This window comes from Trematomus bernacchii, unplaced genomic scaffold, assembly GCF_902827165.1.
Source record: "Trematomus bernacchii unplaced genomic scaffold, fTreBer1.1, whole genome shotgun sequence".
NCBI classification, from domain to species: domain Eukaryota; kingdom Metazoa; phylum Chordata; class Actinopteri; order Perciformes; family Nototheniidae; genus Trematomus; species Trematomus bernacchii.
In genome coordinates this window covers 3,788,550-4,050,794 of record NW_022987771.1, presented here as the reverse complement: position 1 = coordinate 4,050,794, position 262,245 = coordinate 3,788,550, and the positions used below count along the sequence as shown (strand labels likewise).

The following is a 262,245-nucleotide window of genomic DNA, read 5'->3' as shown; positions in this document are numbered from 1 at the left end:
ACTATGACTTTTTGATATCATAATATACAATGACTATTTTATAGCATATTATACAACAAGTATGATAATATATTTACAGAAAAAACTACTTTTAGATATTCTTTTTCCCTTTCTTTTTGTCTGTATGCAATTGTTCTTTCCCTCAGTAATTATTGGGACCTTGGGTGGGAGGAGAGGGGAGACGATGAGTAACCTTCTTTAGAATATACCTGAAGACCTTCCAATCCTCATCTCATATTATTGCTTTCACACTTTGCACACTGGTGCTTTCTCTCCAATTCAAAAGCGTGTTCCCATTTCTCTGGGTGAATTGTCGCATGGCGCTTTTGTCGATATAATGGCTGTGAAAATGAAAAGCGTATACACTAAACTGACCATGACATTCCAATAAGACCAAGGTGATGTCTTTTGCAAAGGCATATTTTAAAATAACAAAGGAAAGGTGAACGGTTTTGACGCAGAAGAGGTCCATGTTATTTATGTGGTTCATGCTATTGATCATATATTTTGATTGCACCAACTGCTCTTTCCTTAACTTCGATGAACTTGCATAAAATAAAATAAAATTAATTAAAGATAAAATGAAAAAAAAAAAAAAATTAAATAACAAAAATAAATTAAACGAAATTAAAGTAAATAAATAACATTGCACCTTTCATACAAGAATCGCAGTCCTAGGGGCTTCACAGTAGACAGTTGACATCTCTTAAAAAAGTCACAGAAGAATTGATATCACATAGAATACAGTTACCAGTAAAAGACATACAAATAAATATAAAAACAGTAGACATTCAACAAATACATAAAGAAAACAACAATAGAATAGTTCATTAAAGGGAAGATAGTGCAAGTTCACCCTGTGATTACACATAATAGTAATGACAGCGATGGGATAATAATAATTGCACAAAATCAGGCGACAGTTTAAGATGAAGTGCATTGAGAAAGTGCAACAGCTAGCTTCTAAAAAGGTGAATTTGTACAAATGTGTTTTGAGCTTTTTCTTAAGACTGATAGTCAAAGTGATGCTTTATATAAGTTCAAGTTAGACTGTCCTCCACACTTGTTCTCATGTAGGTGCCACAGCTATCTGGTGTTTGTTAGTAGGAACACCGTGATGTACGTCTGTCTGATGAGGCTGTAGGGAGGACTGTCTCACACCTGTCAGGAAATAGGGTGGAGGTGAGACACGTTGACGCTCCTATCAAACAGAAAGTCAAAAGACATGAATGTCTGGGAGCAAATTCATTTGACATGCTACACAAATATGGCCAGGATCCGTTGAATTTTCCGGAATATTGGGTTGCAGATTAGAATTTTCCAAAGGGGGGTTCGTTTAGCATGAAACACTTCAAGAAAGTGAGGTCAAAGAAAACTATTTCTGTGTATCTCACTCTGCTGTAACTTTAATTCATGTGCCTTTGTTATTCATGTTTTATTATCTTTGCTTTTAAATGAGTGTTTTTAAATGCCATTTTATAATATGTTTCTTAATGCTCTTAATGTCTTTCATTTTTTTTACTTTAAATTGCCTATAAATACACTTGCCTTGCCTTCCCTTAAGTTTTGTACGCGGATGGGGAAAAAAGTACTCAGTTCTGTAAAAAAGAAATGAAATGAAGCTCAGCACAAGTTCTTACAGGGAGACTGGTTCCCACGCTCTCATTCAAAATTCTCTCTCACTCACTCGCCCTTCCTTCAATAAGCAAGGGCGCGTCATACCCCCAGTAGACCAATCAGTCCCGTCTCATCCCCCACAAGCAATCACAGCACACCCAGGATCTTACTTACTTACTTACCCGGCAAACGTTTAAATCTGCTCCTCTCTCCCTTGCCAGCATCATTCAGAGAATTGATGCAACCCACCTCCACCTCCTTCACCTCCAGTTTAATCAGATCCCGGGCCAGGCCAGCCCAGAAGAACCCTCATCATTAAGGATCTGAATTCCCCTTCAGCACTTCACCACCACCAGTGTCTAGACCCCGGGGGGGGGGGGTGTTTCTCTTTTCCTGGTCGGCTTCTCCTCCCCCTAAATCCACACAGTATGATGGGGTCTAATCTCCAAAATGTACATTACCCCTCGGCAGTGGCGTTTTTATATGTACAAAAGTGGTGGGGCACAAAAAACTTAGATGTCTATATATAAGCTTCTGCAGTGACGTGCAGTGAGGTTCATGGCTGGTGAGGCACTGGCACTGACTCTTCAGGTTTACAAATATTATATTTTGACCTAAACCAAAATATAATATTATTTTCAAAAGCTTTTTTTGTCTGATGCTTCGATTAATTTTAAACAGACAGTTCAACAAAAGGATACCCAAAAAATGTAATTTTATCATTTAAATATTGAATTGTTCTCTCTTAGTAAGATCCCATTTTCAATAAAATGGCGGTCTTACCTTGACTTGAAGATGAAGTCCATTTGCCTATCCTTCTGGACAAACATTTCTATTACTTTTTTGTAAAAGTCCTCCTTATGTTCTTGTAGTTTCAAAAGTCTATCATAAATCTAATCCATAGATTTATGATAAAAAAATTATAAAAGTAGGGTAGACATGTGGATGTTATCCGGCTAATCAAAACGTGCATTTATCTAACAGGTACGTTTCCCACAGATCTTATTTTGAGCTATTTTCTAAAATCCTCTGGAGAAATCTCATTGCTTTTTTGTGCTTACTTCCTGGTTTTAGGACGCGCCACTGCAGCTCTCTCGTCTCCTCTTCACACAGCACACTTTTCGCGGCACACGTGCTTACAGCCAATCAGCTCTGAATGATTTGAGATGACGTATGGTGGGGATGGTAGCTCCGTGCCCCTCTGGTCATTATTTTTTTGCCACACACATTACATTAGAAAATACTCTGAGCATGCGCAGTGTAGTTTTTACAGTCACCGTTCACTTCACAGCGAGAGGAAGGGGCATAATCAGGTTTTGTCCCACATGGCTCTAAACAGCTCAATAGGCACACACTGTGACTGTAGACACACTAATTAGAAGAACACAGACTAAAACAGCAATGTACAGACGAATCAGATGATTAAACATGATCTTAAAATATATTTTATATATTTTTTTATTTTTTTTTTTGCATTTTTGTAATCATTATTTGTAATACTTTCTGCTGACACTAGGTGGGGCTGTGCCCCACCTGCCCCTAATGACCAGTCGCCACTGCCCCTCGGGCAATAAATATGCTATCAAACTCACGGAATAAGTGTCACGATCTGTCTGTGTTGTGTTTTGTCTTGTCTTTTTCTGGTTTCCTGTTTTGTTTTGAAATGTTTTCCTCGTGTCTTCTCTGTTCCTTCTTCCTGTGTTTGCCTTCCTGTCTTAGTTTCCCTGGTGTGTCTGATTGTTTGATTGTGTTCACCTGTTGCCCTTGTGTTTCTGCCTCCCTTACCCCAGCTGTGTCTCGTCTTGTGATTACCCCTCTCTGTATTTAGTCTTGTCTCTTCCTGTGTTCCCCTGTCGGTTCATTGTTTGTTTCTCCTGTCTCCCACCATGTTGGTCACGGTCAGTTTTCTGTAGAACCTATGTATTTCATGCCATGCTATTGATAAGCTTTAAGAATAAAGCTCGTTTTTGTTTCGAGACCGTTTACCTTTTCTGATAGTCTGCATTTGGGTCCTACCCTTTCACGCATTCCTTACAGAATGAACCGACCAAATATGGACCCAGCGGATTTTGAAGACTTTAAGGTAGATCTGTTCGATCTAGACTTTACCCTTCAATGTTACTATGTCGAGTGGAGTGGAACCTCGTCAAGAAAGGACAAAGAGGCTATCCTCAAGAAGGCACAGATGGCGGTGTCTGACATGCCATGGCTGAGGAGCTCGTTGCCTGAATGGCTCAGAGTTTTTGCACGTAGCCCCGAGTGCCAGTCTCCATTCTCTGACCCTTTTTTGGGATCCCGTCTGGCGTTTGGAGGTCCACGGAGCCTCCAAAAGACCTCAAAGAAACGCAAGGTCAGGAAGCCAGCTCATAATCCAGTACCGGCCCACACAGCCATGGATCCGTGCACCAGTACTCGCCCACACAGCCATGCTTCCGTGTTCGATTACCTGGCTCACACAGTCAGGTTCCAGGCTTCTGTTCCATGCCCAGCAGCCAGGGTGCCTGCTCCAGTACCGGCCCACACAGTCATGGTTCCGTGCACCAGTACAGCCCCACACAGTCATGGTACCGTGCTCCAGTACCATCCCACACAGCCATGGTTCCGTGTTCCGGTTCCGTGCCCAGCAGCCAGGGTGCCTGCTCCAGTACCGGCCCACACAGCCATGGTTCCGGCCCCAGTTCTGGCCCCAGCAGCCATGGTTCCAGCCCCAGTTCTGGCCCCAGCAGCCATGGTTCCGGCCCCAGTTCCGGCCCCAGCAGCCATGGTTCCGGCCCCAGTTCCGGCCCCAGCAGCCATGGTTCCGGCCCCAGTTCCGGCCCCAGCAGCCATGGTTCCGGCCCCAGTTCCGGCCCCAGCAGCCATGGTTCCGGCTTCAGTTTCGGCTCCAGTACTGGCTCCCCGGCCGACGCCAGCCCCCCGTGTCCTGTCGGTGGTCCGGCCGACTCCAGCACCTCGTGTCCTGTCGGTGGTCCGGCCGACTCCAGCACCTCGTGTCCTGTCGGTGGTCCGGCCGACTCCAGCACCCCGTCTCCTGTCGGTGGTCCGGCCGACTCCAGCACCTCGTGTCCTGTCGGTGGTCCGGCCGACTCCAGCACCTCGTGTCCTGTCGGTGGTCCGGCCGACTCCAGCACCTCGTGTCCTGTCGGTGGTCCGGCCGACTCCAGCACCCAGTCTCCTGTCGGTGGTCCGGCCGACTCCAGCACCTCGTGTCCTGTCGGTGGTCCGGCCGACTCCAGCACCTCGTGTCCTGTCGGTGGTCCGGCCGACTCCAGCACCTCGTGTCCTGTCGGTGGTCCGGCCGACTCCAGCACCCCGTCTCCTGTCGGTGGTCCGGCCGACTCCAGCACCTCGTGTCCTGTCGGTGGTCCGGCCGACTCCAGCACCTCGTGTCCTGTCGGTGGTCCGGCCGACTCCAGCACCTCGTGTCCTGTCGGTGGTCCGGCCGACTCCAGCACCTCGTGTCCTGTCGGTGGTCCGGCCGACTCCAGCACCTCGTGTCCTGTCGGTGGTCCGGCCGACTCCAGCACCTCGTGTCCTGTCGGTGGTCCGGCCGACTCCAGCACCTCGTGTCCTGTCGGTGGTCCGGCCGACTCCAGCACCCCGTGTCCTGTCGGTGGTCCGGCCGACTCCAGCACCCCGTGTCCTGTTGGCTCTATGGCCGACGCCAACCCTATGTCCTGTGATGTTGGAGGTCCCGCCGACTACTCTCCTGCCGGGGGTCCTGCCAACCCTATGTCCTGTGATGTTGGAGGTCCCGCCGACTACTCTCCTGCCGGGGGTCCTGCCAACCCTATGTCCTGTGATGTTGGAGGTCCCGCCGACTACTCTCCTGCCGGGGGTCCTGCCAACCCTATGTCCTGTGATGTTGGAGGTCCCGCCGACTGCTCTCCTGCCGGGGGTCTTGCCAACTCCATGTCCTGTCCTGTTGGGGGTCCCGCCGACACCTGTCCTGCCAGGGGTCCTGCCAAATCCATGTCCTGTCCTGTTGGGGGTCCCGCCGACACCTGTCCTGCCAGGGGTCCTGCCAACTCTGTGTCCTGTCCTGTTGGAGGTCCCGCCGACACCTGTTCCACCGGGGGTCCTGCCAACTCTGTGTCCTGTTCCGTTGGGGGTCCAGTCGACACCAGCCCATGTCATGTTCAGGACCCCGTCTACGCCTGTCCCGTCGGCTCCGGTTCCTGTCCGGCCGATGCTGGTTCCTGCTCGTCCTCCGGAGCTGTCCCGTCGGCGCCTTCCTGCCCGGCCTCCGGAGCTGTCCCGTCGGCGCCTTCCTGCCCGGCCTCCGGAGCTGTCCCGTCGGCGCCTTCCTGCCCGTCCTCCGGAGCTGTCCCGTCGGCGCCTTCCTGCCCGGCCTCCGGAGCTGTCCCGTCGGCGCCTTCCTGCCCGGCCTCCGGAGCTGTCCCGTCGGCGCCTTCCTGCCCGTCCTCCGGAGTTGTCCCGTCGGCGCCTTCCTGCCCGTCCTCCGGAGCTGTCTCGTCGCCGCCTTCTTGTTCGCCCTCGGGCCCGGCCTCCTGAGTTCTCCAGCCGCGGTCTTCGCCCTCGGGCTCGGCCTCCTGATTCTTCCAGCCGCTGCCTTCGCCCTCGAGCCCGGTCCCCTGAGAGCCGCTGCCTTTGCTCTCATGCCCGGCCCCCTGAGTTCGCCCGCTGTGGCCGTCACCCCTTTTTGGACTCTGCCTTGCCCCCGGGCCGTCCGCCCGGGACCCCTTTCGGGCCCGTCCTCCGGACCCCCTCCACCCACCCTTTTTTGAAGTGTTAGACTATGTTTTTTGGGACGTCTGGGATCCGTCCCTTGAGGAGGGGGTTATGTCACGATCTGTCTGTGTTGTGTTTTGTCTTGTCTTTTTCTGGTTTCCTGTTTTGTTTTGAAATGTTTTCCTCGTGTCTTCTCTGTTCCTTCTTCCTGTGTTTGCCTTCCTGTCTTAGTTTCCCTGGTGTGTCTGATTGTTTGATTGTGTTCACCTGTTGCCCTTGTGTTTCTGCCTCCCTTACCCCAGCTGTGTCTCGTCTTGTGATTACCCCTCTCTGTATTTAGTCTTGTCTCTTCCTGTGTTCCCCTGTCGGTTCATTGTTTGTTTCTCCTGTCTCCCACCATGTTGGTCACGGTCAGTTTTCTGTAGAACCTATGTATTTCATGCCATGCTATTGATAAGCTTTAAGAATAAAGCTCGTTTTTGTTTCGAGACCGTTTACCTTTTCTGATAGTCTGCATTTGGGTCCTACCCTTCCACGCATTCCTTACAATAAGTTTCTCCTGATTGAAATAATGATGACCCTGTTTTGTATGTGTGATACGTTTGCAAAGGTGGAAAGGTACTCAGATATTTTACTAAAGAAAGGCATTTTTTCACTTTTCATTGCACCTTTCAACTCGAAAAGGCAGTATTCAATTGTAAAAATACTCTTACAAGTTACAAGTAAAAGAGTAAAAGCACAATGTATTGGCATCAAGACATCAACGTTCTCGTTGTGTGTAATAGCCCATTTCGTCATCACACAGTATATATAACATTTGTGGATTATGTTTTTTTTTAAGCATGAATGCATCTCTTAGCCGACAGCTGGTATTAACTTAATTATAACTGGATACCTAATAATTATGTAAATGTTTTATAGAACATGATCTATATTTGTATTAGTTAATCATCTGAATCTGTAATAAGTAACCAATTAGATTGCAGATGTTTAAATGTCAGCTTCGAGGAAGAAGAAGAAGAAAACGAATATATATCAGCTGATAAACTTTGTATAAAAAGTGAAATAATTCAATATTCCATTACGTAATGTGTGCAAAGGGTCTTTGTGTATGAAACACAACGTGGAATACAATACGAAATATTTCCACTATGTCATTGTTGTGATAATGAAAGGGAAGAGTTGTGCTATTGCGTCATTCTAATTACATTATTGATTAGATGTTTTTCATTACAAGCGGTGACAAAGGTAAGAAAGGGTTTACACTTCCGGTCACCTTAGTGTCTGTGGTATGACCTTATTAGGGTCTGAGAGCAGAGGTCAGCGAAGACCCTTTTGTAATCTCTCACGAAGCAAGCGACAACCCTGCCAAACACACACAAAGCAGAGAAAAGTGAATATTCAGACTCAAACTGTATACAGTATATAAAAACAATATGACGTGTGTATCAGAAAGTATTGAGAGCCGGAATACAGTGTGGATAAAAAAAGTTAAAGCCATGGAAACACTTAACTTGCGCGGATCGTCGAAGACTAACAATAAGATATTTCCACATCTAAGAAATATATTTAGCACTCTTGAGTGTTGGTTGACAAAAGTGTCAAAGTGACTTGGGGCAAATGATAAGAAAGAGAAAGCTAACCTTTCAATCAAGAGAAAAGAACACATTAGTCATACAAAAGAAGAATGAAGACAAATAAGTAGACATCTATGGCTAAAAATAAATAGCAGCCTTAAAAGGTGAGAGAGATAAAGATGTTGAGATGTTATTCAAATGCAAAAATGCATGTCTTCATATGGCTGACAGTTAAACATGTCCTAATGTGTTGTAAATGGGTTGGGTCTTTTTATTGTTAGGTTGGCCTTCTCCTTTTAAGGAATGTCAACATGATGTGTCCTATGTTGCAAACATGTACGTTAAAAACTGTTAGAAAAATATCACTCGTCACCGGCTTGGTCTTCAATATCAGGATACATGTATTTATTATCATTGCAAGGATGGAAGTAGTCATCACACACAGGGCTGCGTGGGACAAATAGTTCCCAGAACAGTGTCCTTCAGATGCTGATATACAAGAGAGGGTGTTACAGTCAACAAGATGGAAGAATACTTGTTCAAATCTTTAGGTCGACTCACACAGAATCTCAGACTCACACAGAATCTCAGACTCACACAGAATCTCAGACTCACACAGAATCTCAGACTCACACAGAATCTCAGACGCACACAGAATCTCAGACTCACACAGAATCTCAGACTCACACAGAATCTCAGACTCACACAGAATCTTTAGGTCGACTCACACAGAATCTCAGACTCACACAGAATCTCAGACTCACACAGAATCTCAGACTCACACAGAATCTCAGACTCACACAGAATCTTTAGGTTGACTCACACAGAATCTCAGACTCACACAGAATCTCAGACTCACACAGAATCTCAGACTCACACAGAATCTCAGACGCACACAGAATCTCAGGGTGTTTCTCAATGTCAACGACGCTTGCTTGGTAGCACATGTCTTCCGAGTCACTTGCTTCAGAAGCGAGGCAAGAATCCTTCCTAGCCTCGGAAAACGAAGAATTGTGGAACAAGGCTAACAGGTGTGCAGGTGTGCGTCATATGACCATGGCCAACAAAAACAATCCTATATATAAACTTAACACAAAAAGTAATGTAACAATGCTTCTTGGCAATAAATCTAATGTCGTTGGAAAGCCTGTTTATTTCCCTTTTAAATGGTGCCACATTTGAGAGGAACATGCATTTGTGGGATGAGCAAATCTCCTCTGCCAATGCCAAACTGTATTTTGTTTGTATTTATAACTTTAATATATGTGTTTATATACCTATCTTATTCTATTTCAGCTTGTTTTTTTGAAATCTCATTCTCTTGGCTCTTCAATGATGAATCGTAGGTATATGTATTTTTCCTTTTATGTAATTCTTTACACTGTCTTGACTTTTTCACGTTTTATGTGTGTCTTGCATTTTGTTTTCTGTGTACACAAGGGATTTAAAATGTTATCTGATCTAATATGCTCAGGTACTTTGTTTGTTAAAGACTGGGGTGCAATGGTATTCATGTTTACATTATGAATTAAATCATAAATAAGTTAACAAAGACTTCATTTTGGAAATATTTCTAAACTAAAGGACTATCTTTACCTGTTCCTTGAAAAAATACCTCTCAGTTTGTGGCCACGTGCTCTTTTTTAGATAACTTGTCACTTTATTTTTGGACACGTATAAGCCTGTCTGATGATGATTTTGCATCATGAGTTACAGAACAATTTATTTGACAAGGTTATGAAAACAGGAATAATGACTATCCGACCATTAATGCCTCTTCCTATTATTGACCACTTGTTCGCAGCAGTATCTGAAGACAAATGCAAACAATTCATCAAACATTTAATTTCAACTTCCACTTATCCTACTGCAAGGTTATTCCTTTAATTTGCATCCGAGAAACCATATCCTTGCAGGGCATACAAATATATACAAACATTAATTTCCAGGATGTTATTAACTGATAACGGATACACCGCTTAAAGTCAAACCTGACCAGAGGGTTATTGTTAGAGTTGTTTTTCCCGTCTTTGTTCAGTGATACGACCTCCTAGATCTCACGGTAATTTTTCCATTACATATATTACATTTACAAGATTTTGAGTTTATTGAAAGATCATGTTTTAATGAATGACTCACTGCATCGTAGTCAATTTTCACAGGGAAGAGCGTGAAGCCAAATATCATGACGGACATCACACAGCCCAGCGAGCAGACATCAACAACGTCTGAATACTGGAGTCCAGAATCTTATTTCTGGCAGTAGCGTGGCGTGGGGAAAAATTTAGGGGAAGCCCATTTTGTTGGGTTGGTTGGGGGGGGGGGTGGTCAATAACGTAATCAGATGAGTGATTACAGCGCCCGGTATCATTTTACACACATTTGTATCACACAGATGCAGGACTTGCACACGCCTGTTATCTAACCGACAGGTCCGCACAGCACTCTCCAGCCGAAACTCTCGTTTTATTAATTTAAGCGTTTTCTTATTAAGTTATGCAGACACACCCCCCCCCCCCCCCCCCCAAATGCAATACCAGCCGCTCAATGCGCAGTGCAGATTCGGTAATGAATAAAAAATAAGCATTCATTCACAAAGTAAATCAGGAGACCTTTAAAGTTTTATGTACACATCAAAGTATCAGTATTTTCTGGAGCTCTAAACGTGGACAAAGATCGTTTTATTCGGATGGAGTGTCTCCACCCGTTCAGATGAAGACACACAAACAAAAATATTGAAAAGGAGAGGGCCAAGGGTTGTTCATTGTGGGACACCAAAGAGGATGTTTGCGTTAAAAGAAGAACACAAAACCTATTTATATTTCTCTATTTCACATAACTTTTGAAGTGCTGAACCACCTAATTTAGAAGAGGGGAATTACTTTAGCGTCTCTTTAGCATTCCTCAGAATTTCTTCGGCTGATTTTCCGGTTTTGTTTTTGTTAATTAGTTTCTTGTTTTTCATGTCTTCGGCTTTTTTATAATAAAGCTCGCTTTTTGTTAACAAACCTTTTTGTATTTTTTAACTGCGCTTGGGTCCTATTTTCCCCACCCTGACAATATATTGGACATGACATCTTATTTGTATCACTCCAGCCATTTGCACACGCCCGAACAGGAAACTGAGAAATCTTAATCATGCTTCTCACCTGGTGGTGTCTGGCCACCTTTACAGCCACCTTTATCTGATCCGTGTCTTCACTTCACCTCGCTGCCATTGCTACAATCTGCAGGAACTTATTGTGTGTACGTCAGAGGAGGAAGATGAAGATGGCCATGATGATTAACTGTACATGGCTGGTTGGTTTTGTCACAGCTGGTTGTGATATAGGGACAAAAGAGAAATGGTCAACTGTGCAATAATCTGGATTCATTACTAAGCCATACTTTGTATTCATTATTACAATTACATTAGCAAACTTAACAACTGAAAAACATTTAAATGCTGCCTTCAAATAGTAAAAGTCCATCAGTAGATTCATGGCAAAACTATTTTATTTATCATGCATTAACTATTATAGGACATGCAGTTGCACTGAGCTGTGTCTTTAAGGTGTGTTACAGCGACAGTGTCAAGATAAGCATTACAGTCGAGGAGTATTAAACAGAAACTGTGGTTTTTCAACTTACATTTAATATTGATAATATTATAGTATAATTGTTTAAGGAACTATGAATAACATTTTTTAGATACTACACGGGAAACAGAAACAAATGTAACATCTTTCAGTTTGTATTGTGTTACATGGAGCTTTATTAGAGCCTTTTGTAATGGGATCACAATGTTAGAAAACAGGCCGGTAGTAAGATGTTCCTCTCTGAGTTGATCACTTAATAAATACAAAAACAAATAAAGGAATAAATATGTATTGATGACGACTTGTAGGGCTGTTGCAATTTGTCTGTAACCGATGCGTTGTAGTGCTAGTTCAGTGTTTTATTCAGTTCTCTTATGGCTCTGGGGTAAAAACTGCTTTTGAGTCCATTTGTTCGACTTTTGATGGACCTGAAACGTCTACCAGAGGGCAGAAGAGCAAACAGAAGGTGTCAAGGGTACACATTTATACATGTGCACACATTAAGATACAAAAAAAACACAACAATAAATATATACAAAAATAACTGTCACCTCAAAATCTTTGGGAATTAGTGTAAGATTGTCCATAATGTTATAATAGGCACATTTTATTATGCAGTTCAATTTAGTACATATCTAATTAAGGGGTCAAGCGTTGAAGACCCCCTTGGATTACATGAGTGGCTTTTGTCCTTCTACTTTTGAATTCATTGTACCAACTTAGAGTGACTTCTGTGAAGACTATGGAGCATCACACCAATCAAAACTAAAGCACATCGGATATCTATTTTAAAGCTCCGACAGAAAAAAAGGTGTTTGACCTTCTGCTCTCTGCCTTCACCTGAAACACTGCTTCGTCTTCACAGAGCCACAGACGTGTAAAGACTTGTCACGTGAGAGGAACAAATGCTAATGGTGGTCCCACTGGAGAGAGAACAAAACTGTAAAACTGTTGCATGAATGAAAGCACAAATTAAGTAAAACATTAATGTTAACACGAGAATAGAATAGAAGGATTTATTGTCATTATACAAGTGTTTTTGAAATGGACGCTTGAATAGGAATATTTTATTACAAAGTTAATTAATTTGGTTGATGTCATGTCTCGAAAGATCTTGGTTAAGGTTTATTCTTTAAATTAGCTCTTGTCATGTCCCTTCGTCTTGTGTCTTCCCTGTTTTATTTTGAAAAGTAATTCTCCCTCTCGTTTCAGGTCACTGTGCTCCCCGCCCCTATGTGTCTCCTGCGTTTGTGATTGTTTACCCCGCCCTGATTGTTTCCACCTGTGCCCCTTACCTTGTGTGTATATACTGTATTGTCTTAGTCTCCACCTGTCCTGTGCCAGTTCGTCTCTTCTTATGACTCGATATACTAGCGTACCCTCAAGCCTGTTCCATGTTTGTTATTTTTGTTTCAAGCTCCATAAGGAAGTATTTAGTTTCTCCTCGAAAGAGTGATTTTTTGTTCTCTGTTTTTGTTACTGTGAAAAACCCAGTAAAGTGCTTTTTGCAACCATCTGAGTCTGAGTTGTGCATTTGGGTTCATGCCTCTGAGTTCACCCCTGGACAATTGATGTTTTTACTTAGCACCAGATGGACTGGAGAGAAAACATGTTGTCTGTTGAAGTGTGACCATTAAAGAGGGTTTCGGATTTCCAGCTCAACAAAATAGAAAAAGACGAGATGTTAGGAAATGGAGGATTATATATATATATATATCCATACTTAAGTGCAGGAGGTAAAAAGCAGTGGCCATGACGGTTAAATGTTCTCCTTTGACTCATAAATAAAATATGCATCACTAGTTCGGGTCCACTGGAGGACGAAGAAAACAAAGCCCTCCAACACGAACAGAAGAAGAGACTAGCCTTTTTAATGAGAGATCAAGTTGTTTTAAATGTATGCTGGCACTTCATAATGTTTTCCATACAGAAAGTAACCCTGAGGAGGGTCATCCTATTCATTAAGGTCATCCTAGAGCTCTTTTACTAAATGTATGGCACCCAAAAGGGCACTCTCATGTTTATCTTGTATCATGTTTAATTGATCATCTTTCATCTGTGCTTCCCTTGTGTTATACATGTTGCAGCATGTTGGGCGTGCTCATGCATAAAGACCATTCAGGTGAAAAGGAGGTTTGTGACAACCGATACAATCTGCAATACAATACTGTCATACTGAGATGGTATACTAGTATCTAGTATACTGAGTCACTAGATGACTCAGTATACTAGAGTTACCCAATTTACCCCTTGTAAAATACAAATACAAATTCCTTCAAAAGAAGTACAAGTGCACACCTTTTGTGTTTGGTGAAACTAATTGTATTTCTTTGTATTAAACATATTCTGTCATTTTAACGTTTATCTTTGTATTTTGTGCCTCTACTGTGAGGCTCCATGCTCTGTTGTGGTTGGTCGGCCACTTAGAGATGACCCGCCCCAAATAATCAAACAAAATCTCTTGATCTTTACTTTTATAAGATATTTCCACCACAAGAGCTTCTCCTAACTTAATTTGAGGACAATGTACTTCAATGTTATACTTATAGGTTTCAATGTTAGCTTCCATATGTTGTTACCTATTTCTTCATTGCCAGTTTGACATCCTGTATATATCCTTTCAATGCATATTTTCGACAGAATCATTCAGAAATTCCTTGGTTATTATTAAGTTGGACTACTGTATCTTAAGAAAGGGTTAATAGTTGCTTTACATTTTTCCGTGTTTGGGTCTGATTGGTATTGTTCTGTCAAAGTAGATTAAGTACGCACCTGGAATACCTAAAGTGTTGTTAAAGGTTTGACCTGTGACCTAAGATTTTCATCGTCATAACTACACTGTAGCTATGTACGTATGACCAATAAAAGCCTTGAACCTTGAATAAGTGGGAGGCATTGATGATTAAATGGATTTAAAAAACATGTATAGTCTACAAATGTACATCTACATTTTGGTATTTTTCAGTTTGTTTCCCGTGCGTCTGACTGTAGTAGCTCACAGGATGATGTGCTGTCATTAATAATTGACTTTGCTCCTGCTGGCACACCTTCTAATTGACTCTGGTTCATTCCTGAGAAAACCAGACTCCATGAAACCTTCAACCATGAGGTCTCTGAGGACTCCAAGGGATTAACTGATTAAGTCTGTCGGTCAGTTTGGACCTACAACCTCTAAGAATGATTTCTGTAGTGATGAAGCAGCTTGAAGGGAAGTCATAGACCTTGACCCTCTTCAATTTGCCTACCAGCCTCACCTGGGGGTGGACGATGCCATTATTTACCTGCTGAAGCGTGCTCACTCATACCTGAATGGATCGGGTTGCACTGTGAGAATCACCTTTTTTGATTTCTCCAGCACATTCAACACGATCCAGCCTCGGCTACTGAGTGACAAGCTGCAGGCTATGAGGGTAAACTCGTCCACCATCTCCTGGATTACCAACTACCTCACGGACAGACCACAGTACGTCCGGCTGGGCAGTGTGCTGTCTGATGTGGTGGTTGGTAGTATTGGAGCCCCACAGGGGACTGTGCTGTCTCCTTTCCTGTTCACCTTATACACCTCTGACTTTCAATACAACTCAGAGTCATGCCACCTGCAGAAGTTTTCGGATGACTCTGCAGTGGTAGGGTGTATAAGGGATGGACGGGAGGAGGAGTACAGAGCGCTGGTGGGTGATTTTGTAGAGTGGACTGGTGGAAATCATCTGCTTCTGAATGTGGCCAAGACCAGAGAGATGGTCACTGATTTCAGGAGGAAGAGGACGTCTCCTCCTCTGCCCCTGTGCATTCTGGGAGAGGATGTGGCTGTTGTGGAGGTCTACAAGTACCTGGGAGTGCACTTAGACAATGGGCTGAACTGGAGGATCAACACTGACGCTGTGTACAAGAAGGGGATGAGCCGACTCTATTTTCTGAGGAAGCTGAGATCCTTCAACGTATGCAGCAAGATGCTGGAGATCTTCTATCAGTCTGTGGTGGCTAGTGCACTCTTCTTTGCTGCAGTCTGCTGGGGGGGCAGCATCAGAGCCGGTGACACCAGCAGGATCAATAAACTGATCAGGAAAGCTGGGTCAGTCATCGGCATCAAGCTGGACCCCTTTGAAGCTGTGGTGGAGAGGAGGACACTGAACAGGCTGTTGTCCATCATGGATAACCCCACCCATCCTCTCCACCTGCAGCTGGACAGTCAACGGAGCTCCTTCTCCAACAGACTGCTGCAGCTCCGCTGTCACAAGGACAGATACTGGAAAACATTCCTGCCCACTGCAATAACTCTGTACAACAAATCACCTCTGGCTGGAAGAGAACTCTCTGCTCCATAGTTTCTCTAGAAATAAAACCACGTTGTACATTTTACTCTATAATCTGTTCAATATTTATACTCCATATTACATAATGTTATATATTTTGAATATATATATATTTGTATATCTAATATCTGCATGTATATTTTATATTTCAACATGTATATTTTATATTTTATTTTATTTTTCTTTCTATTCTTGTTTATTTTGTAGTTTTGTTTTATTGTAAAATGCCTTTTATGCTGCTGTAACAACAACAATTTCCCAATTTGGGATCAATAAAGTACTATCTATCTATCTATCTACTGTATCTAGACAAAGTTTGTGACCGAGAAGCAGTAATTGGAAAGTGATTGGAAAAGAGCAGAACTCCAGAAATACTTGGCAGGTAATAGGAGGAAGGGCGGAAACTCATTTCTCATCAAGCAAAGCTTTCAGTGGTTTTCTTCGCTCGTCTCTCAAAAAATAAATACTCTTCAAGTCTTTTAAACGTATTCTAACCTTTTCAGAGCTTAGCATTGCCTGTCTGTTTTGAGTCTGAAGCACCTAAACCATATAATCATTATTTAATGTATCACATTCACTGCGCTCTTCTACTCCTGACTCAACAGAAGTGCCTGGACGGTGCTCTTTCGCTCCAAAAAAGTGAAGTTCTTGTGTGTGAGGGACAATTTGTACAGATTACATTTGGCCGACGCTTTTATCCAAAGCAATTTAAATACACTCACCGTATAGAAAGGAGCAATTTAGGGTTAGGGTTAGCTTTTTGAACATTAAAGCATGGAGACATGTCACAGAGACACTAAATAATAGTAGGAACCTGAAAATGTAGTATAATATGTCCTCTTTAAATCCAGAAGGCCTGGGTCAAATATTAAAAACCAGAGTGCATTGTAGGTTCAGGCAGACATTACAAATCATTAAAAACTCGTAACACCTGTAAGATTTTGGTCGGACATTAAAAACCACAATGGCTTTGGTTTATTTTGTGTTATATGTGTAAAAATATATTTCAGAGACTTGTTAGTTTTGGAAAAGTTTTACTGTTATCTCACTTTCTGAGAGTCATTAATAGAATCATGATTCCATAGGCATCCACAGATGGAGCAAAAGTAAGCGGGTAAACTAGAAGGGGGTCATTCATATTCATAGAATACATTACATTACATCACATTGCATTTAGCTGACACTTTGATCAAAGGCGACGTACAATAAGTGCAATAAGATGAGGAAAATCAACAAAAGAGTAGGGGAGACCAGGGACAGTTGTAACACTTTTTGGGTTTTCCCCAATAAGTAAAAAACCATTTACACTAGGATAGCCATTTTGCTGTGTACAGGGACGGCTGTAACACATGCCAGGGACGGCTGTAACATGTTAATAATGGTTACCTTTTTTCACACTACATGGGGAGGGAAAGCTGTCAAATTCCCTGGTCTCCCCTACAAAAAGCAAAGCGTCAGGGAGACAGACCTAAACAGTTCATAAAAACAACAGGAAAACACATGATTATCAAAATTCATAAACATAATTAGTTTTACACAAGCTTCCTGCAGTTTATATGTTCACTATTTGAGTTAATTGCACATCATATCAGCTGATGATCTGCACTGTTATTGCATATTACGTCAGTTTTTCACAATGACGTCAAATTGTGGAAAGGTTGGCTCTACAGCACGAGACAATAAAGGTGTTCCGACATGTACCACGTGTGCCAGGTCTCCCTCTCGCGCGCGCTCGCGCGGAGCACAGGCACAGTGGCGCGTGTCTCTGAGCGCGCGGACCGTCGGCATGGTTTCCGAATGAACTTATAAATATGAAATATGGCTTTTCACCCATATCAGTGATGCCTGTTCTGCTGTAAAGTAACTGAACATCTGGAAAGCTGTTGACGAAGCTTTGACTGTTTTTATTGTTTATTTTTCTACAATCGATATCCGCAAGTTAAAGAGCATCTGCACCAACAGGTAGGAGTATTTAAGCAATATTTCACATTTATTCACATGCAGTTCGGGAAAATGCACAGGCTTACACTCTTTTACTCACCCACATGATGTTACTTAATCGGGCTTATATTACTTATATTTATACACCCATACTTCTCCAGAAAGAACACGATAGTTTGACGACAGTAAATTAACTTTTTATTCCATCTATTAGTTATTGTGTTATTATTTCCTGCAGCCATTTGTTGAACATGTAAACCACACTTCCTTTCAACAAAACAAAAAAAAAGAATTTGTTTTCTCACGTAACGTTTAGTCCTATTTGTATTTGTTTTATTTATCGCTTTTTTGAAAGTGTTAGCGGTTGTTAAGAGTGAGCTGAAAATACACGTTGCTACTTGCTATATTAACTTACAGAACATAACAGACACATTCATGAATGAGGTTTTCATTATCAACGATAGTTCTGGAAATGGCATTTTCTTTTTAACAGAATACCTCCAGTGGAGTGCATCACACTTGTAGGTGTTTTGGCTTTGATATGCAGCATAATGGATTTGAAGAGTATCAGTGACTGTGGGGTGAAACTGCTGACTATAAGCTGTCATATTGTAGGAGTAGTGGAGTTTTATTAGAAAGCAGTGTAATCTTTGTGCTGGCCATTATCGGCGATTTTGTGAGAGTGCATTACTGTAAGTCTGAACCAGGTGGGAGAAGGGACATTTGTTTTTGCACTTTTTATATAAAAAAAGGATAGTCAACAAATACAGACAGGTCCGTTTTTTTCACTATAAGATGAACAGGTTGAATAATTAGCATGTGTTAGGAAGATGGCTCAATGCTTTATCCTCTGTTATCTGGCTGTGCAGAAGTCATCCTATACTCAATGATGGAAAGTAACTAAGTACATTAACTCAAGTACTGCCCTACGATTTTGAGTTACTTTACTCGAGTATTTAAATGTCCTGCTTCGTTTACTCCACTGTAACTGCAAACATTTTTTTGTGTTTCTCTACCTTATTTGATTCAGAGGAAGATCTCTTACATTGACTCTAGTAACATCATAAATACTGCAGTGCATATATAAATACAACAGTAAAAATGTACTTGAAGTAGTAAAAGTACTCATACTCCACAATGTCCCATTTCAGAATAATATATTATAATTATTGATGCATTAATGTGTTAAATAATATTAATACATGATACATTATTTGTCAATTATATTTTCTATTATGTATCGGATTTGAATCTTCAAAGTAACTACAGCTTTTAGATAAATATAGCCGACTCAAAAGTACAATATTTACCGGTGAGATTCAAGATAAAAGTAGAAAGTATGGCTTAAAAATGAAAATACTCAAGTAAAGTACCTCAAAAGTCAGTTTAAGAACTGTTATATACTTTAAAATGTACTTTATAAGATACTATCGACCACTGATTTGATGACTTTCTCTTCTTTGAATACTCAGATATGTAATGCAAAATATAATCAACAAAACATTTATCATGTATCAGAAAATGTACTTCATGAGTTGAGATAACACTTTTGTACTTTTATTTTAAAAGCATGCAATTGCAAGCATATCTACACTGTGGTATTACAACTTGTATTAAAGATCTTAGTACTTTGTCCACTTAGTACTTTGTCCGCTGTTTGGTCTTAACTTAAATATGTATCCTTTTTGAAAGCATTAACGACAACACTAATTCATTTCTCAAATACAAATCCACCAAATAATTTCCTTACAAATGGAAAATAAACCAGGCAACATCATACAAATATGAATTATACTTGTAACATGGAGAATGCTTTATCCTAATATACCTGCTAATTAAAGAACTAAGAAAAAGATGAGAAACGTCTTACAAAAATAAATAATATTGTTAGTAGGAGATATACAACATATCTGCATTTAAGTAGAGGACAATTGAATGGCCAATTCTTCAGTGACTCTTTTGCAGTTTTCTCGGGTACCACATCAGCTTTCTCCTCAGTTTAAGTAAAGATTTGATTCACAAAGTGTATACTTCAGAGAGGATGTTCCAGCATGTTTTCACTAAAAACATTTGTTTACCTAATGTAGGCGGAGCACTTTGAGACTCAATTTCGTGAAACACGCTGAAAAACACATACTCGTAAAAGAAAACCACTTCAATTTTTGTGTAGATTATACTTTTAAATCCACTGTGATCGTTGAGTGATGAATGAAACATACAGCCGTCTGTGATGAGGGGAATGACTCTGTAAAGTGGGGGTGGGGGGGGGGAATGAATGTTGCAATGCTGTTATATCAGTTCAATCAGGAGAGACTTCCTTTTGTTTAAAGAACATTTATTGACACATGTCATATGATAAATGTTAAGTCTTTGGCGATTAGACCCCGATCCTGAAATCTTATCTAAAGGGGGAAATGCAGCCGTGAGCATATAGGGATCTACATTACATTACATTACATTACATTGCATTTAGCTGACGCTTTTATCCAAAGCGACTTACAATAAGTGCATTCGACCAACAAGATACAAACTTGAAGAAAAAAGAATCATATAAGTACATCAGGTTTCATAGAGCCAAAACATTTCAAGTGCTACTCAACTAGCTTTAGATAAGCCAGTCCTTAGTTAGTATATAAGTGCTTTTTTAGTAATTCTATCGCTCGAAGTAGAGTCGAAAGAGATGAGTTTTTAGTCTGCGCCGGAAGATGTGTAAGCTTTCTGCTGTCCTGATGTCAATGGGGAGCTCATTCCACCATTTTGGAGCCAGGACAGCAAACCCACGTGTTTTTGCTGATGGGAACTTGGGTCCCCCTCGCAGTGAGGGTGCAGCGAGCTGTTTGGCTGATGCAGAGCGGAGTGCACGTGCTGGGGTGTATGGTTTAACAATGTCCTGGATGTAGGAGGGGCCAGATCCATTCACAGCATGGTACGCAAGTACCATTATCTTGAAGTGGATTCTAGCAGTTACTGGAAGCCAGTGAAGGGAGCGGAGGAGCGGGGTGGTGTGGTGTGGGAACATTTAGGAAGGTTGAAGACCAGACGAGCCGCTGCATTCTGGATGAGCTGCAGAGGTCGGATGGCACATGCAGGTAGACCAGCCAGGAGGGAGTTGCAGTAGTCTAGGCGTGAGATGACGAGAGCCTGGACCAGAAGCTGCATCGCTTTCTGGGTCAGGAGGGGACGTATCCTCCTGATGTTGTAAAGAGTGTATCTGCAGCAGCGGGTTGTAGCAGCGATGTTTGCAGTGAAGGACAGGTTGTTATCTAGGGTCACACCCAGATTCCTTGCAGTCTGAGTCGGGGAAACAACAGAGGGGCCGATGTTGATTGTTAGGTCAAGAGTGGGACAATCTTTTCCCGGAAGAAAAATACACTGGTGATGATGCTGAAGATCTGGATTTGATGAGGAGATGGGACGAAGAGGAGGTGTGATGAGGTCTTTGGATTAGCTCTCCTGGCACTGGATATGATGAAAGGAGGTGCATGGGGAGGAGGCGGGCGGCAGCATGAAAACCTGAAATCACAGCTGACTGCAGGACGTGATGAGCTGATTATATGCAGCTGCGGAGTGAATGTATATACACCCAGTCTTCCTGAAAGAACTTGCGCTGAGCTTCATTTGTTGTTTTGTTAGATTCAGGCATGGGGGGGTTGTTCAAGACGAGGATAAATACTTGTCAATTGAGATGTAAGTGCACATGTAACTAATGCAGTGATTGCCATACTTCTGGCGGTATGCAAGAGCCTTTCTAAGAGCTTTTGGAAGAAAGGGTTGATTACAGGTACATTATGAACCTGCCCACATCGGCAGGATGAGAGATTTTAGTTACATCATGATGCGTTCCAGCTCTATTCATTAAATATAAGTGATGGACGAAGGTAATTTTTATTCTTATGTATTCAATGCCATCTTGTAAATTGTAATTTTCGGTTTAATACAGTTTTACAAAAGAGATTATTTTACAACAACATAAAGCAGAGACAGAAACAGAATTATGCCTTTAGAAAAATAAATAAAAATAAAACCAGCTCAGCTTATAATACATAATAAAAACTGCAAAAGCAACGATTTTCTTGAACTTGAAATAATTCAACTATAAAACTAAACAAAATGTAAATATTGATATATATATATATATATATATACAGGCATGCATTTACAATCAAATAAAGCATATACACTAAAATTAAACTATGCATTAGTGCAGCTTACTAAGAATAATAATAATAGCTAATACATCTACAAAAGTCCCCCGTTTTAATTGGCATGGAGGATTTCAGAAAACCATGTATCCCAGAATGCATTTCTCAACACCTGGCAGAGGAAACTCAAAACTTTAAGTTATCTTTTTATTTTGTAAGTATTACCATTGAAAGAATGTAGCTGTAAGATGTTGGTGAGACTTTAGTTGTTTTAACTTCAAATGTGTGTGTTTCTTTTATCAAGCTTATACTTGAAAATGTTCTCCAACGTTTTCCAAAAGAAAAAGCTGTGTTTCTGCAAGTCCTTTTGAAATGTGCTTCTGGCTCTGATATCTCTTTAGTTGTCAAACATGAGATTTAATTGGTGTTAATTATTTGTTTGTTCGGCTGGGGGCAAAGGTTCATTACTTTGTATTTTCATTTCATTTGAATGTTTAACTAATGCGCTGTCTTTGCTTAAAACATGTTTGCTTGTCATTATTCTCTTTTGTTATATTGGCTGATGTTGTGCGTTAAAACTAACACTCAGGCGGTGTTTTAATGAAGGGAGAAGTTAAGGTAACAGGGCCAAGCGAGAGCCTTCGCACCTTCAGGGGAAACTCACGCAAAACCAGACGATTTGAATATTGATTTAGTCAGCTAACAGCTTTGCCTGTATGTCTGGTGGAGGGTTGGGAAGGTAATTCGTTTTTTCTCTGCTTAATATCAAAAACACTGAGAGAGTCTCCAGGGATAAATTCCAAATAGGAATACATTAAAACACATTACATCAAAGTGTATCACATGCGAAACAGGGTAAGGTTTGTTGAGTAATGGATAATGGATGCTGCACTGCATGGCTCCATTCCAATCCTACCCTAAACACTGGGTGCATCCCAATTCTCCTTAATTGCATCCACTTTACCCCTCACTTGCAAGGAAACAATACGAAGGGAGACGAATTGAGGAAATATTGTCAGGATTGGGAAAGAATAGGACCCAAATGCAGTAAAAAAGACAAAAAGGTCAAGTAACAAAAAGCAACAAGAAACAACTTAACATTAACAAACCGGGGAGCACCAGAAACAGGAACACACTTACAGAGAGGAACAGGCAGGTAACACGGACGAGAAAGACGACGACCGAGCAGGGAGCAAAAGGGAAGACAAGACTAAATACACAGAAGGGTAATCACAGGACAAGACACAGCTGGGCAGGGGAGGCAGAAACACAACAACAACAACAACAACAACAGGTGAACATAATGAGACAATCGGACACAGGAGGGCGAACACAGGGAGCAAGACCAGACACAGGGAGAACAGAATTTCAAAATAGAACCGGAAACTAAACAGACAAAACTAAAATCATGACAAATATGTTTTCTAAAAGAATGTCCTTTTTCTCCGAGTGGTCCCATCAAGCGACGTCCGTCAGCCTGGATAATAAGTACGATAAATACAAATGTTGGCTAAATGTTAAAAGTGTTCCTTGCTGACAAATTCTCCTACTCTCTCTGATTTAAACTTTGTCCATAATAAAGATTAATGGAAAACTAATCATGACAGGAAAAACATTGCTTTGAGATGAAAGTAGTATTTTTTATTATGTAAGTAAAAAAAGAGATGCACTTTCTTCACTCCGATATTAAACTTTAGTTGTCATGATATGCTTTATGTAAGTCCGATCAATAAGTGCAACACAGTAAGGAGGCGTGTAGGATGTAGGATTTCCCTGAAGGACGCGTTCCTCGCTCTTCGCTCTTCAGAGAGAGCTCTATTGGCTACTATAGATTCAAGGGAGGCTCGATGGTAGGTAATTGTCAAATACGAACTTTGTCAATTACCGTCTGGGAACTCCGTTTGTAGTCTCACTGAACAAGGCTCAATCTTTAAATTAGCCCAATTAAGCTTTTCGCTGTGTTACCTTTCCTGTAGTGTGTTATAGGTATATAGCTCATGAACTGTTAGCGCCGTGTTATGCATGCCCACAGCACCTCGCGGGAACGCAAATACTTTCGTTGATCTGCAAAGTTAGGTTTGGAAACGATATCATTTCCTTTTGGCATGCATAACACGGCATAACACCTGAGCCCCGCTGCGGGGAAACTTTGGCGCTGTTCGGAGTTTGTTCTAATCTGTCAAAATGACGGACGGCTTTCTGATTTTTCCGTCATTGTTAAAAAAGAAAATATTCGGTTAACGTGACCTTTAACATAAGATGAGATAAGATAAACCTTTTGGATTTCTGTAGGGAAATTAAATTGTTAAAGCAGCGACAGAACGATATAAACAAAGGGTAAGAGTTTAGGATATATATAAAAAATAAAAGAAAGGAAGGAAGAATGTAAATAACTACATTAAACAAAATATGAAAAACTGAATAAGGCGAAGCTGTTTACATATATCCAAATATGAGTAATTTTGAATACCAAATCATCATACATTAATGTCTGTGTGCAAGTGCAAATCCAAAGTAGGTAAATACTGTGTGTCATGACCTGGCTCTTGGCCATAATGCGGGACAACAAAGAAACTGATTGTGTCTCTTTGTGGCAGTAGGAGAAGGAGAATCCAAAGGCAAACATAACTTCAATACAAAAATCATTTGTACTGATGATTGACAATTTCTTTTCATTTCTTCTATGGCTCTTCAGGGGGAGGAATCCATCTCTTGTCGGTTGGGGAAAATAAAAAAGCTCTGAGGAGGCGGCATATCAGTCCTGCAAACTATCTATAGTGGTATTGCAAAGCCAGTAAACCGTGACTTAATTGCATGGCTTCATTCATTGGCTTTTTGACAGGGCATCATCTGGAGCAGTGTGTTGATGCTGAGCCTGAAGGCTGCTCTCCAAAGCAGCTTCAGAAAAGAAATCATGGAGGATGGGAACATTCATTTGTAGGGACCTGAGGGAAAAAGAAAATCTCAATAACAGAATCTTTAATAATAATAATAATAATAATAGCTTTATTTTATATAGCGCCTTTCAAGGGACCCAAGGTCGCTTTACAACTAATATAGGAAAAACAAACATAACAAAACAAAAGTCAGACAGACAAAACAACAGATCGATTAGGGGCCGAAAGCCTTGGCAAACAGATGGGACTTGAGGGCCCTTTTGAAGGCGTTGAGTGTGGGGATGTTGCGAATCTCCGCAGGGAGAGCGTTCCAGAGGGTGGGGGCTGCCACACTGAAGGCTCTGTCCCCGAAGGTTCGCAGTTTGGTGCGGGGGGTGGTAAGCAGGCCAGAGTCTGAGGACCGCAGGTTCCGGGGTGGGGCATGTGGGTGAAGGATGTCCGATAGGTACTGGGGGGCAAGGGCATGGAGGGACTTGTAGGTAAGGAGGAGTACTTTGTACGATATACGGGACTTGACCGGCAACCAGTGTAGGTGGATGAGGGTGGGAGTAATAATTGTTTTCATTCACACATTCCAACATTTCTGTTGTGTTTTGAGATTCTTGCAGTATTTTGTTTACGCTTTTAGTAAACGCTGCAAGTTGGTGAAGATGTTTCTTTGGCACGTTTGTGTTTTTTATATTTGCATTGTTTTTTTAACTGCAGTGCGTTTCACCGAATGAAATAGTTTTTGGCCCGTTTGCACCCAGCGGCCATCTTACCTATCTTCCCATGTTCATCACAAATAGTCACTGTAGTCTACATGATATATTTACACACATCAGATATAATTTACGTGTTGAAGGCTGTCCTGTTTTTTTTGTTATAGAACAGACAAGACACTACAAACATCAACAGTGCTGAACACAAAGCATTTAAACGGGAAGGAGACGGAATACATTGTTAAAGTATGACACGGTTGCAGTAATACTTTAAAATAAGAGGCAGATGTTAGAGAGCAAAGTACAAATGAAAGTAGACTGGAAAAAGTCTGTCCTTGTTAATGAATATATGAGGTACGTGACACCAATACAGATGTGTTTTTTTCATTGGTGTTAAGTAATGTTTGCCTGGCTTACTGTACATGCCCTTTAATATTTAGGATCGACCCCTTGAGTACCAAACACACACACATCAGTAATATGTGAAATGAAAGCAAACCCATTTTAAAAACACTAGTGAAAAGCATAAAACCTCTTTTGTACTCATCAGTTTGTAAGGCTAATTAATGTAATGTAATACAACAGCCATGCATTACTCAAACGTAATCTGTTCTTTTTAATGTTGTAGATTAAATGTTAGCAAACCCACTCAGTTCAAGCTGTCAGAAGAGCCACGTTTATATTTATATATCATGTCAATCTTCAGCCGCAGTGATGTCATATTTGACTTTTCCCTCTTGAGTGTGACATTTCTAAATTCCCAAGGCAGAGCTGTAATTAGTCGGCTTCAGCTTCATGCCTTCAGGAGTCAGCTGCCACTTTGGATATTAACAAGCTCAGCACATACACATATTGCACTGAGGACACCTTTGAGTCATTCTCCGACAGTGAAGAGGCTATCAAGATAAGTCCTCTGTCAGCAAAGGCACCAGTAGACTTTAAAGGGGACCTATCATGCATTTTTTAAATGTCTTTTATACACAAAGATGTGTCCGCGGTGTGTCAGGGAACTCACAAAGTGTCAGAAAAGAAAACCCTCTCTCTTTTCCTCCGTACCCAAATCTCTAAAAACGGGGGTACAACGGAGCTGATCCAGATTTGCTGCCGATATGACGTAATATCGGAAATGTGGACACATCATAGACATGTTTTTATATATTTTTATATATCTGAGACCCATAATATATGTTTAAAAATTGCATAATAGTAGACCTTTAATGAAAGGCAGTCACATGACATTTAGGCCCTATTTACACGAGGACGAAACAGGTACGTTTGCGTTTACGCACCAAATTCGTTTTCAAAAAAGTCTTCCGTTCACACGCATTCGGCTCAATTAACGTGTCCGTTCACATGAGACCGCTCGACCCGCTGGAAACGCTGTAGTACATATGCCGGGCCTGTAAGTGGCGCTGCTGCCGCCACAAAATACACCAAAAGCAGCGAAGAAGACCCCGGAGCATGGTTGCCATGGTTGCCCTTCTATTTATTCTCCGCGGTGGATAGCGTGTGCTCCTGCTGTAAATCTCTCCGGTAGTCCACCAGCAGATGAAAAACACCCACCTCTCCGCCTCTTCCAGGGGACGAGAGGACCGTGCGGCAGAGTTTCCGTTAAAAATTATTTTCGCCGGTCAACATGTCCGTTAAAGTTGAAATCTTCCGGACAAAATTAGAAAAGTGCCGGTCAGAGGTCTTCTTTGTTATTTATTGAGCTTTAAAACAAATTGATAACTACTCTATATAATAATATAAGAATAAAAAACGGAGTCTCTCTTCTCCTCCCCCTCTTCTGACAGCCCAGCAGCTGATCTCTGATCAGGAGAGGTGGGGAGAGGGAGGCGGGGCTATTTCATCGTTATCAGAAAATGATCGTATATGGCGTACACACGGAGCCGTTTGCCCCCCCAGAGCGTTCCGTTTGCAGATCTATCCACCTTGGGACCCGTTATCGTTTGCGGGGTCCGTTTCCGCGTTTACGTGTCGGCCTCGTGTGAACGAACGGGCTATACGCGAGAGAAAAGTAGCAGATACAACCCGTTTTGTCCTTGTGTAAACGGCACCTTAGATAAAGGGACCTTTCACCCCTAACCAACCTTTGGACTTTCAGACTTTTATTTTGATCCAGACTAAAGAATTTGATCCCAGTCTACAGAGTAATTCAATGTGGAGTATTTAAAACATCCCGATATATTTACAAAAAACAATGTGGACAATATATCAATTTACAATACTATATGTTGATATTCAAATATGATTTTTGATAAATGATCATCAGTAAAGATTCATATAATGACTAAAGCTGCATTCACATGACAAGTGGCTCTGTGCTGACGTTGTGTTTCTAAAGAGAGAGAGGGTCCCGCACCACTTGAGTTTGTTGCCAAGCGCTGCGCTCAAATGATTTAAACTTGGACCTCATTACACCTTTCTGACCTTTCAACGCACAACCAATCAGGCGGCAGCTGTTTGCAGCGCCACAAGCAGAGGAGGTAACCATACAAATGACACTTAACAGTCTGTTTTCACCACAAGGCACTGCGCCCAAACCTCGCGGTGAGCAAAGACAAAATTGCGTATCATGTGAATGCAGTATTAGGGCTTGAAGATGATGAAAAATATCAAAAGGACTTTACTTAAGCCTTTAAAAACAGGGAAATACACTCTATATCCAAAATCTAAGACAATATGTGGTCTCATATTCCAATTACTTGTATAGAGACTCTGATTGCACTATTTCTAATCTATTTTATTTGTTTTTATTTGTTTTAATTTGTATTTACTTTACAAATTGTATCTATTTTATCTGTTTTATTGTGTTGCACTGTTGGAGGAGCCTGTGACCTAAGATTTCCATCGACATACAGTAACTACACTGTAGCTATGTACAAATGATAATAAAAGCCTTGAAACCTTGAAAATACATCCTCAGATCTGTCACAATACCAATACTATATGATAATATTCCTGCGTGAGATAACTCGACCCCACTAATAAAACGATAGAACAGCAAATACAAAACAAATATATAGAAATTAGTAATAAAATGATCGATGAAAGAATGTGAAACAACCTTGCATTGCCATTGTCTAAATAGTTGTATTTAGTCAAATGCAAAGAAAAAAACGAAATATTTAGACAGTGGGTGTTTCTCAATCGCGAGTACGCTTGCTTGGTAGCACATGTCTGCCGAGCATCTTGCTTCAGAAGCGAGTCAAGAATACTTCCTGACATTCGGAAAACGAAGTGTGGAACACGCTAGCAAGTGTGCAGGGTTGCGTTCGAATACTCCAAAAAAACAGCTCCTAAGTTCTAACCCTATCGTCTATTCCTTGACCTCTGAGTGAAACGTCACGGGGTTAAGGGATAGTGGATAGGAGAATTCAAAAGGATTTAGGAGAAGAGACTGCGGTACTTTAGAGAATCCGACTGCACTTTCACTATCCGACGTGTTTATGATGCGCCAGCGGACGTCATAAATGTGCGCCTGCTGCTGTGGGGAAACTATGGAAACTACAGTTTTCTATACAGCGGACTACAACATGGATGTTTAATAAGAACGAGGGACTACTGTAAACTCATCTAGAGACTCTGCACCGTGCTCTGATGCTGTTGTTTTATGCTTTATGAACGGGGACAACAGAGAAACATATTCTTCATGACCAAAGTTGGAATTTAAATAAAAAAGGAAAGTGAAACTTATGCTCGTCACCCTCTCCCTCCGGTCCACATTAATACAAATGATCCCAATACGTATGATTGTATGAAAAGATCTTAAAATCAATACAAATGTATTTATTATAACGGTTAGTCCTTAACATCTATCACTGTATATCACCATTCAAACATCTTTTAAAAGTTGAACAAACCCCACACAGCTCAGTAAAGACTGTGAAATGTTGACTTTATTTGATCATTTCAGTAAAAACTAACGTTCATATTTCTCTTTTTAATTATAATACTGATGAACGTTCAAAACAAAGCACTTTGGCAACTTACCACATACGTTTTAAAATGCTTAATAAGCACCGTAACTTTCATGATATCATTTCTCGTTCATAATCGGTTGTTTCCGTGAACGGCCGACTGTTGTGTGACGGCAAATGCTGCGGCCGCAAGGCATTGTGGGGCAACATTTTCTCCTCTCCTTTCGGTTAGGGAGGTCCAGTGGTTCCTAAGCTAAAGGAGGTTATAAAGGAAGTTTGAAACCTCCTTTCCTTTTAATTTAGAGAATTCGAACGGCACTTATCATGGCTGCCACTGAGGGACTTCCGGGTCATTTCACTCCGTTAGGAAGGTTCCTAAGCTAAATGGACTATTCGAATGCAACCTAGGTGTGCGTCATATGAGAGGCCCCGCCTTACATCTTCCGCCACAGATTTGGGGAAATTGGTCCATGCGCAAAGCATTGTGGGGATTTTAAGACCGTGAAGTCTACTCATGTGCACATTCGATATTTCTCCAAACGGAGTACGCCGGGCTCGGTAGATTTCCAAGTATACTGGAGATTGGAACAGTACTTCGGCGGCACTCGATGACGTAGTATGCTTGAAATAGTGGCTCTGAAGCAGCTTTACTCGCGATTGAGAAACACCCAGTATCAATGCGAGGCTTTGGATGATAAAAAAAAGCAGAAGCCATACAACAACACGAGTGAACTATTGAATCGTATGGTGTTCACACATTTTAATATACTTCCAGAAATGGAGCAACTCTTCAGATCAGCTCTTTACACGTTCACATCTCTCCACCTTCACATCTTGCCCTGCTGCTTATGAAAGGTTCACTCCCTGCAGAGATAAGTGCGATCGGTTCTGCACGCTTCTGTTGAGTTGCCTCTCAGAAAAACGCTCCGGGTGTGACAGTATAGGTGATCGGGCAGGCCTCCCTTCTAGGGCCTTAATTAGCTCTTAAACTGCCATCATTAGCTCAGTGAGTTCTGTCAAGGAGCTGTGACGAGTTGGCGAGAGCACTTGTATTTACAGCGTGAATGTGGGAGAAAAACACCCGAGCAAGGAGTGGACGCAGAATGACACATCGAACATCATTGCAAATCGACGCAACTCATGAATATGGATTCTATTTATCTAAATGTAAAATGCAAAAATGCTATGAAGCTGATGTTTAGGAGGTATAATGTTTATTTAAACAGGTGCACTATCTTAGTTTTAAGTGAAGGCATGTCAACATGTGTTTTTTAGCACAAAACAAAATGAAGTATAGGCACTGTAAAGCTGAAGGGAATGTCGCCTGTTCTGCAGCCACCAACTGGAAGCTTTGGGGGGAGTATTTAAGGGGTCTTTTTTATATTTAGTTGTACAATTGTTTGCACCTAACAGTGGTGCTAAACAGATTATCATAGGCCACAACCTTGTAGAGAAATGATAAAAAGTACAAAGTGACAGCACCGTACAGTAGATTAAGATTTCAAATGTGTTAAAAAGTCATTTCCGATCATTATTATTTCATTGTTTTACTTGCTGGTTTAAACGTGTGCATACTTAGTTTGTTGTTGTTGTAAGTATATTCCCTTACTTTATTTGCAGTATGCTTCTGCTGATGTAATAAAGTACATTTCCCCGTTGTCGGAAAAATAATGGAATTCTGATTCTTAGTATAACATTGAAACCTTTAACATTGGTTTGAGTCTATGTGTTTATCATTATTTATGCACATAGCATGATGTGATAAAGTAGGTATTCGACCAAATGATTCCCCATATTGTTGGGACACAGACTATAAGTGTAGTACAGAAGTATTTGTGGTGATAAAGAGGAGTTTCTTCGTGTTTTTAACTGTTTATTATCTTGTAATTTAGTCATTATAGTCTCATTGTGGTGCAGAATCATCTGCGTGAATTAAAATGTCCCACATTATCCAAATATTGGACAGCTACGGAGTATATAAGGATACTACCATTACTGTTGCTGTACATTGAAACGGTTTGTGGAAGAGGATGTGTGATTGTGTTATAACACCTGATCGATCGAGATATTTGTATAAGAGTACTGTATGTAAACGTGCTATATGTATACGTACTATATCTCGTGTTGTTTATTAAATATTTGTATGATAATGTAGTCATGGATCCCTTCGCTCGCTCGTGTCCAGCGGATGTGTCTTTGCATTTAGGAACTACATTTACATCCCATAACTACCATTATTTTTCTGCGGTGTGTATGCTCTGTACTCAGTCTAGGAATATGCATTTAAATGACCTGATAGACCACGACAACCTTGTAGAAAAGTGATTTGCATAACACACACGGAGCAGGAAGCTAAATTGCACCAGTGCTACTGTGGTCCTTTCATTCATTGGCACAACAACAACAAGATAGGGTTTATATGCCCTGATATATTCATACAATATTAGCCTGTATCACCTATTTCAGAGTGAGGCGCTGTACCTCCCTCTGTCACATGGGAAATATCTTAAACTGGATGACTAGTGTCATTAATGTGCTTAGGAGTGACATTGCTTTCAAATTTAATGAAACATGGACCTGATGTAGTTTAGGAGTGAGAGATTGTATGTTAGGATGCGTGGAAGGGTAGGACCCAAATGCAGACTATCAAAAAAGGTAAAAGGTCTCGAAACAAAAAGCGAGCTTTATTTTAAAAGCTGAACAAAAACATGGCATGAAACAAATGGGTTGTACAAAAACTGACCGTGACCAACATGGAGGGAGACAGGAGAGACAACCGTGACTGACATGGAGGAAGACAGGAAAAACCAACAATGAACCGACAAGGCACACAGGGGAAGACAAGACTAAATACAGAGAGGGGTAATCACAAGACAAGACACAGCTGGGGTAAGGGAGGCAGAAACACAAGGGCAACAGGTGAACACAATCAGACAATCAGACACACCAGGGAAACTAACGACAGGAAGGCAAACACAGGAAGAAGGAACAGAGAAGACACAAGGAGGAAAACATTTCAAAACAAAAGGTGGAAAATGAAAACATAAATACAAAACCGTAACAGAGTATTGTTAATTAACTTCCTATTTGTACATACAATTGTTTCTTGGCTGAGGGCATGCTGACAGCACTGTTTATTAAATATATCCTAGCAAATGACTCACTTCAAGCTGAAGGTTATCACTATATTTCTAGTATAAAAGTTTGATGAAGGAGTATTCTGATGTTCTGGTGGTAGTGACAGGATCAGGTCAGTGGTTGTAACTAATAACGTATGTAAATTACGCTGATTATGCTGCTAATGTACATACTGTAGGCTTTACGACTAAACTCCAGAACAGGAGACAGGATATATAATGATGCAGGTTTACATCGTTAGTTATCACCTGGACGTGCCTCACAGCATGTTGTCAGCACATCACCGAGTTGGACTGCAGAAACGATTTTTTTAAAAGTCACAGACAGACACAGCATGGTCAGGACATCAGTGAGTGGGCAGCACAGAGGGGTTTTCTTTTAAATACAGGGATCATATTATGAAAGGAATGGCTTAACTGGATGTATTATATATATATATATGTTATATACAGTATATACAAATATTTAAATAATGTTAGTATTTTGTAAGGCAGGTTTACTCAAGAGTCTCCCTTAGTTCCCTTTTGTTTGTTTATTTAAACCGGTGCCTTTCTGGCCCGTTGTTTTGTTTGTGGCTGCTTGTTGCCAATTCATTTGAGCTCTCTCAATAAATAGCTTTTAATTTACCAACACCAACTGGTTATATGTTACTTTCCCTTTTCCCCGAGCCAGGCTGTAACATTGCGCAAACACGTTAAAAGCATTACATAGTGCAATACGAACTACTCCGTCTTGATATAATAATACTATAATACATATTATACACATATAGACATATTATGCTTATGTTCAGGTGTATATCAGTATTCAGTGTCTCTACTCTGACATGTCTCCATGCTTTAATGTTCAAAAAGCTCTTTATTTTTCTCATACTGCCTGTGCTGCAGCACCTCTTTTCACCCTCTGTCTGAAACCAGAGCCCAGTCTGCTCTGATCGGTTAGCTGGCCGGCTCTGTTGTGATTGGTCAATAATAGTGATGTCATTATGTAATGGAAGTAAACAAAGGAGTCCAATGCATGTGTTTCAGTCAGGGGGGGAGAGGGAACTTTTGAATGTTAGCCTTTGCAGACCATTAACATGCACAACAACCTTTATAACACACTACAGCAAAGGGAAAACCCCCAAAAAGCAGAATAGGGCTCTTTAAAAGACACTAGTACCAATCAGCGGACACGATCAATAGATCCAGGCTTGCAGGTAGTCTTTATTCTCATGCAGACATGTTCTGTGAAGCAGAGGGAAGTGGCTTATGGGAACAAAGCTGCGACAGTAAGCTTTACTAGGAACAGTATCCTTTGCAGAATACCACATGAACTAAAGTCTTTGTAATTGTCTTTGTAGTGCAATCAATGTTTCAGTGTGTGCCTTTCTCAGTCATTCAACAGTAGGAAAGCTGAGGTTTTAAAGTCTTTACCACAGAGAAACCACCCTGCTGTTCACAGATTACAGAGGATGACCAGTGTGGCCATGTTGAGCAGAAAAACCTGTTTGAAATCGACCAAAGCCACAGCCAAAGCAACATGGATGATCTATTTTCAGCCTTGGCTCAGGATACATTTCTGCCAGAGAACAAATTGTCTACATTGTATGTGTGTTGGGGGGGGGGTCCGCCACTGGCCAGCTTTGCGTATTTGAATAATCTTGGGAGTGAGTGTGGGCCAGCATTTTGCATCAGTACACCGAGCACAGAGGCTAATACGTGCATTCATGCACATTAGGTGTTCATTAGGCATTTCCGTGAGGGAGGCAAAACATAGGCTGCACCGCGGGGGTGTGAAGAGAGGAGCACATCCTCACACACATAGCAACAAGTTCACTTCCTAATCTGTGTGAGTGTGTGAGATGAACACTTCCTGCATCCATTCTTATCAGTTTTCTAATGCTCTACATTTCCAACTGGAGCATGTGAGCGGAGTACGAACGTGGAATTGTTTCTGACTCGTTGATCCTTACATTTCCAATCAATCCAGAGCCTGGTGAAGTCCAAAAGGTTATATGGGTGTTTAAGATAACAACGTTTTTCTTTGTGGAAATATTTGTTGGGGTTTTTCGTTTCAAAACAGCATTTTCACTTTGTTTGTTTGCTGTCCTGCACACAAAGGGAGGCACACACGGCTGAGTTGTATTCATTAAGAAAAAGGTCAAGAGACATTTAATCCAATGATTGACTTTAATCATATCGAGGATCTAGTACAATAATTACTTTGAATTTCTTTAGGGTAAAGTCAGGAGATTTTGAATGGTTTGAAAACCTCAGTAGGAGCTTTATTTGTAGTTAAGCTCAACACAGCTTTATTTGATTGTATTAAGGCAAAGACAACCTCACCACTTGCCCTGTTCCTGAGAGCTTAAATAAAAAATAAATTATCTTCTTTTCTTTTTTCTTTATTTACCTGCCCTCCTTTAATATAACATTTCCAACAACAGCATGGGCATCGAGCGGTGCCATGCAGCAGTTCTTAATTTGTCGTTATACCAAACACATCTAGCAGTAAAAAGTACATGTTCTATTCTGAAATGCAGTGAAGTAAAAGTAACATAAATTAAAAGACTCAGTTATAGCACAAGAACCTCAAGATTGTACTTAAGTACAAAACTTGAGTGAATATACTTTATTTAATTTAATCACCCATCAAAAGTTGTTCCTTAATGAGATCATTCATTAAAGTTGACATGACTTGATGGGATGACTCGAGGTACGCTAAGTACACAAATACTGTATATGTCAACAAAATTAACATCTCAGACTAAGTAAAAGTTGCTTTTTGTCTTTGCACACTTGTATAATGGAGGCAGTATCATATGTTCATATTTTTTTTGTAATTATTTGGTATCTTATAGTGTATTCCTGTGCAAAGCCTTGGTAATGCTGCTGCTTTAACAAAATAATGATTCTTTCAAAATCAGGGTTACTCTCACAAACAATGAAATTCAGAAACTAACAATTGTTCGCTAATTCATCATTCTGAGTTACTGACGCTGTTCCTTTCAAGCTTTCTTATCTTGCTCGGCACAAAGGCGGTTTACAATGAGAGCGGTGGCAGATTTAGTTTTTCTAAATGTTCTCAACAAAGGGTCGCCTGATTGTGGCGGACAGAAGTCAGCTTCTCATTTTTAGATGGAGACCTTTGATTCTGTCGGCTGAAATGTTGCTTAAAGACTGATGTGTTCGGAAAGTTTATAACGCATAAATCATCTGAAATCCAATAAAGAGCATGACTCACGATGAACTCTAGTTTTTACAGATATAATAGCATCCAAGAACGACTTCCACTTTCTTTGAAACACTACACCAGATGTGTCAAACACAACTTCACCAAGGGCCACATTGTTTAAAAGAAAAATCACATTTAAGGCCAGACATACAGTATATACATTTTTGACATGTTATTCTAGCATTTATTTCATTACATTTATACAAGCAGTCAAACATTCACCCAACTCGTACACCCAATGGGCCTGAATATGAAAAGTCAATGGTTGTGTGGAACATCTGATAAAACATTTAAAGAGTTAAGGATTATTGATGCTTTAAATATCATTCTGGTATGCAAGTCTGCCTCCTAAAAGCATAGAAGTTACGTTACAATTTCACTCATTTTGTCTATGTCACAGACCTAAATATGTTGCATCAGTGTTGGCATGCTATTAAGTGACAAAGATCGACCTATTTACAGTCACCAAGCATTTTCTCCTTCATGCAAGTTGAAGGAAGCTACAACTACATGGGCTGGAAAATGTATAGAGAACCTCAAATGATATGAGGGCAGGATCCAAATTTGCAAGGGTCCCTGAGTTTGAATACGTCCCAATCATCGAATACTTTTCAGTGATTACTGTCCGGTGACATTTCTCCTCCGTCTGTGGATACAATGAGAGGAATGGAAAAAGGGCAAAAGTTGAATTTATAACGAATGAAAAAGCCGGCGAGAACATTTTTCTTTTCTACTTCTATGGCTCTGCGCTCCCTTTCAGTACTGCAGACATACATCCAATTCTCAAAACAAATAGCGTCAACGACTAAACAAAATAACTAACAATACCATAACCGTTTTGACAATAGTCAAGACATGACCAATACATTCTGAGTTGGGGACACACCTAAAATAATCTCTGTTTGATTCCCCCTGCAGGGTTGGTTCATCCCAATAATGGAGGTCCTGGACAACATGTTCGAGGAGGGATCAGCCAGCACAGAAGCCTTTACAAATGCCAGCCTACATGATGTCGCAAACATCACCAACATCACCAACATCACCAACATCACCAACATCACCAACATCCCCAACATCACCTATTTCCCGTACTATCAACACTCTCTCTATGTGGCCGTGAGCTACATCCTGGCCTACTTCTTCATCTTCCTGCTGTGCATGGCGGGAAACATCTTGGTGTGTTTGATCGTGTTGAAAAACCGTTGTATGCGCACGGTCACCAATCTCTTCATCTTCAATCTGGCAATCAGTGACCTGTTGGTGGGCATCTTCTGCATCCCTACAACCCTGGTGGACAACCTCATCACAGGTAATACCGACTTAAAGGTCTCCTATTATGCTATTTTTAGGCCTATATTATGGGTCTCAGATATATACAAATATATAAAAAACATGTATATGATGTGTTTTGCCCAAAATACCAAACAGATCATGCGTTTTAGACATCCCTCATATCCCTCTGTTTCAGCCCTGGTAGAGGAATGCTGATTCTGGGTCCTTAGCTTGAAAAAAACTAAAATAGCAGGTGGAGCAAATGCCTGCTCAGAATTACCCGGCAGATACAGCTAAATGCTCCCGTGATTAAATACCATCATGTTGCAAACCACTTCAAGGATTATTTCTGAAACAGCATGGAGCTCAAATGCTTTTTCTCTTGCGGGTTTACCACAAGGTGAGTTCCTTTTTTTACACATGCGCTCTCTCCAGTACAGGTTAGCTCTGAGTGTTAGCGATGCTTGCTAATGTAAACAAAGACCATATTAGGTCCAAAACACGTCGGGCATTGATTCTGATAGCAACTTTCTGATAGTGCTGTAGGTCCACATTGCCAATATTACGTCATATCGGACGCAAATCTGGATCAGCTCCGTTGTACCCCCGTTTTTAGAGATTTGGGTACGGAGGAAAAGAGAGAGGGTTTTATTTTCTGACGCTGCGTGAGTTCCCCAACACACCGGGGACACATATTTATGTATAAAAGATATCAAAAAGTGCATTTTGCATGATAGGTCCCCTTTAAGTTTATTTCAAGACGGACACTCTACCAGAATAAGTCTAATATACAATATCATGTACAGTATATACAGGATATATTGTTCTATGGAAGATGAGTAAATTACTCCAGTACAGTTTTGAGCACAAATATAGTCATATCATTTATTTCTTAGGATGCCGGAGGAAGGAAGGGAACAGGAACAAGGGCCTCCAGAGAGTGAAATTAGCAATAACAAGTTTATATGTTTTGTTTTAGTCAGCCTCCATCTAGACAAAACTGTCAAACTAGCGTAGGATACGTGTATACAGTATACTAGTTTATTAATAAGTGACCAAGATTTTTCTTAAAAATAACAGTGACCAAGACATCTTTAAAATACGAGCGAACAAGAGCCAACTTCATATTCTAAGTGATAAGGAAAGGACTGAAATGGAGAGCACACCACTAAAGTCCTCTTGTCACAAAACACTGAAAGTCTCCTTCTCTCTCTTTCCTTAGCTCTCCTACTTTATTAAAACCTCTTAAGGACGACGGTCCCCCCAGTGGACCCCCCCCCCACCGTTTTTTTTCAAGACTGTGTCTCAGGGCTTCTTCACATTTATGAAACTATTAATGTGTAGCACCAGATTAACGGGAAGAAGCTCAGCTAACTGAAGATATGAACCATTTTTACCAAAACAAAACACAAGGGTAATACCAAGCCTCTGAATTAGCACTAAGCGAAAAAATGCTAACGCACTTTAGCACAGAACTCAAGATAAAGATACCCTTATTACTTATCGTAGCTGCACATACAATATATCCGATTAAAGCTGAGACTCCACAGATTATATAGGTATAGTATCATCACTGAGCGATCCGAATTTGCGACAGGGGAAGCAAACACAGACATCACAACACGTACCTTTACGGAGCTTTTACGGGAGATCGTCTCACCGTAGCTGTCAATCTGATCAAAAGACGTGTTCAATGGCATTAAAACGAGAAAAAACGCGGCTGCATCGGTTGATCCATAGGTTAATAATGTATCTGTGGCTTTGAAAAAATTATTTATAATCCATAATTCAATTTTTATGTAAAAATCGGAGCAAAAAAGTTAGCTGCTAATGGTAGCCAACAGAGTGTATGCAGCTTCCGGTTTTGGCCACGCGTCACTCTCACTCCTTATTTGTTAATGTGTTGGTGTGTATAGAACTTCCCCTCGATTCCATTGGCTCTAGCGGTTATAAAGAGATTTCATTCATCAAAATCGACCAAGGGGGGCCAGAGATAGGTCAAATCCACCCAAATGACCCCAGAAGTGTTTTTTTTGTGCTAAATCTCTCTAAAAAGGTCAAATGTCACTTGTTTTGCATCAATCTTGATACAGGGTACTTATTATATGTTGTACTTTGGATTCCTAAAGCTTTTAGTCTACCTTACCATCATCCAAGGGTGGTTTTCACTATAAGTAAAAAAGAATTTTTGGACGGACACTATAATTTACAGTTTTTTACTATGTTCAATCTGAATTTTCTTTAAAATAAAAAACATCTATATTGATTCTGACTTTTCTACATCCAAATCACAGGTTTATCATTACTTTGAGAAAAAAGATTATTAATTTAACCCTTTTAGAAGGGAAGATATGGTCATTTGTTCTTGGAATGTCATTTTCGAGCCTGAGACCTGAAAAACAGGCTCAGGGTGGAACAGGTTAAAAGTACATTGACCCTTACGGAGCGTCCACACAGCAGCGTTAAAAAATCTTGAAACGCTTCTGCCCATTCACTTTGAATGGGGTGACGTCACTTTGCCTCACTTTTCGCCGAACTGCATTGTGGGCAGGCGAGCGGAGATTTTCAGGATCTTCAGGATTCAAAGTTGAGCAATGTTCAACTTTTGAAGCTGAGGTGGAAGCGTCAGCCAATCAAATCCTGTGTATGCAAATCTGACAGTTCAAGCGCTAGCCAATCAAACCGCGTGTATGCTGGGAGAGACATACCGCAGGTCATTTCCTCATATTCCAAAAAATGGAGGAGAAATTAGCGGTAGGGAATCACCCGGTGCTTTATGACCAGTCCCTATTTACCTACCGGGATATAAACCGGAGGAGCCAGGCATGGAGGGAGGTGGCAGAGACAGTGGTATGTTTTCGCCTGTTTGGGGAGTTTATATCCAGTTTACTTCGGGCTTTTTTGCTTCGTATGTCGGGGGCGGGAGATTCATGTGATTGGTTGTTGGTGCCTTGCTCGCAAAAAATCCCCAAGCTTCAGATACGCCCACCTCCAAGATTTTTTTAACGCTGCTGTGTGGACGGTCCGTTATACAGAGTGGGCTTCAGACTCAGCTGCTCTCCCACTCAGGATGTCTGTTTTAAGTGTCCTTCGTGAAAATAGAAGTCAAGTCAAAGTCAACTTTATTGTCAATCTATCAGTTTGTGTGTACAGACAGAGAGATCGAAATACAGTTTCCCACAATCCCGAATACAAAAACAAAGATATATTAAAAGATGTATATACATACAATCAACAGACACATTTGTACATACAGTAGCACACATTAAAACATAAATACAAGCACAACCATCAATATACACAAAATAACAGTCACTTCAATGTGCTTTGGTTGTGTCCTTTCTTGTGTCCTTCCAACCACTAAACCACTTTTACAACCTTAAAATGTACCAATCCTTTGTTTTCTATAAGCTCTCTCAAAAAGCCTTACTTATACCTCATGCCGGTTACATCGGTGGTCATGGAAGTCTTTCTGTAGATGCTATAGTATAGTATAGATTTTCACATTATATTTGAGCTTTCTGTAGCATATATTGTTACCTACAGCATACCGTTTCTCAAAACTCATATGAGATTCAAGATTCAAGATTTAAAGATTTAAGGCTTTTATTGTCATTCGTACATACAGTCATGGGCGTAATTTCCACTGGGGACAGGGGGGACATGTCCCCCCCACTTTTCAAAATCCCATTTGTGTCCCCCCCACTTTTTAAATGTGTTTATTATTTTATTTTTTTACGCAAGCGGTCATCGTCACGGAGGATTGGGTTGTTGTTAGCATTTGGTGCTAGCTCGGAGCTAACGGAGATTAGTAGCTGTTTCAACAATAAGGAGAGGGAGAGCTCTCTGCTGTCGGACTGAGAGAGATAACGCTCAGGGAGGTAAAGGACTCGCTGAGCGATTAGATTGTAAACTTTAGTCTAGTTATCTCAGTGGGTCTCAAACGGTTTGGTCATCTATGTAAACAAATATTTCCATCTATGTAATATTAGTTGTATATAAAATAAGTTAAGAAATCCTTCCAATGTGTACTATCTATAGGTCAGTACAAAAATAAAAAAACACAGTTTCAAAGGGGAGTGATTAGTCAAATATGCATAAATAAAAAGGAAGAAAGCAGACTAGGTAAGATAAAGATATAGAGAGGAGTTTATCAATGATTTGTTATTGCTTGTGAGCATATTCTAATGGCTTTTTGATTATTGAAATATATACAGTTCTGTTTTATATGAGTGTTGAGAACTGTATCCATACATCTCTTCATTTGTGCACCAGATTGATGCATTTAGCTTCGATTTAAAGAAAACAAATCTTCCCGGGGTGCATGCCCCGGGACCCCCCTAGAGGATGTGAGGTCATCACAAATAAAACAGGTTCACATGGATAGGATACTAGATAAGTGTGCACACTCATTATATACACTACACATTTTTCTTGGATTTGTTAACACTATAGTCCCTAATATATTTGTAGAAAGGCAGGAAATTAAATTAAATTGAGAACATTTTTCATTGCGGAGGACCCCCTGTTTTGTGTCCCCCCCACTTCTCAAACCAAAGTTACACCCTTGCATACAGTAGCTACAGTGCAGTTATGTCGATGAAAATCTTAGGTCACAGGCACCTCCAACAGTGCAACACAATAAAACTGATAATAGTGCAAGTAAATACAATCACATTACCAAAATATCTCCTCCCATTGGTAAATGTCAAGTCTATCTTAGAGAGAAAAAGACAACCTTGCCTGACCTGGGATCCATACTTCTACTTTTTTATATAGTTATAAATATGTGTACAAAACAGGCGAAGTTGATTTGAAATAGCAATATGAGCCAGTGATTCTAGTGTGTATGGTTTAATTAAGAAGAAATAATTAATCCCACATGTCTACCTGTCAAATTTGTTTTTGCATTTAATCGTTTATTTGAAGAGGGACATTGATGAACATTTAAAACAAATAATGCTTTAAAAACGTAAACATGCCCGATTTTACCTTTGAGCTAGTTTCCATCCGTAGTCCCTCACATACAACATTTAAGAACATGACATTTATATACATAGCAAAATAAATACATGATATGCAGAAAGAGCATGAGCAGCATATAAGCATTTACCACATGGCAGTACAATGTAGCAGCAATGATATATAAAGTGCAGGAGAAGATACAAGGGCTACATCAAGTGCAAGAGGAGATGCCCCTGTATTGAAGTGCAAATAACATTAGATCGCAGCGGCATCCTTATAGTTCACATCAAAACTGCACATACAGACCCTCGTCAGTGTGAAACAGCACTTGCAATTTCACAGATTAATCACAGGTGCTGGCAATCATCTAGTTTGATTACCTCTACAAATAGAAAGAGAGAACATTGTACGCCATAGGAGATCACATCAGGCACACAGTGCTGTTCATGAGTTAGAAACTATCTCCTACACCTGACGTGAAATCAACTGTTGTTAACTTTCACACTAACAGGCTGTGAATAAAGAGGGAGATTGACAATTAAAGAGCCAGTCATCAGTTATCTTAATAAGGTATAATAGATCTGCAAGAACACCTCTGTTGTGCAATACCAATTATGTATATATTCCTTCAAATGTGGATCTATGAACTCAATAATATGGCTCACCTAATGTTGGCATTTTGCCACAAGTAATTAGACTTACGCCTATTCCTTAGTCTTTGTCAATATTTATTCAAATACTCATGTCTTTGTGAATTGGAATATCAAAATAATACACAATTTGTTCCCAACACAAGACTTTGATTTCTTGTTTTTTCTTTAAAAAGTGACTGTTTTGTTCTGTCGTCGCCCCCACTGATTCAGCGTACAGCTGTATTTGATTATTTCTTCAAACAAACAACATAGTTAAAAGGAGTTTTATCTACTACAAATTTTCGAAAAGTGAATGTTAAGTTTTGTCTCTCTGTACAAATAATTAGCCATGTTTTTCTGTGTGTTCTTTGAGAAGCCCAACCTAAACTTTAGAAACCTTCAAGTTTTTAGCCGGAAGCATTTAAATCCTCCATTTAAAATATGAAAATGGTTTTATCTTATATTTCAGGCATCTGTTTAAGATGTACCATATGTGAGTCGTTGTGTTGAGGTTCGGATAGTTCTTCAAATGTAGTTAAAGGGGACCTATCATGCAAAATGCACTTTTGTACGTCTTTTATACATGAATATGTGTCCCCGGTGTTCCAGGGAACTCACCAAGTGTCAGAAAACACAACCCTCTCTATTTTCCTCCATACCCAAATCTCTAAAAAAGGGGCTGCAACGGATCTGATACAGACTGATCCAGATTTGAACACTTCTATGTCGTCACAGAAGTGGCGCTACGGCTATTGGGCCAACTCTCCACCTATCAGGGGAATGTGGGGTTGGGCCACGGCCGGCCATTGCCGCTCGAAAGCGCTGGAGACGCTGTAGTACATATGCCAGGCCTGTAAGTGGCGCTGTAGTCTGCCACAAAAGCAGCGAAGAAGACTTCCCGCCCATACTGTAGTTACCATGGTTACCCTTCTGTTTATTCTCCGCTGTGGCTTTTTTTCTCCCTCCCCGAGGCAAGCGTTTGCTCCCGCTGCTTTAATTCAATGCAATCCCTCCCCATCGAGGCAAGCACTGTAATTCTCTCCAGTTAGTCCACCAGCAGATGACAAACACCCACCTCTCCGCCTCTTCCAAGGAACGAGGGGACCGTGCGGCAGAGTTTCAGTTTCAGTTACTTTCGCCGGTCAAGATGTCCGTTAAAGTTTAAATCTTCCGGACAAAATTAGAAAAGTGCCGGTCAAACGTCTTCTTTGTTATTTATTGAGCTTTAAAACGAATAACGACTCTATATAATAAAACACGGAGGACGGAGATCTCTTTTTCTCCCCCTCTTCTGACAGCCCAGCAGCTGATCAGAGCACGTCTCCCCTCTCCTGCAGGGGGGCGTGGTCAGCAGAATCAGACCCGTAGACAGCAAACAGCACATAGAGCGAAATGAGGCATGGCTAAAATGCATGATCTGTTTGATATTTTGAAAACAGAAACGTATAAATATACCTTATATAGGTATGGCCCTACAATATATCATTTAAATATAGCATGATAGGTCCACTTTAAGTAAAAAACATTATTTGATTACTCAATGGAGAAAAACCCCAATATCCATTATTCTGTGTCCTTGTCTAAAAGGCAGAACATTCATAGTCCACATTCACCGTATTACCTTTTTTGTACATTCAACGTATTATTATGATGAATTGGAAATAACATAAACCAGATTAATTATTGACAATTGTTTAAAAGACTTTATGGATTTATTGTCAATTGAACTGAGCTCTTTGAATATTTCCATGGAGGTGATCGACCCTGGATCTCGAGAAGACCTCATTTACACAATAGGCGATTACATTGATGTTTGGTAATTGACCTATTTACCTGTTTCTTGAACAACAATCAGTACAATCAACTGATCTAGGGTGTCTCAAAGAGGGATAATCATGTCAGTGAATTACCAGCTTGAGTTCCTCTCTGATGAGATGTTATCCTTTCTTCCACAGGTTGGCCTTTTTCCAATTCAGTGTGTAAGATGAGCGGCTTTGTGCAAGGAGTGTCTGTTTCTGCTTCAGTCTTCACTCTGGTGGCCATAGCTGTTGAGAGGTGAGTTTGTTGTTATTCCCATATTTACCAGTCTACTTTGTCTCCATTTCCCCATCGCACATTTCCAGGGACACAGAACATAACCAAATATTATTTATTGTGTTTATTTTTTACTGCAGTGAGAGTTGCCAAAGAAATGTCGTTGTACTTTGTATGATGACAATACAGATATATTCTATTCAATTCTAATATGGAACAGTTTTAAGGCCGGCCAAACGGAGAAAAAGAGGACGATTTCCTTTTATTTTGGATTTTGAGAACTCGAAACGTTGAGAACAAATCTGGATTACAATTTGTTTGGAATAAAATAAAAATATCTGGAATAAATGTTGAACCTTTGAGAATAAATCTAACTATTGCATTTATGAAATATATGAAAACTCTTTTTTTTACCAAATACAAAATAAAATATCTTCCCTTTCTCATTTATTTCAACTTATACCTGACCCCAATACTCTTCTGTGACAGAACATTTGAATATGGAAAATATCTCTATTTCTTAGATGGGCATTCAACTTGATTTTAAAACCTAAATGATGAATGTAAAACATAATTGGAAAATAAAAGTATAAAGCAAGAAGTATTTTAGTTAAATATAATTTTTGGTATATGTAAAGACATATATATCATATATAACTAACTGTTGGGGAAATACTGAATGTACTCTTCCAATATCAGAGTACACATGATAACAAAGGTATCCCAACTGTAGCTGTGTACATGACAGGATGTATGATTACCTAGAAGAGCATCAGGACTGTTTTAGGCATATGATAGCTATGTGATTAACATGATGATTCAGCCTCTATGGAGATAGACATATGACAAGCATGATCATTTCTGACGTGGAGCTAATCTGAACTAAACATTGAATACTGCTTTCTATTCCTCCATCTTGTGACTGTGTAACTCCCTCTCTTGGATATCAGCATGTGAAGGACACTGTTCAGGAACTAGTTGATGCTCTGTATGTGATGACTACTCCCATTCTGGAGAGGATCAGAAATACATGGATCCTGAGATTGAAGCTCAAGCCGGTGACGAGTGAGATTTTCCTAACACTAACATGCAATGCTTTCATCTTTAGGTTTCGGTGTGTAGTGTACCCTCTTCAACCCAAGCCCACTGTTCTGGTTGCGAAGGGGGCCATCGTGTTCATCTGGACGCTAGCAGTGGCTATCATGTGTCCTGCTGCTGTGGCTCTGACTGTGGATAAAGTTCCTTTCCACTACATGGTGCTCAATAATGACTTCAACCAAACGCTCCCCCTGTACTCCTGCTACGAGAACTTTGCCAGCCCTCAGATAAGAAAGGTTTACACGTCGGTTCTGTTTGCTTTCATCTACCTGGTGCCGCTCACCGTCATCATGCTCATGTACGGGAGTATCGGAGTCAAGTTGTGGTCTTCTGTGATTGCAAGGGCTGGCCAGCCATTGATCTCCCAGAAAAAGATCAGGGTGATAAAGATGCTCATCTTGGTGGCTCTGATCTTCATGCTGTCCTGGCTGCCGCTGTGGACCCTCATGATGATGACTGACTACGCAGGCTTCGACCGGGACCAGGTGGAACTTCTGACCAGCTACATCTTTCCCTTCGCCCACTGGCTGGCTTTCTCCAACTCCAGCATCAACCCTATCATCTACGGCTACTACAACGAGAACTTTAAGAAGGGTTTCCAGGCTGTTTGCAAGTCTCGACCCTTCGGTTGCCTCATGCAGTGCCAGCTGTGGAGCAGGGTGGTCAGATGGGGGAGGAAAGACCAGTCTGTGCAAGCACCTGGTAGAGAGTCTGATGTCAGAGATGCCACTATCAATCACAATCGTCTAGTCTTGGGAGTGAGGAATCGAGTCCATAACGTCAACCAGCTGACTGAATTAGCCGAGGTGGATAAGAGTCTAAAGGTAGGGTCTGTGGTGGTCCACTCAGAGAGAAGGCTTTCAGATCAAGGGTTAGAAATGGCGGTAGTACAAAATAAAGGAAGCAATAGTGAGGAGTCAGAGGGGGCAAGTCCACAGGCAGCTTCAGTGTATCAGGCGTGGGACATCTGAAGTTCACACTGTTACCCATACATGAACCCAACAAAGCCATTGTATGTTGCATTGTAGATCCAAGGAAGAGACTAGTATCAATTGTCAGATTTTGAATGTGTATCGAGCCACTCTTTGGTATGATGGATACCCATAGTTCTAGGCAATGCCTCATCTATAATATTAACACTTTGCAAATTGCTTCATGGCCATGATCAGTCAATCAGGGACACCATAGATGACAGCACTCGAGGTGGCACAATGTACTTTAGGGCGATTGTATATTTGAGAAATATTCCCTTACTGTAGATAAGCACAACAATGTACAAGATTGCCACGATTTAGACAGCTAAGCAAGTCCAAAAGTATTGTTAAAGCTAAAAGAAAGTTTGAACAATATGTTGGTTTTGCACTTATTATTTCACGACAGTAATTTCTAGCCCAGTACTTTAAGCAGCCGTTTTTTTAACCAACATTAGAAGTATTCCCATTGGTCCAACATCTCATCATCCCGTAAACAATTGTTTGGATGGCCCATTGCTCTAGAATCACACATTCTCCTAACAAACAGAGACACATGGCTTTTTCTACACACTATGGTGAGGGCATGCACGATATCTCTCTGACTCTGAGTGTTCTATATTCTTACCATTATCCTAACCAATCTCAATCCTCATTCATAAACCTAACCCACCCAAATGGCCAAGTAGTGGCAGTTTGGATAACAAAACAGGAATGTCCAATGAAGCTATTCTACTTTATATCAGCAATATTCTACTAAGTTCTAGACAGATTTTAATGTAGGACAAGGATGATTTGGAGGCAATGTGGAGAATAAATTGAAATGGCCAATAAGATGAAGAGGGAAGGCAAGGCTGACCATGGTTTGACACATCACAATGGTGTAAGAGCCTGTTGTTTCTGCTCCTCTCTGCCTATCAGCAAAACAATTGGCTGAGCACGATAGTGTGACGATAATGTAAGTCTTCACATGCAATGTCCAGTTAGTATTTATCAGGGGCTTGACGATTACAACGAGAAGGGACCTACTTAATGGCACGCCTGCATGTTTTAAATTGTATTGTTAAGTATGATGTGCTATCTAAATCTAATGACAGAAGCGATTTGGTTTAGACAGCACTTTAATAGAAGCTACGGAGAATTGATTTGCTTAGACTCTGAAAGGCGTTCGTTCTAAGCATCCGGACATTATGTGCAATCTTCTCATCATGGCACTTGTCATGTTGTGTGTTCATATTGTCACATTCAATCGCCTCAGACAGAAATGGCAGCAGAAATAGAACCCATACAAACCCAGTCAGACGGAAATGGAGCGTGTTTTGAAAATGCACATGCTTGTGTTGTTCTTGACAGTGCTTTTATCATCAAGTGTTAACAATGATCGTTGGTTGGCTACAAATTACCTCAAAACTATTTTGACAAGGATTTTGTTTCAGTTATGAAGTAAAAATACAAACAAGTACTCTTTGAGACTTTGGGACAACGATAATGGACCTATTCATTAATGGCTTCGTTACAGTTAATAAACCATTTGAAGGTGGACACGTTGGTCTTACTAGTTGCCTCTACAGAGGTCATGTGGAGTTATTGTAATTAACAACACAATTCATCTACCTCCACAACATTGCAGAAGAGTGAAACTCATTGTAAGCTCTCCTTACAGTATTATAAAGTATTATAAAGGCAAAAGCTCTTGGTCAACTACCTCAATGTCTATAAGAAACACAATATTGTAAATAGCCTCTACCTGACAAGCATGACACCTTTAAAAAACGTTCAAGTATTCAAAATGCAAAGTCAGGATAAATATAATCAAACATGTTGTTTGCAATAGAGACACAACATAGTCGAGAACACCAGTCTGCCTTCAGCCTAATCGTTGACATGAAGTCATGTGACTGTGGTGTAGTTTGTTTATAACACAAATCATATCAATGGTATTAATAGGTGGAGATTGTCTTGCTGAACAAAATGTGCAAGTGCCATAGAGTATTTATTCTGCAATAATTCAAAATCCAATGGAGGAATCCAATAGGCTTTTTGTCGAGGGAACCAGGGTTACGGTAACAACCGGGTCAGCGTACTAATAAGACACACTCGGTTCTGAATCCCTTTCGTATAAAACAAATCGTATACTGTATAAGGGAAGAAGTTGTTGATACCCGTGGAAAACAAATGAATGGGTGGATGAAATAAATACACTAAATCACATATCTTGGAGTAAAAAAAACAACCCTTACAGACCGTAGGAGCTTGATTAGCTTCAGGATCCCTGATGACTCAAATCTGTCTTTTATGGCACAAGAAAAAGGTTGCAAGGAAAGTTTGAAGAGGGTAATTACACAAGACACTGCATGTCCGCCAAGAGACACAGACTGTCTGGAAACTAATAATACCTATACAGACACACAAGAAGACAGAAAAATACCAACATTATAATAGTTTGAAAAAGCCCATTGTACTTCGTAAAATACAGAACATTGTGTCTCGTTTTCAGTGCCATTGCTCTATGTTATAAAACAAAAATCGATATAAATCGGGTTATGTTTGAATGAGCATTTTCTTTCAATGCTTTTATTGTTGATTGTATTGTATACATACTCCGATATATTTTTCAAAACATTATGACCATGAACATAAAAAACGAAGTAAGAACAGAATAAGAAACACTCACAGCTGTACAAATAATATAGTATCCGAATATTAAAAGAAATATACTGTATGCAGGGAAAGACATTCATTTCTGTCTTAAGATCAAAAACACATTTAAGGTGTTGTAACTATGGCTGTTGGATAAAGGGAAAAATGACTTAGCATTACATTAATCAATATCAGAAATATGTACAATAAATGTGCTACAGTAAATAAAAAATATGGATAAAATAGAGTTCTTGCTTTAAACCCAAAGTGCTCTATAAAATGTAGAAAACCAGAGATACCTGGCTCTAATCTCTCTGTGTGATGCAGCGTAATCTCCCGCCCACGTGAACTACCCATTTTCCTCTATGCACGCATCAAAAAGCATCAAAAGTAATACAGAGTTTGAATTATATTTGCATATTTTCTCAGCTAGACAACATGCAATGTAGTGAATGTGAATGTAGTGAATTACTAACGTGCAGGTGTCTCACTGTGCCTTGATTTGGTAGTAATTGTGTAGGAATTATGTTTGTAAAACGGTCAATGTGCGGCATTATAAGCTTAGTTTTTGCTTGTGTGATAAAATGATTACTTTCCAGGAAGATATTGACATTGACTTGCCATTAAGGTTATTTCTTTAAAGGGGCATTATACAGTATTCAGTTTACAAATAAAAAGGTGCAGAACTCGGATATGAAAAAGTGGTAATATTTGTATTGCTAAGCTGTCACTGTTGTGGTGTAACTTGAATGTGTTCCCGGGTTGTGTCTTTGTTAACATGTGCATTATTATTATTGTATATTTTAGCAGAACAATCTATCAATCAATCAATCAATCACATTTATTTATAGCGGATTTACAGCATAAGGGATTAAACTGTCTTTAGATTTGCATTGGAAATGTGAAGCTCAGGTGTCAGTCATGGACAACAAGGCACAGAGTAACTTGTTATTACTTTTGAATTCATTTGAATGTATTACTGATATCAGCAAGTACTCAATGTGAATTATTTAAGTGGAAATACCATGATGCCAGCTCTGGAGGAAACAAAATATGTGAACTTGAATACTTTATGTTTGTGGCTTGCAATGCAAAACCGTACATTTAAAAAAGTGTGTAAAACGTATGCTTTTATCTTGCTGTGTAACTGGCTGTATTTATGTTTCTCTTAATGTAATATGGTTCCATTGATGTGTCTTTTATTGATATTTCTGTATTCAAGCCCTTATATTGTTTGCTTGAAGAGTCCTCTTTGATGTTGTGCTCTTTAGTGGGAAATGTATGCAAAATGCATTGGAGGAATGAAGAAGCCTCTTTGTTCAGCTGCCACCTCAAAGCTACCAGCAGCACTTTAGTTTCCTGTCCGAAGATGGAAAGATAATGGGAATTAATTCTGTGTGATTGCCTTGAAATATCAACCTGAACAAAATGTATATTTCAAACATGCTTTCACATCCGTCGCGGTCGACACTTCTGTATTTGTGTATAGCTGGACGCTAAATTATGTGTTACAGTAATAGCGGCTAAATGTGAAATGCTCCTCTGGTGCGGTTATTATTAACTGTATGCTATTTTTTTTAAATGTAATGCACATATTATGATTTGTATGCGTTTGCCAGGTTGTATGCAGCAATGTGTTCATGTTTAATCTGTGATGTTGTGTGGTTTCAAAATAAATGATTTCCTCAAAGGGCTTTCTGTTCTGTGTTCTGCTGATTATACGAAGAAGACACTTCAGAAACTCAAAGCTGGTGCCCGACTGCAAACCAGTTGCTCGTGTTTCCACTGCAGTTCTGCCGGCTCTCGGACCTGAAAACTGGCGAGATTAGCACCAAAAATAGCGAGATTAGCAATAACAGTTTATGACGAGTATGATGAACAGTAGAAACAGAAGTAGGAGTACCAAGAAAGAAAAGTGTCTCGACCACAACCACACACATAAACATCACTCAACATTAACCAGGCATACGTGTGACAAACCATTTTACTAAACTTTAAACAACCAGCTGTTCTTATACCACACCAGCAACACCATTTGTTTTGCTATCAAGCTAAGGGGCGGGTCATCTCTAAGCGGTTGACCAATCACAACAGAGCCGGCCAGCTAACCAATCAGAGCAGACTGGGCTCTGGTTTCAGACAGAGGGTGAAAAAAGGTGCTGCAGCACAGGCAGTATGAGAAAAATAAAGAGCTTTTTGAACATTAAAGCGTGGAGACATGCCCCAGTAAAGGCACTAAATACAGATATAAAAAATAGCATCATAGGGACCCTTAAAGTACCCTAAAACTTGACTAAATGCACATAGTTAAATTCTACTCATGGTTATATTTTGTAATCAGAAAAACCAAAATAAACTCTTTTAAATTAAATCACAGGTCCATAAATAAACTGTATGTAGTGAAAATGAGTCTGAATTGTGCAGCTCAAATTATTGTTGTATGTGAACTGTTTTAGCCCCGTCAAATGATTTGAATCTAGAACATTTAATAGTATCTAACAGCAGAACTAGAATTGTAAACGACACCCAGCTTTATAACACTGTGTGACAAACTCAGGACATTTGTTTACTTTGCTTTCCCCGGGCTTACATTTTTCTCCAAGTTTCATCAAAGCATGAAATGAACCTAATCATTTCCCCTCAGCTGGGCACATTTTCAGTTGAATAGAAGCTTTCTGCTCACTTTTGTACTCAGTGTGAGCGGAGGTTGAAGAACTGCGCTGTACATCAGGCCGACGTTATATATCTGAGAGCTGAAAGAGAGTTATCCCTGACTTCTGTGTACAGCCTGAACGAATCAACTGGGTAGATAAATGGACGGATGAATAGAATGAAAGGAATAATTTGTTATATTCAAATCTATTGAAAGCCTTTTGTTGCACATTTCTTTGGAGGATATACGGATTTATCTCCAGGGTTCCTGCACCTTTTCTAAAGTTACATTACAGCACTTTTCTTCAAAATGCCTGTTCAGGTCTTTCCAGCACTCTATAAAGTATATAGAGAAAATCAAATGTTTTGCTTTTGTAAAACGTTGAGCTGTTGTATGGTGTTACACAACCTTGTATTTTAGGTTTGAAATGTTCACAGGGACACATGTAAAGTTACACTGCAGCTCCTCAGAAGTCATTCTGCCGAAAACAGGGCTTGACAGCAACTATTTTGAGAAATATTCAATCAATTCTTGGCCTTATTACTACCCAAAATAAAGACAATACTCATGAAACATTACACACACTCACAACAAACAGTAACATAACAACCACAAAGCAACGAAAAATGCTGTAAAATACAAGAAACATTAACATTAACAGAGCTCAACAGGCGCCCCCACAGATGCTGGTCGAAAACACTGAGGCCCAACGTTAGCAACAATTCAGACGTAAGCAAGGCAGAACTTGCAATCTGATTGGCTATGAAGGCTATGACACAACATCGGCACCTTTGGCTTCAACATTAGAGGGATTTACTCGAACCTCTGAAAGCCTCAGATCAGATTTTCAACATGGAAACAGCAAAGGATGAAATCTAATTCAATAAAAGCTCCAATTTATATCAGCTGCAAGTGAGCCATAGAGTAGCAATGAAATGACACGAGTAGACTGATGGAAACAACCTTTGTAAATTAGACATTGCTTTTATAAGTAGAAATATATACTAAATTATATATACTTACAATCTCTAGAATATAGAGAAGACTTTGCTAGTCCATCTCTGATATAACCCCTTGTCCAGAGGTGGGAAGTAGTGGAGTACAAATACTTTGTTACTGTACTTAAGTACATTTTTCTGGTATCAGTACTTTACTCCACTACTTATTTTTCTGACGACTTTTTACTTTGACTTCTTACATTTTGTACCCAAATACCTGTACTTTCTACTTCTTACATGTTGAACACAAATACCTGTACTTTCTACTTCTTACATTTTGAACACAAATACCTGTACTTTCTACTTCTTACATGTTGAACACAAATACCTGTACTTTCTACTTCTTACATTTTGTACCCAAATACCTGTACTTTCTACTTCTTACATGTTGAACACAAATACCTGTACTTTCTACTTCTTACACTTTGAACACAAATACCTGTACTTTCTACTTCTTACATGTTGAACACAAATACCTGTACTTTCTACTTCTTACATTTTGTACCCAAATACCTGTACTTTCTACTTCTTACATGTTGAACACAAATACCTGTACTTTCTACTTCTTACATGTTGAACACAAATACCTGTACTTTCTACTTCTTACATGTTGAACCCAAATACCTGTACTTTCTACTTCTTACATTTTCCAAACAGGCTGGTTCCTTTAGTTTGAATGTGTGTTTGGTGGCGTGATCATTATTATTTAGAGTCATTGCGTGCCTATTGATTTGAACACGATCCGTGTATCCATCACTTCCTGGTCTTCTCTAAAGAAGAGGGACCAATGAAAACGTTGTCATGTTGCCGTTGTTCAGCATGGAAACATTCATTAGCTAACAATGACATTATTGTTCTATTAATATAAAGGGAGGTCAGGTACTCTTTAAAACAGCTGCTAGTTATGGGTACTTTTTACTTAAGAACATTTCAAAGCCCTCTTTACTTTTACTTGAGTAAAGAAGTTTAGTCAGTACTTCTACTTTTACCAGAGTATTTTTAAACACGAGTATCTGTACTTCTACTTGAGTGAAGGATGTGTGTACTTTTGCCTTCTCTGCCTTTGTCACACTGTGATAACATGTAAGACATGCAAAGCAAAAATAATTACAGCAATAAAGATAATGGTAATATATCTTTTTCTAATCCGTGCTAGTGAACCATTAACTATTTATTTGTTTTTGTGGTTGAGGTCTACAATTAAAAGTCTTGCATCATATCAATGGGGATCATGGCTGTTGTAAATATTTATCACGGTTGTAATCATGGATGGATTAATGAATATGCAACTCAAACTGATATACAAAATACAAATAAAAAACACAACAATGACCTCAACAAACAACAAACACTGAACAAGATAGTTCTTGTGTGGTTAACGGCTGAAACCATGAACAATTTGGGGTCATAAAGGTGTTTTTACTTAACCACTGCTACTGTTATCCTAGCTCTCTGCTCTGGTAAGTAAAAAAACATCCTCTTTTGTTTTGCTGATCCATTTTAGGAAGTACTGCGACATTAAATGGCCAATACAATCTTATAATTCAGTGTTTAGTGCTTAAGAGGGTTTGGCTTATTTGAAGCTAATCAGAATCAGAAACAGGTTTATCACCAGGTAGGTTGACACGTACGAGGAATTTGACTTGGTGTCATGGTTCATACAGTAACAGTAAAAAAAAACTTTAAAAAAACGAACTAACTATTTAAGGGAACACTATAATAACATTAAAAAAATACTAAAAAATATAGTAAAATATAGAATTAAAATAAAGCAGTATTAATATTGAAATAGAGTGTAATAAAATATAAAATATGTGCAGTAAAAAAAACAGATATTGTAAACATTGTGTGTGTGGGGGAAACTTCTGAAGCAATTGGAAACAGGACTCAGAGAGACACGATGGAGAGCTGGAGCTTTGATGGCAAACACTGACGGTTTATTTGGAGCTTCGGCCGGAGAATTCACAAGACATGTCACGGGCCACGGTCTGACCACACGTCAGAGATGCCACAATCAATTCTGAAGCACCCTCCTGTAGCTCCAGGTTTGAACTAGTTCAGAGTGTAGTAATCAACATTCTTCAATAGATAGACTAAACAGCTGAGGACACTGGAACACATTTGTTGTCGCTTATGGCTCGAGGTCATCTACACCCCGAGAAGGATGTGTTCCAGGTGTCCCACAACAATAACTATCTCTGACTGAGAGTTGCCCGGTCACAAACTGGTAACATCAACAAAATGCTAGGGCAGCCCCTCCTTAAGGGAGATAGCAGCTGCCCAAGGCTGGGCATCTGCGTCAGAGGGCGAGAGGTAAACATGTATACAGAATTATTCCCTGGCAGTGTGCATAAAAGTACTTGTATGATTCATTAACCTTCTTATTCCTGCACCTGGAGAAGCATCTCAGTAATTGTTATGTAATCTGCTGCATTCATTTGTGTGGAATGTGTGTTATATAGAAGTAAAAGCTCGGCATGGAGGTCTGATCACGGTGTGAGGCAAAGGTCGGAAAGGTAACACGAAAGAGGCTGCATACTATGCACATTCAATTAAAAAGCAGCGATCGCTAAATGTACTGCAGGTTCATACTGAGCGCTACAGTAAATGCCCCACTGAGCTCTATAAGCCCAACCAGGAACATCATATGGTTCATTATGCTCTATACGATGTTGCTAAGTAGACATGGTTTTCCTTAGGCTAAGGACTTTTTCTAAGCAGAAGAATCACTGTGCAATCGATAAGAACATTGTGCCGTTGGACGCAGTAAACTCCCTCTTGTTGTAGCAATTATAGTAATAATAATAATAACAATACATTACATTTGTATAGCGCCTTTCAAGGTGAACAAACAAACAAACAAAAGGGGCAAATAATGAAGTAAAACATTGAATAAATAGCAGTAGGAGTGGAAGCAGGGGGACTGTGATGGGTTAGGGGTCAAAGGCCATGGTGAACAGGTTAATTTATGTGGCAAATGGGTTTTTTTCATGGCTTTTACCAAACAATATTTCAAAGAAAACAACATTTTCACAAATAACAAGCCCTTAGGTTTTAGTAATTAGTCAAAGTTTCTCTGAGAGATGCATATTTGAGGGAGAATGTACCCTTTACTACTGGGTCCATAAAATGACATTTACAGTCATCAGTTATATAATAGTCGGAGGCGTGTGGCGCAGTGGGACTAGTGCGTTGGTGTTGGGATCAGGGGAGCACAGGTTCAAACCCCACTGCAGTCAGCATGTCGTTGTGTCCCTGGGCAAGACACTTCACCCCAAATTGCTCCTGTGGGGATTGTCCACAGTATTGAGTATGTAAGTCGCTTTGGATAAAAGCGTCTAACAAGTAACATGTAATAAGATAAACCTTTATGTGATATTAGAAACATGCAGGTGTCTTAGCAGCAACCAGATGAGGGAAGTAAATGTACTATACTTTAGTATAATTTTGAGCTATATTACACTTGAGTTTTTCCATTTTATGCTACGTTGTACTTCTACTCCACTACAGTTCAGAGGTACATGGTGTACTTTTACTCCACTACATGTATTTAATACCTTTAGTTACTTTACAGATGTGGATGAATGATGTGAAATATAATCAAGTGTTAAATCAGACTTTAGTTCCACCTGGAGTAAATTCACAAGCTACTCTGTAGTATACAAAGTCATTCAAACTAGCTGCACCTTTACCAGCTTTGAGAACACTTTCATGATCAATCATTATAAAACATATAACAATGAGAATAACAATGATTGCTGACCTGCAGACAGAATAAATGAAACCAAGCAGGTCTCCATCTGAAGCTGTAGTGGAGGCAAAAGGTAAAAAGGGGGGATTATTTTGTATCCTTGTTGTGTGTTATAAATGCTTCTTTTGTTTCAGTTCATTGCATTTCATTGTGTACTATACTTGTTGTTCTCAGCAGTCCTTTAATTGACTGTTTCCAGTAGAGAGACTTCCAATAACTACTTTCCCTTTTAAAAATGCAAAGTGCAAGACATAACATATTATTCTGAAATGGACTGATCTGCATAACGAGTACTTTTACTTTTGATACTTTAAGTATTTGTTGATGCCAATGCTTTTGTACTTTTACTTGGGAAACATTTTGACTTGTAACAGAGTATTCCTACACTCTAGTACTTCTACTCAAGTACAATAACTGAGTACTTCTCCCATTTCTGGCAGCAACAGTAACAAGGGTGAAACACAGGATAGGACATATATACAGATATCATCAATCAATCAATGTTTATTTATATAGCCCAATATCACAAATGTTATATTTGTCTCAGTGGACTTCACAGTTTGTAGTCCAGGACTCCGGATCCAGGACTCAGGACTCAGGATCCAGGACTCAGGACTAAGGATCCAGGACTCAGGACTAAAGATCCAGGACTCAGGATCCAGGACTCCGGATCCAGGACTCAGGACTCAGGATCCAGGACTCAGGATCCAGGACTTAGGACTAAGGATCCAGGACTCAGGATCCAGGACTTAGGACTAAGGATCCAGGACTCAGGATCCAGGACTCAGGATCCAGGACACATGATTCAGGATCCAGGACACAGGACCGCAGCAACAGGATCAGCCACGACTCAGGATCCCGGCATAGATAGACACCAAAAAGAAATTTGGGGGAAGCTGGGTTATTGGGAACATGAGAGTACACAGGTACAGACAGAGAGAAGGAAGAAGTAAGGTGTCCCCCGACAGTCTAAGCCTATAGCAGCAAAACTAACGTGTCTACGTACATGGACTCCCTTAGGATAGGTTGAGGGAAAGGGGTAGCAAGTAAGAAGTAAGGAACAGAGGTGGAGAGGCACAACGTGTCTACGTACATGGACTCCCTTAGGATAGGTTGAGGGAAAGGGGTAGCAAGTAACAATTAAGAAGTAAGATATGTTTAGTTATGAGTTAAATATATAAACATCTCAATTTGGATCTGCCAGCCCAACTATTGAGTGTCCGTGGAGCGATGAGTCTGATGAGCAAACTAACATTGGGGTGAGAATACACACACTTTCCACAAACAGCTGAAACTCAGAGTGAGAATAACAGTGGTATGTTTTCCGCTTCGTTACGATACTTTAAATTGGGTGTATTATACATATACTTTCATATTAATTGTTGGTGTATTTTGTCGTACAATGTGCAGACTTCTTACTTTAACTGCTCTACGTTGATATAACAATGGAGCAACTGTTAAATGAAATGTTACAAAAGGTTCATTAGTTTGCTGGCAGCGGGGGAGGAAAACACTAAGAAATACATTGCATTTTTCTATTTGTCTTACACTTTGCACTTATTAAAGGGAAAGTAGTCTTTGAAAGTCTCTCTACTGGAAACAGTAAATTAAAGGACTGCTGAGAACAACAAGTAGTACACATTTAAGGCATTTAACTGGAACAAAAGAAGCATTTATAACACACACAAGGATACAAAATAATCCCCCCTTTTACCTTTTGTCCTTCTCTACAGCTTCAGATGGTGACCTGCTTGGTTTCATTTATTCTGTCTGCAGGTCAGCAATCATTCTCTGTAAACACAGGAGGGCACACACTCACATGGCGCTGGCTTCTATATGAGGCTCTGTAAGAGTTTCACATCTGAAGTGGTATTTGACAATTCTCAAGCAAAAAGATTTGTTTTTGCAGTTCAGAATATCACACTTTAATAATAATAATAATAATAAAGACATAATAGTAATATAACAATATGTTTTATTATTATTTATAAACTAAATCCATTACTTTTCCTTTATAATTATGAAGAGATTTGTCACATTTTTCATGGGCGCGCCACCACATCCTCAGCGATGAGGCTCATCCCACAAATGCTTGTTCCTCACAAATGTGGTACCATTGGAAAGGTAAGAAAACAGGCTTTCCAACGGTGTAAGAGTTATATCCAAGAAGCAGCAAATAATCTACCAAACACAAATGTCCTTACTTTTTGTGTTAGGTTTATAAATAATGCTCTAATGCTGCTAATAAGTTCACTTTTACATGCTTCAGCTGCGAACAATCAGGCCCCATAATGATTGAAAATTGTACTCCCCGTTGTTCAGCACTACTAAGTGCAGCAGGGAGGAGGACAAAAGAAACAACTGAACAGAGAAAGCACTACAACAAAGTTAAGAGCTGCACATAGTGATTATTTCTTTAAACGCATCGTGACGAAGAAAGAGCGACCTTCACTCAATACAGCACAACTTTATCAACAGTCTTTGTGTGATGAGAAAATAGCAGAAAAAGACATGTTTATTTACTGCCTTTATATATACAGTCTATGGTTCACTGCCATTTATTCTTTAAAGGAGCAAGGAGTTCATTTTAAGAGAATGTTTAATGTCAAAGTAATCAATCATCGTGAACTCAGTGGGGTTAAAACATGTTTCCATTGGTTACAGTAATGTGAAATGTACCCCTTAAACAAATTATAATGATTATACAGCTGGAGGTTGGGGTTTATGGTTTGTTAAACAGTATTTCGGTGGAATACAGCTCCCAGTATCTCTGATTCAGAAAACATCAGAATCTCAAACAGACACGGCTATGGAGTGTTATTTTTCTTTCTTTGTACAACACAGCATCCACATGTAACACAAAACAGATACATAAATAACAACAAGTCTAACTAAATGAATCCCTTCCTTTAACCTTGTGAATTTCCGCACACTTCAAACCCCAAGAGTGATTTTTGAATTAACGTTCCCCAGATAGGGAATTTAGGTATAACATTTGTAATGTTGGTACATCTGACTAAGGAGGAATGAGGGCATATATTATGGTGTGACAATGGCAACATTCAAATAATATTAAGCATTATTCTGATAATGAAGTAACAGTTGATACATTATTGATTGATAACACGACATTTGGAGGAGGAAGAAGAACAACAAGAATTACAAGAACAACCAGAACAAGAGATGCTTTTCTGAAGCAGTTTGCAAAACAGGTCAAAATAATGTTTTGGAGTTTCCTTAACAATAGTGATGTCAGTTAGTTTTTAGGTCAGAGCTATGAAACATGTGATCGTCTCCTGCCCTCAGGCGTGCGACTTGTTACTCCTTCATTGCATCAGAACAGCTGTAGTCATTAGACCTTACAGTATAGGCACTAATAGACACTTTAATATAAAAATAAACGTTGGTTTCCTATCTCCATTTCAAGCCTGGATGTTCTTATTGAAGGCACGTTCTACACAAGGAATTTATTCTAAATGACATTTTCAAATATTTAACCTGATATGAAGACAACATGTAATTTGATAACATTGAAAACAGTGAATGTTAGCAACTGTAGGAAGTGAATTTAAATAAAAATTGTGCTTTGATCAAAGACTATACATTCACAGTGATTACAAACATATAGTCAGTCACTTGAAGGTAAGGTCACTTGAAGGTGCAACATCACAACTAGGGAGTGTGATAATAAAAATAGAACAGATCCCCACAGCTCGTAACAGTCATATTTCACAGAAGGTGCAACTCTCCAACACATAAATCCTTTCTAAAGTTATTTTCCAAGCGGCCTAAGCCACGTCAGCTCACATCATAAATATGTAACAAACCTTAAAAAACGGACATGCACATAATGTGAATGTAATAAGTCAATCTTTCGGCTGGGCGGGTCTGAAGTAGAGTAGTAAGTACACTGGAGTAGATTGAGGTTTCATTGCTGCTCTGCGCTCTTCACCCTGCAGGCCACGGCGGTGATCAGAGCCGCTCCCTTCCCACTCCCATCCTCTGACTTGTGGAAGGTCACCTGACACTGAGGGGCCAGATCCTGCAGCGTCTCCTGCATGATGCTGGAGAAACTTTAATGAGAGAGGAGAGGAGAAAGAGAAGAATCAGAGATGAGCAAGAGTTACAGTACAAGAACATCTCCCTCTCTATTATGTAAAGCAAACTTGGTACAAAAATCAGAATAAGAAATAATGTATTCATCCCTTGGGGGGGGATCGGATTTCGTAAAGGTTTCTCCATTTTACAGTAAATTAAGGTCACCTATCATGCTATTTGTAGGCAATAGCATAGGTCTCAGATATATACAAATATATAAAAAACATGTCTATGAAGTGTTTGGCTCAAAATACCAAACAGATCATCCATTCTAGCCATGCCTCATATCCCTCTATTTCACTTCCTGTTTCTAAAGTGCTGATTTGGGGTATAAAGCTTTAAAAACAAATTGATACAAATAAAAAAGGAGGGGGCTGAGCTCATGCGGGACCCGGCAGCTACTGTCTAAACCAGAGGTCTCCAACCTTTCTTCTTCTGAGAGCTACTTTGAAAAAATGAAAGTGGCCAAGAGCTACTTGCATCACATCGCTTGCATTTATTCACATAGCCCTCATCAGTTGAATTAAGCTATATTTTTGTACACGTGTGAAATTGCAATACCTAAAGCTTATCAAAAATCTTAACTTCACATCAAGGTCCAAGAAAACGAAGATTTCTCACATATTATTATGGCCCACAAAATAAGTACATCACTTAACATTCACATAAGTGTCCTTAATCACCACCTTACAAGCATTTCACTCTTTTGTTAGTGAGATGAATGGCACTGCATGCAGTCCACCATACAGGTGTCTGCTGGAGTGGACCCACTTAGGTTCACTCTAATAGAGTCATTTAAATGTTCATCAGTCAGTATTGTTCTGTATTTAGATTTCATTCATGTCAGAAAAAGCTGCTTCACAAAGGCATGTAGAACAGAACCAAATAAAGCAGACATTTTCAGTGCTGCTTGGTGAATGTTCTATAGTTTTTGGTGTCTACAAGGATCCAGAAATGTTGTGAGTTTTGCTGAGACTTAAGCTGAACATGATTTTGGAGATCTCCACAGGATTGACACTGAACAGTTGTTCAGCCATCTTTTTCTTCTTCTTCTTCGTCTTGACATTAAATTATAAACCATAATAAATCAAGTGTATAGGTCTAGCCTCCCTATATCTGTGTGTGAAAATGGTTCCATCCTCAAAAACAAAAAACGAATACTTCTGCAGTCTAGCTGCAGCTTCTAGCAACGGTCTACTGTTAAAAAAAAGACACTGAATGTCTTGAATGTGGCATCACACACATGACTTAAGTCTGAACACAGCAGACAACAGGAGTATTTACAATAGCATATACAAACAAAAATAGTGCATGTGGGTGCACACTTACATTCTCTGTCTTACTGTTACATAAATCCCATGAATGTATGAGATTAAGTTAGCTTCATCATATCTCAATCAGTGATTAAGTGAATAATAAAGTTTCTATCCGGTCACTATCAGCCTGTCACTCATTATTTTCAGGGAGGGGGCGGGGTTTGGAGGAACAGAGGAGACGGTGATCGCGCAAGCTTTCCTCCTGCCTTCACAAACTTTACACAAGTATTTATCAACTGAAAATAGCAAGAGGACATTCATACTCTGCAATCCAAGACTTGATTAAATCCACCAAAAACCTGACATGACGATAACGAGTGTTTTTCAAAAAACACAAATCCCTCCCTTTGTGTCTCTGAGCCGCAGCGACAGGGCCTGATTCAGAGCGGGTCATTCTGCTGTTGGTTCTGGACTGGTGTTGGTGGAGAAAGCAGACTGCTCCGTGTGTGTTGTCGCTGTGCTGCTGTCACGTCTGTTCCTTGATCTCTGCGTCACCGACCATTTGATATTCGTGTGACAGAAAAAATTCTAAAATAAAAAAACGTTATTGTCCAGCCGCGGCCGAAAAATCAATAAGCAACCTTACTACGCTGTAATCGATAATCGAGCGGCAAGCTACTGAAAAGCTGCCCGTGAGCTACCGGTAGCTCGCGATCGATGTGTTGGAGAGCCCTGGTCTAAACTAAATGCTGCCGTGATGAAACGCCATATCATGGATTATCAAGTATTATCTCTGAAACAGTATGGAGCTCAAAGGCTTTCTCTCTTGCCGGTTATACCACAAGGTGAGTTCCTTTTTATTTCCTGCTTCTTCACACACATGCTCTGCAGTACAGGTTAGCTCTGAGTGTTAGCGATGCTAATGTAAACACCGACCATATTACGTCCAAAACAGTCGGGCATTGTTTCTGATAGCAACGTTTCTGATAGGTCCGTGGGTGTAAAGCCAGCCTACATTTCCGATATTACGTCATATCGGACGCAAATCTGGATCAGCTCCGTTGTAGCCCCGTTTTTAGAGATTTGGGTACGGAGGAAAAAAGAGGGTTTTATTTTCTGACGCTGCGTGAGTTCCCCGACACACCGGGGACACATATTTATGTATAAAAGACATCAAAAAGTGCATTTTGCATGATAGGTCCCCTTTAATGTTAATCCTTTCCTTGATTTGATTTCTATATGTTCTTATATAGCTGAACTCCTCCATCGCTACACCCCAGCCAGAGCTTTAAGGTCTGCTGACCAGCTGCTGCTGATAGTGCCCAAGACCAGGCTCAAAACCCGAGGGCACCGAGCCTTCGCAGCAGCTGGCCCGAGGCTCTGGAACACTCTGCCCCTCCATGTGAGGTCGGCCCAGACCCTAGGGGTTTTTAAATCTACTCTTAAGACACACTTCTTCTCCCTGGCCTTTTAATCAGGGCGGAGCACGACTCCTGACTTTTTCCTGTGTTTTTTTTTATATATCTGTTGTAATTTATTGTCTTTTATTGTGATTGTAGTAATGTGTTTTTATGATTGTAGTATTTATTACATGTACAGCACTTTGGCCCGACCAAAAATCGCTTTTAAATGTGCTTTATAAATAAACTTTGATTTGATTTGATTTGATATTCTTCAAATCGCCCAGCCCTACTTGTGATGCTCCTCAAAGTTTAACTCCAGTCTTTAGTCATGCTCCTTACTGAGGGTGGGTCTTATAGAGCGTGCCGTCCACTCCCACGGTGATGGAGAGCTGGTTCAGGTTGCGGTTCTGTCGGATCTTGTCGACCACGGCGGCCAACCCGGCGCCACAGAGCTGCGCCGCCCTGCGGGACACCACACTGCACACCTCCTTCACCAACACGCTGTCGTCACAGGTGGAGATGGTGAGGCCCAGGTGCTGCAGGATGGAGCGCACCTGACGCATGGCCAGGCGGTCGCTGAGGGGCAGAGAGTCACGGTTAGACACGGGAGAGAAAGATAACACACAAGTCAACACATATTGACTTGCTGGTACTTACTTACTATACCTATCTATCCATCCATCTATCCACCCACCTACCTACCTACCTACCTACCCACCTACCCACCTACGCACCTACCTATCTCTCTATCTATCTCTCTATCTATCTATCTCTCTATCTATCTATCTATCTATCTATCCATCATCAGAATATCACACTTGAATAATAATAATAATAATAATAAAGACATAATAGTAATAATAACAATATTTTGTATTATTATTTATAAACTAACTTCATTACTTTTTCATTATAATTATTTGTATTATTATTAGTATTATTTTTTATTTGATTATATATATTTATAGGATTGAAAAAGCAGGATTGTAATTAAAAAAGTGTACATAAACTGGGTTTAAAATAGCATTTTAATCTGATATAATTATTCAAAAGCATGCTAGTTTACATGCTAGCAGCCCTATTGAATACTTCCTAATTATTATTATTATTATTATTATTATATACACCATGGTTATACACGTGAGAAAGATAACAAACATTTACTTCAAAACACTGTTAAACTAAACGTATTCAAACTTTTCTTTTGCATTATTCAGAGCTTTCCTGTTGATAGTGTAAAAGCTGCAATAACACTTTTAATAGTAAACATCAGTAATAAAAGGCAAATTCATAGTTATTTTACTTTTCTACAGTTTTCTAGCTGACGATTTGATCCATCCATCCAGATGTATATATAATATCCTGCATTATATTGTGTTACTATACATTTGTATTTCCACATGTATATTTTTTAACTTTTTAATACTATTTTAGACATATTTATTTTGGATTGTTTTTTTCTAGTGTCTTAATTTCTCTGACGTACAGTACATTGCCTTGTCTTTTATGCTGCTGCAATGCAAACATTTCCCAAATTTGGATCAATAAAGTACTATTGGCCCAACTATAAGAGACTTATCTCTCAAAACAATAATAATAATAATAATACTACAACATAATTATTACTATTATAACAATAATGAAAATAATAACAATTTGATCCAAAGCAATACTTATAATAATAATAAAAATAACAATAGTTTAATTTATATAGCGATTTTCTAGACACGCGAAGTAACTTTAGAAAAAACATTTCAAACAAACAAAGATCAACTGAAGGGAATTGGGAAAAATACAAAGACGCTATAGAACAGAAAGCGTGGTGGAGTGATGACGTGGTGGAAAGAGCAACCTACAATAAGTGCAACCAACCATTGAAGAGTCACACAAAGAGTACACTTCAGTGCCGGCACATAAGCTTCAAATAGACACCGTTTAAAGTTGAGTCACACAGAAATGACTGATATTTGAATTATTGCTTTTTTCCTTGAGATGTTATTGTCCAAGGTGCAGCCAAGTAGCTTTGTGTAAGACACTCAAGATTCTGCGTGTGTGAGACTTGTGGAGTTTTAAAAGCACTATGTATCCGGAAAGGTAGGAAGGCTCTTAATAAATACAGTCCATTAACCATGACGCTGCACGCCTTCACCTACAAAGAGCATCTTGAACGGAGAAATGGTTTGCCAGTTCCCAGAATGCAATTAAAGCGCCTCTGGATAAAAGCGGCAGCTACATTTAACAAAAATATCTAAAAGGGAAAAAGTTGTGTGTGTGTGCTTCCATGTCTTGACATTGCTTGGACTCAACTAAGTAAGATAAAGTATTTTTTCTAGTAAACTAATAGCGAACCTATAGGCATTAGATTAGGCCAAAACAAGTAGTATGATGTCAGCAAATGTTATATCGGCAAAAATCCAATAATGTGCAAAGAGATATAACATTTTGCGTCCTTAAAGGCACTTTAACCTGCTGACCGTGGCGAGCGGACGCAACATCCGATCACTGTGATAGTTACAATTACAACCCTAATGTAAACCCAATGTACTCAAGGAAGGCAGAAACCACGTAAATGAGTGATTATCGAAGCTAAATGGCAGTATCATGGGTGATCGGCTAAGGGACGGGACGTCACTAAGCGTTTGACCAATCACAACAGAGCTGGCGAGGGTGAAAAGAGGTGCTGCAGCACAGGCAGTATGAGAAAAATAAAGAACCTTATGAACATTAAAGCATGGAAACATGTCACAGTAGAGACATTAAATACAAATATGAACCAGGAAATTAGCATAATATGCCATCTTTAACTAATCCAAAGAGGATAATAAAACATTCTACGACAACATAATGCAAGTTTTGTCCCTGGCAGGGAGGTATCCACTTGATAAGATGGACTCCCAGATATCCCTCTTGATTTCTGACCCTTAGCGACAACTTTTCTCCTGGTATTATCTGAATTAGAGTAGGTTTTATGACTCACTATCAGCCCAGTATCAGAGTCATATTTGGGCACAGCTAAGCCCAAGCACAAAGAAAGGGCCTGTCTAATCATACAGGGAGAAGCAGCTCTCCTAAGTCTGTTTGCCTTTGCTTGGGAAGAGAGGAGGGAGAGGAGAGGTAAAAGCTTAATTTATAAAACTGAGGGCCAAATAAATAAAACCCCTAGAAGCTCAAACAACCGTGAATATTTGACTAAACTGATCTCATCTGGCAGCTTTGGCACATCACTGAAGCCCAGTTTTTGTTTGGTTGATTGTATGATTTAACTGTTCTGTACACAGTGTGGTCTGTAATACTCACCTCTCAATTTGTGCAAGGAACTTTGTCTCGAAGATGCCGTGGGTCTTGAGGCGCTCAGAAAGCTTTCCTCTGAACAGCAGGCCTTTTGAGGTGAAATCAATGAGCACATTCCTCACTATCTCCCCCAGGTACATGCCACTGATCATCTTCTCATACCTTAAGAGGAAAACAAACATTGGTTACATTCATTTTAAAGGTCACCTATTAGGCAAAATCCACTTTTCTAAAGTCCCTTCTGTGGAAAGAGATTCTGAAAGTTTCAGGAAAAAAGATTCTCTCTCTTTTTGTCTTGATCCATTTATATAAAAACCTGTCTGAAAATGAGCTGATCAGATTTTGGCCACTTTATGATGTCATGATGTTTTGGCTTGTGTAACCATTAGCCAATCACCAACCAAGGTAACCCCACCCCCCACCTTATCACCTGAATCTCCTCCTAGAGCACCATTGTGTTCTTTGTAACCAAATATCTCTCAGAGGGGCGTGGGGAGGGGCTCCTTATTTTCATCTAAAGTAACAGACAGAGAATCAGCACTTTTGAAACAGGGCTGAAACAGAGGGGATTATGGGATGCTGCAATGATCTGTTTGGTGTTTCAGCCAATCAGAGACATGTTCTGTATATATCTGAGACCTATAATGTATTGATGAAAAACAGTATAATAGGGGACCTCAAATATCTTCTACCATTTCTGTATAAAATAAACCTTTATTTTACTGTACTTGTCACAAACCCTATAAGGAATTCCGTTGAAACTGTTCCAACTTTAATTTCATGCTTGAAAGCTCAGAGAGGAAACAGAGACATACTGGCAGCCCTGTTGTGACAGACATTGTTTTCATTTGAATAAATTACCAAGAGGTGGCTCCAATCAGAGAGTCCAGACGAAGAAAAACATTGAATTAATACAAGCAGCTGCTCTTATTCATAATAATATGCTTCTTCATTCCATCAATCAATGCAAACAAAAGACACAATGTCTGCACGGCCTCTTAAGGTGGAATAAATTAGAAAAAGCTGCAATCCTGGCCAGTGTTATCATCGCCTCTAATTAGTTTATTCTCTACCATGAGTTAATGACATTCAGAGTGGAATCCTGAGAAGCCAGTCTTGTTGGGAAGGGACATAAATATGCTGCTAGGTGCGGATTCAGTGCCTATTTTTATTTCTTTACTTTCCTGAAAATGCTGATGTCCTATCCTGTCAATCAATCAATCAATCAAATGTTATTCATACAGCCAGTGTTTCCCCTACCATTGTCTTGGGGGGGCGCTGCGCCACCCCAACCGAGCCCCCCCTGAAATTCAAGGTGTTTTTTTCATTTTTAATTACATTTTACATTTTGTATATATATATATATAGCGCCAAATCGCAACTGAAGTAATCTATCTACGGTCACTTTTCGCATTGAACATGTGCTCTTTTATTAAACAAACTAAACGCTTATGTTATTTATCCAATGTATGTGCATGTTTCAGTGACCACTGCATTGCTTTGCGCTCTCCACACACACATACCAATGCACACACTCACAATCGGAGACAAGAGCGGAGGAAAGGAGGAGAACAACAAAGTGAAAAAAGTAAAACTAGTCTGCATTATAGCCCCGAGCTCTGCTGTTGGTCATGTAAATCCTGGGCGCGAACACGAACGTAGCGTGCACATATTAATGCATATAAATATATAAATGATTGAGGTGGCATCAGGATTTTCAAAGGGTCCATTTGAACTTATTTCTCTGCACTAGCAATTCTGCTCCTCACGGTGAAACTGTTATTCAACTAAACACCGGAGCACTCTTGAAACTAATCAGGTAACATTACTTTTCTATTGTGATACTCAGATTATACAAAATACATTATTCAACTAACCCTAACCCAAGGCTGATGTTCTGAGACCGGCATTGCAGAAAATAAAGTATATACCTTTGTCTGATTATGTAAAATATACATTTAAAAAAATTGATTATAATATAAGGAAAGGAGGGTTTAAAAGGAGCTTAGTTTATTTTCCAATCAGCCAACCTGAGATCTGCTGCACATTGAAACTATATAAGGCGTGTTGCCATAGGGACAGAGAGGGTTTCTTTCTGTCTTCTGGGTTTGAACCGAGTTCATTTTGTACAGTATTGCTCCCTTTGATCCCCTGCACACACTGTGCAGTTGGAACAGTGTGCACAGTGTGTTTGTTTACAGAGAGAAACTAAATTGCTATGTCTGTGTAAATGCATTTTCCTTGAAATGTTGTTTTACCGTTATATTGTCCACTAATTAAGTGACCTTGGGAAGCATACTGAACCAATTGATCCGAGAGCTATGCCTGTATCCATTTAGTACAATGTGGACATGAATCGCAAGAAGATGAATCGCTCACTCACCGGAAAACCCAACTGTTTGGACCTGCACCTAGGCCATTATGGTTTAAATAAAGGATGCAGCACTTTAAAAGGTGCTCATATGAAGCTGACGTTCTTGTATGAATGCGTATCCTTGTGGTTGAATGCACTTAATGTAAGTCAATTTGGATAAAAGCATGAGCTAGATGAATTGTAATGCATTATAAAAGGTAATAATGTAGACAAAAAAATAAGCAATACCAACATTTTTAAAGCTAGATCAAGGGATAGCAATGTTAGCTTCACTACTACAACCGTATTAGATGATGTAGTGTCACTAACTTTAAGAGATGAATATGGTGTTTGCATATGTTGTTTTTTCTGTGTGAACAATGGGTGTCATTGTTGAAGTATTCTGGGCTAAAGCACATCACAAAGTCACTCCAGAGTTGGACTTCTCCTTAGATTTCATTCCTTATGAAAGGAATAAAGTGCACTTGCAACTTTTAAAATTGCTGTACAATTATTTGAACACAGCTATGACTTATAGGACTCAAGCTGTTATCTGTCGCTAGCTTTAATGTCTGTCCCTCTGTCCTACTGTATTTGTGACTTCATGTGATGCTGTTTGATTTAAGTGTTGGCACTTTGTGGTTGCTTTTTCACGGAGAGAAAGGCGATTTAATATGTCGAAAATTAACCATTCAATACCTCCGTTTGTCCCTATTAGCACTACACCCCTGTCAGACGAGACATATACCACGTGATGACACGTTAGGCTCGTGTTGTGGTCCTTCAAGGTCCCTGACCCTTGAAGGACAGGGCGAGTGCCGTTTTTCCTGGCGAGTGCCAGGAAAAACGGCACTCGCTTGTTCAATTCTTTTGCGGTCTAGATTTCTTTAATTCTTTTTTATTTGCGTGTGTTTATAAATTACCTCGAGGGCTGTATCAAATGGTCTCGCGGACCGTATACGGCCCGGAGGTTCCCCACCCCTGAGCTAGATGAATTGTAATGCATTATAAAAGGTAATAATGTAGACAAAAAAATAAGCATTACCAACATAAAGCTAGATCAAGGGATAGCAATGTTAGCTTCACTACTACAACCGTATTAGATGATGTAGTGTCACTAACTTTAAGAGATGAATATGGTGTTTGCATATGTTGTTTTTTCTGTGTGAACAATGGGTGTCACTGTTGAAGTATTCTGGGTTCAACTATTAAAGTTGCCTGGTGTTTGATGCAGAAGAACAAAGGGTTTGTTTATCAGGAACATGTGGGATTTGTTGTTGTGGAAATGACATTTGTATACGTTTATGTACAATACATCAATTACACGCTTGTTATTCTACAAGCTGGAATGTTTGCAGAATCTGTAAGCATACCGTAGACTAACAAAAAACTAAGCACATCACAAAGTCACTCCAGAGTTGGACTTCTCCTTAGATTTCATTCCTTATGAAAGGAATAAAGTGCACTTGCAACTTTTAAAATTGCTGTACAATTATTTGAACACAGCTATGACTTATAGGACTCAAGCTGTTATCTGTCGCTAGCTTTAATGTCTGTCCCTCTGTCCTAATGTATTTGTGACTTCATGTGAAGCTGTTTGATTTAAGTGTTGGCACTTTGTGGTTGTTTTTTCACGGAGAGAAAGGCGATTTAATATGTCGAAAATTAACCATTCAATACCTCTGTTTCCCAGGATAGTTTGAGGAGTCGTCGACCAAGTGATCGAACGCGGTGCAGAAATCGTCAAGTTCTCCATTTTCACCGAATGCTCCCCACTCCATGTTCACACACATACGGCCGTCATCCCCCTCCACACGCTCGATGTTCTGCATTTCCTCCATGTAGCAGCAGTTTGTCCCTGTGCCTGAGATCAAGACAGGGGGAAAGGTATAAGTACAGCCATGAAAGAAAAACAATCACTTCAGCTTAATGCCAAAGTAAAAAAAATAAAAAATAAATAATAAGTCAGTGTTTGCTTACAGTGTAATTAATCTAAATAGGGATGCATGACTATATTGTCACGTTATATGTTTAAGCAGATAAAGGCTTTCAAATTAAAAGCAGCCAGAAATAAACATGAATATTTGAAATGATGCATTTTATGCAAATATATAACTGCAGGTTTTACATGTGAGTTTAGTTGATTTCATTTTTTCGTGGTTTTGCTAGGGAATATGTATATTTCGAAAAACATTGTATTTATTGTCAGCCAGTGGCCATCATGATTACAGTAGTTTTTTTGATAACTTAAAGGGGACCTATCATGCAAAATGCACTTTTGTACGTCTTTTATACATGAATATGTGTCCCCGGTGTTCCAGGGAACTCACCAAGTGTCAGAAAACACAACCCTCTCTATTTTCCTCCATACCCAAATCTCTAAAAAAGGGGCTGCAACGGATCTGATAAAAACAACCCTTGCAGAGCTATAAATTGTCAAATTGAGCGAAATGAGGCATGGCTAAAATGCATGATCTGTTTGGTATTTTGAAAAAAAAAAAGTATAAATATGCCTTATATAGGTATGGTCCTACACTATATTATTAAAATATAGCATGATAGGTCCACTTTAAGCTCCAACCGTCCAATGACTAAAATCCTTCAACCTTTTGAAACAGTGAGTTAAAACCACCAATATCTTAAAAGTGAATAGTAAAAATGTGGCTTGAAACTGGGTAAAGAGGACATCTAATGTTCTTTTCAGGTTCATATCAGTATGTAGTGTCTCTACTCTGACATGTCTCCATGCTTTAATGTTCAAAAAGTTCTTTATTGTTCTCATACTGCCTGCACCTCTTTTCACCCTCTGTCTGAAACCAGAGCCCAGTCTGCTCTGATTGGTTAGCTGGCCGGCTCTGTTGTGATTGGTCAACCGCTAAGAGATGTCCCGCCCCTTAGCCTATCACGTACAATGTGTTGGAGCGCTAGCCAATGAGTCGTTTCAGACAGACAGTGTGTGGGAGAGAAACTCCCTCCGGAAGGAATGCAGGGGTTTTAAGCCTTTGCAGACCATTTACATGCACAAAACCCTATATAACGTAACGCACTACAGGAAAGGGAAAACCCAAAAAGCATAAGTCGTCCTCGTTAAATTGATTAAATTGTATTTCCTCAACAAAAAACTTCACTGCAATTAGGTGGAAAAGATATGTGCATAAATTGGTACTGGCAATCAGCCAATATGAGTTTTAAAACAGCGGCACTGCTGGACATCTGCAAAAATTAAATATAGTGCGTCCCTAATTATAATGTTTAAAAATGGCACCAAGACAGAGACTGCCTCCAGCGAAGAAAACAGGTAAGTGGGTTGATTGGTTGGGGGGGGGTAGACAGACTCACCTACGATGAGTCCCACCTCACACTGGGGGTCCTCATAGCAGCAGGTCATCATGGTTCCCACTGTGTCGTTAACCACCGCCACAAAGTTCAAGTCAAATTCCTGGAAAGCAAGAAGGTTTATTTATATAGCACACGTCAACAACAAGGCAATCTGAGGTGCCTTACAACTGACATTAAAGCATCAAGATAACATAACATAAGATAACACAGCAGCACAATAATAATAAAACTGTACACTAACAGTGCAGTAAAAAGAGCAATTAAATATCTACAGGAAACATAAACGGTCACATCATTAATGTATATATTAACAGTATTTAGTAGTGCAAAAACCGTAGTGGTAGTTACGTAATTGCACGTTAGTTATCGAACATTATTAATAATAATAATAATAATAATAATAATATTGCACATGATAGCAGAGTCTTTTGTAATGATGGTAATAGTATTTATATTGCACATAGTGGTGGTGTGGAATTTCTCAGTTCCCTTTACTGAAGAGTTATATTGTTTGACAGCCACTGGGAGGAAACACCTCCTGTGGCGCTCTGTGGTCTCAGACATGGTGCAAAAGATTATAAAATGACATTAACCCTGGCTTTAAATCTGGAGATCTAGAAAGATCATTAGTTTTCATGTTAGTTTAGTGCAGCCTCTTGACTTTATATCACTGGAGAACAGGACATTTGGTAATAAAAGTGTTTTATTGAAGGTTTCTTTAGATTTTGAGAATGTCCGAATGTACTATTCCATAAGGTCAGTATACAAAATGCTTGTATAATCACAGACCTTGTTAATGTTGTCTATTGTTAGATTTATTTTATAACGTACAGTTTACAGGGTCTTACAAAATGTACTTTTCATTATAATAGCTCCATTTATGTTTTTTTCTTTTGGCTGGAATGAAAACTTTTTTACAGCAGACTTTATTTGCCAACCTTGGGAGAGAAGGCAGAATAGTACTCGTTTTTTTTGACAACTTAAAGGTAGGGTAGGTAAGAATGGAGAAACCAGCTCGAGTGCGCTAGAATTTGAAAGTATGCAGCTGAAATAAATCTGCCCCTTCCTTCAGACTTCCTTACAGAGCCCCTCCTCCAACACACACGAACGTGCACATGACCAATGAGGGCACGAGATAAGTTTGTGCACGAGATGGAAGGCTGACAGGCAGGTAGGCCATCCAGTTATTTTAGCCGGGCCGGCTCAGATGATTGGTCGTGCTTTTTACAGCACCACGGCTTCCACAGATGACATTTCTTTATGTATTTATTGTCAAAGCATTTCATATATTCATTGCTATCGGGATGTTAAGAGCATTCCATGGAATATAACAAAAAGTGTTTCTGAAGTGAATTACCTACCCTACCTTTAAGCTCCAGCCGTCCGATGACTAAAATCCTTCAACCTTTTAAAACAGAGTTAAAACCACCAATATCTTAAAAGTTAATGGTAAAAATGTGGCTTGAAACTGGGTCAAAAGATACTGACACATGTACAAAGGGGGTATGCCGCCATTACAGGAGAGCAACAGATTCACAAAATGTAAAGATTTCTGTTTTACAATTCTTGGAAGCACACAATATACATAAGTCTTGTAATTTTAATACAAACATGTAACCTTGAATAGGCTTACAATATGATCTATAAGCACTTTGAATTGCCTTGTGTTGAAAAGTGCTATATAAATAAACTTGCCTTGCCTCTCATAGTTGCTAGGATAACATGTGCCATAGCAACGGGATATACTGTATATCCCGTTGCTATGGCACATGTTAAAAGGTTTCCATCTAAACCCAGTTATACTGTTTATATGTAGTCTACATATAAACAGTATAACTGGGTTTAGATGGAAACCTTTTACAGACATTTAGAATAACTTTTTTTTACAGCTGGTTAAAGTTCACCTTGATTCTCATTTAGTTTTTTTTTAATAAAATCTTCCAGATGTAACCTGTAAGCCTTAGGTATATACTGAAGATAAAAGGAGAATAAGGAGGAAGAATGAGGGACATATGGGAGCTGTTTGTAAGACACAGCTCACTCTTCGTTATAATCTTCTAGTGTCCACATTCATGTAATGCTGATGCGTTTACTGACCCGTCTGCGGCGGACAGCATCTTTTAGTAACGTGAGGACATCTTGTCCTTCACAGCCGCTGGCTTTGAAACCTTTTGTCCACTTCAGAAGAATTCCCTGGAGAAAAGGACACAAGTGATTGGTTTGTGTGACAGGAGGAGTTATTGCAGTGATTTAAATGTTGACACGATCTAGGGTCAAGTTAGAAATGTGTCTGTCTGTAGAGATCTAGCACCACTGTCACTATTCTCACGTGATTTGTATTTATTTTCTTTCATTTTAATGTAAGACTGGTATTCATTTAGATCTGTTCAACTTGAAACACATTGTTCTTAGGAAACTTAAAGCTTCCATTTTAAGAATAGTGCTGTTTAACTCAAGTTTTTTTCTCATGCGATGCAAAGAAATAAGAAAATAATCTAAAGTGATAATGTACACTATGTTTATTCAACCCTTAGATGGACCCTACACTCTTCCATAAGTGGGTCAAAAAGGACCCGTATTAGAATAATGTGTTTTTATGCAATTTTTGTCATTTTGGAAAAAACTTTTTGAACATATTGATGCAAAGATCTCCGCTATTCTGAGACCCTCGCAGTATTCCAGTCCCTTTTCAAAACTCATCTCTTCTCCTCTTGTCTACTCATCATAGCCCACCCCCCATCAATCCATGCCGGTTGATCAAGTTTGATAGTCCTATACCCCCCACCCTAACCTTCCCTTATATTGTAAGCGATTTTGAGTCCTTGAAAAGCCCTATACAAATATAATGTATTATTATTATTATTATTATTATACTGACAGGTATCAGATCTTGCCGTGTACAATAATCTTCCTGAGAGGTGTCACTTGTGATGTAGTCTGTGTGGTCCACAGTGAATGTATTCCTGAAAGCAACAGGTGATAAGAATCAAAGGTTCCCATTTTTGACCCACTTACAGTATGGAAGCTTGGGGTAGTAATACAAAAACAACAATTTCTTAAAATGTAAATGGCATGATATCCAAAACATGTTTTTTGACGAATAGCTGGAATATGAAATGATAAAAAAATGTAATTACAAAGATAGTTCAAGAAAACTACCTCACCGGGTCAAAAAATACCCACTTATGCATCTAAGGGTTAAAGAACAATTACTCCATCGTGCTATATATCATTATCGCCATATTAAATCACTCCTACGGTGGTTGGATAAAAACACCTGAACATACCCGAGGTCTTTGTTTCTGCTCAACCTTCGCAAAGTGAGTTAATTACAGTTAGCAACAGTTTCTTCAGCTGTACAATTAACAAAATAAGTTTTTTAATGCAACAGCATTTTTGTTTCACTCCCTAAAAAAGGATTCATTTCTAAAAACATAGTTGAGAAACATGGTCAATGAATTACAAAAGAAGCTCATTTATCCTTCTAGGGTTTATGGTCTAACAAAAAGATAGAGAATGTTTTTTCCTGAAACCTTCAGCATCTCTTAACACAGAGGGGACACATGTTCATGTATAAAAGACAAGTGGATTTTCCATAATAGTCTGCCTTTCAGTTCTACTTAATGTTTTCAACCATGAAACCCAAAGCAGCCTGCACTTACAAAAGCCGCCCGTATATATTTCTAGAATGAAACCATGTCTGAGTCTTGTGTTATTTTAGACATTAGACATGTAAGAGGGGGTGATTCATGTTTAAGTGCATGATGCAGGCAGAGCTTCGTATTGGCGTCTTCAGCTGAACAATAACGCCTATAGTTCACTGAGAACAGCACTAGGGATGCCAGAAACTGACCATGATCAAATTCGAAAATCGGATAGCCCTGGCGAATATTAATCAATTATTCGCGGGAGAGAAAAAAAAAAGTCTTCTCGCAGAGCTTGCATTTTACTTCATTTGCACTTGTCAGTTCGAAGTAGTTCCACGAGAACTCTTCTTTGAACGTGCCGCTTTGTTCATCTTTAGTTGTGTTGTTCTCACTGTTCTGTATATTGCCAATAAATCAATCGCACGTGTGACGGAGAAGGGGGGGGGGGTTAAAACAAGAGCTTTAATCAGATACCTCAATATCAATATTCTATTGGTGCTTTCCTAAAATATCTTCTCAATAACATTTTTGATATGTAATTATAAGTATGTGGATATAATCACCAAGTGGGTAAAAGACAGTAATACAAAAAATAAATTAAACCCCCTTGTCATGTATCCTTTATAACCAGGATTAGACAACACTTATGCCTTACTACGATGTAAATAAAATGTAGATTTATTGCTTTACCCTAAAAATAAATATCCTTTTCTCTGCACTCATGCTGTTATAATTAAAATAAAAGACCTGGGAGAAAACAGATATTGATAATGCAAACTAAATGTACTTGAAAATGTGCACATTTAATTCAATTTGTTTTCATATGCATGATAGGCAGCCTCACACTTATAATGAATATTAAACCAAACGTTACCTGATCTATTTTTGTCTGATAACAGGGGAAGGAGAATGTAAATCCCAGAGGTAAGGATGCTCCACTCATGCCCATGTATTCCAGAAAGTCGGCGATGCAGTCCACGATGTGGCTGAAAAGCTGTAACACAAAAGAGAGAAAAAACACTGAAAATGACTGAAGTTACATTAAAAAAAAGCAGCACGCAAAATGACATACAAAAAACCAGAATGCCGTCGAGGCCAAAGAGGCATTCAGATGCTCCTTGGATTGTCACATCTCCCTAATTGTGAAGTCATTATCCCAACTTCAGTGTATTCAGAGACTTTTAGTCGTAAAAAGGCAACACCGCGGGTTTCATTTAACATTTAAACCACACCTTTTAGAGTTATTGTTCCAACTACAGGTGCTATTCAAAGGAATTCTGCGTTGGAAAATCAGTTTTTTAATTATTTAAACACCACATGAATGCAGCAGAAATGTTTAATCTTGCAAATGTTAACAAAAGTAAAACAACTTTAATGTAGAACAGAATATAAATGGGAGGGATGAAACCCTCTGTAATGGTCACACATGCAGAGCACACAGCACACACAGTGACATGTGTTCTCTGCTTTTAACCCATCCTAGTACCAGGAGCAGTGGGCAGCTATTGTACAGCGCCCGGGGAGCAATGGGAGTGCGGGGGGAAGGGGGGTGTCCGGTGCCTTGCTCAAGGGCACCACACCAGGGCAGGAGGTGGGCTGGGACCTCTCCAAGTAGCAGTCCACACTCCATATTTTAGGTCTGGTCGGGGACTTGAACCGGCGACCCTACAGCTCCCAGTCCAAGCCCCTACTGACTGAGCCACTGCCGGACGATACAATGTATCTGTGTATCTTTGACCTCCTTGTGAATTAAGCTAGATGATTTTTTGTGAACGTCCTCCTTGGCCAAGGTAACAAATTGGTGTTATTGTGTTCCACTGTTGTGCATTACATCAGACAAAACTCTTTATACTTTACAATTAATAAAATATGTTGCTTGTAATAATGCACTCGACATAGATAAGTTACATTCAGATTTGCACTATTTATAACACTCTTTTATCAGAGGACCAGCTTTTACCATTAGATGATTAAACTTCACAAACATGGCAGAGGTCCCTCAGTGTAACCACTTATGTGAAATACTCAGAGATGGCAAAAGTACACACATCCTTTACTCAAGTAGAAGTACAGTGTTACGGCCGCCGCCTCCCCGGTCCTGTTAACTCTGCTTCGACTGTGTTTTCTGTAAATGAGATGTGCGGTTGCCCTGATGTCTCAGACAAGCCTCCCAACAGTCCGACTCTCCCGGTAACCCGAGAGCGCCTGCTAGTTTATCAGATAGTGGTCCTTGCCTTGTTGTTAGCTCTACAGCATTTTGAGATCCAGCTCTTGGCCAGTTGTTGTGTTTATTTATCACAATTCTGTCGTATTCTGGTCTTGCATGTACAATCACACTCAGCGTCTCATGCGATGGGCCCTGATCGTGCTGGACTACCACATTAGACATCCGTCATAAAAAGGGCTCAGAGAATGTGTTTGCAGATGCTCTGTCCAGGCTTTAGTGATGTGTATTGTGTTTGTTAGGTAGATGTGTTGTTGTGTTGCATATGTGTACTGTTAGTGTGTGTGGTTTCACAAAACATGTGGGTTTTTGTCTTAAGGGAGGGGGTGTTACGGCCGCCGCCTCTCCGGTCCTGTTAACTCTGCTTCGACTGTGTTTTCTGTAAATGAGCTGTGCGGTTGCCCTGATGTCCTTGGCTGCTCACCTCCTGGCCCGCCTCCGAAGATGTGATTGGAGCATGCCGGGCCCGACACACTCCAATCCCAGCGCACATCCAGCGCACACCTTCCGGAGACGACTACAAAGCCTGTGGACAACTATCAGTCGGGAGGCTCTGATGTGTGAACAGACGCCTCTCGCTACTTGCTCTTCGATCATAGACAAAGCTGTGAACTGTGTTTAACTCGTGTGGTCCGTATTTAGTTTAGTGTTGTCCTATAGCTTGGCTGTGTTTTATTATAGCCTCCTTTTGTTAGTTTGTACCACTTTGATAGTGAGGGTTGTTTTGTTGCTATTTTGTTTGTTAGTATCTATTTCTTTGTATTTACTTAGGCTCTCTTTTTAGAGTCCTCCTTTTGTTGGTTGCTCATTTAAACCTGCGCCCTTTTGGCCCTTTTGTTTGCTCCAGGCTGCTTGCCTTCCATTTTGTTTATATCACTATTTAATAAACTCCTTGTAATTATTACCAATTCCAACTGGTGTGTGTTGCTTTTCCTCTTCCCCTAGTACAGATACTCGTGTTTTAAAAATACTCTGGTAAAAGTAGAAGAACTGACTAAACTTCTTTTCACTTAAGTACATTTCAAAGCCCTCTTTACTTTTACTTGAGTAAAGTACCCATATTGTAACTGCAGCTGTTTTAAAGAGTACCTGACCTCCCTTTATATTAATAGAACAATAATGTCATTGTTAGCTAATGAATGTTTCCATGCTGAACAACGGCAACATGGCAACGTTTTCATTGGTCCCTCTTCTTTAGAGAAGACCAGGAAATGATGGATACACGGATCGTGTTCAAATCAATAGGCACGCAATGACTCTAAATAATAATGATCACGCCACCAAACACACATTCAAACTAAAGGAACCAGCCTGTTTGGAAAATGTAAGAAGTAGAAAGTACAGGTATTTGGGTTCAACATGTAAGAAGTAGAAAGTACAGGTATTTGTGTTCAAAATGTAAGAAGTAGAAAGTACAGGTATTTGTGTTCAAAATGTAAGAAGTAGAAAGTACAGGTATTTGTGTTCAACATGTAAGAAGTAGAAAGTACAGGTATTTGTGTTCAAAATGTAAGAAGTAAAAAGTACAGGTATTTGTGTTCAACATGTAAGAAGTAAAAGTAAAAAGTCGTCAGAAAAATAAGTAGTGGAGTAAAGTACTGATACCAGAAACATGTACTTAAGTACAGCAACGAAGTATTTGTACTCCACTACTTCCCACCTCTGGAAATACTCAAAGTACTTTAGGGATGGCTAACCTCTTCCCCTGTGCCCTGCATTGTCTCCAGTGGGATGCTGTAGATCTTGTGATGCATGTCCACATTGTGTCCTTTTCCACTGCGCACTCGCACCAGAAGCACCCGGAAGCTGGAGCCCCCCAGGTCCAGAGCCAGGAAGTCCCCGTGCTCTGAGGAACACAATCAGGATGAGAATCACAAACACAAACATAACAGCATTATGCAAAATACTAAAATGAATAACAAGTCAAGTGGTCTGTTTTTCTCTTAAGGGGGGACACTTCAGGTAAATAAGATAATGTTTTTACCCAATAGATATCACTATAAAAAAAATATGTGGACATTTACTGAACAATGCAGCCAGGTTTAAAGTTCTTGTTGCATTTTTGTGACATTTAAAAGTTAAAGGATTTCACAGAGGGATTTTGATATCTTTGCATCACTCGATAAACAAATGTAACTGATAGAAATCACCATGAAACGTCCCCGGCTGAATACATTATATTATATTGCAAATAAGGGATTAGGCAACATTTACTTAACAGTTAACTAATCAAAAATATTAGTTCTAGTATAATAAGTTAGTATATAAACACCTGTGTTTATGAAATGTTTATTTTGGATGTGTTCTTTCCACTTCGATAGCAAAATAGTGCATGAAAAAACAATCCTATTTGTAAGTGTTTAGCCTTTAAAGCTTAAGAACATTAATTAATAATGATTAACTCTATGATCATGGGAGCATTTTCCACTTTTTCCCCACACTTATTTCCATCTTCCACTCTGAGCTACCTGTTCCATCTGGAGTGTCTCTCACGTAGGAGGGCAGCATCTTGACGCTGGATTGCTCATGGTTTTGCTTTGACAGTCCTCGCTCCATGTCCTCGCTCATCCTCCTCTTCACATCCAGCAGCTGCTCTCGGCTCAGACGCAGGGTGTCCAGGATACGCTGACGCTCGGCGTGTTGAACTGCGAGACGATAGGCGACCGCCGTTACCATGGCTGCACCTTTCCCGCTGCCACACTGTGACTGCAGGAAACGCACATCGCAGTCGGGCACGAGTCGCCGTACCATCTTGTGGAGCCTCCTGGAAAACCTGAGGAAAAAAGAGATACATTTTGTTCAATTTCTCTTTTGTTTTTAATCCTGACATCCCTTAGTTTAAATGCAGAGAAAATCATAATTATACGTTGTTTATACTCCTTGAAATGCATAAACAGAGCTCATTCCAAGCAGAGGAAGTTGAGTTAGGAATATAATACCTTACTTAAACTACCCACAGTGTGAGAGTGGATGTTATTAGCCCACAATAGTTGTGCAACCGTGCGTTTATTTTATATTCCATGGAGGGCTTCATCCTTGGAACCACCACTCTCTCCGTGTTCTTTGTTTGGCATTAAAGTGACCACTTGTAATTTCAACTCTATTCAGCTGAGAAGCAATCACTCCTGCTTCTCTATACCCTATTGAATACTGAAATCCCTTTTATGCATTCATTTCCGGCAGTGAGTCAGTCAGTAGGGGCTTGGACTGTGAGCCGTTGGGTCGCCGGTTCAAGTCCCCGAACAGACCTAAACATGGAGTGTGGACTGCTACTTGGAGAGGTCCCAGTTCACCTTCTGGGCCCTGCCGTGGTGCCCTTGAGCAAGGCCCTGGACACCCCCCCCCCACTGCTCCCCAGGCACTGTCCAATAGCTGCCCACTGCTCCTAGTACTAGGATGGGTTAAATGCAGAGGTCAAATGTCACTGTGTGTGCTGTCTGCATGTATGTGTCAGAGTTCCCGTTAGCCGGTAATTACCGGACTATGACCGGTAAAATATGCTGAAGACCGGCAAATCTAAATCTCTCCGGTCAAAATGTCCGGTCAAAATAATTTCCCCTTTAGCGCAATACCGCTTCAGTTGCGCCACTTATGTGACAGACAAGAATAGTCAATTCTAATGTCTAACACTTAATGTGGAGAAAGAGATGTCCTGTATGGTTTGATTGTGCGTTGATCTGTTGGTAATGGCTCGGGGTTCCGGTGGGCATGTAAACAAATGCATAATGCTGCTGCGCTATACTTTGTGGCCTCACCCGGTTGCATAGCGACGCTTATTGTTTAGGTGTCTTGATAAGCAGGTAGTCATATCATTAGCTAGATATAACTAGATCTGATCGATATGGACATAAACGCGAGTGAAGTCTAATCTGACGGGAGAGAGATCAGCTGCTGCTGACGAGTCGACATGCAGCTCTGCATGATCACCTGCAGCGGCGAGCGGAACAAAACACACACTTCAGGTTAGAATATCACACGTAGCTATTTTAATTACCTCTCAAACTACCTAAACTAGTTATAGATATGTTTAGTTTTACTGTCGGGTCCTTACTGATCCGCGAGCTGCATGATATTGGCGGGCTGTCAGGAGAGGGAGAGAGCGTTTTTTATTCCCGTGTTATTGTAAATTACTGTACACTTTTGAATAATGTAGTTAATCTACTATAATTAGTTTGTTTAATATCGAATTATATCAATTTGTTTTAAAGCTCAATAAATAACAAAGAAGACCTTTGACCGGCACTTTTCTACTTTTGTCCGGAAGATTTCAACTTTAACGGACATTTTGACCGGCGAAAAAATATTCTAACGGGAACTCTGGTATGTGTGACAATTAAAGAGGGTTTCATCCTCCGATTCTATATCTATATTTGATATGCTCTGTTTTGTGTTATGCTGTTGTGCCACATGTATTGTTGACATTTATGTTTACTGTTGATTTTTGTTTTGTTCTGTTATATGCCTTGTGCGGAATGCTTTGGCAATACTATGTTTAAAATGTGGTCATGCCAATAAAACCCCTTTGTATTGTATTGAGTTCAGGAACACTCACTCTGAATGGTTCTTGTAAACAGAGCCGTCCACTCCAATAGTGGTACGCAGCTTCTCCGCCGCTTTGTTGTCCCGGATCTGTCTCAGCACAGCCACCAGAGCAGCAGCACACAGGTGAGCGGACCGCGTGGAGACCACCTGACACACCCTCTGTGTTGCTATGCAGTCCTCCACCAGCGGGTCGAGACCTAGGCCCCGGAGCACCTCCTCTGCACGCTCCACACCTTCCTCCTCCCTGCAGGAAAGGCAATGAGAGTCTTTTTTACAGGAGACAATTTAAAGTGCTTTAAAAAAAACATTAAAGGTTATGCAAAATGCACTTCTTCCTGTCTTTTATACATCAACATGTGTCCCCTCTGTGTAAAGAGATTCTGAAAGTTTCAGGAAAAAAGATTCTCTTTTTGTCCTGATCCATTTATATAAAAACCTGTCTGAAAATGAGCTGAATTTTGGCCACTTTATGATGTCATAATGATGTGTTGGCTTGAGTAACCGTTAACCAATCACCAACCAAGGTACCCCCCCCCCCCCCCCCCACCATATCACCTGAATCTCCTCCTAGAGCTCCATTGTGTTCTTTTTAACCAAATATCTCTCAGAGGGGCGTGGGGAGGGGCTCCTTATTTTCATCTAAAGTAACAGACAGAGAATCAGCACTTTTGAAACGGGGCTGAAACAGAGGGGATTATGGGATGCTGCAATGATCTGTTTGGTGTTTGGAGCCAAACACTTCAGAGACATGTTTTGTATATATCTGAGACCTATAATATATTGATGAAAAACAGTATAATAGGGGACCTTTAAGACAAAAAGCTGAAAGTAGAATACAAATTACATTCAATATAACCTTTACTGTTTACTGTTATTTTGAAAAGCTTTGCCACTTTAAATTTTACACATATTTTATTTTTCCAGAGTAATTTGTCATATTCTTGTTGTACATTTATAGTATAATTATATTTCTTGTTACCAGTTATTTTTACGTTTTAATGTTTTTAATTATAGTTTTAAGTTTAAAATTGTTTAAGCCTTAAATGGCGTATTATATTAAAAACATGAGGCAACAATTAGATAAGATAAGAGAGATTTAAAAATGCACAAAATATGAGCAATATGAAGTGAAACGAGACTGGAGTTGTCTCATCTGTGTCTATATTGCAATTGTATGATGAATAAAAGCAGTCACCTTATTGGTTGAAATGAATTGAAATGTAAATAGAAAACATGACGCAATAATCTGATAATAAGTGATTGTTAATCTGACACACTGTTGTTGCTGCTGAAGGGGTGTGTGTGTGTGAGTGTGAGTGTGAGTGTGAGTGTGAGTGTGAGTGTGAGTGTGTGTGTGTGTGTGTGTGTGTGCGTGTGCGTGTGTACGTATGTGTGTGTGTGTGTGTGTGCGTGTGCGTGTGTGTGTGTGTGTGTGTGTTCCCTTGACTATTGTAATAACTTTAAAGTACAAGAAGTGTGCACTGGACTCTATATTGGCAGATATTAAAAAAAAAACTTGAATCAGGACTTCCCAATTTCTGGTAGGACGCTATAATTATCTTTTTAAATAAATTAAACTCTCTCACACAAACACACACACACACGTACGTACTTGTCAGTGTCGATGCCGTAGATGAAGCTGGTGCTGAAGCTCCCTGTTTTGAGGAGCTTTGCTGAAGTCTTGCCCTGGAAAAGCAGCTTTTCTTTGGTCATCCTCACCAGGATGAGACGCACCACTTCCCCCAGGTACAGGCCGCTGATCATCTTCTCAAACCTGCACAGCAACACAATAAAGAGACGCTAAAGATATCCTCACATCCATAAGAGTTTCTTTCAAACTAGGGCTTTGCAAATTGCAATAAAAGAGTATTTGCAAAGCCCTAGTGTCCACCTGTAGACATTTTTGCAATACTGCTTATACTGCAGTAGCTACTATCAAGTGTTCTTGTGATGCGTGTGCCATATCAAGATGCACCTTCACTTCCCAGCATCACTTGAAACTGCTTGTGCAATGTCCAGTTTTTTTACCTGTACTTAAAGGTAGGGTAGGTAAGAATGGAGAAACCAGCTCGAGTGCGCTAGAATTTGAAAGTACGCAGCCGAAAGAAATCTGCCCCTTCCTTCAGACTTTCTTACAGAGCCCCTCCTCCAACACACACAAACGCACACATGACCAATGAGGGCACGAGATAAGTTTGTGCACAGATGGAAGGCTGACAGGCAGGTAGGCCATCCAGTTATTTTAGCCGGGCCGGGCCACTCAAGCTGGTTTCTCCAAAATTACCTACCCTACCTTTAACTGTCAAGTGGGAAATAAGTATTTTTTGTAGTACGTTTTTGTGTTTCTCTTATTATCCTACGATACTGTTATGAAGGACAGACCATCTATTTCTATTTATTTTTGTTTTATTTAGAAAGGGCAGGTAATATAAGATTATTTTCTCCTTTTCGGTCAATGGTGTGTTTATAGAGACATGTTTTGTAAACAATTATTATACATTAAGTTGTGCATACCGTGAATGGAACAAATCAAATGAAATGAAAAACCTAAGTGCACGTATGAGCCATATTAAGACATACTTGAGCTAGTCTGAATAAGAGAGAGTTACATCTGGCCGTTTGATGTGTATTATATAAATTTAAATTCAAAATGTCCATCCCATTCTTATATGGACTGCAGGGCTGAAGGGGGTTTGCAGCTTTATTGATCATGATTGTATGCTTTATATTGCAGTCACAACTGCAGTCTTTTAACTGCGGTGTGCATATATACACTTTTTTACTGTAATCTGCAAAAAACACAACTAATAAAACCATGTCCTGAATCAACTAGTAATAATTTCCTTAATCAATACTTCTTATTCAATACAAAGCTTGTGGCTGCACATGCTCTCTCCAAGTGTTCAGACTGATTACCATCTGCATGATATTAATTATGTGTCTCTGTTTAAATATGGATCTACAGATAGTAAGAATCATTAAAGTAAGAACATTTGACAGATTTTCAACAATCCATGGTGCATGTATTTGCACGCAAAATCATATATTGCCATTAAGAGATGGAAATCGAACTATTTCTCTGTAAACACTGACTGGAATCATATAGCCACATTAACTGATTAAGTATGTGTGGTCTTATACATTTCATGTCTAAATTACAGGCCAATATTAACCATTAGCACCATTATAAAAGTCAATTCAGCTCATCAAACCAAGTCAGTGTCACTGAGGGTGGAAACTATTCTATTTCTACTCTTCCTGATTAATAACAAGTTGTATATTTAAATATGAATGTCTCCTTATATAAAAATTAACATGCATATAAAACGGGAATCAGACAGAGGGTGAAAAGAGGTGCTGCAGCACAGGCAGTATGAGAAGAGCTTTTTGAACATTAAAGCATGGAGACATGTCAGAGTAGACACACTACATACTGATATGAATCTGAAAATGAGCACACCATGTCATAATAATACTATAATACTAAATATATCAAATTAAAGAACCATTGATTTGAGGACATTCACTACTGAGGGATGTTTCATGTAGTAGTAAATCAGATGCGCTCAGAGACTCACAGCTGCTTGCCAGGGTTCAGAGATCCTGCGTCTATCTCCCGATCCACGTCTGTGCGCAGGTCCTCCAGAGCGCCATCGTCTCCGAAAGCGCCCCACTCTGTGTTCACACACATCCGGCCCTCGTCCCCATCCAGCAGCTCCAGGTTCCTCATCTGCTCCATGTAGCAGGCGTTGGTGCCGGTTCCTGGAGGAAAGGAATGTTTTAGCATTACAATTACAGAGTCGTTTCCAACCAAAAGTTAGACCAGGAATGACAAAACATTTGACTGTAAATCATTCATGTTTGAATCGAACTAAAACCATTATCACCCTTTCCCTTTAAGGCCACTAACAATAAGACCTGTGTCTGTGTCGTGAAGAGAGCTACAAAGTATGTATAGTTTTATTGGTTTGTATTAGCATTTCCAGTAATAAAAAGGCATCTATGTTACAAGTCCCTGTCAAATTAACAGACAGTGATTCAAAAGGTCCAGTGGTTTCTTTTAGCTAAAGGAATTCTTGCAGCTCATTTTGATCCCTGTGTGAGTAAACAGATACCTGCTATGGGATGTGATGTTGCATTTTAACTGCTGCCAGAACAATATAAAGTCCTTCAAAGTTAACTGAAGCCCTGGGATGTATGTGCTGAACTGTCTCTGGATAATGAGACACCTGTGCAGCAGGGGATGTGATCTTACTGACAGTTTTAAAGAATAATTGATAACTCCATGCGCTTGGGAAGTAAAATCACTTTCCCAGCAGTGATAGGCCCTGCAGTGCAGAGATAATTAGCTGATCCAAGTTGGGAGAAAAACCTATTCTTATTCTCCTTTTCATGAATAATGCCGCTCCATTTGGTGTGAGCATTTCTACAGTATGCATGTTACTGTTAAATGACGTGAATTCCTATTTGATACAAGCACTAAGTTTGAAATATAAAAATAAATAACATGTTACCACATTAACACAGTGGATCTCCTCCGAGACACAGACTGAGCATCTACACCTTCCTACCCTCATTGTGCTTGTTTTCCAATTATACACGTTACATAAACAATTAATTGTAGATGCAGCACGTGCTGTATGCGGACAAGAGACACATTAAAAGGGAAACAGAATGCAGAAACAAGCTGTTAGAATGCATATATGATCCATACGGGGCGTGGTAAACAGTTTAATGAGTAGGAACATTATGTAAATCGAGTGCCTTCCTGACACTACATCTGAACCCAATTTAACACCTATGGGAGAATATTATAAATATAAATATGTAATGAATTGTATTATAGAGTGCTGCAGTTTTGAGTCCTATTCCCTCGTCTCAAAGTAATCGGGTTTAAGGTTAGGATCACGTAATAAGGTCTATGGTTAATGCAAGCTAGAGATTCTCACGTTTTCTTCTAAGGCATAAAACAATTCAGTAAATAATATATTTACTGATATTCTTGAATTTCTGAATATGTTATCTGTCTTCAAAAAGGCTGTTGTTTAGAAGTGCAGAAATTAGAAAATCAACCCCCTTTTAGCTTAGCTAGCGTTGTACGTTTTGAACTCCTGGCGACTGCATTTACACTTCAAACATGTGTGCAGATTATCCTACTGAATAAATGTAAGTATCATACACGTTTGTTTGCCACGGAGCTCATTTTAAGCAAAAGTCCAAAACGCAATGGGAAAATACCATTGGTTTTGTGTCAAGGAGCCCAGTCTGTCATGTCAGCCTACAAAAATACGTCATCGCTGCACCGCTCAATAAAACGCTGCTAATTGAGTGTCGATTAATTCAGCACCAGTATCCAAATGCTCTGCTAACTGGCATAAGAGCTTACTGGCCTTAATGGTTCCTTGTTACTTGCTTTAGACTTAACTCACCCACAATGAGGCCAATTTCACAGTGGTGGTCGTCGTAGCCGCAGGTCATCATGGTGCCCACTGTGTCATTGATCACAGCCAGAATGTCAACGTCAAAGTCCTGCCGTGAGATTTAATTAGACTTTATTAGTTTTCGCTTTGACAAGGGGCAAGAAGTTATTCAACAGTTCTTATGATCATAGAACAGCTGGATGTTATCTTACATTGCAAAAAAGTATGCACAGCAAAGATGAACACATTTCAACAAATAACATGCAATCATGAAGAGCCAGAAACTATCAAATGCAGGATTTGAGGCGAGGAAGATCAGGGCAACATGCGGGCATACATGCTTTACATACAACAAAACAAACAAAAACAGACTTACACGTGAATTGTGATGTTATAATGAGGAACATAACAAATACAAACACTTACACGTATAAAAGCTTGTTGAAAAGTGACTGGAAACAGTCACTGGAGAGCATAAAAACACTGGAGCAACGTAGCATCTGATCAAGCTGTTAACATAATCACACAAGCCAAGCAAGTGAGCATCAACAAACTATTATTTGATTATAATAGGCGACTGTGGGAGTGCGGTCGTCTTTCAACCAGAAGGTTGTGGGTTCGATCCCAGCCCATGCCGTCAACATGTCGATGTATCCTTGGGCAAGATACTTAACCCTGAGTTGCTCCCGATGGCCAACGGTGTGTGAATGTGTGTGAATGTTAGGTCCTAGAGTAAGGTACACTGCTCTGTATGAATGGGTGTGAATGGGTGAATGACATGTAGTATGTAAAGCGCTTTGAGGGGTCGTAAAGACTGGATAAAGTGCTATATAAGTACAGTCCATTTACCATTTCATTGGTTGCACTATAAATAGAAATGTAAGGATGCATGTACGTGACACAGAGCAGCAGGCCGGAGAGATAGTGTGTGACAAGAAAACATGAATATCATAACAGCTGTAGTTAGATTCAGTAAAACATCACTTCCTCTTGTGTACATTAAATATGGCATACTTTGGGAAGTGTTTATATGTGGTATGTATAGGATTGGATATGTTGCTTCACTGATATCCTTTGCTGGACTGTGGCATGATATAAAGTTTATAAACAATATCTGCCCATTATTTATAAGTTTGTATTTATCCAGGCAGATAAACATGTCATAGATTTGGACAACATAACAAAAGTGTTTTCTTAGCATCTTACAATTAAACTGTCGTTTTTACTAGTAAAATCTCTTTAAGTGGGCAGGCGAGATCATTTACTTTTCTTAGGACTAAAAAATGTTTTAGAAACATTTGTACGTGATCTTTGCCATTTCTGCCACACTCGTCATTGTGGGTGCTGTTTAGGATCAATAACATCGCTGAAAAGCATTCACAGTTCAGATTACAGTTTCGTGCAGAAGTGGCCGGCACATCTGAACATGCCGATAAGAGTCCACTTATCAGAAATGACAGGAGTTAGTCAGGTCATAGTTGGAAAGCCACAGAGAATCAATAGATGTGAACTATGAATAATTCATTCTCTCAGGGCTCTTCACATCTCAGGCTGTCTAAAAATAACTTGTCGTGTGGAGATGACATTTGCTAATCTTACCATAAGTGGACCACATCTTAAAAGAGCTTTGCCATTTCTGTGAACCCTGGGTCCGACAGGTCCAGGGTCATAGCAAGAGACCCTGAAGATGCTTCTTGTAGAGGGGGAATTAAAAACAGTCCAACTGACACGAAAACAGTTTTCACAGCAATACAAAAATAGATTAGAAGAAAGAATAACGACCTTTTTAATTTTATAAACAAAACCCGGTATGCAAACTTAATTTAGGAGTGTATGCTGAATGCTGAGAATGATTTAATTGTGATATTGAGCATCGCTGACCAAATGCAAAATGATTGGTATTTCTTGTCATGGTTATGCTGTAACCCAGACTCTGGAACTCCCTCCCCCCGCACATCCGACAGTCAGACACAATCACCATATTCAAATCCCAATTAAAAACCCACCTGTTCAAATCTGCCTACTCACTGTGCTCCCCATTATATGTTTCATTTGTGTCCACTTGACTGTCTCCTCCATGATTTCCTGTTTGTGTTTTTATCATGTTCTGTTGCCTATTAGCGTTTTATTTTTTTAACAAATTGTACGGTGTCCTTGGGTGTCATGAAAGGCGCCTACAAATAAAATGTATTATTATTATTAATATTTTCCACTTTTATTTTTAAAAGTGTCACCCCCATGTTATGTCTGTTACTTCCTGTCTTGCCTAGTTTTCACTGCCTGATTGTCTGATTGTGTTTCACCTCCCCTCCCAGCTGTGTCTTGTCTTGTGATGCCTTGTGTGTATTTAGTGTATTTGCGTTTAGTCTTCCCTTGAGCTTCTTGTGCGATCGTTGTCGATGTTACCTGGCTGTTCGTGACGATGTTCCTGTTCTTTGTGTCCCATGGTTAGTGTTTGTTAGTTTCTCTTTGTTTTCTATCAGCTTTTGAGTAAAGCTCACTTTTGGTTTGAACCTTTTACCCCAACCCTGACAGTTCTGACATCCCTAATAATTATATAAATATAACTTGATGTACATTTTGTATCCATATTATAATTTGCATGGGACATCAACACACAAGAGACACACAGAAAAAAGGCAGGATTACTAAGAAGAACGTAATGTATGGATATGTTCCAAAATATACCATGAAACTGGGATTTTTTGCACTTACGCCTCGTTTTTGGATGGATTTCTTCAGAAGGCTGACCACATCCTTTCCCTCTACTCCGTATGCTCTGAAGCTTTTGGTCCAATAAACCAAAACACTCTGTAAAGAAGGAAATAAGCACTAAAGAGCAGAACACATTTTATTTCAGCTATGCTGTAAAGTGTCATTTAAATCGTAGTAGATGTGAGTAGTTAGGGCTGCTCGATTATGGCAAAAATCATAATCACGACTATTTTTGGTCAAAATTGATATCACGCTTATTCAAAACGACTATCCATTGACTTTGAAAACATCCATTTATTGAACTTTAAAATAAAAATAATTTGAACAGTATGTTTTTAACAGTTGATTACCGTGAACTTTAAGTATAATTCAACTGAAAAACCAAAAAAAAAAAAAATACATTTATATCTACATTTAAATAAATAATATCAAAATAATAAATCAAGAAGATCAACAAATAATTTGGAGCGCACTACCACAACCTACTAAACATATATAATATGATAACTAATGTCACTCACAACCTGTAATGTTTAATTATACTGCTACACGCAGTACTCTTATTTTGGTAACCCCTTACCCGGAAACCGGAAGTAGCTAAGAGGCTCCAGTTTGACGAGGTTAGTGAAAGTTAACTACGCTAGAGACCGGAGAATAAAGACACGGCAACTAAAGCTTCCGTTGTAACGTGTTTATATGGATTTATTCAACAGACTGCAAGTCACAACACAACCTGGCCGAGAGGGCTTTTAGGGAGGGGGGGCAGGATATATAACGCAATACAAATTGAGAGCATCATTGCGAAAGGGAATGCAGCAAAATAATCGTTTTATTTCGATTACGTTGTTTTCGTAATCGTTGCAAGCCAAGATCGAGATTAAAATACGATTAATTGTTCATATCTCAACAATTAACACTGATTGGGTGACAAACGGGCTAAAGTTAAAAGAACACAACATTGCCATACCTCACTTGGTGACACCTAGGTACCTACATATACACATAAGAACGATGTTCATGTAATATCATGTTTCCAACCTGATTCCATTAAGAATCATGCATGATGCTATTTCATAGTAAACAATGAGTCTGCTGTTGATATTATGGATCGTAACAACCCTTCTTTTGGTCAAGTCTGCATTTTACTTAGAGATCAAATATAGTTTCAATTCAAGTAAATGAAGAAAGCCTAAATCACTCACCTCATCCAACTTGGTCTGCTGACAGGGAAACGAGAAGGTGAAGCCCAGAGGCAGCTTCTTATCCTTTATGCCCAACTTCTCCAGGAAGTTAGCCAGACAATCAGCGATGTGGTCGAACAGCTAGAGGGGAGAGGAAGAAGGCAAGTTTACTTTAAAAAAAAAACGCACACACACACACACACACACAGCAACCACTACTATTTAGAGATACTTATGGCTATGTTACTAATATATATTTAGACTGTAAGTGTCAATATGCACATTGACATTGAATTGAATCTCGTTGCACTGTCATCGCTACTACCTCTGCTTTTACCACTCTTATTTATTTATTGTGTCTATTTTTTAAGAGTTGCCAAAGAAATGTAGTTGTACTTTGTATGATGACAATAAAGATCTATTCTATAATGTTCTGATCGGGAAAACAATTGCATTGGCTGAGCTCATGTCCCCTCTCCTATAAATCAGTAATGGTTAATCTAATTACTCTTATTTTATATAGAGTAGCTTGTACGTATGAAGCTCAGTGTAACATCTAAATCAGCAAATATAATAAAGCATAATCAGTTTCTGTTTCTATCGTAAAAGTATGCTTAACTTTTTGGTACTCATTCACATTTCTCCTCGAAGTCCAAGTCTTTAGGTTAAATACCATATTCACCTTCAGTCATTATATGCAGTGCTGCAATGAAGCTCATCAGAAGTCCACTGTTACGACCCTGGGTCGTTAGGTCATTTGTGCCTCCTGTGTCTGTGAGTGTGTGTGTGTGTGTATGTGTGTGTGTGTGAGCAAGCAGGTGGTGCCCGTTAGCTGATTAGCTACCTTCTGCATGCTGATTGGTCCACCTGAGGAGACGGGAGCATATTAAGCTGCAGCCGGGCAGTCTCGGTCTGACTCGACTTCTATTCCCAACACTGTTGCGCCTTTATATCTGTCCTGTTGTGCTGTGTTCGTATACCTTCTCCTTCTCTTCTTGCTGTGAGACTTGAGAAAGTAAGCTACTTTACCTGTCTTTGCAGGCACACTTTATTTTTACTCAGGAGTGCAAAACCCTTTTCTTTGGTTAATTCGTTTTCTCCTGTTTAATGTTAGAGTAGGTAAGAAGCCTGTACGTTTATTTTTGTCTCATTCGTTAGGTAAGGTTGTTGTGTTAAAAGGTTTGTTTGTTTTGTGGTTTTGTTACTCCTGTGTGTGTATACATTTGGGTAATTAAAATTACCAAACGCTTACTGTGTCTTGGCGTCCATGTTCTTGGGAGTGGGAAAAGTGGGGAGAGTGCAACATTGTGCACTCTCTGGATTTGCACACTGGATTTGATGACACCACTTTGTCATCAAATCCGAATCGGTATTGTTCTCATCACCATACCAAGCAGGTTTTTCATATTCTATTTAGATCTTCATCAAAAATATATGATTTCTCAATGGAGTCTAATTACATTTCTCACCCTCTTTGCACATGTAAAAAATATTTTCACTGAGGAATAAGTGTCTCCTGATTGAAATGACTATACTGTACCTTGCCATAAGAGGTTGCCCTTGCCCAGGATCAATTATATATGCACAAACAAACCAACTTTTTGAGTTGATACAACCGTAACGACTGTCATTTGAGAGGTTTCCTCTCTTTGCTGCAGCTTGAATGTGCAGTTTCCTGACGTCAGGACAGTGTTCAAATCTGGATCAGTTTTTATCAGATCCGTTGCAGCCCCTTTTTTAGAGATTTGGGTATGGAGGAAAATAGAGAGGGTTGTGTTTTCTGACACTTGGTGAGTTCCCTGGAACACCGGGGACACATATTCATGTATAAAAGACGTACAAAAGTGCATTTAGCATGATAGGTCCCCTTTAAGCACTTTATTTGCACATTTTCCAAAGTCTGCGGTTATACATTTGCTTAAATGCAACCCCTCTTTTACGTTAAATTGGTAGAGGTCTACTTTATATTTAAAAATCAATGTGAAAATTAACAGAGAAAGTTATTGAATTGTACTTTTACATTTTCTTAAACTAGACCTCTTTGAATTGTAACTGAACAACCCTGACACTTAAAGGTAGGGTAGGTAAGAATGGAGAAACCAGCTTGAGTGCGCTAGAATTGTTAGTTGAAACAATGCAGAGGGCGCGGTCAAGTATGCAAAGTTGCTTTTATTTGTAACTCCAAAAATCAGGAAACTGAAAGCATTAAATGTGGGAAACTGTTCATAGATTAAATCATACATTATAGCATGGAGATTTTGAGTGATGCACCTTTGTTGGAAAATAGCCAAAATCACGCTTCAAATGGCACAGACTAATGTTAATAATTAGCCATCAGGTATCATTAGCAGGCTTTTCATTATAGCTGATGTAGCAAATTCATGTTCATTTTGTAACAGCTGCTACTGTTTCATTTATTGTTTAATGCAGAGCTGCAGGAATGAGTCTTAAAACCCAGGAATGAGTCAGCGTTTTAGCACTTTTAGCATCATAGCCGGTTCCCTCTACTCAAATTCAATTGGGTTTTTAGATCAGTTTTGTCTCTGGTTAACACAAGCTTAAGTAATATCAACATTTTTATTCTACCACAGTCAAAACCCCTAAGGTAAATGTCTGAAGCTTCCTTTTGTCTCAATTGCTGACAAGTGGCTGAATACTAAACGTCATCACAGCAAACATTCGCCACTGTTAGCTTAGTGGTGGTGACGTGAACTAATGTTATGTAGTTTGTTTATAGCCTATTGTTACATTTTTTATTTGCATTTACGCTTGTAAAATGATAAAAGCAGTGTTGAAATGATGAGGAGTCTATATCCAACGGAATAAACACTACTGAATATCTGCCAAAGATTAATGTGAGTGAGATGACAAGAGATAAGATAAGATAGGATAGGATTGTATTCATCCCGAAGAAAATTGTTGTGCCAGAGTAACAAAAATACAATAAACACAGCAGCACAATAATAATAAAACTGTACACTAACAGTGCAGTAAAAAGAGCAATTCAATAACTACAGGAAACATAGACGGTCACATAATTAATGTAAATATTAACACTATTTAGTATTCAGTAGTGCAAAAACCGTCACATCACTTGCGGGCAGAATCTGTGTTTTTGGAGATGGTGAATGTAGCTTTTGTGAACAGCTGAGCTGATCATGAAATGTTAAATACAGGGTAGTCAAAGATTACAACCAGAGAAAAAGGACCTACACATAATAGTCAAAATGTAGGAATTCAATGAAAAGGACAACCCTAACCCTAAAATAAATACCCCTTTGCTAGGAAGAACCCAACAATTGTCCAATTATCTTTTGACTAATCGCCAAAACTCCATTACATTCAGTTGTGTATTCCTGGCAATAAATATGTATTCTTACATCAAAACCGTCTCTCCTGATTGAATTATTATTATTGTTGTATGTTTTGTTTCTGACATGTTCAATAAATTGACTAATACAATAATTATATATTAGGGTGGTCCTTAAAATTGAAAGTGGGAAAGTCTAAGCTCCAACCCCCAGAATTCATTCTATTAGTCAAGAAGACTCTCCTGGTGAATGTTTTCCTCAATCTGATAACATGTACCCCTCCCTCATCGACCTGGAAGGTTAGCCTCAGTGGCAGCACCGTGGCTGCTGGTGTGGCAGCCCAGGTCGATGAGGGAGGGATACATGTTGTCAGATTGAGGAAAACATTCACCAGGAGAGTCTTCTTGACTAATAGAATGAATTCTGGGGGTTGGAGCTTAGACTTTCCCACTTTCAATTTTAAGGACCACCCTACTGAGGCTAAACTTCAAGGTTGATGAACGCGACCACTGCTCCAGTCCCAAGAACTGCTGGGAGAAAAACTGACTATCAGAGATGTAACGTTATCTTTGATAATATTTCGTCTCCTCCTTTTTCGTCAACGAAAGCAAAGAGAGATTTTGGCATAGTTTTTATTTATTATACTACATTTTCGTCTCGTCACTTTTCGTCAACGATATTGCATGTTGATTTCGTTACAGTTATTGTTTACTGCCGTCGATGCCGTCTCGTCATCGTCTCGTTTTAGTCATGGGAAAAAAGGTCGTTGATGAACATATTTCGTCATAGTTTTAGTCAACGAAATTAACACTACATGGCACTAAGGACCACCCTAATATATATATATATATATATATGTGTAATGCTTCTTACCTCAGAGCCGCAGCCTCTCATGATGTGTTCAGGAATCTCATAAATCTGATTTTCCATCTCCACCTCTTGCTTGCCGTTAGCCATAACTTTGACTAGGAGCACCCGGAAGTTCGATCCTCCGAGATCAAGAGCCAGGAATTCACCTTGCTCTTCAAACAAAACAAGAAAAACAAAACACAAAACAATAAACACACAGAATCCACATTTTTATCGGAGTTCCTTGTTTATAAAAGGTTTAGAAAGCGGGTTTTTTTTTTTTGTGGATTAGTGGAGCTACGCGAAACGCTCGACAGGAATGTGTAATGCATGAATAGTAGTACTGCAATTAACTTTTTTTCTAAATTACGAACACTGTTTTCTGGACTTAATAATAAATGATAATGTCTGAGAAAAATCAAGAACATTTATAAAAAAATTAATTAAAAAAAACATAGCAATAGCCCAATGTCTAACCTTAGAAAATGGCATGTAATTGTCATTTTTGCATGATAAAGAACTTAACCCTTATGTTGTGTTCGGGTCTCCCGTGACCCGTTTCAAGTTAAAATGATATAATAACTACACTTTTATCGGAACATGGCTTCATGATATCCTCCACAACAGCTATATAAACACTACAAAACAGATTTTGACATTTTAGCCAAGTCTGAAGGTCTCTTAAAAAAAAAGTGTATAATTTGGTGTTCTGGTCTGGGAAGACCCAGCAGACTTGTTTTGGGTCACTCGGGGTCAAATTTGTCCCAATCAAGATTCATCTTTGACTTTAGACACCCCTCCCCCACCCCCTTCATCCAATGTAACAATAATTTAAAACTTTTTTTGGGGAGATTGTATTCTAATATGAGTCTATTATAGTCAGATAACGTAATGATCCACTGTCTTCACTATAGGGAATATAATGAGTGAATTGAATCACATGTTTTACTTAAATATGTGGTGTAATGTGTTTTGGGGCCATAAAATAAAATTACAACAGGATTGTACGGTTATGAATGCATAATAAGTTAGTTATGATGTAGTTAAAACAATATTGGATGATAGTCATTATTTGAGTGTTTTGGACTGAGATAAATCATGGGTCAAAATGTACCCGCGGACACCATGAACGGTAACAGCTTTCGAACACAACACAAGGGTTAAATGATTAATTGATTTTACAAAAGAAAAGACAATTCATTTTCTGATGATTAACCAATTAGCTCACTGACTTGTTCCATGCTCGTGCTCATGGGAAAAAAGTAATCAAAACAAACCTACTTTGCAATAAATCCATGCACCTGTGCACATTGTAATATAATATATAATACAACAGTAAAACGTTGTATTACAGTTGTGTTGTAATGTAAAAAAAATTGTATTAATCTTGAACTGGTCTCTATGTTCTCTTGGAATACAATCACACTGGACATGTTACATCTATATATTCAGTTTAATATTTAATCTGTCACATACTTATACTATATCTTGTTATTGTTCATTTGTAAATTCAACATGTATATTTTCTACTTTTTTTGTTTATTTCTAGTGTTTTTAATTTGTATTGTACAATGCCATATATTGTATGCTGCTGCAACACAAACATTTCCCAAATTGGGATCAATAGTACTATCTTATCTTATCTTATGTTAATTAAATATCGTACAGGTGAATATTATCACACAGAAACAACATTGAAACAATTCTGAACCACGCCTCAGATTGACGCTTTAACATTATATATATATACTAACATTTCCTCTATGAGACGAGTGTTACCTGTTCCATCAGGAGTGGAGCGCACGAACGTGGGCAGCATCTTGACGGCAGCGGTGGGGTTGGTGTCTCGGCTCAGACCTCGGTCCATCTCTCTCCGAAACCTCACTGACAGATCCATCAAAGTCTTATCTGACAGCTGGAAGTGGTGCAGGTATTTGTCCACCTGAAACATTTGAGAGAAGAGGCATTGTTACATTTAGTGAAGGAAATTGAAAACATATTTGGGGGGCAACCTTTGCACCCAAGGTCTAAAATATAGAATATACAGTAGATATTTAAAGGGGGGGGGGGTAGTAATTAGTATATAAAGCTCTTGTTTTTAATGTGACATGAGCCCAGATTAAAATGCATACAGTTATCACCAACAACATGAGTAAATAAAATGCAGAGTGTATTTATTCTTGTGCTTTATCATATCCTGAGCAATATCATATATGTTATGTAAAATAATTAGACATTTTATTTAGCCCGTCCATTTGATCCTGCTGTTTAAAGGTTTATTTATTGATAAGATAAGATAAGATAAGATAGTACTTTATTGATCCCAATTTGGGAAATGTTTGTGTTGCAGCAGCATAAAAGACATGGCATCGTACAATAACAATTAAAAACACTAGAAATAAAGAAAAAAAGTAGAAAATGTACATGTGGAATTTACAAATTAACAATAACAAATTAAACTGTCCATCTGCTGCTGTTTGACTCTTATCTTGTCTTATCTTTTCTTCAGGTGCCAGTTTAACCTGATTAGGCTTCAGTTTAGCTCGTCATTGCTTTTGTATATGTAGTGCATTAGTTTATAGATATACATATAAGTCTGAAAATACTTTTACAAATTTTTTAGCTTGCTTTATTTCAGCCCCAAATTGAACCCTGCTGAGGTTTTGAGCGTTAAAAAGTTACAATGATAGACTTCAAATGTATTTTATCAGCTTTTCCCTCTAGGGCACTTGGCCCCATGGTCTGATTATGTGTCTGAGCAAAACATTGAACACTTCCTTGTTTACCAAAGAACAGAAAACGCATGACCAAATTAAGATATGACATTCAAAACAGGCCGGGTATACAGGCCTGTTTTTCCTGACACAGCGGGAAAGCTAGGGGAACGGAGGGAGTGTAAGAACACTAAATATGGGTCAGACAAAAGCAAATGCAATGTTTTCTTTCCCTTCTTTTATATTTGTAATCCACATATATCCTCAGGATCAGTCAGTACAGTTTAACAGTTTACTACAAGAACAAGAGACCATTTCTTGATTTTCTTAAGCTTTTAATTCAAGAAAGAATTGTTAGAGAAATTCTCATACATAAGGAAGTTATCAATTATACATGGTATAATTTAATACATTTTAATACAACATAATATCATTTAAACCTGTATTTTGTTACAACCCTATTTCTATTTTCTTTTAACTTAAATGCAAAATGTAGATTACTGTTTTACAATGAATCTAAAATGTTTGCCTACTAATCAGTATATATCAATAAATAGCATTTAGACTTCTAAGGCCCATTGAGAGAGGGGATATTAGAAAACTTCCAAACAGAATTTCACAACACAGTGACAGCATGTCAGATGAGTGTCCTTGAGTGACAAGCTACTTTTCCTTTCCTTTATTTGACTTTGCAGTTAAAGGTAGGGTATGTAAGTTTGAGAAACCGGCTCGAGATACACTTTTTGTTATATTCCATGGAATGCTCTTAACATCCCGATAGCAATGAATATCTGAAGTGCTTTGACAAAAAATCCATAAAAAAATGTCATCTGTGGAAGCCGTAATACTGTAAAAAGCACGACCAATCATTTTAGCCGGCCCGGCTAAAATAACTGGATGGCCTACCTGCCTGTCAGCCTTCCATCTGTGCACAAACTTATCTCGTGCCCTCATTGGTCATGTGCGCGTTCGTGTGTGTTGGAGGAGGGGCTCTGTAAGGAAGTGGCAGATTTTCTCCGGTCGTGTATTTTCAAATTCTAACGATCTCGAGCCGGTTTCTCAAACTTACCTACCCTACCTTTAAGTAGCCACAAGAGGGCAAAGGGTAATGGTTGTATGAATAAAAGGACAATTGATGGAACACAGAAAAAACATAATTTCCCCAATCCAAAATGATAGCAATCAGCAGGGCAAATAGGTGAAGGCCATCACTATTCAAAAAGTAGGGAAGGAGTACAGTTGCTTTTGTTATGTTAGTACAACATGGAGGCAATTAGCAGGGCAAATAGGTGAAGGCCATCACTATTCAAAAAGTAGGGAAGGAGTACAGTTGCTTTTGTTATGTTAGTACAAAATGGAGGCAATTAGCAGGGCAAATAGGTGAAGGCCATCATTATTCAAAAAGAATCTGTAGGGAAGGAGTACAGTTGCTTTTGTTATGTTAGTACAAAATGGAGGCAATCAGCAGGGCAAATAGGTGAATGCCATCATTATTCAAAAACAATCTGTCCAGTTGCTTTTGTTATGTTAGTACAAAATGGCCAAGACGCTACATTATACTTCATTTTCAAAACCAATATTGTACTTTTCAATCCACTTCTTTGTTACTTAACAGATTAAGATTGTCAGCTCATACAAAACAATAATAAAAAATGTATATACATTGACATATAATTGTTGGTTACGATATCCATCAGCAGGGTCATAAACACCAGCTAAAGACACATCTTTTTAGCTTTTTGCTAGCAACCCCCCACTTTAAATGTTCTTTTAGTCTCTATTATTTACCTACCTTTATATTGTTTTATTTATTTTATAGGTCTTAATCTTTTTATTTGTATTTTTGTTGTACCTATATGTTCACTTTGTTGTACGGGGTTTTATATTGTTGCATCGACTCAGTTGTCTTGTGTCTTATCTGTCAGAGAGAAACCATTATTTATTTTTATTTTATCATCATACATTTGACCTCCTTAACATGATCAAATGTTATATTTTGCTGCATGTACCTTTTAAAGTTCTTAACAAATAATCTGAGGGGAATTTCTTGTTGTTTGTTTTTATCTTGTGATGTGTCAATTTGTAAAGCACTCTGAGCTGCATGTGTTGTATGAAAAGTGCTAAATAAAGTGTTATGATTAGTATTATAACGACGAACGAGTACTATTCTATTGTAATTGGTAAATGGACTGTACCTGTATAGCGCTTTACCAACCATATATTATTGAATTGCTACTTTGACTTTAGCAAGTGTGAGAACTGCTTCCACCACTGGCTGTTGTTTTATTATTTAGGCGGGCATGTTAGGCATTGCTTTGCAGCCTTTTCTGAGCTCACAGGTGCTCTATGACATTACATTACATTACATGTTACTTATTAGACGCTTTTATCCAAAGCGACTTACATACTCAATACTGTGGGCAATCCCCACAGGAGCAATTTGGGGTGAAGTGTCTTGGCCAGGGACACAACGACATGCTGACTGCAGTGGGGTTTGAACCTGTGCTCCCCTGATCCGAACACCAACGCACAACCCACTGCACCACACGCCGCCTATGACGCTCTATGACGCTCTGTTAGGCCTGAGTTGTACACTAAACATGCTTGAGACAGCAGTGGTGTAAAGTAACCAAGTACATTTCCTCAAGTATTGTATTTAAGTACAATGTTGAGGTACTTGTGCTTTACTTGAATATTTCCATTTGTACTTCTACTTCACTGCAATTCAGAGGAAAATATTGTACCTTTACTTCACTACAGTTGTGTAGGACCTGTAGTTACTTTGCAGAAATAGATTAATGATAAACCATATGATCAACACTTAAATCAGACTTTAGTTACAACTGTATTACATTACCATGCTTCCAAGCAGTACATAAAGTATTTAACGTTTGTTAATGGATCAATAATTATAACCAAAACATATAATATATATTATTCTGAAACGGGCATAATGATTACTTTTACTTTTGGTACTTTAAGTTTGTTTTGATGCTAATACTTTTCTACTTTTACTTGAGTAACATTGTGAATCATGAATGTTACTTGTAACAGAGTATTCCTATACTTTTAATCAAGTACAAGATCTGAGTACTTCTCCCACCCTTGATGCTAGGAGGGGGGCTACCTGATGGACCCCTGTTTTTACTTTCTCACAGTATGAAAACACATTCAGGTGCTGTCAGTATAAATCAAAGTGTCTTACAGCAGGACTCACCTTAAGAGCCTGGTCATCATGTAGCTCTGTACAGTAGTTAGCTAACAGACTCGATGCTAACATCTTCAGTCAGTTTTAAGTCCTGCTGCTTCTCCGACTCGAACAAAGTTGATCCACAAAGCTACTTCCTTATATCATACAAAGAAATAAACAATAATAAATCCCCCTGCTGCTCGTTTTTTTGTCTAAAACGAGTTAATTTATCGCTGAAACGTCAGTTAAAACTCGACTCGTATAAAGAAAGTTCCAACTTCCTGAAGTTGGGAGTTTGGTGACGTCATCACGAATGGATGGCGCTGATTGGCTGCAGAGAAGGCACGGCGTGACCTCGTTTTTTTTACAAAAATATTTTCCGTTGTTATTAATATTTATTGTAAACATTTATTAATTCATTACATTTAATTACACAGTTGCAACATTATACATTAAACATTAAATTCATGGAAAATGTTTTATTATATATAATTCATTGGAGTTGTATGTGCTTATCAAGGAGATATTAAAAACTATTTCACTTTTATTTTTAAATAAACAAGTGATACACAGAACTGGCGAATTGTGTGAATAAAAAGTATATATACTTCACTCATAACGGTATGTTTATAAGGTTTATTTACTTTTTACTTTTGATACTTTAGTTCATTTAGTTGATTTTACATTTGTACTTGCTTTTTTAATTCACAACTTCTATTCTTTTTATATTGTTTAGGTGCTATTCCTTAAATATTACTGTTTTGCAAAAAATGTATTTGTTTTTATTACAGTTTTTATTCCGTGTTGTTATCTTGGGTCCACCAGAGAGTGAGTAGAATGAGGATGTTTGTTAGATGTTGTATTTTCATTGCTTGTAATGGTTCAATTATATTTATGCCTCACGTTCCCTTTGATATTGACATTGACATGTTGGCACAACTGCTACTTCACATAACTGTAATTTATATACTATCATATATATATGTGTGTGTTTTCTGCTGTAAACTATTGTTGAACAGTCTAAATCAGGGGTCTCAAACCCAAGGCCCGGGGGCCAAATCCGGCCCGCGACTTCATTTTATGTGGCCCCGCAAGAGCTTGCAAAGAATATAATACGTTTATTATACGGTTACATGCCACTTTACAGAAGCAGGTTGCCCATCGTTTTGTGACATGCACTGAAGAGACTTGCAATTATTTGCCCTGGACTTCTGCTTTCAGACGTAGTTAATTACTAAGTTATTATCCTATCCGATAATAATCCAATTCAGAGGCAATAAAGTAATATAATACATTATTTTATATATATATTATACATTTATATAGTCCGCAACCCAAAAGTGGGTCGCGGACTCGTTTCGAGTGGGTCGCAGATGTGTGAGTGAAGAAAAAAAATGCCATCATCTCATTAAACCTTTTTTAAAAGCATTCTTTAGTTCTGTGAAGGGATATAAGGGATATATGCACTGTACTTCACTTTAATTAATATTGTATGCTGAAAAGTGTATATTACAGCACGATTTTTTGTTGAATAGATTTGAGTGGTTCAAAATTTCGGGTCGCGATCTATTTACAAAGGAGGCCTGACCAGTTGAGAACCTGATCTAGAACATTCATATTGAGTATTCTTCATGTCCTTTCTACTGTAGTTAGACTTTCTGCTGTTTATTGTTTTTATTTTATTTTATTCCATTTTATTTTACTCTCTGTATACGTTTCCACCTTTAAAGATGTGAGGATGTAATGCCTAAACACACTGCTGCTGGTTCAATTGTCTTTACTTAAGGAACAGGTCAGCAAAAACGTGTTAAACTTGTCTGTCTGTGCACTTTCATTTGCACTTGAAGGTCTGTAAGCCCTCTTGATGGAATGAACAGTGGCCCAGGTATCAGATGAAACATTATGTATAGCCATGATCCTTAAAGCTATGTCTAGTGAGAGATGGGCTGGCATGTGACCACAGGGTATCTGACTTCAATGGATCAAAGGGTAAGATGTAGAATACAAAATACATCTTTATTCTCCACTCTAATAGCATTACTTTACTAAAAGGTCTGAGTGCTTCTTCTATCTCTGCTACATATTTATAAAAACAACACACATTTAAAAACAAAATCACCGTAATTAGGTGTGCCAGGCAATTTAATGTACTTTGAATATTGATAAGACAATAATAAGGACTCCTCAGTATATGTGCAGAGTGAATAGGACAGAGGACCATCCTCACTGACGCTTGTTAAGCCTATCAAGATTTCCACTTGTATGAGTTTATTTTTATCTGTAGAAACTTAGCACAAAGATAATACATAATTCGATTTGTAATATGACAAGGATAGCAGGATAATTGGTTGTTGTTTTATAAGAAAGGTTAAGCAACAAAATGCAATGAGAGTCCCATTCTGCTACATAACGAAAACAGTCTGCATGAAGAAGCAGCTCTTCAGTGAAAGGATCATACGGGGTGGTTTCATCCTTTTCCTTTGGGTTCTTCACAGGTACCTTTTCTGATGAAGAACACTTTCAAAAGTACATCTTCGCAATACCAAAGTCCACAAACTCACATTAAACAAACATAAGGTCTTAAACATAATAAATCATGTGAATGTGTATAACAAATATTTGAATCTGTGATAACTGTAAGCTACATAGATAATCTATACGTGTTTGAAAATGGATGACTCACTGACGTATTTGCTGTGTTGGTTTAAAACTTTTTTAATTAATTGAATGCATAATGTACATCATTAAATCTGAAAGAGTGCACATTTCATCTTACCTGGAAAATGCAGCACTTTTTGTCATTTGAATATAATATTATTTCCTAATTGATGACTGAGATAAAAAAAGGAATACATTGAGATCAACTCTAAGTCCATAAAATGTACATTTGAATTCAATTTATCAGAATACCTTTATTTGTCCCACAGAGGGGAAATGTACTATTATGTTTTAAACAGCCGCATACAGAGAATATCTTTTTTAGGTGTTAAAAGTAAATCATCTGAAGACAACAAATGTTGATTTGAAACATCCTGCATATAAGACAGAAATACAAATAATAACGTGCTCCTGTAGTTTTCTTTCTTCACATGAATTTTGCCCCTCACCCCATATACTTTTCACAGCTTTCTTTACATGTTCCTGCTGCTCCCTTAAGTGGGTATATACTGTAAAAAGGACATTATAGAGAAGCATTTAGATGAAACAATGCATCTAATTGCTGTTAACAGCCCTGCTGAGTGTCATGATGCATGCAGTGTTTGATTTATCACCAAGGCAGCATGAGAAGATAATCAAACACAATGTCTCTTATGTGATTGCTATATAAAATCCAACACCTGTAAACTGTTTTCATGGCATAAACAGTTAGAGATAAGCTAAAAAAAACACGATGGATAATTGCAGTCTTTAAACTTAACCGCTGCAACAGTTAAGAAGGCCCAGCAGCGACTGGTGTCCTTCTACCGGGCGACCATCGAGAGCGTGCTGTCATACTCCATCTCGGGGTGGTATGCTGGCTGTTCAGCTGCGGACAAGAAAGCCCTGCAGAGAGTGATTAGGATGGCAGAGAAAACCGTCGGCTGCCCCCTGCCCTCTCTGGAACACATCTCCACCTCCCGCTGCCTCAGCAGAGCAAACAAAATAATAAAGGACAGCTCTCACCCAGGTCACAGACTGTTCTCTCTCCTGCCTTCTGGGAGGAGATACAGGAGCTTCAAGTCACGGACAAACAGACTCAAAAACAGATTCCACCCCTGGGCTGTCAGGCTGCTTAACCACCACACTTAATGCAATAACCGTAACCATTCTCACACATACACACACTTTTAATGCACTTTATATACTATTTTTATATCAACATTTTTAACTATTTATTCCCCCTGTATGATTGCTTATGTTGTCTGTCCTACTGCGGTGTTTTTAATGTTATGTATGTCTTTTTTGCACACTGGGACAGAGTTGCACTCTGAATCTCATTGTACTTTTTGTATAATGACAATAAAAGGCTTTTACTTAACTTAAAGACGTGTCCATCCATGCACTCATTTGTATTCATAAAGTATAAATAAAACAAAGAAGCATGCCTTAGTGATGCATTAAACATGTGATTGTGAATCAAATAAAACCAGAGGAACCACAAACACACCAAACAGTTATCAAACTAAAAAACAGTAAATACAAAAAAATCACATAAATAATAATCATTTCATTTGTAGGAACTAAGTCCGTGTCACTTCGTTTCATATGATTATCTTTCATAAACCAGCAAACCATCTTTTTTAGATTTGTATATTTTCATTACTTAAAGTGGACCTATCATGCTATATTTGAATAATATAGTGTAGGGCCATACCTATATAAGGCATATTTATACTTTTTTCAAAATACCAAACAGATCATGCATTTTAGCCATGCCTCATTTCGCTCAATTTGACAATTTATAGCTCTGTTTGTGCAGGGGCAGATTCAGTGAGCAACAGCACCATCTACAGGCCTGGCATATGTACTACAGCGTCTCCAGCGCTTTCGAACGGCAATGGCCGTGGCTGTCTCCTCCTGATTGGTGGAGTTGGCCCAATAGCCGTAGCGCCACTGTCCTGACGTCAGGACAGTGTTCAAATCTGGATCAGTTTTTATCAGATCCGTTGCAGCCCCTTTTTTAGAGATTTGGGTATGGAGGAAAATAGAGAGGGTTGTGTTTTCTGACACTTGGTGAGTTCCCTGGAACACCGGGGACACATATTCATGTATAAAAGACGTACAAAAGTGCATTTTGCATGATAGGTCCCCTTTAATGAACAAATGGCAAAAGACACTTGATAAAGGTATGAGATGATGATAGAGGCCTTTAATGCCCTCTCAGAGCCTATATTGATAAGACTATAGAGGGCTTCATGAGGGCTTTCCTAGATCGATTAACAAACCATGTCCCTCAACAACGGTAGTTAGATCTATCAAAACTAGCCGATACACGCCATCCTCCAAATGGACAACTTCTATCTACCGCAGGGCAAGAGACATTCTGCAAAGATATTTTCTTTTCATAATGTCCTACTAAAATCACTTCCCCTGTTGTACAGTGCAGTGCAAATTCACTTCACACATTAATAGTCTCTCGTTGGTTAAAATACAGGTTTAGAAAAATTTGCATTTATCACATTTTGGCTAATATTTGATGGAAAAAAACCTAGGAAGTTGTGACACAGTAAAGTGCTACCAAACAACCTCTCTTGTTGGGAGAGTGGAGGATTCACCTTCAGGAATGAGTGGTAGTTTTAGCATTATTGAACTGAATATCGTACAGCAACCACAGCCAACATTTCTGATCAATATCTTTTATGTCTTGCAAGGACTGTCGGTCGGTATATCCCTTTGAATTGAAACATCTCAACAGCTATTTTGATGGATTGCCACAACAGTTTGTAAGGAACCTGTTTTCTGCTGTAATACCACAATAGGGTTAGCAGTTTTAAGTTGTTCCTGCTGCCTCTTCATTAGCTCCTCTGCTTTGGGTCAAACCCTGTTCTTTTCTAACAGTACAAAGTAACCAATATGGAATCAGCTGACTCACTTTATTTCCTCATTATGTGGATTGGAAAATAGCCTCTTGTAGGCAGGTCCAAGAGGCTGCTATGATGATGGAACAACGGAAAGTGAGTGAAAAGTCATGACTGATGAACTCTTTGTCTGAGCACCTAAGGGCCTATAAACTCTCCAAATGTCCAGCCTCACAGCCCTCAGCATTTCCTGTCTGCTAACTTTCTTCCTGCAAGTCACCAGTCTCCAACTTCTGTCTATAGAGTGCTGCAGGGATGACGTAGTTTTGGCTTCCAACCTGGAAGTAAGCATCACAAGGGCTCCCTTGATAAAACGCCATTGGTGTTTTAACACTGGTGTTTTTTTAGTATTATAGCAGAGATGGAGCGTGTTTGGCAAACAAACATTGATGATACTTACATTTTCTGTTCAGCGCGATAATGTCCACATGTCTACAGCATTTTCAGGATTTTCGAAAGCCTAAATGTCATTGACAGAAGTAAAGAGCTAATGTTAGGCTGCAAAGAAATTACAGCACAGTTACATGACTTTACGTCACCAGCGCTAAGCTAATGGCGGTGGCTAGTGGTTGATGTGATGATGTTTTGTAGTTTCATTTAGTCACTTGATAAATGTTCTTAAGAGATGTTCAGACATTCACCAGTGCGGTATTTATTGAAACATTCATGTCATAGAACAAGACATGAAAATATTGTAAGCTTGTGTTTACCACTAATGTTATTTAAAAACAAAAACCCACATCTCCGGTATTACGTCATATCGGACGCAAATCTGGATCAGCTCCGTTGTACCCCCGTTTTTAGAGATTGTGGTACGGAGGAAAAGAGAGAGGGTTTTGTTTTCTGACACTTTGTGAGTTCCCTGACACACCGGGGACTCAAAAAGTGCATTTTGCGTGATACTGTAGGTCCCCTTTAATAAATCGTTGAATTGTTTTCCTGCTGGCTGATTTGTTTACGTTTGTCTTCTGAGTTTCTGACAGGTATGAACTAGATGGGGGCAAGTTGTCTTGTTTTCCCGGAGAAATCAGAAATGAAAACTGATTTGATATTAATATCAAAATCAGCTAATATTATAAACCACAATCAGCTTCTTCATTTTCCTTTTGAAAGCAAGCCTGCACTGATTGCAAGGAATGAGCTCGCCCAGATAATGGGAAATAATAAAAGAAGGCAGAAATGCAGGCCATAATGGAGACTTTCACAGCACATTGCACCTGAGTCAAGGATCATGTAAAATATTATGAAAACATGTTGCCTTTAGGGCACTTTGTAAGAGACCTTTAAAAGGTATTCAAAGGAGAGATAATGACATTATGTTAGAAAAATATCACTCGTCACCGGCTTGAGTTTCAAAACAGGATTCATTATTATCCTTTCAAGCATGGAAGTAGTCATCACATACTACTGGCATATGGTACAACCAGGAATAACTCCCTATAGAGGCTGAATCATTATGTGAACCGCTCTTTAATCGCATCCTGCCATTATAAACTGTTCTACACGTGGACCTTTGTTATCATGTTCTCCTCTATCCTTGAAAGAGTACATTCAGTATTTTCCCCAACAGTACATTTACATTTTTTTTCGATTGCTAACACACATTTCTATTTTAATTGCTCAGTTTCTCAGAACACTAAACACAATTCACAAAACCACACACCCAAAGTGCAAAACACCTAATTTCTCAAGAACTGCACTCAAAACTACATAAACACTTACCAAATGCAAACTTTTGCACCAAATATAACACACTACACACTGCTGAGCATAATCTAAAGCACTTTCATCTGTTATGGGCTATGCTCTGTACATAGAGGTTTCTGCAGAGAAAGTTGCTTGAGTTTACAGAAATACAGTAAATGAAGAAATACAAATGAGTTGTTGAAAGAAATCACATTTTATTCAAAAGTAACATTGTGTAACATGCATCTCAGCACATAATTACTATGCTTCGGATCTGTGTGAAGTGTGATAGCATTGTTTGCCAAAACCCAGTTTGTAACTGCTGCTTCCTGTGCCTCATTGAAAATCCTTAGCCTTCCACCTGCACCTCTTTGTTTCTCAGTCCTTCAGATAAACAACAAAGATATAGGGGTTGGTCAGTGTCTGTGTTGCATAAAAGTAAGTTTAGTACATTGTGCAGGATTTTTGTACAGTTATAGTATGCAACATGCCAACAATTCAATTACAGTAGTGAAGTAAATACGTTTCACACAACAGATATAAGCACTGATATATCATGAATTATGCAGAGCTAAAAACTGGTAACGTGTTTTCAAGTCTAAATGTCCGGATTACAGAGGCGACAGTACATCGGCTTAGATTAGGCTGAACCCTCTGTCCAGCCTCTCTCATCGTCAAACCATGGTTGATAACATTTCATTTCATTAGAGAGTATTCTTCTTTGTCCACGTCCTCTCCCTCCAGCTTTACCTCTACCTCTCATTCTTCCTCCTCTCACTCTCACCCCACCTCTTCCTCCTCCTCTCACTCTCAGCCCAGCTCTTCCTCTTCCTCTTCCTCTTCCTCTTCCTCTTCCTCTTCCTCTTCCTCTTGCTTCCATGTTGGCTTCCATTGTTTCTGTAAGAAAGTACTCTGTACCTGTGGTCTTTTTATAGTGCTAACATCCTGATTGATGAGCCAACAATTATGCTATCAGGTGTTTGGTCCGGTGGAACGTGTTTCTTGATCATTGGTCCATGTGTGAGGCATTTTGAATATCAGTGTTTTAAACCAGCTAACACGTGACTTCATGTCAGATTCCTGTGTCTTACGTGGAGAAACGTGTGCAGTGGTTTGCAAAAAGTGCCATGTTGATTTGCAAATTGTGTGAAAAGCTGAAAACGTGTTTAGAGTTTTGGAGATTTGAGCTGATGTTTTGCTCTTTGAGTGTCAGTTAAAATAATTGTGCTTTATGTATAATTTTAGTGTGTTAGCAATCGAGAAAAACTGTAACCTAAAGACTTGGACTTCGAGGAGAAATGTGAATGAGTAAACAAAAAGTTAAGCATACTTTTACGATAGAAACAGAAACTGATTATGCTTTATTATATTTGCTGATTTAAATGTTACACTGAGCTTCATACGTACAAGCTACTCTATATAAAATAAGAGTAATTAGATTAACCATTACTGATTCATAGGAGAGGGGACATGAGCTCAGCCAATGCAATTGTTTTCCCGATCAGAACATTATAGAATAGAATATATCTTTATTGTCATCATACAAAGTACAACTAAATGTATTTGGCAACTCTCACTGCAGTAAAAAAAAGACACAATAAATAAATAAGAGTGGTAAAAGCAGAGGTAGTAGCGATGACAGTGCAACGAGATTCAATTCAATGTCAATGTGCATATTTACACTTACAGTCTAAATATGTATTAATAACATAGCCATAAGTATACCTCTAAACAGTAGTGGTTGCAGTGTGTGTGTGTGTGTGTGTGTGTGTGTGTGTGTGTGTGTGTGTGTGTGTGTGTGTGTGTGTGTGTGTGTGTGTGTGTGTGTGTGTGTGTGTGTGTGTGTGTGTGTGTGTGTGTGTGTGTGTGTGTAATGTGCTCTGAGGTTGGACAGGGATGGGAGTGATGGAGGCCACAGCTCTCAGATAGACAGTCTGTTGGTGTGTGATTTTATTGTCCTGAACCGGTTTGCCAGATGGAAGTGAGTCAAACAGTGAGAGTCCGGGATGTGTGGTGTCTCTGATGATGAAGAGTGTTGTAGGTGAAGAGGTGCCAGTTCACCTCCTGGGCACAGCAGATATGCCCTTGAGCACGGCACCGAACCCCTAACTGCTCCCTGGCAGCCTGTTTGCAAATATCTCTCAGTATAACAGAAAAATGCATGTGTATGTGTACAAACAAATGAAGCCTGTCGATAAGTAATCCTAACCTTTCCCGCAGGTTAATGGTTCATTCACATTCTCCTCAAATGATCCCATTTCCAGGGTTGGGAGGTCTTCATGAGCTTTAAGTCATTCCTCGTGCAGTTGCTATGAGATGTGTAGTATCAATATCCAGTGTTGGACAAAAAAGTAAATGTAAGTAAGTGTTTGAAACCCTTCTACATTACTCTCTTCCTGTCCAATGAAAACCACTTCTTGATGTGAGGATTTTGAATGTTTGTGATAAACAAGTGATCCTCTACATGTTATTTGTTGAAAAAATATACTACTTTTATAGTCTAAATAAACCCTTTTAAAAAAACGTTTCGATTAGCTGGAAAATAGATTGTCAGAATAACATCAGAAGATTTTATTACACTTTAACTATTCATAGTTATAGTTAGTCATAGTTAAAGTATATTTTGCTGATAAGAACAGGTATTAAAAGAAAAGAAGAACAAGTCAGTAGCAGATTATATCTTGTTAAAGATCATTTGTATAGACTTTTGATTGGGTTTTTAACCATACAGAGAGTTCAAAGAAACCCAATGATTGGCATGTGGAAATTATTATATATAACCAAATATATATAGTATTTCAAATGTTCTCAGATTCAGCAGCATGCTGTAAGAGATGTGTCCTAATCATGATATAAATTAACATAATGTTCTTTCAAAATTAAAAAGTAATTTATTTAACAAGCTGTTACATTTGCAAATAAGGCTCTTAAGTAATTAACAACAGAGTGATATAAGTAGCTTATGATAGTCGAGACGCAAACTAATTGAAAATATATAATTAGAGGAAAAGAGATACAGAAAAGTAATGGAACAAATTATATTAACATAGATAAATCAGTTCAGGTTTAAAGGTTCAAAGAATGATTTTGTAACAGCAAATAAAAGACAATTATAACCCAGTTAAAGGTGGGGTAGGTAAGTTTGAGAAACCAGCTCGAGATCGCTAGAATTTGGAAATACACAACCGGAGAAAATCTGCCACTTCCTTACAGAGCCCCTCCTCCAACACACACGAACGCGCACATGACCAATGAGGGCATGAGATAAGTTTGTGCACAGATGGAAGGCTGACAGGCAGGTAGGCCATCCAGTCATTTTAGCCGGGCCAGCTCAGATGATTGGTCGTGCTTTTTACAGTATTACGGCTTCCACAGATGATATTTGTTTATGGATTTTTTGTCAAAGCACTTAAGATATTCATTGCTATCGGGATGTTAAGAGCATTCCATGGAATATAACAAAAAGTGTATCTCGAGCCGGTTTCTCAAACTTACCTACCCCACCTTTAAGGTTCAGGGATGCAGGTATTCAATCAACACTTTACTTACAGTAATTGTGAAAAGTTGTCAGCTATCTATAACTGTGAAGGATGTAGAACACATGCGTCGCAATAAGTACAGTACACGGAGGGAGACATTATGAAATATATTCCATGAGACAGGGCAGAATGGAGGCTTTTAGCGTGCAAATGTTAATATATAACCACATAACTAATGTCTGTTTAATGCTTGAATAAATAAAATCAAAAGAATAACAAAATAAATTAGGATAAAATAAATAACTATGTTAAATAATTGTGCAGAAATATATCAAATAAAATGTGACATTACATATGTACATTTTGTATTTATATATTGACTCATTCACTACATTTCTGTATTTATATATTAATTCTTATATTATTTTTTGATATAATAGTAAATATAGCATTTATTTATATGTGTGTATATATAGGTACCCCTCAACAAAAACACGCCTGTTTACTATCATGGTTTTAAAATGTGTTCAACACACTTACAGGTATACAGACATATCACTAATTCTGTCATCAGTAACTTAATGACATGGTTTAAAGGTATTTTGCTAAGAAAACAAGGAAGTGGCCGTGCTGTTGTGTGGATTTTGATGCGCTTCTATTTGCACTTCTATGGCTTCTGTGCCAACCAAATCTACACATTCATTCTGGCTTTCTGCATTTTATCAAGAAATGTTTTTAAAGTAAATTCACACGGCACGTCACTCCATGAGATCCTCGGCAACACAAACACTAAGCATTAAGGATTAAGGTTGGCAAGATAATCAAAAAACACACATGTCTGTCATTATAGCATCATGATAAGCGGGTAGTGTTTCGCTTACATTTCCTTTTCTCTTCAAGGTTTTGTCCTGTTGAATAGCAGTGATTTAAGTTAATAGAGATTGTTTTGTTTTTTGCTGATTCGTCACATAAGAGTCGTTTTTCTCTCTATTTCCAGGCTTAGCTGATTTTCCTCTGACTGCATTTATGATCCTATTTTGTTGATTGCTTTCTGTGAATTTTGATAAACGGCAATTTCCGCCTGATTACAGCAGCCTATTTACTCTATGACTCTGTGGGATGTCAATCAATCCATCAATCAAATCTAAATTGTATAGCTCAATTGAACACATTTGCTTAAGGGGCCTCTTAACTCTGTTCATCCTCTGTCCTAAGATCTTTGCAGCAAAGAAATAAAAGTCCCTAAAAGACATTTGGGAAATACTCTGGGGGTAAATGGGATACAACTCAGAGAGAGCAACAGACAAGGGGACCAGACGGGACGATTTCATGTGAATATAAAAATGCATGTATATACAGTATACTGAATGTATTTGTATGTATTTTTGCAAGAATTTGATTATGTATTATGTTTCAGCGCTCAAAACCCTCCAAATTAAATTTCCACCAGTGCTTTTACTTAAGTATATAATCTGAGTGATTCTTCCATCACTGCCTTTCTTAGCCTCTTTCATATAATACATTAAATAATACATTTATGATGCTCAAAGCGCTTAAATATAGTGATTAGTGGTGTAAAGTAACTAGGCTACATACTGAAGTACAATTTTCACTTTCAATTTTACCCCAGTCGATTTAGAGGGGAAAAATGTACTTTTACTCCACTACATTTATTTAATATTGTTAATTACTTTGCAGATTTGGAAAAGTGATATAATATGCAATATGATGACTTAAATAAAATGTTAGTTACACTTTGAGTAAATCCACAAGCTAGCCTGCAGCAAACAAAGTTATTAAAACTAGCTGCACCTTTACCAGCTTTGATAACACTTTAATGCATCAATAATTATAATCAAAACATATAATGTATACTTTTCTGAAATAGGCCAATAATAAGTAGGCTACTTTTACTTTTGGTAAGTATATTTTGATGCCATTACTTTAGTACTTTTACTTGAATAACATTTGCAACGCAGGACTTTTACTTGTAACTGAGTATTCCTACATTGTGGTACTTCTACGTTCACTTAAGCAAGATCAGAGTACTTCCTTCACCTCTCATAGTGACAGACCGTTAAAACCGTTAAATTGATCATGTTGCTATGACAGCCTCCCCTAATTAATAATGAAGCACAGGTGTGTTGTGTCCGCACCTCTCCCTTCTCCTGCCGTTTGACGTTTACATTAAAAAACATAACGTGACTAACAGAAGATTATCAAAAGCCACTCATATGTTGGCCTAAAATGAAGGTGCCAGAGGATGAATTAATGAGCGATATTTTGAAGCGTTTAACGGGCGAGTCTGCCCTCCCTTGGTACAGCAACATAGTGAAGTATAAGAGAAGAAGGGAAGGAGTATACTTCGTGGCCGAGGAATTCCTTGAATCTGTGAAGAAACGAGAGCTGGTCAACGCCAAGGAACGACTGAGAGTGAGTGGAAGAGTGTGAAACGCAGGAAAATGTTTACTAATGTGTTTGACAGCAGGCTAACGTCAAGTGAGCAGTTGCTATCACGTACCCCTAGCTTAGACATGTAGCTACTTAGCTGTCGACGTCACAACCAACGTTACCTGTAATGGTAATTCACTTTTAAGAAGTACTCAGATCAGTGGCGTTAGGCTCTGAAATTGGCTATTGTGCAGAATGATATATTTTACTTTTTGTACTTTAAGGACGTTTTGATGCTAATACTTTTGCACTTTTACTTAAGTAACATTTTTGAAATAAGGACTTTGACTTGTAATGGAGTATTTTAAGACCATTGTATTTGTACTTTAAAAGTATTAGCATCAAAATATACTACTATATAAAGTACCAAACGTAAAGGTCCATTTCAAAATAATATAAACTACAGAAGTATTATTGGCTTAACTTACTTCAAGTATCAACAGTAAAAGTACTCAGAATGCAGAATGGATTTTTTTTTGTACAGTATTATGGTTATTATATTATGTTATATGTGTTGTAGTTGGTCAATGTCGATCAAATGTACATACATAACTAACACAAAGATGCAAAATGAGCTAAAAGACTTGTTCTTTACAAGTGGCTAGGGGCCGGTTTGCTGATAAATTGTCCATGCATGTTCTTATTCATCACCATTGTTTTTGCTTTATTCATGGTTAAGTATCATGAATGTGAAACTTCAGCCTCTCTTCTGTGCAGATAAGGAATTTGAACACCATGTTTTCCCGCCTGAAGCGCATGGTGCCACTGATGCGACCAGACAGAAAGCCCAGTAAAGTGGACACACTCAAAGCTGCGACAGAATACATAAGATTGCTTCTTGCAGTTTTGCAGGACGCCGACAGTGTAAGTGCTTTGTTCATCAGGACTCTATCAAATGACAAGTGTCCTCTGTTATTTTCAAAGGGCAGCATTGCCACTTATTTTCTATTTCTCAGAATACTGTCAGTGGGACTGATTTCCTCAAGAATGCAATCACTTATGGCCAGACTGATGTCTTGGGAAGTGATCTATGGCGAGTGGATGATGTGAGTGTTTGTTTTTCCACCTTGCTGTCATAACAGTTTGACAATTGACCTGTCTTCTTGTATCTGTGATAGAAAAACAATGAGCAGCTCTGGAGAATAAGAAACACCTTTTTTAATTGGCTTTTTTATGTTATCTCCTGCACATAAGATTATGTCTGAGGTAAAAAGCTGACTTTGAGCTTTAAAGTAACAATTCAGATTGTTTTAAAGAAAGGTTGTTATCCATAATCAGTGTATTCCAAAATACCTCCCTTAAATTCTGAAAGCTACAATATTGCAGTCGATCGTTTTCATTTAAATTTGGGAGACAAAAATCATGATTGAGAATAATTGTTAATGTCTCATTTTAAAGGTAGGTAATTCACTTCAGAAACGCTTGTTATATTCCATGGAATGCTCTTAACATCCCGATAGCAATGAATACATTAAATGCTTTGACAATAAATATATACAAATATGTCATCTGTGGAAGCCGTGGTACTGTAAAAAGCACGACCAATCATCTGAGCCGGCCCGGCTAAAATAACTGGATGGCCTACCTGCCTGTCAGCCTTCCATCTCGTGCACACACTTATCTCGTGCCCTCATTAGTCATGTGCGCGTTTGTGTGTGTTGGAGAAGGGGCTCTGTAAGGAAGTCTGAAGGAAGGGGCAGAGCTGGTTTCTCCATTCTTACCTATACCCTACCTTTCATTAGAGTAAAAGTAAAAACAACAAAACTTCTGCTGTTCCAGTGAAATAAAAAAAAAGGTGTTTTCGGTATATTTAATGTTTTGATATGGAGATTTGTCATGCTTTTATTGTTTTACTTATGAACAAATGTTTTGCCGTACAGTTTAATTCATTGTAATTGTTATGATTCCCTTTAAAGTAGATGGATATTTTATAGTATAAGGTCATTTTTAAAATATATTTTATTTTCTTTCCTGACAGGAGCGAATGGAGGATGGGTTCAGCATGCCCCCAGAAGCAGTGACAGAGGACGGAGATATGAACAGACTGATGCTGCAGCACTGTGTGGTGCCTGGATACCAGTTCCTCATACAAGTGGCACCCGATCAGACTCTGGTAACTCGTTTTTCTTTCCTAATTATAAACTGTTGTTGTTGTTGCTCCAATCGCAATCTTTTTGTATTTCTTCTGATTTTCAAAAGAGTCTGAAATGCAGAATTTGATTTGCTTTACTAAAAACTATAGTTGACGGTAACTACAAACATTTTTGAAACTTTTATTAAATGTATTCATAGTAAAACATCATTACATAACTTACATTTCCGTCAAAACTAAAGGATACTTTTAGGACCTTCTCAGACAGATTTCTAAATACGTGTTCTAGTTATCTCGAAGATTTCATTCCAACTAAAAATGAAGTGCAGTGTTTCCTAATTAACATGTTGTCCTTTCCCAAAATAAATATGGTACAGCATATGTATATAACAACACCGTTGTTTCGGTTTTATTATTTTTAACTGGCTAATTATTGCAATGTGGGTTGTATGCGCACAGACATCCAACAAATCAGAAATGTGAGACTTACTACGAGCCATTTGCAAGAGGGACTTAACATGTGTCATGTTTTAATAATGTGTCACGTTACACATTTCTCCCCTCTAGGGTTGAACACTTAATTAGGTTGTCGTCTTATTCGTCACACAGGTCTCTATCATGAGTGGGTCTGATGTGAAGTGTTAACAAGAACCTGGCATCAGGGATCTATTTATTCATTTAGAAAATCATGGAATATTACTCTGCTTCCATCTTAATTAAAAAAGATTTGAATTACAATATAAATCTGTGGTTTGCTTCTGTTTAATGCAACCTATGATGAGAGAGTGCCTGGAGGTGGACACAAACCATTAGGCTGTAAAACTTAAGCATATTTAATGCACCAATATGAGTTTCAGAGACTTTGTTTCTTGCAATCTAATGACTTTTGAGGAATAAAAATAACTAATAAGTTAATGAAAAGAGCATTTCTATGTTGCATAATAACTATATTTTAACCCTCAGGACAGAACACAGAATAAATTCCCCGTCTGGCGTAAACCTGCTTGGATCTGTGGCATAAACAAATATTTAACAGTTTTCTTTTAATGCATTTTCAGAGTCTGTGCACATGACTGCTCTCTCACAAAATGCCAGATCTCACAAAATGCTTGCCCCTTTCTCAGTGCCTGAAGTGTGGGGGGGGGGAAGCAAAGCCCTTCTCAGTGTGCTCCAGGTTGAATTATACTGCCCTATTTTTAAATAGCAAAACAAATATCTATAAGTGGAGATGAAAAGAGTAGATCTACTAGAGTATCGTACTCAAGTAAAAGTACAAGTAAGCCTACCTAACACAAATTTTACGCAAGTGAAAGAAAAATTACTTGTTAAAAAATGTACATAGGAAAAAAGAAAATAAATATATAAAATACTTAAATTGTAATGCACACCCAAGGTTGTGATGAGGTGCTGATCGCTGGAAATAGAACCATGTGCATATATTTTATTAAGATTTGTTCATTTTGAGGAGGACAGAGGCCTACACCCATTCATGAATTATGAAAATATGCATTCCTGAGTAGAGTAATGACACTAAGCATAAGGCTACATGAATACAAATAAACTGCCACTTAAATGACGGCCACATCAAGGTCGCAAACAGGTGTATAAACAATAATGTATGTTTTATTTTTTAAAGATTTTTGTTGGGCAACCAGTGCATTTAATCAAGTGACAACTATGAAAGTGTGAACCAGGGGATGACAGGCGGCACATTGTCTCAGGCCGGATCACTCACTTAATTAAATAGTGAATGCAGAAATCACCATCGGTTGTAGACAAATGGTGTAACTTTTTTTTTAAACACAATGCAGCCAACATTCATACTGTGTAGGAATACATACAGAATCTTTCAACAATAAGCAATCAGACACATTTATCATTCCCTTAAATTATCTGACTGGATCATACTTCAATTACCGCTGGCAATCAACACGAGGCATTTGATTGTCTGCAGTGTAGCCGTCACGAGGCATTCAGACCGTCCTCACAAGTACCTCCTCATCTGATTGGATAAATCAAGATGATGAGGGTAAGATCAAGATAAAAAAAAAAAGTGTGTGTGTGATGTAGGTGTGTGTGTGTGTGTGTGGTTGTGTGTGTGTGGTTGTGATGTGTGTGTGTCGTAGTGTGTGTGTGTGGTGCTGTGTGTGTGTGTGGTTGTGTGTGTGTGTGTGTGTGTGTGTGGCTGTGTGTGTGTGTGTGTGTGTGTGTGTGTGTGTGTGTGTGGTGTGTGTGTGTGTGTGTGTGTGTGTGTGTGTGTGTGTGTGTGTGTGTGTGTGTGTGTGTGTGTGTGTGTGTGTGTGTGGTGTGTGTGTGTGTGTGTGTGTGTGTGTGTGTGTGTGTGTGTGTGTGTGTGTGTGTGTGTGTGTGTGTGTGTGTGTGTGTGTGTGTGTGTGTGTTGTATGTGTGTGGTGTGTGTGTGTGTGTGTGTGTGGTGTGTGTGTGTGTGTGTGTGTGTGTGTGTGTGTGTGTGTGTGTGTGTGTGTGTGTGTGTGTGTGTGTGTGTGTGTGTGTGTGTGTGTGTGTCATTTTCATTTCAATGGAAAATGTACTTCCTCTCCAAGCTGTTTGTTCCATATAGCTATGTATTTTTTTTTTAAAATGCTATCCCCTTCTTCTTTTACAACAGATGTCTCAACCCTAGAGCAGATGGCTTGGACAAATATTGGAAACCTGCCAGGTTGGATATGTTTAATACATTGATGAAACATCTGTATATAAGTATGTCTTCATTTAAAATGCAGATTGCTGCAAAATGTTGGCAAGAAGAAGTCTTAACACTCCAGGGTTAAAGGATTCTTTTTGAAATACATGCAAACGTCGGACAGGTTATATCAGGCGTTATAATAATAACATATTAATTGGGATTGTAATAGAAACAAATATGATCGTTGGTGTAATTTTATACAAATGTTGCCCCCATGTGGACACAAACATTATTTGTATTTCATTTCCAATTGACGGTACAAATAAGGGGTGTTCTCCAACAAAGAAAGACTAGGACAATTGTGTCAATTTGTTTATATAATTAACATAAATTAGTAGCAAAGTAGTTATTTACATCTTCTGTTTGCCAAGGATGTGCTCATACAAATCTTAGAAAACAAATCATTCAGCATGAAAGAAACCTTTAAAAAAACACTCATTGACACAGAAGATATGTGTACATGTCACAGAAGGAAATGAATGATGATTGCATTTAGCTGCATCAGTTTTAGGGTATTGTGCATACAGGCTCACTGTCACAATTGAAAAGAGTAGAGTCATAGTTATGCGCCTTTTCTGCAAATAGTTGTCAACATTTCTGCAGTGGAAAAAAAAAGAAGCAGTGGGTTACTTAAAGGATCATTTGTATACCAACAGCTCACCTTGAATCAAATTGTCTCCATGTTGTCATCCTATGTTTACCATGGAGAAACTGTATACAAACACAAAATAAAAACACATTGAAGTTAACAAAGGGTAAGTAATGTTCAAATGATCATATTGTAGGTGAAGTATTCCCTTCATTGCCTTAACAAACCTCTATTTTCCGTGTTAAATCATGGTATCTTCCCACACTTGCAGGCCCTGCACACACAGCTGTGTTCAGTTATTCTGGCTCATTAGACCTCTGCTCAAGTGTGTGACTGGTCATTTAATGAGGTAACACTCTTGTAAACAGAATTACCCTTAACAACACATGGGCACAATGGAAAATTCATTATCCCAAAGATTTGACGTGTTACAGCGCCCTCTTCTGGTTAAATGTTTCAGGTAGCACCCAGCTTATTTATAAAAGTGCACTTAAAGGAGGGTCAGGGTGTGTTAAAAACATCTATTTCAATGCATTGTAGTGGAGAGGGGAGGGGGGGGACAGCAGCCAGCAGCCATTAGAGATTTACCTTTCAATCAACAGGTCACTGAATTTGATAATTGTGCTAACTGTTACATTTTTCAATAATTATTGTTTTATTTTTTAGGGGGCTTACGAAGAAAGGATTATTCACGGAGAAAATACTATTTTATTTGTCGTATTTAATTTATATATTTTGTTTGATTAAATATGAATGTGTTTTTATTTTTATTTCACAAACTGTATCCTTGGCAGCCCTAAAATAAAATGTAAAGACGGCTTCTGTTTTTAAAATTCTGTCTAAAGGGTTGGTTGTTTTTTGTTAAGTTATTATATTCCGTCTAATGAAAAGCCACAATTAATGGTTACAAGGACTACTGTTATACATATTAAATTAAATGAGATGTCATCAAGTCCTTTAAAGGGAGACATTTGTACCAAGAAGACGGACGTTTTGTTACATTTCTGTATTTATATTATTTTTTTTTGTCCATATAACTGAATGCTGTGGTTGCCAATGATTCTCATTTCAGAAGTTTTCATTTGAGTTTTCCTTGCAAAACTACATGTACTACTCTTACTTCAAAAAGACAACTTGAATATCAAAATGCTTGATAAATGATGTAATTAACGACTCATTGTAACGTGTTTTTATTTGGCACACATCTCCAGGTTAGTATCCTTTTTTAAATGTGCGGTGGAAGAATAATGTAAAGAAGTAAAGCCATAACTGTTGAAAACCCTGCGTTCAAATGTCTGCACAGGTAAAAAAAAAGGTCACATGCACTTTCAGAGACATTTACATAAAGTATCAAAATGACAAGTAATCAATATGTTAAATCGTATTTAAATAATGGGGTTATTTTTACTGATCGATCCACTTTTAAACTGTGTTTAATGGTGTATCTGTTAAAGGGTGATCAATCATTCATTGTCAGGGCCGTCCCTGGCCAACTTGAGGCCACACGCAAAGTTATATGGCGAGGCCCTCTGTTTCGGGGTGGGGGGGGTGCTAGTGGAGCCTCGCAGCGGCGAAACCGTGCCGCGCCACACTAATGGCGCATTTCCACTACAGCGCGGAGCCCCTTTTAAGAGAGCTGTGACGTCAGCGGCCCGTCTTTGGTTGCGATTCCACTTGGCCTAGTACCGGCTAGCGGGTCCTAATTGACAGTTTTTCTGGCCCCATAAAATCGTGGTTCTAGGGCCAGGAACAACGAGGCTGAGTATGCTAAGCTAGAGAGAGAATCGCTGGCAAGGGGGCTACAACTACAACAAGATGAACATATTTGACCGTGATTTAATTGTAATACACGTTTCAAAATGATGCCGAAGTAACAACATACTGATACCGGTTAGTAAAATCCATGAATTAATGCTTTGACAAGTCTGCAGACAGACGGCAGGCGAAAAACCTTTTAAAATGCGTGTTTTCTAAATGGAGATTGGCTAAGCTAACGCGATATATGCTCCGACCGTCCACACTCACAACGGCCTATACAGACATAAATAAAGCAGCGACTGTATTCGCCATGACACAGACCGTCTGTGGTTTGTACTTGTTTAACTTTTGTCTAGTTTCTGAACATATATGAGGAGCTGTGAGCTCTGAGTGCTAACAGCTAACGGCTGTGTTGTTTTTCTGAGGTTCTCATTGAAGATGACGTCACTGCTCCGCCTACACTGCGTTACTATAGAGTGGCGAAGTCACGCCCATCTACTTCCGGTCCATGGGACCTTATTTTGGAAAAATAATGTATTGAAGTCAATGGAGAGAGAAAACTTATCTTTCGATCCCGTTTGAATTGTGCCATGAATTACACATATGATGTTTGTCAATCTTAAAAAATCATTTCCATGTCAAAAAAAGTCACAGTTTGTCGTAAAACTGTTGAAATATAAGACTATGAAAAATACGCAACTAGAAAGACTACAAATCCCAGAGTCGCGTAAGTGATGTCACAATTGTTTTCCTAGCTAAAGAGATAGCTAAAATCAGCGCCATATAGATATAATCTATCTATATGGCGCTGGCTAAAATAAGATAACTTTAACAAGATGCCTGTGTGCTTAGTACCAGGTTGTTATTATACCAGCAATGGGTCTAGCTCGTTCTTTCGCTTCCCGTCTGATGAAAGGACCAGGAGTGGCTTGATCAAGCTAGCTAGTAGCTAGCACGTTAGTTAGCATTACAGCCTTGTCATTTTTATTAGCCTTAACATGAAGTAACATTAAGTAACCCAAAATGTTAAACAGTAAAGAGTAGTAGCAGTGGCGTCGCCTGGCCTGGGCATCCGGGGCTTTAGCCCCGAATGTTTTTTCTGTAGCCCCGGACAATTCTCCCTCAATAATATAATACATTAACCGTGCTTTACGTGAACCTCATCATGACACAAGAGAGGACGGCAGCACTGTAATTTCTAGTGATGTGTCGGTCGCGAACGAGCCGATTCTTTTGAACGGCTCTTTGGTACGAACGAGGGGAACCGAGTCGTACTTGGTGAGAGCCGTTCTTCTTATCGTTCAATCAAAGTTGGTCCGCACTCACTGCCTGCCAAAATTCACTCGCCTTTTAAAAAGCTTGATTTTGTTCCCCAAACGTATTCTGTGAAGACCCGCCCCTACTCTGATTTGTAGGTTTCAGCACGAGGAGTTAGGTGGGGTGGGTCTTAACGGAATACGCGAGAGAGAGAAGTCATAACAAGTGGTACTGGACAGATAGACGACGTGTTTTTCGGATGTAAAATGAGCCAAACGCGAAAACGCAGCAGCATTTGGATGCACTTCAACCAAAACCCAGGCAGTGATAAAGCGCACCATTTGTAAAGGCAAAATATCCTTTAAAGCAGGGTCAACAAATAATCTCCATCGCCACTTAAAAACACACTACTAATATTAAGAGTTGCGTGAATTTCATTCAAGGCAAGGCAACTTTATTTACTTAACACATGCAGAGGGTAAATTCAAAGTACATTCACTGACATGAATGACATGGATATGGCGCCACCTTGTGTCATGTTTACAATGCAGATTATTGACATTAGGTCTGGCAATGCAGTCAATCATTATCCTGGTGATTATTTCGCAGATAAACCTAGTAACCCCGCCCCCTTTTTAAAAAAACGGCTCTTTTGAACGGCTCTTTTGAACGGCTCTTTGAAAGGAACGGAGCCATAAGATCCGGCTCCCTTCAAAGAGCCATAATTCCCATCACTAGTAATTTCCCGTGTTCAGTGAATGCAACAGAGGCATGACACCAGACCAATCAGAGAGTTGCATGGAAATAAACGTGTGCTTGTGTCATTCAAGCTCGGCTCTGTGTGTGTGTGTGGCAATAGTGTGATAGAGAGAGAGAGGGAGGGAGGGACCAGTACCAGTACCAGTACCAGCATGGACCGTGTTGTTAGCATCTGGTTAGCTAGCTGCACTAACGGACATAAGGAGCTGGAGGAGAGTCCTCTCCTCTCAGACTGAGAGACTCAGGTGAGCTAAAGGACTCTCTGAGTGTTTAGATAGTTAACTTTAGTCTAAGTTATTTCAGTGGGTCTCAAACGGTTTGGTCACAAATTATTCAAAAGATTATTTCCGCGGCACACCTTCATATGATGATTATAGTTATAAAAAAAATAAGAGAATAAAGGAAAAACAGTTATGAAATACTATATGGCAGTAAAACAAGAATACAGTTTAAAAGGAGAGTGATTAGTCAAATATCCATAAAGAAAAAGTACATCTGTTTACAGTTCTGCTTCATATGGGTGAAGAGAGGTATCCATAGATCTCTTCATTTTGCTCTCAAAGTGCACCAGATTGATGCTTTAACTTCAATATTTAAAAACAAATCTTCCCTGGGGAGCATTCCCCCGGACCCCCCTAGAGGAGGTGAGCCCCCCACTCATAAAAAATACCACTTTACCCCTGCCTATATGCCGTGAGCTGATTATCGAGCCTTCATTGTAACAGTCGCAGGTGTACTGTGTGTGTGCGTGTGGGGAGTGTTGCAGTGAAAAATGCCACTGTAGTGCCGCCGCCACTGTGGGCTAAGCCCCGAATGTTTTCAGGTTCAGGCGACGCCCCTGAGTAGTAGTCATATTTCGTGAACCCTTTGAAGAGTACTGTCACCGGTGTGATCATTCTATAATACACAATTTAATCCCGGGGGACAAATGCTAACGCTAACGCTAGCGATCTTCTCTACTTCATGCTATCTGCACAAATGGTTGACATTAAACATTAAAACGACCAGGCAGTTCAGAGAGAATCAAAGGAAGGCAGGCAGGCAGCTTTGCATGACATTCTTGTGTGTTTCATTGTGGTGATAGTGAGGGTAGTCAATCGTTTTGTTGACAAGACAGTAGTGACGGCCATCTTGGTGACGTGTGTTGTTGACCAGAGATGTAGTTCATTGAGCGTTTCACACAAACAAATGTGTTACTTCACAGTGTTACGACACATTTTTTTTTTTTTTAACTTGCAAAATTATCTTTTAAATTGACAAACATCATATGTGTAATTCGTGGCTCAATTCAAACGGGATCGAAAGATAATCTTTCTCTCTCCATTGACCTCAATACATAATTTTTCCGAAATAAAGTCCCATGGAGGTCCACCGGAAGGGGAGGGACTTCGCCACTCTATAGTAACTACCCCAGTTCCTAAACTGTAATGGAAATGCGCCATAAAGTGAGCCAGTCCTAACGAGGCGTAGCCATACCGAGCGAGGCCGAGCGAGGCCGTGGAAATGCGCCATAATTGCGCCGCATAAGCGCATAGGTGCGCCGCATTTTCGGCTCAGTTGAGGCCCCCTCGCGGTCCCTCCGCAAGGTGAGGCCCCACGCAGTCTGCATGATCGGCCTGTAGGGAGGGACGGCCCTGTTTATTGTAGTCTATTCCAGTGTTTGTCATGTAAAATCTATATTTTCTAGGAAGTAAAATAGTAAAAAGTGTCAGAAAATAGAAATACTCAATTAACCTTCAACCTTTTACTTGTTGTGGACTGAGTACTCATACCTAGTACTTGTACAGTGTAGAAATACTCTGCAAGTGAACGTCATGATTTCAAAATTCTGCTCTAGTAAAAGAACAAAAATATTGGCGTAACAATTTAAGAGTTATTCTATACACAAGTCATTTATATTACTGTATTATATTTATTGATATGTTCATAACTTAACAGCTGGAGCTTTTTGTACAGTAAATACTCCAGGGTAGGTTATACATTTCACTAAGGGAGCAAAGAATTGTATTTAACATCTACTAGTTCATGATAAATTATTTGTTGATTGTATTTTGTATCATTATAATCCCAAGTGATTACTAAATACATGTAAGTAAGAGAAGTTAAAAGCACAATATACTTAGTACTTAGTGTACAAATAATAAGTTTAAGAAGTACCTTTAAATGTAATGTACTAAGTTTCTGTCTGCTAATAGGCCTACTTAAATACATACAGTAAAAACCTAATATATGTTTGTTTCTAACGGTGTCCATGCTGTTCTCCATCAGAACAGCAGGGGGCGCCTGTATGTAGCTCATATATCTTGATCCTGGTTGCACTGGGCCTCGCGAACTAAAAACGTTTTAAGAGAAAGCATTAGACATCCACTTGGGCTGTGCGTGTTTTTTTCCCAACACAATAACTCCAAGTGGATTGCAAAGCTTGAATCTCACTGTGGGTGCATGCAAGAGTGGGAGCCCTGTGTGTGTGCGCGTGTGTGTGTGTGTGTGTCACTGTGGACAGGCGTGGCAGTGGGCTGGTCCAGGCGCACCGAGCGATGAAAAACATCCTCCGACTTGGTACCAGCTGAGGCCCTGAAATAACCCCACAAAGGAACCTCGGTTTGGGCGTTATAATTGTAATTAACCACACATCTCTTTTCTTCCTGAGGTATACGGCTTCGGGGCCGTGGGTGAGCCGCGCGCTTAGAGAACACGCGCTCCTGAGGATGCACTGAGGTGAGTAAACCTGCTAACATCAGTGTTAGTGTAACAGCATGGTTAAATGGCTGGGCGTAGATCCTCCCTGCAGCGTGTATGAGCCGTGTGTACGCCGATCATCAGACACCATACTGGCCGGTGCTGTTGTCAGACATACGGTGCATCTGCTGTCTTTTATTCCTTATTATATGCTTGTGATTAAGATCGCGTATTCTGCAGCTCTCCGCATTGTTGTTGCTTTCTTCTCTTCATTGCGCTCTGCACATGAAGGCCCGTGACTAACGCAAGGTCTCATCTGTGCAGTTAGTGTCGTGTATTCATATGTGGTGTAGCCATGCAGCCTCTACTCTTGCTTATTACCGTGCCAGCGATGTCGTTTTTTGTTCATTTTTGTACAATAGTTCTGGGTGGATATGCAGGCCATGATTAAGTGCATTGCTCTTGCTTCTATTGGAATTATATATATATATTTAAGATATATATTTGCTCGGTTATTTAGAGAGAAATGTTTGAGTCGTCGCTGCTGCATTAATTTTTTTAGCTGGTGGCCATTAAGCGGATGCTGATGCTGCAGCGCGTGCGGATGTTGCTAAGCAGCCATGCATGATGGGCTGCTAGCTGGTGTGGAGGATGCTAACAAACATGCAGCTATGTACACGATATCTGCATGCACGGTGAAATATGAAGCTGTAAAAGCACAATATGGAGCCCTGCTTGCACTCACGTGACTCTATGATCGATATAAACCTATACAGATATTAATCTCCCTCAGCACAATGATGATGGGTTCATTTGAGCTGCAGCTGTATAGAAGTCCATAGTCATTAGTGGGTTTAAATGTATATTATTAAACTGTATCATATCTAATTTCAGGTGATTCATTTTTTGAATAGTGACTCTCATATATCGAGTCTTTTAATTTACTAGGGCTAATGAGTATTTGTAACGATCGATCTGCTGATTAATTTCTAGATTGATAATTTAGTTTGTAACATTTCAGAGAATAGTAAACAAACAAAAAAAGGTTCATCCCAGTTTCTCCGAATCTTTAAATGTCTGGTTTTTAGTCATTAGGAAACTCAAATATATTATTTGAGCAAAATGTCTATTTGAGGCTTCAAAACTGAATTTCCAATTAGCAAAATATTTTCCAATTATTTTTCGGTTGATCGATTAATAGATAAGTTGACTTACTAATGAAAGCTCTACCAAAATGAAGATACTGTGATAATACAGTGCTTTTCCAAATACATAATGTGTTGTTTTTTTGTTGAAAATTGACTAACAAGGATAAGTCGACTTATCCATTAGTCAGAGAGAAAAACTAATCAGCAACTATTTGGATAATTGATCGATTATTGAAGTAGTTTCTCGTGCAGTAATGTCAGAAAATGTTGTTTTCAGCCTCTCAAATTTGAACACTGCTGCTTTTTAAAATTGTATATCATATTAAGGTAAATATCTTTTGGTTTTTGACTGACAAAACAAGACATTTAAAAACTTCACTTTGGACTTTGAAATACTAATATTGACATGTTTCACTAGTGCGACATAGACCAAAACATGTTGCGTCTAAACATATTTTTCATTGGATTATAACGTGTACAAATAAAGAGGTAAACATGATGAGTTGCAGTAAGTTTAGAAAGCAACAACATTTATTAACCTTTATCTTACTCAGTCAGAGATACTGCTTTATTATAACACTAGTTTACAGGTTAGGAACCACTTAGCAGACATTATAAAATAAACCTGAAAGCAAACCCAAAGAAAAATCAATCAAAGCTTCTTAGTGATTATCCAGCCGCCTCTCTGCAGCTGGAAGTCAAGGGCACAGAGGTCCTAAGACCACTCTCTAGTGGCCACGTTTAATGATTTATTGATTGTCAAAATAGTTGTAATACCTCCCTGTTGATTATCAATGATTCGACTAATGGTTGCAGCGCTGCTCACTGTTTAATCTAAAGTGTTTACTTTTCAAAAGGATTGTTTTATTTGATCAGTTTTTAAAGGAGAGGTGTCATGCTTTTCCGGTTATTACCCGTCCCCTTGTGTGTTATGAAGGTTTTTATGCATGTAAACGGTCTGCAGAGTCAAAAACCCTCAAAGTACACCCTGTAGGGAGTAAAACTCTAACACAGAAAAGACCTCCCCAAAACGCCTCGTTGGAACTTTCTCATGTTCTTCCTGGGCATTGTGACGTGTGGATACCCAGTAGCCACGCCCAGAGCTATGACGCGATACGGTCATGCGGTACCCGGAACCAAATGGACCAATCCGTGGAGCCGTTACGTTACGTCCGCGGAGCCGTTACGTTAAGCCCCCGCTGATTGACGGACTTCCTCACACACACACACTCAGTGCAGGCAGCTCTGCTGATTTCTCCTCCCTGGCTGCAGGCTGATAACAGACAGTTGGGATCGTGGCGAAATTCTCTCTGCAGACCCATTCTCACAGCGTTTATCAACCTTTTTCTTACTCAATATCAAGCTACACTTATTGTTTTTACTTCGGCTGTGACTTTGTGTGTGCTCAGGATGAATTTGGCTGTGTTTCGCTATGTATCCTAAACAAGGAAACAACACCTCCACGGAGCTCAGCGCGATTCACAACGTCCCGACCAATCAGAGCACACTGAGCTCACAGGGAGGGTGGGGGCTGGAGCTATTGGAGCTACAACGAGCCGTTTAGTGGAGAGAGTGAATACTGCTGAATACACACACTTTACAGAGATGCTGTATGAGAAACCAATGTGAGTTTGGAAAAATGCACAGTATAAATCTATTTTAGTATACCGCAACAATGGAATTATGATCAGTGGAAATGGCCATGACACCTCTCCTTTAATGTATTTTTTGAGTAATCACAAATCAGATCTTCATATCTTTATCCAAATGTGTCGAGATGGGTTTCTAACAGAAATGCATTGCGTTGCATGATTACCTGAACATATAAAATATTTGGTTTTGCCAATCTTGCAGATAAGCATATATTCAAATCTGAACAAATTACAGGAATCCTTACAGCATGAGGTCAACATCATTGTGTTGCCGAATTGTTTATACAAGTGCCATTGTGTTTCTTTTACAACCAAACCCTCCTTTTTTTCTAGTTGTTCTCTTGGTCCTCGCTCAGCTTCAGGTTGTGGCTGGCAACCTGCTTTGATTTTTTGATACACTCTGATACACTCTGAAAAACAGGCTTGGGGCTTAACAGGTTAATGAAGATTAATCCTGGAAAATGAGAACCTTGCAAGTGTTTCCTGTCTCCTGATTTATGGCATTGCACGTCCTGTGATGCGACCACATGCACACAATGCGAGTCGTTACAATAAACTGTTCAGACTTTAAAATGCAGCCATAGAAGAGAGTGGCAGGAAATCAGATCCACTACTCCCTGAGATGTTATGAAACAGAAAGGAGCTTATGATGCAGCATGATCGCAGTGCAGCTGAGGATCAGAGCAGCAGGAAGTGAGGCTGAGGTCTCCCCTCAGTCATTAGGACCCTCCCTGGAGAGAGAGGCTGTCTGTCTGCTGCCTGTCAGCAGCTGGGCCCGAGAGTCAAACACACCGAGGACCAGCCTCCACTGTGAGAGAGTAAAAGACTATATATCTATATCACTTTATAGACCGTCTGCTGCCTGTTATTTTAAAATTAGCAACTCTGTTCAAAACAAACATGTCGATACATTTCAATGGAGATATAAATATCAGAGTTTGTGATTGCTTAAAAGCAAAAATACATCAAAGAAAAAGGAAAGAAGCATCTATCTGAAAGTAATCACTGAAGAATCAATAGTGACTGGAGCTGAAATGATTTGTCTATCAACAGAAAATAGGCACAAGGTATTTTAATAATTGATTAATTGTTTAAGTAATTTTGCGTGCAAACATTTCAGTAAATGCTCTTTTCAGCATTTCCTGCTTTTCTTATATCATGTTAAAGTGAATATGTTTTGGATTTACAAAACAAGAGTGAGATGGACATGTTTTGTGAAATGTTGTAGACCCCTACGTTAATTGATTGATTAGGTCAATAGTCTGCAGATGAATCTATAATAAAAGTAATAGTTTATTGCAACACATAACTACACAGTTACAGTATATGTCAATGTTTGATTGGGGAGTAAGTGCTTTAGCAAATTGCTGACGTTGGATAGCTGATGTAACGGTTAAGTGATGTTGAACTCAGTGAGCCTGATGTTGTGGAGTTTAAGTGCATACAATCTATCCAGAACCTCCTGTAAAGGTTTAGTCAGCTCTCCGAGTTCTTGTGTGGATTGCAATAAGTGATACACATGGATCTCATTGGTCTCTTGTGCTATTAAAGTGAGCCTCTTCAAAGTGAGCCCTGAGTGTCAAAGACATGAAAGGTTTTGACGATGCACGTGATCAGAGATGCACAAATAGTTACAGAAATGCATCTTATCAAGTAAGATGTAGCACAGGAGGGTGTGGTGTGTGTGTGTGGACCTAATCTGCTCTCTGCAGCTGTGTGTGTGTGTGTGTGTGTGTGTGTGTGTGTGTGTGTGTGTGTGTGTGTGTGTGTGTGTGTGTGTGTGTGTGTGTGTGTGTGTGTGTGTGTGTGTGTGTGTGTGTGTGTGTGTGTGTGTGTGTGTGTGTGTGTGTGTGTGTGTGTGTGTGTGTGTGTGTGGTGTGTGTGTGTGTGTGTGTGTGTGTGTGTGTGTGTGTGTGTGTGTGTGTGTGTGTGTGTGTGTGTGTGTGTGTGTGTGTGTGTGTGTGTGTGTGTGTGTGTGTGTTCAATCTGGGAGTGGCCAGCTTCTCTCTAAAGATCCTTACAGTAACTCTTTACTCTTCCTCCAATTACCGAGCTGCATCTCGAGCTCACTTCCTGTTAGTGTTTCTGGCGCTGCTGTCGGCTAATGCTGCATTTTGTAAAAAGCTCTGCACTTCCACTAATCTGTGCCCTGAGGAATACAGCATCCTTCATGTGAGGGTAGGTTTTTATATCTTTATGCTGCCTTTTGAGATTACAGAAGAAGAAAGCCGGCTTAATGTGCAGTTAGTTTATCCACTCTGTTTTCGCGCTAATGCAAGATAAACAAACATACTTATTTGACTTTATATTGTACATATTGTGAGAATATTGATTGAATGGATAATTGTGATTTAATATTTGATGTGCTGGGCTTTAGTGGGCTCTTTGAATCATAGTCTTATTATTAAACAATATTCTGCATACTGCACTTCCTCCATTTACATTTATTAGTATTAACTTTGATAGCAATTACTTTTTGAATTGATCTGAATCATGGCCGCTGCTTTAGGAGCTAATGGCTAAGAAAACAAGACTTTGTAATGTCTTTTAACCTATTATTTTGTATTAATAATAATAATGTAATCTAATCTGTTTGCTTGGTTAATTTCAAATTAGGTACGAATAGGGCTTTTCAAAAAATATCTAATTTAGTTTATCTTGCGATATGGTTCACGATACTGGAAATACATTTTTATAGCAACACATTCATTTGCCTTTTGTCTGTAAAATACACATTTCAGACTCTGACTTTTTCGCCACATCACATTCTGAATATAATTGAGTCAAATATTTGTCTTTAATACATATTACATATTGCATCTGCAACAGATGAATTGATCATATTCAAAGTACAAACTGTCCATGATGGAGCGACTGAGAGCTCAACACTTGCAGCCTGTTGTTGTTTCTGTAGTTTCATCACGAGGTTTGTGACCTCAGGCTCTTCCTGTCTGAAGCTACTACCAATAATTGTGGCCAAGCGCAATCTTATATGTTTTTCTCGGTTATAATTGGTCATAAGGTGCCTTCATGCCGATCTTCAGACTGTTCTCCAGCTGAATGAAGTGGATTTTTTCTGTTTTCTTAAAGGACTACATGTCATCTGTAACACCAACTTGGAACAGAATCCAAACTCTGGCAACTAGCTGTTATATAAATGCTATATATATTTTTTAAGTCAACTAAGAATAACTTGAAAGACAGTGATATTGCACTGAGGTTTTCCTTTAATGGTGAAAGAGTGTCAGTAAAAAACGACCCTACTGTAACTCATTCCTTTTTCTTTTTGGTGCCTTTTTTCTTCAGTTCAATGTTACAATACTTCCAAAAATAATGCTATAAATAATTTACTTTCCTCAACTTTAATGAACAATGTGTTGTTTTTAAGCTGTTTACTCAAGGCAGTAGAAAGGCAGCACTGAGTACACTTTAATATCTGTTATATTCATTGCAAGCAAAATCATTATTGGGATTTCAACATCATTATTTTGGATTTGTATATATTGTGCTGCCCTAATTGTTGCTCAAAGAAGTGCATTTTCCGAGCAAACAGTTTACAGCATTTGTCCATGGCAAAAAACCTAGAATAATCTGTCAGGTTTTAAAAAGATCTATTTCTACCTGCAGGGCAAACTTTTGATTTCCCCGAATGGAAATGAGAGTGATTGCACAAACAATGTCGACAAGAAATTATTGAGAACAGAAACAGAGACTCACACACCTCCCTCGTAGAAGTCAGACATGAGATCTCTGCAGAATACAGAGAGCTTGTCCTGGAAGCGAGAGGCTTGGTCAGCATTATGTGAACTTGTTTCTTAAGCGCTCGATTGTGATGGACATTCATTTAAAGGTCACCTATAATGCAAAATCCACTTTTTCATGTCTTTTATACATCAACATGTGTCCCCTCTCTGTAAAGAGACTCTGAAAGTTTCAGGAAAAAAGATTCTCTCTCTTTTTGTCCTGATCCATTTATATAAAAACCTGTCTGAAAATGAGCTGATCAGATTTGGTCCACTTTATGATGTCATAACGATTTTTTGGCTTGTGTAACCATTAGCCAATCACCAACCAAGGTAACCGCCCCCCCCCCCCCCCCCCCCCCCACCTTATCACCTGAATCTCCTCCTAGAGCACCATTGTGTTCTTTGTAACCAAATATCTCTCAGAGGGGCGTGGGGAGGGGCTCCTTATTTTCATCTCAAGTAACAGACAGAGAATCAGCACTTTTGAAACAGGGCTGAAACAGAGGGGATTATGGGATGCTGCAATGATCTGTTTGGTGTTTCAGCCAATCAGAGAAAGGTTCTGTATATATCTGAGACCTATAATGTATTGATGAAAAACAGTATAATAGGAGACCTTTAAATATCAAATTCCCACAGTCCAGCTTCAAGCAGCATTTGTATAACAGTGACACCCTTTATTTGCAGGTATCCCCTCTGACCTCTGGTTGTAAGACATCCACTGCAGAACAGTAGAAGATGAGTAAGTCCCCGACCCCAAGTGGCACCCCGGTGCAGCTCAGCCCCAGCGATGGGGTCCCGGAGAGCCTCCCGTCTCCACAGCACTCCACCCCGGGCTCCGGACCCCCGCAGAAGAAACGCATCTCCAGCCTCCTCCAGAGTCCGGTGAGAAGGCTGTGTGTCTGCGTGATTTATTGCCTCAGTCTTTCCCCTTCTCTAATGTCCTCACATCACAATAAATCTGCTCTGAGACGCAGTCAGGGCTGGATCCTCTCTGAGTGCATGACTCTGTGTTTCTGCTGCTAATGAAGAGACGTGGAGAGGCTGACCATTAAATGAGAGCATTCATTTAAGATGTTTACTTACCCCTTACCAGAGGTGGGAAGTAGTGGAGTACAAATACTTTGTTGCCGTACTTAAGTACATTTTTCTGGTATCAGTACTTTACTCCACTACTTATTTTTCTGACAAGTCTTTACTTTACTTCTTACATTTTGAACTCAAATACCTGTACTTTTTACTTCTTACATTTTGAACACAAATACCTGTACTTTTTACTTCTTACATGTTGAACACAAATACCTGTACTTTTTACTTCTTACATTTTGAACACAAATACCTGTACTTTCTACTTCTTACATTTTCCAAACAGGATGGTTCCTTTAGTTTGAATGTGTGTTTGGTGGCGTGATCATTATTATTTAGAGTCATTGCGTGCCTATTGATTTGAACACGATCCGTGTATCCATCATTTCCTGGTCTTCTCTAAAGAAGAGGGACCAATGAAAACGTTGTCATGTTGCCGTTGTTCAGCATGGAAACATGCATTAGCTAACAATGACATTATTGTTCTATTAATATAAAGGGAGGTCAGGTACTCTTTAAAACAGCTGCTAGTTATGGGTACTTTTTACTTAAGTACATTTCAAAGCCCATACTTTTACTTAAGTAAAGAAGTTTAGTCAGTACTTCTACTTTTACCAGAGTATTTTTAAACACGAGTATCTGTACTTCTACTTGAGTAAAGGATGTGTGTACTTTTGCCATCTATGCCCCTTACTGCTGTAGTGAAGGGACTGTGTTCAAAATCCAGGGTTCAAAAGACCATTTTATTTTTTCTCACATATGTCTATTTTTTATTAAAAGTTTAAACAAAAACGGATTAAGGAGAGAATACGATAAATCAACTCCAGATGCAGCAATAGTCATCTGACCAAGGTGAACAAAATAATACATACATGATGAATCTGAATTTTATCATAAATTGGAGGCCGATTGTTTATTTTATTAGTATAAGTAACCCCTTCTAAACAATGTATACGTTTAGTTGTTGTGCTGTGTAGGAATACTCTTGCTCATGTTGTAAAATTGCAGAGATGCCAGCAAAGAAGTCCTTCAGAAGCGATGAAAGGAAGTGCTGCTAGATAAACTTTACAAAAGTTAACATGTGTTTTTCCAGAGTTCAGTACTGGCGTTAAAGGAATATTAAAAGGCATTATTTAGTAAGTGGTATCAATATCTTCCTCCAATTGGGATCATTGGACCGGTAGATTTTCTAGAATTATACAATTATAAACATATGATATTCATGCAATTTTGTATCTTACTTAAATAATAACGTATAATAGTGGACTTCACTCTTGACCACTTGTTTAATGTTCTATTAACTAGGAGAAAAACTAAAATAAGAAAACATTAGTGAATTGCAGAAATCAAAGGTGACTAACAACAAAAAATAAATTGTAGACACAAACAAAATAGGAGGACATTCGTTTGATTTTAATTGAGTATAATTATGAAACTTAAATGATTAGTGTTAACTTTGCATACCTAACATATATGTGATCTCTATGTGTGTGTGTGTGTGTGTAGTCGTTCAGGGAGGAGCTGGACGTGCTGATCCAGGAGCAGATGAAGAAGGGGGGCAGCTCCTCGAACCTCTGGGCTCTCCGGCAGCTCGCTGACTTCATGTCTTCTCACGGCTCTCCGGCCGCGTTACCCGTCTCCCCTTCCAGTATGTGCACTTTAAAGAATATTTAATACAGCTTTAAAATACTGACTGTAAGCATGATGGTTAGAAAATGAAATATTGATATGTTGATGTTAATGAAAAGCCATAAATGCATTCCACACTCTGTAAAACGATCTGCTTTGATATAGCGTATCTGCAGCATATGTATGTGTGTATGTATACAGTAGATGTGTATGATTATAGGTATTTGCTGCGTATATGTATATGTAAATGTATTGCATGCATATATATTCATTTAACAATGTTCCTGGTAAATAAACGTGTGTATGAGAAATCGTGTGTATGAGGCTCACTGGCAGTGAATGTAGGGGATTACTTTAGTCGTTGTTATTGTTTGTTTGTGTTCTTTGTCATTCTTTTTTCTCTTTGTACATACAATCAGTACAGACCATTGTCTCATTTGTCACTACACGTGATTTTAGCCCCACTGCAGACCACCGTCACCCCTCTCTCCTTCTCTTCCTCACTCTCTCCTTCTCTTCCTCACTCTCTCCTTCTCTCCCTCAGACATGATGATGGTGACCCCCATCAACGACCTTCAGATCTGGGAGCCCGGCAGCCTGGTGAAGGGCGAGCGCTTGATGCGCTGCAAGCTGGCGAGCGTCCATCGCCTGTTCGATCTGTACGGCTGGGCCCAGATCAGCCGCACGTGTCTCACTGTCAGTACCACTTCCTTCTCACATTTCATTCCTGATCTTTTTCTCATTTTCATTTCATTCATTGTGCGGCTTTTTAGTCACGTGTTCAGAATACATCTTTTTCTGGCAGTTTGTGGTCAGAGCTAAACATGAAATCCGCTTTGGTCCGAAGTTTTCTCTGGAAGTTTCTCTCATAGCTGGGACTAACTGAGTTGATCATGCTAGTTTGGTGCCATAGATGCTGAAAGAGATATAATGGACTTTGTTGATATAGTTAGCAGCAGTCTTAAAGGAGTGATGACTATCCAAATGCTTCAAATAGGGGGCCGCATTCCTCATAATCTATCTCATAATAGTGTCTTGTGATCTTCATAGGCGGCGCGGGCATACAAATTTACATTACACCTCGCTTAGCTCAGTTTTAAAGAGGCTATATCGGCAATAAACAGCCACATCAAACCCATATTTTATCTTAACATCGTTATTGTGAACTGAAAATACATTTTGCTGAATAGCCAAAAAGAAATGTTGCGAGAACAGCATACAAAATGTTCCTTATTCGGTGAGCGCGGTGTCCAGTAGTGGGGAGCCACTCAAATGTTAACTCCTGGTTTGCTTCTTTTTTATATAACTTTTATATATTTTCTGCAAACATGGTTTCTTGCAAAAGAGTTGGTTTATCTGTTTATGTGCTTTTTGTATTTCAAGTGCAATTTAGGCCAAATTAGAGAGAAATCTTTTGACCTTAACACAGTTTTTTCTTAGGTTTTGATAGCTTCTCTTCCTCCCTCTCTCTGTCTGTACTGATGCTCTCTTCCTCCCTCTCTCTGTCTGTACTGATGCTCTCTTCCTCCCTCCCTCTCTCTGTCTGTACTGATGCTCTCTTCCTCCCTCTCTCTGTCTGTACTGATGCTCTCTTCCTCCCTCCCTCTCTCTGTCTGTACTGATGCTCTCTTCCTCCTGACAGCTGCGTGTTAGTAAAGAACAGGAACACTTCCTGGTGCTGCCACACGGCCTGGCCTACAGCGAGGTGACCGGATCCAATCTGGTGAGTCACACACACACACTTTAAAATGTAGGAAATGTGTAAAATAAATGGTATGTTTTTCACTGAAGTCATGGTTAACGCCTCGTGAACATATAGCTCTTTTTGAGAGCCTGACTCCTGAATCTGAATCTATGTAATAGTATTTAAGTTAATCTTTTGGTGGTTTGGTTGGCTGTGTTTTCACATGCATTTCAAACTGCTTGCTTCCAGGTGAAGGTGAATATCGTGGGTGAGGTGGTGGAGAAGGGGAGCACCAACCTGGGCGTGGACACGGAGGAGTTCAGCCTTCACTCGGCCATCTACTCCGCCCGGCCTGACGTTCGCTGCCTGCTCCACCTCCACACGCCGGCCACCGCTGCTGTGAGTCACTACACAGAGTTAGCATTAGCTTTAGCTCTGTTTGACCTGTTTTAGAGGAGACACCATTATACTTCTGATGCTCACGTCCAGATTCAATTAGCTTCAAATAGCTTAACTGCCATTAAACTAAATGTTACAAGATTACATTTCAACACATCATGGTAACTGAATAGAGCTTGAATGCAGTAGCTGCTAACAGCTAACAGCTGTGTTTGATAATGTATGACTATAGGGGAATATACTGTATATACTGTAGGGTTCTTCCTTGGGTGCTTCTATAGTGACTATACTGAATTGATCATTACAGTAGAATAAGCCTACCATCTAAACTATATATTACATATGATGGCGTGGGCTAGGTGGCAGACTCTTGCAAGCAGCTACCGATGTGTATATCTTATCTTATTATAAAGTTGGATGTTATTTCATATTAGCATTGTAACATTTGCAGCGTCACCTTGTTCTGTTCGGTCTGATAACATGATATCATTGTCCAGCAGGGATTTGCTTGTAAAGCACTTTGTGACACTGTGAACATGAGCTTGTTTTATGACCTTCTCTAACCAGGTTTCCTCGATGAAGTCCGGCCTGCTGCCACTGTCCCACGAGGCTCTGCTGGTCGGCAATGTGGCGTATTACGACTACAACGGGGTGATGGAGGAGGAGGAGGACAGGGTGGAGCTGCAGAAGAGCCTCGGTCCGACCTGTAAGGTGAGCGCAACACAAGAGCAAAGACATTTAATCTGAAACACATGGATCGTTGCCTCAGGTTCCCATGTGGGTTGTTCATCTTCATGAATGAATGAAGCTCAGACTCAAGGTGATGTGATCTCCTCACTGGATTAATTATTGAAGCTGCTGCTGCTTGGAGACTAAATTAGGAGTCGGTCTTAGTGTGTCTTATAATACTACGGTTGCATTTCTCCATTACATACAGCTGTTGTATAATCGAATAAATTAAGGGATGTACCTCGTAGTTTGAAGCTTCATTAATAAAGTTCTCATTTAAATCCTGAATTAAAGTTGCGCAGCTTTTTTTGTTTTTCAAGACCTCCAAAGAACTTTTAAATTAATCACCAACTATAGGTAAATGTATGTATGTTTTTTAGGAAAAAAGTCCAATTTCTCTCATTACATCTTTTTAAATGCAAGTTTCTTCGGTTATTCTTTTCTTCCTATATGAAAGTAAAAATAGAACAAATATAAAAGGCGCCATTTTTGCTTTGGGAAAAACTTAAGCGCAATTTTTTCACCATTTTATGACCGACACATAATAAACATTGTATTATTTATTTCATTATTTTATTTAAAAACCACCATGTTCAGTTAAAAAAACATGTTATTAGCATGTCATGCACCATAACAGATTTAAGCTAATGTCCATCTGTAGTCTTGGGAAGTCAAAACTAAATTGAAGATTTTTCCTTTTTGTTTTATGACTTCACGACAGACATTCAGCTCAATTTAACAAACCTTTATTTGATCTTCAAACATGAAATAATACTACATTTCTGTTATGTGTAGGTTCTGGTGCTGAGGAATCACGGCATCGTGGCTCTGGGGGAGTCTGTGGAGGAGGCCTTCTACACCATCTTTCACATCCAGGCTGCCTGCCAGATCCAGGTACACACACACACACACGCACACGCACACGCACACGCACACAGCACTGACTAACAGCTGACGTAGAGAGCTGCCACTGCATGTATGTGGGTGTGTGTGAGAGGGAAAGTGAGCTGGCATGTGATAATATTGTAGATGCATCATTTCTGCACCTCAGAATTTGCCCTTCTCTCGGTTCTCTTTCCCTGTAACGCAGCCAGCAGCTCTGCAGTCCCATACAGAGAGCAGAGTCGCGTGCCAAACACACACTGCAGTAATCCTACAGGAGCAGCAGTGTGGCTGTAAGGTCGTTGGGCCTCATTCACCAATATTGCACTTAAATTCAATCTTGAGAAAGGTCCTAAGAAGTTTACGTCAGATTGATGACGTGTCCTTAAAGCGCAGAATTCTTCCAAACTGTATTCATGTTAGAAAAATATCACTCGTCACCGGCTTGAGCTTCAATATCAGGGTCCATGTATTTATGATCCTCTCAAGAATGGAAGTAGTCTTCACATACAGAGCATCAACTAGTTCCTGAACAGTGTCCTTCACATGCTGATATCCAAGAGAGGGAGTTACACAGTCACAATATGGAGGAATAGAAAGCAGTATTCAATGTTTACTTCAGATTAGCTCCACAGATTAGCTCCACGTCAGAAATGATCATGCTTGTCATATGTCTATCTCCATAGAGGCTGAATCATCATGTTAATCACATAGCTATCATATGCCATGTACACAGCTACAGTTGGGATACCTTTGTTATCATGTGTACTCTGATATTGGAAGAGTACATCCTTGTACATTAACACAGTGTGGCAGATAATCATAATTGCAGGTAAACAATGTGCTGATTGGCATAAAAAGGCACAGGACTGCAGTTTAAACGAAATGTTGACGGGATTAAGTCCCAAATAAAAGTGCCTATTCCCTCATTTAAGCTGATTTGCTGTCTGGAATATGCTGAATATAGTTCAGAGACATGTTCTGTATATAACTGAGACCTATAATAAATGGATGAAAAACAGTATAATAGGGGACCTTTAATGTGTTTTATTATTGTATTGTAGGTGTCAGCTCTGTGCTGTGCTGGTGGAGAACAGAACCTGATCATGCTGGATCGAAGCGTCCATAAACCCAGCGTGGCCGGCACCGTGGGCTGGGCCGGGTCCACCTTCGGACCGCTGACCAAGACCCGCATCGGGGAACACGAGTTCGAGGCCCTCATGAGAACCATGGATAACCTGGTAGGCTGAACTCAAATAAACATACTGTAACATGTGTAAAGTGAAGATTAATACATATATTATACATTAAAAAAGGTTACTTTCTGTTCACATGTAATTCAGTTAATCATAATACAAATATAAATAAATATATTTAATGGTGTAAAATTATAAAAAATAAAAATATAGGACTGTAAAACAATAAAACACAATTCAAGCTTTAACATGAGCAAGGTAAAAACAATTATTAAATTGTAATAAAATTGATTTAAAGGCTGTAATACCATTAATAGTGGTAACAAATAAAAACTATAAACGTTAATAAGTGATTGATGAAATATTAATAAAATACAATAACATGTTACAACCTTTCTACAATAAAATAAGGTAATAAAACAAAGTTACCTCTTGTACCTTGCTGTGTGGGAGGTTTGCTGATTCACTCTGCAGCTCTTTCTCTCCGCAGCTCAGTGCGTCTCCTACCACTCCTCTACTGCAACATAAAGACTGTTTCACTGACAAAATATCCTTCTGTGTAGACCAATTTAATATTAGCAGCTAAATACTTATCCCTAAGTCTTTTTATATAGAGTTTCCTGTTTTTACTGTAAATGAGCATTACATCTTTCTGCCTTGAGAACATTGGTCTGATTCTCTCGGGTAATATTCTTCTATTACGACATCAACCAAAATATTACTCTTTTATAATCAATTCATTATATTTAAAAATGGAATAGGTCCGGTGCTGTTACCTTGAACGTTTCACAAAGCCCACTGCGTTTTAAAGCAGATTAAAATGCTGCGCCACAGCGGATAGGTATTCCATCTGATATCAAAATAAACATTTATAAACCCTTATCTTAGCAACATGAAGCACAAATGAATCCAGCTGTCCTGCAACACAGCAATAATGAGGTGGCCACCCTAACTACATGCAGAAATATAATGTCTAGACAATATGAAAATGCCTGAATAGACAAAGAAATATTATACCCTCACATCAACTAAAGTCCTTTAAGGTATTTCAACCTAAATGTAATCAATACGTTGCTATATGGTCAATGCACATCATTTTTTTTATTTAACACAATCATGTGAACTCAGAATAAGTGCAGAGACTAATTCTGCTCCATTTCCTGAAGCTGCTCTACAATAAAAGCCTAAAAGCTTTCCTGCGGTTTGGAAAGCTTTTAATGTAAAGCGGCAGCATTTAATGTTCAGTTCACATCAGCAGATATGATTTCTTACACTTTACTACACAAAGGCTACTAAAGTACTGAAACGAATTAAACATAAATGACTAAAGACTGGACACACGGGGAAACATCTAGCCTGGCTCTGTCTGAAAGTAACAAAAGCTTCCGCTCTGCTAAAGCTCCCAAACAATGTCTACAATCTTATTTTATCATTTAAAATCAAAAAACAGGGTCTCTTAAAATAAACGTATTTTACATTTGAGTTTTTGTCGGGGTGAAACAAACAAGATAAAGTGTGTAATTAAGTTCAGTGTAAGATGGGCTGGTAAGCAGATGTTGTTCCCTTCTAGAAAGCCAATGTGCCTAATTCCTAAAATGTTATATATTCCTTTAAGTGCCATGCAAAGATCACATTAACCGAACATTTTCTGAACAATCTGTCCAACATTTAGACGGATTTAAAACCATGAGGGGCAAGATGTTTTATGTGTGTTGACATGAAAATGTAACACAAGGTCTCTGTTCATCTTTCCTCACATGCCCTTATAACTGCATAATTTAAACGTGTCCTATATATACATTATTTAATAACTCACACACACACACACACACACACACACACACACACACACACACACACACACACACACACACACACACACACACACACACACACACACACACACACACACACACACAGAGTGCAGACCCTCGTTTCTGTAGTCTTCGACCTCAATCCAAAAGTCAAAATGTTGTGAATTCATCAGACCACACCTAATGGACAGCTATCCAACTGTAAGGAAACATAAGCAAGCTTTTGACAAATAGTGTGTTGGATTATAAGACTACTTTTAATTAAGTTAAAGTCTCAGTATAATTGTTGTCCCCTGATTGATGACAGATTGACATGATCTGGTACAGTAAAAGTGTATTTTGTATGCATTAGAAAAGTGGCTGATATAATAAATATGTCTTAAGATACCAATACTAATAACGAAACATTGATGAGCAGATCCTCTTAAATAATCTCACCATGATCCTTTTAATGTATTTTTCAATGATAATCAGAATGATAATTTAAAAACAATCAATCCCACCAATATTAGGAATTAGATGCACATTTGCAATATCAGTCAATCTCTCTGTCTGTACACACAAACTGAAAGATTGACAATAAAGTTGACTTTGACTTTGAAATAATCACAAGTAGTTATTTTTTCCAAATGGTGCATCTGAATCAGTTAGTCTGAATCTTGTGTCTCCTCTTGTCCTCCAGGGCTACCGTACAGGATACGCTTACCGCTTCCCGGTGCTGCTGGAGCGCTCGCGGACACGGAGGGATGTGGAGGTGCCGGCCACAGCGACCGCTCACCACCAGTTCGATGACGACGGGGTGCACCCGGCTCTGAGGCAGCACCCGTTCGCCCAGAGGCAGCAGCAGGAGAGGACCCGCTGGCTCAACACCCCCAACAGCTACCAGAAAGTCAACCAGGAGCTAAACAGCCCGGGGCAGCGCACCACTGTGAGGCTCAGAGAATCATTACTTTTGATTTAATCAGAGGTGGGAAGTAGCGGAGTACATATACTTCGTTACTGTACTTAAGTACATCTTTCTGGTATCAGTACTTTTTACTTTTACTTCTTACATGTTGAACACAAATACCTGTACCTTCTACTTCTTACATGTTGAACCCAAATACCTGTACTTTCTACTTCTTACATGTTGAACACAAATACCTGTACTTTCTACTTCTTACATGTTGAACCCAAATACCTGTACTTTCTACTTCTTACATTTCCCAAACAGGCTGGTTACTTTAGTTTGAATGTGTGTTTGGTGGCGTGATCATTATTATTTAGAGTCATTGCGTGCCTATTGATTTGAACACGATCCGTGTATCCATCACTTCCTGGTCTTCTCTAAAGAAGAGGGACCAATGAAAACGTTGTCATGTTGCCGTTGTTCAGCATGGAAACATTCATTAGCTAACAATGACATTATTGTTCTATTAATATAAAGGGAGGTCAGGTACTCTTTAAAACAGCTGCTAGTTATGGGTACTTTTTACTGAAGTACATTTCAAAGCCCATACTTCTTTACTTTTACTTGAGTAAAGAAGTTTAGTCAGTACTTCTACTTTTACCAGAGTATTTTTAAACACGAGTATCTGTACTTCTACTCGAGTAAAGGATGTGTGCACTTTTGCCACATCCGCATTTATTGAACAAATCACAATATGGAGGGAGTTCAAGAATTGTCTAAAGGAAATTTGATGACCAGACTTAAAAAAATAACGGTCCAGGCTGGAGCACTAAAACATGCATTATCTGTAAGGTTATTGCAACTTCCACAACTTAGTGCATACTATAGCTGCAACTAAGGATTACTCTAATCATCCAGTCATCTACTGATTGTATTTTTTAATTAATGGGTTAATCAGTTGGTATAAAAATGTCATTGGCAACATCTGAGCTCAATTTTTGTGAATTTACATATTTTTTGAAAAGACAAAGTTCTAATGAATGCTGCAAGTAGTGCTCAAACTAACCATTAATCCCCTAATCGGTTAATTGGCAGATTATTTTCTAAATGAATAGATTATCGACCTAATTGTCAGAAAATAGTGACGTTTATTCTTCCCAGTTTTTAAAAGTCCAAGGCGTGGTCTGTCGGAAACCAAAAGATCTTCATTTCAAAATAATATACTAAAATATCTGTATTTTAGAAGCTGAAAGCAGCATTTTCTACAATTTTTGCTTTAAAAATAACTCAGTAGTTGACCTGTTATCAAAATAGTTGTAGAGATATTTTCTGACACCTGGCTTATTGATTATTTGATTGATTGATTGATTGATTGTGTGAGATGTTTCCTTTCAAAGTTGGAGATAAAGACTGTCTAATGACATGAAGGGTTAAAGAAGTGAAGGAGCTGTAGAGCTGAGGGATCAGAGGGGGATTCAAGGGATGACTGAAGGAAAAAAGCTTGGCGATCGTGGCTGATGCAAGGAGGAGAAACAGAGTAGTTAACTTAACATCTTTCTGATGATTTGAAAAATGAATTGGTTACATGAAATGTTCATTCGACGAGTTTCTGTATCTAAGACCAACACTGTTCTCTCTGACTCTGATGGGTGTTGATTTGCACTGTAGAGCATGTGTTTGTATTCCTATGTACCTTGGAGAAAACATGAGGCAGAGCTGCAGTGATGAGTCCTTTTGAGACAAAAACAATATGAGGCTGGTTCTCTTACATCAGTGGGAGGAGCTTGTCTCCCCCTCTCTGTGTCCTCCCTCCTCCCTCCTCCCTCTCTCCTCTCTCCTCTCTCTGCATTGCAGAGGAGAGCCGCTGCTCTGTGAGGATCAGAGTCTGCCCTCTGGTGGAAAAACATCCACATTTTCAAAGCTTCAAAAACCTACTTTGTAAGGGGTTAAAATCGTTTTTTAAGCAAGCAAATGACTAAATGATGTCCGCCAACGTGATGATATCATGACTTGATATCTCAAAGTAATTACTTGATATTGCAAAATCATAAGAACGTTTCTTATTATAAAGATTTACTTATCTCAAAATACTGAGAACCTTTCATAAAGCCTTATTTTATGAAACTAAGTTATTATTTTGTCATGCTTAGTCATTTTTTGTAGACACTTGTTCATGGCAATCATTTTAATTACTAAGTCATTCATCTCTTTATTTCAAGAAAGCACGTCTCGTGTGACTAACAGGATAATTTTGTTCTTATTTTTTCTATTACTGGCAGAAATTGACTTTACACTAAATCACACAGACTGGATCCTTTACACTTTGGACATGTTGAGTCCTAAACCTTTGCCCATTTGGTTATTTTAAGTGGATTATGATATATTATTTTGTATGTCTTTCTTTAGTGGTTGAAGTCCGAAGAGATAACACAATCTGGAAGCACGGCCATCAAGATGGAGACCAACCAGTTTGTGCCTCTTTTCACCAACCCTCAGGAGGTGATCGCCACACGAAACAAGGTGACGTCTTATTTTCAGACTTGGCTAATGTAATCCTGCAAACTGCAAGAATCTTGATTTGCAAGTCTGAATCAACTGAAACATCACACTCACTATTTACACATTTATTTCCATGATGACATAGACCTTTAAAACAAACATAAAACACTCAAATTGCTTAGATTAAGAAAAAAGATTCCTAGAAAATTACTGTTTAAAGCCCCAGAGTTTAAATTGCATATACAAAAAAACAATTCTGCACTATGAAGTTTAACCTTTGGGGCGTTACAATTATAATTCTACGATAATCATGCATTTTATTGCAAATTGGAAATGTTGTGGGTGATAGGCATGGCATCGTGTACAATGTAAGCCTCCAGAAGAGATAAAGTAAATAAATAAATAAAAATATAACGGGACATGAAGGCTAGTTGTATCAATCAATCAATCAATCAATGTTTATTTATATAGCCCAATATCACAAATGTTACATTTGTCTCAGTGGACTTCACAGTTTGTACAGAATATCAGTATGACATTACGACACCCTCTGTCCTTAGACCCTCACATCATACAAGGAAAAACTTCCAAAAAAGGAAAAACCCCACAGTTTAAAGGGGAACATGGGAGAAACCTCAGGGATCCCTCTCCCAAGACGGACAGACGTGCTATAGATGCCGTGTGTATATTTACAACATAGGTAGACCAAATGTTTGGAAATGCATGTGTCTATAATAAGAAGATGAATCCACGAGGATGTCAACAATCCTGTGGGAGCCATCAGGGAAGTAGTATGATGAGAGTCAGGCAGGACCTCAGAGACAGGTTCAGCCACGACTCGAAGTCCAGGACTCAGATCCAGACCTCAGGATAGAGGATCCAGGACACAGGACCGCAGCAACAGGATCAGCCACGACTCAGGATCCAGGACTCAGGACCACAGCAACAGGATCAGCCACGACTCAGGATCCCGGCGTAGATATAGACACCAAAAAGAAATTTGGGGGAAGCTGGGTTATTCGGAACATGAGAGTACACAGGTACAGACAGAGAGAAGGAAGAAGTAAGGTGTCCCCCGACAGTCTAAGCCTATAGCAGCAAAACTAGGGGCTGAATCTAATCAGCCCTAAGTATAAGCTTTATCAACAAAAAAAAATCAGGTTGATAATCTAAAAAAGCCACACAATATTAAAGATGGCTTGTTAATGTGTTGTGGAGAAAAACATGACTCTCAGATCAAGAATAAACCAGACAGGTGGATTCAGGTGCAGCCAGCGGGGTTTATTCACTGCTTCTTTTATTGCCTCATACTCTATTCATATGCTATTTCTTAATAGGGTATCTATTGCTATCAGTGTCACAGTGACATGTTCCTACTACCCTCTTACAGTTTGTTTTGATTCAACAGTTGTGTTGTCGGGCAGTGTGTGTAACCTTTGACATTTGCAACTAAAACACTGATACTTATTTTATTCTACTACAGTTGTAACTAACGATTGCCTGATTAATCTCTCAAACTGAAATGTTGTAAACAAATATTCCGTTTTTTGCAAGTTAGGCAGTGTGCAGTTTGAGTTTATTTGCAACTTTAGATCCTCTCAAACTTGTCTATGCTTCTGTCTCATGTAATATAGTTGCAAAGTTGTCTTCTGGTCTATCTTTGCATACTATCTATGTGAAACAAACAAGACTTTTTGTTCCTCTCTTCAGATCCGACAGCAGAATCGTCAGGACATGAAGACGGCTGGACCGCAGTCTCAAGTCCTCGCCAGCGTTATAACGATCGACAGTCCTCCGGTAAACTGCAGACCAACATCTGTTCTCCTCTCTGAGTCCTCCTCCCTCAGCTGTCGTATTAAAAGCTTTCATTTTCTGTCTCTGCTTGTCTTTTAGTCTCCTGTGGACACTCCTAAAGTCCCACCAGAACCAGAACCTCCCAACCCCTTCAACCAGCTGACGGACCAGGAGCTGGACGAGTACCGCAAGGAGGTGCAGAAGAAACAGGATGGAGGAACCAACGGTAGGATTCATTTCACACGACTCAGCCCACTTTATAAACTCTATTTAGATGTTTACCTTGCAGTTAAAAAAGCATAATAGTTACTGCGTTGTCTGTTTACACTTAGGCTTAGAACTTTATCAAGATTGTAATATACACATTTCTATTGCTGTGACATATTGTAAAATGGACACAGTTACATTTCTTCCGTTTATTTAAATATTTTTTTGCATTTTTTTATTTGACTTCTTGTCTTTATATATATATATATTTGTATTTATTTAGTTTTTTGCTATTTTTTTATTTAATTTCTTGTGTTTTATATGAATATTTTAGGGGATAAATGAAACACAATATAGCTATTAAAAGTTAATTCCCTGTGCTTTATATGGATCAAAGTATGTTTCAGTTTTACCCATATGTGATAGTTTGAAGGAACACTTCAACCAAAAAACTGTCCTTTTTATATATTAGTAACTCACACAGTGTTACCTTGAATTCCTCCTCTTTCTTTCATGTACTTCTGGCTATATAAACGTATTATATGTATATTAAAGGTAGCTCACTTCCGCTTATGATAAATTGCACATTTTCCTCTAACCTTCTTAAAGGTGCTGTGTGTAACAAAATTCCTGCCAACACTATATATTCTATTATAGTTGTACCAAATGTTTTCACAGTTTCGTGCTATAAAGCATGATTTGTACCCCTTCTGAATTCATGTTTTAAGGTTCAACATGTTTCAAAATATTCAAAAACGAATTGTTCACTTATCTAAGTTTTATTTTTGGAGGTTACACACAGCTCCCTGAACATACTGGGTGTTTCTCAATGTCGAGTACGCTTGCTTGGTAGCACATGTCTTCCGAGCGTCTTGCTTCAGAAGCGAGGCAAGAATACTTCCTGGCATTCGGAAAACCAAGAGTGGAACAGGCGAGCAAATGTGCAGGTGTGCGTCATATGAGAGGCCCCGCCTTACATTTTCCGCCACAGATTTGGGGAAATTGGTCCGTGCGCAAAGCATTGTGGGGATTTTAAGACCGCGGAGTCTACACATGTGCAGCCTCGAAATGTCTCCAAACGAAGTACGGCGGGCTCGGTAGATTTCCAAGTATGCTGGAGATTGGAACAGTACTTCGGCGGCACTCGATGACGTAGTATGCTTGAAATAGTGGCTCTGCAGCAGCTTTACTCGAGATTGAGAAACACCCATTGTGTCTGTGGTGTACACTATGTTCACAACTCCTAACTTCCTGCACAGCCTCACTGTCCCTCCCTGTGTGTGTTTGTGTGAGTAGGGGAGGAGGTGGCAAATGACAAGGAGTCTCCCCCCGCTGCCTCCCCCACAGAGAGTCCCCCTCCTCTCTCAGGTGAGGCCGTTCACGCTCTGCACGCCGACCAGCAGCTGCTCCAAGTCTGACATCTGCCCTCATGCTCCATACGCTTTCTGAAACCTGTGTTACACCTCTTTAAACACAGCTCACACACACATTTAGAAACAACCGTTCTACATCCCTAATACACAGCTCACACATGCAGAAAGTATTGTTAAAGCTCTTTATACCCAGCTCCTACCAGAGATGGCAAAAGTACACACATCCTTTACTCAAGTAGAAGTACAGATACTCGTGTTTAAAAATACTCTGGTAAAAGTAGAAGTACTGACTAAACTTCTTTACTCAAGTAAAAGTAAAGAGGCTTTGAAATGTACTTAAGTAAAAAGTACCCGTAACTACCAGCTGTTTTAAAGAGTACCTGACCTCCCTTTATATTAATAGAACAATAATGTCATTGTTAGCTAATGAATGTTTCCATGCTGAACAACGGCAACATGACAACGTTTTCATTGGTCCCTCTTCTTTAGAGAAGACCAGGAAATGATGGATACACGGATCGTGTTCAAATCAATAGGCACGCAATGACTCTAAATAATAATGATCACGCCACCAAACACACATTCAAACTAAAGGAACCAGCCTGTTTGGAAAATGTAAGAAGTAGAAAGTACAGGTATTTGTGTTAGAAATGTAAGAAGTCAAAGTAAAAAGTGGTCAGAAAAATAAGTAGTGGAGTAAAGTACTGATACCAGAAAAATGTACTTAAGTACAGTAACAAAGTATTTGTACTCCACTACTTCCCACCTGTGGCTCCTACAGTACACACTTAAAAACAATCGTATATGCAGCTTATACACACATTACTGTAACATTTATTTATTAGAAGTTCATACACACATTCAGAAACTGCTTTGTTAAACCTCTTTTTTAATTTAGAAACAGCTGTGTTAAACCTCCTTATTTATTTAAATTGCCCTATCAATAGAAATGAGGTAAACATTAGACTGTTCTCCATCTTATTCCAGGTTGTTTAAGCTCTGTAAAAACAGCCAGCCCTTTCAACATAATGCAATGATTTGAGCTTGTTCTATAAAGGCCTAAGGTAGCAGCAAAACAATGTAAGAAAGACAATGTTTTTAAATAAATAATAATAAAAAAATCTATAATTCAATTAAATTTTAACGCAGACTACAATTTAAAATTCTAAATAAACAAACAACCTCAACACAGCACAAATAAAAACAACATATAAGCGCAAAGTGCTGGAAAAGGTTTGCATGTTATATTTAAAGGCGTAACATGGGCTGTTTTTGTTACCATGTGTTATTGATGTTTCTCATGAAAGACATTTTGACTTGAACTAACAGAAAAATACAGGAGGAGGTTAAAAGTACTAATAAAACTTTCTTTACTTGTATATCTTCCAGTGAGCAGGCATTGCCCTGAAAATGACTCAAAGTAAATGGAGAATATATTTCTGTTATGAGTCAAAATGTCTGTTATTTTGGCTTTATTTACATTACATGTTTCATCTGTACCTACTGTGTTGTACTCTGTCTGTCTGTCTGTCCTTTTCTGTGTGACTGAATCGTAGGGCACACTTCTGGTGCTTTGGTCTTCTCTCACTAGTAAGTACAGAGAATGACAACCCACCACCCATTTAACTAATACTTCACTACCAAAATAATCATTTGTACATCAGTAACCTTTGTTGCCTTGAATTTGTGAAGAACATTTTATTTTTCTCACGTGTTCCACGGGAAACAAGGATCAGAAAAATGAGAATATTCTTGATGAATTCTAGTTAAATCCTGCTGACAAAAACCAAAGTTTTCTTCCCAAATTCAACGTAACCCAGGGTGAATAATTGAAATTCAATAGATCATTTTGTGGGTGAAATATTCCTTTTAAGCAAGCATGTTCATCTGCAGTGACATGTCCAGCATGTAGCTTTGCAGCTGCACTCAGCTCTATTCAGAGATGGCAAAAGTACACACATCCTTTACTCAAGTAGAAGTACAGATACTCGTGTTTAAAAATACTCTGGTAAAAGTAGAAGTACTGACTAAACTTCTTTACTCAAGTAAAAGTAAAGAAGTATGGGCTTTGAAATGTACTTAAGTGAAAAGTACCCATAACTACCATCTGTTTTAAAGAGTACCTGACCTCCCTTTATATTAATAGAACAATAATGTCATTGTTAGCTAATGAATGTTTCCATGCTGAACAACGGCAACATGACAACGTTTTCATTGGTCCCTCTTCTTTAGAGAAGACCAGGAAATGATGGATACACGGATCGTGTTCAAATCAATAGGCACGCAATGACTCTAAATAATAATGATCACGCCACCAAACACACATTCAAACTAAAGGAACCAGCCTGTTTGGGAAATGTAAGAAGTAGAAAGTTCAGGTATTTGTGTTCAAAATGTAAGAAGTAGAAAGTAAAAAGTTGTCCGAAAAATAAGTAGTGGAGTAAAGTACTGATACCAGAAAGATGTACTTAAGTACAGTAACAAAGTATTTGTACTCCACTACTTCCCACCTCTGGCTCTCTGTAAATGTTGCTCATTACTTTATGTTTTTTTTGTATTGGAGCAGAAGAGGCAAAGCCCGAGTCTCCAGCCATACAGAACGGAGGCGAGGAGGAGAAGCAGACGACGGAGGAGCTTGAGAAAGGGATGAAGGCTCTCTCCACCAACGACACCAACGACACCACCTCCACGCCCGCCGCTCCGCCGCCCAAACCACAAGGCGGCACCCCCGAGTGCTCGCCCTCCAAGTCCCCATCCAAGAAGAAGAAGAAGTTCAAGCCGCCGTCGTTCCTGAAGAAGAGCAAGAAGCAGAAGGAGAAGGCCGAGACCTGAGGCGTTCAGGGACCCCGGACCTCGGTGAAATACCACAGTGAAACATCTCCTTAGTGTGTGACAGAGTTAACCACAGCAGCAGATCTAGAGTCAGTTCAGATGTCCTTCACAGACACGGTGTACTAACTTCACTTACAAATACTTTACTGTAACACTGATGCTCGATCTAAGTGGTGATCCATCTTAAGGGAGACACTGCAGGTGAACAGGCTTAGTTTATTAACTAATAGATAACGCCATTATACTTCCTCAGTTACTTACATAAGACAATTATATTTTGTACCAAACCATAAATCAGTTTCTACCATCATTTTTTAAATAAAACCTTCTATAAACCGAAGAGTGTGTGAACAAACCCCTCTTTAATAACCCTCAGAATAAACATAGGCATGAATGTTTGGTTAATGTTCAGTAATTGCTACTGAAGTGGAATTTTCTGACTCATTTTGAGAAAACTGCCTTCAAAGATATACACTGTAAAATTCATTTTGTACACACTACAGGAGAATAGGGTAAAAATAACTTAAGACATCAACATGAAACTCCCTCCAGTTACTTACATTAAGAAATGTTGGTTTAAATATGCAAAAGAACCATCATCTAATGCTAACTTTTGGTGAATTAAGTAAAAATCTACAAAGACACAAATGTGTTTTTCTTATATTTCCCTTCCAGTAATATGAAAGATATATTTGCCTGTAGTGTCTCACCTTAGGTTAAAGAACACTGATCATGTTTTCACGCAGTATTTGACCCAGGTCCGGTACAACCTGATGCTTCTTGTCACACACACTCAGTCCCTGTATTACTCACGTCTTATTTTCACCTGCTGTGCTATCAAACCATTACTTAACTTCACTGTATAGGCATTCAAACACTCTTTCTTAAACTTAGTTACTTGTGCACTCAGAATTTGTTTCATACCATTGATTTTTAATCCACAACTTTGCAAGACACGGCAGACATTTAACACCCCTTGAATTATGCACCAATTATCCATGTAAGAGGCACTTGACATATGTATATTGACATTTTAGTACGTTGTATTTGTTCATCATCATAGGCATCTTCTAGTCATTATTTGGTTTTATTTATCAGATAGATGTTGCAGGTATACTCTGTGAGCACAGGTGCAGTACATGTAGAAATACACTGATAGCTTCTGATTGTGCTCCTCTGATTGCTGGTTCTGTGTGAAAATATCAGCCTATTGACGTTATTGCAGCAGGGAAGAATAAAGAAAAACTGACTCGCAAACAAAACACAAGTCGCTTTAAATGCCTCTATTAACCCGAAAAAGGATGAAGCATAAATAATTTGTTGCTTGCCGATGCAGTTTGAAACCCAGTAATAGAAGATACTGAAGGTACTAAACATTCCACTTTTCTCATGTTCTTTTAAGTGTATGTGTGCAAAATACCTCTTAACAGTTGTATTTATTTTCAGTTGTAACCAGTAGCTGTTATCAGATATGCTGATGTGTGATGTTTGCTTATGGTTTTAATTTATTTTATATTAGAATGTATAAGTGAGTGTTGCAAGGTGACCATGTATCAGTCATTAAAGATCAAGTTTGATTTAAAATCAACTGGACATCTGGTTTACGTTTCTTTCTCTGCTTGTTTGACAAAGTACTATTATTTGTATTAATTTAACAACGAAATACCATACAACATTTTTTTTAAAGAGAAGACAATGAAAAATAACTACAGTTTAAATAACAATTTAATTCAATGGTTGAATAAATAAAAATGCAATCATTATGTAGGTTAATACTTAATTGGCCCAATACAATATAAATCACAAATTAAGTGAAACATTTAATTACATTTTTTTATTTGTCTCTTCATTTATTTGCACATTTTTGTATATATTTATTTATTCCTATACAAGTTAATTCACTCATTCATTTTCACACGGTTATTTTTGTAATGTTTTTATATGAATTCATAGTGTAATGTCCTGTTGAAAAACAAATTCATCCATTTCCTTTTCATCCATCAAAAGTCAATGAACAAAAGAGAATACATGTGTGATTACATGAATAAGTAAATTACTAAATGAACTACATTTAAAAATACTAATATGTAAATGAATATATCATGTGTCACGGTATACATATTTTGTGTATTCATGGTAACAGTTGAACATTTAAACTACATCCTTATTTATATAGCATTTATATATAAAATTAGTTATTCCTTTTTGTTTAAATTGAGAACCATTGATGTCAATAGCTCTAAAACAGGCGGCGACTTTCCTCCACGTCGGTAGAGTGCGCTCTAATGCAGGAAGCTAACCGGAAGTTAGCATAGCAACAGACAACAGACCATCCTGCATTGAAGTGGTAGCCATACAAAACAACCCACAGTTTGGTAAAGATTCTCCCCTTTAATTGTATTATATTCAGTAATACCTTTAACTACTAGGGTCACTTTTGATTCAAAAGAAAATGGGCAGGAGCAGGAGTCGGACTCCTCCAAGACGAGGTAAGAATTCTTAGAAGTTATCGTTAGCTACCTAAGCTAATTTAGCTAACGTAAACACAACGCATGATGCTAATGATGATGCTACCGAGCTCCAAACATAACACATTTTATCTTATTTCACACTATAAGAAAGCAGACATTACCACAATGTGACAATTAAATTAACACACTAGAAAGCAAAACATTATTAACGTCGCATGTTTACAACAACACACTACTACACTAATAATCCGATGTTTCTTAATGTAACCATAACAACGGGTTCCAATGTGATACACGTTATAGTCAATTAATTAAAACTGAGTAATACATATATTGAATTTTAATGCATATGGGTTTTGAATTAGTCCGAGTATGTGAAGGCTCACAGTAAGTTCTAGAAAGTGCAGAATTATAGAAGCTATATCACGATAAAGTTATTTTTCTAATCTCGATTTTTCTTATTTTTTCGTCTATCATCATTCTTTTATTTTAGACCTCCATGAGTTGTGTCCTAACTCCTAAATAAAGTCTGATTTAGAATTGAAAATGTAATTTGTAATACTTCTGTTTGAATCAAATACTGGACAGATACAAATAAATCTCATTTAATGACGAAGTTTCGTGCAAACATAGCATATTTCAAGCTATACACTTACTATGTTTACATGCATGCACACAAATGTATTTTTTTGGGGTGTTCTTTTTCTCACTTTGTATCTTTTTTAACTGTGTTTTATGTAGTCTATCAAGTACACCAAGAACAATTCCTCGTATGTGTAAAACTACCTGGCAATAGACCTGTTTCTGATTGTGAAATACAGATGCAACCTGAGTCCAGTCTTTTAATCACATCGACTGATTTAAAGAGTGATGTAAGAACTTTGATCTTTACATGATGTTCCGTAAAAACATCACATTTTAGGAAACATTTGAGTTGGTTTGTGCTTGTTATTGTCAATTTAGATTACATCATTTTAAAATATGTGACTGCATTTCTATACCTTTCATTGCAGGGCCGGGTTTCAAACTATACACTTTAAAGGCACGTTGGTTAAGATCAGACTTACCTTATATATCTGTACAGTATTTTAATGTGTTCTTGCATATTCAGGCGGCCAAGTTCTACCTGAGGTCGAAAAAGTAAAGAGTAAAGGTAACGTGTCCTGAAAACAATGTAATATCTGTATTATATCAACAACAATATACATTTGCATGAAGAATGAATAGGCACTCTTATCCACCAATTAAACAGAAATATTATTAACTTAAATGCTCATGCAAAATGGGCTGAAAAATTCAGCTTCTCAGATGTATAGAAATGTCCTGCTTTTCTCTGTTTTATATCATATGAAAGTGCTTTTTTTTATTTTATTTTAGTAACTGAAAATAAAAGACATTTAAAGACTTGAGCTTGGACTAACTGTGATGGATATTTCTCACTACTTTCAGGCATTTTAGAGATTGATCAAGCTAATAATAGAAATCATTATAATTGTCAGTCCTACGTGTGGCATACATTTCACTCTGTCTTTGCAAAAGAAAACTACACATACACTTTAATTAGAAACGCATGGAGCCAACAGATGGATGAGGTTAAGCCCTTTTTAAATCACACCTCTTAATGGTGTGTGGAGCACTGTTATTGTGTGGATGCCCTGTTACATTTCTCAGTTCCCGGCTAATATGATCTCGTTCCCCTGCAGAGAGAAGGCGTTCCCGCTCCACCTCTCGGGATCGTGAGCGAAGGCGAAGGGAGAAGGAGCGATCCCGTTCTCGAGATCGTGAGCGCAGGAGAAGTCGCTCCAGATCTCCTCACAGGAGACGATCCAGGTGAGGAAAGACTGGATGGGATGCCACGTTTCTTTTTTAATTATATTTATGTCTGGGGTTCTTGATTCCTTTTATGATTGCAGTGTGCTATTTAGATTTTTAACACAAAAGTAAGATAAATATTAGGGCTGTGCAATTAATCGTATTTTAATCGCAATTACGATTTTGGCCTGCCACAATTACGAAAACAACATAATCGGAAAAAACGATTATTTTGCTTTGCTTGGTTGTGACAGTGCACTGCAACATATTTGATCTCATTTATTTGTATTTATCATATTTATATATGTTTAGTAGCTTGTTGAAGTGCGCTCCAAAATATTTGTTGATCTTGTTTATTGGTATTTATTATTTTGATATTATTTATTTAAATGTAAATATAAATGTATAATTTATTTTATTTATTGGTTATTCAGTTGAATTATACGCTCGGGGTAATCAACAGTTATAAGATACTGTTCAAATTATTATTTGTATTTTTTTTCAAGTTCAATAAATTGATGTTTTCAAAGTCAATGAATAATCGTATTTAATAATCGTGATGTCAATTATTGACCAAAATAATCGTGATTATGATTTTTGCCATAATCGCACAGCCCTAATAAATATTACATTTGAGACTTAATGTGTTTTATATTGTCAACAAATATGAGTCTAGGTAATTGTCAAAGACTAGCTTTGTTTTGAATGATTGCAGTTCATGTAAGGTACTATTTGCCTTTTGAGAACAAGCACATGTATCTGCTAATGAGACTTTGTGTTTGTCATCCATGATCCTATCCTCCCATTTTTTTGTGTGTATTAATGAATAATGTGAATGCCAATTTATGAAATAAGTTCAGTATTACTGCTGCGGTAACACTGCAACAGGAGGCCACTTAACGTGTGTCGCAATGTGGGCCATTTTGCACCGCGATATATTTCTCTGTAGGCTCCTTTTCCCTAATTAGATTTGACAGTTATAACACGTATGCCTGGGGTAAAAGCAAACCCTTTTAAGTGGTTGTCCTTTGCTGAACGATGGCATTGAAACCTGTATTGTTGTCTCCGTTAGACACTTATGGCTCGGTATGGCTAGGCCTTGTTAGGACTGGCTCACTTTATGGCGCATTTCCATTACAGTTTAGGAACTGGGGTAGTATCTATAGTAACGCAGTGTAGGCGGAGCCGTGACGTCATCTTCAATGAGAACCCCAGAAAAACAACATCAGCTGTTAGCACTCAAGCTCACAGCTCCTCATATCTGTTCAGAAACTAGACAAAAGTTAAACAAGTACAAACCACAGACTGCCTGTGTCATGGCGAATACAGTCGCTGGTTTATTTATGTCTGTATAGGCCGTTGTTGTGAGTGTGGACGGTCGGAGCATATACTGCGTTAGCTTAGCCGATCTCCATTTAGACAACACGCATTTTAAAAGGTTTTTCGCCTGCCGTCTGTCTGCAGACTTGTCAACGCATTAATTCATGGTTTTTACTAACCGGTATCAGTATGTTGTTACTTCGGCATCTTTTTGAAACGTGTATTACAATTAAATCACGGTCAAATATGTTCATTCTCTCTCTAGTTTAGCATACTCAGCCCGACTCAGCCTGGTTGTTGGCCCGGAAAGAACCTCGATTTTATGGGGCCAGAAAAACTGTGAAATAGTACCCGCTAGCCGGTACTACGCTAAGTGGAAACGCAACCAAAAACGGGCCCCGCACGGCTCAGCACGCTTAAAGCGAGCTCCGCGCTGTAGTGGAAATGCGCCATTAGACACCAAAACATGGGAACATTAGGTCCAGGTATTAGACTTACACAAATGATGACCATTATATTCCCTTTAAGTTGCAGAAGCATCCTGCAGTTATATTTCACATTTCCTCGTTCCCCCTGCAGGTCTCCCCCCAGACGCCATCGCTCCACATCCTCCGAACGGCGTGATGAGGACAGCAAAGAGCCGAAGGAAAAGGCTGCAAAGCCAATTCTGATCTCAGGTATTCAAATGTTAATGTGCCCCTAAATGCTATATTGACATGCATTTAAAAAGACTTTCAGCTTTGAGAAACATTTAGGTTTTCAGCAAAACTTCAAAAGCATCCTTTCGTTTTCACAGAGGAAGACATGGAGGGCAAAACCGAAGAGGAGATTGAGATGATGAAGCTGATGGGATTTGGTTCCTTTAACTCCACCAAGGTGAGAGCACAGGGTGTCCTGTGGTGTGCAGCCACAAGGAGGCGCACTTTGTTCAAAATACAGTTTTTTATTCCACAGCTTAACTGAAGATAGACATACTGGCCGTTTCTCAATGTCGAGTATACCTGCTGCAGAGACACTATTTCAAGTATACTACGTCATGGAGTGGCGCCGAATGCTGGGCATTTAACATGCATTTAAACAGTCCTTCGGCGCCATTCGATGACGTAGTATACTTGAAATAGTGGCTCTGCAGCAGGTTTACTCGACATTGAGAAACGGCCAGTGTTTGTTTTGTCCTTGTCTTTTTTACTTGCCAATTTGTCGTAGTTATTCTCTGAATTTGCCCAAACACATGGTGAATGCCCACAGTATCATTAGAGGTAGATCCTGATTATTTAGTGGTCAATATTCACATATCATCTACTGTGCTTTATTGATGATGTGACGGTGGTCTTGCTTCTATTGCAACATTTATCATCCTTTGACAATGAAGTGCTGAAATATGTTCTAATTGATATTTATAATGACTCTTTTTCTGGACAACAATCAACCTTCAATTGCTAACTTGGGGTAATATATAACAATACAAAAACGATATCAAAACATCTGTTTGCAAACTCTTTCACGACCAATGCAGTCTAATCCAAGTCTCATTTATCTAGTCGTATGCTTGACTTTCTCTAAAACCTTCCTATTTAAAATTCAAGCATATTCTACTACATTTATAGAGTTCCTGCATATTCTCAGGGTGTTAAGGCATAACATTCATTAATTCATTCATTTAAAAATAAGGCCTAGTTATTACTAAAATGTCTTAAATCAAAGTTTTATTAAATGCTTTGGTAAAGGATGTAGGGTTTTATGACTTGCAGTTTTCTCAAAAAGCATTTTAAAATCAGAAACTTTAGCTATTTGGGAAAAAAAGATTGGCATTTTAAAAGTATTTTATCTCCTTAAACTGAAGAAACCCCTAATATTGTTAATATGTCAAAAAATACACCTTGCACTGTCTTATGTGATTCCTTTCAAACAGGGGAAGAAAACTGACGGATCAGTCAATGCATTCGCTGTCAATACTTCCATGAAGAGAAAATACAGGTATGTCAACAACAACAAAATAAAATAAATAATCCGGTTTGTATTGAGGTGTTTTTTGTTAGCAACAGACAGTTTTTGAGAATAGTTGCACATGCTCCTGTTGTAATATATAGTGATGATTTTTAGGATTTTCTTTGAGCCCCTGTTGTTGATAAGGTGTCTTGAGTACGAGTGTCAACTTTTCAGAGCGCTCTCAGCATCATCCACTGTTACTTTAGCCAATCACCTTTTGCAGGTGTCTCTATGCAGAGATCCCGGCTCCCCTATTGGTGCTCGATGATGTAATCTGCAAGTGTTGCGAGGGTAACAGTGATGTAATGTTTTCCTATATATATATTTTTTTTTAGGCAATACATGAACAGAAAAGGTGGATTCAACAGACCACTGGACTTCATCGCCTGAAAGTATCGACAACTCGTGAAACTCACCTTCGTACTCCTTCTTTATAGTTGTGGATGATATTGAGCTATTTCTTGTTTTGTGTTATGCAACATTTATGTATATACTTTTTAAATCTCCTATCAACACTCGGCTGTGACTGATTATTTTAAGCAGACACAATATGTGGAGCTTTGTGTTGTTGAGGTGCCTGGGCGGTTTTATTTGAAATAAAAGCAGTTTAAATATGTGTGTTTGCAGTTCTTATTATAAGAATAAATAAAGCCAAATGTTCCTGTTGCATTTGCCATGATGTGTGGTAACATTTAATTTTCTAACAACATTTAGCTATTGTACATTTTGATTATAACATGGTGTAGTGTGGATGAATGTCTAAATGCAGCTAATTCTACACTTAAATACTTGGGTATGTGTGTGTTGCTTGCTTGCTTGTGTGTTTGTCAAGTTGTCACCATATTTAACCTAATTTGATGTTTTTCTACAAGCCTATGCTATGGAGTGGTGTGCAATCCATTTATTACATTTAGTCCTGGATGAACGCAGTATGCAGCAGAATAACCTATCCCAAGTCGTCGTTAGTGTAGTAGGTCCAGTATTTATATTGTTCCTGCTTTAAATAAGGACATCCGTCTGATTTTAAAGCAGGCTTTTGGCTGATATCACGTTTCACTAGGCAGTGCGCCTGCGCGAATATATGCTTTGTGATAGGACATTGAGAGTCCAATAATAAGAGAGCATGTGATTCCGGCAAACCACTGAGCACGAAATTAGACAAACAACATCATGGCAACCAATCCTCACCGTACACCGCGAACCAGCATGGCAGAGAGGCGTGTCGCCTGTCATTGAGCGGGCGTTGTCACTTTAGCTCGTGGGCATTGCGACCAATAGCATACAAGTTTACCAGCAAACAACCAATCACAGGATCCGACTGTTGAATGCAGAAACTGTCACCATCTTGGCTCAACACCGTGCGCTTTTGCTAATGTGAATTAGAACCAAAATGGCGGAACAAGAGCCCAGTGGCAGTTGGTGACGAGGCGTTGGTGATTGACGGCATACATATCCAGTAGGAGCTTGACTGGTTATGTCCAGTAGCCAATCGTATCGCAGTACACGGGAGCTTTGTGGTGAAGTCGGCTACAGTAGTTAACTGACGTCCAGATCAACAAGCCACTATTTTGGAAGCAGTTTGATAAACACTCACTGTTCCTCAGTTGATGTCAGTCAGCTATCTGCGTTTCCAGAGAGACATATCAGCGATAAACCAGCACAGAACTAACCAGCCACATAGCCCTGAAACGATAAGGTTAGAAGACTTCGTCGGTTGAACTTTTCAAGACAACTAGCTCGTGTTTTTTTATCCATTTTTACACCAACTGACGGCCAACGGTCGTTTTTTTTTGATTGACCTAATCTTTTACATCAACCAAGCTAGCAGTTTTTATCGTGTTAACGTTAGCTCATTTTTGTTTTGACAAAAAGGAACAATACTCGGTTTTATTTGTATAAGTCAAGCAAGTCGTTTTGTTTTGTCAACAAGCTATTTTTTTCATCGAAGAACTACAAAACCAACGATATTAATCACTTTGCTTGATAAAAAAAAAAGGGCTAAAAGTGTTAGCGTTGACAAGGCACCTAACACTAAACCCTTGAACCGTTTAAACAGTCATTAAAAAGAGCCTGTCTTTTAATTGAATGGTGCTGATTTTAGTACATTTAACTTGAAAATAAGACGGTTTGGCTCTAGGAGTAACTGCCTTTTTTTAAAGAAATAACTAGAACAGCCACCAGGGTGTAAAAAGGCGAGCATTGGTAGAACCTGAGGCAAGTTGTGTACATCCAAGGAATCCCTCATCGGATTGTTACATTAATATCAGTGTTATTGTGGAAAATGGCGGCGATCGGAATGGTGCAGATGTTGATCGAAGCAGCCGAGTATCTTGAGCGCAGGGAACGAGGTAAAGTGTATTGTTTTCTACAATCTATGTTGTGTACAAGAACAATTACAATCACACCCCTCCCCCTCAATCATGCTAATGTATGCAAGCTATTTTCAATCCTGTTGCAGGCAGCCCTTTATTTCTTTTTACATCCAAGTAATCGGAGCCATGCATTCATAAATGCAATAAATTGTGCACATCAATCAATTAATCAATATTCTGACATTTTTGGGAAATATTGCACGCACAAAAAACACGTGCATTTGCCTTTTTTTGATGAATGAGAAGCATATTGTGCAGGTGTAGTTAGATGTGCAGGGAGACATTGTTTTCATGGAGGCCCCTCCTTTCCCTCTGTTGTGGTTTGGTAGTGGGGTTTATTCCAGTTCAGGATGACATCATTGTCCAGGCTGAGGAGAGAAAATACTGTCTAAAGATACTGCATGAAATCCATCCATTGCATGCTGCATTTAATCACAAGACATTGCTACTGAATTCTCAATAAGCTTAAGATTAAATGTGGCACATTTTCCAGTACTACTGTTGTCGGTTTCGCATATTTTCACTGTAGCTATATTTTGCATTGCCATATATATGGACACGTGACAACTGTGTTGTTTATTTGCTTGCAGAAGCTGAACACGGCTATGCCTCCATGCCACCCTTCATCAGCAGCGGAGAGACGGAAAGCTTGAAAAGGAAAAGCAAAAGCAAGAAAAACACAAGTAGCAGGTAAAGGCATATCAGCTCCTCATCGCCAGAAAACATGTGATATCATTATTCACCTCTGCATTAAGGCGCTTATACTACCCCCTCTGCAAGTGTGTCCCCACTGAGTGCAGCAAGATTGATGTTTGATGTGTGTGCACATTTACATTATTTTTTTTGGTTCTGCTATTAGAAATGTATCAAACCATAGTCATATGAAATTCTAATCACCACAAAATTGTGCCTGACATAACAGAAAAAGGTCCTCTGGTAAACAAGACGTGGCTTCATGTAGCCACGCAAGTCTTTTAGGTTAAGGCCCCCCTTGTCCTCTTCAAAGCATTTGACTGACTGCAGCAAACATCAGTCTGGCTTAAAGCAAAGGGCCACACTGTAAGGCAAACTGGGTCAGTCAAGGTGACTGCAGAAGACATGTCAGTGAAGGAACACGTCCTCACCGCTCCAGTCAATGGACACTTCTGCACAAACACAGAATTCCATCAATCAATTAGATCGGGACAGATTTATGTTTCGCTCACACCCCACAGATCAATGCACGCTCCCGGAGTAGATTGCAGCTTGGATTTCATGCAATTATGAAAGTGCAGCACTAGTGGAACCTTATTCTAAACAACCTTAAAGTGTGTTTATTAAAGCTGCTCAAAAAATATACATTTTCCAAATATTTGTATGTACAAAAATGGTGGAACATGTTGATCTCAGCAGTTCAAATATAGAAATGTCCTGCTACTTCTGCTTACAGAACAAGACATTTGATCATGTCCCTTTGAACTTTGAGAAACTGGGATGAAAATGTTCCACTATTTTCTGACATTTTGTAGACAAAACCTTGATTGTTATGAAAAATGATGGTCAAATGTATCATTAATAATCCTCAATTGCAACCCTAGTTTTTATATCCACACGTGTTTTTGCACTTGAGACTCCCTAAATGAAAACACCAGAAGGAAGCAGCTAATTGATGCCACAAAAGAAAGATTTATGCTTAATTTATGTCGGAAAAGTTGTCCTTTTTTTAATTTTAGATATAAATAATATGTTATAAAGTCTGAACAGTGACATTAGGGGAGTTGCTCCAACAGCAGGCATACATGGCCACCCACTATACTATAGCATGCCTTCCTTCTTCAGAAATAGAAGGGCCGACTGGTTTAAACACTGCCCAGTGTGTCGAGAGGCATTTGATTGATGCATGTACAATAAATGCAATGATGTACCCGAGTTACAGAAGAGCAGAGTGGCAGCTAGCTCACTTAATGCATGTTAGCCCATTAAGATTGATTGTAGTCTCGGGTTGAACCCACATCAGGTATGTTGGTATGAAGGCACACCATCCATCATCCAGCCAGTACTGGAATGAATGCGGAACACTTGACCTGAAGCATATTAATATGTTTATATTAGGGATGGGAACGATTATTCGAATATTCGAAATTATTCAGGTATTCAAATATGAGTTATGAATATTTGTATTATTATTATTTTGTTGTTGTTGGGAGGGGTGCCTAAGTTGATTACATATTATCAAATGGAGTAATTCAATGTATACGACAGTGCCATAGCTAAATGTGTTAGGTCTAAAGGTGTGTTTTGCTCCGCTCACCGGTCCCTCACAGCGGGCAGAGCTGCAGGTGCTGATCTCTCTCTCGCGTCCGGTTATACTTCACTCGCGTTTGCTGCCCCTCCCTACACGCAGATCACACAGATTCAAACCTCATCTTATGCCCAAATTCCAGCAGAGGGTCTTCTCTACAGCTGGCCTGATTGTGAATCGCCTCTCCCCTGAGCATATAGACATGCTCATATTCTTAAACAAGAATGAGTATTGAATAGCTGCATTCTGTGCATAGGCCCTGTTATAGGTTGTTGATCTCTGTTGTAATAGGGTTACGTTACCCTAACCCGTTATGTTGTTCGTGTATGATCCCTCTTTAATTTAAAAACCAAGTTATGTTTTAAGCATGAAAGCTGTAGGCCTATAGCTGTCACCTGTTCAAACTGTGATCACCAGTTCAATACATTTGACAAATTCGACTTGGTTTCTATACTTATTTGAACATGTATTTATTTATTTTTCAAAATCGGTTAACCGTTTTTTTGGGGGTCGAATATACATTTGCTTTCAAATTCCCATCCCTAGTTTATATACAGAACTCTTACCTTGTCTAACCCTAACGTTCAGTACGTCCAGATTTTGTTTTAACTTTCTGCAACAGAAACAGAAAGGCCCACTTCCTGCTTTGATTGCTCACATTTGCAGAGGGGATGTCTCAAGAGGTTAGGGCTGCTCAATTAAAGGTGGGGTAGGTAATTTTGGAGAAACCAGCTCGAGTGCGCTAGAATTTGAAAATACACAACCGGAAAAAATCTGCCACTTCCTTACAGAGCCCCTCCTCCAACACACACGAACGCGCACATGACCAATGAGGGCACGAGATAAGTTTGTGCACAGATGGAAGGCTGACAGGCAGGCAGGCCATCCAGTTATTTTAGCCGGGCCGGCTAAAATGATTGGTCGTGCTTTTTACAGCTTCCACATATGAAATTTTTTTATGGATTTTTTTGTCAAAGCACTTAAGATATTCATTGCTATCGGGATGTTAAGAGCATTCCATGGAATATAACAAAAAGTGTATCTCGAGCCGGTTTCTCAAACTTACCTTTAATTGTATTTTAATCGCAATTACGATTTTGGCTTGCAACGATTACGAAAGCAACGTAATCGAAATAAAACAATATTTTTTTTTCAGTTGAATTATACTTAAAGTTCAGGGTAATCAACTGTTAAAAACATACTGTTCAAACTTTTTTTTTTTAATAAATGGATGTTTTCAAAGTAAATGGATAATCGTTTTAATAATCGTGATATCAATTATTGACCCAAATAATCGAGATTATGATTTTTGCCATAATCGAGCAGCCCTACAAGAGGTCTCTATTATTTTAATTTTGACACACCTGCCCCAACGCCTGATATATAGGCATCAGCTCTACAATTCAAATATAACCAACTTATCATACATAAATACATATATATATATGGACATGACCTTGATCATTTTTGCTGATCTCGATTTTTTCCCATTATCTTGAGATGCGTATTTTATTTACATAAGAATGTCATTTTTTAAATGATGGATGAACATGAATAGTGTTATCCCAAAAACTACAAGACAAGCGCTTTGCTCAGACATTTCACATTACTAACAGAGCCCATGTTATTTATTGTTTTGTTTGGTGTTATTTTACAATAATATATATATATAAGTACAGTCCATTTACAATCATTTATTTAGCATCATTTAATATTTGTTTCTGAAATGTCTTAAGATTTAAATGTTAATTCTTTGGAAGGGTGTTCTCGCATTTCTATGCTATTTTATAATATTTATACTAGTGTTTAGACTTAAAATGACAATAATATTGTTTATAACAGTTAATTTTGCGACAATACATTTTCCTACAAAATTAGCTATCGCCACAGGCCTAGACAAAACTGCTTTCATCCATTTAAGTTTGTTCAAATAATGGAGACACCGTGAATGTCTTCAAGGACCGACGTGCGTACGGCGATGTCCTCATTTGAACTGCCCCGTCCTGTCCCTATAGGCGGTGGCTGACATTCAGATGTGTTGGATATGTTCCGTGTGTCTAATGTACAGAGCACATGATGTGAAGCATGTGAACTATGTTTATGTATAGGTCTATTAACCCTCATAACCCAATGCACAGAATATCCAGCTATAGAACCCATTGATCTAAAGTTACACCGCTGCAGACATTTGAGTGTTCAATACTTATATATTGGTTCATTGGCGAATTATTTCTTCAATTAATATTTCTTCAGTCTGTACAAGTTTTAAGGGAAATAGCGTCCATCATTTCCCAGATTCCAACGTGACACCTTTTAATTATTTTTATTTTTTATAACAGTAAAAAAAACAACAACAATATAATAAAAACAGATTTATTTTAAATGAATGATTAGATTATAAAAATAGTTGCAGATGAATCCTTTCAATTTAACTAATTGTTACATTAAGCTGTAGTCGACTGCCAAACTCTGGTTAAAGAAATCAATTAATTTCCTGCATTTATCTAATTAGTTGATTAGATTAACAGGAATACATTGTCGTTCATTGTACACATTTACATCTGTTCTCTAAATGTACATAAATATATATTTTATCAAACATTTTTAGATTTAACAAGATGTTCAAAAAATACAGAAACCAACACAAACATGGCTACGAGTAGGGCTGCTCAATTAATCGTATTTTAATCGCAATTACGATTTTGGCTTGCAATTTTTTTTTTTTATGTTTTCAGTTGAATTATACTTAAAGTTCAGGGTAATCAACTGTTAAAAACATACTTTAAAAAAAAAAAAATCAATCAATGGATGTTTTCAAAGTAAATGGATAATCGTTTTTAATAATCGTGATATCAATTATTGACCCAAATAATCGAGACTATGATTTTTGCCATAATCGAGCAGCCCTAACGAGTACCGGCCCCATCCTACCCAAATAGAAACAAAAAGAAGACCTTACTCAAAAGGATGAGGTTTAAAAAAATAAAATCTAAGACTACATAAACCAAAGCAACACACGATAACGACAAGCAATGTCAACAATCCCTGCTCATCAGATTACTAATAGTCATTTTATTTTTAATATAAAATCTGGTATAGGCGTGGTAAAGAATCTGATAGGGTTGCCGAATCTTAAGAAATCTGCAATATTAACGAAACAGTCTGATCTTTGGGTGGGCTGCAGCTATACATTTCCATAAACCATTTTGTGACGCAATTCCTGGCAATGCCTTCTGAAAAACCTCTTCAATGTTTCTTTAATGAGCAATACTGGAAGTATGATTCCTTAATAAGCACATTTACAGATCTAATGGGAAGACTGCGCTTTACAAGGAACTAGGGCTGCCCGAATACAATTTTTCGGGCTCCGGATATTCGGTAGTAATCAGCAGTGAATTTTCGGCCCGCGCGGGGGTGTGCGTAGTAATCTGCAGCGAACCGCTTCAACGTGTGTATTTCGGTTTATTCACGGCATTAATTTAGTTATTCTACAGTATTGTTGTTTTATAGTTATTTGTTAATGTAACCCAATTTGTGGTCTTTGAAATTGAAAAGGATATTGCATTGTGTTTGTTACTTTCGTTGCAGTTGTATACGTCTTAAGTGTAATTTGGCTTGGCTTCCTATTTATGGACATGCTTTTATTTTGAAGGAGAGTTAGCGCAGTTGACCGGAAGTTGTTGTTGCTTTGGAAACAACGTGACGGAGATTAACGGAGAAAAAGTAATATCTACATATAAAGAAGGAGAAAGTAAACGATAACGTTTATGGTTAAGTGTTAGCACCCCCGAAGAGGCACAAGCTCTTATGTTGATATTGGAGTTTTCAATAAATTCAAATAAAAACGAATAACGAAATTGAAACCCGAACGGATATTCGGATATTCGGGTACAGCCCTACAAGGAACTAGGTGTCGCTCAAATATTTGGTTTAGCCTGTTGACAGGGTTAGTCGGTTGGGCTTGGCGGTGATACATCTTTATTGTTCTTTCGTATCCACCACTAAAAGATGCAGGGTGTGAAGTACAGCAGGAACACACCTGCCTCCAGCTCAGGACATGTCTTAACATGCTTAGCAGGCAAAACATTTTTAGACACGCCTAGAGAAGAACATGTAAAGTAGACTACGAGCTGCTGAAGGTCTGTCCTCCTGCCATAAAACCTTTTAGCCTACCAGGACTTTGACCATTTTATTTATTTAACTACAAGGTTATGTTAAGCAACCAGCTGCTCATCTGTGAGCACTACTATATTACTATAAAAGGGCTTCAGAATTGTAATTAATAAGAGTTTGTGCTCAGCCTTCATGATACGATATGGTGTGATGTTGGATCTTGATCATTAATAGGCAGACCAGCACTATGACTGAATGAATTTTGCTCTCCAGGGGGGAGGGGGGATTTCTGCCAGAGAAGACTATTAATTGAGCAGGCGTGATAAGTTATTTTGTTGCTTTTAAGACTTGAAATGTAGGGCAGGCAGGCACTTATATATGTGAAGCCACTCAAGCCAGTACGTTGAAGCTCCTCCAGTTTCTGTTGTTTAACCATGGCGTGGATTTGTGAGTGGTGGGGGAGGGGAGTCGCTGTGATTCTGGTCTGTATGTTTGTCAGTAGTACCGACTCCCCCTTCCCCCTCATCTCTCTCTCCCACTTGTGTTTTTCTCTCTCTCCTCACCTCCTCCACCCCTCTGTTTCTTTATTTTCTGCTCTATTCTCACTCTTGGCAAGCAGTGGAAAGCACCAGCTCCTCCATTAAATGGATGGAGAGTCCTCCCCCACCCTACACAAACACACTAGTAACTACAGTGCACTATGGAAATCATACTGTGATCTTGTCCTCCTTGTTGACCTGGCAAATGGAGTCTTTCCATGCTCTCCACCCGGTGTTGTTGTTCAGGATGATGTGGTTTACTTGGGCGAGGCTTCAGAAATGAAAATACAGGTTAAAGGTGGATTCATGTTGTAGACCGAGCCGGAATAAAAGGCACTGATGAATCATCTAGACGCAATTCAGTTTTCCATCCAGTATAATCTTAAACTCTCCATGAAGGACGCCATAAGAGATTACAGCCTATGCGTTGGTCTTTGTCCAGGGAATTGTATGGAAAGATTCAAAGCTGGGTTAAAGGTTTAGACTATATTCAGACATTATTATTACAGTATTATTCAGAAATTGAAACAGTTTAAATCGGATATTCCAATTTAGGCCCTAATCGATGTAGAGTTTTGCAGTTAAGACATGGGCGGCCATGGTTCAGGGGGGACAGTTGAGCGGTTTTCCACCAATCTATTATAAAGTTGGCAATTTGATATCCAGGCCCTTGGGTCAACATGTTGAAGTGTCCTTGGGCAAGATACTGAATCCCAAATGGCTCCCAATGGCTCGGCCAACGGTGTCTAAACGCATGTGGATGTCGGTCTCCTGAAGAGCAGGTGGCATCTTGTATACCAGGGAGGAGTGTTGCGCAGTGGATTACTGCATTGGTGTTCGGATCAGGGGAGCACTGGTTCAAACCCCACTGCAGTCAGCATGTCGTTGTGTCCCTGGGCAAGACACTTCACCCCAAATTGCTCCTGTGCGGATTGCCCACAGTATTGAGTATGTAAGTCGCTTTGGATAAAAGCGTCTAACAAGTAACACGTAATGTAATGTATGGCATCATCTGCCTTCATGGTATTAAGCAGTTGGTACTTGTACTGTTGCAAAAGCTCTCAAAGTGCTCACAATAACCAGAAAAGCATTGTATAAATGCAGCCTTTTTACTATTTACATGTGAGATATGTTTTATTCTTAGTTCAGGATCCTTCTTTGGACATGTATACAGCGTATTTGAAATTCTGCATCTCAGTTGAGGTTTTTACTTTTTTACCAATTCAGTATTACAAATGGATTCTCCATAACGTCACCCATTGGTTTCTGAAGTACCGTTGTGAAGCTCAAGATGGGCGGCTCTGGGTGTTAACATCTTGGCAGTGCAGAAACCGCCTTACCCTTGACTGATCTATAAATGGCCATTGTTGGTGGAGCCAAGCCCTTTTTACAATGTGTGACTTCCAGCCTTAATATAATTAAAATGCGTGAGTTTTAAAATAAATAATCTTCCAATTACGCAAATGCTGTGACATTATTATCCAGGAGCTGTTTCACAATGCTTTGAGAGGTGTTACTTCTCTTAGTTGACGTATAAGGTCTCAGGAACCAGGGTACCCAGTTTCGTAGTCTTGTCCATCACTTTGCACAAGTGCATTGCTACATAGTGGAATGTGGTTGCATTACTAAGAAGAGGAAGTAGTTTGAAAGAGCAAATAATGACAGTCAAATAATTTACTCTTATTTAAAGTAAGGCCAACTGCAAATGTATTATCCAAAATGTCCGTTGGAGACATTTTTCTTTGCATTTTCACAGTTTACAAACCCACTTCCTGATTCAAGTTTGACCTACCGTACTTTTAGTTTATTTGTATAGATTCAGTTTCCTGTGGCATGAGGTATTACTAGCTAGGCTAAGCTACTAGCTAGACTAGAGTGATATGTAATTAGAGCAATCATAAATAAATCCACATTAGACAACTCATTATTACTCAATATCAGCTGCCGTCATGTCATGGATGCGAACGTTGGAGGTGTAGCCGGTTAGGGCAGACGGTGGGAGTTGTCCCTGAGTCTGAATGTAGCCTGAATAACTGGGATAATTTCTCTGCAGCAATGTTATGTCACCAGCGGCTGTCTGCCCGGCACAGGAATGCTCTCTGGCCGGAGGGGGCGACTGACGGAGAGAGCAGCCAAAACTGAAACAAGATCATGCACACACACACGCACGCACACACGCACAGACACAGACATGATCATTGCTGATCAGAGGATAGGGGACTACAGTATTTTTAAGCTTAGTCTAGACAAAAAAAGCCACTTTAATCTGTTTTTAGTGGTACAATTTAGTCTTTTGGACAAATGACCCTGCAGTTATCTGTCTTTTATTGACTCCAGGTCCAACACTTTTTTTCTTTTACCAGTGCAAAGCTCTGACGTGTTGAAGTGAATATATAGCAGATTAAATCAACAGGAATGTGGTCAATTATTACAATTGAATAACATGGAAGACAAACTATACATTTTCTCTCTTTAAAGCCACCAGACTCCAATGGCAGGAACAGTCATTTTACTTCCCAGATCATAACAAAACACAACATAAACTACATCAAAGTAATCAACACCTAACCTTACCAAAGTCTGTGTAAATCTTTCCACTGTTCCAACAATCAAGAACTCTGGTTTGAGAGTGTACAGTAAATATAGACTGAATTGGTAACCAATATAAAAAAGATGTAATCACAGTAAGATTTTCACTGTTACTAACCCTGCTTTTGGTGAATGAGAAACACCAGGGGAGAAAAGCAAACCTTCCTATACATTCTATTTTGGTTGAAAGTGGCATGAGTGAGTCAGATCCCTGTGAGGATTAGGGTGGTGATCGTGTGTAGCCCAGCTGAGCTGAAGGTGCAGAGGCTATTTTTGGACTTACTGTAGGGTGAGGGGATCACGAGGTCAGGTGAGGTAGAGGAGGGTTCAGGCATGCTGATCTTTGCCTCATGCCCAACTCCTAGGGCTGCTCGATTATGGCAAAAATCATAATCACGATTATTTTGGTCAATAATTGATTTCACGATTATTAAATACGATTATTCATTGACTTTGAAAACTTCCATTTATTGAACTTTAAAACAAATACAAATAATAATTTGGACAGTATCTTTTTAACTATTGATTACCCTGAACGTATAATTCAACTGAAAAACCAATACAAAAATAAATGATATATTTAAATTTAAATAAATAATGTCAAAATAATAAATACCAATAAACCAATACATTTTGGAGCGCACTTCCACAAGCTACTAAACATATATAAATATGATAAATAAAAATAAATTAGATCAAATATGTTCACAACCTAGCAAAGCAAAATAATCGTTTTTTTCGATTATGTTTTCGTAATTGTGGCAGGCCAAAATCGTAATTGCGATTAAAATGCGATTAATTGCACAGCCCTACCAACTCCTGCAACCCACTACCCTTTTACACTTCCTTCATTCCAAAAACGACATCTAACCCCATTTCTGCACGCTCTCTCGTGAGTGTGTCGCTTTAACACTGCAATGCAGGAGTCATGCTGGCCACTCGCACACCTCCATCTCAGTTTACTTTCAGCACTGTGTCTCCCCCCACCCCCACCTCTCCCAGTACTACATGCACAGTGGATAATCAGCCAATATGGAGGGCTCAGTCCCTGGCTTCTGTTTCTAGTTACTGTTACTATGTTTACCGGGGGGCCTCTCCACCAGAGTGTGGTCCTTAAATAAGCCTTCATAGAACAAGCCTTCGAGCATCAGAATATCCAGCTTTTTATTTTTTTCTCTAGAATCTAATTTTGTCGGCAGTTCTGACTGCTCATAAACTCCCACACAGCCTTTTCTCTGTCTCCCACTCTCCTGCAGAAAGACCTTGGACTGCATTGATGGCTCACAATGAGAAAACCTGTTTAAACAGAGTGTTTTAATCAAGTGTGTTTTATCTCCGCAGGTCTACGCACAATGAAATGGAAAAGAACAGGTATGTAGAAGTGATCTCATCTCTGTGTGCATATTTGTGAATTGTGGAAAGTGTCTGTATAATCATTGGAACATTGAAAATATTTCCATATAATCAGATCAGGGAATCTCTGTTAAATCTGGAGGAAGGATTTACACATGATGAATGTAAATTCTCCTTTTAGATAATCAGGGTATTATTCAATTCAATTCAAGGCTTTATTGTCACGTGCACATTAGCTACAGTGTTGATATGGTAATGAAAAGCTTAGGTCACAGGCTCATCCAACAGTGCAACATATATAAAGGACATAGAACAAATAAAACAGATTAATATTAAATATTAAAAAGATGCATGAAAAGGCTACTAAGTTATTGTTAACCTGTTAAGCCCGAGAGACCCCGGTACCGGGGCACTGCCGCAACATCTTGCAGGAAACAGTGTCTGAGGGCATGTTCATTTAATAAACTATGAATGTTTTATATCCATGTAACGGGAAGAAACTCATCTAACTGATCATTTTAATTTATTTTTCAAAATAAAACCCACAATGCTAACACTGAGCCTCTGAATTAGCAACGAGCGAAAAATCCTAATACCTTACTGCACCGAAAATCACTCACAAAACCTTATTATTTATCTGTTCTCTACATCCATGACATCGTTTCACATCGTGAGGTGACACAGAATCGTTGGACACCCACATTATCACTGAATTATACGAAATGGCGACGTTATAAGCAAAAACGGACATCAAAACAGGTGACGCTAGGTAGCTAAAAATGCTAACATTTTTACCTTGGCTCTGTAGTCTCTCCAAAGTGGTCTTCAATGGCATTAAAATGATAAAAATGCTGCTGAAGTTAATCCATAGGTTAATCCAATGTGTCTGTGTCCCTTTGAAATGATTTCTGATAATCCATAAGCATTAAAACTGCTTTTCCGTTTCCAGATGTCAAAGCTAGAGATAGGTTCACTCTGATGCAAAATTACATGCGCGAAGCCCTCACCTTTTCTCTTCACAACGAGTGTGTGTGGGGGACTCCCCCTTCGATTCTATTGGCTCTAACGGTCAGAAAGAGGTGTCAACCATCAAAATCGAGCAAGGGGGGCCAGAGATATGGAACATCCACCCAAATGACCCCAGAAGTGGTTTCTTTTTGCTAAATCTCTCTAAAAAGGTCAAATGTCACTTGTTTTGCATCAATCTTGATACAGGGTACTTATTATATGTTGTACTTTGGATTCCTAATGCTTTTAGTCTACCTTACCATCATCCAAGGGTAGTCTTCACTAGAAGTACAAAATAACTTTTGGACGGACACTATAATTTACAGTTTTTTACTATGTAAAATCTGAATTTTCTTTCAAATAAAAAACATTTATATTGATTCTGACTTTTCTACATCCAACTCACAGGTTTATCATTACTTTGAGAAAAAAGATTATTAATTTAACCCTTTTAGAAGGGAAGATATGGTCATTTGTTCTGGGAATGTCATTTTCGAGCCTGAGACCTGAAAAACAGGCTCAGGGTTTAACAGATTAAAAGGCAATTCAAAAATAAAAAAGCCTGAAATGGAAAATAGGAAAGATTCAATTCTGAAGCTTGACTTAAAATGTTCTATTGAAAAGGAAATGTAATTATAAAATATGATTTAAATACATAAATTATAAAGATATAATTATATCTTTTCATTTTTTTCATTCTTTCATTTTATGTTTGAACATTTCCTCCTTTCAATTTGGCATCTTATTCGGGATTAAGATATATTGGTATTCCATATTAAATAAAATAGCCCGATTAGTACTAAAATAAAATAAAAATATTATTTAATATAATTGTTCCTTTCTGATTTAAATGAATATGCTAGCAGTTGGTAAACAGCATACCTTCTCAAAGCATGCTGATGTTAGCATTAAGCTAAAGGCACTGCATGCCCAAAGCTATCTGTATACTACTGCTATAAAACACCAAATGAATACTTTTAATATAAAACTCTTTGGCTAAGATAATACCACAGGCTGTGAGGTTGAAATGAATCCAAAAAATAAGCCTGCTGTTCCTCAGGCCTTATTTTTGATTCAGTGCTTCCATCCGGCCTGTGCTAGCTGATCCAAAGCAGCAGCCTGAATAATGTATCGCACTGAGGCCTGTGTCTGGGGTTTATCCCTCTGCATGTGTGGAACACCTCGAGCCCAGCAGTCAGTCACGGTAACGACCACAGCCCGGCGTATCTCTCTTAAGAACATTCATAGCCTTTAGCCACTTTCTCCCACCACTCGCTTGATGATAGAGAGCCATGTTGGGCGGATAGAAAATTACTCGCGGAGGCTAGCAAAACCAGAGGAGTGCAATAAGACCCCTCACTGTGTGTGTGTGTGTGTGGTGTGTGTGTGTGTGTGTGTGTGTGTGTGTGTGTGTGTGTGTGTGTGTGTGTGTGTGTGTGTGTGTGTGTGTGTGTGTGTTTGTGTGTGTGTGTGTGGTGTGTGTGTGTGTGTGTGTGTGTGTGTGTGTGTGTGTGTGTGTGTGTGTGTGTGTGTGTGTGTGTGTGTGTGTGTGTGTGTGGTGTGTGTGTGTGTGTGTGTGTGTGTGTGTGTGTGTGTGTGTGTGTGTGTGTGTGTGTGTGTGTGTGTGTGTGTGTGTGTGTGTGTGTTCCAGCTGGCAACACACCTTTGCTACATGCGAAGTCCTCCCAGCTGGTCACGTCCAGTTAGTGTTGGGGGCCAAAAGGGCGGGGGGCAGTGGGGAGATTTACTGCTGCTCGGGGAAAGTGCATCACGCTGCCCTAGATGTAGTTTTCAGTTGCACTTAGGTGTAGCTTTTGCAAGGCTGCTTAAAGATCAACCATGTTGGATTTGAAGGGACACCTTGGTGGTCTATAATGGTTTATTAACCATGTGTTGCTTATGAAGCGATCATCTTTGTGACTCCTCCAACAAATGATTTAACAATATAAATATGGTATGTTTTGATTCATATGCAACAAATGGTTAATACACCCACATTATGAATCATTTGTAAGTCTTAAACTTGGCTTCAGCTTTAGGAACTTTGTCATAAACATGATGATTGAGACACTTTGGTTGTTGTATCTATCAACTATTCATTCTTGCATTAGCGCCATTCTTCCTGATAATTCATGAAGTACTACCTGAATTAATTCATGCTTTCTAATGCATTAAGGCGTGTATGAATTAATGAATCCATGCACGACAAAGTGGTCTGAAGTGAGGTGTATCTTCATCACAAACTGGGTCAGCACTCGCACCAGTCATGTGTATTTAAAAAGAAATCAGAAGTCCTTTATTTGTCCCTCAGTCAAGAGACAGTCTAGACGAAAGACTAAATTAAGAAGGCTAACATAATTTAATAAAGAGGAAAACACACATTTACTAAAAGCAAATCAGTTCACCACCATGGTTATAATAAGAAGCAAAAGTAAGTGAACTAGCAGCTGGTAGTTAACAGAGAAATGTAAGTTCTGGCCTTCACCTGATCCTCGTCACATACACACTCTCCTATTAACACAATGCAGCCACACTGAACGAGAATAACCTGCAGCTGAAAAAGCTCTGTGTGTCACAGCCACACCCCGAGTCTTCATCTGTCATTTAGAAACCATGTGACCTGTGCCACTTCCTGATTCTGCTGCTGGCCCTCTGTGCTGTTCAACAAACTTTAGCCAGCTTTGCTTATTATGTCAGGAAAACACAGCGAGGGCATTTCCATGTTATGTAACAACAATGTTCATGCCCTTTGGACTCAGCTGAGGAGTTGCTTTCAGCCGAACACTGCTTTGTATATGCGTGTGTGTGTTTTTAAAAACGGAAAGGGCCTGGGAATGTATGTGTGCGTTTCCTCTGCACAGTCAAATCACTCTTCCCTCTTACCATGTGTTTTACCTATCTATAAACCTGAGAAGTTAAAAACGTCCCAAAGAAATATGTATATGAGCATTCAAAGCAAAGACTCCTAATCAGGATTACGTTGCAGCACACTATAAATGAATAGCTCATCCTGCAGGCTCTCAGTTGCCAAAACATTTTTAACACTCAAGAAAGAGTCTGACGTACACACACGCCCACTCACTCGGGCACACACACACTCAGCTGAGGCTGGAGATGTGTGTGTTGTATAACATCGGGGTCAAGTGGTCGCGAACACCCACCAGACCGAAGCAACTGCCAGCTCAGAGCGGCTGCAGGAGGAAACGTAAATGTGAGCCGTGTTAGTGGACGGCTGACATTAATAATGAGCTCTGATCTGAGAATATGTCACTGCTGATCTTTGGATTTCAGCACATTTCTGGCTTGGCAAGAGAGCGCTTTTACACTGTTACTCAAATGTCCTACATAGCAACAGTATGTGGTAATGTTACGATGCTTCAGAAACACTCAGGAGAGCGTCAGCAGTTCAGGAAACCTCACATGTGCAAACGTTTTACTCACTGCCTCCTTTATGAATAAGTAACTCTAGCATTTGAATCAAAAAGCAGAGGGTCTAAAACACATGCACAGTGGCTCTGATTAAATACAAATACCTAATTGAAGGCCTGCAACTAACGATTAGTTTCATTATTGACTAAGCTGTTGATTGTATAGTTTGATTCATTTATAGTTTCGGCCTAACATTGGAGAAAATAGTTAAATGTCCATCCAAGTTCCTCAAAGTCCAAATCCGGACATTTAAAAAAAGCAGCATTTATGACAGAGTATAGACTCCAGAAATATTAGGTTGTATTTTATTTTGGCACAGTTCTTCTAACGCGGCTTGTGTATTCTCAACATCCTTTTTTTAGGGTCCTTCAATAATAATACAAAAAAAACACATTTTCGAAAAATGAAGATTTGAAAAAGCTACTCATTTGATATCTTAGTGGGACTAGTTAAATACATTCAGATGATTCTCTGTCTAAACAATAAATATAAGAAAATCCATCAAAAAGTAATATTTGACAAAGAAAGACCTGATACAACTTAGACTGGAGCCACACGAGAACGGTAACGCAAACGAACCGAATTCGATATGAAAAAAGTCTTCCGTCCACACGCAATAGGCACCAGAGACGTGTCCGTTCACACGAGACCGCTCGAAAGCGCTGGAGACGCTGTAGTACATATGTTATCGTTTTCTGCGTTTCCATGTCGGCCTCTTGTGGCCGAACCGTCTATATGATAGAGAACTGTAGCGGATACGACCGTTACCGTCCTCGCGTGGCTGCAGCCTTAGAAAACTCCAGCAATGAAAGCATGAGATGTAGTTTAAGGCTCCAAAGAATGTTCTTCATTGATTTGACAAACTACTCTTTCCAAGGCTAAGAATGAACTTGCCTGCTCAACTTCAGCTGCTTGTGTGTATCTGACGGCAAATAAATCAATAATCATGTTTCTCTCTCTTTGTTTCTTCTCTCCTGTTCCAGACGGGCTAATCTACGGCTCTGTTTGGAGCGCTTGAAATCCCTCGTTCCCTTAGGAAAGGATGCCAACAGGCACACCACCCTCAGCCTGCTGATGAAGGCCAGAGACCATATCAAGGTGTGGGGCTTTAAAGTGTCATGATGTGTAATAATGCAGAGGTTAAAAACAGGTAGGTTTATCGGTGCACCTCTAACTAGAAGGCTTGAGGGCAATCTGTGAAGTGCTGTTTCGGGGGAAGGAAGGTGGATTGTTTTGGATGTGATGAGGGTTACTTTAAGGGTTGGGTTTTGACCGCTGTGTTGTTCTGCTCCCTGCAGAGGTTGGAGGAGAGCGACAGGAGAGCGCAGCACACGATGGATCAGCTGCAGAGGGAGAGGAGGCACCTGAGGAGACGCCTCCAACAGCTGGGGGTGGAGAGGACCCGCATGGACAGCACCGGCTCCACCCAGTCCGACAAGTCCGACTCTGACCAAGGTACACACACACACACACATAACACACACATACTGTAACTATCACACATACACACACCCATACATATACACACACACGCATACACACACATACTGTAACTATCACACATACACACACCCATACATATACACACACATAACACACACACACACATACACACACACACACACACACACACGCTCTCCTCCAACACACATCACACACACACACATACTCACACACACACACACACACACGCTCTCCTCCAACACACATCACACACACACACACACACACATACACACACATAACACACACACACACACACACACACTCACACACACACACACGCTCTCCTCCAACACACATCACACATACTCACACACACACACACACGCTCTCCTCCAACACACATCACACACACACACATAACACACACACACATAACACACACACACACACACACACACACTCTACTGTGCCTGAGAGAAGAGATAAAGAAGGGGAATCCAGATGAAAACTAGGTTGCGTTCACAGATATTTAGGATATGCAAATATCAGCTGCCCTGACTGTACGCCGCACCACGCCTTGTTTATTCAGGAAAGATTCAAGTAGTAATTGAGGTTAGGCGATGGGTTAAAACTTTCCACCCTAACTTTGCTAGTCTTTACATTTTTTCTAACAATCACCAACTCTGGATTTGGTTGAAACAAACCTTTAATTAACAGTTTAAGTTTGGAGTTGAAGTCACTCTCATTTTAAACAGATACACTGTTTCCCCCAGCTGTCTCTCTCTGCATTAAATTAAGAATGCAATGACGAAAAAAGCCAGAAATTAGCTTTTTACCAACTTTTGAGTTTGTTTTTTGGTATAACACCAAATAAAAAATAATCTTATTTCACTTACATATCCTGATATCATAAATTAGATATTGTTCTCGGGGGGCTTTACAGTATGTACGGATCAACAAGACATGAATGACAGAATAAAAAACAATAAAACGACAGCATAGATAATCCAAATGACAAATGATATGGTGTGACACTGACATAATATCAATGTCATAACAAAGCTTTAACATTACAATAAAAGGTATTCTATTTGTTTAAAATGAGTGACTTTTTTAATAAATAAAATGGTCATCCAGCCCTTTAAAGGTCACCTATCATGCAAAATCCACTTGTTCATGTCTCTTCTACATCACCATGTGTCCCCTCTGTGTAAAGAGATTCTGAAAGTTTCAGGAACAAAGATTCTCTCTCTTTTTGTCCTGATCCATTTATATAAAAACCTGTCTGAAAATGAGCTGATGAGATTTTGGCCACTCTATGATGTCATAACGTTGTTTTGGCTTGTGTAACCATTAGCCAATCAGCAACCAAGGTAACCCCCCCCCCTTATCACCTGAATCTCCTCCTAGAGCACCATTGTGTTCTTTGTAACCAAATATCTCTCAGAGGGGCGTGGGGAGGGGCTCCTTATTTTCATCTAAAGTAACAGACAGAGAATCAGCACTTTTGAAACAGGGCTGAAACAGAGGGGATTATGGGATGCTGCAATGATCTGTTTGGTGTTTGGAGCCAAACACTTCAGAGACATGTTTTGTATATATCTGAGACCTATAATATATTGATGAAAAATAGTATAATAGGGGACCTTTAACCGTGTTGTGTCTGTGTCTCCTGTGAGCAGAGGACCTGGATGTGGACGTGGAGGGGACGGACTACCTGCTGGGGGACCTGGAGTGGAGCACCAGCAGCGTGAGCGACTCGGGGGACGAGCGGGGGAGTCTGCGCAGCAGCTGCAGCGACGAGGGCTACTCCAGCGCCTGCCTGCTGCGCCTGCAGGACACTCAGGAGATTGCCACGCAGCTAGCCTGCAGCCTATAGGCTCCAAGCCCCGCCTCCTCCACCCCCTCAGCCAATCCCGTCCCAGAATGCCTCACCACTCCCTAAATGCGATCTGAGACCCCCCCAGCCCCTTACTTTGACCTCCATCCAACACCTTTTAGACACACCCATCATCAGCGGTCAGTCATTAAGGTGTCCCCCGCTCTGCTCTGCACCAATCAAACGAGTGGGATTTTAAAGACACTCCACCCCCCCGTCACTCCGTCCATCCGTCAGAAACACAACTTTCAGCCAGAGAATGTTACTACACAATGCCCCACTGCCTCTTTTCTATGCCTCAAGAGACATGGGAAGCACTTATGAGATTTCACAAATACTAACACACATACACACACACTAAAACACACACACCCCTCCATCGCTCCTGGTTGTCCCGTCCTCCCAAAGGTGTGACACTGACATGATGCAGGGCTTTTTCTGCCCCGTCATGGTACTTTTGCACTTACAGCAAAAACAGTTTCATCTTTTTTCAAATGCTGTCTCTTAAAAACTTGAAGGAGCCCCCCCCCCCCCCCCCCCCCCCCCCCCACTACAGTATTGTTACAAGATGAGCTGAGCGTTATTATTATTTCTGGCCTACACTAAAGCTGCCTGTGTGAGGTGTGACTTGGGGCCGCCAGCAATACGTCGCTTAGCACGCACCCAGGCATCGGCAGGCTCCTAACTTTATGATTTTCTGTCCACACCTGCCAGTTTAGAGAGTACAAAAATGTAAAAAAAAAAACTTTGTGCAGCATGAGATTGTGATAGGGAGGGTTTATGGGATGGGTTTTTAATGTTTTTCTCCCTCTCTCTGATGACTGTGGCGTTTTCACAGCATCCTTTTATCGTAATGTGTGTTTGTCACGTTTTGAGGGGGGTCACTAGCCGGTTTGGAAACTTTTTTTAAACGCCAGCCACCGGGGCCCGATGCAGGTTACATGTTGGCAGGTGCTGGCACATTTTAGTACACGACTTCCTCTTGTTCTTCACTGCCCCGTTCAGCAGGTGTTAACAGGAAGATCGACTGAGAGAACATTCCATGTGTAGAGAGGACAGACAGGCAGGTGAGATTATTTTCACGAGTGGATGGTCCTGCCATTTATTTATGAAGGAGCCCAGATTGTCTCTCCTTCGCCTTGCCTTCATAGCTATTTATTGTTTCTGCAACAAAAAAAAATGTTAATGTAAATAGTTTACAGAAATATCTCTATGTCTATCAACAAATGTATTTATTAGATATACTAAATATATAGATGAATATATAGAAATATATTTAATTCGTCATTCTACTTGTGAGAGTCTCCGATGTGTAGTGTTGTTTGCACAGCCTAGTCAATCCTTAGAGTATTTAGAATCGTCTCTTGTGCCTCGAGGCTTTTGTTCACAATTCGGCACGGTGCTCATAGGAAATGAAATGTTTTTCTTTGTGATTGGTCATTATTTTTTCGCTGTTTTCAAAAAGCCAACTCGCCCTTTTTAAACGGGGGGGGTATAAAATGACAAAAAAACTTGAATAATTTATTAAAAAATGAACTTTAAAAAAAAAGTATAAAAGAGAGATGAGCTAGGGTGAGCGTGGAGATGATTCTTCTGGCAAGAGCTGCGTTATCTCCGTGCCGAGGAACCCAAAAACGAAAACGGCCGCCTCGTGAGAATGTAGCGCCTTTTTTGTTCGGTTCAAAAATCATCACGGGCAGCAAAGGGGAGGGTCTTATGAATGTAAATGTCCTCTAACCCTGCAGTGTAGCAGCCCGACGCCAAAGGAACCTCCATCCCACATCCACCCACCGCTCACAAGTCACATTGAAAGCATGAATCCGAAAAATAGATTTAGGATTGTTTAGTGTTTTGAGTGTGGAATGCTGCTTATTTTAATATTTGTTTTGTTGTCAAATTGGAAACCTTTTCAAACGGAGAGGAGCTATGTAGCCGCGTTACGAGGAGAGCTAAAGGGGAGACGTAACGGGGCATAAAGTGTGAGTGAGTGGGCAGTTGTGTTCACTGAAATGCCATCTGTCAGTGTGTGTATGTGTAAACAGTATGTGAGTGTGTTTCGTCGCTGTCTTCAGAGAGACGTTTTTAGGGGTGGTAGAGGGTGGGTGGGTGGTTTTAAAATTATATTGTAAGGCTTCGTCTCTGTTTGCTAGTCAAATGCAAAAAAAAAATCCACTTGACAAAGACTTCATGTATTTACCTAAAGCATTAATGTGTGTGTGTGTGTGTGTGTGTGTGTGGTGTGTGTGTGTGTGTGTGTGTGTGTGTGTGTGTGTGGTGGTGTGTGTGTGTGTGTGTGTGTGTGTGTGTGTGGTGTGTGTGTGGTGTGTGTGTGTGTGGTGGTGTGTGTGTGTGTGGTGTGTGTGTGTGTGTGTGTGTGTGGTGTGTGTGGTGTGTGTGTGTTGTGTGTGTGTGTGTGTGTGTGTGTGTGTGTGTGTGTGGAAAAATGCTTGTTTTTATGACAAACCCATTTAACCAGTAGCAGTTTGGCGATATCAACAATTCCTTTTCCAATATCAAACATATCCAAATTGTAATTCTGTCTGTAAAAAATAACTGCATTTCATTTCTTGCTATTTAAATTGTTTTTCTAGTGGAAATGTCAAAGTTGTGCTTTCACCATTGACTTCTATTCAAAGTCAATGACAGATTTATCTATAATTCATCTTTGACGTGTTATAATTCAACATATCTATGATGTTATTTTGGCTAGTTGCAATTTTAATAATGATATCTGCAACCCAATTCTCACAAATGGAGATGTTGTAGATATCTTAATTTATTCTTAATTTATAAATATCTCATGCTCTGACAAGTCAAAATGTACTCAATTTAGATATCTAGAATTGCATTTCAGATATAATACAATTCTTACTAGTAAAGTAATTTTTAAGATTACACACCTAAAATACAAAATGTAACTACAACTACTACCACTTCAACGACTACTTTTTGTTACTACTCAGAATTTAATTAAATACAAAAATATAACTGCATATTCAAAATGCTGTTGAATATATCTGAAAATTAACAATTTATTTTTCAACATGGGGAAATTCAATTGTAGATATCTAGAAAATGTACTTGAAATGTGTGACAAAGATACTCTTTAATTTAAAATTCAAACTAGTAGTAACTAAATCACTGCGAGCCAGCTCTACTGTTTACATTTGAAAGGGTTTGCCACACAAGAACATGTAACTGTCCTCACCCTTCCTCCCCCCTCCCGGTGCCCTCAGCCTCAGGACGCAGGCGTGGAGTCTTTAAAGAACAACACTTTAAGATGTGTACTAAGCATCAGGAGAAACTCGTGTTCATGTGTATATTTGATATTGTTTGTTGTTGCACATTTAATGTCCCTGCATACAAAGTGGCTGATAATGCCTTAAAACACGACCTAACAGAAGTATATATGATATATGTATGAGTGTATATGATATATTTATATCGACGTGTGTCACAAGGGTCATTCCTTTCATTGTCTCAGGCGTGGTGCTTTCATGCAACACACACACACACCGTGTCATAGCTCCATGGACATCGTTGCCGCCTGCCGCCTTTCTCAAAGGTCAAATGTCTGTTTGTTGAACAATAAGGAGGGCGTTTTGTGCACCTACTTTTTAAGAATTGGATAATTTGGACACTGTCTTCTAAAGAAAACACTTAAAATGTTGGGAAAAATAACTTTTAAAGTGAGTTGTGGAGCATCAATTTGTATTTGCCATTGATATTAAAGGAATAAAACATTGGAAACCCTTGTTTACCTACCTAACACCTTGTTGTCTTTATTTGTACTTCCTTCACCTACAAAGTGTCACAAAGACAAATTCACCAAAAGACTCCAAATGGACACATGACTGCAAAAGACACACAATGAACAGAAACAAAACAACCATGATAAGACATAAAATACAGCAAAGCGACACAGGGAGATACAGATGATTACAAAGGCACACAATAAGACTTCTCAAAGAGACACAAAATGACTATTAAAGGTAGGGTAGGTAAGAATGGAGAAACCAGCTCGAGTGCGCTAGAATTTGAAAGTACACAACCGAAAAAAATCTGCCCCTTCCTTCAGACTTCCTTACAGAGCCGCTCCTCCAACACACACGAACGCACACAGGACCAATGAGGTCACGAGATAAGTTTGTGCACAGATGGAAGGCTGACAGGCAGGTAGGCCATCCAGTTATTTTAGCCGGGCCGGCTCAGATGATTGGTCGTGCTTTTTACAGCGCCACGGCTTCCACAGATGAATTATTTTAATGTATTTATTGTCAAAGCATTTAATATATTCATTGCTATCAGGATGTTAAGAGCATTCCATGGAATATAACAAAAAGTGTTTCTGAAGTGAATTACCTACCCCAACTTTAAGAGACACAAAACAACCGCACAAAAACTACAAAGAGACTTGAACTGACCACAAAAACACCCAAATTAAAAGCAATAACAATTTAAAATGACCACAGAAAAGCAACAAGACTCAACACAAACTACAAACAGACACAAAACAACTTTAAGATGACATGAAATAACCACAAAAAGACTACAAAAAGCCACAAAATGACTTCAAAAAGACTACAAATAGACAGAAAACATCCATGGAGTCTGAGGGTGTTTCTCAATCGCGAGTACGCTTGCTTGGTAGCACATGTCTGCCGAGCATGTTGCTTCAGAAGCGAGTCAAGAATACTTCCTGGCATTCGGAAAACGAAGTGTGGAACACGCTAGCAAGTGTGCAGGTGTGCGTCATATGAGAGGCCCCGCCCCTTACATCTTCCGCCACAGATTTGGGGAAATTGGTCCGTGCGCAAAGCATTGTGGGGATTTTAAGACCGCGGAGTCTACTCATGTGCACACTCGATATTTCTCCAAACGGAGTACGCCGGGCTCGGTAGATTTCCAAGTATGCTGGAGATTGGAACAGTACTTCGGCGGCACTCGATGACGTAGTATGCTTGAAATAGTGGCTCTGAAGCAGCTTTACTCGCGATTGAGAAACACCCTGAGTGTCTTCCTCCTCAGCTGGAGAGATCGTGGGGCCCTTTCTCTCCAATAATCCCCCCAAAACAGTAGCCTGTAAAGTGATTGTTCTCTAAAAGCAAATGAAGGTTTGTAACAGAGGAGTCCCCCCCCCACCAGATTCTCACACACTGAATAACGTTCACATGGAGGTTGAACAGACTTCCAGTAATAAGCAGATTTTTTGCACCACAGATGAAACAAGGCTTCTATGGGGGGCTCAAAACCCACCAGACCTCCAGTGTCTCTCAGTAATCCCATGTTTGTCTGATCACAGCCATCTGACTGCTGCTGCTCAATAACACACACACACACACACACACACACACACACACACACACAAGCATCCCTTCTGGAGCTTTCTGAGGGGGAGGGGAGCCACAGGAAAACGATTTTTCACGTGGTGGGGAGTCCTGGCTCCAATACCTTTTTTAATATACTGTGGGTTTTGCCTGAGGCCTAAGCTCTAACAGGTGATATGTGGAAATGAGCACATCAAATCTGGGTGGGAAACACATCTTCTCCACCATTTGCATCGACACAAAGCTTCTTCCATGATTTTCAGTCCAAGAAGCCCTTTGCTGAGAGAGGAGGAGCAGAGACCCCCTACCACAGTCCATTACTCTCATTTAGGTATTAAAAAATAGGTAGCCAAGTGTGTGCTGTTAAAGATGGATGTGGCACAGTGATTTAGCACAGTTTAGATGTATAAACCGTTAGAATATATTTGCCTATATTGATGCATCCCACTGTAATGTGTACTTCCAGCTGTATAGAAGCTGTACAATAAAAACATGTTTTAAAGTATATCCAATAAGTACAATAGAATAAAGGGAGTCAATCCATCTGTCTTTCTATGTATGTATGTATGTATGTATGTATGTATCTAACTCATCAATCTATCTATCTCTACCTACCTACCTACCTACCTACCTACCTACCTACCTATCTATCTATCTATCTATCTATCTATCTATCCCACTGTGAAGCACTTAAAAGACACACCTTGTGTATAACCGGCACATGAAACACGAGACACACCGCATTGCAGCTCAGCCCGAGCCAAGCACTACATGCTCAGCTATTGACACAACCTACCTTCTGGTATGTGTGTGTGTGTGCCTTACTGTCTGTCTGTCTGTCTGTCGGTGTGTGTATAGAAATGTTATTGACAGAGTTGTGTCAGTAAGTGCGTTGTTTGTGTCGGGGTCACGGGCCTCCCCTGTCAGATTAGTCAAATCCTGCACTTTATCTGAGACCTGCACACATTTACTCTGACCTATGCCTACTGACTGTCCTGACATGTCATTACATGTTACTTGTTAGACGCTTTTATCCAAAGCGACTTACATTCTCAATACTGTGGACAATCCCCACAGGAGCCATTTGGGGTGAAGTGTCTTGCCCAGGGACACAACGACATGCTGACTGCAGTGGGGTTTGAACCTGTGACCATCTGATCCCCATACCAAGGCTCTATCCACTGCGCCACACGCCTCCTGCATGCACACACACACACATACACACACACACACACGCACACACACACACACATGCACACACGCACACACGCACACACACACACACGCACACGCACACGCACACACGCACCGCACACGCACACACACACACAGACACACACACAAAGCGTTACAATCACAATGCAGTGTGCCATGGGAACACTAACAAAACACTTGAGTTTGTACGGAGAGATTTAACCTCTTATAATCAGAATCAGAAAGACTTTCTTCGTGACAAAAGGGAACAAATAGTTTAAGTTTAGTTTGAGTTTATTTGCACAATTTCAAATACACAAACATCACAAAGATGATAAATCCACATAAATAATAATTGACCTTTCACAATGTTTAGCATTTATATGTTTGTTAAAGAGGCCCTATACTGCTTGTGTGGGTTTTCCCTTCCCTGTAGTGTTATATAGGTTTTAGTGCATGTAAATGGTCTGCAAAGGCTACAATCCCTGTGTTCCCTCCAGAGGAAGTCTCTCTCCATTGCAGATGTGCAAATTATTGTCGATTGTGGTTGCATGTCATAGCATACGATTTCTTTACCTATTCAAAAAAATGTTGGTCAATATATTGGGGGGGCAGGGGACATTGTTGCATATCTGCATACTGGGGGTAATGTTTCCTTCCGTAAAATACAATATATTATAATTGCGGCCTTACTTTAATAGAAATCCTGCAGTAGCTATAAGAACAATGCTGCACAAGAGGCTGAATGACAACACGATCCTCCTCCATCAGCTGACAGCTCAGATAAAGAGATATTTGAATGTGTGTGTATATATGCTTTGTGTGTGTGTGTGTGTATATGCTTTGTGTGTGCGAGTGTGTATAATGCAAACAGATGGAGGAGATCGTCGGCATGCTGCAAAGAGGGATCCCGTGGGATGGGAGTGAAGAGTTCACATCACACAAGATCACTGCAACCAAGAAAGAACAAAGCGAGGCAGCTGAGTGGCCGGTACGTGACACAGAGTGAAGATCTTCACAGGAAGCAGAACACCTGGCACATCAAAGCTACAAAGGGAAGCAGGTTTCAAAGGAGAGGGGGTTTGTATAGGGAGATCCGGACATTTCTGAGTTAAAAGGTGTCATTATATTTGAAAGAACGGAAATAAGGACTCTCAAGGACTAGACATTATGATACACAAAACAATGTTTTCCTTTCAGTAACTGAATGTAGTATAGGTATACAAACTGCATGATGAGAGGTGCAGCACACTGACTGAAATGTATCCAAAGCCCCTTACCCACTGGAGAAAAAACAGTAACATCTGGACTTTGTCTTAAGTGGGCAATGTTGAAATCCCAATTCAGTCCTGGGACGAACGTGGCAGTGATGGGAATGTTCTCTTTTATCTAGTTGGTAACTCGTGACTGTGAGATGGTTAACATTTGGAGCAAATCATGCTTATAAATCTCCAACTAAGTTCATTTTCTCCTGATTTGTTTGTCTGAAAATGCAATCTCAGTGTGTGAATGTAGGAAAGATATGTGGCTAGTGAAAAAATGGGTCCAAATTGGCAAACTCGTCTACTGGCAATGGGAAGGACTCTATCTCTTGCACTTAATATGTCGTTGCTGCTAGTGTACTGCCATGTGGTAAATACTTGTGTGTGCTGCTCATGCTCTTTTGCATATCATGTATTTATTTTTTATGTTTACAAATGTCATGTTCTTATATGTTGTATGTCAGGGACTACGGATGGAAATTAGCTCAAAGCTCAAATCTGGCATATTTACACTTGAAGCATTATTTGTCTAAAGCAGGGGTGTCAAACTCAATTTCATCCTGGGCCACATTAGCATTATGGTTACACTCAAAGGGCCGGTTGTAACTATATAAATACAGTACCAGTCAAAAGTTTGGACACACCTTCTCATTCGAAGGTTTTTATTTATTTTAATAATTTTCTACATTGTAGATGAATACAAAAATAACGATAGAAGAACACATATGGAATTATCTAGTAAAGAACAAATTGTTAAAAAATCCAGAATATGATTTATATTTTTAGATTGTTCAAATTAGCCCCCTTTTGCCTTGATGACAGCTTTGCACACTCTTGGCTTCTCAATATAAATATACATATGTAAATATATAATATATATTAAATAATGTATTATATTACATTATTGCCTCTGCATTGGATTATTATCAGTTCTCGTAATAACTTCATAAATAACTACGTCTGAAAGCAGAAGTCTAGGGCAAATAATTGAAACCAAATATTCAACAATTACACCAATTGTATTGTATATAATATTCTTTGCGGATTTGGCCCACGGGCCTTGAGTTTGACACCCCTGGTCTAAAGTGTTCATTAATGTGCATTGTCCCTATTCAAATAAACGATTGATTTTTCGCCTACAACGGCAGATTTCCCAATATTTACAAAACCTGTACACAATAGCTTTTTGTCTGCCCGCTCAACTGTACAAACAGTGTATTCTATAAGGAGAAACCACAGTGAGTTGGGTGTGGGTTGTTCTGGTGCAGCAGCAGAAAGGTGAGAGAAGCAGTTTGATGGAGGGTTAGGGTCTCTATGTTTAAATCCGTCTAGTTGAGGGGACCAAGCTCCCAGGATGTGAGCTGAGCATTGAAGCAACATTTTCTAGTGGCCAAACGGTGGTACTGCAACTTCCGGGTCAGTCTTTGACATCATTTGGCCCAAAAATACCGTTTCTCAATTAAATAAGGCAACAGTAAGGCAAGTGGCCCTATTTTGCTCATATTCAGGTTCATATCAGTTTGTAGTGTCTCTACTGTGACATGTCTCCATGCTTTAATGTTCAAAAAGCTCTTTATTGTTCTCATACTGCCTGTGCTGCAGCACCTCTTTCCACCCTCTGTCTGAAACCAGAGCCCAGTCTGCTCTGATTGGTTAGCTGGCCGGCTCTGTTGGGATTGGTCAACTGCTTAGAGATCAAATCAAATCAAATCAGGTTTTATTTATAAAGCACATTTAAAACGGTTTTTGGTCGAGCCAAAGTGCTGTACATGCAAATAATAAATAACACATTACTACAATCGCAAAACAGAAGACAATAAATAAATCCCGCCCCTTAGCCTATCACGTACAATGTGTTGGAGCGCTAGCCAATAGAAGCACCAGTGTTACATAGTGATGTCATTGTGTTGCGGAAGTAAAGAAGGAGTCCAATGGAGGCGTTTCAGGCAGGGGGCGGGGAACTTTGGGATTTTAGCCTTTCAGACCATTTACATGCACAAAAATCTATATAACACACCACAGGGACAACCCATCCCTAATAGGGCCTCTTTAACTTGCCAGGTCGAAAACTCAAACAGCCCTTATTTAAATCATTGGGGCCCGAGAGTTTTAAAATGCTTTATGGTGTACAGTATGGCATCCTTTGTCACTTTGGATGAAAGCGTCAACTAAAGGAAATACAATGTAATGGTAAAATAAGCAGGCATTGGCACAAATGTTGTTAACTTGTGTTTTCCCCACTATAATATGTCAGAAACTCTGCTGTAAAAATGGTTTACTACCTTGCATCTATCTAAGGGTCTTTGTGGGTTTTCTTTCTTGAGAATAAACAAGATGTATCATATGTTAGTAGAGGGTTGTCTTTCCCTCCTCCCATTATTTGCATTGACACAAAGCTCCCTCTCTTTCTCTGCTTGAAGAACAGCGCCCTCTAGCGTTGTTTTTTTTTGGAACCAAAAAGTAATTCCGGAAATATCCAACCAGTGGCACTGTCTGCATGCAAAAGAAATGTAGAGACTGCTCACAGCTGCCATCTGTGGTCCTGTTTGTTTATAAGCATTACACTTTTATCATGATCCTGTTGATGCAGAAACATGCATATACACCGGTATATTAAACTGAATGCTATTTTATTCAGTTTCATATATATACTGAGCTTTTGAATTCCCCCAAGGGCTCGTTGAAGTGTTATCTTTACCTTTAATAATACATGTGTTGCTTATTATATTTTAGATTATGAATCTAAATCCTCAATTTAACTAAAGCTTTAAATCATCAGAAATCTGGGAGTTCTGTCTCCCTGTCATTACCTTGCTGAGTCATCCACACACACACACACACACACACACACACACACACACACACACACACACACACACACACACACACACACACACACACACACACACACACACACATGCACACACACACACACACACACACACACACACACACACCCACACACAGACAGACAGACAGACAGACACAGCGAGACACAAACACACACACACACAAACACACACACACAACACACACACACACACACACACACACACACACACAGAGAGACACAAACACACACCCACACACACACACACACACACACACACACACACACACACACACACACACACACACACACACACACCACACGCACACACACACATACACCCACACACACACACACACACACACACACACACACATACATACACACACACACACACACACACACACACACACACACACACACACACACACACACACACACGCACACACACACATACACACACACATGCCTGCAGCCTAATATCCTTGAAAATGGAAAATGTAACTGACTGATTTTCCATTGATTATTTTCTCTCTTAATAGTTTAAATTGAATTAAAACCTATTTTTTATTCGATATGAGTTTACATAATTCACACACTCACCATTAATATGATGTACAGAGATTTTAAAGCTGTTACCATTTTTTATTGTTGTCACATGGTTTTACATGTGCAGTGTAGTTAAAAAGTGTTCTAAAAACTGCGAGATAATAGTGAAAAATGTCTCAGTTTCTCAAAGTCCAAGGAAATATGTCTTAAGAAGTGTTGTTTTGTCAATCCCCAATTCTGTTAACTTTCATATTTAATAAAACAGAGAAAATCTGAAAATTCTCCCATCTTAGAGGCTGAAAACGGCATTGTCTGAAATGTTTGCTAAAAAATTACCAATTTTCTGTTGATAAACCAGACATCACAGTTAATAATAATATATAGCGCCTTCCATCGGACCCAAGGTCGCTTTACAGAGAAAAACAGGAGTAAAAACAAACAAAAACAAAAGGCAGTCAGTCAGACAGTCAGACAGTTCTACTTCACTGCATGATTGCATGTCCACATTACATCCAGTCATTTTCAGAATAGTATTACTGCAGGGCTGTTGTATTCGACCGAGTTTCTTTTGGCTGGGTGTTCCTAATAAACTTGCTAATCTAAATGCCAATGGAAGCAGTGACTTGGATTTAAAGATGGTAGAACTGGAACTGTTATAGGAGGGTGTGGATTTGGTTTCCTGATGCGTTAACCTCCTCTAGTGGTTAATGTGTGGAAGTAAAACTATACAAAAAACTCCTTCAAATCTCAGTATTGACATTGTTTACATTGCTTACCATAATTGTATGATATGTAATGACATTATTCAAATAGTACATTTCCCAATCTTTTATAAGGATATAATCTACAGATTGGACCACCATGATAACACTCAATGAAGTGTTTAAAGATAAGAATTCAAGACTGATTATATAACATTAGGGATAATTTATGTTTGGTATTACATATTTTCTATATTGTTATGTTTAAATATACAAATGAGCTATTATCTAATATCTACATTTAAGAGAAATCTGCAGAGGCAAATAGACACCGTAAAATAATGACCTAAATGAATATTTGGGATGTTCTTGCCTTTAGTTTCTCCCAATAAGTCCAAGTACAGAGGGTGACTTTGCTGTGAAAAAACACATTTCCACCAAAAAAGCGTTTTCTACAGTTAAAATGGCTTGTGTTTTTTCTCTTCCCTTTAGTCCGATTGCAGAGGAATAGTCAGAGCTGGTCCGATGAGTTTTCGGATGACTTGGCAGCAGCCGGCTGTGCTGCACACTTTCATTGTTTTGCAGACTGTCAGTGTGAACAGCATCACTAAGGCGCCGTGTGTGGCGTTTAGAGGTGGGAGGCTGCAGTCCTGTGTGTGTGTGTGTGTGTGTGTGTGTGTGTGTGTGTGTGTGTGTGTGTGTGTGTGTGTGTGTGTGTGTGTGTGTCTGTGTGTGTGTGTGTGTGTGTGTGTGTGTGTGTGTGTGTGTGTGTGTGTGTGTGTGTGTGTGTGTGGGGTGTGGTCCGGCCTGCATCAGGACCAAGGCCAGCGACAGCTCTGCAGCACTTAAACAGCACACAGAGCTTTTTTTTTTTAACCAACGTATGATGATGTTTCACTCTGTGTACATACATATACATTTGAAACATATTATATAGTAACTTAATTCCTCTTAATGTGGCATCAAACTTGGCATTAGACCTGATTCTAATTCTGATAATAAATAGGTTTTGTCATGTCAATGCAGCGAGAAGGATGTCATTTATACAAATAATACACATTTTAAGAGAATGTAGTTCAAGTATTGAAAGTCACAGTTAATGTAGGGAGGCTGTTTGTGGTTTTAAATACTTAAAATGAGCACTGCAGTGTTAATGCATGGACAAAAACACCCTAACGTTATTGTTTTCATCTGTATAATTACATGTGTTTGTTGTGTAATCTGACGATGACAAACTAGAGGTCACAATTAAAACTCCTTGCATTTATACCAATTCGTCCCTGATGTTTCCACGTTGTGAAGATGAGGGAGTGAAGAAGCAGCAGGTAATGAGTCTCATCCCGTATTCAGATATTGCGGAGGTCTGGGAGGATGCAGACTGCAGCAGCAACACGCACACAGCTTTACGCATCGATCCCATTTGCCATTCTGCTGGGACAGCAAAGAAAAAACTGCAATGACAGTGGACAGCATGGTCTGAAGTAACATAAGACAGTCCGGTGGAATCATACTGTGCCAATGACATGTTGTATCATAATGTTAATGACTTATTAAAAGTGGTATAAGCTCTGAGGTCCAAGCCTTTATATTCAAAACTTCATTTATAGTGATTGTGTGTTGATGCATGAGCTACATGGCAAAAAAAGAGGAGCTGCATGAGTGACTTCGTGTCTCCCCAGAGGGTGGAGGCTTTCTGCTATAGCTTGCAGGTTTCCCCTCATCTCCTGTTGTCTCTGCGTCAAATGATGCGCCGGCGCCTTCACTATAAAAGCACCTGCCCCGCCGGACTTCACTCGCATCTCACTTTCCTCCCACACACTCCTCAACTCACTCTCTCTCTCTCACCAGCAGTTGAGCCGGACACCATCAAGTCAACATGAGTTACTCCAACGACTTCCACAGCAACAGCTCCTATCGGAAGATCTTCGGAGATGCACCCCGCTCCGGACGCGTCGGTCTGGGCAGCAGCAGCAGCCCGTCCCGCATGCACTCCTCCTCCTCCGCAGGGTACCGCAGCAGCAGCGGGCCCCGCACCTACGGCTCCCCCAACATGGTGTCCTCCTCCAGCTACCGCAGGACAGGCGCTGCTCCCGGCCGCGTCTTCTCCTCCATGCAGGACTCTTCCATGGACCTGGCGCAGTCCACCGCGGTCACCAACGAGCTGAAGATCGTGCGCACCAACGAGAAGGAGCAGCTGCAGGGACTCAACGACCGCTTCGTGTCCTTCATCGAGAAGGTGCACAGCCTGGAGCAGCAGAACAAGGTGCTCGAGGCGGAGGTCACCATGCTGCGGCAGCGCCACAACGAGCCGTCCCGCCTGCACGAGCTCTACGAGCAGGAGATCCGTGAGCTGAGGGCGCGCGTGGACGAGATGACCCACGAGAAGAGCCAGATGCACGTGGAGTGCGAGCAGATGAACGACAATCTGGATCGGGTGAGGGAGAAACTGGATGAGGAGGCGAAGCTCCGCGAGGAGGCGGAGAGCACCCTGAAGGGATACCGGAAGGACGTGGACGACGCCACCATCTCGCGCCTGGAGCTGGAGAAGAGAGTGGAGTCACTGCTGGATGAGATCTCGTTCCTCAGGAGGGTGCACGAGGAGGAGCTGCTGGAGCTGCAGGCGTCTCTGCAGGCCACTCAGGTACCCCCCCCCACACACACACACACTGCATTCAAGTGCAGGTATAGGTGGTGCTTTAGGTCAGATTCATTCGTTTTCAATGTCACACGGCCAAGACTAATTCCAGACTTCGCTAACATATCACTAGTGCTGCTGGCAACTTTTAAACTGTAAACTTCATGGGAGGTAATTATAATAACACAGTATGATTCCTATAAAACATCACCAAAACGTCATCAGATTACAACTGTCAGCTGTTTAGCCATGTTTTACCATAGACCCGTTACACCTGCATATTTCTTTAATATATCTGCAGGAAACTGTTCAACTTTAAGAGGTTATTATATGTTTTATTCGATTCCTTTGATAAAGCTGCAAAACGTCACTGCATAAAAAGATTGATCTGTTAGAAATAACCTTGTAGTGTAAGTCAAATACTGCAGGGCAAAAAATACAACTTTTTACTGTTTAAATATGAGCAAGTGTCGCATAAATTCAAAAACCTGCTACCAAAACGTGTTATTTTAAGCTGTTAAAATCAAAAGCGACTCCCATACACCTTATACCGTAGCAATATAGAGGTTAAGTATATATACTTATATACATATAGCTATATATATACAAAATGTCCTTGGGAAATATATTTCCCAAGGACATTTTGACATATTGAGTGTGTGGGCTAGGGATCGAACCGGTGACCTTCTGATTGGCAGACGCCCACCCAGTCCAATAGAAGTCTGTAACTGTTTATATGTATTCACGACTTACTGCATATTGCGCACTCTGTAATTGATGGCACTGCAGTTCCGTTTTAACACCACGAGCCCCCCCTCCCTTTCTGAGATCTCGAGCGTCCCTGCAGCGTCCCACGCGCACCGTCACACCCCCGTTCAAACTTTAAGATGTCTTAATGCCGGTTTGTAGCTAGAAACGATGCGTAAAACGGTTCCCTGTTGCGATATTATGTAAGTAGCATGTTGCAAATGTAAATAGTGCAGAAAGATCATTGTAATCTTTGAGTAAGCTTCAGTAAGATAGTTGCTAACTAATATTTTGGGCGTAATAATGGCGATTTGCTTTAGAGGAGAGGAAAATGGGGTGGAGGGGGGAGGGAGGGATAAAAATGCGGGGGAAAAGCGCATTATCCAGGGGTGTGGTCGTCCCAAGGGGGCCCCAGCATGCAGGACCCCCACCAGCAGTTGTTTGTGTGACACATTTTCAGCAACACAGTGAAAATAATGTCACTGTTTGATAAACAACACTTTAGATTAGCTTGATCTTGAAGTTGTACTAATTACAAAACCATCAATAAAATCCTTTTTGGAAAGGAGCTGTTATGTAATATATCAGGGTGCAGGTGTAAAGACATTGAAGTGAATGAGGGCAGCAGCTTTTACTGCAACTTTAAGCATTAATCGATTCCTTGCATGTGCAGTGGTGTTAAATTAGTAAGTCATGCAGCGGAGAGATGCCTGCTGGGTAGATTTCTCCAGGGTTTCTCTTCCTGCCTGCAGGGAATTTTACTGCGATGTAAGCTACTGACGGCACAGTTTTCTCCTGCAGAGAAGCCCGAGTCAGCAGTCCATTCATCAGTCCTGCAGCATCAACACACACCTTATACATTTATGTACATGTCACCAGAAGGGGAGTGTGCGCTGAGCATTTATCTGCAGACGGTCATACATCATTTTAACACATAGAATGCTTGTTTATTTCTGAAATTGCACTTTATAACAGATTCCGATTCAGATTACTTCTATTGCTCATTAGATTCGCATAGCATGGACATTTGTTCACACAAACACACAACATAATGTATCTTTCAATCCCAAAGTGGAAGTAATAAAAATGCTGAATGGATCATTCTTCCTCTGGCACAGAAGTTCATCAACATCACAACAGTGCCTGATTGTTTAGCAACAACAAATAACATCACTGTTTTTATCACGCTACTTTTATTTGACATTCTAGAGAAAAGTCTAGCAAACCTGTGTGTTACAGTTTCTTCATATAACAGTAACAAAAAAGTCAAGTTCCCAATTTATAAATAAACAAATCTACTGTATAGGCAATCAGTAATCATAGAACAATAACGCATTTAATTGTGCAGCTTTCAAAAAGTATACTTCACAAGTGTCATCACTGTTTTATACTGTACCTATTTCTTGGACAACAAATGATATTTTACTTATATCACAAAGTCTGCTAATATATGGTTTTGATTAAATGCAGGGGCCTGAGATAGATCTATCATCTGCCCATTAAACACAATCAGTTATCTTTTATCAACTCCTAAAAAGAAATTGAAATACGATTTATGTTGACAGTTTTATAGCTGGGCTCTTCCAGACATTTTAATGAAAAAAAACAATATTCTCTCTCGTTTTGTCCTGATCCATTTATATAAAAACCTGTCTGAAAATGAGCTGATCAGATTGTGGCCATTTTATGATATCATAACGATTTTTAGGCTTGTGTAACCATTAGCCAATCACCAACCAAGATAACCCCCCCCCCACCTTATCACCTGAATCTCCTCCTAGAGCACCCTGTGTTCTTTTTAACCAAATATCTCTCAGAGGGGCGTGGGGAGTGGCTCCTTATTTTCATCTAAAGTAACAGACAGAGAATCAGCACTTTTGAAACAGGGCTGAAACAGAGGGGATTATGGGATGCTGCAATGATCTGTTTGGTGTTTCAGACAAACACTTCAGAGACATGTTCTGTATATATCTGAGATCTATAATGTAAAAACAGTGTAATAGGGGACCTTTAAATAAACCCCTCTGTCCTTCACAGGTGTCGGTGGAGATGGACATGAAGCAGCCGGACCTGACGGCGGCGCTGAAGGACATCCGGGCTCAGTACGAGACTCTGTCGGCCAGGAACACGGCCCAGTCTGAGGAGTGGTACCGCTCCAAGTTCAACAGCGTGACGGAGGCGGCTGCTCGCAACCAGGAGGCCGTGAAGCACTCCAAGGAGGAGCTGAGCGAGTACCGCAGGCAGGTGCAGGCCCGCACCCTGGAGATCGAGGCCCTCAGGGGCCATAACGAGGCCCTGGAGAGGCAGATCGCAGAGATGGAAGACCGCCACAACAACGAGATGGGAGATATGCAGGTACGTTTAAAAGTGTTTTACCCATTTGGATAGTTTGTATTTATCCAGGCGAGGGAGATATGGCAAAAATATGAGGCATAAAGGTTCACTTATAAACAGTTATAAAAAGGAACAAATTATAACTATAGGCGAGGCAAGGCAAGTTTATTTATATAGCACCTTTCAACACAAGGCAATTCAAAGTGCTTTACAAAAAATGAAAGACATTAAGAAAATGGCATTTAAAAACAGTCATTAAAAAGCAAAGATGATAAAATAAACATAAATACACTTTATATGTTATCACCTTTCATTCTAGAAATTCTGCACACTTTTCTTTAAAAAATAATGCATGAAATGTGACGGAAAATGAATACTAAATAATACAAATATGAAAACCATATTTGTAGCAGGCATATACACATCAATAAAAACTGCAGCAGCATCAAAAGGATTCGGTTCTTCTATTAATTGATATGTCATTATCTGCATCAGAAGGCTCAAAGTAGGATATACTGTAAGGTCTTTTATCACAAACTGACAGACATGGCAGACGTTTATATGTGCATCAAGTCTCAAGGACACGGTGGACTGAGTGTCTGACGGTGTGTGTATGTGTGTGTGTGTGTGTGTGTAGGACACCATCCAGCAGCTGGAGTCCGCCCTGCGCAGCACCAAGGGAGAGATGTCCCGTCACCTGCGTGAGTACCAGGACCTGCTGAACGTGAAGATGGCCCTGGACATCGAGATCGCTGCCTACAGGTCAGTGATTACACTAACCTGAGGAGTTAGCTTTGATGTGTTTCAAAGCTTCATCAACAGTTTTCTACGATTATAGAATTAGATTTCAGGATACAGACTTGTGTAATTCAACCATTTCCAAAAACCCCATATTGTGGAAACTCCATTGTCAAAATGTATTGAACAAAGATAAATGTGACCACACCGTACAAAAGCAGAATATCTCACATAATATTCTGCTTTACGAACATATTTGTTGGTGTTTAGGCTTTCAATAACAACATTTTCAATACAAAGATCAGCTCCTCTCTGTGGCTGCACACAACCAGGGGATTTAATTAAAACAGACTAACTCATTTAATCTGATTATTCACTGGTTGAAGACATCATAAAATCAGAGTACATTACATTTAGCTGACGCTTTTATCCAAAGCGACTTACAATGACCAATTACAGGGACATTCTCCCTGGAGTAACAGAGGACTAAGTGCCTTACTCAAGGGCACACTAGTGGCAACCTTCCGATCTTCAGCCTACCTTACTATCCATTAGACCACCACTACCCCACAGTAGTAGACATTCAAAGCCTCCTTTAAAAACTTACATAGGGACTCTGATTGTGATGATCCTTGTTGCATGTCTCTCATTTCCACAATTCCCAGTAAACTATCAACAAAATAAATGTATGCTGTAATCGGATAGATGAAGTGAAACCTTACAATAATATATCTGGGATTGTGTTTCGGGAAAAGAAACCAAAACAGACATCCGAGGTGTTGCCACTGATACTGCGGTGACATTTCATCCCTCAGGATCGACACAGTGAGATAATTATAGCAACGACACCAGAGGTCAACATCATCTCTTGTCGCCTGTCTATCTGTTTTTTGTATTTTAAGAAATGATACAGTAACAGGACGTACACAAAACAAACAAAAACAGTTTAAAGTACAATACAAAAAATAACAATTACAAATCAGAAGCAAAAATATGTTGAAAATTAATTTATAGGATATTATTTATTATGCATACATTAAGTGTAATATCTAACCAGAGGGTGAGGATCAAGATATGACGTTTATTTCTCATTTATTTACTTATATTTTCCATTCCATGTATTTTATTTTGTAAACCTAATATGCTGAGATTATTAGGTGATCATTCAATTCAAATTCAAAGGCTTTATTGTCATATGCACAAAGCTACAGTGTAGAAATGGCAAGGACATTCTTCTGACCTGAGCTCCTCCAACAATGCAAGAAGTCTTCTATATACATGTCAATAGAATATGATATGTACAAGAACAGAATTTGAAATTACATAATGTACATTAAGACCATTTTTGATCTATTCTTGTGTTTTTCAAACTAAAAGTATGAATTGTTTTTTGTTCTGTCCGTACAGGAAGCTTCTGGAAGGTGAAGAGTGCCGCCTCAGCACTGTGAGCGGCGCCATGGTTCAGTCCGGATACCCCGGCTTCTCCTACATGTCGGCCCGAAGCTACAACCTCGGATCCTACAGGAAGTCTGAAGCCAAGCCCGAGGAGGAGGAAGAGGAGGAGGCTGAAGATGAAGAGGAGGAGGCTGAGGCAGAGGGAGAGGAGGGAGACGAGAACGAAGAGGAGGCAGAGGAGGGAGATGATGCTGAGGGAGAGGATGAGGAAGAAGATGATGAGGATGACAAGCAGAAGGAAAAGGAGAAGAAGAAGGAGGAGGGCCCCACCAACAAGACCACCAAGAGCTAAACTGCTAAATCTTCATCATTCCCAAAAACACATCACACTCTTCATCACGCTCCAGACGCATCACGCCCTCCTAGTTTAACTGTCTCTGTTTGCTCTGTAATTCAGACGTGAGTAGTACACAAGCTATTAGATTGAGAACAAGTATTCAAATGGCAGAAGAGGGTCATCATGATTGTTTAAGCTAGCATGATGCTACAATGGTTTTTCCTCCACTATGATTATTTACAGTAAGAGCAATCAAAAAACCTTCTCGAGTCAGCACACAGACTTTGAGATAAACGCACAGCCAGTCCAACTTTTACGGTGCTATTTAATTTTTACATATAAAAGTTTGGCAGTACTGAAAGTAAAAGATTGTATCACAGCTCTACCAGCTCATTCTTGAATGTTGGGAAGCAAAAAAGAAAAAACGCTTCTGCACAGAAACACAGCAAGATACATGTTTTCACTCTTCTGCATCCCACCACGAAAAACCGAAATGTACCAGTTACCATTAAAGCCTTTTATTTAATTCACGGCAGTGTCACAGCACGGCAATAACGGCAAATCGGAGCTCAGAACTGTATATATATGAATGTGTTGTAAGAGGTTGGAGGGTATTTCCTTCAGCTTCACCACCAGGGAATGTAAGTTTAAATTGACGCTATATAAATATATATATTTTTGATTCTTTGATTGATTCATTTGTCAATTAGCCCCCTGTCAGAGTATTCATATTTATCTCCAAGCCCTTTTTTCGTTCTCCTCGTGAACAGTGCTTTTGTTTAATTTTGCTAGATAAATGAACGTAGGTAGATGCGAGGCTGCAGGTGTCGGACAGCTGAAGGTGACACTGACAGCCCTCAGTGAAGTGGCAGATGTCGCCGGGTAAAGAGTAGCATTTAAGGGCTATTTTCACCTTAACCCCTTCCTTATCACTTTGCTGTAAACTACTTAATTTCTCCTTTTCCTCTGCTTTCTTTTTTGACAAATGTATCAACCAACGGGCATGAATGCATGGCCTGACTCTTCGAGCTTGAATATCTGCTGGATGGGATAGATGTTTTGCTTGTTGTGTGTTCAATTAAAAAAAAACTTGCCTTAACCATGTCTGAAAGTGAAAATAAAACATGTTTTCCCCTTCTTCATCTCAATTGTTTCTGGGGAGCCTGAGGAGTGCTGGCTCTCCAGACCTCTGCTATACAACTGTGACTTACATGCTGCTATCTCATGCAGTGATATTCCTTTCAAAGCCAAATAAAGACATTTATTAACCAAATATTCACCACATCTCTGTGTCTTTATTCATCATGTAAAGTGCTGCAATGTATATAAGAAATACACAAGACATGTTTTTTAAATATTAGAAATCCTCCCTAGTTTTTAATGTCTGAATGCATTTTATAAGACAAGTATGTACAATCGACCCTGAAAATATATATCATTTTATAAAAATACAATATTAAGGTTAACATATAAAAGGTTTGAATGGATTTACAATCATTGTGTTACATGACACAGAAGTTATTGAAGAGAAGATCTCCATTAAAACTAATGGTTGCAAAGTAATATTAATATATGAATAGGTGAACTAAGATGTAAGAGAAAGAGGTGAGCTCCTACTCTTCCGTGTAGAAATGCAATTTGAATAGTTTGGAGTCCTTAGGTCACATGATATGAAAGCTATTGAAAATATCCAGGAGTTTTCTAATAAAGATCAAGGTCTGAAATCCCAAAATAATAAGTTTGTCACATTTCTCCAGAGTGTAAATACAATCTGCAGATTGAAAGTCAATAAGCCCTTTCACATGAAAAGGAAGCCATTTAAAAACTGATTTTTTTTTCTCCATTAAAACATTTATGTAAAATCAATTCATGAATCAACAGTAGTCAACATAGTAGTTTGACATAAGACACATTTATTGTAATTTTTAAAGCATAGTTTACATTAAATTGGGCACATTTGCATGGAGGTAATGAAAATATCATTGTTTTTTTGTCATTCAAGTTGTCATCTGGTCCGTTAGTAAAACCCTGATGTTGAAGGTGGGGTAGGTAATTTTGGAGAAACCAGCTCGAGTGTGCTAGAATCTGAAAATATCATCCATGGAAAATACCATCCATGGAAAATACACACAATAAGTTTGTGCACAGATGGAAGGCTGACAGGCAGGTAGGCCATCCAGTTATTTTATCCGGGCCGGCTAAAATGATTGGTCGTGCTTTTTACAGTACTACGGCTTCCACAGATGACATTTTTTTATGGATTTTTTGTCAAAGCACTTCAGATATTCATTGCTATCGGAATGTTAAGAGCATTCCATGGAATATAACAAAAAGTGTATCTCGAGCCGGTTTCTCAAACTTACCTACCCCACCTTTAAGAGAGGGATATGAGATAACCATCGTCTGATTGCTGAAAGTAGAAGACCGAGTGAATGACCATCGATTATTCAACCAAAACGTACTATCCGCAGTTTCAACTCTACCAAAAACTCAACAGACATCTTTATTGGTAGTATCTAACTGTTGCCTTGAAGATATTAGCCTTTCTCATAAGAAACATACTACTTTTATAATTTGCACATGTGCTTTTTCTACTGTTATATGTCAAAATGGCTTCTGTGGAAAAGGCCTACTGATATGTTAACTTCTTCTTGGTCTGGATCAGTTATTTGCTTTCTCAAAGTCACCCTGACAGCATTGTTATCGGAGGAGGTGTCAACTCAAAAAGAACACACATCCTTTACTCAAGTAGAAGTACAAATACTCGTGTTTAAAAATACTCTGGTAAAAGTAGAAGTACTGACTAAACTTCTTTACTCAAGTAAAAGTAAAGAGGTATGGGCTTTGAAATGTACTTAAGTGAAAAGTACCCATAACTAGCAGCTGTTTTAAAGAGTACCTGACCTCCCTTTATATTAATAGAACAATAATGTCATTGTTAGCTAATGAATGTTTCCATGCTGAACAACGGCAATGGCAAAGACTCTAAATAATAATGATCACGCCACCAAACACAGATTAAAACTAAAGTAACCAGCCTGTTTTGAAAATGTAAGAAGTAGAAAGTACAGGTATTTGTGTTAGAAATGTAAGAAGTCAAAGTAAAAAGTCCTCAGAAAAATAAGTAGTGGAGTAAAGTACTGATAGCAGAAACATTTACTTAAGTACAATAATTAAGTATTTGCACTCCAATATTTCCCACCTGTGCAACTCATTCCTATACCCCCACACATGAAGTAATACAAACTGTCCCGTCACAAGTGGAAACGTTTTCATTAACAGAGCGAAGCTGCATAATGTCTTCAGGGTGCAGCTCCACTCAGAGGTGAAGGATGGGGTCGGATAAGATGGATGGCAGCTGCTCTCGCTGGCCCTCCAGCAAAGCTGCCACCAGCAAGAACTTCATCACAGCCTCACACACACACTGTAGTCAGGTCTGTGTGAGTGTGTGTATGAGTGTGTGTGGAGAGGGAGAATGAGCACAGTGGCAAAAACATTATCAGCACTAACAGACAATCAATAAAACTGTCAGAGAAGCAGGGAAGAAGTAGCAAAGACGCATATGTTTTACTGAAGAATTAATTGAACACATGTGAGATACATAAAAAGGAATGTATGAATGCGTTAAGTAAGACAAGGCATGACAGAACATACATTTTAAAATATGCCATACATCAAAATTACTTTAGAGAAGCTTTATAAATGCCAAATGCGTTAAAGTCTGCAGACGCCTTCATGACTTCACATCACGTATGTGGAGAAAGCATGATGCCACATGTGTGCAACAGTAAACATGCTAATAATGATGATTATTTACAGTAAGAGCATCAAAACCTTGCAATGTGACGAATTGAGAAATGTGGCAGCTTGATAAGTGAAGGAAATGGCCCGTTGCACGTGCTTGGGACAATCAATAAGATGTTATACAGTAGATGCTCCTTGAGATGGATCACCACAATACTGCATAAGAGATAGAGATGCCATGAGTATTGAATTTAACTGCACGTTTGCATCTTTCAATATATAAATCTGCCTGAAATATGAAGCTGCAGCCGGCAGAACAAATAGCCTGGCTCTGGCCAAGCGTAATAAAACCCAGTTGTGGTTTTACCATTAAGGATTGTTTTTGTTGCCCGACAATTCCCCCAAAAGTCTGGCTAGTATTAAGTGGCGTTTAGCGGGAGACTGCAGATTGCAACCAACTGACTATTCCTCCGCTCAGATCTCATAAAATACAACAGGTTTCAGGCAATGGTTTTTGTAACCTTTTGTCCCTGACACAAAATTATGTGTAGCTCTTAGCTTGATCATAGCATTAGGGCTAGCTGAACAAGAAAAGTCGACTTCATTACAATCTGTGAAACAACACGTTTTTGGTTTTATATTTAGTTTTTTTAACACGTTAAATATTTTTAATCATCTGGTATCAATAAGCTTTATCAACTACTTTGTTATTTTTAGACAGAGCCAGTTAGCTCATCCCTGTTCCTAAACTAAGCTAGCAAAATTATGCTAAACTCATTGACCTCTAGCATATTTAGCCTAGACATGACATTTGTATCAATCATCATATTTCCCCAAATTATTTTATAGGATGCATCTTTAAAACCACATCTTTAACAATTGTGCTGTACACAGTTTTGTTGTCAGTGTGTTGGAGGTATAAGGGCTTCAAAGATACTCTTGAACAACATCTCAGGAACTTCTACTTTTTGAGCATTAAAAACAGTGCCTCCTTTATTTTTGTTCAAGTCATAACAATTTACCGCACATCTGCACATGCTAAATTCATTGTTAATAGCATACTTTTTTTAATCCAGTGTCTAAGCTTCCTTAACTATGATATTAAAGTACTCATAAATGCCAAACAAATCTTAAATCTCAATCCAAACTTGTCCATGATTGTAAATCAATGATGTTTCTTGAGATTACACAGTGTTTAAGCCCCTGGTGCTGTTCGAGCCCTCCTCTCTGCATGCAGTGTGATGGATGCGTTATCTCTCCGGCCGTGACACGAGGAGAGTTATGACTTGGCATGTTCCTCTGAGATAGCGCGTCAGACAGGGAGCGTGTCAGAGGGCAGATTTATTGAAAATGCAAGACTCTGATCAATCCCACGGCTCTGCAGGGCCGCCGAGTCGTCCTTGATTTGGCCGTGCCGCTGCTGTCAGCAGATCCTGTTGTTGTGGAGGTGAATACATAATTCAACTGCCCTCCTCCTCCTCTTCCTCCACTGCCCTCTGAGACCCTTCCAGATAAAGCAATAAATACTCAACCTCAGCATTTAACCACCACTACCCTTCCCTGTTGCTGGGACTCCACAAGCATGTAATTACATTTCCTCTTTTTTAAGTGAGTTACACACTGAAACACTTCACTGTGACCTTGCCTTTTGCAGCTGTTATCCTTAGTGGACACTTGCAGGCATAGTTTCCTGTGGTTTTCAGCAACTTTTTAAAAGTATCACAGTCTTTATTTTGCAAAAAGTAGAAATGTACTTTGAAAGAGCTAGAAAAGTAAAAAAGCTGTACTCTGTCGACCCTATAGCTCTGTATATATTTACATTGAGCTACTTTTAAGAGGACATATTACACTACATTTCCAGGTTCCTATTTGTATTTTGTTTCTCAACTTTGACATGTTTACATGCTTTAATGTTCAAAAAGGTTTTTATTTTTCTCATACCGCCTCTTATCACCCTCTGTCTGAAACCAGAGCCCAGTCTGCTCTGATTGGTTAGCTGGCCGGCTCTGTTGTGATTGGTCAAACGCTTAGAGATGTCCCACCCATTAGCCTATCACGTACAATGTGTTGGAGCGCTAGCCAATAGAAATGTGAGTGTTACATGGTGATGTCATTATGTTTTGGAAGTAAACAAAGGAATCCAATGGAGGCCTTTCAGGCAGGGGAGGGGGGGGGGGGGGAGAGAAACTCCCCCTGGAGGGAACACAGGGATTTTAGCCTTAGCAGACCATTTACATGCACAAAAACCTTTATAACTCACTACAGGAAAGGGAAAACCCCCAAAGGCATAATATGGTCACTTTAAGTCATTGTTGATAATGTATTTGTGATGTTACTTACTTATCTTAACTTTAGCACTTAAGTAGGTACCCTCCAAAATCTAGTATCTGTTTAGCACATATGAATGTTTTGCATATGTGAAGCTTGCAGGATTCTTTCTGGTCGTGTTTGCATCGTCATGGTTGACTGCACTTATTGTCGTATGGATAAGGTTTCATCCAAATGAAATGTAATGTAATTTTCAGTTCACTTTTTTCATACATTGTCTCCCTCTTCTGTCCTTCCCCTCTCTGTCTCCCCCCCCTTACCTCTCTCTCAGTAACTCCACATCTATATATAGACTTCTGCATTGCAGATGTCCCAGAGCCCTGCGGTTCTGGAGGATCTGCTGAGGAGTCCCAGCCAAAAACTGCCCGTCACACACAGAGCCCCAGAGAGCAGGAACATGTGCCCCCTACAGAGGGACAGTCACAGTCTTACAATCTCTACGGGACAGTAGCAGTGAACATGTGTAGCGTGCAGGAAGACCGAGGCATTACACTGCAGCAAGGATGAAGTGCCCCCCCCTCCCATCAGAACAGAGTCAAAAGCACTGCAGTCATAATCTTCGGGTGGGTGGACTCTTGTTGTCATGATAATGTTTCTCTACCTTTTCCCCCTGGTTCTTATATCCTTTTTTTGCCTGAGTCATGGCTCTGTTTAAAAATAAATTAGCTTTAGATTTCAAGGTTGGATAGTGAATGAAAACACCTTGAATAATAGCATGAGTCACACTGTATGCCAATGATTTAAATACAGAGAGTCATGCAAAATAGTTCAAAGTAAATTATTCATTAAGGTTAGGAACAGAATAAGAGAAAAAGCAAAGAATAATGAAAGAATAGGAAGACAGATTTGAAGATTTCAAACATGCCTATCAAGGTTCAGTACCTGTAACATTCTTATAGACATCAACACTAAAACAATCTTTATTGTTTCCGGTTATTAATGACAAAATTACAATACAATGTCATGAAGAAGTTAGGAAAATATGATGACTTACATAATATCATATGCTCTGAAGAGATGCCTAAATGTAACTGTCAACTTCCATTAATGCTAGAACGTAAAAAATAAAAGAAAGACTGAAATTCAAAGTGCTTTACAAAGGGAAACAGAACACAATATATAACACATTTTATATGATTTTTCGAGGTTCATTAAATCTCTCCTTCAGGATGCTGTAATAAACCTGCTGAGTCATGATTCAGTGTGCACTAGCTGAGCTAACTACACGTAAGATTAGCAATGCAAATTTCAACAACAAAGAAAGGCAGATGGTCACTGTAAGTTCATAAAACATTAGTGCCTGTATATAAAGTCATAGCTTACACACAACTATGATAGACATTGTTACAAAATAGTACCAATGCTTTAAAGAAGACTCTAATGTAAAGGGCAAAGAAAAAGACAATTACACTACCATTACATTTAACTCAGATTACCAGTAAGATTGGTTTAAAAAAAAAAAATGGTCGCAATAAATCCAATATGATGAAAGAAATCTAGGCCATTTTATTTGTGGAGCTAGCTTAGGCTAACCTTACATAAGTAGTATTGTGCAGCTTTGTATACATTGATACACCTACTTTAACCATGTGTATAATATTGATTTAATCATGACTCTTGAATGTAATAAATAAATGACGAGAAGTGTTCTCTTGTTTTTATATCTTTTGGTTTTGTTGATATTGCCGATTGTTAAGAATGTGGTGTTTTAATATCTCTTCTTTGGTGTGGATCCAATGAAGAGTACTTGTTACTGCAGTAATAACTAATAGGGATCCTAAAGTATATAATAACAACATTTTAAAATAGTTTATGTAAGATACGTGGAAGAGTTTGTAGATGCTGTGCTAAATACGCCTCTTATCTCTTAATGGAGCCTGTTCCAGTGATGCAGGCCTTTTTATTATTAGTTTATCATCATTAATGACACCTCTCATCACAGGTTGGATAGACAGTGAACACCTACAGTGTGATGTCTGAACGTATTGACCTGTTGTATTTGGGCTGCAGTGATCAACCCCCTTCACTGCTGCTGCAACAGCGGTAGGGCATTAAGTATTTATAACTGCTGGCTGCTGTCAGGCCACAGAGCTGACACACACACACACACACACACACACACACACACACACACACACACACACACACACACACACACACACACACACACACACACACACACACACACACACACACACACACACACACACACACACACACACACACACACACACACACACACACACAGTTATCGTGAGTCTTTGCTGCCACTTGGTGTTAAAGGTGTATATTACAGATAGCTTTACAAGCATGAGAGCCTCAGTTATCCAACACTCTAGTCTTCAGAAAATCTTTAGTTATTTAAACAACGTTTTCTTATTTCCTCTTTCATTTTAAGTGAAGTAAGCTAAATTAATAAATGTCATTATAAAAGGAGACAAAACTTAACCAAACCAAAAAGAAAACATCTTAAAATAAAAAAACAACCAACGACATAAAAGACAAATTACAGCATCGATGACAGTAATAATGTATTTAGAAAGTACAAGTTTTAAAGTAGTTAGTAAGTAAAGTGGTCATTGTTATAGCCTATAGTGATAAACATTAGTAGTGAGTCTGAAACATAGTGTATGAGAGCAAAAGTAATATTCAAAATGTCTAATTTGCCTCTCCTGTCCTAAAATCACCAGGGATATATATATGTATTGTAATAAACAAATAGGCTTCATGGTTATAGGTAATGATTTGTCTTGAATATAGCTCACACACCTCCGATGACATCAGAAGACTCCACTTCACTGTAACAACATTGTCAAGTTAGCCAAGTTATAACAAACCATTACACAACTGTGCCTTAAAAATAAAAGCACACACTTGCTACTCGGCAAAATTGCAAAGGTACGAGTACATCCATGTTATTTGGGTTAGACATCATGCAACAAATAAACACTCAGTTCACATCTTAAGAAACATCCTAAGAATTATGTTCTCCTTCCTTTGCCAGACTATTTTTTACAACATGTTTACATCATAAATTACAAATCCCTGGCTTTCCTCAGCAGTTTATGTTGCAAATTCACTGCATATTTTCCTCTTTGTCTGAAATCAATTAGGTGAATATATGATTTCATTCAAAGTGGATCCCTCATACAGCCAGAGTTATATACTTGCACACATAATCAGATAAGTATTAGCAGCTTTTGCAGAACTAAACCATTTAATACGGAACGACAGGACAGGAAAAACTTTCGTACCCTAATTAATTTACTTATTTATTCTTCTCTTTTAGTTTCTTTCCTCCTCACACTCCACTATTCCTCCTTTTTTTAGTTTGTTGGTTTATTTTCTCATCATGTCACCCAATATATTAACTCTGTCTTTTCTAGTCTCACCTGTCATGTCTGTTCCTCACTAAATATAAATGAAATAAAACATAATATGAAATAAATGACAGAGCAATAGGTAAAGAAAACCTAAGTACTTAAGTACAATTTTGAGATACTGTACCTTACTTGAGTATTTCCATTTAATGCTACTTTATAGATAGATAGATAGATTGTGAGGGATGAACCCCTCTGTAATGGTCACACATGCAGAGCACACAGCGCAGCTTTTAACCCATCCTAGTACCAGGAGTATAGGAGCAGTGGGCAGCTATTGTACAGCGCCCGGGGAGCAATGGTAGTGGGGGGGTTGTCCGGTGCCTTGCTCAAGGGCACCACGGCAGGGCAGGAGGTGAACTGGGACCTCTCCAAGTAGCAGTCCACACTCCATAGTTAGGTCTGTTCGGCGACTTGAACCGGCGACCCTACGGCTCACAGTCCAAGCCTCTACTGACTGTACTTCTATTCCACTGCAATTCAGAGGCAAATCTTGTACTTTTACTCCACTACATTTATTGATTATCTTTAGTTCAACCTGGAGTAAAATTCACAAGCTACGCTGCGGCTGCAGTAGCTATACAAAGTCATTCAAACTAGCTGCACCTTTACCAGCTTTAATAACACTTAAAATGCACAAATAATTATAATCAAAACATATAATATATATTATTCTGAAATGGACCAATCTACATAATGAGTACTTTTACTTTTAATACTTTAATTATATTTTGATGCCAATACTTCTGTACTCTTACTTAAATAATAATAATAATAATAAATTCAATTTATAAAGCAACTTTCATTGCTAGCAGCAATCCCAAGGTGCTACAGGAGGCATAATAAAAACAAATAAAATAAACAAAAGTTTTAATCAAAAGCTTTTTTTAAAATAAAGGTTTTTAGGGCTTTCTTGAAGGAGTCAGTAGTCTGTGGAGTCCTCAGGTGGTCTGGGAGGGAATTCCACAGGCGAGGAGCAGCTGCACAGAAAGCCCGATCCCCCATTGTGCGTAGTTTGGTCCTGGGGGGGCGAAGCAGATGGTTGGTTGTGTAGCGGAGGTTGCGTGTGGAGGTTTGAGATGTGAGAAGTTCCTTCAGGTATGGAGGAGCGTTCCCGTGGATGCATTGATGGGTCAGTAGTGCGATCTTGTAGTCGATCCTGAATGAGACAGGAAGCCAGTGGAGGGAATGAAGAACGGGTGTGATGTGGTTGTATTTTCTCACCCTCATCAGGATCCTAGCGGCACTGTTCTGTACATATTGGAGCTTCTGAAGGCTCCCGCTAGGAGTCCCGATGAGGAGAGCGTTGCAGTAATCGAGCCTTGAGGAGACGAAGGCATGGACCAGTTGTTCTGCATCTGACAGGGAGAGTGTGGGACGGAGTTTAGCAATGTTCCTGAGGTGGTAGAAGGAGGTTTTGCACAGGTGTTTGATGTGGGTGTCAAAAGTCAGATGTCTGTCAAATCTTACACCCAGGTTGGTAACTGCTGTGGAGAGGGGTATGTTTTGGCCAGAAAAGGTAATGTGGGTTATGGGGGATGACTGGACCTGGTTTGGTGTGCCAACTAAAATAGCTTCTGTTTTGGAGCTATTTAGTTGCAGGAAGTTTTCTCGCATCCAAGCCTTTATCTCCTCAATGCAGGTGTTAAGGGATGTTGATGGGAACGGTGACGATGATGGTGACAGTGACGATGCATGGGGGATAGGGTCTGTCTTTATATATAGCTGCGTGTCATCAGCATAGCAATGGAATGATATTCCATGCCTGCTGATGACACGGCCAAGGGGAAGAGTGTATAGGGTGAACAGAGTGGGCCCAATGACCGACCCTTGAGGGACACCACAGGTGACAGGGTGTGTCTGGGACCTCGCACCTCCCAAGGAGACGTACTCTGTTCTTCCAGACAGGTAGGACTGGAACCAGCTCAGGGCGGAGTCAGAGAGTCCGATGGTGTGTTTGAGGCGCTGAAGGAGGATGTTATGGTCGACAGTGTCGAATGCTGCAGTCAGATCCAGGAGGATGAGGAGAGATGGGGATCCAGTGTCAGCCGCCATCAACAGGTCGTTTGTGACCCTGACCAGAGCTGTTTCAGTGCTGTGGGCGGAACGGAAACCGGACTGGAATTTTTCAAAGAGGCCGTTTAGTTGTAGATGGTCCTGAAGCTGGGCGGCAACTACTTTTTCCAGCACCTTGGCTAGAAATGGGAGGTTGGAGATGGGCCTGTAGTTGGCGAGGACTTAAAGGGGACCTATCATGCAAAATGCACTTTTGTACATCTTTTATACATGAATATGTGTCCCCGGTGTTCCAGGGAACTCACCAAGTGTCAGAAAACACAACCCTCTCTATTTTCCTCCATACCCAAATCTCAAAAAAAGGGGCTGCAACGGATCTGATAAAAACTGATCCAGATTTGAACACTGTCCTGACGTCAGGACAGTGGCGCTACGGCTATTGGGCCAACTCCACCAATCAGGAGGAGACAGCCACGGCCATTGCCGTTCGAAAGCGCTGGAGACGCTGTAGTACATATGCCAGGCCTGTAGATGGTGCTGTTCTCACAGAATCAGCCCTTGCAAAAACAGAGCTAAAAAATGTCAAATTGAGCAAAATGAGGCATGGCTAAAATGCATGATCTGTTTGGTATTTTGAAAAAAAAAATGTATAAATATGCCTTATATAGGTATGGTCCTATACTATATTATTCAAATATAGCATGATAGGTCCACTTTAAGTAACATTTTAATGCAGGATTTTACTTGTAACAGAGTATTTCTACACTCTGGTACTTCTACTTTTACTCAAGTACAAGATCTGAGTACCACCTCTGAAGAAAACTGTTCTACCTATGTGATGTAAGCTTTATATATACAGTTTATGGATGCAAGCAGTGTTAAAGGTCACCTATTATGCAAAATCCACTTGTTCATGTCTTTTCTACATCAACATGTGTCCCCTCTGTGTAAAGAGATTCTGAAGGTTTCAGGAAAAAAGATTCTCTCTCTTTTCGTCCTGATCCATTTATATAAAAACCTGTCTGAAAATGAGCTGATCAGATTTTGGCCACTTTATGATGTCATAAAGATTTTTTGGCTTGTGTAACCATTAGCCAATCACCGGCCAAGGTAACCCCCCCCCCCCCCCCCCCCCCCACCTTCTCACCTGAATCTCCTCCTAGAGCACCACCATAGCCGCGTTCACACCGGAGTACTTTTCACCGTACTTTTGTTCTTTTTAACCAAATACCTCTCAGAAGGGCGTGGGGAGTGGCTCCTTATTTTCATCTAAAGTAACAGACAGAGAATCAGCACTTTTGAATCAGGGCTGACACAGAGGGGATTATGGGATGCTGCAATTATTTGTTTGGTGTTTGGAGCCAAACACTTCAGAGACGTGTTTTGTATCTGAGACCTATAATATATTGATGAAAAACAGTATAATAGGGGACCTTTAAATGTAACCATTTTAGTTTTATTTTGAAAAGCGGAAGTGCTCTTCTTTCCCAAGCTTTTTCATTCATTCTGACTTGACATAGACTTGGTTCATCGAGTGGAAAGTGTCGCTGTGCAGAAACCAGCTAACACGCTCAGCAGGAGATCTGTCAGTCCGAATAAAAAGTGTCTCTGAGACACAGGAGCTTCTCTGGAGTCATCGGGGCTACAAAACCTCTTAATATGACCGAGCTCAGGCACCGTGGAGCCGAAGCACCGATACAAACACAGCCGTCAGAGGACAAGGTAACGGGAAGCTAATGCTAGTTAGCCACATAGCTCTGATGCTCCGCACTGTAAGCATTATTATTCATAATTTGATTATACAACAGGGACAAACATGTAGAATATGTTAGTAGTCCTTTGTGTGTATATGTTATGGAAGTTGAGCAAACATGCTTTTGGCAGCTTGGCCTACTAAAATCAGAGTGATTATTTAGACTTTTGAATATCCTGGGTATATACAATTTTTTTTATAGTAGTGGGGTAGCCTATTAAACATGTACAACCAAGCTTTTGCAAATAACAATAGCCCTTTTAATTGCTAAATATATGGATAATGTCACCGAATGCTAGGAATGGCTGTGGTGTGTGACCTGTAGCTAGAGGGGAAGTTATGTAAATATTGATTTAATTTGTCATTTTGTTGTTGGATACAGTCGATTTAGTAGTAGATTGATTTTAAAGGGGGATGCAAATCCAATGAAATGTGTTGTACAAATCATCCGCCAAACTACTCTCATTTTAAACCTGATTGGTAGACGCTTCTTCCTGGGTGTGGGACGTGGTGAAAACAACAGGCAAAACAAATAGAAATTACATCAATTTTAAGTCTGCTTTCTTTATCATCTACATGCCGATGTGTAGAATTGCTTTTCTTGTAACGATGTTCAATTGAGTTGAAGCAGTGTTTTTGTTTCATGAAGAGCTAAATATGAACAATTTGATGGATGTTTTGCAGTGAGCAAATGACAGGGTGTTGCATCACACAAAGGGTTGAAATGGCCTCAAGCTAAAATATGTTGAAGACTGTAATTTGATCTTAATTACATGTATTTCTCCAACAAAGTCATCTGTTTACTCAGCTGCCTCTAAACAAACAAGGCTCACATACTTCTTTATGCTAGTGTAGCATTAGCTTAGCTGCTAAATCAATAACAACTGCTTCAGGCATTCTGCTGTCTGTAACAGGATATTAAAACGCTCTTGTTCTACTGAAGGAAAACTAAATGCATTATTGTGTGTTGGACAACATTATGTTCCAGTAAATGCCATGGTGGTGATGTGATGGGCGTTAGGATCCATAATCCAGAACAAGAGGACATGATTACAGATAATTGCAGAACAGCTAAAAGCAGTAAGTGGGCCATTAGCTACATCCAGACCATAAAACCTCATAGGGCAGATTTAAGGAATGGTTATAGACTAGAGGCCACTCAGCCCTCAAAGAGCTGTAACCTTCATGCTTTGGTTGATTGTCTTCTGATCGTATTGTGTTTTAAAGCAGCCCAGCAGTGAGTAGTCAAAGACGCTGCCTTTGTGCTCCTAATCAGTTCATCCCATTCACAATTAGGTATAGTGATATCTAGATCACATCACTACTATTAAAGATAAGAAAAGTCTAATATTTGTTCCACAGAAGAGACATTTGCCGCGTTACAGCAGCAAAAGGGGACAATGCATCTACAAGACGAAAGAAGAACAATACCTTATTTAACAGTAAATACATAATAATTAAGTAATTAAACAGTGACAAAAAAGCAAAAATATTATAGTCGAAAGTGGGTTAAATGTGGGTTATTCATATCATTGCACATATAACATTATTATTATTCATTATTGTTTTAAAGAGGTGTTAACTCACAAACCTGATTTCATATATCACATCTCTTTGGGTTCATTTAAACAAAAAAACAACATATAAATTCAGTATGATCTTGTTTATTACATTTGAACTTTTATACCAAAATAGAAAGTTCATCCAGTGTAAGTACCTTATGCCTTTTTTTGTCACTATTTAATAAAGTAAAGCTAGAAATGCAGGCATCTGAACCTTACATGTCTAAACTCAATACATCTGAGATAATCTGAAGCTGATTTCACATAATACCACCGCGTAAAGCACAGTCTCTCCAGCTATATCCTGTGTAAACACAACATCCTGGATTTAAAAACCCCCCGAAACAAACAGGTTATCTTGACACTAAGGCGCCGTTTACACGAGGAGAAAACTGCTTGTATCTGCATAGTTTCGCGTGCGTATAGCCCTATTATTTACACGAGGCCGATAGAAACTGACCCCACAAACGATAACGGGTCCCAAGGTGGATAGATTTGCAAACTAAACGCTCTGGGGGGTCAACCGAGTCCGTGTAATCACCTCTATACGAATATTTCCTGAAAAAATTGCGATAGCCCCACCTCTCCCCACCTCTCCTGCTCACTGCTGTAGCAACTATCAAAAATAGCTGTGTTAATTAAACGCACAAGGGGTTCTTGAATGAAATAATATTATAAAAGGCAAACCAGAATAGTTAACGCCCAATATACTCCTTAAACAAAATAAACAGAGTCAGATTTCATGCATTGATCCATTATATTGACAAAGGAGGATCTCACCCGGTGTTTGTAGAGAATATCTCTCTTTTCTGAGCGGGTCCTCTCCACGGAGACGTCGGTCGATGCAATATCCACAGATTCGGTTTCTTTCAGTTAACTTCCCCGTAGCATTTATCCATATGCTGAGGAAATGACTATATCCCGCTGAATACCAGCAATCGCCACACACACCTGTCAGTAGCTACTGCTAGTGCTACTGCTACTGACCATGCTACAGATATTAGTGCAAAAATATACAGCTCCTCTACCACAACCATCAGCAACAAGTGGACATGGAGAATTACATGAACTACATGTTGCTAAATACACCGCGGGGCATGAACAGAAGGGTAGCCATGGCAACATTGCGGCGGGGGCTGCTGGGCTGCTCTTCTTCGCTACTTTTGGTGTATTTTGGCGGAAGTTACAGCGCCACTTACAGTCCCGGCATATGTACTACAGCGTTTCCAGCGGTCTCGTTTGAACAGACACGTTAAATGAAACGAATGCATGTGAACGGAAGACTTTTTTGAATACGCATACTGTGCATAAACGCAAACGTTCCCGTGTGAGCGGGGCCTAAGGCTGCAGCCACACGAAAACGGTAACGGTCGTATCCGCTACAATCCTCTATCATATAGACGGTTCGGCCACATGAGGCCAACAGGGTCGATAACGGGTCCCAAGGTGGGTAGATCTGTGGACGCAACGCTCTGGGGGGCCGAACGGCTCTGTGATTACGCCTATACGATCATTTCCTGATAACGTTGAAGCAATAGCCCCGCCTCTCCTGCTCAGAGATCAGCTGCTGGGCTGTCAGAAGAGGGGGAGGAAAAGAGAGGCTCCGTTTTTTATTCTTATATTATTATATAGAGTCGTTATCAATTTGTTTTAAAGCTCAATAAATTACAAAGAAGACCTTTGACCGGCACTTTTCTAATTTTGTCCGGAAGATTTAAACTTTAACGGACATGTTGACCGGCGGAAAAAAAAATCTAACGGAAACTCTGCTGCACGGTCCCCTCGTCCCTTGGAAGAGGCGGAGAGGTGGGTGTTTTTCATCTGCTGGTGGACTACCGGAGAGATTTACAGCAGGAGCACACGCTTGCCTCGGGGAGGGAGAAAAAGAGCCAGAGCGTCCACAGCGGAGAATAAACAGAAGAGCAACCATGGCAACCATGCGCGGGAAGTCTTCTTCGCTGCTTTTGGTGTATTTTGTGGCAGAAGTACAGCGCCACTTACAGGCCCGGCATATGTACTACAGCGTCTCCAGCGCTTTCGAGTGGTCTCGTGTGAGAGGACACGTTTCTGGTGCCTGTTGCGTGTGGACGGAAGACTTTTTTGATATCGAATTCGGTTTGTTTGCGTTACGGTTCTCGTGTGGCTCCAGTCTAACTTGCCCCTTCACCGAGTAAATGCTAGAGCAGGGATTGTGTACGAGAGACCTATTTGAATTTGGAAATGCAGGCAAATAGTGAATTGTCATGTGGTTTAGCTGAGGGAGAACCACAAGCAATCACTAAAAAATAATCAGATACAAATATAAAGTGTATTCCTGCAGGGAACACAACCTTTCTACTCGACCCCCTTTTTCTAAAATGATGTAAAAAAAGGGTTTAATCTATTCTGGCCCTGCTTTGACCTTTTTATCTGGATCAGCTTAGGAAATAAGGATGGCATTAGTTTTGGTAACTTGTATTATGGATTGCATAAATATGGGTAGACTGAAATGCAGGTGACACATTTTATGAATGAGTTACACTATGATCAAACCTTTGAACGTTATGTTCACCATTTTTGGATATCTTTGTGGTGCATCATCTGGTCGTGTACATTTCTAATTATAGACATTTATTGTGTGCAAGTCAGGCGATGTCCGGAAGTCTACTTTTTAAAAATGTCTATCTGAACACGTGTGGTTGTCAGCTATTCAAAACAGTTGCTATGAAATATTTGTGCCTGTAAACCCATAGCTGAGAAGATGAATCACCAATCTCCTCTTTTGCTTTATGCTTTATTTTCTGAAAGACATCTGTACATAAAATAAAGCCTAAACCAGATTAAAAAATGACCTGTGCTCCTGATCCTTTCACAGCCTGCAGATTTAGCTCTTTCTAATGAATTGGAGACACTCAGTGTTGACGCTGATGACCAGGAAGCATGGAAGGGGAGGAGTGTTTGTGTGAAAAAAGCGGCTATTTTTAACTCGAGCATCCTGAGTGACGGACATTGTTTCCATAGAAACCAGTAGGCGGAAAATTAGTCTCTATGTGTGTGTGTTTCGCTTTGCCTGGACTTAGTGTGTTTCATATAATATAAGGAGATTAAATCTTCCAAATCTATGAAAATGTACAGTTTTAGTTTTTTTTGGCTGAGTGGATCCAGAGGGAATTGGCAGCCTAAAGAATGGGTGTTTTTCTCAGGGACACTCTAACAATGGTGGACACACACTGACTGTTGCAGCTGTTAAAGTGACAGTAATATACACAAGAGAGTAAACTGAATCCGTATGGCAGGATGTCATTGCTACAAAAACATCTTTATAATGAAATAAATGTCTAGTTTTAATGCGATCGTCAGTCACTTTACAACCTATTTCTTGTAACATTCTTTTCCTTTTTTATTAATATGTTGATTTTGAGCAATATATGTTGTGATACGGACTATAAAAGTAGTTTGACAAAAAAATGATCGCCAATCAATGATATAAACAATACATTTTGACAAAAAGTAGAACAAATGCAGCTTTAAGCCTCTGAAATATGGAGGTTTCCCGCTTCTCTCTGTGTCATATCATAATAAAGTGAATATTTGTATGAGTTGCCTGACATAACAAGACATTTAAAGACATCACTTTGGACTTTTTAAACTGAGATTCACAGTTTTCACAGTTTTTGGACATTTTAGAGAGCAAATGATTATTTCATGAATATAGAAACTATTAGCCAGATTAAACATGAATGGAAATCGTTGTTATGTTGGCATTCCTTGTTGTGATGTATTTTTTTAAGCCTATTTTAGAAAGAAACATGTTTCCAAGAAATGTACCGTTGTTGCTTTTGCTGTAAGACATACTACAAAGGTCTGTCATTCATACAGAAAATATCCAGCAGCAGTAATGTCGAGGTGTTTAGATGTTAAACTGTGAGACTCAAACAGCACGCAGACCATCTGCTGTGAAGTGAGAACTCAGAGCCTAATTTGGTCAGCAGCAGCAGAGAGGTCTGTGGGGGGGAGAAAAGTGGGAAGGACAAAATGACCTCAAAGTGTGTGTGTGTGTGTGTGTGTGTGTGTGTGTGTGTGTGTGTGTGTGTGTGTGTGTGTGTGTGTGTGTGTGTGTGTGTGTGTGTGTGTGTGTGTGTGTGTGTGTGTGTGTGTGTGTGTGTGTGTGTGTGTGTGTGTGTGTGTGTGTGTGTGTGTGTGTGTGTGTGTGTGTGTGTGTGTGTGTGCTGTGTGTGTGTGTGTGTGTGTGTGTGTGTGTGTGTGTGTGTGTGTGTGTGTGTGTGTGTGTGTGTGTGTGTGTGTGTGTGTGTGTGTGTGTGTGTGTGTGTGTGTGTGTGTGTGAGAGCATAGAATAGAATATATATGCATTGTGGATAAAGTGGTATGCATAGGGTGTTAAATGACTGGACTAAATAAGCTTTGACAAGAAGGACCATAAAAGGGTTTCTCTCAAAAAAAATGTTTTTACAAGATGACCTTTTTAATTCAAGTGTGAATGGGATGTTCAATTAAATATAAAATGAACAGTGTAGGTTTTCAATTACTTTCTGCAGCCTCATATCTTTATTAAATGTCGTATTTCTTCCTCTTCGTCAGGGTTCAGACAGCGAGCTGAGGTTCGAGAAAGATGGAGCGTCAGATGGAGAGTCGAAGGTGCCGGCCCCTGCTGATGACACCCCAGAGGTTTTAAACAAGGCCCTCTCTGGACTCTCCTCAAGGTACTATCACTGACTGTTAAAGGTCTCCTATTATACTGTTTTTCATCAATATATAATAGGTCTCAGATATATACAAACATGTCTCTGAAGTGTTTGTCTGAAACACCAAACAGATCATTGCAGCATCCCATAATCCCCTCTGTTTCAGCCCTGTTTCCAAAGTGCTGATTCTCTGTCTGTTACTTTAGATGAAAATAAGGAGCCACTCCCCACGCCCCTCTGAGAGATATTTGGTTAAAAAGAACACAATGGTGCTCAAGGAGGAGATTCAGGTGATAAGGTGGGGGGGGGTTACCTTGGTTGGTGATTGGCTAAAGGTTACACAAGCCCAAAAAACTTTATGACATCATAAATGTCTCCCTTGAAAGAGATCAATGATCTCAATGGGATACACCTGGATAAATAAAGGTTTGAAATGAAATGAAATAAAGTGGCCAAAATCTGATCAGCTCATTTTCAGACAGGTTTTTATATAAATGGATCAGGACAAAAAGAGAGAGAATCTTTGTTCCTGAAACTGTCAGAATCTTTTTACACAGAGGGGACACATGTTGATGTAGAGAAGACATGAAGAAGAGGGGACACATGTTGATGTAGAAGAGACATGAAGAAGAGGGGACACATGTTGATGTAGAAAAGACATGAAAAAGGGGATTTTGCACAATAGGTGAGCTTTAAAGGGAAAAACATATTGCTGGGTTTTGTTTGTAATTTAAATAAAATATGATCTTGAAGCAAGGTGTTCAGCCTGCTCAGTGATGTAAAATTGTCCAGCATAGAATATAAAAATAGCTATTTGACTTAACGCCTTTTATCTAAAGAGCTACTCTTGGTTACGGGTCATACAGTGAGTCACTACATTGCTTTGTATAGAGCTACAGGCCCATGTTTTTCCTGAATCTAACAGCAGTGGTGTCATGATTCACACACAGGATTCCTTCCTCACACAGTGGATGTGACTCACTGAACTTGACCCTCTATTCCCGGTAGAAACATTATTAACCCTCCCATTGTCTTCGTTTCCCCCCCTTACTTTTGGTAAAATCGCAACATCTGCAAGAAACAGCGTCTGAGGGCTTCTTAACATTTAAAAACCTATTAATGCGTCATACCCACTTAACGGGAAGAAACTCAGCTATCAGACAATATTAACAATTTTTAGCAAAACGAAACATAAGGGTAATAACAAAGGCTCTGAATTAGCCCTGAGCGAAAAAATGCTAACACACTTAGCACAGAACTCACATTAAAATACCCTTATTACTTATCGTATCTGCACAAACAAGATATCGATTAGCAAACTGAGATTGCACAGATTCGACAGGTATTAGTATCATTACTGACCGATCCGAACTCTCGACATGAGAAGCTAACAAAGACATCACACCACGTAGCATTAGGTAGCCAACACGGCAATATGTCTTACCTTTGTTGTTTTCTGATCAAAAGTTGTGTTCAATGGCATTAAAACGATAAAAACCCTGCTGAAGGGTAATCCATAGGTTAATCCAATGTCTGTGTCACTTTGAAATGATTTCTGATAATCCATCAGCAATAAATCTAGTTTTCAGTTTTCAGATTTCAGAGCGTAAGATAGGTTTCGCTTTGGGCAAACTACGTGCGCATAGCTCTCATTTCTCAATGGTAGCGTGTGTGTGCATGTGGAAATTCCCCTTCGATTCTATTGGCTCTAACGGTTCAAAATAGATGTCAATCATCAAAATCGACCAATGGGTTCCAGAGAAATGGCAAATACACCCATTTCCACCCAAATGACCCCAGAGGTGTTTTTTTTTGTTGCTAAACCTCTCTTAAAAGGTCAAATGTCACTTGTTTTGCATCAATCTTGATACAGGGTACTTATTATATGTTATAGTTTGGATTCCTAAAGCTTTAGTCTACTATCCCATCATTCAAGGGTGGTTTTCACTATAAGTAATGGTTTATTTTTGGACGGACACAATGATTTATATTTTCAACTCACAGGTGTATCATTGCTTTGAGAAAAAAGATTATTAATTTTCCCCTTTTAGAAGTGAAGATATAGTCATTTGTTCTGGGCATGTCATTTTTGAGCCTGAGACCTGAAAAACAGGCTTGGGGCTTAACAGGTTAACACCCTTTCAAACTGTAAATATTGTATCAGACTACTGGTATACATGAAAAACTGCAGTAAATATACAAAGAATAGACACAGAACATGTATTGCGTGTGCCAGGTGTGATACATGTGGGGGGATGGGCACATAAGGTGTGTGTGTGTGTGTGTGTGTGTGTGTGTGTGTGTGTGTGTGTGTGTGTGTGTGTGTGTGTGTGTGTGTGTGTGTGTGTGTGTGTGTGTGTGTGTGTGTGTGTGTGTGTGTGTGTGTGTGTGTGTGTGTGTGTGTGTGTGTGTGTGTGTGTGTGTGTGTGTGTGTGTGTGTGTGTGTGTGTGTGTGTGTGTGTGTGTGTGTGTGTGTGTGTGTGTGTGTGTGTGTGTGTGTGTGTGTGTGATGTGTGTGTGTGTGTGTGTGTGTGTGTGTGTGTGTGTGTGTGTGTGTGTGTGTGTGTGTGTGTGTGTGTGTGTGTGTGTGTGTGTGTGTGTGTGTGTGTGTGTGTGTGTGTGTGTGTGTGTGTGTGTGTGTGTGTGTGTGTGTGTGTGTGTGTGTGTGTGTGTGTGTGTGTGTGTGTGTCATTTTTAATCCACTTCCTTTTGTAAAGTCTACTACTGCTAAATGTATTGTTTACTAACCAGTTATGTTAACTTGTAAAAGAACTATGAGATGCATGTGCATAATAAAAAAGAAAATGTGTGTGTTTCCTTTTAAGATGGAGGAACTGGTGGGTCCGAGGCATCCTCACGCTAGCCATGATCTCCTTCTTCTTCCTCATCATCTACCTGGGCCCCATAGTGCTTATGATGATTGTGAGTACAAAACTGATGGTGCCGTGCAAAACCCTCAGACTCCTCCAGAGTTACCTTACAGAGAATATGTTAGAAAAGTGACTTCCAACCAGTGCTGAAAAAGAGGTGTAAGACTTGTGTCGTAGCAGCTTTAAAATCAGCTGTGGTCTAGAGAGAATAATCAGTTAGGTAACAAACGTACAGCAACACAATATTCGTATTAAAGGCAATAAAGATCTTTATACTTTCAAGTATGACGTCCCTTCCAACGGAGAACGTACTGTTCCGAGTGAAACAGGCTCTCTTTATAAGAGGACATCACAAAGCAGATTTACATTACAACAACATTCTGGGAGGCCAGCTGATACCCCCTCTGTATCCCCTCTGCCCTATATTAAAGGTACAGGCACATTTTCTCCATGAGCTGTACAGTGTTTTAGACATTCAATATTTTCTCTCTGCTGCACGTTCAGTTGACTTCCAGCACATAAATGTAAATTGTTATCTCATGACATTAAATGACATCTTGTAATAGCATGCAAGATCTCTGCATATGGGAATTCCCTGAAGATAGGCCTGTCAGCCATTTTGTGTCACTAGGGTACCAGGACATATTCTCACACACACACACACACACACACACACACACACACACACACACACACACACACACTTCTGAAGCCCCACTGTTTCTCCGTGTGTAGGTCCTCTTTGTTCAGATAAAGTGCTTCCAGGAAATCATCACCATTGGCTACAGTGTGTACCACTCCTACCACCTGCCCTGGTTCAGGACGTTGAGCTGGTGAGACACACACACACGCACACGCACGCACACACACACACAAAATGGTGTGTCATGAACATTGCATATGTGCTTCCATCTTATTGTGTTGTCTTGCTTTTTTGTTTTGTTGCAGACTTCCTGAGGTTTGTTTACTGACCTGATTACATTTGGTTTAGATTGTAGATTATTAATCCAATCAGCAAAAATGGCAAAGATTGTGAATTATCAGAGCTGTGATTTTAGTGGAGATGCACCGATCGAAGTGGCCGATCATTTAAATACAACATGATTATTTTACATCATATCCAGGCAAACACACACACCATGTCATCGGTGTAGAATTTTTTCAGTGCGAGCAACGAAGACCTAAAGCTTCTGATTCGTAACACCGGCAGGACCTTGGAGGAAAAGACTTAATGAGACACTTCAATAATATATTGCAAATCATTCCCATGCCTGCTGCTCAAAGTAATCAACATATAATACACACACCTTTACTTTTGTGTAAATAGATACTGACTTATACATATTTTTGTATAATTAAGTAGTTAAACTGACACATAAATCAATAATAAATAGGGGAGAGTCTTTAATAGGTGAATCAGGGGGTCAGCAGTTCAATCCCACCTCCTGACAACATGTGAAGAGTCCTTGGGAAAGATACTTAACCCTAAATTGCTCCTGTAGGCAAGTCTTCATTGTTAAATTATATGAAGGTCACTGAAAGCGTCAGATATATAATATGTAATGTAATAAAAGGCAGAAACAGTACAGAGTAATATTTGTATCAGATGTTTCTCTTATAATTATGAACATTACATTTAATTGTCACCAAGAAAAGTTACACAAATGTTTGTCTATGCTTTCAATTATAACAGTGACTTGGCTGGTGTGACTTTTATATGACATTTCCATCGGTGCATCTTTATTTCTTAGCTTTAGTGGTGTACACTAGTTTGATAGATAATCCTGACATTCCCTATGCCTTCAGCAGAAAAACCTAAACTCTCTTCTTTGACAAAACATTAGTAAAATGCAGTGAGATGAGTCGGTGAGTTCATTAACATGGCCTCACTGGTTTTTCTGCAGGCATACTGAATGTCTGATATGCTGCTGGTGTGAAGCCTTGAAACATGAACATGTCTTCCACCCCACAGGTACTTCCTGCTGTGTGTCAACTACTTCTTCTATGGTGAAACCGTGACGGACTGCTTCTTCACTCTGGTGCAAAGAGAGGAGCCGCTTCGCATCCTCAGCAAATATCACAGATTTATCTCCTTTGCCCTCTACCTCACAGGTACAAACACTGACAAGCCTGGGGAAAATATAGCTATAGTTATAACATCTGTCCACATGTCGGCGTGTTAGAGGGATCAACTTAAAGGTCCAAAGACTTGGATTTGTCTAACTTGGCACAGGGGTTATGGAGCCAGTGTGTGATAAGCCAATCTCAGATTCACCCTTTATTTTTGAAAAGAAATGCAAGGGTCCCCAAACTGCTTCCCCTTAATGTTGACAATTGAAATGATCAGTTTGCAATTTTGCAACGGGTTCATGCAATTTATTCTTGGAGAATTCTTTTTTTTTTTTAAGCCATGCCCATCAATAGAGCTCTTTGAATATGTGAAGGTAGATTTGAAAAGTCATCTGAGCATCTAAAGAGAACCAAGTCTCTTAAAATGTAAATCAATTGTTGTCAGAATGAATAAACGAGTGTGCAGTTCCAACATAAAGGCAACAAGCTACAATCATTTGACTTTCATTTGACATTCATTGCAGTTTTGAAAAGACATTTTTATTGAGGTAAAAGCAAAATGAGAGTAAAGGCAGAAAACAGAGGCAGAGTGTTAACCTCATAGTAGGTAACAAGTGATGATTAGGAGAGATTATTAGTGTATGAGTCGAAACTTTTTGTTGTTGTTGAAGAAATCTTACTCTGTGCCTATTTCTGGAATAGCTTGTTTTTTCTATTTTGAAAGTTAAGTGTCCTTGCATAGTACAACTGTGCCGGCTAAGCAGAGAGGAAGTGACATGTGGTGTACCACTCACACTTTTATCACTTTGACCAAACTCCAGCCACACACATGATCACTTTCTACTGGATAGTTGCATTAAGGCCTTGTCTAAATATGCCACAGTGCAAAGGTCCTTGGCGTCAGAGTTTAACATTTTATCAAATGAAATCACTTAACTTAATGTGGGCAGATAAGAAGTGCTTTTTCACATGGTAAAGGATATAGAGTGTATATATATAATGATCAACCTACTGTTTAAACTGTCATTTGCTAATTAAATTGTCAATATTGTATCCGAACGTCTTAGTTTTGTCAACTCGAAAAACTGAATGAATTCTGTTAATCCAGCGTTGAATACCAACATTTAGAATATCCTTTATGAACATAATAACCCTAAAAGTGGGTTATTTTAGGCTCTGTGCAAACTGAAGAAGTCCCACTTCCTGTCTGCAGGTTGTCAGTTGGTAATTCAGTTCTGCTGCAACTGAACAGGAAGTGAGGAGGAAGGAAGCACCTTGATTGTCGCTGCCTTTTGCCTTCTATGTTCACACTGAATGGGCCGGCTTTGATGATCATTTTGCCACACCTTGAAGTGCCAGAAAATGCATACATCTGCAATCATATGTAGATTCTTTTAAAACCTTGAAGCGTCCTTCTTCCTCGGGTGTAAACTATGTCTGCTTTAACTTCTTCTTCCCAGTAAAAGCACTTTTTCGTCTCTTCTATGCAACATCCTCTTCTAAGCTCAGTCTTGTACAAACCTCCTCTCTGCACATTTACTCAGGGCTTTGTCTGAAATAGGTCAAGCTAAATTTAGATGAGTTGGAACAGAGATGAACATAATTCTGACTTAATTAACCCCCCTCTCTTTCACAGACCAGGTTATATCAACATTTTTAACGCAGCATGTGTTGTTGCAGGTTTCTGCATGTTTGTGCTGAGCTTGGTGAAGAAGCACTACCGCCTGCAGTTCTACATGGTGAGTGGCAACCTGGAGGCTCCTGGGTTATTGATGAGGCGAGATGAAATACAGGCCCTCAAGTGTGTGTAGAAGAGGGCTGGAGATTGCTCTAATAAATTGTCTGGCATACAGTCATTAAATATGTGTCAAGCAGAAAAATCAGTGCCTGTTCAATCAAAGGGAAAGCAATCATCTAAGACAACATCTGTGATATGGATTAGATCAACAAGACACATCAATCCTGTGATCTTTGGTCCTAATCCAGGCTCTATGTTCACAGAGAGAAGGATATTACAGTGTTTGTAAAAAGAAAAATGTAAATTATGCAGCCAGTGGAAGGGTGTCCAACCTTGCAAGTGAAGCAATAACAAAGTAATAAAAAAAACGTAATTCTTTTTTTTCAATGCAGGAATTAATTAATTTTTGTTGTTGTTAATGCCTGATTTTTTTTCTTACAAATCTCAGAGAATACCCACCTTTTTTAAAACAATTTCATCTTGCTTATTTTCCTTACTCTCATTACCCTCCTCCCCTTCAAAAAAAATCAAATCAAATCAAGTTTTATTTATAAAGCACATTTAAAAGCGATTTTTGGTCGAGCCAAAGTGCTGTACATGTAATAAAAACACATTACTACAATCACAATAAAAGACAATAAATTACAACAGATATATTTTAAAAAAATTAAAAAAATAAAAAAACACAAGGAAAAGTCAGGAGTCGTGCTCCGCTCTAACTAGAAGGCCAGAGAGAAGAAGTGTGTTTTTAGTTTAGATTTAAAAACCCCTAGGGTCTGGGCCGACCTCACATGGAGGGGCCTGGGGCCAGCTGCTGCGAAGGCTCGGTGCCCTCGGGTTTTGAGCCTGGTCTTGGGCACTACCAGCAGCAGCTGGTCAGCAGACCTTAAAGCTCTGGCTGGGGTGTAGCGCTGGAGCAGTTCAGCTATATAGGCCGGAGCCAGCCCATTTAGTGCTTAAAAACAAATAAAAGGATTTTAAAATCAATTCTGAACCGAACTGGAAGCCAGTGTAGTGAGGCCAGAATAGGGGTGATGTGGTCACGCTTTTTGTGGCCAGTCAGCAAACGTGCAGCAGCGTTTTGGACTAGCTGTAGGCGTTTAATTGAGGCCTGGTCCATACCTACATACAGAGCGTTGCAATAGTCCAGTCTCGAGGTTACAAAGGCGTTAATAACCCTTTCTAAGTCATTAAAAGATAAATACGACTTGGTTTTGACCAATAGTCTTATTTAAAAAAAGCAGGATTTGACTACGGTGCTGACCTGCTTGTCGAATTTAAAAGTGCTAGTGAAGGTCACTCCAAGGTTCATTTTGAGAGAGCCCAGAATATCAACCGGAGAGGCTGGAGGTTGGGGTCCAAAAAAGATGACCTCAGTCTTGCTCTCGTTGAGGTTGAGAACGTTTTTCCTCAGCCAGGATTTTATCTCTGTTAAGCAGTCCATCAACTGCTGTAGTGAGTGTTTGACATTTGCTTTGAGAGGCAGATAGATCTGTACATCGTCGGCGTAGCAGTGGAAGGGAATATTATGTTTTGTGAGAATTGAACCTAGGGGCAGTATGTACAGTAGAAAAAGGATGGGGCCCAGAATCGAGCCTTGGGGAACCCCACAGGTAAGAGGGGCTTTGGCAGAGGAGAAGGCACCTAGCTGTACCGAGAAGCTACGGTCTGTCAGGTAGGACCTGAACCATGCAAGTGCAGAGCCTGTGATGCCAGCGGGACTGTTCAAGCCGTGACAGCAGGATGCTATGGTCCACAGTGTCAAAGGCAGCTGTCAGGTCTAACAGCACCAAGACAGCTGGGCTACCTGAGTCGGCGGCTAGGAGCAGATTATTAAAAACTCTTAAAAGGGCTGTTTCAGTGCTGTGCATGGGTTTGAAGCCAGACTGAAACTTTTCATGGATTCCATGGATGGTTAAAAAAGACTGCAGCTGGGCGTAGACTACTCGCTCCAGGGCTTTTGATAAAAAAGGTAGCTGGGAGATGGGCCTAAAATTTGCGAGAATGGAAGGGTCGAGATTTTTCTTTTTAAGGAGTGGCTTAACCACGGCATGTTTGAAGGCAGCTGGGACACATCCTGAGCTAAGAGAGGTGTTTAAAAGTAATAAAATACTTGCTCCAACTGAATCAAAAACATCACTGAGAAGGCGAGAGGGAATGCTGTCTGAGGTGCCGTTTGTCGGCCGCAGGTGCTTGACTACATCCGAGAGAGAAGAGAGGGATACAGGCTCAAAGTGGTCGAGGACAGCAGGGCACAGAAAAGGAGCAGGATCTGGGGTAGCACTAGTGTGGGCTAGCCTAAGAGCAGATACTTTTTCAATAAAAAATGTAAGAAACTTATCACAGAGTAGTCGATGGGACAATAGAAGAAACATCACAGGGATTAATGATAGAGTTGAGGACATTAAAAAGAACCTGAGGTTTATGGCTGTTTTTGGAGATGAACAGAGAAATGTGCTCTGTTTTGGCTGCTTTGACTGCCGTCTGGTAGTCAGAAAGGCAAGCACGAAGGATTTCTAGGGAGACATGGAGTTTATCCTTTTTCCATTTTCTCTCTGCACGCCTGCAAGCGCGTCTGAGAGCACGAGTACAGTCATTGAGCCACGGCTCAGATAGAACTTTGGTGCGTCTAAGCGTCCCTTCTCTTTAATTTGATTTAATTTGGCCCTAAAACACTGCTGATAATGGAAAAAACCGTGTCAGTGGAATGTATGAATTAATATATATTAATTATGGAGCCTGAGGTTTACAAAAACACAGCTCTTAATGTTAAATAGGATACACTGCCTTCAAACACATTTTGAATTTAATCAAGCTAATATCCTTTTCAGCTAAATCCCATCTCAGTGTAGTCTCCGCAGACAGTAATCCCTATGGGTGTTGTTCCACCATCAAATCTATCAATACATATTTGGAACAAGGACCCTTAGTCATGAATATAATTGGGTTAATTGTCAGACAAATGATTGTATACATATTTTCCTAATGATGTTTTGTCTCCACAGTTTGGTTGGACTCATGTGACTCTGCTGATCGTGGTGACTCAGTCTCACTTCATCATTCACAACCTGTTTGAGGGGATGATCTGGTAAATAAACAGTCCTTTATCATCTTCACATAGATTAAGCTTCAACTTAATAGTTTCTTAAGTTACTGTCTTTAAAAAGACACAGTTTTACGATTTCAATAAACTTGAACATTTTTCACATTTTCATATTATACTCACACTGGGCCTCATTGCATTTCAATAAAAAAAAACTGCACCTACTATGTTTACCGTGTTTATGGCTAGAAAAATCCAAATACATGCCGCTTGTTTTACAAAACTTGTTTTCTCTAAGTCTCTTATTTATGAGTCTCATGTTAACTCTTCTCTTCTCAGGTTCATTGTGCCAATTTCCTGTGTGATCTGTAACGACATTATGGCCTACATGTTTGGTTTCTTCTTCGGGCGCACCCCTCTCATCAAGGTTGGTTGCATATTATTGTTTTCCCTATTTTCAGAACTATTAATGCAAGCAACAGATGTTCAGCCTGTGTTTCATCAATAAAACTCACGTGTTTCTAGTAAATGAAAACCCAATTTTGTAAGTATCACTTAGTTTTTGTCTGGAGTCTGGAAATTGACTCTTGTTATGTTACTCCACTCCAGAGAATATGAACGTTTTATGACATCATTTTAGGTATTTCTCCATAATATTAGCTCCTTGTTCTTGTTCTTGTTTACTTATCGGCAGTCAGTGTTTTATTGACACATTTCATGGACACTTTAAAAGTGTTGTTTGGTACATGGTGATGTATTAACCTGCTATTTATACATTCACTGTCCTCTGCAGCTTTCACCTAAGAAGACATGGGAGGGATTCATCGGTGGATTGTTCTCCACCATAGTGTTCGGCATCATGGTAAGAGTTATAGAGAATCCTGAGTTTTGTCGTTTTTGGACGTGTTTTTCTATCTTAGAAAAGTCTAGTATTATTAGTTAGATAATGCAGCACAAATGCCCAATATCGCTATATAAATGAAAATTACACTTTAATTAGATCCTTGTTGGCACATGGTACAGCTTTTCAACAAGCTTCATTAAAATCGGTAGACAGAAAAAATGAGCGTAAAATCCTAACATCCTGGCTGTTTCACTGAGATGTGCAACATCTAAATAAAGTTTGTTATGGTAGCTCTGAATTATTAAACACTGTACATGTTGTAGCTTTTCTTCCCGTTATGTCTGTCATCATTTGACAGTGAAACAATATTTATAATAAAAAAATCAGAGGCAGCATGCAGTAACTGAAACTTGCTCTCCCCCAGCTCTCCTACGTGATGTCCGGCTGGCGTTACTTCGTCTGCCCGGTGGAGTTCAACAACGACTCCAACCGGTTCCAGGTAGACTGCGAGCCGTCGGAGCTTTTCCAGCTGCAGGACTACACCCTGCCCTCCTTCCTGGAGTCCTTCACCGGATGGGTAAGACCCTCCTGACCTTCATCTGTCCTTCCTTTTCTGGCATCACAAGTCATATAAACATTCATGTAACTATGAAACAATAAAATCACTATATTGCAAATCCAGTAAGCCAAAAAACAAGAGGGATCCGTAATATTTGTAGAATAATGTATTTGTGTAGCAACCTTTCAAACACTTTGGAAGCTATAGAAAAATATAGACGTTTATTCTTAACAGGTCAAACATTACATGTTGCAAACTCAAAGCTTATTACATTTATGTCAGGACCTAGCCTGTAGTTTCAGCTAGTTGTAATTGTGTCAGCTATGTTATTTAGTTGTGATCCTGTGTTACTCATTAAGTAAAGTTCAAATATATCTAAATGTTGTTTCTAGAGTACACATTAACAGAACCGAAGTCCTGTTTAACACCAGGTTTTTATCATACGTTTCAACCTCATTATATTTTTCTCCGCCAGGTTTGATTTTGATACTAAAAGCCTGGGGATGCAAGTCCTATTTTAGCCAAAGCACTAGTAACTAGTTTAGTTTGATTGAACTGCTGGTCTCTGTTTCAGTCTGACACATGTTCCTTGTCTCCGCAGACCACGGTGCGTCTGTATCCGTTCCAGATCCACAGCATCGCCCTCTCCTCCTTCGCCTCCATCATGGGACCCTTCGGAGGATTCTTCGCCAGCGGCTTCAAGAGAGCCTTCAAGATCAAAGTATGGATTTCTGACACGTTTGTTTACTTCAAAACACTCCAACTATCCCTTTTAATGTCTGTTGTCTTTGCTCCATTTATATTATACGCATAGCAGCAGTCTGATCACATGTACTGTTGTGTGTTCTTCCAGGATTTTGCCAACACGATCCCGGGTCACGGTGGCATTATGGACCGGTTCGACTGCCAGTACCTCATGGCAACATTTGTTAACGTCTACATTGCCAGCTTCATCAGGTAAACACACTGCTATGGTTTGTTGATATGTTTTATAACCTAATTAGCAATGTACAGTGATCAGTGGCGTTTTTATATGTACAAAAGTGGTGGGGCACGAACAACTTGGATGTGTATATATAAGCTTCTGGTACTTTTTTAAACACGTAAACAAATAACTTTTCGCGCCACACGTACTTACAGCCAATCAGCTCTCTGAATTATGAGATGACGTTTGGTGGGTATGGCAGCACAGTGCCCATATGGTGATTATTTTTTTGCCGCACACATTGAATAGAAAAATACTCTAAGCACGCCAGTGTAGTTTTTACAGTACACGTTCATTTTGACAGCAGAGAGAGGGGCTTGCCCCACATCGCTACCGGGCCTTCTAGAGCAGTGGTTCTCAACTGGTCAGGCCTCGGGACCCACTTTTTCCTTTGTCAATAAATCGCGACCCGACATTTTGAACCACTCATATCTATTCAACAAGAAATGGTGCTGTAATATATACGCCTTTCAGCATACACTATTAATTAAAGTGAAGTACAGTGCATATATCCCTTATGTCCCTTCACAGAACTAAAGTATGCTTTTAAAAAAGGTTGAATGAGATGATGGAATCAAAGCTGAACTGTATAACATAGAGAGGCCCACATGCTGAAAACCCAACCCCAGCAGGGGGTCTGGGGGGATTCTCCCCCAGGAGATTTTTAGAAATACTAACATATAAACTACGCATTCTGGTACACTCTGAGAAGAAAATAAATACATCTATTCCTACCCGACATATTAATAATATGTTATGCCATTGTTTGTTTTTCACTTTGTTCTGACAGCTTGCTGCTCCACACAGAGAGAAGAGCAAAGAGTAGATAGTCTGTGTGAATTACTTAAAATTGTGGGTAAGGGTAGATAGCCCCCATTGTTCTGTGACCTGTCAATCATCAAACCGGGGGACATATTTCATTATGTGTTCATTTGTATCTGAAGTTGTACCCATGGATGTATAAAGAATAGTTCTACCACAAAGTTATTCTCCGTGGGGACTTCCGGCAACAATCTTGATTCTGATTGGCCAGAAAACTCGAAAAAACATCCGCAAAGATGCTTTATTGAGAAGATGATCACTACATGACAGAAGTTTTCAAAACCGTTCATGGTCTCCGGTACTTCCAGTCCAACGCCCACTGCATGCACAGCATTAGAAAATCGGGCCTTCAAAATAAAAGTTTGACTTTCTTCCAAAATAAAAAATAAATAAAACTAAATAAAATGTCTTCACTCACACATCTGCGACCCACTCGAAACGGGTCCCACCAGTTGAGAACCACTGTTCTAGAGTACCCTGGAACCGAGGGAAACTCTGAAAGAATACGCCCATTGGCTACAAATCAATATATGATTGGTTGATCAAACTGTCAATCCAAATGTATGCTCTCATTCAGTGTAACGGCCAGGGCATTCTATCAAGGATATAGAATACATTGGTTGAAGGATATTCTACCCAGAGACCCAGAACAATATCTGATTGGTTGCATTTATTTTCTAACAAAAAACCACTGAAATGCGTAGGGCATGGACCGAGAAGGACAAACAACACAGATACGAATCTCATTTATTCATTTTATATACATTTTATTACATTTTATTTATATAATTAAATCGATTTTTTGTTTGTTTTATTTGAGTGTTCCAGGGTATTCTCTGAATACCTTGAAGGCCCTGACGGTTCGCCACTGTTTATTTTATTCCTGACTGTTAGACGAAACATTTGATTTCTTGAAGAAAACAAACTGTTGGTTGAACTTTAAACTAGCTAGCTTGCTAATAACCATTAAAGAGTTATCTCTGTATCTTGAGTTGTTTTATGTCTTCCTCTGACACTGAATAAATATACAAACATGAAACTAAAGTATGAAAACTGAATTTTGTTTGAGACTTTTCAGTATTGGTCAATATCTTTACTTAAAAAAAGATTTTAAATGTAACTTCATATTGAGTTTACTATATAGATCAGGCTGTAAAAATGCTATGTAGTCAAGCTCTAGCACTTTTTATAAATGAACTCAAAGCAGATAAAGCACGTGGTTCCAGCTTGAACCCTCAGAAAATGAGCCCTCCAATTTAACATGTCTATATTTTTGTTTCTTATTCTTTTACCACCGATTAATTTATTTTGGATCGATGGTGAGATTTGATGTTATAATCTTCCTAATTTCCCTCCCTAATTATCTTCCCTCTCCTCTCAGGGGCCCGAACCCCAGCAAGGTGATCCAGCAGCTCCTGGCTCTGCGCATCGACCAGCAGCTCCACATCTTCAACTCCCTGAAGGCTCACCTGACGGAGAAGGGTTTCCTGCCGGCGCTGGAGGACGTCATGGCCTAGACACCCCCCCCCCCCCCCCCCCTCACCCCACTGTGGCTCACCCCGAGGTGGAGAAGAGAGAGGAGGGTAGCACCCCGAGGACCCCCTGCTGACCCGGGACACTGGCAGTGATTTGTGTGTGAGCGAAAAACACATCAGAGAAAAAAGAAAAACGACAAAAAACTTCAGCTTTTTTTCATTCCACGTCATTTGGTCTGGGAGTCCAGTGTTTGTGAGTTACCGTACTGTTACACATTTCCGTTATAGACGACTTGTATTAACACTGTTGGTCAGATAGACATTTCTACCTGGATATCCTCTATATACCTATTAATGTGTGTTTTTCAGTTTTAATGCACTGCTCTCAACACTCACTGTACTGTATTGTTACCACCCCCCCCCCCCCCCCCTCCTCCTCCACAGATTTTAAGTTTCTGTGTCGTGATTGTTTATATTTATACATAGATGTTTTTTATATTTGTTCTATGATATCTAAATGTCGTGTTTTATTCAGACTCAATTCACCTTTGCCATTCGCCACGTGCATTTATATGTGAGTTTGTTTCTGTTTTTCCTGTGTTTTTGGTGCCATTCATCATTTCATAAAAGAGACATTGACATAATTTCATCATGTATTAACACAAAATAATGTCCTGAGAAGAATAGCTAAGTTACCCTGAAGTGTTTGACAGGATCAGTTACAGATACAATCCTCCATACAAGAATAGTGTTTTATTTTGAAGGCCAGTGCGACTGACAGCAGCACCCTCTCAGAATAATGGTCAATAATTTGCAGAAAAGCTCTCAGAATACAATCATGATTTTCTTTAATTGGCTTATTCTCTGTTACATAGTTTTAATCTCTGACAAATAGCTGTTTTACCACATGTTTTGTAAGGTGGTGGGATTGTTGCATCTGTTTGTTACATTAGTAGAAACAATAATGGTTTCTAAACTGCCAATATCTGCTTCTTTATGTTGTAATGTTAGCAGCTTCAGGGCAGAAATACAGATTATATACAGAATATGTTTATCGCTGGTGGACCTGTGTGTGTGACGGCAGCTGTGCCAGATGTGACCTGATTGCCAATTCAAGATGTTTTACAGAAAGGACCCTTTGATATCTATACCAGTGGCAAATGTCCGCTTCATTTGGTGGTTCGAATATAAAAGATTCTCTAATGTTGAGTTCATTTTGTTTTGTTTTCTTTAGGGGAAGCACCCCAGGTAAAAAGGGGAACAAATTGGAATTTCTTGCATCTTTTTATTGTGCTAAATCAATAGCCTCACTGGCATTTAGCCCTTTGAAGTTTAAATTAGGCGTAACTAACTAAAGAGCAACTGATGTACAACATATTTACTTGCATTTTAGAAATGTCCGTATGACTTTATGTTGATATTGTTAAAGAAAGGTAAAGCAGTTTTGGCTTGTGCTTCAAACCTCCAGGCCAAAAACTGGTACAAATTAATATTGCTAAGTACATCAACAAATGGTCACATCTTTCTGGGTTATTTTGGGAACAAACATCTGTATTCAGTGTACGTGCCGTAACGTGGGTCCAACTCTGGTTGGATAAAGATAAAGGCTCTTATATGTCACCATAATCATCCAATCACATCAGGTTGTCCATCATGTCTCTTCAGATTCATCCTTTAGTTTCCATCCAATCAGAACATATATAATTTATCCCCGTCAGTGAAAGCCAAATTAAGTAACTTACGTGTAAATGTAACCCTGGCTATAAAAATGCTGTGTTTATTTGTAAAGGACAAAACAGCAATATGAACAATCATACAGCAGTCAGTGTAGCAGAAATGTGAAGTTAAGTATCTAAATGCTATTCTTAAAAAAAACAGCTTACGTTTGTGCTATTATCTGTGACTGCTTCACGTAATCATTTTGGAAATAATTTGCCATTTTAAATATCCATTTTATTGGGTTCTGTCCTCAGAAAAAGCTGTATATTTTTAAGCAATTTACTCACTTTTTTGTAACACAACATTTGCTTCATTATGGCAATCAATTTCTAAAAGAAATAATGAATGTATAGACTATTCCTTTTCCCCCTTTTTGACTGTCACTCCATTACATTACACGTTACTTGTTAGACGCTTTTATCCAAAGCAACTTACATACTCAATACTGTGGACAATCCCCACAGGAGCAATTTGGGGTGAAGTGTCTTGCCCAGGGACACAACGACATGCTGACTGCAGTGGGGTTTGAACCTGTTTGACCCCCTGATCCCAACACCAAGGCTCTATCCACTGCGCAACACGCCTCCCCATCATTTCATTAACTTTTCTTAACTTCTTAAAGTATTTATTTATTTACTGTGAGAAAACCTTTTCAAAGTGACTATATTGTACATTTAAGAAGATGTTTAGAAACGGTGTTCTTCAGTATTTTTGTTTAGAGGAATATTTAAATGATTGCCATATAGGAGAGAGTATGGAGATAGCAGCAAAGTATTTTTCTGTCTTTTTTTCTTGCTGTGACTTCAGTGCAGTTGGGTGTTTTTTTGGCTGTTCCACTGTAACTGTAATTAAAGCATTGTCTCTAGAATTGATGTGTTTAGGACTGGTGTCTCAGCATTTATAGATAAGTTCTATTTCTATTTTTAAGCTCATTTCCCTGCAGCTCTGTACTGCCATTTCTCTCTCTGGTGTCACAACTGTCCACTAGAGAGCGCTGCAGCTCCTGAGATTTAACACTGATGCTGCAGAAAGCTTTCTTGCTGATGTTGAATACATTCCAGTAAGTTCAAAAATATTATTAATGCCACTATTCAAAGAAGATTTGTTTGTTTTATGGCACCCGTTATGCCATTTTAAATCAACAGAGTGCCCTCTTCTTAAGGATTGAACGTCCCACATGCTGTTTCCCTTTGTGGACATTTTATGTTGTGCTTATCTTAAGAAGCTGTTTGATTTCAGTATATTATTCTTAAAACTGCAACTGTTTTTGTTGACATTTTTTCTAGATAATATAACTTGTACTCTTTGATGCTGAATTGTGCTTGGCCTTAGTTTCAAGAAAATTAAAGGTATAAAAAAAAAAAAAAAGTGTATGTGACGGGCTTCTTCCCTCTTAGTCTTCTTCCCCATTTATAAATAGATATCACGTCCACTTCATGACACCTATTGAACGATTTCATAACAGCTGTTTATATCCTAAAGCAGTGGTGGTGGATAGTAACTGAGTACCTTTACTCAGTTATTGAACAATTTGTAGGCAATTTACTTGAGTATTTACTTTTCCTGCTACTTTATACTTACAAAATATATTCAAATAATTGTTCATGTATTAGAGCTTTATTGGCCCCTATGAGAAATGTACAAGCTACCCTGCAGTATATAAAGGTAAAGTTGTTTCCTATTTATCAGAGGCAACATTTGAGCATTAATGGATTAAGATTTATAATTTTAAAATATAACATATATTTTCTAAATATAATTTTTTTTCAGATACTTTTACTTTTACAAATATAAGTATAATTTGATGACTTAAGGACAAAGTATTCAGCACTTTAACTTAAATAAAAATAGTAAAACCACAGTGTGTAGAAACGATCAGTGGCGACTGGTCATTAGGGGCAGGTGGGGCACAGCCCCACCTAGTGTCAGCAGAAAGTATTACAAATAAGGATTACAAAAATGCAAAAAAATAAATAAAAAAATATATAAAATATATTTTAAGATCATGTTTAATCATCTGATTCGTCTGTACATTGCTGTTTTAGTCTGTGTTCTTCTAATTAGTGTGTCTACAGTCACAGTGTGTGCCTATTGAGCTGTTTAGAGCCATGTGGGACAAAACCTGATTATGCCCCTTCCTCTCGCTGTGAAGTGAACGGTGACTGTAAAAACTACACTGCGCATGCTCAGAGTATTTTGTAATGTAATGTGTGTGGCAAAAAAATAATGACCAGAGGGGCACAGAGCTACCATCCCCACCATACGTCATCTCAAATCATTCAGAGCTGATTGGCTGTAAGTACGTGTGCCGCGAAAAGTGTGGTGCTTGAAGAGGAGACGAGAGAGCTGCAGTGGCGCGTCCTAAAACCAGGAAGTAAGCACAAAAAAGCAATGAGATTTCTCCAGAGGATTTTAGAAAATAACTCGAAATAAGATCTGTGGGAAACGTACCTGTTAGATAAATGCACGTTTTGATTAGCCGGATAACATCCACATGTCTACCCTACTTTTATAATTTTTTTATCATAAATCCATGGATTAGATTTATGATAGACTTTTGAAACTACAAGAAGATAAGGAGGACTTTTACAAAAAAGTAATAGAAATGTTTGTCCAGAAGGATAGGCAAATGGACTTCATCTTCAAGTCAAGGTAAGACCGCCATTTTATTGAAAATGGGATCTTACTAAGAGAGAACAATTCAATATTTAAATGATAAAATTACATTTTTTGGGTATCCTTTTGTTGAACTGTCTGTTTAAAATTAATCGAAGCATCAGACAAAAAAAGCTTTTGAAAATAATATTATATTTTGGTTTAGGTCAAAATATAATATTTGTAAACCTGAAGAGTCAGTGCCAGTGCCTCACCAGCCATGAACCTCACTGCACGTCACTGCAGAAGCTTATATATAGACATCTAAGTTTTTTGTGCCCCACCACTTTTGTACATATAAAAACGCCACTGGAAACGATCAACACAATACAAATAAGTCCAGCATTTAAATGTGATAAACACATTAATGCATCAATGATTATAATCAAAACATATAATATATATTATTCTGAAATGGGTCGATCTGCATATTGAGTACTTTTACTTTTGGAACTTTAATTATATTTTGATGCCAAAAGTTGTATACTTTTACTTCAGTAACATCTTGAATGCAGGACTTTTACTTGTGCAAGTCAACCACGAGGATGCAAACTCCGAACAGCACGAATCCTGTACAGCTTCAGATATGCAAAACATTTGTAATTGCTATTACAGATATTTGATTTGTGTACCTGCGACCTGTTTAGCTCAATGATTTTTATTTATTTCCCCTTTTTCCTATATGAGTATTTTCTGTTAGTTATAATAGTTTTTTTGGAAAGGGTGGTTTTTAATATGTATCCAGTAGTAGGTGGTAATGCAACGTCCGGATGTTAAAACCAAAAAGAAGAAATCCTTCCCGCTTTTATTTTGACGTCCTCAAACCGCACCGGAAGTGAAGTTCCCAGCTCTTTCTAACCTGGATCGAGGTGGCGTCTCGTCGCTACGGCTCTCTCTCTCTGTGTTCCTGATAAAGTGTGTGTGAGCTCCAGCACTCCAGGACTCTGTGCTCTTTTTTCTGGAGCGTTTACCTCGGACTGTGTAGGAGCTAGCTTCGCATGCTAGCTGGAAACACGTTGGTAACACTAGTCAGATCGAGAGTTTGATGGAGAGAGAAACAGTGTGTTTAACGGAGTTTGTAGGAAAAGGTGATCTAGTAAACATGAGTAAAGTCCAAATGCTGCTGCTGTTGTTGAAGAAGCAGCGACCCACTGCTGCTGCTGAAGATATATTTGCTCTGTATGAAAAAACTATAGCAAAGCTCGAGGAGGGGCTGTCTCTTTCCAAAGAGGAGAACGAGAGACTCCAGAAACTACTGGACGCAGTTTTACAGCCTCAGCTTCGGATACACAGAGCAGGTCTGTTCCCTTTACTTTTTATTAACACTTTAAACTCTTTATTTACACTTTAAACTCTTCAGTCACACTTTATTATCACATTAATAACACTGTAGACTCTGTACTATCACTTTAGACCCTTTATCAGCACTTGCTGCAGGTAGTAGATCCTGAAGTAAAAGTACAAACACCACACTGTGAAAATACTCCATTACAAGTTAAAGTACTGCATTCATATCTTATTTAAAGGTCCCATGTCATGGCCATTTCTACTGATCATAATTCCATTGTTGAGGTATACTAGAATAGATTTATACTGTGCAATTTTCCAAAGTCACATTGGTTTCTCATACAGCATCTCTGTATTGAATGTGTATTCACTCTCTGTCCTAAACAGCTTGTTGGAGCTCCTGCACCCCCCTCCCTATGAGCCCACTGTGCTCTGATTGGTCAGCTCGCCCACTCTGTTCTGACGAGTCCACCACCGTTACAGCGGAACATCAGTGATTATGTGTTACAATGGCGTTAGCAACCTGAAAATGACACCAGTAATTCACAAGACATGTCACGGGCCACGATCTGACCACGGTTGAGATGCCAAACAAATTCTGAAGAACTCTTCTGTAGTTCGAGGTTTTAACCTGTTAAGCCCTGAGCCTGTTTTTCAGCTTTCAGGCTCGAAAATGCCACTTACACAACAAAGACTATATCTTCACTTCTAAAAGGGGGAAATTAATAATCTTTTTTCTCAAAGCAAGGTTACATCTGTGAGTTGGATGAAGTAGTGTCAGAAATCAATATAGATGTTTTTATTTTAAAATAAATTCATATGGAACATAGTAAAAACATGTAAATTCTATCTCCGCCTAAAAAAAACCCATTACAGATAGTGAAAACCACCCTTGGATGATGGGTTAGTAGACTAAAAGCTTTAGGAATCCAAAGTACAAAATATAATAAGTACCCTGTATCAAGATTGATGCAAAACAAGATACATTTGACCTTTTTAGAGAGATTTAGAAAAATAAAGTCCAGGCGGACTCACCTCTGGGTAATTTGGGAACCATCAGTTCCATTTGACCTTTTTCACTGTAAAAATCATTTTATTACTTTGAATTATCACTATAGGTATTCATTCCATCCAAATACAACTGTTGTAAAAAAAAAAGAAAAAAAAATATACAAAATGAAGTTTGACTCCAACTGGAGCAGATTTATTTAAAACTTTACAATTTAGCATGCCATTCCTCGTAACAATTTTTTTTGGAAGTGAAGCACAGAGGGACCTCACACTTCCTGCAGTACACAGCTGTCTTCACCTTCTTTTTGCCAGCATCATGGCAGTTCCTGCAGTTCTTCCTGATCCGGACATCTTTCCCATAAAACTTGGGCCCATGTGAGTGGGGGTGGTGGTGGTGGTGGGGGGGGGTGGAGGTGTTCCAAATTCCAACATTTCTGCAGCAAGCTGCTCCCTGAAAGTCTTCTGGGTGTGTGGCTTTGTCCTGCTGGGGTCACTCGTCATCTTGTGCAGCTCCTTGTGGAGAATGAAGCTGTTCACCACTGCAATGTCCACAAAATGGTAAAAAAAAGTCTTGTACCATTTCATAGTTTTGTGGAGAACGCTGTAGTACCCGATCAAAGCGTCAGACACATCCACGCCGCCCATGCTTCTGTTGTAGTCCAACACAGCGTCAGGAACGGGAACAGTCTTAGTCTGCCACACACCAGCCTGTTTCACTTTCCGCTGGACCGTCTGACCGCTGAAGGCCTCGTGCACTGTGGAGCACATGGTCACTTCACGGCTGTCCATCCACTTTATGAATAGGAGTTTGCCTTCCCTTATCCACCGCAGTTCTCCCCTTTCAGCCTTCTTTGGTAGGCCATTCAACTCAGTCTGTGGGAAACCAACTCGATTTTTTCGAATGGTCCCACAACAGCCAATGTTTCTTTTGGCCAAATCCCCAAAGAGGGCAGGGCTAGTGTAGAAATTGTCCACAAAGAGTGTGTAGCCCGCACCGAGCAGAGGGAGGGGCAGGAGGTCGGTCACGGAGGTGTAGCTGAGTCCCTGGCCTGAGAAGAACGTACTCTTCCCTGTGTACACATTGAAGTTCCATGTGTATGCCGTGGAGGAATCCGCCAGCACAAACAGTTTGTATCCCCACTTAGTTGGTTACTGGTGCAGATCTCTTTCTGGAGGAATGTGATGGTGATGCAGGTGTGGCAGGTGTGGGCTGGGTGAAAGTAGGCAGTGGTGAAGCCATTTCATCCTCATCTCCATCACTATGAAAAGAAATGTGGAAAAACAAAGAGATTAGATTAATTCCTGTAATTCCTGTTTCCTTGGCAGTAAACATGCCATTTTGAATGTGTGAATGCAATACATCTAGTGACTATAGAGCCATTTCATCCTCATCTACATCACTTTGAAAAGAAATGTGGAAAAACCAAGAGATTAGATTAATTCCTGTAATTCCTGTTTCCTTGGCAGTAAACATGCCATTTTGAATGTGTGAAGGCAACACATCTAGTGACTATAGAGCCATTTCATTCTCATCTACATCACTTTGAAAAGAAATGTGGAAAAACCAAGAGATTAGATTAATTCCTGTAATTCCTGTTTCCTTGGCAGTAAACATGCCAACCCTGTCTCCTAAAAATGATGTTCCCACAGAACTAAACTCCAACTAAATACGTTTATTTTCTACATATGTTTGCCATTTATTGTCTTGCTTATAATAATGATAATAGTCATTTATAAACACCATTTTAGAGCACACATTTGAAATCGACGATCGATATATGGTTAAATTAAAATCAGTAGGCGAGGCTGTAATTTCGCCAGCTGTTACTCTCATGAGCAAGGCAGAAAATAATAGTTTTATTATAGCGCTGTATTATTATTTATTAACTATATGAATAATCGTACACCAAATAACTAAGTAATAGATAAAAACAGAGAGATTACATACCTTTCCCGTGGTGGAATTTCATCATCAGAGTCACAACGCTCCGGGTTCCGTTCTGGCTGCAAGAGGTCCTCGTCGTCTGACTCAGAATCAACAGGTAACATGTCTGCATCGCTGTCAGCATTAGTCACCATTTCCATTGCCTGTAAAGTCGTAAGCATCTCTTTCCTGCAAGCCATTATTACAAGTATAGAGCAAGTATAGCAAAAGTCCTAAACGCCAATCTTGTAGTCTGCTCCGTTATCTGCTGTCCGCTCTGCGCTCTGGGTGCTGCTGCAATTCCTCTTCTTTACGTAGTAAACACTGCGTAGAGTCTGCTGCGTAATGTGTGTGCCGCTGGGATTCACAATTTATACTTTACGCAGGACCATATCTATGGAACCCATTGGTCGATTTGAGTGATTTACACCTTTTTCTTAACCATTAGATCCAATAGAATCCGATGGGCAGTTCCAAAATCTACGTAAACATTACCATTGCGGAGGTAATAGAGAAACAAAGGAAGCACATCTGAAAGTACAAGCCTTGACTGCAAAACTTTATACCCAGTTTATTGCCATAAATATGATGATGTATTATCAGTAAAAAATTCTACGTGACACAGACACATTGGATTAACCTTGAGCGGCGTTTTTATTCCGTTGAACACAACTTTTGATCACAAATCAAAAAAGGTAAGATGTAATTATCGTAATATTTTTGAAACCGGATGTTGTTTACTTTCTCTTTTCTGGCTGAAAGCTCCGCAAATTCGGGGTCGTACAGTGATGACACTACATGTATGGAATATGTGGAGTCTCAGCTTTAATCGGATATCTTGTTTGTGCAGTTACGATAAGTAATAAAGGCATTTGAGAGTGAGTGCTGTGCAAAACTCCGTTAGCATTAGTTAGCATTTTTTCGCAAAATGCTAATTCTAAGGCTTGGTATTACTGTTGTGTTTCTTTTAGCTAAAAATGGTTCATATCTTCAGTTAGCTGAGATTATTATTATTATGACAGTGCTACACATTAATAGTTTCATAAATTTAAGAAGCCCTGAGACATTATCTAAAAAAAAAAAAGTGGGAGGGGTCCAATGGGGGGATCGCCGGGCTTAAGAGGTTAACTCAGGGATGGGCAAATGGCGGCCCTCAGATTAATTTATAAACAACGTAATTAATAAAAAATTAAAAAAGTAGTACTGATATCGTCCACTAGACTCCTAGTTACGTCGCGAGCTGCGTACATGATTTTGTTCGGCAGGCAAATACCGCAAAATAATATGTGACGCGTTGGTGTGTATTGTGTTTGTTTCCCGGGAAACACTCACAAGAAACACCGGCTGTTGTTATGCCTGCTGTGACGTTAAGTTGCCGCTTGTAATTATGCCTTTACAAGCTTAAAAGTTGCATTTATCATCTGAATTTGGCGAAACAAGTTTAAGGCGAGACACGGCAGGCAAAAACATCGTTTTTCCTGCACTGGTCAATTTTGAGATTTTGTGCTATTTTGATTCCATAACATATTTTCTTTCAGGCTTTTGGAAGGAAAACGTACAAAATACACATTTAAGTGTTTATTTTACTATAGTTTGTCTATTTGCGTCTGTAGATTTCTCCTAAATTCACCAAAAGTTAGCATTCTAACGTAACATAAAGTACCACGACCGCTGTTTGCACCATGTCTTCAGAGGTATCGTTGGAAAGCTCCGTTTCTCCCGCACAATCTCATCGGATCCAAATATGGTCATTTCCTTTGTATCAGCAACCAATCGTGAAAGTGCAAAGGGGTCTTAAACCAAGAAACGAAATCTAATTGGCTGGTGTCAATTTCTGACAACGTGATTCGTTCAGATGCGTCACGTGGTGTGCTAAAGCACTTCCTGGTTAGCTTTCCGCTCGAAATTTAAATCTGAAAATGGCAAAATAACGGAGAAAAAAACGTTCACAGAGAAGACGACAACAATTGTCACTTGCACAAAGCAAGGTTATACAAAAAACAAATGACCCCGAACATGAAATACCTTCACGGAGTGCGTCGATGCGCAAGCTGTCATCCAGATAACAGGAGGGTTTAGCTAGCGCAACACTGCAATCTTTAAAGGTCCTTTTCTCAAAATGAGTTTTTTCTCCTACTCTGAGTTCGAAATTTCCACTTCAGTAGCAGTTACAAACACCAAACCTTCCAGTTATATTCCTATCAATATTATGAAGGCTTTTACAGAAGGGTTCAGTCATATATAATTCATAGCCTGAATTATATAACATTTTATACCTAAAAACATGGTGAAAATTGATATTTTAGGGCTGTTGACAGTATTTTCTGAATTATGGAGTGATACAAAGAGATATCCAAAATCCCTTCTGTAAAAGCCTTAGATACTAATATGACTACAAAATGAAACAATAATTTTGATCCTGGCTTTATCCAAAGTTCAGATTTCGGTTCTTGAAATGTGTTAAAATATGTGCATATTTCATGAGATAATGGATCATTTGCATATTTAAACATGCTATTTCAGAAAACTTGTAATACAAAAAACAATTGCCTTATTGTAAGTAATTAACTGGAGAAATTTCTAGCTGATATCTTTAAGTTAAAAAAATTACCCTATTCACCTGGGGTGTCTCGCCTTAATATTCTAAAAACCAAGACTTTGTTTAATTGAAATCAGATGAAAACAAACTGTCACGGACCCTGCCGTGTTATCTATGATTACTATACGCTTTTCATTCATAATTTCAGCGGGAGGGAGTAGGGATGCATATCGTTGACTTTTTTACGATACCGATACCGATACTGATACCACTGAACGATACCGATACTCAACCGATACATATCGTGATACTTTCATGTTGCATAAGGGAAACATTTTATCATCCCGCAATTACTCCCATGAAGCGCTTTATTATATAGTTAACATGTCAAATTAATATTAAATTCAATTGTGGGACATGGACCTTTTAGTACTGAACAAACAATTAAAAACACATTATCTATGAAGAAAACTGATTCTGCAATATCATTTATAACAACCATCAGGCGGGAATAGTACATCTTGTCAATGGAAAAATAAAATAGCACCAGTATAATTAATATTCAACCTGAGATTCGACTGACCAGAGAACACATAAAGGATCATGAGATCTCGGCATTGCACATAAAACAAATAGCATCCTTAAAATCAACATTTGCCTGATGAAAGAAAACAAATCCCATCACTGTTCAGTTTTGTGCATTAATCTTCAAGAAGATGAGCATATCTGCTCTCTGGATCCAAACGGGCCCTTTCACAGCGTAGGATATCACCTGCTAAACTGAACACTCTCTCGCTTGGCACGCTGCTTCCCTGAACACAAAGGTACTTGGTTGCCATACGAGACAGCATTGGTTGGAGATTGGATGTGTTGCCACCTTTCCCAGAAATAAACTTCTTGCAGTGGTTACAGACCCCACCATTCAGACTGGCAGCCACACTTTAGATTTTCAAAAGTGACTTGGTTGCGGAGTTTCACTGCGAAATTGACATCGTAATTCCGACGGTTTGGGCACAAGTTTAAGGATATTATGCCTCACTTTTATAAAAAGAAAAAAAAGTATAAAAAAGAAAGAAAAAAAAAGTATCGAAAACCGGATCTGATTTCGGTACGGTATACCGTAGCCACCAGTAACCGGTATTTCGGGAAGCGGCGCTGAAGAACAGCAGAGTGTGGGTTGACTGTTGACATTCCCCTTATTGTGCGTCAGCAGAGAGCCAGAGACAGGCTACAAGTGTCTTAGCTAGGTTCAAGTTAGACAACTAATGTCTGGGTTAGTGTTCATGACTTCATGTTTATGTCATCTTAATGGTTAATCTTAATGCACACACATTTTCCGTGCTTTCCAATAGTTTAAAATAGTTTTAATCCACTGTTAAATAACCTGTTCAATACAAACATGCCACTTGTAAAAATTAAATAACATTTCTGTGAACTGATATTTGTTTAGTGAGCTTATTAGAGGATGTTCCCTGAAAGATTGTAAAATGTCAATGAAGATGTCAGACTTAATTTGTTAATAATTACATACAATACATGGAATTTGTGTGTGTGTGTTTGTTCCAAGTGAATCTGCAGCCCCCTGGTGGCCAGTTCATACATTATGTGGCTCCCACCACCATCCAAGTTGCCCATCCCTTAACTAGTTCGGAGTGTAATAATCAACATTCTTTATCAGCGAGACTAAACAAATATGGACCCTGAATCTAACTAGAGCTGTCGTCCATAGAAAATAATGTGCACCAGGGAACCTACGTTCCAGATAAAAGAAGGGCCTCTAGATGTCCCTGAACAATAACAGTGTCCGCGGGGTCTTAAAAAGTATTAAAAGTTGATAAATCAATTTAGCGAAAATGAAGGCTATTAAAAAGTATTAAACGGCATTTTCCAAGGTATTACATTTTGTAGCTTGTTTTCAATAAGTATATAAATTGTCCAAAGAGGTTGTATTCTTAAGTTTGCCTGAATGTAATCATTGCGTAGGTGTGTAGTGTGATTCTGTGTAGTTTATTTATGGCATCCTGTTGGATTTAACGTAATCTGAACAGGACATCGCACGCTCACTGCTTGATAGCACGTGAAGGCCCGTTTACGCCGGTTGTTAAACAACATCGTTATGGGGAAATGCAAGTTTGCGTCCAAATGGTTGGAAGATAAGGAGGAAGGACAATCAATTCTGTATATATTAAATGTGAGGTAAAGTGTGTCGCCAATGTAACTGGTCTTAAAAATGTATGGAAAGGGTCTTAAAAAAGGTCTTAAAAGGTATTACATTTGACCTCAGGATTCCTGCATATACCAGTGTTTTCCATACATTGATTTATTTGTGGCGGGCCGCCACAATTAAATATCGTCCGCCACAAATGGATCTCATAAAAACAAAACAAAATTATTATTCTTTTTTTAATTTATTCTTTTTTCTTTTTTTGTTGGTCTAATGGATAGTGAGGTGGGCTGATGATCGGAAGGTTGCGAGTTCAAATCCTGCCTGGAACACCACTACTAGTGTGCCCTTGAGTAAGGCGATTAGTCCTCGGTTACTCCAGGGAGAATGTCCCTGTAATTGGTCATTGTAAGTCGCTTTGGAATAAGGCGTCTGCTAAATGCCTAAATTGTAAATTATATTTTTGGGAGAATAAACCCCACAGATCCTCAACTCTGGTGTGTTTCACTCATTAACAACGCAACACAGCGCAACAAGAACGTTGTCTACAGTAGCCATGAACTCGCATGTATTATCTTATTTGAGGGGGGGGTGGTTGCGTGGACCACTGCCCGTCACCCCCCCTGTCAATGCCTTTGAGGATACTCTTCATTCATCCCCCAGCTCTCTCTACTCTCCGCTCACCCTTTCACCCCTCCCCCTCCCCCGTGGAGTTCGATGAAGGCGATACGCAGGGTTGGCAGCATGTCCTTTACCCCCGCCCCTCAACGACACCCACCAAAATCACCGAAGACAAGGAATGGATTCCAGTCACCAAGCTGGGCCGCCTGGTTAAGGCAGGGACGCGCACCATCTCCCCCGTCTTCATCACCATGCCTACCACAATCATCCAAACCAAAACAATACAAGGAAGATGGACAGGGTTCCCGCGGGGTCTTAAAAAGCCATAAAAAGTCTTACATTTGATAATCTGAATTTAAGGCCTTAAAAAGGTCTTAAATATGACCAACAAAATAAGAAAGGTCTTAAATATGATTTAGAAGGTCTTAAAAATGATCGGATTTGAAAGGTACTTCTCTGTTGCGATAGCGTCTAAATGTGTTTTGGGGGAAATGTCCGGGCTGCAAAGTAACCAGTACGGTAATAGCCTTTCAGTTCCCCCCAACCATTTGTATTGAAATAAATCAACATGGAACCAGTATACACTAACTTTGTTTCCCCCGGCCCCTTATCGGAGAGCACCCAGCTAGTAACCTAGCAACCAAGCTTCAGCTAACGGCAGTCAGAAACTAATGTATCTTAGAATCTACTTACAAATAAATATGGGGAAGTGTAAGTTCAACCGTATTTGGTTGGAAAACATCGAATTTAGTGCTTTGTTGAAACCAGGGGAGGGGAACGTCTTTGAAGCCCGCTCTGCACCTTTTGCAAAATAAATTAGTGTTTGTTTGGCTAATGTAGCGTTAGCCAGTGCAGCGTTAGCTAGTGCAGAAGCTCCCGCAACAACACCGGGGGACCTCCGGGCAACGTTTGGGTCTACGTCAACCCTAAAAGCGGAGGTGCTGTAGACGCTAAATACCGTAGTTAAACACCAATCATACAACAGCAACGATGAAAGATTGTAGCCAAGGCAGCAGAGCTCTGAATATAGCTCTTGTTACTCTCTCTCTCTCTCACACACACACACACACACACACACACACACACACACACACACACACACACACACACACACACACACACACACACACACACACGGGCTGCTCGATTATGGCAAACATCATAATCACGATTATTTTGGTCAATAATTGATATCACAATTATTAAATACAATTATTAATTGACTTTGAAAACATCCATTTATTGAACTTTAAAACAAATAATAATTTGGACAGTATCTTTTTAACTGTTGATTACCCTGAACGTATAATTCAACTGAAAAAATTAATTAAATAAATGATACATTTAAATAAATAATATCAAAAATAATAAATACCAATAAACAAGATCAAAAAATATTTTGGAGCGCACTTCCACAAGCTACTAAACATATATAAATATGATAAATAAAAATAAATTAGACTAAAATTAATTAGATCAAATATGTTGTAGTGCACTGTCACAACCTAGCAAAGCAAAATAATCGATTATGTTTCGTAATTGCGATTAAAATACGATTAATTGCACAGCCCACACACACACACACACACACACACAGAGACACACACACATACACACTTTTTGTCTAACACACTAACACAGTTCTGTACTGTTATGCTGTTATGTTCAGTCATTGTTCTTATGTTGAACATTAATACATTTACTTTGTAAGTAATTATGGGACGTATTTCTTCTTTCATAGCAATTTTGCTTCATACTTTCTTGCCGTGAAATAGGTCTTAAATTCTATTCAAAGTGGTCTTAAAAAGGTCTTAAAAAGTCTTAAATTTGAGTTGGCGAAACCTGCAGGAACCCTGGATGGAAGCAGATTTCCAAACCCCCCTTCCTACAGTGTAGCCCTCACCCTGCCCTCCTATGATGAGAGGAGCAGGGTGGTGGGTCCTCCCTCCCCTTCAAAGCCTGATAGGGATGTGTGTGTACAAAACGCTGCAAACTGATATTTGCTGGGTCCTGGCTCAAGGGCGTATGGCACTCTCAACTTTTTCAAGGACATGCCGGGGCCCTTCCTGCCAGTAGCTTTGCCGATATCTGGGTTGATAGGTAATAGATTAAGAGCAGTGAATCATCTTAGATACAGGAAGCGCTCAAACGTTTGTGTGAGTTTATCAAATTTAGCAGTGATTCCATGTCAGCCACAGCTTGTTACAAAAAACCTGACTGATAGTGTGTTTAACAAACTTAAACTAGCTTTATTAAATGTCAGGTCTTTGGCAGGAAAAACATTTTTAATCAATGATTTTATCACTGAGCACAATCTCGATTCTATTTCATCCTTACTGACCGCCAGAGGCGGTGCTTTAGCACTGGATATCTTCTGTCTCGCGCATGCGTAGGTCGAATATTTATATCAACAAAGTCACGTGTGACCTCGTATGACCCCGGAAGGCATAAGTTCCGGTGTTGTCAACGAGTTCAGTTCTTTTTCATCTTCTCGCTGCGCAGGTTACTACTTTTTGAGTAGAAGCCAAGCTAGCTTATTGAAAATTAGATTCTAGCTCATCGCTACCTGTAGCCTTGCGATCGTCTCGATCGGAGCTGCGGGCTAGAAAAACGCTCGCCCTCCAAAGGCTGCGACGAGCTGTCCGCCCTCCCAAGGGAGGGGACCGCGGTGTTCACCGCTCGGACCCCAGGAGCTCCGGACCGGTAAAGGGCGGACGCTCCTGCACGTCAGCCGGTGAGATCGCTACCATTTATCGCTGATTGTGCTATCTATTCTCAAGCTAATGAGATAATTGTGTACAAGTTAGCCGAGGGCTCTCGCTAATTTGTTACTGCGCTAGTGAAGGGAGCGTCTCCGCCCCCCTTTCACTGCATACATTTGGTTCCTTGCCTGTTCTATCGTCCAGTTAGCTGAGTGTTTTCGTTCAAGCTAACTGTTACGGTGCTCGCGTTCGGCGAGTAGGAGCGTTGCTCTACTCTTTCCGTTCAGCAGGTAGCTGGTGAAGGCTGTGTTCTCGCCTACGCTGTATCTGGCATTCGTTATTAACTCAACCAGTGAGGGCGGTGTTCTCGCCCCCGCTCCTGGTAGACGCGCTGCTTCATTCTAGCAGCAGCTGCCTGGCTAAACTGCCCTGTTAAATTTCCTTATCTAATCCACCTAGGTGAAGGCAGTGCTCTCGCTCCCGCTCTCTCTGCTGGTAACGTGGGTGTAGGACATTTACATCCCTCTCTGTATTCGGTGAGTAGGAGCATTGCTCTACTCTTTACGTTCAGCAGGTAGCTAGTGGAGACTGTTCTTGCACCCGCTCCCGGTTACGCTGCATCTGGAATTCGTTATCAACTCAACCAGTGAAGGCAGTGTTCTCGCCCCCGCTCCTGGTAGGCGTGTTGCTTGATTCTAGCAGGAGCCGCCTGGCTAGGCTGTCCTGTTAAACTTCCTTGTTTAACCCAGCTAGGTGCGGGCCTGTCCATCTGCTGCACAGACTCTGCTGTGGGACGCCTTGGCGTCTCCCCAACAGGAAGGACCTCTTGTCTCAGTTGGAGGGTCGGATGTGGCACCCCGACCCCTGCCACCTCCAGCTGTGGGTCTGGCCACTGGAGGGCCCTACCCACTGCTGAGCGACTGCATAGAGTCCGTCAGGAAGACTATTCTCAAATGCTAGGGCACCATCTACTCGTAGGCAGTACGAAAACAGGTGGAAACTGTTTTTTTGACTGGTGCCAAGGGCGAAATGAGGACCCAGTATATTGCTCGGTACCTACGACCCTTGAGTTCCTGCAGTCCCTCCTGGACGACGGCCGGTGTCCCGCTGCCGTCAGGGTGTATGTGGCTGCTATATCAGCTCAACACGCAAGGGCTGACAACAGCACAGTGGGGAGCCATAGGCTGGTATCCCTCTTTTTAAGGGGGAGCTCTGAGGCTTCGCCCCCCGAATATCCCAAGGGCCCCTACATGGGACCTGCCCTTGGTGCTGGATGCCCTATGCTCGCCTCCTGTTGAACCTTTGTTACAGGCAGAACTGAAGTGGCTCTCAGCTAAGACTGCTTTCCCTCTTGCCATCACCTCAGCAAAGCGTGTAAGCGAGCTTCAGGCCTTGTCCGTAAACAGCTCGTGTCTGAGGTGGAACTCAGATGGCTCAGGTGTCACCTTATGGCCGAACACAGCGTTCCTCCCTAAGGTGCTGGCACGCTCTCATTTTAATCGGCCTATCCAGCTGGCACGGTTTGACCCCCCATCAGGAGAGGGGGAAGAGAGGTCAAGACTCCTATGCCCGGTGCGGGCCCTTAGAGCTTATGTCCAGACTACCGCAGGCATGCGTCAGTCTGAACAGCTCTTTCTGTGTTACGGTGGTCCTAGAAGGGGCTGTGCGCTCTCAAAACAGCGCTTGTCCCACTGGATCGTGGACGTCATTGCCCAGGCATACAAGGCGAATGACCGTCCCTTGCCACCCAGAGTAAAGTGCCACTCTACCAGGAGTGTCTCCACGTCATGGGCGACCTTGAGAGGTGTGCCCCTGGAGGACATATGTGCTGCGGCCACATGGGCATCTCCGAGCACATTCGCCAGATACTACAGGGTGAATGTTGCCGCCCCTCACCCGCTGGGTGTGGTCCTCCTGCAGAGTCTGCCTAGGCCATCCTTATAGGGGGAGTATTCAGACTTCCTCGTGACTCTGTTGGTATAGGTCATCCAGTGCTAAAGCACCGCCTCTGGCGGTCAGTAAGGATGAAATAGAACGATAGTTACGTATGTAACTACGGTTCTATGAATACTGGATGACCGCCAGAGTTTCTTGGTCACTCGGAATCTCGTGTTTCCGCGAGAAGATTCCATAGAACTGAACTCGTTGACAACACCGGAACTTATGCCTTCCGGGGTCATACGAGGTCACACGTGACTTTGTTGATATAAATATTCGACCTACGCATGCGCGAGACAGAAGATATCCAGTGCTAAAGCACCGCCTCTGGCGGTCATCCAGTATTCATAGAACCGTAGTTACATACGTAACTATCGTTTTATGTTCTTAACAGAAACTTGGATTGACCAAAATAACAGTGCAGCTGTTCTTATCGAATCAACCCCTCCCAACTTTAGTTTTATGAGTCAGGAAAGAATGCATAAGAAAGGAGGTGGAGTTGCTATTCTGTTCAATGATTCCCTTCAATGCAGGAAGACATCTTATGGGAACTTTGCTTCTTTTGAATATGTGGCCCTTCAGCTGAAATGCTCCTCTCGAGCTCTGTTCCTAAATATCTATAGACCACCCAAATACTGTGCAAGCTTTTTTGATGATTTTACCGAGTTGCTGTCTATAGTGTGTATTGACTTTGACCGTCTAGTAGGGCTGTGCAATTAATCGTTTTTTAATCGCAATTACGATTTTGGCCTGCCACAATTACAAATACAACATAATCGAAAAAAATGATTATTTTGCTTTGCTAGGTTGCACTGCAACATATTTGATCTAATTTATTTTATAGTCTAATTTATTTATCATATTTATATATGTTTAGTAGCTTGTTGAAGTGCGCTCCAAAATATTTGTTGATCTTTTTTATTGGTATTTATTATTTTGATATTATTTATTTAAATGTAAATATAAATGTATCATTTATTTTATTTATTGGTTTTTCAGTTTAATTATACGTTCAGGGTAATCAACAGTTAAACAGATACTGTTCAAATTATTATTTTAATTTGTTTTAAAGTTCAATAAATTGACGTTTTCAAAGTCAATGAATAATCGTATTTAATAATCGTGATATCAATTATTGACCAAAATAATCGTGATTATGATTTTTGCCATAATCGCACAGCCCTACCGTCTAGTCATCGTTGGTGATTTTAACATCCATGTTGACAACCCCCAGGACAGAGGGGCTAAATAACTGTTTTGTGTTCTTGATAGCTATGGACTGACTCGGCATGTGACGGAGCCCACGCACAATAAGGGACACACTCTGGACTTAATTATCTGAAAAGGTCTGAATATCTCTAAGGTTGTGGTGACTGGTGTTGCACTCTATTTCTGTTCACAAAAATGTTCAAAAAGAGGTAACCACAAAGTGATATTTAACTGAAAATACTAGGGAAATGTTTACTCTGAATTTTTCTTCCACACTTGCCCCTGCTAACATCTCAGTAAAGCTAGTAGATCATTTTAATTCAAAAATTAAAAATGTTATAGATGCCATTGCTCCAACTAAGGTAAAGGAAGTGTCTGGCAAGAAAATATCTCTATGGAGAAAGGCCATGACCGTGAAAAAAGAGAATGTCGAAAAGCTGAACGCAGGTGGCGAAAAACAAATCTCCAGGTTCACTTTGAAATCTATAAAGAGAGACTTGGCCTTTATAATTTGGAATTGAAAAACGCACGACAGTTTTTCTTCTCTGACATCATTACCAAAAACAAAAACAACGCACGTGCCTTGTTTGCTACCGTCGACAGACTAACTAACCCCCCAGTGTCAGTAGCCTCTGAATTTCTATCCACCAGGGCGTGCAATGATTTTGCCTCCTTCTTCACTGACAAAATTCAGAAAATCAGACAAGCAGTCAGTGCCTCTGTATCAAGTACAGCAAATGTGTTGTCCCTATGTCCACCTAATATCAATTCAGACATCATGACACAATTCCATCAGATTAATGATAAAAACCTAGAGGACATTATTCAACTTCTGAAATCCTCCTCCTGCTGCCTTGATATTATTCCAACAGGATTTTTCAAAGATGTTTTTCCTTACATGGCCTCAGATCTACTTCATATAGTAAACTAATCTCTTCACTCAGGTATTTTTCCACAGGCCCTGAAAACTGCAGTCATAAAACCGCTCTTAAAAAAGAATAATCTAGATGCTTCAGTAATGAACAATTACAGGCCCATATCAAATCTGCCATTTCTAGGTAAAATCATTGAAAAAGTTGTTTTTCAACAGTTGAGTAACTTCTTGCATTTAAATAACTGTTTCGATGTGTTCCAGTCAGGCTTTCGTCCAAACCACAGCACTGAGACTGCTCTTGTAAAGGTCTTCAATAACATCCACTTAAACACAGACAGTGGCAGAACTTCAGTGTTAGTATTATTAGATCTCAGTGCTGCGTTTGACACTGTTGACCACAACATATTACTAGACCGACTGGAAAACTGGGTGGGACTTTCGGAAACAGTTCTAAATTGGTTTGAATCCTACTTAAAAGACAGAAACAACTTTGTTTCTATAGGTCACATCTGAGTTGACAAATATGACATGTGGGGTACCTCAAGGCTCCATCTTGGGGCCTCTTCTCTTTAACGTCTACATGCTACCACTGGCTCAGATAATGAAGAACAACAAAATAAGTTACCATAGCTATGCGGATGACACACAAATGTATGTAACAATTTCACCAGGAGACTATGCTCCAATTCAAACACTGAGTAAGTGCATTGAACAAATCAATGACTGGATGTGTCAGAACTTTCTCCAATTAAACAAAGATAAGACTGAGGTAATGGTTTTTGGAGCCAAGGCAGAACGTATAAAAGTTAGCGCTGAGCTTCAGTCTGCAATGTTCAAAACAACAGATAAAGCCAGAAATCTAGGTGTAGTCATGGACTCTGACCTGAGTTTCAACAGTCACATTAAAACAGTTACTAAATCTGCCTACTATCACCTAAAGAACATATCTAGGATTAAAAGACTAATGTCACAGCAGGATTTGGAAAAACTCGTCCATGCTTTTATCTTCACTACTGCAATGGTGTCTTCACAGGTCTCACTAAAAAATCTATTAGAAAGCTTCAGCTGATTCAGAACGCTGCTGCTCGAGTCCTCACTAACACTAAGAAAGTGGATCACATCACTCCTGTTCTGAAGTCTTTACACTGGTGTGTCAAAGAATAGATTTCAAATAGATTTCAAAATACTGCTGCTGGTTTATAAAGCACTGAATGGTTTAGGCCCAAAATACATTTCTGACCTACTGCTAAATTATGAACCATCCAGATCTCTCAGGTCATCAGGGACTGGTCAGCTTTCTGTCCCCAGAGTCAGAACTAAACATGGAGAAGCAGCGTTCAGTTATTATGCTCCAAATATCTGGAACAAACTCCCAGAAACCTGCAGGTCCGCTGCAACTCTTACTACTTTTAAATCCAGGCTGAAGACTTCTCTTTTTGTCGCTACTTTTAATTTAACTATTCACATCTTAAACTGCACTGTAACTTTTATCCATGTATTTTTTCTTTTAAAGGGCCCATGTCATGGCCATTTCCACTGATCATAATTACATTGTTGAGGTATACTAAAATAGATTTATACTGTGCAATTTTCCAAACTCACATTGGTTTCGCATACAGCATCTCTGTCAAGTATGTGTATTCAGCAGTATTCACTCTCTCCACTAAACGACTCGTTGGAGCTCTTGCCCCCCCCCCCTCCCTGTGAGCCTAGTGTGCTCCGATTGGTCAGCTCGGCCACTCTGTTCTGATTAGTCAACCACCAGAGAGGCTCCGCCCATGTCTAACAGTGCTTTTTTCGGCTCGCTCTCAGCGGAAATCAGTCTTATAATGGCGTCGGTACAGCCGTATATTTGATACGCTAACTAACCGAACTGTACCTACAACTGTCGTTATAGAAGAGTGTGACGGCCCCAGGGCCTTTGTCTTACGATGGGGTGGAGCTGAAGAGGCTAATCAGCGCGATCACGGACACCTAGCCGGAGCCGAGGTGTTATTAAGCCCAGCTGCCCGGAGTCACACGGCGGCCCCTGTCTCTCTCCAAAGCGGCTCGGCGATCCTCTCCCCTCGACCACCTATCTCTGCATTTACCACAATAAATGTGCCGTGGTTTTGTAAATTCGTGTATGTCTCCTTGTCTTTCCATTGTGGCCTACGAGCCGGTCATAACAAAGAGTAAGTTATTTTTACCTGTTATAAACTACTACTGTTTGATGAGAAATCAAATCATGGTTTGCTATATATGAATGATATGTTATAGGAGCAAATAATTCAGGGAAGAAAGGATAGGCCTACTAAGTATTTCCATTAAACTTTATTTTTAGAAATGTACAAAATGAACATAAATATACATATATACACGGTATATCATCAATTCCTCCCCGTTGTCGGCATCTTGCCTATAGCAGCCGGGGCTTTTTAGGACGATGCATCAGTGTGGTAGTCCCGTCATGTATTGTCCGGCAGGATCTGGCTGGACGAAATCAAATGCAAATCACAAAATATTAGATAAACTTAGTTGTTTTAGATTCGTTAGTAGTAGTTGTGGTAGGAGTCTATCTAATGAACACAGTAGCTTGCCAGCTAATATGCTAACCTAGCTTTGTTTACTTTGGTAGCTAACACGACATGAACGCTAGCTCGGAGGAACGGCAACTATAATGTAGAGTAATAAAACGACTATGAACAAAAGCTAGTGGTTCATATTAGGCTAGCAATAACGTGTTTATAATTGCAATCTTATGCGGGTAGTCTGCTACGTTCGGTCATTCATTGTAACTGTCATGAATACATTGTTTTTGCGCTAGCATGTATAGCTAGCCTCATTAGCTATACATGCAGTATGTACATGTACTGTCACAATGTACGGTAAATCACCCGGAGTATACTGTATGACTATTCCGTGTGTGACTGCAGACATTCTCCTGCCATGACAAACATGTAAGGCCATCTTCTGACATTGTAGTTGATATATTTAAACGCTAGCAACGTTGTTAGCCCAGTAAGCTGGGCTTGTTTTGTGTAATAAAACCACTATGAACAAAAGCTAGTGATTCATATTAGGCTAGCAAGAACGTGTTTACAATTGCAATCTTATACGGGTAGTCTGCTACATTCATTGTAGCTGGCATAACACAAAATATTCCCGAGCAAACCCATGTCTAGCTCCGTTGGTTAGCTCGGTAGCATACACGCTACGCCAGCTATAATGTAATTACGTTTTGCGACTGACCGTACAGCAAATCACCCGGAGTATACTGTCTGAGTATTTCGTGTGTGAATGCAGACATTCTCCTGCTATGAGATACATGTACTGTATGCAAGGCCATCTGCTGATATTAGAGTTGATATATGGAAACGCTAGCAACTTAGTTAGCACAGTTAGCACTGTGTCAATGGCTTAGCAGTCCGACACAGTTTATACATTTAAACAGTCTTGTTTGATAAATACACAAATAACAATGCAAACTTACAGGTTGTGTACCCGAATCTTCCCCTGCTCCAAACGGTCCAAACAAACTAGGAATAGCATCGTCCTTCAGTTTCAAATGCTGTGCTTATCCGGCCTCAAACTGGGCAATGTTTTGGAAGCTTTCGTCTGTGAAATGCTGCTGTTGGGGAGATCCAGCACTCACACAACAGGAAAGAATGAAACGGAGAGGAATCAATGAAACACAAACACAGAAATAGTTGAGATTAATCATTATTATTTAGTTGCGCACCACCAAACAACAATGGGGAAACATTACCTTGCTTCAACAGCAACCAATCGCAGAAATGCTCCCGCGAATATTCAGAAACACAGGACACTTATAGGTTTCCTAAATGACACACGAACATGTTCCCTAATCATGTTTAACGCACACACATTGTCAGGTCTCCTAAACTTGGACGCACCAACATCAGAGCAACATGTAAGTTCCAGATGTCACACACCAACATCCTTATCGTTTCTTAGCTAATGCATGCTGGATATGAACCACTAACTAACAAGACTTTAACTGTATTATATCTGAGGAAGACCTCTCTTGGAGTTCCTCTGACCTTTGCCAATTTACTTAACATGGGTACATCTGCTGTTAATTGCAAAGACCATTGATAATTAGCAAAGAGACTCATGGGCCTCTTCCAATATCTGGAAACTGTAATTAAATTATAGTTATATTGAGAAGGTCCAAGACTTGACATAACACTGCGCACACAGTAACGTTCTTCGAACCTCTGAAGGAACAGTGTTAAAAATAAATTTCAACCACTGACTTCGTCGTGGTTCTTCCGTCGGTTGGACAAACAGCTCAGATTTCTCCTCACATTTCAGGAAACAGGTCCTTGGCATTGGCATGACTGGATCGATTGTGAACTGAACCAGAGCTTCCAACAGTAAATGTTAGGCTGGCAGAGGGTGCGGCCAGCGCCGCTGGGTGTGACCATAGCTCTTCCGGATTGGTCCATTTTGTTCCGGGTACCGCATGACATCATGCCGTACCCGGAACTAAATGGAAGACTCAAATGGGCAGTGACGTATCTCCAACGAGGCGTTTTGGGGAGGTATTTTCTGTGTTAGAATTTTACTCGCTACAGCAGGGGTACTCAAACTTCTTTATTAAAGGTCCAGTTGTGAACTTTATACAAGGTCACTGGTCCGGATCAATGCCAGTAAAGTCGTGGATTTGAAATTACACTAGTCAGTTCTGAAGATTTGTTGGTATCCTGCCGACAACGCCAATTTGTGGGGGAAACTTCTGAAGCAATTTGAGACAGGACTCGGAGAGACACGAGGAGAGCTGGAGCTTTGATGGCAAACACTGACGGATTATTTGGAGCTTCGGCCGGAGAATTCACAAGACATGTCACGGGCCACGATCTGACCACACGGTTGAGATGCCAAACCAATTCTGAAGAACTCTTCTGTAGTTCGAGGTTTTAACTAGTTCAGAGTGTAATAATCAACATTCTTTATCAGCGAGACTAAACAAATACGGACCCTGAATCTAACTAAAGCTGTCGTCAATAGAAAAGAATGTGCGCCAGGGAACCTACGTTCATGAAAAGAAGGGCCTCTAGATGTCCCTGAATAATAAACTATCATGTCAGCTTGTGCTCGGTGATAAACTGGCAACAACAATGCGCCCAAGCTGCCCCTCCTTAAGAGAGATAGCAGCAATACCCAAGGCCGTATAACTATGCCATGGGACAGGAGACAGTGAGAAGAGAAAACGATGAACTTTGTCGAAGGTTGAATACCTAAGCAAATTATTCCCTAACAATATATATATATATATATATATACACAGAATATATATTTTGGGAGAGATATACACTAGTATTAGACGCAGTCAAAAGTTTGGACAAATCTTCTCATTCTAAGTTTTTTATTTATTTAAATTGGTTCTACATTGTAGATTTATACTGAAGACATCAAAACTATAAAAGAACACATATGGAATTGTCTAGTAAACAAAAAAAGTGTTAAAAAATTCCAGAATATGATTTATATTTTGCTGGCTACTGCAGAATGCTGTGGTAGCCATGCTGGTTCAGTGTGCCTTGAATTCTGAATAAATCACCAACAGTGACACCAGCAAAGCCCCCCCCCCTTCTTCTTGTTGTTCATCCTCAGTAGTGGATCTTTGCAGCAATTGGACCATGAAGGCCTGATTCACGCAGTCTGCTCTGAACAGTGGATGTTAAGATTATCTGCTCCTTGAGCTCTGTGATAATTTATGTGGGCTCTAATCTGAGGTGCTTTCATTTGCGGTTTCTGAGGCTGGTAACTCTTGTGTATTTATCCTCTGCAGCAGAGGTAACTCTTGCTCTTCCATTCTCGGGGGGTTCCTCATGAGAGCCAGTTTCATCATAGCGTTCGTTGGTTTTTGCGACTGCACCTGAGGATACATTCAAAGTTCTTGACATTTTCCGGATCGACTGGCCTTCATTTCTTAAAGTGATGATGGACGGCCGTTTCTCTTTACTGAGTTGAGTGGTTCTTGCCATAATATGGATTACAACAGCAGTCAAATAGGGATTTCCACTGTGCACTAACTCCACCTCTGCAAAACACAACTGATGGTCTCAAACACATTAAGAAGGCAAGTAATTCCACAAATTGAGTCTTGACAAGGCACACGTGTTAATTCAAAAATCATTCCAGTTGACGACCTCATGAAGCAAACTGAGAGAAGCTAAGAGTGTGCAAAGCTGTCATCAAGGCAGAAGGGGGCTACTT

At 39.6% G+C, this 262,245-nt stretch overlaps 8 protein-coding genes and 1 long non-coding RNA gene across 14 annotated transcripts; 7 read left to right on the top strand and 2 right to left on the bottom strand.

Annotated features, from left to right (window-relative positions):
* Nucleotides 1-36,704: 36,704 nt before the first annotated feature.
* npffr1l2 (neuropeptide FF receptor 1 like 2) lies at nt 36,705-46,707 on the top strand. The gene is made up of 3 exons (XM_034148541.1): nt 36,705-37,044; nt 44,560-44,659; nt 45,747-46,707. The coding sequence occupies exons 1-3, from the start codon at nt 36,894-36,896 to the stop codon at nt 46,705-46,707; spliced, it is 1,212 nt and encodes a 403-aa protein (XP_034004432.1). The 5' UTR covers nt 36,705-36,893.
* A 12,623-nt stretch (nt 46,708-59,330) lies between these two features.
* Nucleotides 59,331-102,571, bottom strand: hk2 (hexokinase 2). The gene is made up of 18 exons (XM_034148517.1): nt 102,310-102,571; nt 98,158-98,320; nt 96,403-96,551; nt 92,240-92,359; nt 91,038-91,133; nt 88,332-88,431; nt 86,481-86,664; nt 84,515-84,676; nt 82,913-83,146; nt 80,829-81,133; nt 80,058-80,206; nt 77,011-77,130; nt 74,587-74,682; nt 72,490-72,589; nt 70,831-71,014; nt 66,804-66,959; nt 63,846-64,082; nt 59,331-60,822 (listed from the first exon to the last, which is right to left on the bottom strand). The coding sequence occupies exons 1-18, from the start codon at nt 102,370-102,372 to the stop codon at nt 60,678-60,680; spliced, it is 2,763 nt and encodes a 920-aa protein (XP_034004408.1). The 5' UTR covers nt 102,373-102,571; the 3' UTR covers nt 59,331-60,677.
* A 12,572-nt stretch (nt 102,572-115,143) lies between these two features.
* On the top strand, nt 115,144-122,017 carry figla (folliculogenesis specific bHLH transcription factor). Its single transcript, XM_034148775.1, has 6 exons — nt 115,144-115,438; nt 116,174-116,320; nt 116,413-116,502; nt 117,435-117,569; nt 120,178-120,228; nt 121,511-122,017. The coding sequence occupies exons 1-5, from the start codon at nt 115,253-115,255 to the stop codon at nt 120,190-120,192; spliced, it is 573 nt and encodes a 190-aa protein (XP_034004666.1). The 5' UTR covers nt 115,144-115,252; the 3' UTR covers nt 120,193-120,228; nt 121,511-122,017.
* Nucleotides 120,629-121,146, bottom strand: LOC117496924. The gene is made up of 3 exons (XR_004557329.1): nt 121,072-121,146; nt 120,957-120,966; nt 120,629-120,852 (listed from the first exon to the last, which is right to left on the bottom strand). It is a non-coding gene; the product is annotated as an uncharacterized LOC117496924 (long non-coding RNA).
* Nucleotides 122,018-127,029: 5,012 nt separating the features above from the next.
* On the top strand, nt 127,030-154,449 carry add2 (adducin 2 (beta)). Of its 6 annotated transcripts, XM_034148678.1 has the most exons (16): nt 132,173-132,275; nt 134,531-134,728; nt 136,436-136,577; nt 137,103-137,254; nt 138,201-138,281; nt 138,492-138,641; nt 139,209-139,352; nt 140,166-140,264; nt 141,317-141,493; nt 143,945-144,190; nt 146,558-146,671; nt 148,361-148,447; nt 148,544-148,670; nt 149,948-150,019; nt 151,581-151,614; nt 152,591-152,678. In XM_034148678.1, coding segments are annotated over exons 2-16 (1,773 nt in total). In that variant the 5' UTR covers nt 132,173-132,275; nt 134,531-134,581; the 3' UTR covers nt 152,592-152,678. The 6 variants fall into 6 exon arrangements, with proteins under 6 accessions (XP_034004566.1, XP_034004567.1, XP_034004569.1 ...); XM_034148675.1 differs by lacking the exons at nt 132,173-132,275; nt 151,581-151,614 and adding an exon at nt 127,030-127,336 and having other exon boundaries at nt 152,591-154,449; XM_034148676.1 differs by lacking the exon at nt 151,581-151,614 and having other exon boundaries at nt 132,171-132,269; nt 152,591-154,449.
* A 668-nt stretch (nt 154,450-155,117) lies between these two features.
* Nucleotides 155,118-161,064, top strand: snrnp27 (small nuclear ribonucleoprotein 27 (U4/U6.U5)). Its single transcript, XM_034148835.1, has 7 exons — nt 155,118-155,345; nt 156,439-156,480; nt 157,031-157,157; nt 159,039-159,136; nt 159,256-159,335; nt 160,372-160,436; nt 160,784-161,064. The coding sequence occupies exons 1-7, from the start codon at nt 155,309-155,311 to the stop codon at nt 160,836-160,838; spliced, it is 504 nt and encodes a 167-aa protein (XP_034004726.1). The 5' UTR covers nt 155,118-155,308; the 3' UTR covers nt 160,839-161,064.
* Nucleotides 161,065-161,969: 905 nt separating this feature from the next.
* mxd1 (MAX dimerization protein 1) lies at nt 161,970-181,703 on the top strand. Its single transcript, XM_034148613.1, has 6 exons — nt 161,970-162,796; nt 163,411-163,510; nt 173,684-173,713; nt 179,116-179,230; nt 179,431-179,587; nt 181,261-181,703. The coding sequence occupies exons 1-6, from the start codon at nt 162,730-162,732 to the stop codon at nt 181,455-181,457; spliced, it is 666 nt and encodes a 221-aa protein (XP_034004504.1). The 5' UTR covers nt 161,970-162,729; the 3' UTR covers nt 181,458-181,703.
* A 13,285-nt stretch (nt 181,704-194,988) lies between these two features.
* Nucleotides 194,989-202,781, top strand: zgc:65851 (uncharacterized protein LOC321113 homolog). Its single transcript, XM_034148804.1, has 4 exons — nt 194,989-195,961; nt 198,740-199,057; nt 199,674-199,798; nt 201,182-202,781. The coding sequence occupies exons 1-4, from the start codon at nt 195,197-195,199 to the stop codon at nt 201,519-201,521; spliced, it is 1,548 nt and encodes a 515-aa protein (XP_034004695.1). The 5' UTR covers nt 194,989-195,196; the 3' UTR covers nt 201,522-202,781.
* An 11,714-nt stretch (nt 202,782-214,495) lies between these two features.
* On the top strand, nt 214,496-235,441 carry cds2 (CDP-diacylglycerol synthase (phosphatidate cytidylyltransferase) 2). Its single transcript, XM_034148773.1, has 13 exons — nt 214,496-214,696; nt 220,868-220,989; nt 223,797-223,893; nt 224,577-224,674; nt 225,814-225,953; nt 227,592-227,650; nt 230,655-230,737; nt 231,032-231,119; nt 231,486-231,554; nt 231,961-232,113; nt 232,697-232,816; nt 232,949-233,052; nt 235,284-235,441. Exons 1-13 carry the CDS (start codon nt 214,634-214,636, stop codon nt 235,417-235,419), a joined length of 1,332 nt encoding a protein of 443 aa, XP_034004664.1. The 5' UTR covers nt 214,496-214,633; the 3' UTR covers nt 235,420-235,441.
* Nucleotides 235,442-262,245: the final 26,804 nt, after the last annotated feature.

What these genes read in the sequence shown, in the direction of transcription:
- npffr1l2 (XM_034148541.1), top strand. Translation starts at nt 36,894, where the DNA reads ATGGCGGGAAACATCTTGGTGTGTTTGATCGTGTTGAAAAACCGTTGT. An exon ending in GGTGGACAACCTCATCACAG is followed by an intron (nt 37,045 to 44,559) that starts GTAATACCGACT and finishes TTTCTTCCACAG; the next exon opens with GTTGGCCTTTTTCCAATTCA. An exon ending in GTGGCCATAGCTGTTGAGAG is followed by an intron (nt 44,660 to 45,746) that starts GTGAGTTTGTTG and finishes TTTCATCTTTAG; the next exon opens with GTTTCGGTGTGTAGTGTACC.
- hk2 (XM_034148517.1), bottom strand. Translation starts at nt 102,372, where the DNA reads ATGTTAGCATCGAGTCTGTTAGCTAACTACTGTACAGAGCTACATGAT. An exon ending in AACTATCCTGGGAAACAGAG is followed by an intron (nt 66,960 to 70,830) that starts GTATTGAATGGT and finishes TTTCCTCTTAAG; the next exon opens with GTATGAGAAGATGATCAGTG. An exon ending in TTCCTTGCACAAATTGAGAG is followed by an intron (nt 64,083 to 66,803) that starts GTGAGTATTACA and finishes TCTGCCCCTCAG; the next exon opens with CGACCGCCTGGCCATGCGTC.
- figla (XM_034148775.1), top strand. Translation starts at nt 115,253, where the DNA reads ATGAAGGTGCCAGAGGATGAATTAATGAGCGATATTTTGAAGCGTTTA. An exon ending in ACGCCAAGGAACGACTGAGA is followed by an intron (nt 115,439 to 116,173) that starts GTGAGTGGAAGA and finishes TCTTCTGTGCAG; the next exon opens with ATAAGGAATTTGAACACCAT. An exon ending in TTTTGCAGGACGCCGACAGT is followed by an intron (nt 116,321 to 116,412) that starts GTAAGTGCTTTG and finishes TCTATTTCTCAG; the next exon opens with AATACTGTCAGTGGGACTGA.
- add2 (XM_034148675.1), top strand. Translation starts at nt 134,582, where the DNA reads ATGAGTAAGTCCCCGACCCCAAGTGGCACCCCGGTGCAGCTCAGCCCC. An exon ending in TGAGAACCATGGATAACCTG is followed by an intron (nt 141,494 to 143,944) that starts GTAGGCTGAACT and finishes CTTGTCCTCCAG; the next exon opens with GGCTACCGTACAGGATACGC. An exon ending in ACAGGATGGAGGAACCAACG is followed by an intron (nt 148,671 to 149,947) that starts GTAGGATTCATT and finishes TTGTGTGAGTAG; the next exon opens with GGGAGGAGGTGGCAAATGAC.
- snrnp27 (XM_034148835.1), top strand. Translation starts at nt 155,309, where the DNA reads ATGGGCAGGAGCAGGAGTCGGACTCCTCCAAGACGAG. An exon ending in TCGGACTCCTCCAAGACGAG is followed by an intron (nt 155,346 to 156,438) that starts GTAAGAATTCTT and finishes TTGCATATTCAG; the next exon opens with GCGGCCAAGTTCTACCTGAG. An exon ending in GTTCCTTTAACTCCACCAAG is followed by an intron (nt 159,336 to 160,371) that starts GTGAGAGCACAG and finishes CCTTTCAAACAG; the next exon opens with GGGAAGAAAACTGACGGATC.
- mxd1 (XM_034148613.1), top strand. Translation starts at nt 162,730, where the DNA reads ATGGCGGCGATCGGAATGGTGCAGATGTTGATCGAAGCAGCCGAGTAT. An exon ending in TCTTGAGCGCAGGGAACGAG is followed by an intron (nt 162,797 to 163,410) that starts GTAAAGTGTATT and finishes ATTTGCTTGCAG; the next exon opens with AAGCTGAACACGGCTATGCC. An exon ending in CAAGTCCGACTCTGACCAAG is followed by an intron (nt 179,588 to 181,260) that starts GTACACACACAC and finishes TCCTGTGAGCAG; the next exon opens with AGGACCTGGATGTGGACGTG.
- zgc:65851 (XM_034148804.1), top strand. Translation starts at nt 195,197, where the DNA reads ATGAGTTACTCCAACGACTTCCACAGCAACAGCTCCTATCGGAAGATC. An exon ending in CGTCTCTGCAGGCCACTCAG is followed by an intron (nt 195,962 to 198,739) that starts GTACCCCCCCCC and finishes TGTCCTTCACAG; the next exon opens with GTGTCGGTGGAGATGGACAT. An exon ending in ATCGAGATCGCTGCCTACAG is followed by an intron (nt 199,799 to 201,181) that starts GTCAGTGATTAC and finishes CTGTCCGTACAG; the next exon opens with GAAGCTTCTGGAAGGTGAAG.
- cds2 (XM_034148773.1), top strand. Translation starts at nt 214,634, where the DNA reads ATGACCGAGCTCAGGCACCGTGGAGCCGAAGCACCGATACAAACACAG. An exon ending in CTCTCTGGACTCTCCTCAAG is followed by an intron (nt 220,990 to 223,796) that starts GTACTATCACTG and finishes TTTCCTTTTAAG; the next exon opens with ATGGAGGAACTGGTGGGTCC. An exon ending in GGCGCACCCCTCTCATCAAG is followed by an intron (nt 231,120 to 231,485) that starts GTTGGTTGCATA and finishes TGTCCTCTGCAG; the next exon opens with CTTTCACCTAAGAAGACATG.